The sequence below is a fragment of the Giraffa tippelskirchi genome, chromosome 7, assembly GCF_054371585.1.
Source record: "Giraffa tippelskirchi isolate mGirTip1 chromosome 7, T2T-mGirTip1v1.2.pri, whole genome shotgun sequence".
NCBI classification, from domain to species: Eukaryota; Metazoa; Chordata; class Mammalia; order Artiodactyla; family Giraffidae; genus Giraffa; species Giraffa tippelskirchi.
The window spans coordinates 81,878,641-82,121,734 of NC_137281.1; the positions used below are offsets into that span (position 1 = coordinate 81,878,641).

Here is a 243,094-nt window from a genome sequence, read left to right on the forward strand (position 1 = left end):
AGGGGGATGTGTTACTCTCTTTTCTTCACAGTCATTCATAGGTGAGCAGGGTCAGATTGTCCCCCTGTGAGCTAAACAAAGGCACTTTAGTTTAAGGGGTAGCCAGAGGGGGCAGGGTTCTCTGAGGCAGGCCATTATGTGTGTTATAATAACAAAACCAGCAAAAACAAGGGTTAAAGTCATAGCATGGACATCAGATTCCCAAAGGGGCTCTGTATGAGTCAGGATAAACTAGGCAGTGCAGTGGTAACAAATGATCCCCTGATCTCAGTGGCTGATGGCAGCAGTGAATTTTCAGAGAGCTCCTGGCTGGAGTCTACTCCCTGAGCCTGTTCTCTTTCCCTAACATCCAGTTGTCTATCTTTGTAAGAACAAACTAAACAACAGAAGACAAACACAACCAAGTTGTTTTGCTATGTGAGCCTTTGTGTGGCAGGCACATGAAGAACCAAGTGTTTTATGAAGTGCTGTCTTACTGGATCTTGTGAGGTGGAGGAGGCAACAGGCTCACAGAAGGCAAGTGACTGGTTCTAAGCCACCTAGCTTGTTGTTGAGCCAGAAGCTGGGCTGTTTGAACCCAAGCCCTCCCTGGAAACTTCAGTGACTGAACCCTTTCCAACCACATCACTTCTAGTCCTGGTATCTGTATTGTGCTTTCAGGTTTCTGGGGTATTTACATTTGTTTGGTGAATATTCATTGAGCCCCCTCTCATGTGCTGGGCACTGTTCTAGGTGCCAGATTCCAGGAGTGAGTAAAATTGACCTGGGGGAGAGAATTGACAAAGGGAGAGAATGGATTGGGGCAACAGAGAGAGGACAACTAGACCATTGACTGATAAGGAGACAGAGCTTGAACTGGAAGGCATGGTGCCTGTGGAGATTCAGTCTCCAAACTGGTTGGCCAGAGCTACTCTCAAGTCTTCCACAATACCAAGTCTCTCTGCCTCTAGCATGGGGGTACAACTGCCTGGAAGGATTCTGGGGATGTCCCTGCACCACTGTGCCTGGGTTGCTTTTTTTTAAAACTGTGGAATCACAGTCATCATTTTCTCTCCAACAGCATGCGATCTGGTTTGTAGAAGCTATTCCTCAGGTGTTTAATGACTGAGTGAATAAATAAACAAGTGAACAAATGAATGATGACTGATAGTGGGCAAGACCCGTCTGATCTCTGGGCCTCAGTTTCCCCATCTATCCACTGGGGTGTTGTCTAAGGGCTCCTCCATGGCTCGTATCTGATGACTAATGTGACAGCAGTGTGCCTTTGTGGTTGGAAACCCTGCCTGCTGTATCTGCTCAAATGGGGCCTGTGTGTCAGTCCCCAAAGCTGACTTGTAGATTAGCTGGGTGATTTTGCCCCAGAGACAATGTTAATATGGGAATCAAATCTAGTAGTGTAATGTGGAGCTGCTGCTGCTAAGTCGCTTCAGTTGTGTCCGACTCTGTGCAACCAGATAGACAGCAGCCCTCCAGGCTCCCCCGTCCCTGGGAGTCTCCAGGCAAGAACACTGGAGTGGGTTTCCATTTCCTTCTCCAATGTATGAGAGTGAAAAGTGAAAGTTAAGTCGCTCAGTCGTGTCCGACTCATCGCAACCCCACGGACTGCAGCCTACCAGGCTCCTCTGTCCATGGGATTCTCCAGGCAAGAGTACTGGAGTGGAGTGCCATTGCCTTCTCTGGTAATGTGGAGCAGGTGAGGAATTCTCTAGGGAGCTGGATTCAAGGACTCTGTGGCCAGTGTTAATAGTCAGACATGTGTGACCCTAGAAGCACAGACAAGAAATGTCTGTTCCCAAAAACCTCTCCTGCTGCTGCTGGAAATTCCATTTGTGATTTAGTCCACTGAGTTCAGCATTGTTTTGTATGTGTTTGGTGGGGAGGGGTGGCATGTGGCTTGTCCTCTTTGTTGCTGTTGTTATCACTAAGTCGTGCCCGACTCTTTGCCACCCTATGGGCTCTAGCCCACCAGGCTCTTCAGGCAAGAATACTGGAGTGGGTTAGCATTTCCTTCTCCAGGGGATCTTCCTGATCTAGGGACTGAACCCATGTCTCCTGCATTGGCAACCAAATTCTTTACCCATGAGCCATCTGGGAAGACCCATGGGTCCTCTTTACAAAGGCTAGAAACCTTGGCAGAGTGATAGGAGCTTTTAAATAAAATTCAATTCGTGTTTGCCTTTTATGTGCCAGCTTCTATATGGCAGTGAAAGCTATATGGAGCTCTTTCTGCTACCTTTGCAACTTTCCTATAAACCTTAAACTATTCTGAAATTTCATAAATTTATTTAAATAAATTAGAAACTCCCTCTTCAGGCAGCAGAGTTGAGTGGGGAGGACCACAGCATTTGTGATAGTGAAGACCTGTGCTCTGCTAGTGGCAGAGTGGCTGAAGGAAAGGGGACAGAAACGAGGGACAGACAGGCAGTAGGTGAGACAGGACCTGACGACTGCTTGAGTGTGAGGGTTGAGCTGGAGGCACAAGTCAAGGTGATGATCAAGCCCCGAGCCCAGTGCCAGGCATGGAGGACACCTCAGGAAAGGAAGGGAGAGGCTGCTACAATCCAACCTGGGCAACTGGGGCCAGGGGTAGTATACCATCCCAGTGCTGCTGGTGTCTTCCCCAGTTCATGTACTGGGAGACCATGCTCTTTACAACAGTGCTTACCAAACTATCGGTGGTGACAGGACCAGGTTTTTGTTTTTAGTCTTATAATATATTTCCTGTCCAATGAAGATCAATATCATGGTCCACACCCTGTTCAGTGAGGCAAGTCCCCTAATCATGAGCTTGGATGTCAGGCAATTTCAAAGCCTATAAACATTTCTGAAGGCTTAGTCTCCATTGCTCTTTTCACCTTGTTGCAGGCCAGTAAAAACACAGCTGATGGATGAGGACTGCTCACTTTCAACCTCACAGCTACCCAAGTTAAGGACCATGATTCTCAATGTACAGATGAGAAAACTGAGACTCAGAGAGGTTTGTAACCTACCCAAGATCACACAAAACTAGTAAGTTGCAGAAAGCAGAGATTTGATGTCTCTAAAGCTTCTATCATACATCCCCATCAGTTACTCAGGCAGACCTCTTTCCTCCTGCCCTTCAGGCTGTTTTCAATGTTACTCTTTACTCCTTTTCCCTGGAGGTCAAATCACGGGTTGCTTTGACTCAAGAAAAGGAGGATGTGGAGGAGAATGCCTGTGCCAGAAGTGACCTCACAGCCTGTCTCCCCGGGGCCTGGCTGGGCGGTGAACATGCAGAGTACTCAGAGTGGAGACCTCGCCAGTGAGGCTAGGAGCGCTGACCTTGACCCAACATCATTCCTCGGGCTCTGCAGCCCACCAGCTGGGAGAAGAGGGAGGGTCCCACAGCATCCTGCCCAGGGACAGCCCCTTGGGTGACCCCAGGTAGCACTTAGCAATGACTACTGATAACAACAGAATGGTCTGAGGACCTGCCATATGCCAGGCACACGGCAAAGTATGAAGATCCTCTTGTAAGATGCCGTCTCCCTGGGTTTCTACTTTTCACATCAAGTTTCTCCCAGTCTGAGACCAAAGCTGGGCTTTGGGGCTTCTCTTCTTCAGAGATGTTTGCAGGGATGAAAGAGGAGTGGATTTGAAACAAGCTCCTTTTCAGAGTCTGAGAAAGCCTAAACTTTCAGAGGAGATGGTGTCAGAAAAGAAGACAAGCTGTCCCTATTGGGTAGGTAAGGGAGCAACAGATAGCAGGGAGTCCCAGCCCTTGGGAATGGTCAGAAGTCAGTGGATCTGTGGGTAAGTGGGACCCAAGGAAGGGCCACTTCCCAGGGCAGTGACTGAACTATGGGCCTAGGGAGATTCGTACCTTTACTCATCAAATATTCACCAACATCCACTTCATGCACACACCCATCTAGGTTCTGAGGATACCGTGTTAAATGACAGACTTTTAGAAAATAATAACACATTTCTGGGGGCTTCCCTAGTGGTCCAGGGGTTAAGAATCCGCCTTCCAATGCAGGGGACGTGGGCTCTATCCCTGATCAGGGGAACTAAGATCCCACATGCCACAGAGCAACTGAACCTGTGTGCCACAACTACTGTGCCCAGGAGTTCTGGAGTCTGTGGGCCCCACTAGAGAGAAGCCCTCGGTGAAATGAAGATCCCTCGTGCCACAACTAAGACCTGAAACAGCCAAATAAATATTTAAAAAGAAAAGAATTCATTTCTTGTGCACACCTCTCCTCCAGCTCCTGTCCCTGAATTCTCCCCTCGGATCTCTGCTTACTGGTCCTGTCCCACAGCAGAGGGACACTCTTACTCAAAACCTTGATATTCAGTGGCTGCATTTTAGCAAAGGGTAAAGTGCGTGTTCCTTGCCAGAGCTACAAGGCTGTTAGAACGGAACAGCCGAGATCACGTGTGACCACCATGGGCACACACTCCTTGGCACCCGCGTGTGCACTGCTGCCCTGACCCTCTGCATCCTGGCCAGTTCTCACCCCTCCAGTTGCATTTCCAGTGCATCCTTTCACACGTTTCATGCTCTGGCAACACACGACCACTCCTTACAATTCACTTTCAGGTCTCTGCTCTCCTTTCTTTATACTCATCCCTCTGCCACAAACCACTTGGGGATTTCCCATTCTTCAGCATATTGAAATCTTATTAACTGCCCGAAGCCGGGCTCACAGGCCACCTCAGCTGGGAAGCCTTCTCTGATTTCCACTGTCAAAATGAATGCCTGCTCTTCTCTGTTCCCAGCGGCCTGACTCACACATACTCATCATGACCTCCCTACTTTCAGCCAACACCTTCCGTTTCTTCTGCAGAGCACGCTGCTTGGGCTACTCTCTGCTGGCCCTCACCCTCTGCCCCCACCACACAGCGTGTGCTCACCAAGGCATTGTTCTCAAACCTGCTTACCCGGCTTGTTCTGGTTATTGTCCAGATGGCAGATCCACCCAGGCTCAGCTGTAACCAGACTGCAGCAGGGGACAGGGGTGCGGACAGGGTTGGCTCCAGCAAGGGAGAACTAAGCTTGCGGGATGTACTAAACGTGATGGAGAAATGTTTACGGTTCTGATGGAAAGTTAGGGGCTGAATTAATCATAGATTCATGGAAAGAAAACAACTGAAAAAGGAAAAGCAATTAATAAGTTTATTTATTTATTTTTGGCTGCGATGGGTCTTTGTTGCTGTGTATTGGCCTTCTCTAGCTGTGGTGAGCAGGAGCTACTCTCGAGTTGTGGTGTGTGGGCTTCTCATTGCAGTGGCTTCTCTTGTTGCAGAGCTTGGGCTCTAGAATGCATGGGCTTCAGGAGTTGTGGCTCCCAGGCTCTAGAGCACAGGTTCAATAGTTGTGGCACATGGGCTTAGTCCCTTGGCATCATGTGGGATCTTCCCTGATCAGGGATCAAGCCTATGTCTCTTGCATTGGCAGGAGGATTCTTTACCACTGAGCCCACCAGGGAAGCCCAGGAAAAGCAATTATTGATTCCAAAAAAAAAGCTCTTCAAAAGAAAGATGTGTGTTTTGTATATTATTCATACACTTAAAATCGTGTCAATACTGAACAAAGATTAAGTAAAAATTGTGTATGCATGCTTGTGTGTGTGTGTGTATATGCATGTGTGCGTTAGTTTGAGACAGAGTGTTACAGAGCTAAGTTGTCATTTGGCAGTTAATGGCTAATGTCTATAGCTGAAAAATCAAGAATCAGAATTATAAGCTTATTATACCAAAGTATGAAGATACAAACACTCCAAAAAATGCTGAAAGTGGTTGTCTTGTTTTCAAAATCAGGACACTGCTGTTTTTGCTAGAAATTATACAGTATTACTTGCCTTTTTTTAACTAAGAATGTATATGGATTTCTCTGGTGGTCCAATGGTTGAGAATCCGCCTGCCAATGCAGGGGACAAGGGTTTGATCTCTGATCTGGGAAGATTCCACAGGCCACAGAGCAACTAAGCCCATGTGCTACACTGCTGAAACCCACACACCTACAGCCTGTGCTCTGCAACAAGAGAAGCCACAGCAAAGAGAAGCCCTGGCAACTAAAGAAAGCCTCCGCAGCAGTGAAGACCCAAAGCGCAACCAAAAATGAATAAATAAATAATTAAAAAACAAACAAAGCCAAGAATGTATACAGCTTTGTCTAACCATTTCAAAATGCTCAAGGTAGGTAAGAGACCGGCTGACTGCCGTTCCTGCTGCGCACCAGGCTCCTCTTGAGCAGACACTGGTGGAACAGGGTTGGAGAGAGCAGCCTCCATCCCCTGGGGCCATTCTGATCCCTAGGGAAGGGTTTTGGGGAGTCTGCTAGGACACAGCTGTTGTGCCTGGTCATGTTTTATTTTCATGGCTCAGGAGCACAGAGTGAAATAACTCCTCATTAAATGGAATGTCCCCTGTTAGGAGGGAGCACGGTGGAAGGCATTAGGTGGAAGGATATTTGGGGCCCGCCAGGAGTAGGGTGTTTGTTTTTTCTCTGCGACTCAGACACTTCTGGTAACCATTGTTCCCAAATGTGGTTTTTTGAAAACTTATTCTTTTCAAATTCCATGGGCAGCCCAGACTGATTCGTCCGTCTAGGAATTTGAGGGGCCAAGAACAGAAATAACATTTTATGGGAGAAGGGGGATCAAAGCCAGCAGGCTTTTTGCAGAATCCACTCAGGTCTTGCACTTTTGGGATCACACCTCATTAACGCCCCCGCCCCCCAGCCTCTCCAGGTTGGTTTTTAACAAGCTGCCCTTCAGCGTACTCTGGTTTCTTGTCAATGTTTTCCAGGCAAACTGTTTTTGCCTGGACCAGTCCCCAGGGCCCAGACTGAAGCATACAAGGAGTCTTGTGCTTTGCTGACATACCATTGCCCTTCAGCAGCCAAGGGCATTGGGGATTGGTTCCAGGATGCCCATGGGTACCAAAATCTGCAGCTATTCATATACCTCATGTAAAATTTGGCATAGGCTGATGGGGATACGGAGGGCTGATTATATATATATATATAGGACTTCTTTCTTAGTGTTCTTTTCCCCCTTAAAGCAATTGTTTTCACATCTCCAGTGCTTTACAGTTCATGAAGCACTTCAGTTTATCTATATAATATCAACACAAATGGGCTAGGATTACTGTTTTCATTTTACAGATGGGCTCACTGAGGCTCAGGGGCTTCCCTGGTGGCTCAGTGGTAAAGAATCTGCCTGCAATGCAGAAGACGCAGGAGATGTGGGTTCCATACCACGTCAGGAAAATCCCCTGGAGGAGGGCACCAGGCAACTCAATCTGGTATTCTTGTCTGGAGAATCCCATGGACAGAGGAGCCTGGCAGGCTGCAGTCCATAGGGTCACAAAGCATCAGACACGACTGAAGCGACTAAGGCTCAGAGAGGTTAAGGGACTTGCCCATGACCACACAGCTAGAGAGAACACAGTTAGGAGTTGAACCCAAGTCCCGAGGCCTTGGCCAGAGCCCTGCCCAGCACCAGTCACCTCTGAAGGTGCCAGCCCTCAGCCCGTGTACCCCGACCCTGCCATAGCACCTGGGCTAATTCGCCACCTGCCTTCTTTACACGCAGCCAGGTCTCCAGGCCTCTCAAGTTTCTGTCCCCTGCCTCCCCAACCATGGCCTGTTTCCTAGAGCCTCGGTTTCAACTATGACCACCAGTTGCACGGTCTGAAGCTAACTCACTCTAAAGGGTGAATGAATGCTTTTCAGTCCCTCCCAGGTGAGAGTGGACAGAGCCCAGGGTTTGATATGAGGCACAAGTCCCAGCTCTGTAACTATACTGTCTTGGGCAAAGCTTAAGACACTCTAGGCCTTAGTATTTTCTTCTCTGAAATGAAGTTAGTAATTCTTATATCAATAGGGTTTTAATGATCAGACAATAAAAATGACTTATCAGCTGTATAGAGGAAAGGCATTATTAATATCAGCAATAGTAATAACTGCCTGAGACCTCACACCTTTTCTCTGAAGGGTGTTTCATTCTCCCCATTTCACAAATGGGGATACAAACACTCAGAGACACTTTCTGACTTGTCCGAGGTCACACAGTGAGTTAATAGCAGATTCAGGTCTAGATCTTAGCTCTGTTCATTCCAAGTTCAGTGTTCTTTCAATTGACAGAAGCCCAGTAGTTGCCTCCCCATATGAATGTTCGTCTTGTGGCTGAGTCATCCACACCTCTCGGCATTCAGACAGTAGCTAGTGAATTCTTTCAGTAAGAACTGTTACATGTTTTAGGATTATTTTGATTGCAAGTAACAATTTATAACTAAAACATAAGGAAAATGTACGACATCACACAACCAATAGTCCAGCTATCCAAGTGCTGGCGGATTCAGGGCTCAGTGTCACTGCCAGCAAGTGACAAGGTGGATGTGTGGCAGTTCCAGGGGATTCACACAGGCAGGATGGAGCTCTAGGAAGGAAGGGTACTTCCTGCCAGTATCTCTGCTTATTAGTGAGGAAGACTTCTTAGAAGCCACTCCCTCTCTCCCGGCAGAATCTCCCTCATTGGCAAGGGGTGTATCGCAGGCCCAGACTAAACCCATCACTAGGCAGGGGATTACCAAGATTGGCCTAAGCTAATGAATACCCATTCCTGGGTGGGCCTGGAGCTCACATCACCTTTCAGAATAGGTGGGAAGGTGAGCACCTAAGCACAGTCAGGGCTCTGGCAAGAACCTAGAGCAGTGCAGTCCAGTAGAACTTTCTGCACAGATGGAAATATTCTTATCTGCTCTGTACAATACAGAGCAGTATGCCTACCATACTGGGCGCGGGAGATCTAATATGCATGCGTGCTCAGTCATGTCTGACTCTTTGTGACCCCGCCAGGCTCCTCTGTCCATGGGATTTCCCAGCCAAGAATACTGCAGTGAGTTGCCATTTCCTTCTCCACAGGATCTTCCTGACCCAGGGATCGAACCTGTGTCTCTTGTGTCTCCTGCACTGGCAGGTGGATTCTTTACCACTGTGCCACCAGGGCTATGTAAGTACATGTATGTACATGTGTGTATGTCTGTCTGTCTATCCACTGGATAGGTAATCAACTGTTTCCCACAGTTAATGAGCTCTACTTTTCTGGGAATACTTATATTTTCTTTCCCCTAAAATGGAAAGAGAGGGTTGTTTTTTTTTGCAGCTCATAAATTGGTGGATAGAGAGGGAGATAAAAAGCTTCTAGCAGGCTGACCTGGAGCTGGGGCACCACGGTCTCCCCTGTCCTGGAAGATAGCTGTTTCTGACTGAAACCACCTTTCTCTGTGGGCTTCCCATGTTATTGAAAGCTGGGAGTCCCAGGGCCTAAGCAGCTCTCTGAAAGGAGGAACGACTTCATCAGAATTCTTTCCAGCTTTGGGGATTCACTGTATTTTTAAGGGCCAGATGCCATCACCCAGCTCCTTTCCAAAAACCTAAATGGCTTTCAAACAAGACAGAAAGGGGCTTCTGCTCTCCAGGAAAATCCTCCACCTCAAGTCATAAACAGCCCGGGTAACCCTACCCTAGAGCACCCGAGCTATAAAGACTGGCTTTGTTCAGGGAAAGGGCCTGGGAGAGGCATCAAGTCTGAGCAGAGTGATTGTTTTCTCTCCTGGGGTCTATATGGGAGGGGGATGCCCGTGATCCTGTGCCAAGCAGTGAGGCCCACCCAGGTGGCAGCAGACGGGGCTGTGACCCCCATGGGCCTTGAACGCAGAGCCAAGGTGGCGGGGATCATGGCCTAGGCTGGAGGATTTTGTCATAAACACCCTGTTCTGCTCCCAGGCAGACCACCTCTCCAAGCAAACACTTCCAAGTTCCCGCAGGACCTTGCCAGGCACTCTGGGTTCCTCCCCCACTTCCATACCTCCCTCCCTCCTTTTGTTCCAGAACTGACTCTCCACTCATGTGCCAGGACTCCTTACCTCCTTACTTCTGTTTAAAATGTCTCCTCCTTATCCATCTACATGGTCCTGGGTTTCTAACAAGGTCCAAGACAAAATCTGCCTCCTCCTTGAAGCTCTTCCAGATTTCCTCCCAGTATTAAACACTTTCCTCTCTGTCTTTGAGAGGTATGTTAGAACAAATCATAATCTCCTGTACTTTAGAGTTCACACGTCTGTTATTCCATCTACTTATCTCTGGGTTACTCTTCCTTTCTGCACTCCCAACCAGCGCCAGGCACCATGTCCCATTTGAACTGGTCCTCAGCCCCTTTGGTGAATATTCACTCTCTTTCAAGATTTTGCATCAGTATAATCCTAAGAGCTAGCATTTACTGAGCACTTATTATGTGTCTGACCAAAGTCGAAATGTTTCATGGGCATTAATGCTTTCACCCTTATAACAATCCTATGAATGAAACATTAAAAGTCCCCCATTTTCCAGGTGAGAAAGTTAAGGCACTGAGATGCTGAGCAACCTGCTCAGAGCCACACATCCAGTAAGTGGCAAAGCCCAGATATAACTCTGGACAATCTGTGTCCAAAGTGTGTGCCCTCAGACTTCCCTGGTGTCCAATGGTTAAGAATCCTCCTGCCAGTGACGGGGACATGGCTTCAACCCCTGGTCCTGGAAGATTCCACATGTGGGGGCAGGGCGAGAGAACTAAGCTCAGGCACAACTACTGAAGCTCACATTCTCTAGAGCCCGTGCTCTGCAACAAGAGAAGCCACCACACTGAGAAGCCCTTGCACCTCAACTAGAGAAAGCCTGTGTGCAGCAACCAAGACCCAGCACAGCCAAAACCAAAACAAAATCTGTGCCCTTTAACCTCCCGCTCCCACTCTCAAAGTGGTATCTGACTGGTGGCTTTGAATCAGGGCTCCACCTTCCCCTCTTATGTGACCTTGACGAGGTCGCTTATGAAACCTCATATGTGAAATAGGGGCAAAAAGAGAACCTATATCCCAGTGCTGTTTCCAGGGTCCAGTGAAAGAATGTGCTCCAAAAACTACACTGTGCTTACTATTTTTGCTGGGACCACTGCACTTACAGAATGATCCTGGTCATCTGCCACAGGCCCAGGTGTTGAAAGTCGGTCCTAGGGAAGTGCCCAGTGAAGGATTCATGTGGACGAGTCCAAGTGTAAGGGCCACCCCTGCCCAGGACCCTGGTGAGGCCTCTCTGTGCAGCATGGGGGGAGGGCAGTGGTTCACGGCCAGCACTGCTACCTAGCACCTCCTACTCTTAACCATTCCAACATCCCAGAAACAACCCACCCTAAATCTCACAGAACCACAGGGGCAAAATTCCAACATCAGAAAACAAACAAATGAAAAAAATACCTTGGAAACAATAGACTTGTGGTTAGAGTCCCAGAGTGACAAGATTCCTTTCTGTCTCGTTTGAAAAGAACCAGTCACTCCGTGCCCAGGCTAACCCTGGTCTCTCAAGGTCTTCCTTGCAGACAGAACTGTGCTATGGGCGATCACCGCCTCAAATGATGTATGCATGCGGTCAAGACCTGGAGGTGATGCTGCTAAGTCGCTTCAGTCGTGTCCGACTCTGCGACCCCATAGACGGCAGCCCACCAGGCTCCCCTGTCCCTGGGATTCTCCAGGCAAGAACACTGGAGTGGGTTGCCATTTCCTTCTTCAGTGCATGAACGGGGAAAGTGAAAGAGAAGTCGCTCAGTCGTGTCCGACTCTTAGCGACCCCATGGACTGCAGCCTACCAGGCTCCTCCGTCCATGGGATTTTCCAGGCAAGAGTACTGGAGTGGGGTGCCATTGCCATAAGCAAGAGTAAAAACTGCCATGTTTGGTATGGCATAGAAGGGTGTGTGTGAGTGTGTGTGTGTGAGTTTCTGGAACAATTTTAAATAGGGTTATTATATCCCCTCAACTCCCATTAAAATATATTGGAAGAAAATAGTGTTGTTTCAGACCTATTTGCTGTGTTTGGCTGTGCAGTATGTGTTCCCATGTCATCTGTGTAAATAAAAGCCCTCTCCCTACTCTTAGGCCATGGGATTCCAGGGTTCAGATTCCAGGCCTGGCTCCCAGGTTGGGCTTGAGATCAACCCTGGACTTTTAGAGCATAAGATGCCCGGGGCCACAAAGGGTGGCTCAGAGATGAGCATATGACCCCAGGTGGCCCACTGAGACAAATTTCCAGGGCTGTTGTTTCAACAGTTGGGGTTGGTGGAAGCCTTAGGCTGCTGGTGGCCACATAGAGGGGACTGAGACCAAATCAGCACAAGAGTCAGCTGAGAGCTGGTGAGGACAGCAGGTGCAGGTGTTAAGGTCATGGGCTTTGGAGCCGTTCTGGCCAAATCTGGGCTCTATCACTTCCCAGCAGAGGAATCTGGTTCAGTCTGCCTCATATTCCTCACCTGCAAAAATGGGGATAGGAATACCCACCTTCGCGTTGTCGTGAGTATCTCAAATGCAAGCACTAAGTAAGTATTGGTTATTGTCAATATCCTACTGAGTTTTTGCCACTGACTCACTGCCCTGGCCGGAGAAGGCAATGGCAACCCACTCCAGTACTCTTGCTTGGAAACTCCCATGGACGGAGGATCCTGGTAGGCTGCAGTCCATGGGGTCGCTAAGAGTTGGACACGACTGAGTGACTTCCCTTTCACTTTTCACTCTCATGCATTGGAGAAGGAAATGGCAACCCACTCCAGTGTTCTTGCCTGGAGAATTCCAGGGACAGGGGAGCCTGGTGGGCTGCCGTCTATGGGGTCGCACAGAGTCGGACACAACTGAAGTGACTTAGCAGCAGCAGCAGCAGCAGCAGCAGCAGCACTGCCCTGGCTGGCCCTGCAGTACCCTATACAACCAACACCTTCCCTGTTTAGCCCATGGCAGCCTTGCCCCCAGCAATGGACTCTGTCCATGCACATGAGGCTGGCTCCAAGCAGCTGGACTTTCTGGAACTTGCCAGAAAAAAAACAACCCTGGCACTTCCCTACCAAAGGAAATCCCCAAAAGGGTCCAAACCAAGATCATGGCACAGTCAGTTACAGCAGCAGCCACTATTTATTGGCCATGGGTTCCTTGACCATAGAAAGATAGTGCAAAGCTGTGCCCTGGCAAGGGACATGCCCCACCCATTCAGCCAATACCCTCCTCTGCAGGAGCTGCTGCCATCACACAGAAAACCTGGGGCTCTTTTCTCTTGGCTGTGCCTCTGGTCCTGTGAGTAAATCTCCCTTCCCTGCAGCCCTGGCTAATTGCTGGCAGAGGCTGTGCCTGAGCTCCCCACCCCACCCAAGAGCCCTGGTATTAGCTAGCTATTGCCGCATAACAAATTACCCCAAAGCTTATCAGCCTAAAACAACAAACGCTGATTGTCTCCCACAGTTTCCAAGGGGGAGGAATCTGAGAGCAGCTCGGCTGGGTGACTCTGTTCATGAGGTTGCAGTCAAGCTGTCGGCCAGGGCCGCAGACGTTAGAAGTCTTGTCCGCTGGAGGACCAGCTTCCTATCTCACTTATGTGAACGTTGGCAGGAGGCCTCAGTCCAACAGAGCTGCTAATGACATGGCAGCTGGCAACACCTAGAGTGAGTGATGTGAGAGAGAGAGAGAGAGAGACAGAGACCCCCCTAAGACAGAAGCTGTAGTGTCTCTTATAACCAAACCTTGTATATGGCACACCTCACTTCTGCCATATGCCATTGTTCACAAAGACCAACCCTGGCACCAAATGGGAGGAGGCCCCACAGGGTCTGAACAGCAGGAGGTGGGTCCTCTAGGCCACCTGAAAGAGAGGCCACCACAGCCGCTCATGCCCCTCTCCCACCCTGCTCCAGCAGAGTTTGAAGTCAGAAAACGGCAGCAGGGGAAGGAGTGTGACTCAGAGTTAAACAGAAGTTGGATGGGGACAGTAATGTTTCAATCATCTAGACCATCACTCAAGAGACTTTGATTTTCATAACCTGATTGGATTACAAAGCCCCTTGAACTGGGCTAACATTGTGGCAGCAACAGGATGAAGTGTGATTCTGCTCGGAGCCAATGGATGGTGGAGGTATTTGGGGACCAGCACAGACTCTGCAGCTTTGAGAATAAAGCGGGTTTGTACCTGAGACAGCTTGGTGGGGCAGGGCCGGAGGTAAGTGCTGTGCATGGAGCTGGGGGCTATTTGCTCATATGGGGACCCACTCTTAGAAGCTAGAGGGCGGGTCTGAGGAAGACAGGTCTCCTCACGGAGGGAAAGCTTTTTTTAAATGTATTTATTTAAATTGGAGGATAATTACTTTACAATATTGTGATGGTTTTGCATACAGTAACATGAATTGTTCATAGGCATTCTTGTGTTCCCTCCCTCCTGAACCCCCTCCCACCCCCCTCCCCACTCCATCCCTCCAGGTTGTCACAGAGCACAGGCTTTGGGTGCTCTGGGTCATACATCCCACTGGCTGTGTATTTTATATATGGTAATCTGTATGTTTCAATGCTATACTCTCAAATCATCCCACCCTCTCCTTCTCCCACTGTGTCCAGAATCTGTTGTTTATGTCTGTGTCTCCTTTGCTGCCCTGTGCATAGGATCATCAGTAACATCTTTCTATATTCCATATATAACATATATATATTCCATATATATAATATAATATATTATATATAATATACATATGATATTCCATATATATTTCATATATGAAGATATTTATCTTTCTCTTTCTGACTTCACTCTGTATAATAGGCTCTAGGTTCATCCACCTCATTAGAACTGACTCAAATGTGTTTCTTTTTATAGCCGAGTAATATTCCATTGTGTATATGTACCACAAGTTCCTTATTCATTCATCTGCCAATAGACATCTACATTGCTTCCACATCCCAGCCATTGTTAAGTAGTGCTACAATTAATGTTGGGATACATGTGTCTTTTTCTTTTCTTATTTCCTCAGGATACGTGCCCAGTAGTGGGACTGCTGGGTCATATGGTAGTTTTATTCCCAGTGTTTTAAGGGCTCTCCATACTCTTCTCCATAGTAGTTGTATTAGTTTGCATCCCCACCAATGGAATAAGAGGGTTCCCTTTTCTCTACACCCTCTCCAGCATTTGTTGTTTGTAGACTTTTTGATGATGGCCATTCTGACCAGTATGAGATGATACCTCATTGTGGTTTCGATTTGCATTTCTCTAATAATGAGTGATGTTGACCATCTTTTCCTGTGTTTATTAGCCATCTTTTGAGCACTGCCTTGAGGGACGGGAAGGATTCTGTCAGAGACAGTGAGGACATCAGCATGGATGAAACAACAGAAGGAACAGTGAGAGAAAGGACTGAGGAACCAGAAACAGCATGGCAGCTTCCCAGAAGTCATCCACCATCCTCGCTGTTGCACAGGCCACATTTCCGTCTTCCTGGCTTCATGCACCTTTCCTCCTCATTTGCCCCACCAAATTTTAGGTTTCTGTGGATTGTCAGAAGGGGTTTTTACTTCTCTTTCCCAAGTATTTGTTAATGTCTGCTCTGAGTTCCTGGAGCCTGTCCAGACCTCAGCAGTCCCACACAAACCCCCATCTAGCTCACTGTCCCACTGAACCCCCCTCTCACCACCCGCTGCTGTCCATCTTCAGCAGCCACACATCTGGCCTGATACAGCTGCAGACACCATCCCCGAGGAAGCAGGAGGAGTGGTTGATCCATAGCCAGCTAGCAAATTCCTAAAGCGTTAACAGGTTGGTTTTCATCAACGACTTGAAAGTTCTGGACAGCCAGACACGTCTCTTCAGGGTAATGATATTTGCAGACCCCAAGGCCTGTCTTCCAGCTCCTGTGCACGGCAGCCCTCCGTCTCCTGACAGCCATCACTTTAGGGTCTCAGCATCCCAGAGCCAGGTTCCCTGAAGCCTTCTCAGTCCTCCTAGAAATCTCCAGGGCCTGGGGTCTTACTGGATGGGACAAAATCTAGTTATTATAAATTGTGCATTTTGTCAAAAGGTACCAGGGAGTCCCAGGCCCAGGCCTGAGTCTCTGAAATGATCAACATCCTCCACTGTCTTCTTCACTTGGGGCTCCCTGGGTGCAATTCCTGCCTTCCTACCTCATAAGACAGCTGAGCAAGCAAGTCCATGAGACTGTAAGTGTAATGGTCAGATGATGCTGTTCTAACCATTCACAGAAGTTTGTGCTTCTTTGGTTCAAAGTTCCCCCATTATCTGGTTTTTTCCTTTGTACAGCATTCATTTCAGACCACTTCTCACCAAGTAATTCAAAGGGCATGATTTAGAGGAATAATCAGTTCCTATCTGTGGTTGCTGTATTGACATTTGCAGTGCCCTGGAAGAGTACCAAATCCCCTGATGCAAACCCATGTAGTTATGCAAACCCATGTAGCAAATTAACGTGTGGCCAGGTCAGCTTCTCCCTTGTTCTGAATTCCCTTGTCACTCCCACAGGTGACATCAACAAGGGCAACTCATGGTTTCTAAATAACAGCTAGGCCAAAAGGTTTGCTTTTCACTACTTTTCCCTCCACCCTCCTCCCACCCACCCCACCTCTGACGCTGGTGAGGAAGCTTTCAGATAAGGAGTCAGATGATTTTCAGGGTGCTGAGGGTGCAACATTCCCCCTCCCCTCTGAATGGTGAGTCTGTGCAGCTGGGATTATTGGAACAGGGCCTGCAGCATGGACTGGAGCCTCCAAGTGAGTTTGCAGATGGGCCAATTTGAGGATAAGCATACAGCACTCACCTTCTCATCTTCTAGAAGCTCCTGCATTGTTGCCAAGCAGAACTGCTGTGAAGCCACAGGAGTGACTCTGACCACTGCTGTCCATTCCTTTCAAATTAAGACTCCCCATGGTGCTAAATGGGAGTATTAAGCAAATATGATCACATCCAGATGGGCCACTAAGGCAAGAGGGAGCAAGCAGGTGCAATGTGAGCAGGGATCTACTTACTCATTACGTTGGCATTCACTTATTCAAAAAATAATCTGTGCACTCAGTGTCGGGCCCTGGGGATGCAGTGGTAAGTGTGGCTGCTGTGGTCTTGCTCTCACAGTGCTTACAGCCTGGTAGGGAAGTAGAGGGGTGGCCCAGCAGTTGCAGTACAGTGGACAAGAGTGGCTTGTACTATGGGAGTCCATGACAGGGCTCTGCTATGAGCTGAATTGTATCCCCCCAGAAGATAATGGCACTCCACTCCAGTACTCTTGCCTGGAAAATCCCATGGATGGAGGAGCCTGGTGGGCTGCAGTCCATGGGATCACGAAGAGTCAGACACGACTGAGTGACTTAACTTTCACTTTTCACTTTCAAGCGTTGCAGAAGGAAATGGCAACCCACTCCAGAGTTCTTGCCTGGAGAATCCCAGTGATGGAGGGGCCTGGTGGGCTGCCATCTATGGGGTCGCACAGAGTCGGACACGACTGATGCAACTTCGCAGCAGCAGCAGCAGAAGAAGATATGCCGAAGTCCTAACTCTCAGTACCTGTGAATGTGACCTTACATAAGAATAGAAACTTTGCAGGTGTAACCAAACAAAGATGAGGTCTGTAGGGTGCGCCTTCATCCATTGTTGCTGGTGTCCTTATAAGAAGAGAAGAGACCCAGAGACACTCATGGAGGAGGCCATGTGAGGAGGAGGCAGAGGCTGGAGAAATGTGTCTACAAACCAAGAATTGGCAGAAACATCAGAAACCAAGAGAAAGATATGGAACAGATTCTTTTCTAGAGATTTAAGAAAGAGCATGGGCCTGCTGGCACCATGATCTTGAATTTCAAGCCTGCAGAGCTGTGAGAGAATAAATTTCTGTTCTTTAACGCCACTCAACTTGTGGTACTTTGTTACCACAGCCATAGGAAACATAAAGGCATCAAACCCAGAGTATTGCATCAGAGAAGGCTTCTTGGAGGAAGTGACATTTAAGCTGTGATCTAAAGAACACATTGTAATCAGAACTGTTTTGTTTTTGTTTTCACTGTTTCCCAGATGGCTTCTACTTTTTAGGTCTCAGTAAATAAGTCACCTCTTCAGAGGGCCTTCCATGCCATACTAGATAAGTGGCCCTTCATTATTCTGTCCTATTATCCTGTTCATTTTCTTTATAACATACATTACAAACCATAATTATGGTGTCAACTTATTTGTAAATTTGTTCTTCATCTATCCTTCTCATGAAATTAGAATTGTGACCTGCTAAGAATCTAGACTAGCTTGGTTGATAAAGAATCTGCCTGCAATGCAGGAGGCCCTGGTTCAATTCCTGGGTCAGGAAGATCCCCTGGAGAAGGGATAGGCTACCCATTTCAGTATTCTTGGGCTTCCCCTGTGGCTCAGCTGGTAAAGAATGCAATGCAGGAGACCTGGGTTTGATCCCCTGTGTTGGGAAAATCCCCTGGAGAAGGGAAAGGCTACCCACTCCAGTATTCTGGCTTGGAGAATTCCATGGACTGTATAGTCCCTAGGATTGCAAAGAGTGACTTTCATTTCACTTCAAGAATCTAGAGTTACAAAGAATAAGGAGGAATGTCGTGATCTGAATTGTGTTTTCTAAAGCTCCGGGGCTGCAGATGGAGGCTGGACTGGGCGAAAGCAAGACCCAGCATGAGGCCTGGCACCAAGCATCTGCTCTCAGGTGATAGCTCCTGCATGGAGGCATAGAGGCTCACAGGGAGACCATTTCCATGGTCTGGGCAAGACATGATGGTGGCCCAGGCTGGAGCAACAGCAGGGAAGATGGAGAAAAGCAAGTGATTCTGGAGACATTTAGGAAAAAGAATGGAGGAGACTGGTGCCTGATAATATGTGGGGAAGGGAGAACGGGGAGAAGTCAGGAAGAACACTCAGGGTTTAGGATACGGCAGTGGGGGTTTGAGAGGGCATGCATTCCTGGATGTGGTGAGTTTGAGATGCCCAAGGAGCATCAGATCGAGATGTTGGCGAACAACTGTAACATCTGTAGTTATAGCCTGAAGTTCTGGAGGCCACACTTGTCTGGATATACTGATTTGGAAGTCTTTGGCCTATAAAGAGTAATAGAGCCTTGGAGATGACTCCCAGGGAGCCTATGAATACAGGAAAATGAGAAAATGACCTTGGACAGAGCCCTGAGAAGCAGCAAACCATAAGGAATGATTAGAAGAAAGAAATCTGCAGAGAAACCTGGGAGGCAGTGGCTGGAGAGAGAGGAAGGAAACCGCAGGAGAGGTTTCATGGAAGCCAGGCAAAGAGCCCTTGACAGGGTGAAAATGGCCCGCAGCATCAAATTCTGTCTAGAAGCCAAGAAAAATGAGAAAAGGAATATATCCCACCTATTTATGAACAAGGAGGTCATTGGTAATCTTGCAAAAGCCACTGCATTACAAAAGGTTAGGGCAAAAGCAAGATTGCCGCTGGGAGGGAGTGGGTAAACATTGTATGTGTGGACAACTCTTTCTAGAAAAACTGGGCTAGAGGTGGAAGATGAGGGTAATTCTTAGACAGTTGTTGGTGTTCAGTGGCTGAGTCGTGTCCGACTCTTTGCAACCCCATGGACAGCCGCATGCCAGGCTTCTCTGTCCTTCACCATCTCCCAGAGTTTGCTCAAACTCATGTCCGTTGAGTCAGGTGGGGGTGAAGAATAAGGAAGTGATGGAGATGTGTTTGCTTGTTTCTCATTTCTGGGCACAAACAGAGGTACTAACCCTGAGAAGGCAAGTGGAGCTGGGATCCAGAGCCTGCAGAGAGGGAATCCTGGGGAGGAAAAAGCAGGGAAGAGAGTGGAAAGGGTCGCTCCTCTGGTAAGAAGCCACAGCTCCGCAGGTGGGACAGAGCAAAGGGCAAGGGAACACAGAGATCTTGAAAGAGGCTCAATGCAAACAGCCCCCCAATCTTCCCATTTCTCACCCTGTTGGCCCCACTGAATGCCTACGCATCCTTCAGAGATCTGCTTAATGTCACATCCTCAGGAAAGCTATCCCAAGGCTTCCAGGGACACAGTACCAGTGACATACACTCTCTTAGCACTCCACACTTCTCCTTCAGAGCACTTTTCTATAAAAACATAAGTTATAGAGACTTGAGAGAACTACTCTCTTTTCATGGAATTCCAACATCATCTCTCCATGCAAAGTTGCTGTGGTAGGCAAATTAGTAGTCCCCCAGAGATGCCTGAGTACTCTTCCCAGGAACTTTGAAAATTTTATTGTACATGGGAAAGTAGACTTTGCGGGTGTTATTAAGAAAAGGATCTTGAGATGGAGAGACTCTCCTGGATTATCTGGGTGGGCTCCGTGTTGCCACAAGAGTCCTCATAAAAGGAAGGCAGGAGCCTACGACCCAGCAATCCCACTGCTGAGCATACACACCGAGGAAACCAGAATTGAAAGAGACACATGTACCCCAATGTTCATTGCAGCACTGTTTACAATAGCCAGGGCATGGAAGCAACCTAGATGTCTATCAGCAGACGAATGGATAAGAAAGCTGTGGTACATATACACAATGGAATATTACTCAGCCATTAAAAAGAATGCATTTGAAAGATGGTAACGATGACCCTATGTGCGAGACAGCAAAAGAGACACAGATGTAAAGAGCAGTCTTTTGGACTCTGTGGGAGAAGGCAAGGGTGGGATGATTCGGGAGAGTAGCATTGAAACGTGTATATTATCATATATGAAGTGGATCGCCAGACCAGGTTCGATGCATGAGACAGGGTGCTCAGGGCCGGTGCACTGGGATGACCCTGGGGGATGGGATGGGGAGGGAGGTGGGAGAGGGGTTCTGGGTGGGGAACACATGTGCGTCCGTGGCTGATTCCTGTCAATCTATGGCAAAAACCACTACAATATTGTAAAGTAATTAGCCTCCAATTAAAATAAATACATGTTTTAAAAAATTAAAAAAAAGAAAAGGAAGGCAGGAGGATCAGAGTCAGAAAAAGCGATGTGATCATGGAAGCAGAGTGAGTAAAGGAGATGAAAAGATACTACACTGCTGGTTCCAAAGATAGAGGAAGGGGTCGTGAGCCAAGGAGTGCAGGCAACCTCTAGAAGGAAAGACAAAGGAAAGGACATGGTTCTCGCCTGGAGCCTCCAGAAGGAATCAGCCCTGCTGACACCTTGACTTTGGCCCAGTGAGACTGATGTTGGACTTCTGACTTCAGTACTGTAAGAGAGTGCATTTGTGTTGTTGTAAGCCACTAGGTTTGTAGAAATGTGTACCAGTAATAGGAAACTATGCAGCTCCTGTCCTGTTTTATTTTGCTTTTTGCTTTCATCCCGAGTGTATGTGATATATGTCTTTAGATATGTGTGTATCTTGGGGAAATATGTAATGTAGTGCTCTTTATGTGTTTTTGCTTTTTTTTTTTTTTTTAGCTATGCTGTGCTGCTTGTGGGATCCTAGTTCCCTGGCCAGGAATTGAACCCAGGCCCTTGGCAGTGAACGTGCAGAGTCCTAATCACTGAACTGCCAGGGAATTCCCTAGTGTGTTTGCTTTTAATTTACATGAATGTTAATGTGATTTAGCTGTCACACTTACTTGCATTTCTTTCTGTAAATGCTGTTTTTAAGACCTACCCCTAATTGTTGCATGTGCATGCAGTGTGTTGCCCTGCCTGTGACACAGACTCCACAGGGCACATCGAAAACACTTGACAGAGGATGCTAGGATTTCTGCTGAGGTCCTGCTACTGCCAGCATTTCTGAGATGAACGTCCTTCCTTGTCTTCTCCATGGGCCTGTGGGTGAGTCTCTCTGGATTGTACACCTGTGGTGGGCCCCAAATTCATTCGCTGAGTGTGACCAGGTCATTCTTCGAATAGATGCTCCCACCTAAGTAAGTGGCTCTTGCTCTCCTACCTCTCCAACAGTGTCGGATATTATCCAGCTTTCTCATTTTTGCCAGGATTATGAGTATCAGCAGGTATGTCATAGTTGTTTGAACTTATTCTTTAAGGGCCATGAGCTTGTGTTTCTCTTCACATACTTCTTAGCCATTTGGCATTTTCCTTATGCAAATTGCTTATTTATCTCCTTTGCTAATTTATCAATTGACATTGGGTTGTGTATCTTGTTGATTTGCAAGATTTCCTTATGTATCTTTTGCATCCATACTCCATTTAAGCTATTGAAAATATTTTCTCCAAGATTATCATTTGTTTAGCTTTGTACATTGTGTTTTTTATTGGAAAAAAAGTTGCTACTAATGATGTAGATAAATTGTCCCTTTGCCCTTTTAAGGTTTGTACTATCAGGGCCATGAAAGAAGTCATTTCCCATGCCTTGACAAGATTTTCTTCTGGTATATCTTCTACAAGTTGTTTAAATTTACCTTTCACATCCAGCTGGTATTTACCTTTGTTATAAAGTTTTATAATTTGATTCACGAATGTCTAATAAATTTTTCACTTGGTTAATCCCCCAATGACTTATAGATTTGTTGCTATTGTGAATAAAAATTTATTTTCTACTATATTTTCTAATTGTTGGTTGGTGTTTTAGAGGAATGTTAATGAGTTTAGTAGGTTGATCTTATATTCAGTTATCTTGAGAAACTATCTTAGTTCTATTGGTTTATCTGCTGGATGTTAGTTTTTATTTGTAGATAATCATATTCTCTATCATTGATAGCTTCATTTCTTCCATTTCAATAGTTATATTACAATCCTCATTTCTTTTTCTTATCTTAATCATTGACCAAGCCCTCCAGTACTATTAATATCTTGAGTAATATATGCTGTACTGTTTTGTGCCTTAACAGAAGAAGAATGTATCCAAACTATTAAGAAATTTATTGCTAAGATTATCTACCATAGGGTTTTAGTAGAGAAACTTTTTAGAGTTAAAAATATATCCTTCTATTTATAGTCTTTAAGACTTCTTATCATAAAGAAATGTGACCAACCAACACAACATTGTAAAGCAACTATTCTCCAATTAAAAACAATTAAAGAGATGTGACTTTTTCAAAAAATTTTTATCTGCCCATTGAGAGACATGTGGTTTTTATTTCTTAGTTTATTAATGTGATGAAATACATAGGTAGACTTACTGATACTGGACCATCCTCACATTCCTGGCTAAACCTTTCTTAGTTATGATGTGCTGCTTTAAAAATAATTTTGCTAATATTTTATGAAGAACTACATGTGGCTCAGATGGTAAAGAATTTGTCTGCAATGTGGGAGACCCAGGTTCGATCCCTGGGTCTGGAATATCCCCTGGAGAAGGGAACGGCAACCCACTTCTGTATTCTTGCCTGGAGAATTCCACGGACAGAGGAGCATGGGGTCACAAATAGTCGGACATGACTGAGTGACTAATGATTTTCAAGAACTACAACTATGGCAGTGAATGAAATAGTCTGTAATTTTCTGTAATGTCCTTATAAAGTTTTGAAAGACGGTTATAGTGGCCTCATACAAGAGTCAGGCAAGTGTCTCTCTTCCTGATAGGATTTCTACTAGGGTGGACTCAAACGCTGCCCAGGCTGGAGGAGGTGGCTAAGACAATCTCACCGTGTGTTTCCCTCCTGTCAAAGTTCTTCCTCAGAGAATACTGGCTACATATGTGTCTGTAGAGATGACCATGTATGTCCTCCATTCCCCAGCCTAATGAGAGTCTAAGTGCTATACAGTGAAGTCACTATACAAAAAAGATCTGCATGACCCAGATAATCGCGATGGTGTGATCACTCATCTAGAGCCAGACATCCTGGAATGCGAAGTCAAGTGGGCCTTAGGAAGCATCACCACGAACAAAGCTAGTGGGGGTGATGGAATTCCAGTTGAGCTATTTCAAATCCTAAAAGATGATGCTGTGAAAGTGCTGCACTCAATATGCCAGCAAATTAGGAAAATTCAGCAGTGCCCACAGGACTGGAAAATGTCAGTTTTCATTCCAATCCCTAAGAAAGGCAATGCCAAATAATGCTCAAACTACCACACAATTGCACTCATCTCACACACTAGTAAAGTAATGCTCAAAATTCTCCAAACCAGGCTTCAACAGTACATGAACCCTGAACTTCCAGATGTTCAAGCTGGATTTAGAAAAGGCAGAGGAACCAGAGATCAAATTGCCAACATCCGTTGGTTCATCGAAAAAGCAAGAGAGTTCTAGAAAAAACATCTACTTCTGCTTTGTTGATTATGCCAAAGCCTTTGACTGTGTGGATCACAACAAACTGTGGAAAATTCTTAAAGAGATGGGAATAGCAGACCACCTTACCTGCCTCTTGAGAAATCTGTATGTAGATCAGGAAGTAACAGTTAGGACTGGACATGGAACAACAGACTGTTTCCAAATAGGAAAAGGAGTACATCAAGGCTGTATATTGTCACCCTGCCTATTTAACTTATATGCCAAGTACATCATGAGAAACACTGGGCCGTAGGAAGCACAAGCTGGAATCAAGATTTCTGGGAGAAATATCAATAACCTCAGATAGCAGATGACAACACCCTTTGGCAGAAAGCGAAGAAGAGCTAAAGAGCCTCTTGATGAAAATGAAAGAAGAGAGTGAAAAAGTTGGCTGAAAACTCAACATTCAGAAAACTAAGATCATCGCATCTGGTCCCATCACTTCATGGGAAATAGATGGGGAAATAGTGAGAGACTATTTTTTGGGCTCCAAAATCATTGCAGATGGTGACTGCAGCCATGAAATTAAAAGACGCTTACTGCTTGGAAGGAAAGTTATGACCAACCTAGACAGCTTATTAAAAAGCAGAGACACTACTTTGCCAACAAAGGTCCGTCTTAGTCAAAGCTATGCTTTTTCCAGTAGTCATGTATGAATGTGAGAGTTAGACTATAAAGAAAGCTGAGTGCTGAAGAATAGATGCTTTTGAACTGTGGTTTTGGAGAAGACTCTTGAGACTCCCTTGGACTGCAAGGAGATCCAACCAGTCTATCCTAAAGGAAATTAGTCCTGAATATTCATTGGAAGGACTGATGTTGAAGCCGAAATTCCAATACTCTGGCCACCTGATGTGAAGAACTGACTCATTTGAAAAGACCCTGATGCTGGGAAAGATTGAAGGCAGGAGGAGAAGGGGACAACAGAGGATGAAATGGTTGGATGGCATCACCGACTCAATGGAAATGAGTTTGAGTAAACTCCGGGAGTTGGTGATGGACAGGGAGGCCTGGCATGCTGCAGTCTATGGGCTCACAAAGAGTTGAACATGACTGAGCAACTGAACTGAACTGAACCTAGGTAGAAAGGAGTAAGCCATAGAGGAAAGTGAGGCTGCTTAAGGCAAGACTGAAGGTGCCCCATTGTGCTACTCAGTGGCACTGCCATGAGGGGGAAAGGTCTTGGGTTCAAGTCCTACTCTCCCACCAGAAGTGAGCAGTCCTGGATAAGCCAGCACACTCTCCCAATTGCAGTTTTCTTGTTTGTATTAATACAATGGGAACCAAAATTTCTGCGAGGATGAAATGAGGTAGAATGCTAAAACACTGTGAAAACTGTAAAGTGCTACTACAAAGTAGGGGGCGCTGGTGGTGGTGATGACAGTGAGAATGATGGGGAGGGATAGCTATGATTCTCTTGGGGTCTCCTGAGATCTCCTGCAAATACAGATAGATGAGCAACAGCTCTGGAATAACACTATCTTCAGTTCCAGGCTCAACTTCTTACTAGACACACGTCTAGTAACATGTCCATGAGCAAGACATGTTACCTCTCTGAGCCTCATCATCTCTAAAAGGAAACACTTGGACCAGCTAACATTGTGAGAGTATTTATTCCGTGCTAAGTACTTTACACAGAATAACTCATTTAAACCTTCGTAACATTGTGCAGGGGGCTTCCTTGGTGGCTCAGTGGTAAAGAATCCACCTCCCAATTTAGGAGACACAGGTTCAAGCCCTGGGTCGGGAAGATCCCCTGGAGGAGGGAATGGCTACCCACTCCAGTATTCTTGCCTGGAGAATCCCATGGACAGAGGAGCCTGGTGGGCTACAGTCCATGGGGTCGCAAACAATAGGACATGACTGAGTGACTAAACAGCAACACTGTGCGGATGCGGTTGCAGCGGCACAAATAGGTCATGTGAACTGTCCATAGTCACACTGTAAGTCCAGAGTCACGCCTGGCCAGAGGGCCCCTCCCTCATAGCTACTGCGTTCTGTTGACCTTCTAGGTGCAACTGTACCCTCCCTCACAGGGCCATCCTGGGCATGAGTGCTGATGCTGAGAAAGCTCCCCACCCAGTATCTGGCACATAGCACAAGCTCACTAGATGGCAGCTTTTTTGTAGTAGTATGTAAAGCCTAAAGATCCCAGGAGAAATGTCTGTGGGACCCAAGGGTTTCTAGTACTGAATCTGTGCCCAACCCCTCTGTCCTGAAACTGGCAGAGCAGCCATTCACGTTTGGCAGGGCCCTGCCCACAAGATTTCTTTTGATCCTCTTGCCCCCTGCCCTCCCTGCCTCCCACACCTCCCCCAGGAGGTGTGTTAACCAGAAGGAGCTGGATGTGCTGAGGCACAAATAACCCCCTTATCTCAGCAACTCTTCACAGCCAAAGCTTTCTTCTCCCTCACTGCAGAATCCAGTGCAAGCTGGGTGGCTTTGTTCTGTGTCATAACACCTTCATCCTGGAGCTAGACATTCTGTATCCTCCAAGGGAGAAAATAGGGCTGCTGGAACACGTGGATGTTTTTAAGGCTCAAGGCTGGGATAGCTTCTTCGTTTCCACTTATATTCCACTGAGAAGAACTCGGTTCTAGGCCCTTGACCTAACAGCAAGGGAGCTGGGAGTAGTTCTCTGTGAACTCAGGAAGAAGACATGGTAGAGTGAATATAGCCCATTGTCTCAGCCACAGAAGGCACTACTATCCCCATTGTACAGATGAGGAGACTGAGGCTTGAAGATGCTGTAATTTACCCCAGGTCACCTGACTCAAGGATCTTTGACTCCTATATTAGGATTTGTGCCTCTGTGTGGAAGGCGTGCCTCCCTACTCCCTTCTCCAGTATCACTTTCCTTTGCCCGCACACCAACTGATGGCAAAGTTGATGTCAACTCTTGACGCAGTGCTTGCTATCTACCAGGTACATACTAAGTTTTTAGATATCTCATTTCCTTTCATCCTCATGACAGCCTTTAAAAGTTGGGGTAGGGGAGAGGTTGCATGCAGGCCAAATGCTCCCAGGAGGAAATGTTCCCAGGAGAGAAGAGGAAACTGAGGCTCTGAGTGTGGGAGTGACTTGCCTGGGTGTGGCTGGACCAAGCCTCACTCCCGGACTTGCCTGGCTCCAAGCCTGTGCTCCTCACCTCTGTGCTGCACTGAAAGTTGGCCAATGTAGCCTGGTAGTCAGATGTCTGACTCCCCATGCTACATGGCCTGCCAGAAACACCTTTGCGTTACTTGGACTGGCCCGACATTCTCACTGGGAGAAAATGAAAACTCTCACCACGTCTGCTTTTTTGGGGGGGGCGGTTGAGCATCAAACGAGTGGAAGAATATATTTAAAAGGTCAAATAGTTCCATAAGTGGAAGAGATTTTTAATATCCTCCAAACTCTGCTTTTCTCCACTTCTTCCTGGATCAGGACAAAAGTGGTGATTATCTGAGGGGCACAGCGGGGTCTGTCTCTTGGCAAGGCATCTCCTCCCAGCCTCCTGGGGCTTTTCCAGTTTTCAGGCTGTTCCCAGCGACCCCGAGAAGACTGCCACCGTTTCCCTCTGCAATGATGGAAATAATTAGCTCCTTTCTTCCTATTTGGACAGTCATGCCTCGTTGGGCTCTTAAATATGATCTTTGTTTGCAGTACATTTTCAGCCTCTCACAGGTTCTATTTTTACTCCTCTCGCTAGAGGAGCTCTGGGGGAGGGGACCCAGCACAAAGGGCCCTAATTAATTTCCCCCCGCCTTTGAATAGTTTTTCAAAGTATGTGTTTGAAAGGGATATCAAAAAAAGAAAATTCCATGACTCTGGAGGCAGATTCCAACATATTTCTCACTGCTTTCCACTTGGAAAGCGCCAGCCCCTGCCAGCAGTGGCCTGGCTGGAAAGTTCTGTTTTGCAACTGGTAGCGCTGCTCCTCCTCCCACAAAGGACGATCGCCTTCTCCAGCCAGCCCCTCAGGCCACAAGCCGCCTTCGATTTCAGAGTCTGAAGGCCCAAGGAGGAGATGGTCCTGGCGAAGGGCCGGGCAGAGGTAAAGAGGCCTCCAAGAGCCAGAATCACAAAAGCATAGGACTGGGCCTTTGGAAAAACCATTAAGGCAGATTCCTTTGCCCTGAATCCCCATTCCCAGAAGAGCCGTGCAGCCAAACCATATATGTTGGATGGTGATTTATTATCAATCTGGCCATCTCAGCTTTGAAATCACATTCCTCGTACCGCCTGGGCCTTCCCGTAGCCACGGGAATCCTGAGCACACCAGCCCAGGGTGACCAGAAGCTTCTGTGACCTAGAACACTGGCCTGGAGGGAGGCAGTTTCATTCTTGGAGAGTGATTCCGGTTTTCACATTTCTCATTGAAAGTTATTTCGAAAGAGCAGATGCTTTTTGAAAACACAAGGAAATGTTTTCCCATTTCCAGCTTTCAGTTGCCAGCATTAGGCTGCAATTTCCTGGGATGAATCTAAAACCTAGAAGGGAGGTTAGGGGCCCCCTGAGATGAAGGGCCGTCTCTGGCACATGCCTGAATCCCACCATTAGTACTTCGTGCTTTAGGATTTTAGACTCTATCCCCGACAAGATGCAGTTCCTTTTGGTGAAACGCATGGATGACAGTGACCTAGGGACACATTCCCCTCTGCCCTCCTCTGTTTCCCCTCTGCTGCTTCTCTCCTGATCTGGCCTTGTTCCCTTCTTTCTGTCCTGCCCACTCCCATCCACCCTCCATTTGCTCTCAATTTTCTTGTTCTTCTTTTTAATTAAAAAATTTTTTTCTTTTTTTGGTCACAAGGCATGTGAGATCTTCGTCCCCTGACCAGGGATTGAACCTGCGCCCTCTGCATTGGAAGCTCAAAGTCTTAACCACTGGACCGCCAGGGACGTCCCCCAATTTCCTTGTTGCTCTTTTTTTTTTTTCCCTCTTCTCCCTTGTCTCTTGTCTCTTCTCCTCTTGCCTTTGGCCTCTGCTCCCCTTGCTCCTAGGAAGCAGTACCCAGTCCTTTTTTTCTGCACTGAGTTCAGTCAGCAGCTCTGCAGTCTTGCTCTAGAATTGGGACCATCTGGGCATGAGCTTCAGCTGCAGCTGGAGAAACACACTTCGGGCTGCTCTCCACCCTAAGGCTTCCTAGGGGCTCCCTAGTAACCCTGTGATGACCTTTCCTGCTTCTTTCCGATGAAGCGGGGCAGGTGGGTAAGGGTGCACTGGCTGAAGAAAAGGAAGGTCTTCTCTTTATGGCTGTAAACACTGAGAGGTCAAGGGGCCGGTACAGACACAGAGCAAGCTAGATGCACTGGGTCCCTCAGTCAGTGCCCTGAAATGACCTTCAGTCTAGCAGGGGCCTCGTCAGGGCCTCTGCTCTCTGGTCGCTGATTTCAGACCGCACACCCTGGCTGTCTAGCTCCAGCCCAGTCCTGCACAAACAAGGGCAAAGGCACAGAGAGTGCACAGAGCCCCAGGGAGCCCCGCTCACCCGGGGAGCCCCTGACCAGGCTGCTTATCACGCGGGAGCACAGGGCCACTGCTGCGGGGTCACTTCTGCTGTGCCTGTCCCCACCCCCACTTCACCCCGGGACAAAAGTATCCTGCAGAGGGCGCCCCAGGAGAACCCAGTTCCAGGAGCCTGCAGATGTGGCCAGGACAGACAAGGGCTCGGGAGATCTGACTTCCTAAAATGCACCGAAGCACACATCCATAAATGTGTGTGGTTGGAGTCCCAGAAGGAGAAAAACGAAAAAATGGAGCAAAAGTCATCTTTGAAAAGACAATGGCCATGGATTTTCCAAAACTGCCTGATGTGTTACTTCTATTCTGTTATTTTAATTTGATTTGATTTAATTTTCTAGCTATATTGAGATACATTTAACAAATAACAGCATATCAGTTTAAGATATACAATTTGATGATTTGATACATTTATATATTGTAAAATGATTACCAACATAGCTTAGCTGACATCTGCATCACATCACATAATTACCATTTCTTTTTAGTGGTGAGAACATTTGAGATCCACTCTTTTAGCAGCTTTCAAGTATACAACACACTGTTACTAACTGTAGTTACTCTGTTGTGCATTAGATCTCCAGACTTTATTCATCTTATAACTGCAAGTTTGTACACCTGACCACCGTCTCCTCTTTTCCCCCACCACATACCCCTAGTAACCACCATTCTAGTCTGCTTCCATGAGTATGGCTTTTTCAGATTTCACATATTATACAGTATATATCATTCTCTGTCTCACTTATTTCACGTAGCATAATGCTTTCAAGGTCCATCCATGTTGTTGCAAACAATAGGTAGGGTTCCAGCATTAAGCAGGTTCTTTTTCCTCTTGACTGAATAACACTCCATTTTGTGTATTTATGCCCCATATCTTTCTTCATTCATGTGTTTGATGGGCATGTAGTCAGTCTCCATATCTTGGCTATCGTGCATAATATCAATTCTATTTAAACCCCAAAGACCTAGGCAATCTGGTCTTATAGGCTGTTCTCTTAATTACTCTGTAATGCAGTCTGTATTAATATGAATATTTGAATATTATGACTATTTGCCTTTCCATTACTGATATGGGTAATTTGTACCCTCTCTTGATTCATCTTTCTGGAGGTTTATCAATTTCATTAGTATTTACAACAACTGACTTTGACTGTTGATTTCCTTTCATTGTTCATATCCTGTTTCATTAATATCTGCTCTTATATCTATTATTTCCTTCTACTATTTTCTTTGGGTATAATTTATTATTCATTTTCTAATTTCTTGAGATGGATACTTGTACAAATGATTTTCAGCTTTTCTTCTCTTTTAATATAAACATTTTAAGGTAATAAATTTTCCTCTATGTATAGCTATAACGTCATAAGTTTTGTTATGTCATATTTATATCATTCATTTCAAACTGCTTTCTAATTTCTATTGTGATTTTTTGATCCATGTATTATTATATGAAACATAATGATTAATTTTCAAGCATCTGGGAATTTTCCAGTTATCTTTCCTTAATTGATTTTTTAATTTAATCCCCTAAGGTCAAAGATGATACTTCAAATCATTTCTACCACTTGAAATTTGTTGAGCTTTGCTTTATGGTCTAGCCTGTGGTCAATATTGGTACATGTTTCATGTGCGCTGGAATGCGTTTTCTATTGATGTTAGGTGCAGGTTCTATGTATGCCAATTAGACGAATTTTGTCAGCTGTGTTGTTTAGGTCTATATCCTTATAGATCTGTGTTGTTACTTGTTTCATCAGTTACAAAGAGATGTATTGGAACTTCTTATAACTGTGATTTTGTCTGTTTTTCCTATGAGTTATGTTAATTTTTGCTTTGTGTATTGTGAAGCTATGCCATTAGGTTCATAAGAATTTAGGACAGCTGAGTCATCCTGATGGGATTGGCACTTTAATCATTACAAAATGTCTCTCTGATGCTAGAAATGCTTCTTGCCTTAGTCTCGACTTTCTCTTCACTACTGTTTGCATGGTTTATTTTTTCTGTCCCTTCAGCTTCACCGTGCCCTCATTTTAGGTTGAACCATTTGAAACTGCCATTTTTGTAAGTCAAAATATGGCTGCATGTTGGTCTTTACATATGTTTCAACTTAATATTTAAGGCGAGTTTCTTGTAAGACACTTATGTTTTAGAAGAATATCTAGTCTGAAAATTTATATCCTTTAAACGGAGTATTTATTCTACGGCCCATATGTTTCTTTGTTGTTTAGTCTCTAACTTGTATCCGACTCTTTTGCAACTCCATGGGCTGTAGCCCACCAGGCTCCTCTCCCCAGGGAATTTCCCAGGCAAGAATACTGGCGTGGGTTGCCATTTCCTTCTCCAGGGCATCTTCCCCACCCAAGGATCAAACCCACCTCTTCTGAGTCTCCTGCATTGGCAGAAGGATTCTTTTACCACTGAGCCACCTACCTCTCATCATTATTTTCCTTTTTGACATTTAGCCGGAGTATTTAGTACTTTGACTGACACATTTGGTTGTATACTTACCATCTGGGTTTTTTTGCATTTTTCCTGCCTATTTTATGTTCCTTTTCCTTTTGCAATAATAAAACACACTTCATTATTCCATTTACCCATTAGCTTGTCAGTTTGACATTCTTTTACTATTATTTTAGAGACTGCCTTAGATTATTTAATTTATTATAGTCTAGTAGAAACTAATCCTTTTGTAAATTTTAAACAGTGCTAGAAGCTTAGAAGACAAAGTCCATTTACTCCCTCCTTTCTGTGTTATTGTTATACACTTCAATTCTGTGTGTATGTGAAACTCATAATATATTATCTTGTAAGTCAATATTCATTTAGACTTACTCACTCTTTTACCCTTTCTATTGTTCTTCATTCCTTCCTACATGTTCTTTTTCTCCCATCTGGGATCATTTTACGTTTTCCTGAAGAAATCACTGTAGTGTTTATTTTAGTGCAAGTCTACTGGTGCTGAATTCTCTTGGTTCTTGTCTGTCTGGAAATAACTTTATTTTGCCTATACTTTTGCAAGATTTTTTTCCACCAGTACAGAATTCTAGATTGTGTTATTATCATCATCATCATTATTATTTTAACAATTTGAAGAAATAATTGCATTTTTTCTGGCTTTCATCCTATTATTCTGCTTTTAAAGGTATGCATCTTTTTACCCCAAGCACTTTCAAGAATATTTTCTTTTTCTTTGGTGTTTAGAGATTCACTGTGATGTTCCTAGGTGTGATTTTTCTTTGTACTTATCCTGCTTGGACTTTGTAGCGCTTCTTGAATCTCCAGCTAGAAGTCTTGTCATTGTTGGAATATCCTTGGTCATTATTTCTTTAAATATCACTTCTCTAGTCTATCTTCCCCTTCTGGAATTTCAATTATATGCATATTTGGATGTATATTTAAACATTCCACCATATCCCTTATGTGTCTTATCTTCTTTTCAGTATTTTTGTTTGTTTGTTTTGGACTTCAGACTGGATATTTGCTAGTGACTTCAGTACAGTTTAACTAATTCTCTTCAGCTGTTTCAATCTGCTATCGCATCATCTGTTGTATTCTTAACGCCATGAATTGCATTATTTTTCATTTTTAGAATTTCTGTTTTATTTTTTAATACAATTATAGTTCTCAAATAAAATTCTCATTTTGTTATCAATAGAACATTAATCAGAGTTATTTGAAAGTTACTGTATCTGATAATCTAGCATCTAGGCTCTCCGTGGGTTTGTCTTTCCCGTTCGTTTTTCTTGTCTGTTTCTTTTTTTGGCCCTGTGACCTGGTGCACCTAGTACTTTTGATTGGATCCTGGTGAGGTTCTATTTAAATTTATGGAGGCTTTGGATGATGTCACCCTCTTCTATAGAGGACTCACCCCATCCCCTAGTGGCAGCCAGAGTAGGGGTCACCAGTCCACTTCAGTTCAGCTGAGGCTGAATGACTTGAGGCCTGGTTTTAGTCTTTGTAAGAGTCAGTCTTCCTCTGGTTAATCTTTTAGATAGTAGCCCTCCAGGGGTCCCAGCTGAGAACCTGGGTAATTCCTGGGTCCTTTATCCCTAGCAAATCCTAAAATCAGATTTTTATCTAGCAGGGACTTTGGATGCTTTCAGCATCCTTTTTAAACTTGGCTTCTTAGCTTCTTACTCTACATAGGGTATTGACAAATAACTCAAGGAGAAAATTGCCAATGGCCAGGCTCACTTCTCTGTGTCTCCACTGTACTCTGTACCTTCTATCTTCCTTGGAAGCCCAAAACTGTGCTTTTTGTTTCTCTGCCCTGTGAGATGGCGTGAACTCTGCTGGCTTCTCTGCGTGTTTGTGGGAAACCTTGGCAAGGTCCCTCAGCTTCTCACCCTACACCAAATGTCCCAAAGGGAAAAGTGATGATCAAATGTTCGTGTCTTCAAAGGTCTTTCTTTTTTCCTGCAAAATCCTGGCCCGTTAAATAATGGCTTCCTTGGTAATCCTACAACTCTTCAAAGAGATTTCTAATTTTTTTTTTTAATTCAGCATTTTCAGTTGGTCTCAGTGAAAACTATAATCTGATACAAGCTATTCTATCATAGCTCAGTCAATCCCCACCTTTACATCTTTTAAAATCTTGTTTTAATACTTTCCAAGTTAACTGAAACTATTGTTTTTCCTAATTCTTTCTTGCTGTTCTGTGAGAGCATAAACAAATATATCATGAATTTTTTTTATACTTTTTGCTGAGTTGTCTTAGGCTTATCTCCCCAATCATATTCTAGTAAGTGAACTTTGTAATTTTATTGTATTTATATTTTATAAACGGACAACCTAAACATTATCTTCTTTGAATCTCACTCTGCTCCTGTAAATAGAAGTAACTTTTTCCTATTTTGAAAATCAGGATGTGTAAGCTCCTTAAAATTCATTTAACAAGGAAGTTGCATGAATTCTTCAATGCATGCTGCTAAATAAGCAGAGGAACCTTAACTAAAATTTAGTTACTCTGGCTTGAAGCCTAGCAACCATTTGTGCTTCTCTTTTGTGGTGGAATCCTTGAAGCTGGAACCTTCTTCTGAATATTCCGTCAGGCTCATCAAGGGTCGGGTGCACAGCTGACACTCTGGGAACCCTTGCTGAACTGATTTACTTTGTGTTGCAGCCGCTGATCAGAAGTGGAGGCTCTCAGGATGACACTGGCCCTTAACTATTGCATCAGATTGCATTTTAAAAGAAACAGAGAATAATAAATTAAATGTTGGTGCCAATAGAAACCCACAGGAATTTATGAGAAATACAGCATAAATTCACTGAATCTCTGACTCAGTATTTGTTCTCTCTGTCTTTTATTTAGGCACATCTGGGTATAACTAAATCAGACAAATCTGTCCCTCTCAGGCAGCAAATCCAGCAAAAAAAAAAAAACAACAAAAACCACAAAAACCCAAAAATAAAGCAAACTGACATCATTTAACAGTTAATGGAGACTATTATGGTCTAAAATGACAGGCATGTAGATTGAAGCCATTTCTGAAATCAGTCATTCAAAATTTGAGGAGTGGGGAAAATACAACCTTTTTTTAAGTCAATTTGGAAGCATTTGAAAAGAAAAGAGCAGTCTATGAACCATTGCTGAAAAAGTCAGGAAGGACTACAGATGTTTTGAAGCAGATTACTGGTGAGCTTGTCAAAATCTGGAAAAGGATAGCATCCCCTCATTCTGGGTCATAGCAGGATTCAAGGCTTTATGAGTTACCAAGCTGGGAGTAACTCAACTCTTGACAGAGTTTGGAGAAAATGTTTTTCATTTGTTAAAAAATAGAAATGTGATTTCTGTAATTTGTTCACTCAGTGAAAATCTCCAAACTCCTATCTCAGATTTAGCCTAATTCACATCTGTCCACAGCACAGAAACTGCAATCCATGAAGACTGAAATTGTCAACATTGGTTATATTGGGCTCCTGGGTAGATGATAAAACTTTGTGGATTTTAAAAATGATTTTAATCAAGTTTATTGGGGTATTATTTATATACACATGCATATATAAATTTATATATGCATGTGTGTATGTATGTATATATAGTAAAATGAACCCATTTAAAGTGTACATGGGAAGTACATGGGACTTCCTCGGTGGTCCAGTGGTTAAGAATCCACTCCAACGCAGGGGACACAGGTTCAATCCCTGGTCAAGGAGCTAAATTCCCTCATGCCACAAGAAACTAAGCCCACATGCCACAACTACTGAGATTTCATGCTCTGGAGCCTTCACACAGAAACTAAAGATCCCGGGTGCCATAACTAAGACCCGATGCTGCCAAATAAATAAATATTTAAAAAAAAATTAGTGTAAAGTGCAAAGAGCTTTAACAAATATATATATATATATTCAGGTAAACAACATCAAAATCAAAGAACACTTTCTTCACCCCCAGAAGTGTGCTTGTGCTATCTATTAATATCAGTCAATCAGAGTGATTGAGAGCCAGCCCTAGGTAACCACTAATCAGCTTTTTGTCACTATAGTGTAGATTTGTTGTTTCTATAATTTCTAGAGTTTCAGATGAATGAAATCCTAAATATGTTTTCTTTTGTCCCTGGCTTCTTTCACACAACATAATTATTTTGAGATTTATCCATGTGGTTACATTTATCAATAGTTATTCCTTTTAATTGGTGAGTAATATTCCCTTACATGTTATGTCCCACAATTTATGCACTTACTAGTTTATGAACATTGTGGTTATTTTTAGCTCTGGGTTTTTATTAACCTGCTATCTTAAGCTGTTCCTTGGACTGCAAAGAGATCAAACCAGTCAATCCTAAAGGAAATCAACCCTAAATATTCATCGGAGGGACTGATGCTGAAGCTGAAGCTTCAATACTTTGGCCACCTGATGCAAAGAACTGACTCACTGGAAAAGACCATGATGCTGGGAAAGATTGAGGGCAGGAGGAGAAGGGGGTGACAGAGGATGAAATGGTTGGATGGCATCATCAACTCAATGGACATGAGTTTGAGCAAACTCCGAGAGGTGGTGAAGGACAGGGAAGCCTGTCATGCTGCAGTCATGGGGTCACTAATGACTTAGTGACTGAACAACAAGCTGCTAACAATCATTTCTGTATGAATTGTTCATAGATGTATGTTTTCATATCTCTTGGGTAAATGAATAGGAGTAGAATTGCTGGGTCATATAATAAACATCTGCTTAATAAAACTGCCAAATTTTTTTGAAATGTTGATATCATTTTACATGGTCACTAACGGTGTTCCGCATCCTTCCAATTCTTAGAATTGTCAGTTTTTAAGCATTAACTACTAGTGGGTGTGTAATTATATTAATATTTCATTGTGTTTTTTTAATTTTCATTTTCCTGATGACTAATGATGTTGGGCATCTTTTCACGTGCGTATTGGCCAGTCATACATCTTCTTCGGTGAAGTGTCTTTTCTAACCTACTGAATATTTTTAGTTGCTTTTTCTGTTATTGTTGAATTCTAGACATTCTTCATAGATTCATGATATAAGTCCTTTGTCAGATGTATGTAAAGTGAATATTTTATCCCAGCCTGTGTCCTATGTTTTCATTTATTAAAAAAGTTTTCAAAGAGAAGTTTTTAATTTTGATAAAGGTTGTTTTGAACTGAATTGTATTCCCCCTAAAATTCATATCCTGAAGCCCTACGCCCCAAGCGGCTATATTTGAAGACAGGACCTTTACAGTTGTAATTAAGGTTAAATTATGTAATAAGGGTGGGGCCCTAATCCAGTAGAACTGGTGTCCTTATAGGAAGAGGAAGAGACATGGAGATGCTCAGACATAGAGAGAGGGCCATGTGAGGACACGGTGAAAACGTAGCCATCTGCAAGCCAAGGAGAGAGGCCTCAGCAGAAACCAACCTGCTGGCACCTTGATCTTAGACTCCTAGTCTCCAGAGCTGCGAGAAAACCAACTTCTGATGTTTTAGCCACCCAGACTGTGGTATTGTGTTGTGAAAGGTCTAGCAGACTAACGCAAAGTTCAAGTTATCAATTTTTTGTGTGGGTTTTTGCTTTTTCTTTTCTAGCTAAGAAATCTTTGCTTAACCCCAAATCAGAAAGATTTTCTCTATGTGTTTTCTGTACGTCTTATAGTTTTATGTTTTACCATTTGGTATTTTACTTATTTTGAGTTAATTTTGGTATGTAATGTTCAGTAGAGATTGAGGAGTTGTCTTCCCAAATGAACATCTAGGTTTCCCTGGTAGCTCAGATGGTAAAGAATTCGTCTGCAGTAAGGGAGACCTGGGTTCAATCCCCGGGTTGGGAAGATCTCTTGGAGAAGAGAACGGCTACTCACTCCAGTATTCTGGCCTGGAGAATTGCATGGGCAGAGGAGCCTGGCAGGCTACAGTCCATAGGGTTGCAAAGAGTCAGACACGACTGAGTGACTTTCACTGTGCATATGGACATCTAGATACTCCAGCACCATTTTTTAAAAGACTCTTCTTTTCTTTTTTGAACTATGTCAAAAGTAATTGACCATCTGCGTTATTTTTGACTCTTTATTCTGTTCCACTGATCTATATGACTGCTTTGATGCCAGTACCACACTCTATTGATAACCATAGGTTTACAGTGGACATTAAAATCAGGTGATACAGGTCCTTCAACTTTTTCCCCAAAGTTGCTTCATCCATCCTAAGTATTTTGCATTTCCATATAAATTTTAGAAGAAGCTTGTCAATCTCAAAATAAAAAGAAGAAAAAAAGATCTTCTCGGATTTCATTAGGATTGCCTTGAATCCATTGGCCAACGTGAAGTGGATTAACATCTTAACAGCATTCCAATCTATGAACATAATACAGCTCTCCATTTATTTTGGCCTTATTAAATTTCTCACAGCAATGCTTCATAGGTTTTAAAATACAGGTTTTGCATGTATTTTTTTGTCAGATTTATCCCTAAGTTTTTCCTAAATTTATCCCTATGTACTATTAAAGTGATAATACTTTCCAAAAAAGTATTATTTGATACTACTGTAAATGGTGTTTTGTTCAGTTTTGATTCTGAGTTGTCATTGTTAGTAGAGAAAAGCAGTTGATTTTTGCGTATTGGCCTTTTCACCACGTGAAATTCACTTTTAAAAGATCCCCTATATGTAGAGAATCATGTCATATATGAATGAAGAGAATTTTGCTTCTTTCTTTCCAATCCAGATGCCTTTTATTTCTTTTTCTTTCCTGCACTGAGTTGGATCTCTAGGACAATTTTGAGTAGAAGTGATACAAGCAGACATTCATCCTGTTTCTCACATCAGAAGGAAAGCATAATCTTCCATAAAATTAACTGATCCTCTCTATCAGATCAAGTAAGTTCCTTTCTGTTCCTAGCTCATTGAGAATTTTTATCATAAATTGTTGAATTTTCTCAGATACTTTCTCTGTGTCTGTTAAGGTGGTTATATGGTTTTCACCCTTCATTTTATTAACATTGTGAATCTCACTGATTAATTTTTGAGTATTAAAGCAACCTTGCATTCCTGGGATAAGCCTTACTTTTACATGGTGTATTATCCCTTAAAATATCACCAATTCTATTTGCTTATATTTTGAAAAGCGTTTTTTAGTGTATGTTCATGAGTGATACTGGCCTGTAGTTTTTCTTTTTCCATGGTGTCTTTGTGTGGTTTTAGTGTCAGTGTACAATGGTCTCATAAATATTTGGGACATAAAGAGTTCTCTCCTCCTTTTTTATGAAAGAGTGTGTTTAGAATTGGTATGATCACTTTCTTAAATGTTTGTCAGAATTCAATAGTGAAGCCATCTGGATCTAAAGTGCTCTGTTTTAGGGACAAGCTTTTAAATTACTAATTCAATTTCTTTGATGAAATATGTGTTGTGCTTGAGTTTCCAATTTCAATTTCAATATTACTACTCCGTGTTAGCAAAAACTATATGCAGAAAAAAGAAACCACACAAATGACTTAATTAAACATTAATATATTCAAAAGCAAAGGAGAAAAGGAAAGATATATCCATTTGAATGCAGAGTTCCAACAAATAGCAAGGAGAGATAAGAAAGCCTTCCTCAGCAATCAATGCAAAGAAATAGAGGAAAACAATAGAATGGGAAAGACTAGAGATCTCTACAAGAAAATTAGAGATACCAAGGGAACATTTCATGCAAAAATGAGCACAATAAAGGACAGAAATGGTATGGACCTAACAGATGCAGAAGATATTAAGAAGAGGTGGCAAGAATACACAGAACAACTGTACAAAAAAGATCTTCATGACCCAGATAACCACAATGGTGTGATTGTTCACCTAGAGCCAGACATCCTGGAATGCGAAGTCAAGTGGGCCTTAGGAAGCATCACTATGAGCAAAGTTAGTGGAGGTGATGGAATTCCAGTTGAGCTATTTCAAATCCTGAAATATGATGCTGTGAAAGTGCTGCACTTGATATGCCAGCAAATTTGGAAAACTCAGCAGTGGCCACAGGACTGGAAAAGGTCAGATTTCATTCCAATCCCAATGGGCAATGCCAAAGAATGTTCAAACTACTGCCCAATTGCAATCATCTCACACACTAACAAAATAATGCTCAAAATTCTCCAAACCAGGCTTCAACAGTACACGAACCCTGAACTTTCAGATGTTCAAGCTGGTTTAAGAAAAGGCAGAGGAACCAAAGATCTAATTGCCAACACCCACCAGATCATGAAAAAAGCAAGAGAGTTCCAGAAAAACATCTGCTTCTGCTTTATCGACTACACCAAAGCCTTTGACTGTGTGGATCACAACTAGCTGTGGAAAATTCTTAAAGAGAAGGGAATACCAGACCACCTGACCTGGCTCCTGAGAAATCTATATGCAGGTCAAGAAGCAACAGTTAGAACTGGACATGGAACAACAGACTGGTTCCAAATTGGGAAAGGAGTGTCTCAAGGCTGTATACTGTTACCCTGCTTATTTAAAATGCAGAGTACATCATGCAAAATGCCGGGCTGGATGAAGCACAAGCTGGCATCAAGATTGCTGGGAGAAATATCAATAACTTCAGATATGCAGATGACACCACACTTATGGCAGAAAGCAAAGAACTAAAGAGCCTCTTAATGAAAGCGAAAGAGGAGAGTGAAAAAGTTGGCTTAAAACTCAACATTCAGAAAACTAAGATCATGGCATCTGGTCCCATAATTTCATGGCAAATAGATGGGGAAACAATGGAAACTGTGAGAGACTTTATTTTTTGGGCTCCAAAATGACTGCAGATGGTGACTGCAGCCCTGAAATGAAAAGATGCTTGCTCCTTGGAAGAAAAGCTATGACCAACCTAGACAGCATATTAAAAAGCAGAGACATTACTTTACCATTATTTACCATCTAGTCAAAGCTATGTTCTTCCTAGTAGTCATGTATGGATGTGAGAGTTGGACTATAAAGAAAGCTGTACACTGAAGAATTGATGTTTTTGAACTATGGTGCTGGAGAAGACTCTTGAGAGTCCCTTGGACTGCAAAGAGATCCAACCAGTCAATCCTAAAGGAAATCTGACCTGAATATTCATTGGAAGGACTGGTGCTGAAGCTGAAACTCGAATACTCTGGCCACCTGATGTGAAGAACCTACTCATTGGTAAAGACCCTGATGCTGGGAAAGATTGAATTCGGGAGGAGACAGAGGATGAGATGGTTGGATGGCATCACCAACTCAATGGACATGAGTTTGGGTAGGCTCCGGGAATTGGTGATGGACAGGGAAGCCTGGCATGCTGCAGCCCCTGGGGCAAAGAGTTGGACATGACTGAGCAACTGAATTGACCTGAAGTGAATACATTCAAGGTTTTAAAGGAAATATTTACTTTAAAAGCTAAATGGCCAAAGTCAATTTAAAAGGTGTTGAATCCCCGAAGTAGTCAGCCTTCCTCTCTACCTCAGTCACTATCAGGTCCTCTGATCTGGCATTCCAGTGTTTTCTGGAGAGACACAGGGAGCCCAGCACATGGGTTGCTCAATGGGAAGTGGTAGATGATGATGATGGGGTAGACGGGTTTTATTCTCTGACTCTCTGTATGTGTCCTTATGGTGACTGGTCAGTAGATGCAATGTCTTCCCATATGCTTCCGTATTTAATGACTAGGTAAACATAACTCTATTCATTGCTCCTTGTGTTTGTCAATTTAGGAGTGAATAGCCAAAGTATTTTATTTTCTTATGTTCTTTCACATGCACAAGTCAAATCAGTCAAAGCAGGTCACAGTAGGTAACACAATGTTAAGGATGCGGTATAATTCACAAAATTCAGGAAGCATTCATCACACATATAAGGCTACTTGAATATTTTTATTTCTTCTTAAGTAAGCTGTGTCTTTAAGCAATTGGCCATTTCATCCAAGTTGTTGATTTTATTGGCATAAAGCTTTCTATTACATTCCCTTAGTATGCTGTTATCATCTCTAGAATCTGTAGTTACGCTTTCCCTTTCATTCATTGTGTGAGTAATTTGTATTCTCCTCTTGCTCATCCCACTGATGAATTGTCACAGGTTTTCTCAATTTATTGATCTTTTCAAAGTCAGTTCTTGATTTTGTTGGATTTCTCAATTGTTTTTTCATTTCCTATTTCTGTTCCTTAATATCTTTTCACTTATTTTGGGTGTAATTTGCTTTTTCCCCCTTAGTTTTTTAAGAGTGAAGCTTACAATGTTGACAAAACACCTTTCTAAAGCAAACATTTAAAGCCAGAATTTTTTCAGTAAGCAGTGTCCAAGAAATTTTATGTTGACTTTTCATTTTCACTTAGTTAAAATATTTTTTAAATGTCCCTTGTGATTTACTCTATGAATCAAAAGTTATTTTAAAGTTATTTTAAATCTCACACATTTGGGATTTTAGCACCTTTCTATTATTGATTGGTGGTTTAATTCCATCTTGGTCAGAAAGCATATTTTGTTTTTAATCCTTCAGAATACATTGAGACTTTCTTATAGTATAGAAAATGGTCTGTCTTGATACATATTCTATGTGCACTTGAAAAAAAAAGGTGTATTTTGTTGTCAAGTGACATTCAATAAATGTCAATTAGGTCAAATTGGCTGGAAGTGCTGTTCAGGTCTTTTCTAGCCTTACTGATTTTCTAACTACTTGTTCTATTGAGAGAGGAGTATTGAAATATCCAAGAATAATTATGGATCTGTCTATTCATCTTTGCAATTCTGTAAGTTTTACTTCACTCATTTTAAAGCTGTATTAGTAGAAGTATACATATTTATGATTTTGTGTCCTCTTGATGAACTGTGCTTTATTGCAATTGCATATTCATTTTTATGTCTAGTAATACTATGTTTTTTAAATACTACTTTCTCCAATACTAGTACAGTCACATAAGTTTTCTTATATTTCTTTTTTTCATGGAATGTCTGATTCCATCCTTTTGCTACAAATTATCTGGACCTTTATATTTAAATTGGGTTTTTTGCAGACAGAATATAGTTACATCTGCCTGTTTATTCTGACAGTGATTTTTAAACTGGAGTGTTTAGATCATTTACATTTAATGTAGCTTTTGGTATGGCTCTACCATCTTGTTACTTGTTTCCTATTTGGCCCATCGGCCCTTGGCATCTTTTTTTTCTCCTTTCCTTGCCTTCCTTTGGATTAATTGAGTTTTGTTTTAATTTCATTCAGTTTCCACTATTGACTAATTAGGTGTATATCTTTGATTTTATTTCTCGCTGTTTTTTCTACTACTTACAATATATATCTTTTCCTATCAGACCCCACTCATGCTTGGGCATAAGCCCCATCTTAGAGCCTCACGTTCAGTAGCTTTATACACCCATTGATAGATCCAAACAAGACTCAGTTTGCCCCTAATCTCCCTGCTCTCTAGGCTCCCCAGCATGAGCTCTTTGTCTAAATCATGTAGAGTTCCTCGTGGTTTTCATGTACCCATGTGCCTTTCCCCCACCAAGAACCTGTGTGTTTGGTTGGTCCTCTGGCTGGTAACCAAATGTGAAGTCAAGTGGGCCTTAGAAAGCATCACTACGAACAAAGCTAGTGGAGGTGATGGAATTCCAGTTGAGCTATTTCAAATCCTCAAAGGTGATGCTGTGAAAGTGCTGCACTCGATATGCCAGCAAATTTGGAAAACTCAGCAGTGGCCACAGGACTGGAAGAGGTCAGTCTTCGTTCCAATCCCAAAGAAAGGCAATGCCAAAGAATGCTCAAACTACCGCACAATTGCACTCATCTCACATGCTAGTAAAGTAATGCTCAAAATTCTCCAAGCCAGGCTTCAGCAATACGTGAACCGTGAACTTCCAGATGTTCAAGCTGGTTTTAGAAAAGGCAGAGGAACCAGAGATCAAATTGCCAATATCCGCTGGATCATCGAAAAAGCAAGAGAGTTCCAGAAAAACATCTATTTCTGCTTTATAGACTATGCCAAAGCCTGTGACTGTGTGGATCACAATAAACTGTGGAAAATTCTGAAAGAGATGGGAATACCAGACCATCTGACCTGTCTCTTGAGAAACCTGTATGCAGGTCAGGAAGCAACAGTCAGAACTGGACATGGAACAACAGACTGGTTCCAAATAGGAAAAGGAGTACGTCAAGGCTGTATATTGTCACCCTGCTTATTTAACTTATATGCAGAGTACATCATGAGAAACGCTGTGCTGGAAGAAACACAAGCTGGAATCAAGATTGCCGGGAGAAATATCAATAACCTCAGATATGCGGATGACACCACCCTTATGGCAGAAAGTGAAGAAGAACTAAAGAGCCTCTTGATGAAGGTGAAGGAGGAGAGGGAAAAAGTTGGCTTAAAGCTCAACGTTCAGAAAACTAAGATCATGGCATCTGGTCCCATCACTCCATGGGAAATAGATGGGGAAACAGTGGAAACAGTGTCAGACTTTACTTTTTTGGGCTCCAGAATCACTGCTGATGGTGACTGCAGCCATGAAATTAAAAGACGCTTACTCCTTGGAAGGAAGGTTATGGCCAACCTAGATAGCATGTTTAAAAGCAGAGACATTACTTTGCCAACAAAAGTCCGTCTAGTCAAGACTATGGTTTTTCCAGTGGTCATGTATGGATGTGAGAGTTGGACGGTGAAGAAAGCTGAGCACCGCAGAATTGATGCTTTTGAACTGTGGTGTTGGAGAAGACTCTTGAGAGTTTCTTGGACTGCAAGGAGATCCAATCAATCCATCCTAAAAGAGATCAATCCTGGGTGTTCATTGGAAGGTCTGATGTTGAAGCTGAAGCTCCAATACTTTGGCCACCTCATGCGAAGGGTTGACTCATTGGAAAAGACCCTAATGCTGGGTAGGATTGGGGGCGGGAGGAGAAGGGGACGACAGAGGATGAGATGGTTGGATGGCATCACCAACTCCATGAACATGGGTTTGTGTAGACTCCGGGAGTTGGTAATGGACAGAGAGGCCTGGCGTGCTGCAATTCATGGGGTCGCAGAGAGTCGGACACGACTGAGCGACTGAACTGAACTGAACTGGCTGGTAAGGCCTCCCACCACCTCTGCCAGTTTCACCCCCAATAGACTTTTTGCTTCTTGTGTTTATAGAGCCAGCCCATCATCTCCGTCTCCATCAACTCTTCTCCACTCACCTCTCTGTGCGTGTATGCATTCACACACACAGACATGCATACAGCACCCCCAACCTCAGAAGTGAATTTAGGTTTGACCTTCTTCCTTTTATTTAAGTGGGGCTTCTTAAAGACAAAGATTTTGCCTTATACATTTTTATAGTATTTTATCTCCAGACCCAGGAACATGATAGCAACTCAGCAGATGACTGCTGAATGGTATACTCACTTCCACCTTAGGAACTGATCTGCTGAATGGACCAGAATATTCACACCAGCCAATGCGTGCATCCTCTTTTCCCACTCACTGCTGACTAAAGACTGCTAAATTAATCTTTGAAAATATACTGATTGTTATGGCCCCTTTGCCAATACATTTGCTGTTTCTACATGTCCCAGAACAATGGCTCCTGGAACACAGTTCTTAGTTACATGGGTTACACACATGGCTTCACCCTGGTCACCTTATTTAGACCATTGCCTTCCAAAGTCTCCTTGGCTCCTCTCTATTTACTCTTAAGAAGGATTTTTTCAGTAGATGGCTCCTTTTTTTTTTTTTTTTTATCATTTTTTAGTGAAATACGGTAGTTTTGATCTCAAAGGTAAACCTATCTTTTACTACGCTCTGCCCTCAAAGCTGGAGGAATCTCCCTGTACCCCTGGAACCAACAACCAGGCTGACAATTTTTTAAAAACTACTACTTCAGAGATGTATGACATTAGACAAGTTACTTAACTTTTCTGAGACTGAGTTTGATCATCTAGAAAGCGAAGGTGTAGATGATAATTATTAATGATGTTAATTATAGTGATAATTCAATCACAGGATTGCTGGGACAATTAGATGAAGTACATCAATGATGTAGTAGGTATTCAATACATGTTTTCTAATTATTATTTTTATTAACCCTCAGTACACTGATGATACCACCACTCTGTTCCTCCAGCCTCTCACAAATGTGTAAACACTTCCAGAATCTGTTAGGGGCTATGCCACAGTTGTGGTTGCCCAGAGAGAGGAAGAGTACCTGCCATTGGCATTGGAGGAGTAATGTTCTATGAACCTTGAGAGCAGACAGTCAGCTTCATTTGGTGGCTCAGTGGGTGATTTAGAAATGAGAGACCAGGAATATAATCTGTATAGAATTATGTGGGATTCCAGAATTCAGTTCTTTTAAGAACACTGAACGATTCTGGAACTTTGGTCCATGAGAAGTATATAGGTTTACGGAACAGTAGACTCTTAGAACATTAGGCTGTGTATTTCTAGATCCAAAGGTTTGAAAGAACTTTCTGTGATTCTGGAACATTAACCTGTGAAAATGTTATATGATTTGCAATTTTGGCTAGTAATAATGTTATGCCATTTCATAACTTTCTGTGCTTCTGGAAACTTGACCTGTAATAAACTTACATGATTTTGGAAACTTGATTTATTAAACCATTATGTGGTTCTGAAAACTTGGCATGAAAAAAATACACTTGATTCCAGGATCCTTGCTATCACAGTATTACTGCTTTATTTCAGAAACTTGCTTACAAGAATATTATCTGATTCTGGAAGCCTAGTCCATAAGTGTATGCATGCTAAGTCACTTCAGTTGTGTCTGACTCTTTGTGACCCCATGGATGGTAGCCTGCCAGTCTTCTCTGTCCATGAGATTCTCCAGCTAAGAATACTGGAATGGGTTTCCATTTCCTACTCCAGGGTATTTTCCCTACCCAGGGATCAAACCCCCATCTCTTGGTCTTCTACATCGGCAGGCGGGTTCTTTACCACTAGGGCCACCCGGGAAGCCCTGATATCACTTACGTGCAGAATCATGCAAATGAACTTATTTATGAAACAGAGACATACTCACAAACTTAGAGAATGAACTTATGGCTACCAGCAGGGGAAGGGTGGTTAGGGTGTATGAGATCGACATGTATACACGGCTATATTTAAAATGAATAACCAACACAGCCCTACTTATAGCACAGGGAATTCTGATCAATGTTATATGGCAGTCTGGATGGAACGGGAGGAGAGTTTGGGGGAGAATGGTTACGTGTACGTGTATGGGTGAATCTCTTTGCTGTCCACCTGAAACTACCACAACATTGTTAATTGGCGATACTCCAATACAACATAAAAAGCTTAAAAAAAAAACAACCCTCATTAGAAGCTAAGCATGGCCCACCACTGAAGCAAGACCCTTCTGAGCACTTTGCCCACTGCTCTGTGATGTATGAGGTTTTTCAGTCTGACTGGATAACAAGCACTGTTCTTGGCCCTGTGTGAACTTCTGCTCCGTAATCCCACTAATCGTTTCAGGTGCTCTTCCTCTGGCTCAGGTAGTGTCCTCCCAGGGACTGTGCTTCTCAGAACTCTGCTCAAGACTTGAGTGGGACCCTCTGTCGATACTTGCAGTCGTGTGCTCTCTCCTCTCCAGCACTGTGCCCTGTGAATTCTAGCTGCCTTGGTCTCCTTAGATTCAGTTCTATCTCCTGAACTCCAAGAGTCTTCCAGGATTTGCCCGTGTTCCTTCTCCCTGCACTGTGGCCAGACAACTCTCTCCTGGCTAGCACAATGAGGCGGTCATTGGACTCATTTCACTTGTTTGTTGTCTTTGGAGATCGCTGTCCTTCGTTGCCCAAGATCCAGTGTCTTGAAAACCATTGTCTCATATTTTTAATTGTTTCAGGTAGGCCAGTAAATCCAGTCCTTTACCTCTTCCTGGCAGAAAAGACTCCAAATGTTCCAGATCTCATCCTGCCATGTGCACCCATGTATTAGGTCGACCCATCCTTAACCATATCATTTCTGTGCTCATCACTTTTTTAAAGATTTATTCATTTCATTTTTTGGCTGTGCTGGGTCTTCACTGCTACATGTGGGGTTTCTCTAGTTGCAGAGAGCAGGGGCTTCTCATCGCAGTCAGTGGGCCTCTCATTGCTGTGACGTCTCTCGTTGCGGAGTACTGGGTCTAGGTGCACAGCCTTCAGTAGTTGCAGCTCGCAGGCTCTAGAGCACTGGCTCTGTAGTTGTGGCACATAGGCTTAGTTGCATGTGGGATCTTCCTGGACCAGGGACCGAACCAGTGTCCCTTCCATTGCCATTACAAGGCAGATTCTTAGGCACTGGACCACCAGGGAAGCCCAACTCATCACTTTTTGCAGTGCCTTTCCAAATGTAGCCAACATTAAGCAAATCACACTATTAGCTTTCTGTCTTCAAACTTCTTTCCTTAGACTACTTTCCACGTAACCACAGGTAATTGTTTTACCTAATCCTTCTCCACTGCAAAGATCATCATTTCCAGCCTCCAGCATTAATTTTATCACCGCTTGCCATGGAATCTCTAAGCGTATGCCACATCTTTTTGTTTTTGGTTTGTTTCAATAGCCCCCCCACCACTTCCAAATACAAATTTCTGTCAGTCAGAATAGGATAGGCTAAGCAATGCTAACAACATCCCCCAGATGAATAAGACTTTATTTCTGGTTCACATTTCATGTCCATTGTGGACCAGAAAGAAGGGGACCTCACTCATGGTAGTCACCCAGAAACCAGGCCACTCAAGGCTCCATCTGAACTCCTGCTTTCACAGCTGCTGAGCAAGAAGGGGACATGGCCAAAAGTGTACCTTGGCTCTTCAAGCTTCCCAAGAGGGTCATACATTACTTCTGTCCACACTGTATAGGTCAGGGCAAGACCTATGACTTCACTTAATTCCCAAAGAGAGCAGAGATATTCAGTCCTACCATGTGCCAAGAAGGAGGAAAATGGGAATATTTTCCACCCACCCCAGTGCCTACTCACATACTGTGTAGCTCCCTCTTTGATAATCAGCAGTCAGTATCAATACATGATTTTCTGAATGATGCTCCACTACCTGGAATATTTAATAAGAAATACCTTGTTCCAGACTTCCCCTGATTGATCAGAGTTTACTGCAGAACAAAGGAAACTCTTAACTACCAAGGCAGTGCAGATCTGCAAAGCATCAGTCTGGCCAGGTGGAGACAGGAAGGCTTGCAGCAAAAACATTCACACTCATAGTAAGCTTGGGCTTAGTTTCTAAGGAGGCATTTTCCAGCAGTCTCTGCTGCTGCCATGTGACCTTGAACAAGTCATGTCTCCACTGTAGCCCTCAGCTTTCCCTCTTCAAAAAAGGGGGAAATGTGTGGAAATTTCCAGGAGAGTGGCTGGCTTGCTCCCTCCCCACTGGCTGGGAAATGTCTCTCGCCCCTGGACCTGAGCCTGGGGCTGATTCACAGTAACACTCAGCATCATGGGCCAGGTCAACCAGTTGTTTATCTTGGTGTCTTAGCCCATTCCTGACATTGCAGAGATACAGACACTAAAAGCATTCGGGGGGCTGGTGGATCCCCATCCCCACTTTTCTACCCTCTCCCCTCCCTTGTGTCTCACCCCAGGAGCTCAAGGGAATGGCTAAAAATGCTACTGAAAGGCCAGCAAGGGCAATTTCCCAGGGGCAGAGTCTGATGGTTCCCATAGAGACTTTCCTGTTTGCTTCCAAGGAACCTTCCCTGGTAATGACTCTTGAATTGATGCCTCCTTTCCAGCACCCTCTCCCACCCCCAACTTATCTCTGAGCTCAGAGCTTCCATTCCTCCCTGCAGACAATTCTAGAAATTTCCCCTCTGTCCTCCTGCCCTGTTCCCTGCCCCTCATCCACCACTGCTTGTGATGGCCAGTCCTGTCTCCCCAGCTTCCCCTTTGCAGCCCCCTGCCCAGCAGCCTTCAATGGCTGCCTTTTAGGGAATGAAGGAATGAAGCCCCCCTGTAACTCTAGACACCCCCAGCCCTCAATTCAGGACAGTCTGCTGGATACATGGTGTGTGTTCTTCCTGGATTATCTCCCCTCAACCCCACCCCCTTTTCTGGTTGTCTAGGGAGTATCTCAGATCTCATCCTGCTGACCACAGCAGCCCGCTCTAGCTCTTGTGCCCCCTGATGTAGATAGCTAACTGCATAGCGTGGTGGCTGAGAGCAGAGACACCATCACCAGGCTGCACACCCTGGCTCTCCTTCCCCTGAACGAGTGGCTGTATCACTGTGTGGCTCAGTTTGCCCATCTGTAAAAAAAGGAGATAAAGATGGTACCTCCCTCAGAAGGTTACTGGGAGGAGCAATTGGGAGATAGCGCGCAACAACACGCAGTGTGTCTGTGTGTGGCCAGTGACCTGCACACCAGGCAACATTTATTTCATCCACTGACCCACCCACTCGGCACCTGTGTACTGAGCCCCTCATTTTTGTCGGGCTCTGAGTTAGTTGCTGGGGACACACAGCAGCGGAGGGCTCAGTCCTGGCCCTACAGCAGGAACAGAGAACAAAGAGGGACCTCTGCCTGGAGGACAGCACCTGAGCGGGGCTCTCAGGGTGGCCTGGGTGAGAGCATCACACCCCACTTGACCCTGAACTCCTGGAGGATGACGTGGTAGCATGTCCGTGCTCCCTCTGGTGCCTGGCACTCAGCCCTCACTGCAGTTGCTGAGCAGGGGAGTCAGTCAGCGACAAGTATTCACCTTTGTGTTGTCAACTTAAAAAAAATGCACAGCGTGACGTTGTGAGTTAAGTTTTATTTGGGGTGATATGAGGACTGCAGCCCAGGAGACAGCACCTCAGATAGTTCTGAGAAACTGTTTCAAAGAGATAAGGGGAGAAGATAGTATGTATGTGATTTTGGTGCATGCAGTCAAGCACATATTTTTTATAGAAAGTTTCTGCTGGTCTCATGAAGCTTCTGCTAGTCACGAGAAACAATCGTCACCATGAAGGATTTTAGTGCCTTTCTAGACATGAGGAGATACAAGAATTGGTCTCATAAAATCAGCTCCTGAGAATATCTAGCTATCTGAAGACCTGTCCTGCCAGTTTCCTGGAGCACAGAGTGCCTCATCTCTACTCTCCACCCTGAGCTCCTTCAGGGTTGTTGGAGGTCAGCAGCTGCAGCAGCACACGGTTTAATCCTTGTAGAGGTAAGTAGCAGACACTCATGGCAAGTGCCAGTTTGTGATTGACACTGTGTCTCATTTTCTGCATCTGTGAAATGGTAGAAGTATCTCCTCTTTTGTGGGGCTGAGAGGATTGAAGGAATTATGATAAATAAAATCATGATGCCCGGCACATGTGGAGTGCTCAATTGACAAGGAAGGTACCAAAAAATGAAGACCCTACCTCTGAACCTTTGTGAATTTTCTCCCAACTCTTTGAGCTGGGGGCTTAGTTCACTTATTTTCACTGCATTGATATATAAAGGCATTTGCTGCTATAAATGTTAGGTCTGGGGTTTATGTGACTCCAGAGTGTGTGGCCTCCCTACTGCCCCCACCCTAGTCCCTGCCAGATATGAGGTAGTAAACTCAATCCTGTGACTTGAATCATGAATTAAATTGCATTGCCTGTGTGGGTGTGGCCACTCCTCACATTTTAAAGTTGGTGAGATAAAGGATTTCCCCACTGGCCTCTCCTACTGGCCCCAAATGCCCTGAGGCTGAGGTCCTGGGCTCCCCAGCCAGACTGGCATCCTCCGTCCCTTGGAGCCCAGCCTGGAACAGGGCGGGAGGGGGGAATCCTGGGGTGGAGGGGCAGAGCGGCAGCCAGGGCGGCGCTTGAAGGAGCCAGAGGGGTTTCCTCTTCCTTCAGTTCTGGTAGAAACATTCCTGTTTTGAGGGAGAGAAACCCTATCGTCCAGGTCAGGAGGGTAAAGAGCCAGGCTAAATGAGGCCCTCTGGGAGGCTGTGGGCACTGCGGAAGGCGGCAGGAGCTGGGGCCGCCTCCTGGGCTCAGTCCCACTTGTCCCTAGCCCCCTGGAGACCGCTGTGCCGACACGCAGAAAGCCTGTCAGGGTCAGCGGCCGCCCGGACTTGGTGCTTCCTCCAGAAAGGTCCCATCTCCTCAGCACAGCGTCTCCTAAGAGCCCAGACCTCACCTCACTCTGCCGTCCTCTGGCCAGGCCGTGTCACTCATTCTCCAGAGCAAACTCCCAACACGAGCAGTGCTGGTCACCCTCAGGTCTCCAGGCGAGAAATGGGCTCGAGGCCCTTTTCTGAAGATAGAATCACTCTCTACTGATGGTCCCTTATATTCCGCTGCCCCCCCTCCACATTTCCTGCCTGGAGGGTGACCAGACAAGGAATTGTAGTGTTTGTCTTGCCAATGAAGAAACCCATCTGGAGACAACGAGTGACTTTCTCTTAGATTTCCCTAAACTTCAGGAACATTCTGTCATCTAATTGCAATGTGTGTGTGTGTGTGTGTGTGTGTGTAGAGCAAGTTTCTGTAAATCAAGTTGTGACTCAGTTACCCCAAGTGACAGTGATAGTCATTAATATTTTGTCAGAACTACTTTAGCGAATAAAAGAAAAAAAAACACCTCAGGTAAAGTCCCTTATCTCTTTCTTCTCCCCTTCCTTTCCCCAAAGGCAACTACTACAATAAATTTGGTGTTTATCCTTCTAATCAACTTAAAATGCAGACATATGTTCCATCAATTTGATTATCATTTTTAATCTACATCAGTTCAGTTCAATTCAGTCACTCAGTCATGTCCAACTCCTTGTGACCCCACGGACTGCAGCACACCAGGCCTCCCTGTGCATCACCAATTCTCGGAGTTTACCCAAACCCATGTCCATCGAGTTAGTGATGCCATCCAACCATCTCATCCTCTGTCGTCCCCTTCTCCTCCCGCGTTCAATCTTTCCCTGTATAAGGGTCATTTCAAATGAGTCAGTTCTTCGCATCATGTGGCCAAAGTATTGGAGTTTCAGCTTCAACATCAGTTCTTCCAATGAATATTCGGGACTGATTTCCTTTAGGATGGACTGGTTGGATCTCCTTGCAGCCCAAGGGACTCTCAAGAGTCGTCTCCAACATCACAGTTCAAAAGCATCTATTCTTCAGTGCTCAGCTTTCTTTATAGTCCAACCCTCACATCCATACATGATTTTTGGAAAGACCATAGCTTTGACTAGATGGACTTTGTTGGCAAAGTAATGTCTCTGCTTTTTAATATGCTGTCTAGGTTGGTCATAACTTTTCTTCCAAGGAGGAAGCATCTTTTAATTTCATGGCTGCAGTCACCATCTGCAGTCATTTTGCAGCCCCCCCAAAATAAAGTCTCTCACTATTTCCATTGTTTCCCCATCTATTTGCCATGAAGTGATGGGACTGGATGCCATGATCTTTGTTTTCTGAATGTTGAGTTTTAAGCCAGCTTCTTCACTCTCCTCTTTCACTTTCATCAAGAGGCTCTTTAGTTCTTCTTCACTTTCTGCCATAATGGTGGTGTCATCTGCATATCTGAGGTTATTGATATTTCTCCCAGCAATCTTGATTCCAACTTGTGCTTCATCCAGTCCAGCATTTCTCATGATGTACTCTGCATATAAGTTAAATAAGCAGGGTGACAATAACAACCTTGACATACTCCTTTCCCAATTTGGAGCCAGTCTGTTGTTCAATGTCCAGTTCTAACTGTTGCTTCCTGACCTGCATTCAGATTTTTCAGGAGACAGGTCAAGTGCTCTGGTATTCCCATCTCTTTAAGAATTTTCCAGTTTGTTGTGATCCATACAGTCAAAGGATTTGGCATAGTCAATAAAACAGAAGTAGATGTTTTTCTGGAATTCTCTTGCTTTTTTGATGATCCAACGGATGTTGGCAATTTGATCTGTGGTTCCCCTGCCTTTTCTAAATTCAGCTTGAACATCTGGAAGTTCACGGTTCATGTACTGTTGAAGCCCGGCTTGGAGAATTTTGAGAATTTGGAGAATTTTTAATCTACATAGCATCTCTCTAAATATTTCATTCTGTCACTTTTTTTGACAGTGTGATTTTTAGATCAGTCTTTGTGGATATATAAATCTAGTTCTTTTAATGTCGGTACACTATTTTATAGAATAAACACACCACATATTATTCATCAATTAATGAACATGTAGATTAGCCAATGTCTTTCTATTAAAATCAAAACTACAAAGAGCATATTTGCAGTGGTGTACCAGTAAATGTTTAACCATCAACTTTTTGTAAAAAAAAAAAAAAAAGCCCTTGTTTGTAATGTTTGCTAATTCCTGAGGTGTAAATAATCTCACCATGACTGATTTAAAGCTACTGACATGACATCACTGAATGCAGAGTTGGGAAGAGCTGAGACAACTCACGAGCTGGTACAGGTCAGCTGCAGCACCACCGCGGCAGGTAAGCCCCCTGCACATGTGTGTGAGCGTTTCTCTAGGGATACATGTCAAAATGAAGCTGCCATGGGCATTCTCAAGTTTATCACATTGCCAAACTCTTCTCCAGATTGGCCTAATTTACACTCCTTCTAGGAACACATGAGTGTGTTTGTGTGTCCATCTCCTTTACCAGTATTCAATATACTTTTCCGACTTGGCCATTTTCACCAACACGATGAATGAGCAATGTACAACTAGGGGGATGAACACTTTTCACGTGGTTATTGACGCCTTGGGTGTTCTCTTTTGCAAACTGATTTTCATATTCTTAGCCCATTTTAATCTTGATTTATTTCTTTTCTTTAATGATCAATAGAGGTTCTTCCTACATCATATCCTAATCCTTTGTCTGTTGTATGAATGGCAAATATCTTTAGTTAGACTAATCTTTTCTTTATTGCTGCTGCTGCTCCTGCTAAGTCACGTCAGTCGTGTCCGCCTCTGTACGACCCCATAGACGGCAGCCTACCAGGCTCCCCATCCCTGGGATTCTCCAGGCAAGAACACTGGATTGGGCTGCCATTTCCTTCTCCAATGTGTGAAAGGAAAAGTGAAAGTGAAGTCGCTCAGTCGTATCTGACTCTTAGCGACCCCAAGGACTGTAGCCCACCAGGCTCCCCTGTCCATGGGATTTTCCAGGCGAGAGTACTGGAGTGGGTTGCCATTGCCTTAGCCATTAAGAAGAATGAAATAATGCCATTTGCAGCAACATGGGTGGACCTAGAGATTGTCATACTGAGTGAAATAAGTCAGACAGAGAGGGAGAAATATTATATGGCACCTCTTATCTGTGGAATCTAAAAAGAAATGATACAAATCAACTGATAAAACAGAAAGAGACTCAGACTTACAGAACAAACGTTGCTAGAGGGAAAGATCAGGGGGAAGGGATAGTTAGGGAGTTTGGGATAGACATGTACACATTGCTATAATTAAAATGCATAGCCAATAAGGACAGGAATTCTGCTTGATGTTATGTGGCAACCTGGACGGGAGGGGAGTTTGGAGTAGAATGGATACATGTATATGGATGGCTGAGTCCCTTTGCTGTCCACTTGAAACTGTCACAACATGGTTAATCAGCTATACCCCAATACAAAATAAAAAGTTTAAAAACAAAAAACTGAGCAGGGCTCAGAACTGAGGACTGAGGCCTGCTGACTCCGTGCTTTTTGTAGTTTAAGGAATTCTTCCTCCTCTTCCCCAATCATAGATACCCCTCTTTCTTTCTTTCTTTTTTGCAGACAATTTTTTTCTATCACAAAAGCAATATAGATTCTTTGCAGGAAAATTAGAAAATACATATAATCAATGAAAAATGAAGTCAAATCAAATGAATCAAAATGAAACGTCACGACAGCCCTACAACCCAGAAACAACAGTCGGTATGCTGGTATATTACCATCTGGTGTGTATATGTATCTACACTATATATGTGTAGTGTATATATGTCTATACTATATATGTCTACCAGGTGGGCCAGTGACATCACAGCACTGAGGGCATTTTGCTGTACAGCTGTAGAGCTGCTGTATGCAGCTCTCTGAGAGTTTGGTTCAGCAGTTTTTAATTTGTCAGTCTTCCTTCCTGGGGTTCCCAGGTGGCTCAGTGGTAAAGAATCCACCTGCCAGTTCAGGAGACATGGGTTTGATCCCTGGTCCAGAAGACCTCACACGCTGCAGAACAACTAAGCCCATGTGTCACCAGCATTGAGCTTGTGCTCTAGAGCAGGGAAACCGCAACTACTGAAGCCCGATCACCCTAGAGCCCATGCTCTGCAACAAGAGAAGCCACGGCATTGAGAAATCCATGCGCTACAATTAGAAAGTAGCCCCTGCTTGCCGCAACGAGAGAAAAGCCCACACAGCAACAAAGACCCAGCACAGCCATAAATAAAAATTATTTTTAAAAAATCTTCTTTCCTGACATTTTAGAGCTGGACCTTGCATGCTTGGTTTTTTTCCTTTTTATTGACAGGTTGTTTAACGTATCTGCTCTTGTGGCACCAAAACCTCCTGCTGTCTTGAGCAAAGTCTTCCGGCTCCTTCTCTCCTGCTCCCTTGACTAGTCTCTGGCAGAATAAGCTGGAGCCTTCTGTGGGGCAGAGGAGGGGCCACGGGGAGGACGGAAGGGGAAAGGTCCTGAGCTGGAAGTTGGGTCACTCCACTGCAGCCTCCACTCCTCCATCCACGAAACTGCTGATGACCACCAGCGAGTCACTTAGCTTCTCTCAGTCCTGCTAAGCTCCTTGCTTCCTGCTCCCTGGAGGGTGCAAACTACCCTTGGTAGGTTTCCAGACCTGGAGAAGGTGGAGGTGGCTAAGAGGTGGAGAGGAGAGATGTCAGGCCCAGATGTGCTTGAAGCTGGGAATTCTCTATGGAGAAACCTGCTTGCCTGAGACAGGTGTGAAGCTACTTCTATTCTGCCACATGAATATGTAGCATTGCTCAGATGAACCCCAGAAGCAAGCATGGAGGAGCATGCTTCGTGTAACGCTCCCTCTAGTTGAATTAGGTTTTCTCCCTACTTTGTCACTGACTTGCCATGTGGCCTTGGCAAGTCACTCTGCCTGGGCCTCAGGACCCCTCTGTCACCTGTCCATTATAGGGGGTTATGTAGTGATGTGAGGGACTACAGAGTCAGAATAGCAACATTGAATTTCAGCATCTCAGACCACCATAGGCAACTTATTTAACCTCTCTAAAATGTTCAGTTTCATAATCTATAAAATTGAAACACGGTAGCACCTATATAGTACAATGTGCTGTAAACTTTTAATGAAATGTTCCAGGTGCAAAGTAAGGCTCAACCGCTGCCATTTGGACCACCGGTGAGTTCTGAGATTCTAGGGTCACCTGAGAAAGGATGGGCGTCATTCCCAGACCTGCCAGCAGGTGGTGCTGTCTCAGAACAAATCTCCCAGTCGCTCCACGGGAAGGTTTCCACCAGACAGCAGAGGTCCCTCTGGAACCAGAGGACATTTCAGATGGGAAGGGGTTCTGGAGAGTCCAGCTTCCTCATTTTCAGAGGAGGACCCTGAAACTAAAGAGGGCGTGCTGCTTTCCTGAAATCATGACAGAGCCAGGGCTTGAACCAGACCCCGTACCTCCCAGAGGAAGACAATTTCCGCTCCTGATACCTCTATCTACCTCCCACCTACAGACTGCCCCCTCCAGACCACAATGTGGGCTGTTTGGTGGGCAGAGCCTGCTCGAAGGGGTCAGGATGGCTGGCTTCCCTCAGCTGTACTGGGTGTGTGTCTGTGTGGAGAGGTGGCTCCTAACCCTACTGGGGAAGGGGGCCCAGGGTGCCCCCTTCAGCGACCCTGAGTGGGATTCCCCACTCAGCTTTTCCCAACCATCATCTGCCCAGGTGGGTGGGGAGGATGCAGTTGGGAAAAGTGAAGGTATGACCCCAAAGACAGGCAACTCAGGACGCAGAGCCAGGATGTTCTCGGGCCTCATTTTTGTGCATGCCCAACCCCTAGTCCAGTCCACCCTGGTCCTCATTCTCAGGGTGTCGGGGATTGGGAGACCCAGTGAATGATCACTGCAGGCTCGAGGTGCACCAGGGGTGGCTCATCTCGTCTTGGAGCTCCTTGGTCCCCAGATCCCCATATGGGCTGTGCGTAAGGCAGGGTCGCTCCCAGCTCTGGGAGCAGAGGGAGCAGTGATGTATGGGCAGTCCTTCACCCAGCTCTGCCTTCTCAGCCTCTGTGTGTGCGTGCTAGGTGGCTTTAGTCAAGTCCAGCTCTTTGCGACCCTATGAACCATAGCCTGCCAGGCTCCTCTGTTCATGGAATTCTCCAGGCAAGAATACTGGGGTGGGTTGCTGTGCCCTCCTCCAGGGGATCTTCTCAACCCAGGGATCGAACCCGCACCTGTTATGTCTACCTGCACTGGCAGGAGGGTTTTTTACCACTAGAGCCGCCTCTAGTTCTCCTCAACTCTCAGCTCCCCAGCTGCCCCCCACAGACCTGGCCCTTGACCAGCCACCTCACTCTCTCTGAAGGTCCCACATCATCCGCAGGGTGCCCAGACCCCCAGATCTCCTGGAAGGGACACTGAGCAGCTAGCCCCCTGGAACTGGTGAGCCAGGGCCCTTGCAGGTGGAAGGCTACCTGGACTGTTTTCATTTCTTTGTTGTTGTTTAGTCACTAAGTTGTGTCTGACTCTTTCTGAGACCCTATGGACTGTAGCCTGCCAGGCTCCTCCATTCATGGGATTCTCCAAGCAAGAATACTGGACTGGGTTGCCATTTCCTCCTCCAGGGAATCTTCTTGACCCAGGGATGGAACCTATGTCTCCTGCCTTGCAGGCAGATTCCTAACCACTGAGCCACTAGGGAAGCCCTTTCATTTCTTTAGACTGAAACATATTTGAAAAATGAAAAATGGCAACTAGGAGTTACAAAGACTGAAGCTTATCTTAAATGATTATGATTATTGATTTTTTTTTTCAGTTATGAAACATGACAGTGACTATAACTTTCTTTGGTCTGACATCTGAAGTCTGGATTTATCCTTCACCAACGTGATGTGTGTGTGTTAAGTCGCTTCAGTCGTGTCCGACTCTGTGTGACTCTAGGGACAGTAGCCCCCCAGGCTCCTCTGTCCATGGGGATTCTCCAGGCAAGAATACTGCAGTGGGTTGCCATGCCCTCCTCCAAGGGATCTTCCTGACCCAAGGATCAAACCTGGTTCTCCTGCATTGCAGGTGGATTCTTTACCACTGAGCCGTTGGGGAAGCCCCCGTCAATGTGATGCTCAGAGCCAAACAGCCCTCCTTCCCCCTCTCCCCATAGACCAGGACCAGAGGCTGCAGAGCTGAGGGGTGGGTGGGGCAGATACCTGGATGGAATCTGGTCCATCTCTGCCCCTGAGGTCCTGGAACCACAAAGTGTCAGGCCTAGAAGGGGCCTTGGTGATCACCTTGTCCAAGCTCTCCTGTCAAAGATGTGGAAACTGAGAAACAGGGAGGAAAGGTCTTTTGCCTGAAACACTCAGCAAGTGAGAGGCAGATCCAGGGCACAACACCAGGTCTCCTGACTCCCAGGCTGGTGCTCTTCCTGCTTCACTTTAGTAAAGCGGAAAAGGAAAGACTGAGGCTGAAACACCTCCTTGTCCTGCTCCTCATCTAGGCCATCTCGGCCCTCTTCTCCCCTGACACTGAGTCCATGACCCTGACCACAGCCACCACAAAAGAGCCCTTTCATCTATTACCATTGGTATTTGGACACAGAGGGAATCTGGTCCCGTCTAAACACTGGAGCAATCTAGAAAGGGCTCAAAGCTCCCAAGGGGCAGAATTGGCCATTGGAGGGATGGGGGAGGAAGGGCCTTGTTGCTGGGCAACCAACTTCATCTGTTGCCTCGGTGACAGCCCCATCAGAGAGAGGCTGTGTGCAGAGTGTGTGCTCATGAGCACCAGCTGGCTGGAACCACCTCCTTCCTGTGCAGACTGCCTCCTGTACACGTTTGAGGCCCCCCGGGCATGATGAGGACCCTTTCTGGCCTCGTTTCCAGCCTCCTCCTCCACTCCCTATGCAGAATCTCAAACACCCCAATTGCCAACCTCTCTGATTACACTATGCTTCATCTTACCTCCAGATTTTGCTTAAGCAACTCTCCCAAACTGATGGCTGCCTGGGGTCTCTCCTCTGGGGGGCAGAGAGCAGGGAAGAGCGAGGCTTGCGGCCCAATCTTGATGCTTGGCAGTTGCAGAGGCTGCCCAAGAGTGGGCTTCCTATTGCCAGCCTTCAGGTGACTGAAGAAGCAGAGAGGTCGCCATTCATTCACTTGACATGCAGTGAATGCCAATTACCTGCCGGGTGTGGTGCCAGGCCCTGGAACACGGGGGCACAGAGGACAACCCAGTTGCTGCAGCTCAGTCTAGCAGGGGAGTCAGACTAGAAAAGGGAGAATTACCCAGAGGGGGCTGTGCTCCAGTGAAGAGGAGATCTTCAGGGGCTGTACAAGCACAGAGGAAATGCATCTCATCCAAACCTGAGTGGGGGGGGGGTGGTTGGCTGAATAGTGCCTCCTCCCAAAGATGTCTGTGTCCTCATCCCCAGAACCCGTGAACGTTACCTTATGTTGCAAAGGAGACTTTACAGATGTGATTAAAGATCTCAAGATGGGAAGGTTGCCCTGGATTATCTGGATGGGACTGATGTAATCACAAGGGTCCTTGTAAGAGGAAGGTAGGAGGGTCAGACAGAGAGAGGAGACAGATGATGGAAACAAGAGAGGTTGGAGTGATGGGAAGAAGTGGCCACACAGCAAGGGAGACAGGCAGCTTTAGAAGTTGAAAGAGGCAAAGATCAGGTTCTCCCCCGAACCTTCCAGTGTTTAGACGGGACCACCTTGATTTGGCCCTGTGAGACTCATTTTGGATTTCTGGTCTCCAGAACTGTAAATCTGCATCATTTTAAAACACTAAGTTTGTGATAATTTGTTGCAACAGCCACACAAAAACTGATAGGAAGGCAAAGGCTTCTTGGAGGCGATGATGTCTAGCAGAGTTTTGAATGCTAGTAGGAGTGTGTGCAGCAAAGGGGCAGAGAAAGCGGCCTGGGCAAAGGCCAAAAAAGTGAAGGAGCAAGAGCTCCACACTTCTGTGCCCTATATGTGGTGCAGTGAGGATGGCGGGTGAGGGGGGCTGTGAGAGATGAGGAGAGAGACCAGGGCACAGGCTGGACCATTCAGGATCTTACAAACCATGGAAAGAGGTTTGGATGTTTCTGAAGAACTGTGGAGAGCATTGAGGGTTATAAGCAGGGGTTAGAGAACATTGAAATCCTAGAAAGCTCACTCTGATTTCCTAAGGGAGAAAGGATTACAGGGACAAGAAGGATGCAAAGAGACCGAGCTGGAGGCTGGGCAGTAGTCCAGTGGGAAGGTGACCATGAGAGCAACAGGCTGGAGAGCGGTGATGGTCGTAAGAAGCTCAGCAAATGGACTGGTCAGGCCCTGGTGCTACTGGAATATGGAGGAAGAGAGAGAAGCAAACAGAGGTTTTGACTTTGCCAGTAGGTGGCAACATTGGTCCCATTTGGGAAGCTGGGGTGAGAGGCTAGAGGAGGTCAAGGGGACTGGACTCAGAGGTAGCTGTTGGAAGGACCATCCAACGGTTCATGCCTCAGGACTGGGAGCAGGTGGGGGCAATCCTGAGCAGGAATCCTCTCTATATTCTGCTGAGGACCCCAAGCAAAGCCCTGAGGAGATGCCCACCCAGAAACCAGAGAGTTCTCCCCAGAGAACCTGCACTTTCCAGGACTAAACAGATCTTCACCTCCTCCCCCGCCGCTGCCTCTGCCCAGACCTGGCAGGAGAAGCATTCTAGTTCTAAAACCCTGTGACTGCTGTTGCTGAGGCCAGGGCATCTGTCCGGGTGATGCAGAGGAGGAATGGCCCTGCCCTTTACTTCCAAATCCCCGGTTACACCACATGCAGTCAGGCCTGGTCTTGGGGGAGGCGGGGGCTGCAGAACTGTGGACTCTCTTTCTCTGGCTGTTCCCCATGATGGAGGAGAGTTGGAGGCCAGAGCCTCTCTTTCCCACCACCCTGTGTGACCCTGGCCTTGGGTTAGAGGCTGTGAAGTCTCCATTAGCAAATGACAGGAGACAGATGGAGAAAGACGCTCACCTTCATGAGAAATCAAAGAAATAACTGTTAAGCTGCAAAGTATCCTCATATCCAGCAATGGCCCATGTGGGGTGGGACACCGACCGGGCACGAATTGGTAAATGCTTCTGGAGACCAACTTGAGAATCTGTAGCTTAGAAATGCTCATTCCCTTCCACCCGGTAATTTCTGTTCTAGGGATGTCTCCTAGGGAAATAGGCACAGATGTGAAAATAAAGATTTATGTTCAAAAATGTTCCTCACGACAGTTCTTATAACTGGGAAAATGGAAACTATTCCACAACAGGGCAATGGTTATGACTCTAGGGCTCCTTGGAAGGAGGACTGTTATGGGGCCTTAAAATAAGATGTTTGCAAAAAAAAAAAAATTTATGATGTAAGAAAACACTCATAACATAAAGTACTTATATCATGCAAAATTGTCTTAATGATATAAACTCAAGTCTGCCAAGAAGGGACGTCCCAGTACAGGGAGCCCAGATTCCATCCCTTGCTAGGGAACTAGATTCCACATGCCACAGCCAAAAGTTCCCACATGCCAAAAATAAGACCTGGTGCAGCCAAACAAATAAATAAATATTTTTTCTTTAAAAAAAAGTCTGCCAAGAAAATTGCAAAGAAAGAAATTTGCAAAGAGAGCAGTATGCCGAAGCAGAAACTTGACCGGCCATATATTTGATACTTTGAATTTATTTTATTTTTGTTTCTTTTTTCTTCCTTATAATTTTCTGAATTTTTCCACATTTTCTACCAATATACAGTATGACTTTAACAAAAAGAAAAAAGTGTTTTTTAAAAAGTCTCTTTGGAAATCAGGAGCCAGTGTGTTTTACAAGTTCGGGGTTTTCCTTGAACAGACGAGGGTCTGGTCCTCCCCTCCCTACTCCCGAAAGTGGGCAAGTGAGTGACAACAAGCTTCTGGGAAAAGGTGGCTCATAGACAGGCCGGTCACCTGGGTGTTCCCGGCTCTGACTCAGTCACTAGAGCCCCAGGGGAGCAAGTATCTCTAAGCCCCATCCTCCTTGTCGGCCAGATATTAAGTGAGAAAGGTGTTGCTGTCATTTTGTAGATGAGGAGGTAGAGGCTCAGAGAGGCTGAGTATCTGACAGGTAAGTTGCTCTGAGTCCTAACAGCCAGGAAGGGATCCCAGCGTTTGGGGCCAAGGTCAGACAAGGCCACCTTCCACAGACAGTAAATGGCAGAGTTGGGATTTGAGCCCAGGCCTGTCTGACTTTGAAGTGCGTGATACCACACCCGGGAGTTTTGACACGGAAAATTCTAGATTGAAGGACATGCTACTTCCCAGTCCAGGTGCACAGGAAAGCAACTTAGGAAGCTTTTTAAAACTACACATGCTGAGGCCTTGCTCCACAGGTGAATTAAACCAAACTGTCTGGGGGCAGGGCCCTGGTATCTGCATTTTAAAGTTTCCATGAGGTTTCAATGTGCACCCAGGAATGAGAACCACTGGACTAGTTTCTCTCAGCAGTCCTTTCCCACCTAAACATTCCAGGGTGCTGTCTTGCCCAAGGTCACACAGTTAATCAGAGGTGGGATTAGAAAGGGGGCCCAGACCGCAGGCCTCCCCAGCAGGGCTCTGTCTGTCCCCTGCCCACTCTGGAGCTCGGATTTAAGGAGCCAGAATCCCTGTGTTGTTTCCTGTTTGAGCATCTTCCAGCTTGTCCCCGCTGGACCTCTGCTAGTCCCAGGCCTGCAGGCCTCTGTTTTCCTTCTGCTTCTCCATGACTCCCTCCAGGGCCTGGCTCCCACCCCACCCCACCCGCTACCCGGCTCCACAGCAGGAGCTGGGGCGGGAGGCCCCTTCCCACACTGTCCAGCTTCGGGCAGGCCCAGGCATCCCATCACAGGCACCAGCCTCCTCCTGTGTTTACAGTCACTTAAGACTTTGTCTCAGGAAGGGCCCTGGCCCATGGCTTCGCTGATGAGTGGGCAGGACAGACTGGCATTGCAGGCACTGAGGGCCGCAGTAGGTGCTGAACCTGCCCCATGAAGCACCAGAGTCTCGAACGGACAGCCTCGGGGAGGCCTGGGGGACAAACTATGAGCTGAGAGCCCTCGCATCCTGGGAGGATCCCTGCAGTGGGACCATGCCTGGGGGGTGGGGGTCTCTGCCCTCTGCACGCTCTTTCAGGGAGTGGCTGTGCCCAGTAGGGAGGCAGTGGCCTCATGCAGCTGAAGTCGTTTGTGAAATGAAAAAACTGATTTCCCCTCTCTGTGTCAAGCCATAGACCAAACCAAAATGTCCTTAGTTACTTGTTCCAGAAAGGTTAGGACTGAACTAATTAAATTGTCTGCTAACAACCAGATCATCAAGACTCACTTCAAGACCCTCACATCCCTGTGCCCTGAGAGTCAAAACTCAGTAAATGGCCCGCAATCCCAACCAGTTCCCTGCCTGCAAGTACAGTCCTAACATTCTGTCTGTGCTCTTCCCTGACTTTCTTAATTCGGACCCTGGGGAGCGTCTGTCCGGATGGATTTTCCTTTATTGCTGGAAGTCTAGGTAACCCCTCTATTTGATCAACAGTTCTTTGTATCTTTTGGACAGTTCTTGGTCAACTTCTGGCTGACAACCTTGGTTGGTGCCTATGGTGTAAAAAGTAATAATGATATAATATATATAGACAGATAGATAGATATACAGTCTTTGTTCCCTGTTTCTGGCACAGAGCCCCTAAAACCCTTGGAATTTTCTAGGATTAGGAGCCTCTTTGGAGCACACCTGAGTGTAAGCTAATAAGATAACTTAGGGTGGGGCCCTCGACAGCCTCAGGATGGGGCTGGTCACCAGAAAAACAAAGTGATTAGAGGGTTGGAACTTCAGGCTCACCTAGTGACCTCTGGGAATGGAGAGAGGGCCTGCAGATTAAGCACCATAAAAACTCTTGAACAACCAGAGTGGATGAGCTCCTGGGCTGGAGATTGAGGAGGAGTGGCACATACCTTGCTCTGTTCACCTCTTCTATCTGGCTGCTCCTAAATGGCAGCCTTTTATAATAAACTGGTAGATGTAAATAAATGTTTCTCTAATTCTGTGAGTTGCTCTAGCAAATTGATCAAACCCACAGAGGGGTCGTAGGAACCTCTGATCTAGAGCCAGCTGGTCAGAAGCACAGGTGATGACCTGGGACTTGTAATTGGCATCTGAAGGGATTAGGAGGTAGTGAAGGACAAGAATGAGCCCTTAACCTGTGGGATTTAATACCACCTCCAGGTAGATAGTTTCAGAATTGAGTTAAATTTGTGAGGGCACCGCATTAGTGTTTGCTGAGAATTGGAGAATTGTTTGGTGGTGTGGAAAAATAAAACATGTTGGGGTACCTCAAAGCTATGGTTTTTCCACTAGTCATGTACAGATATGAGAGTTGGTTCATAAAGAAGGCTGAGCACCAAAGAATTGATGCTTTTGAACTGTGGTGTTGGAGAAGACTCTTGAGAGTCCCTTGGACTGCAAGGAGATCAAACAAGTCAATCCCAAAGGCAATCAACCCTGAATATTCACTGGAAGGACTGATGTTGAAGCTGAAGCTCTAATACTTTGGCCACCTGATCAAAGAGCTCACTTATTGGAAAAGACTCTGGGAAAGACTGAAGGCAAAAGGAGAAGGGGACAACAAACGATGAGATGGTTGGATGGCATCACCGACTCAATGGACGTGAGCTTGAGCAAACAACAGGCTCAGGAAAGAAAAAGACCTTGTTTCCCTTCTTATGTTCTGAGAGCCTGGGCTGAACCTTCCCTACTGAAGAATGGCCTGAATCGGTGGTCTGAATATGAGCCTCTCGAAGGAAGCAATCCTGTGGACTCAGAGCAGCACAAAGAAGCGATTGCTCCTACCGTGTGGGATGAAGTCAGTACACGGGCTCGGGGAGCTGGGGAGGAGGACCTGAGCCAGGCTCTGAGATGGGTCATCGGGTGCAGAGTTCTCAGTGCACGTGGAAGAAACAGCCTCCTTGGGCTGGAGACATGGGGCTTCTGCACTTTTGGGGTCTCAGTGACAACTGGGCTAGGGTGGGGAGTGAGGGAGGGGGACCCACTGAAGTGGCCTTACAGGTGAGATGCCACGGTGGAAAGAAAAGGGGCCTGACTTAAGATCTAGGAAGGTCACCCTGGCTGTAGAGAGGTGGGGGGACCAAAGGCACCTGTGGGGAGGCAATCACAGAGGTCCTGGGAGCAAGGATGAAGACCAGTGTGAGCAAGGATGCCCATGAGAGAAGAAGAAGACAACGCTGATGGTACCCACACAGGCACCCAGAAGAAGAGCTGAAGGGACAAGATGGGGGACAGAGGAAATGACCTTGGTGGTGGCACGATGTCCCCCAAGACCTTCTCTGAGTTTAATCCTTTACTCCTCTGGGGCTCATTTTCCCTGTTGGTACAGAGACCCCTGAAGTTCTCACAGCCAACAGTCTCTGAGCGGAAGACCTCAATGAGACGGTACCACGGTCCCCATCGGCCGCTCTCTGGAGGTGTAGTTCCATCGGGTGTCCAGCAGAGGGCAGGGCTGCCCACATCCTTCTTAAGAAAGCGAGGGCTCGAGAGGAACTCTTTCCTCCCAAAGTGTGGCGCTCCTGCACGCATACACAGTGTGGCTCTTGGCATCTGTGTCAGTTTGGGCCCTTTGGTAAGCAGTCACTGAGTTGGAGTTAGGAGTGCAAGAGGCTGGTTGATGCTTAAACTTGTGAAAGATGGGGAGGGAGGAAGCAGGATTGGCGGGGATGGTCTCAGACCTAGATGCAGATCTGACAACATCTCTAATAGCACCCATCAGGGAGCTCTGGAGCCCAGACTGCCATCCGTCCAAGCAGTCCTGCTGCGGGCTGAACCCGGCAGACCTTGAAACTTGCGGTGCTCAGTCGCTGGCTGGGGGCTGCTTGGCAAGATAAGGCTTCAAACGCTGTGGACAGAAGGTGCTTGGAGACTGTCAGCTAACTTCACTCCCTGCAGCCCATCTGCAAGTTCTTTCTTGAGGAGGGATCAAGCAGAACATACAACCTCCTCTCTCTCCAAGCACAGTCCTCCACGACCAACCCATATTCCACCTCTCTGCTCCTTGCTGGTGAGTCTCTTCCGCCCTTTCTAAACCCTTCACTTTCAGGTCAGCTTTCAGGACCTTGAGGGCAGGGAGCCAGGCCTAAGCTAGTCTTATTAATGGGTCTGATACGAGGGAAGAGCCAGGACAACCCGAGGTGCCAGAGGAACCAGAGCCCAGCCCTCCTCACCCTCTGGGGTTTGCCCAAATGAACACCCATTCTTTGGGATTCCCTAGAGCACAGTGAGTGTAATCTTCCCCACCAGCCACCAGGGATAGAATCCAACATGGGACTGCAGGAGGGGGCCACGCTTCCCCCAAGGGAAGAGCACAGGAAGAGCATGAGAGCCCTTGGTGGCTCAAAGGGCTCTGTGCCTCCCGCACACCCTTAGCGTGACTCCACCTCTTGGTGCTGGTGGGGGCCCAGGAAAGGAAGCTTCAAAAGGGACTTTTCCAGAATCAGATCTGAGGGTACTCAAGGAGATAAGCAGTGGGCTTGGGGACTAGTTGGGAGTGGAGTGGGGATTCTCCTGCATGTGTCACCCTGGGCTGCCCGCTCCTCCCAATTCTTCTCAGGCACCGTGATGCCCATCTGCCATTTTGGAGGACTTGGGCAGTGCCTGCAGCTCCACTCTCCCAGGTCCAGATGGCCATCCCATCCGTTCCTCCCCCTACTCCCCCCATTGGCCTCACCCCCTGGCCCACTCAGATCAAGGGCCTGGGCAAAAGCCAACAGTGCCTCCCAGCACCTTCTCCTTCAAGAGAAGAGGGTCTTGGTTGTCATGGAGACCAGACCTGCCCATCATCCCTCAGCCTTCTTGCAGGGAGGGAGGCAAATAGCTGGGGTGGGCGACTGGATGATGGATGGATATCCAGATAAAGATAGTAGGAAAAAATGCCTACCTCCCCCCAAACACACATACACACACACACACAAAGACATCTAGAGCTTGAGAAGGCACAGGCAGAGACCATGAGGTTTGTTGTTACTGTGATCCATTATTTTGTACAGGATTGAGCGAGTGTCAGCAGGGATGTATTCATGTGCAGGACCATGTGTCTGTGTGAGTGGGACACATTTCAGTGAGTCTGCATGTACAAGGCCATGTTTATCCTGCTTGTGTGTTTGGCAGGCCTGTGTGTATAGTAGTATGTGAGAATGTGTGTCTAGTAAAGAATGTGCCTGTGAGTGTGAGCATGAGTGTGCTGTGGTGTGTGCACATACAAGTGAATGTGGATGAGTTGGGGGTTATCAGTGCCCTGTTATCTCTATTATCCACTGATCTTGTCCCCACTGTGAGCTACTTGGGACTCCCCAGTTCTACAATGAGGTGAGGGGGAGAGAACCTTGGGAGACCCAAGAAGGAGCAGGGACCCTGATGCGAAGGCCTGGACAACTCCCTTTGCCTCATGGTCAGCTTGTACAGCCTCTCCCCACCTCCATTTTCCTCAGACTGCAAGCTCCCTGTACAAGGACTGTATTTCCCCCTTGAATTGGGAGCCTTTCCAAGGTAGGTCCTAATTTTCTCCTAAAATCAGAAATTCTCAGAGGGTAGGGCCTGTGTCTTTAAATGCTTGTTGGAAAAGGGTTCCCAAACAAAATACAGGATGCCCTGTTAAATTTGAATTTCAGATAAAACATGAATTTTTTAATATAAATGCATTCCAAATATTACACTGAATATACTTATACGAAAAAATTACTCATGTTATCTTAAAATTCAAACTTTACTGGGAATTCTGTTTTTTTATTTGCTAAATCTGGCAACCCCACACTGGAAGCTCCCCAAAGACACAAATAGACTGAAAATCAAAAGACAGAAAAAGATATTCCATGCAAATAAAAACCAAAATAGAGCTAGGTGGCTATATATATTAATAGGAGACAAAACAGATTTCAGATAAAAAATTGTTACAAGAGATTGGGGTATTATATATTCATAAGAGGGTGGATTCATTAAGAAGACATAATGGTATAAACAAAAATACTCCTAACAACAGAGTTCCAAGATACGTGATGCAAACACTGACAGAACTGAAGGGAGAGATATACAGTTCTACAATAATAAGTGGAGATTTCTGTACCCCACTTTCAATAATGCAAAGAACAACTAGAAAGAAGATTAATAAGGGAATAAAGGACTTGAACAGAGCTGTAAACCAAATATATCTGACAGACACACACAGCACCCTCCACACAACAACAGCAGAATATATATTCTTCTCAAAGCTTATGGAACATTCTTCAGGATAGACCACATGTTTAGGTCACAAAACAAGTTTCAATAGTTTTTTGGTTTTTTTAAATTTAAATCATCCAAATCACCAAATCATCCAGTATTAAATCATTTAATTTAAATCATCCAAATCACCACAATGGAATGAAACTAGAAACCAACAACAGAAAAGAAAGCTGGAAAATTCACAAATATTTGGAAATTAAGCAACAAACTCTTAAACAATCAGTGGGTCAAAGAAGAAATCACAAGGGAGATCAAGTTAGACAATACTTTGACACAATGAGAACAAAAATACAGCATACCCAAACTTCTAGGACTCAGCAATAGCAGTGCTCAGAGGGAAATTTGTGCTGTAAATGCCTACATTAGAATAGAAGAAAAGATCTTTAAAAAAAAATAATAACTTTGCATCTTAAGAAACTAGAAAAAAAGGGCAAACAACCCAAAGCAAGCAGAAGAAGGAAAATAATAAAGATTAAAGCAGAGATTCCCTGGTGGCTCAGAAGGTAAAGAATCTCCTGTGATGAGAGAGACATGAGTTTGACCCCTGGGTCAGCAAGATACCCTGCAGAAGGGACTAGCAACCCACTCCAGTATTCTTGCATGAAGAATTCCATAGACAGAGGAGCCTGGTGGGCTACAACCTATGGGATTGCAAACAGTCAGACACAACTGAGCAACTAACACTTACTTACTTAAAGAAAATAGAGAATAGGAAAAATAGAAAACATCAATGAAACAAAAAGTTGGTTCTTTGAAAAGATCACAAATTTGATGCACCATTAACTAAGCAAAAAGAGAGAAGACTCAAGTTACTAAAATCAAGAAATGAAATTGGGGATATTACTACCAACTACACAGAAATGAAAAAAGATTGTAAGAGAATGTGAACATCTGTATGACAAAAAAAAAACCACAAAACACATGAATAGCATAGATGAACAAGTTCCTGGAAAGATACAAACTACCAATATTAACTCAAGAAGAAATAGATAATCTGAATAGACCTATATGTAGCAAAGAGATTGAATCAATAAAGAAAAATCTCCCAGTGAAGAGAAGCCCAGAGCCAGATGGCTTCATGGAAGTCCTCTACTCATTAAAAGAAGAAGCAGCACTGATCTTTTCTCCAACTACTCCAAAACAGGAGAAGAAAAGGAATACTTTTGCATTCGTTCTATGAAGTCACCATTATTTCCATACCAAATCCAAAGATGTTACATGGAAACAAAACCGCAATAGCCCTTGTGAACGTCAGATGGTCTATGTTTAAATAACTGCTATCTTTATTATTGAATGTGTGGTTTTCAAATGTGTCTTGTAATCAAAGAATTCCAGTAAAATATCTTCACCGAAATTTTTTTTACTCTATTTATTAAAGGGTAAATAATAAAAGTGCCAATGTACAATACATTTTTTATTATTTACACTTTAATAAATATTGTTTTCAAGATGTAAACTCCCAATTATACAATGGACCTTGACACACCTAAACTAAGCTACTCTATGGAAATGTTTGGAGATCAGTTTAATTATAATGAAGTCCTTCAAACCATCCTCTGACATAGTTTCTATCTCAGTAGATTCAAAATTACCAATAATTACAGACATTATAAAGATGAAGAAATAGAAGTTGAGTTACTCAATTTTGTTATCTTTCTAAGCCATGGGACAAATTACATCAATGTTCTCTGTCCTGCATGTGTGGATGTGAGAGTTGGACCACAAAGAAAGCTGAGTGCCAAAGAATTGATGCCCTTGAACTGGGGTGTTGGAGAAGACTGTTGAGAGTCCCTTGGACTTTGGGAAGGTCAAACCAGTCAATCCTAAAGAAAGCCCGTCCTGAATATCCACTGGAAGGACTGATGCTGAAGCTGAAGCTCCAATACTTTGGCCAAACTGACTCGTTGGAAAATACCCTGATGCTGGGAAAGTTTGAAGGCAGAAGGTGAAGGGGACAACAGAGGATGAGATGGTTTGATGGCATCACTGACTCAGTGGACATGAGTTTGAGCAAGCTCTGGGAGTTGGTGATGAACAGGGAAGCCTGGCATGCTCTAGTCTATGGTGTCACAAAGAGTTGGACACGACTGAGCGACTGAACTGAACTCTCTGTCCTTCAGCCATTTCCTCTGAGTTTTGAAGAAGGAAAACTTCAGAAGTTTTTCCCAAATAGAGAGAAAAAAATTTCTGGTGAAGACATTTTACTGGAATTTTTGACTACAAGAAACATTTGAAAACCAGTATAATCAATACCAATGCTGAAGCTTCAATACTTTGGCCACCTGATGCGAAGAGCCCACTCATTGAAAAAGACCCTAATGCTGGGAAAGATTGAGGGCAAGAGGAGAAGGGGGCGGCAGGGGATGAGATGGTTGGATGGCATCACTGACTCAATGGGTATGAGTTTGAGCAAGCTCAGTGAAGGACAGGGAAGCCTGGCATGCTGCAGTTCATGGGATCAAAAAGAGTCAGACACGACTTAGCAACTGAGCAACAACAATAATCTATACCAAAGAAACAAAGATATGAACAGTATTGCAATTTCTGGAATTTGTTGTAAAATGGAATTTTTAGAATTTCTACCAAATATATTCATATACTTTTTCTAATTATTTACTCATCTATTGCTTCATGTAAAAGTAATTTTTTAAGTTAAAATTAAATTCTTTAGTGAATTATGAGCAAAGATAGATGGACAAATATGGCTTTACTTTGCCCTGAACATAAATTTGAGAACATCAAATTGGATGTTGTCATCCACAGATTTGCAGAAACTGTAATGCTATTACTTGCTACTGTGACTAATAAAGAAATGTAGGTTTTTCTCCATTTTAAAAAGCACATTAATGTCATGAGAAAGTATTGATCATTACTATTTTCCTTTTTTGTACTTCTATTAAAATTTTTATTGGCTGAATATATATGAAGTTCAAAAAAACATTTTCACTGCATTTTTCCCATTCATTTTTGTGATTTCTTTGCAAGATTATAACAGAGTGTTTGTCGTAAGGGATAAGGGATGATTCCCCCATTCTGGGTGTCAGACACACTAGGAGGGCGACTGACTGGGAGAGATCATTTGTCTAAAGCCTGAGGAACAGACCTGCCCCAGGCTCCCTGCCCACCTCACTTCCTTCTGGATCCTTCTTGCACAGCTAGAAATAAAAGAGGGCTTCCTCAGTGGTTCAGTGGTAAAGAATCGCCCTGCAAAGCAGGAGACTCGGAAGACACAGGTTCGATCCCTGGGTAGGGAAGATCCCCTGGAGAAAGGAATGGCAACCCTCTCCAGTATTCTTGCCTGGAGAATCCCATTGACAGAGGAGCCTGGAGGGCTACAGTCCATAGGGTCACAAAGAGTCTGACACAACTAAGCACACAGGCAGGCACGTGCACAGGAATAAATAATCCTTGCCAGGGCTCCGCTGGCACACTCCAGCCCTAATGGCTGGTTCCACAATATCCCCCTCGCCCCCAGCCTGGCTGTTTCCTCTGCCACGTGGTTCCAGGCCCCCCGCCAGCAGGGAGGCAGACCAGGGTGAGAGCAGAAGGGAGCCGCAAGGTGTTAATTGGTGCTAAAGAATTCCTGCAACCCCATCTTTCCTCCACTGCTGAGGCGAGGCAGCTGAGAACAGTGCCAGCTTTGCACTTTGTAGCCTAAAGTCGAGCAGCCCCTCCCCCATGCCCTCGCAGCCCTGCTAGGAGGAGGATGTTAATAATAAAAAGTCAGCCCTTTCTCTGTGCCAGGATCCTTCCTAAGCACTTTTCATGTGTGTTACTTGTTTAACCTTGATGACAAGGTAGGTACTATTAGAAATCTCATTTTACAGCTGAGAAGTGGCTCAAATGTTCTCAGTCCCTGACCCAGGCCAAATACAGACTAAGCCCTGTGAGGTGGCTACTGCCCTCATCCCCATCTGACAAAGGAAACTGGGGCCCAGAGAGGCTAACTAATTCAACCAAGGTCACAGAGCCAGGGAGCAGCAAAGGTAGGATTTGGACTCAGATCTGGGTAACAGTAAAGCCTTTTGTCCCTGATAACCACATAGAACATAGGTGGTTCTATGTGTGCCCTGAGGTGAGTGCATGTTAAGCCTCTCAGTCGTGTCCGACTCTTTACGACCCCATGGACTATAGTCTGCCAGCTCTTCTGTCCTTGGGATTCTCCAGGCAAGAATACTAGAGTGGGTTGCCATGCCCTCCTCCAGGTCATCTTCCCAACCCAGAGGTCAAACCCACATCTCTTATGTCTCCTGCATTGGCAGGCAGGTTTTTTACCCTTAGTGCCACCTAGAAAGCCCATCCCACTTGAAATCTAGTCTTTGATACAGTGGTAGATACTAAGAGGAGGGGTCCATGGAGAGACTGGCTTCTCCCCTCTCTAACCTTGGGACCAGAAGGGCCACACCTTCTAGGAGTCAGGGCACTAACCCGGCTTGCTTCCTGGCGCTGGATGCTTTGCTTTCCGGCCCTGGATGCTTTGCTTCCCTGGGCTACTTACTGGCTGCCCTGTCATTCCACTGTGGCCCATTCCTGCTCCACAGCCCTGCTCTGTGGTTAAGGGGCAAGTGAGGCTCCAGGCTTCTGACTTTCCTACCTTGTTCTGGATGGCGAAAGAGGCCTGTACTGCCCTGTGCTCCCAGGGTGAACGCAGCAGAGGGCAGGGCCCAGCTGTGGCCCAGCTGTGGCCTCTCTCAGCTACTGATTTGGTAAGTCTCAAATGGAAGTGTTGCAGCAACAATACAGCAAAGTGGACATTATAGATACACACACACACATGCCCACACACATACACACTCACACCTGACTCGACTGACCTTGTAGCAACTGGAGGACCCAAGGTCTCCTGGGGGAGGCAGGATATCCAGTAGAGGATTTGGACCAGCTGAGCCCCGTTTTCCCTCTTGGGTCTGATATTTATTGTTCTTCAAGTTCTAGGCTTCAGTTTGCTCATCTGTAAAATGGACATAATAAAGGTATCTTCCTCGTGGAGTTGCTATAAGAAGAGGGACAGGGCATGTCGGATGCTTAAGACTAGTCCTGGTTCATAGTAAGTCCTACAGAAGTGTTGGATATGGGACATCATTTGTCATGAAGCTGGTCCCCCGTCATCAAGCAATGGGGCCACCTCCTCGGGTGCCTGCCAGGGCCAGCCTGGGTCACCTGGGGGCAAACCTGGAGGTTAAGTACAAGCAATGAGTCTTGTGGAAACTACTTTGCTGCTGATCAGCTGTGTGACACAGGGCAAGTTGCCTATCCTCCACCCACTACCCCTCCCCACTTCTGCCACCCCCATGCTTCAGATTCTCATCAGTTGTAAAGATTAAATGAGATAATGTGTACAGAGGGCTTAACACAGAGCCTGGGTATAAATGGTGGCTACCACCACCCCCACCACCATCACCATTACCACCAGTTGCCACTTACTCTCTGAGAGGTTGTCATGGGGATGGGAGTGAAGAAGAACCAGCATTACTGTTTGTAAACCATTACTTGGTCTGTAGCAAAGGATATTGGTCCCCCAAAGTCAAAATGATAGACTTGAACTCCCACTGCAGAGTTCTGGCACAAGTGGGATGTAAACACATGATAGAATCAATCCCTTATATCAACAAACCAACTTGCCGTCTGAAAACTATTTCCACTGTCATTAGCTTCTTTATTCCAGCCTGAGACCTGGATGGTTTTGCCCCACTTTTAAAAATTGATTTTTTTTTAGAGCAGTTTTAGGTCCAGAGCAAAATTGAGCAGAAATTACAGAGATTTCCCATATGCTCCTTGCCCCAACACAGACCCAGCCTCCCCCACTATCAACATTCCCCACCAGAGGGCACATTTGTTACAATCCATGAGCCTACCTGGCTGCATCCTGATCACCCAAAGTCCATACTTTGCAGTTCACTCTTGGTGTTGTATGTTATGAATTTCAACAAATGTGTAATGACATGTATCTATCATTACAGTATCATACAGAGTATTTCCAACTGCCTTAAAAATCTCCTGTGCTCCAACCATTCATTCCTCTCTGCCCTTAACTCCTGATAACTGCTGATCCATAGTTGTGTCTTTTCTAGAACGTCACAGAGTTGGAATCATATAGTATGTAACATTATCATATTGGCTTCTTTTACTTTGTAACATGCATCTAAATTTCCTCCACGTCTTTTCATAACTTGATAGCTTATTTCCTTAGTGTTGAACAATATTTCATTGTCTGGAGGTACCACAGTTTATTTACCCGTTACCTGCTAAAGGATATCTTGGTTGCTTCCAAGTTTGGGCAATTATGAATAAAGTTGCCTACTACCATAGACATCCAAGTATAGGTTTTCGTGTGGATGTGGTTTCAACCCCTCTGGGCAACTCCAAAAAGTGTAATTGTTGATTTGGAGGGCGAGGGTATGTTTAGTTTGGCAAGAAACTGGGCTTACCATTCTGCACTCCCACCAGCAATGAATGAGAGTCCCTGTTACTCTAGACTGTCACCAGCATTTGGTACTGTCAGTGTTTTGGAGTTTAGTTCCCATTTTGCAAATAGGAGACTGAGGTGCATAGAGGTTTAAGGCTTTGCTCAGGCAATGACAGATTGCCTCCTGCTTCACTGCCTTCCTACAACATACCTCTCACAGTGTGCAGCTGATGTGTGTGCTTGGGCTAAGGAGTCATCTTCCAGTGGGGTCTGTGCCTTTCCCAGAAGGCTTGGGGAAAGGTCTCCCCTGTAGGGAGAAGCTACTCTTGTAGTCACCTGGACAATCAGTTTGGCAGAGGTAATACTGGAAGGAAGGGACAAGTTTGCAGGGTTGGTTGTTTCTCTTAACCTCTGTGCTGGCTGGGTGGTGTGGACTTGGAAACAAATCTGAATCTTAGCTCTACCACTCATGAGCTATGTGAATGCATGTAAGTCATTTAGCCTCACCCCTTAGTTTCTCCCTGCAATCTTGATTCCAGCTTGTGATTCATTCAGCCACAAAATTAAAAGATGCTTGCTCCTTGAAAGAAAAGTTATGACAAACCTAGACAGTGTAATAAAAAACAGAGACGTACTTTGCCAGCAAAGGTCCATCTGCTCAAAGCAATAGGTTTTCCAGTAGCCATGTATGGATGTGAGAGCTGGACCATGAAGAAGACTGAGGGTCAAAGAACTGACGCTTTCAAACTATGGTGCTGGAGAAGACTCTTGGAGAGTCCCTTGGACTGCAAGGAGATCAAACCAGTCAATCTTAAAGGAAATCAACACTGAATATTCATTGGGAGGACTGATGCTGGAGCTGAAGCTCCAATACTTTGGCCACTTGATGTGAAGAGCCCACTCACTGGAAAAGACCCTGATGCTGGGAAAGATTGAGGGCAGGAGGAGAAGGGGTGACAGAGAATGAAATGGCTAAATGGCATCACTGACTCAATGAGCATGAGTTTGAGCAAACTCCAGGAGACAATGAAGGACAGGGAAGCCTGACGTGCTGCAGTTCATAGAGTCGCAAAGAGCTGAACATGACTCAGCAACTGAACAAAAACAACAACCAAAGGTTCTCCACCTGAAAAATGGATGCAATTTCATGGGGTTGTTGGGAGGATCAAAGTGCCCGCATGCAGCACAACAATTATCTAGAACTTAGATCACTTATATTCATAAGAGATAATGGTCTGTATTTTCCTTTTCTCATGATGTCTTTGTCTGGGACTTGGTATCAGGGTAATTCTGGCCTCATAGAATGTGTTAGGGGCTACTGTAGGTCTTGATCATGACCTTGTAAAACCTCGGGGGAAACTTCTGGGTGGCGATTCATAAACTGGTATCCTCACTTAGAGACATGACCGGGGGATAAAATGTTAGGAATTAGCAAAGTGCTCACAAAATGGGCTGGTCAGAGGGCCTGGGGAACCACAAGTAAGACAGTAGCTGTGCTTTCAAACTCTCCTGTTGTTCTCCCCTGAGGTTCAGTGAAGTCCTGAAAGCATCACCTGTCGCATCTTTGCTGAAGAGAATACAAGTACCTGAACCAGCTGGGGCTGGCAGTGCCACCCAAACAAGGCGCCTGGGAGCCTGGACTGGACCCTGCCTGGGGTCCCTGTCTCTCTCCTTCAAGTACTCTCTAACCTTTCCCCCAGGCATGGAGTTGGCACGGTATCCACCTACCAGGAGCTTCAGGACTCACACACAGCGGGGAGCTATCCTAGAGCCCTTGAGGCCAAGCTCCAGGTCTAAGAGGGTGGTCTAGTGAGCAGATTGTTCCCACAGCCTGGCTGGTGCCACATTGCTTTTGCAGGATTGAGATCCTGAGAGATTGGGCCACTAGAATCGTGCCGACACATTGATTCTGAGTGATCCTCATATCAGACTCAGGACAAGTTCAGGCTTCTGGACTACCATCAGTCCACTGCTGACCCTTGGGTTTGAACCCCATGTGTGGGTCTGTGCAGCAATTCTTGCCCATCTGCTCTTTGATCATGGTGTCACCTCTGGCCTATAGCACCAAGAGGGGCAGGAATGATAGCAAACATCCTTTACCCTGGTGCCAACTTCCAGGAGCACCCAGGGCACCCCCCTCCACCCCACTGCAGTCTTTTATGGCCTTTGTCATTTACACTTGAACAGTGTGAATGGTCAGCTTATGATCCGAAAACAAATGACCCTTCTCATTCTCCTGCACACTGGGTAGGACTTGCATTTATGGTCATCATCAACAAAGTAGACCCTTTGAGACAGTAGTTAGAAGCCAGAATTCATGGCAACACAGTGGATGTTGCAGTGTCAGGAGTAAGTCAGCAGCCAGCATTAAGGGTAGCAGGAAACTGCAGAGGCAAGAAGATCCACACGGTTTCGATAACAACAGGTCCCTGTGAGCCATGGCATTGTGGATAACAACAGCATTCTCACTTTTTTTCATGATGGAAGAAAGGAAATTAACCAGGAACGTCGGATTTGGTGATAAAGAACATGAAGAGATGGTTCCTGGGCCTGAGCAGGAAAAGATGGTTCTTGGACCGTACGAAGAATCTTCACATGCACTGATTGGACAATCAGCAAAATATGTTAAGACTTTTTCTCTGCTCATTCATTGATAAGTCACAACACCTCATAAGGGCCAAGAATTTTGTATTGCATTTAAAAATCAAGTTGTTGATCTAGACAAGGGTTCCAAAGAGAAAAACCGCAGGCCCCAGATGGTGTCGTTTTGTGCTAAAGCCCATGATACCAACCCTAGATTTAGTATCTAACGGAATTGCAGTTTCAACCTTCACTAGAAATGTAATCATAATCAACCAGTCTGGAATTTTATGGTTACCACCAATGAGGTAATCTGTCACGTAGGCCCTTTCCATGCCCCAGAGGATAAGAAGGCAAGCTGCAAGATAAAAGCCCTTGTTAGTTCCTTCCCCACCAAAAGAGGACATCCAGACCTAAAAATAATCCTCTCTTTTCTTGTGTGAATAACTCTTTTGCCTCCCCTGTCTTTCTATAAAAGACATTTTATTTTGTCCAGCCCCTCAGAGCTCCCTTCTCTCTGCAGGATGGGATGCTGCTCAGTTGATAAATTGTCAAATAAAGCCAATTAGATCCTCAAATTTACTCACTTGAATTTTGTTTTTTTAACAAGGGTCCCCTCCACACACAAATTTGCTGGAGGCCCTGCACATGCTAAGAGTAGATATGACTGAGAGAGATAAACCCTGTTCTTGCGAACTGAAGTTCTGATCATCTTGGAGTAGCCAGAGAAGACCCCGGAAACCGTCTGGTCCAAAGCCTGCTTTTTACAAAAGATGAAGGACTTGAGATGCAGCACTGGCAAATGCCTCAGGGTATTCAACATGGAAAAGCTGCTAAGTGCTGGGAGCATAGTGGAGGGAGAGGATAGAATATCCCTGTGGCTTTCTGCTGAGTGCTGAAGTGTAGCCAGATCTGACCAGGCTGGAGAAGAATGGAAGAGAGCAATCCCAGGGGCAGGCACAGAGGGGTGGGGATGAACAAGACCTGGGGGTCCTGCCAGGGGCTGGTCTGGCTGTGGCGCTTCTGGGGAGGGGCTGCTGGGCTGTAACTGAATCTTCAAGACCTTGTTCCCAAGCTCTGAGGTCCCATCCTTGTTCTCCAAACCGAGAACCATGACTCCCATGAGCCTGTCAGGACTCTTGCCATCTCCACTCCTGGGCCTATCTTCAGGTTTAGCCTCAGACAAGCAAGCGGGGCTTAACCAGGACAGTACCTGCAACCATGAAGTTTGCACAGAATTTCAAGCCAAAGTAGGAAACGTCAAAGCTACAGTTCCTTGCTGGACCTGTTTCAGGCACCTTCTGTCACCCTTCTGCTCCCTGCCAGACTTGTAATCTTGTCCTTAGAGGAAAGATTTTGAAAGCCACTGACTGGTTAAGATATTGAAGCCCATGTTAAAATGTAACTATGTTACCTGGGACATAGAATTTCTCTGACAGGGTGTTCACCATACTTTATGATGAAAATCAATGATTCTCCATATCCCCTGGAGGACTTATTTCAACAGTCTGCTGAACCCTGAATTGGTAAACTTGGTGTAGGGCCCACAGATCTGCATTTATAACAAGCCCCCATGTGAAGCTGATGCTGGTTTGGGACCCACACTTTGAGAACCATTGCAGCGAGTGTTATTTCAAAGTTTAGATCCAAAAAGCTCTAAAGGCTGGAAATCTGGTTTCTAGGGCCTAAGTGGCTCTGTATAAGGGACTGCTTTCACCTTCTGTTGGTGGTAGTGGCATAGCAGGTTTTTTCCTCTTTTTTCTTTTTTTTTTCCCCAAAGATTTTTCTTGTGAAATAAAATGTTTGTCAATGGACAGTTCTTAAGTAGATGGAGTTTTGTAATCCCATTACAAAAATGAGTGAAACCAAGTCAATTTCTTGACTTGGAGATGGGGCTCTGGTAAGACTCGGGGGGTGGCGGATGGTGAAATGGTGAGGTAGCATCAGTGACTCAATGGATGTAAATTTGAGCAAGCTCTGGAAGATTGTGGAGGACTGGAAAGCCAGGTGTGCTGCAGTCCGTGGGTTGCAAAGGGTCATTCACATCGTAGCAACTGGAGAAGGGAAAGGCTACCTACCCCAGTATGCTGGCCCGGAGAATTCCATGGACTGTACAGTCCATGGGGTCGCAAAGAGTCGGGCATGACTGAGCAACTTTCACTTCACTTCACTTATCAACTGAAAAACAATAAGAACTCAGACTTCTGACTCCCTTCCCAATACTCTGTGTGTATGGGTGCTTAGTCATGTCTGTGAGATGCTGTGGCAGATGCTCAGGGTTGTGGAAAGTGCAGAAAGATTTGGTCTTGCCTGGGCCTTGAGCCCGCTCAGCTACATGTTAGCTGTGAGCCTAGGCTAGCCATGTCATCTCTCCCAGCCTCAATTTCCTTTCCTGATAAATGAGGAAGATATTAGTTGTTTAGTCCAACACATATATATACTATATTTATATTAGTATTAATAGTTTTTGGCACATAGTAAGTACTATATAGATGAACAGAATGATGATGTCAATGATGGTGATGATGTTGATAATTATCAGCAAGATGTTCCTCCCTATAATGCATGTTGTTGTTGTTCAGTTGCTCAGTTGTGTCCGACTCTTTGTGACCCCATGGACTGCAGCACATTAGGCTTCCCTGTCCTTCACCATCTTCCAGAGTTTGCTCAAACTCATTGCCCATTGAGTTGGTGATACCATCCAACCATCTCATCCTCTTCTCGCATTAAACATCAATTACAAATTTTTAAAAAAATAGTTGTTTAGTCCACTCTGACTTGAAAATCATGAGGACTGAAAGATTGAATGATGGAGATACTGTTGATTTCTTATAGTAGTCACAGGACTTACGGAGTGGATACACTGCACCAAGTACTTTCTCTCATTCACACTGCATAATAGCTCTGTAAGGCCACTGTTATTATTATCTTCATGATGAAGAAAAGAAGACGGGGTACCAGGAGATCAAACAGCTGTCCTGATGACACAGTGTGGGGGAGGGGAGCGCGGGTTTGAACCTGTATATTACAGCTGCAGAGCTGGGCCCTTAACCACCACAGTACGTGAGAGTGGACTGTGTTTCTGGAGCACACCTGTCCCGCGGATGCACGTGTAGAATCTGCTGGGAAGCCCTACCAGGGTGAGCCATCTGCCCTTTCTGCAGCCATCATGGCCCCAGGAAGAGATGGGAGGGCAGAGCTCTTGGGGAAGGCTGACCCTGAGCCTAGTTCCAAGGCTCCTCCCTCCATCATCTGTTTCCATACCCCACCCACCCGAGTGCAATAAACGGAAAAAGCCATCCAGTCCCACACACATGGGTACAAGCTCCCAGAGAGGCTCGAGGACGAAGAACCTGCTGCCCAGGTGAGGGTGTCCGCAGTGAAGGGTGCAGCCCTCAGAGGGCCCAGGCATGCCTGCTTCCAGCTAGCTCACCAATCATCACCCCTCAGATATGGGGTGAGAGAGGACACCCCAGGAGCGGCCCAGCAATTCGCCCACACCAGAGTCAGCATGTGTATGTTGTACAGAGGCCACGAGAAAGGGTGTGAGGGATGAGAAAACAGAGTGAGGGGGACAGAGAAGAGAGACACAGCCACAGAGACAGGGGAGGGAACCACACAGAGATGAGAAAGGCTGTAGAACAAGAACAAGCAGATGCGGTCAGAGGACAGAGTTGGAGGAGAGACGGGAGGAAGAGAGAAAGCATGGTAGTCAAGGGGAGGTGGGCGGGGAGAGCCCCACACCCGACATGAAGAGCAGCAGTGGTGCTGCTCGGAGGGCAGGGGGCAGAGCAGGACTTGGGTGTAGTGAAGTAGGAGGAGGACACAGACACGGAGCATGGAAAAGTGGATGCACCAGTGCAGACAGGTAATGGGGGAGAGAGGATGGACAGACAATAAAAAAGAAAGGGGGAAATGAGGGGCCGAAAGAATTAAATGCAGGGAAGGGTATTGAACAAGATACTTGCTGTGTGCTGGACTTACCAAGAGCTGTTAAACACACAAACAGGAAATAGTAAAACAATGAAGAAGTGCAGAAAAGAAGGAGGCTCAGAGGGTTATGGAAAGTGGCACAGAAACTGGGCACCCAAACCATCCCCATCAGAGTCCAGGAAGGCTTCCTAGAAGAGGTGACATCTGAGGAAAGAATGAGGAAGAGTCTGGCAGGTGCTCAAGGGGAGAGAAAAAAAGAGTGTGATGAGACAGACAACATGCAGATGCAGGGATTGGGACAGGTCTTGGAGGACCCTGTTTGGACCTCATCCGGAAGGCAGCTGGGAACCCTGGTGGGTTTCAAGGAGACAGGTGTGTGTGTGTGTGTGTGTGTGTGTGTGTGTGTTTGATCAGGGACGCCTGAGCTGCTGGGTGGAGAGTGGAATGATCAGCACAAGGCAGGAGGCAGAAGAGGAAGGGAAGGAATTGAGAGACAGTGTGAGCCGCAGGGCTTGACGACTGAGTACCCAAGGGCAGGTGGTGTGTGGATGTGTGTCTGGGCACGAACAAGGCAGCCGGGGAGTACTGGAAGAACTCCTCCCTCCTATAGGGCTTCACAGCTGTGATGATCTCCCGCCCCCGGACCCGTGCTATAGTGCAGCTCCCACCCGTGGTCTGGGATGTCTGCTCACATCTGCGGGTCTTTCCTGGGAGACTGCAAGCTTCTTGCAGGCAAGGACCAAGCCCTCCTACTTCTGCACAGTGGCATCCAACACAGGGTCTGGGGAAAAGCTAGGCAAACAAACACACAAGGCAGATCAGAGCCTGACGTTGACATGCTGCCCAAGGGCATGCTGGGACTTGAGCCAAGAGGTTATTAAGGCTGAAGCTACAGGTGCCCATGGCAGCCCAATTGGATTGGCAAGCAGTTATCCAGCATCTACTATGTGTCAACTATGTTTGTGATTAAGAAAAGAGAGAGACAGAGCACAGCCCCGTCAAAAGAGACAGGACAAATATGTTTAATTATGATAGTTATACTACAGTGTGAATCAGGCAGGTGTGGAGATAGTGTCAGAAGAGCTACATAGAGGTGGTGCCATTTGAGCTGGGATTTGAAAGATGAATAGGAGTTTGGCATGCAGAGAAAGAGGTGTAAAGGCATTCAAGGCTGAGGAGAGAGCATGGTTTACAGCACTGAGGCATGAAAGAGTCTCAAGGAAACCAGAGCTTCTACTGCAAATGCTTATTCATTCCACAATTTTTAACGTGTCCACTTGGACTTCCTCTGATTTCACCTACAGCTCAGTGGATGGTCCAAGAGAGCTCACACTTAAATGAGCAGCATCCCACCTCCAGTAAGAGCTGGGGGGTGGTGGTGGTGTCTTTCTACTTTCTGCCCCAGGGCATTCTCCAAGCTGAAGGAATGCCATAGGAGGCAGCCCTCAGACACTGGGGAGGAGGAGCCCATGGCTGAATGCCCACTGAATGACTCCTGGCAGGCAATCCTGGCCACATGCCAGACGTCTCTGGGGAAGTAGGCCCCCTTGGCCCCAGCAGTGACCTTGAGAACAAACAATATAAAGCCATATTTTTTTCTTTTTCCAATCTTAATTTTTTTAACATATATATTTTATTGAAGTATAGTTGACTTGCAATCTTTCAGGTGCACAGCAAAGTGATTCAGTTATACATATATAAAAGTGAAAGTTGCTCAGTCGTGTCCGACTCTTTGCGACCCCATGGACTATACAGTCCCTGGAATTCTCCAGGCTAGAATACTGGAGTGGGTAGCCTTTCCCTTCTCCAGAGGATCTTCCCAACCCAGGGATTGAACCCAGGTCTCTGGCATTGCAGGCGAATTCTTTAACAACTGAGTTATCAGGGAAGTCCATATACACATATATTATTTTTCAGAGTATTTTCCATTATAGGTTATTACAAGATATTGACCACAGTTCCCTGTGCTATACAGTAAACCTTTGTTGCATACCTATTTTTTTAATTAGAAATCTAGCATTCTATTCATACTAAGTCAAACAAATAGAATCAAAGGTCATACACTTTTTAGGCAAAAATTTTCTGAAATATATATATTATACATATTTATAGACATGTATACAAAAGCTTTTCTACTATATAAAGCCAGTTTTTATGTTGACTTTTCCTCCTTCCCAATCTCACTAATTACCCCCATTCACTCTTCCACTCCTGCTTCCTGGGATCAACTTCCAACTAAACCACCTGCATCCAATTCCTTTCTCAGGCTCTGCTTTGGGGAGAATCCAAACTAAGATGGGCCATGTTGCAGGGGACCAGGAGGTGGGAGGTATTGTGATATAGACAGTCAGACCACAGAAAAAGCACACATTTCTGCGTATCTCTTAGGGGCCAAGCCCTTGACTTGCAGGGGGGCTGCCAAGTTCTTTGAGGGGGCCATTGCGCTTCCAGACCTCTGTTCTGCTTGGGGAGAGTGACAGACAGAAGGGGCAAGCCAGCAGCATGTGAGGAATCAGAAACATTTTCCTTCTGCCTTGGGAGCCTGTCACGTGGGCTGTGGGCAGCAGATTGATGTTCCTAATTACATTTGGCTTAGGCTGATATTAAGTATCTGCCTCATTCCCAGAGCCCTCAACGCTGGCGGATGGTGGGGAAGGTGCCAAGAGGCATGCTGGGTAGCTGAGGATGACAATCTGGGATTTTAAATATCCATGAGAGAGAAACATGGACAAGTCACAGTTGTGGGGGGCAGGGTGGCTCGTGTTCTTGAGTTGTCCTTTAATGGTTTCCAAGGGCTACAGGGCTTCAGAAAGGTTTTGAGGTCCATCCTCCTGTCTTGAGGCTGACCTGCCCAAGACAGCCCAAACAGGGCATGTGGCCACTTCTGATGCTGAACAGCTTGCTAAGGGGAAATGCTTTCATGGATTCAATTTAAATTTCTTCTGTTGCAGGTCAAACGTTTGCTTTGCTTTTGTTCTTGGTGGCATTAAATATTCACTGAGCACCTACTGTGTGCCTGGGGTACACAGTAAGAGAAGGCATGCCCTGGTTCTCTGACCGCTTGCGGGCTCACAGTCTGTGTTGGCCAGAAACTCATGAAAACGAGACCAGACGCTGGGACTCAAATGCAACATGGGGACCCGTGGGGGCTGCAGTTGTCAGGGGTTTGGCAAGGAGATGGGACCGCGAGAGGCAGAAAGAGTCTAGATCAGTGCAGAAGAATGAGGAGGGCATTCTTGGCAGGGGAGCAATGTGGTCCAAAGCATGAGGTCCAACATGGGAACACATCGAGGAAGAGTCTGCACAAATAAGATGCCTGAGGCTTGTGACATCATGTGCTACCCAAGAGACTGAGTCAGGCATTTAAACTCCTCGTGGGTGAAAACAGGACTACTAACTGTCCAGCTACCTCCCAAGTGTGAAGCTCAAATAAGGCAGCAGGTATGAGTAGCCCTGGAATTCACAGCTCCAAAGCACAATGCTGTGCTCAGTTGAAAATGACTTCTGTTCAAGTGTTGGCTTTGTCACTGTGTGATCTTGGGGAGGTCCCCGCCCCTCTCTGAGACTGTTCACTCATCAGCAAACTGAGAATGGTAATTCCTTCCTAATACTATTGCATTAGGGATCACGGGCGAAAATGTAAATAAAAGTAGCAGGATGATCCACAAAGACCTCTACTGCTGCTGATCATTACTGCTGCTCTCAACAGTGGGCTCGTTGAAGGCAGGCATCCGATCTCCTCTCTGTTTCTCCAGCGCCTTCTATAGAGCAGGTGCGCATACCATCGTGGACAAAGTCTTTTATTGGATTGAATTGTATAATCGCCGGGAGCAGAAAACCAACACTTCCGGGCGTAGGGGGAGGCTGTGATGCGTGGCAGATCCCTCCGCCTCCATCTCCGCTAAACCCTCCCCTCCTCAGTTTCAATAGTTCGGGATCTGCCGAAACCAGTTCTGCTCAGGTGCTTAGGCGGAGGACTCCCTTCTGAAGACTTGCGGGGACACCTTCAAGTCCCTGAAGCAGCTCCCGAGTGTGGTGGGAGGGACTCAGGTCAGGATTAGTTCACCACAGAGGACGCGCTTGTGTTCCCCCAGAGTAGCGCTAAGCCCGAGGGTCGTACGGGCACACCTGGGGCAGGGCTCGTCCAGTCTCTAGAACGCAGCTTTTATAACCCGGGCTTCGGTACAGAGCTCAGAGCTCGCGGCGACGTGGAAAGAGCGGTCTCCCAGAGAAACGCCAGCCCGGCTGCACGCCCGTTGTCTCAGTCACTTCCGATCCTGACCCCCCGCCCCCTCCCCGGGCCACCTTCTCGCTGCGGGAACGAGACTGAGACGGGTGCTGGCGCCGCCTCGGTGCCGGGGTCTGCACCAGGCAGGGGTGCAGGCTGAGTCCCGGCGGGCGGCTACCACGCCCCTCTCGGCCCGCCGCTCGGCCCTCCCCGCCCGCCAGCCCGCCGGCTCTGCGAACCTCCAGGGGCGAGCCTGGCGGTCGTTTCGGCCCGCGCGGCGCCTCGGCCATCTAGCTTGTGACTTCGCCAGCGGCCCGGAGCCAAAGGGGCACGGAGAGCCCTGGTCGCCGCCCACCCCCCACCATAGCTGGCAGGTGCCAGGACCCAGCCTCGCCCGGCCGCCAGGCGGCCGCGGGCCTGAAGGGGTTAAGGCCGCGGGCCTGGGCGCCGGCCCCGGGCTTCACGAGCCGCTGTGCCCGGCGGCCGCGACCGATCCGGGAGGCGCGGGGCACGGCGGCTGGCGGGCGGGCGTGCGTTTCCTCCTCCTTCCGCCTCCTCCTTTGTAGCGAGTTCCCGGCCCCTCTTCCTCCCCCCGCCCCCCAGCCCGGGCCCTCTCCCTCGCTCGCTTTCTTCCTGCCTCGCCTTCCTGCGGCGAAGGAGGCTCATCTATTATAAATGCACATTCGGGGCTGACATCAGCGACGAGCGGCGGGCGAGCGCTGACGAGCGGTCCCTGCGCGCTGCCCGCCCGGAGCGCGGCCCCCAGGCTCGGCTGAGCCTCGTGCGGAGCCGCTCCGGACCCCCTTCCTGCCGCCGCCCGGAGCCCCCGGGCGGACCCCGGCCGCCGCCCCCGCACGCCGCGCCCGCGGCCCCGCACTGCCCCGGAGTTTCTGCATGACTGTCACAAAGGTAGGCGCCCTTGGCCCGCCGCGCCCGGGACCCGCCGGCGCTGGAAGCCCCCAGCCTGGGCTGCGGGGGGCGCGGGGATGTGGGAGTGAGTAGGGGGGGGCACTGTGTCGGGAAGGTGTGCCTCTCTTGCTCCCGCAGTCACTCGAGTCCCTCGGCCCCCAGGACTGCGGAGGGAAGTGGGAGGATGTCGCTTTGGCAGTAGCTGTCGTTTGGGCAGGATCCCTCTCGCCGGCTCAACCCCAGGACTGCATTTTTAACCCTTGTTTAGGATGCTGCAGTTTTAACCCCGGGAGAACAGTGTCGGGCAGCTCAGTGATGTCCCCCCTCCTCCCCGCTGGAGCGCATCGCGGGGAGTGTCGCTGGCACGGGCCGGCGCTGGGCAGTGGGTGTGGGAATGGACTTGCCGCCCTGAGGAGACCCGCAGAGGTGAAAGCCCACTCCACTTGCCGGCCTCTGCTGCCCATCCCAGGAACTCAGGCCTGACTCCAAAAGCAGTCTGTGGGCGCTCCTCAGTCCGGGAGTTGCTACCAGGGATGGGAAAGATTCTGGAGTGGCCAACTTGAAGATATGGGGAAGAGCTGTGGCGGGGTAAGGAGGGGCGGCGCTCATTCTGGCAGCTCCCATGTTGGGGGAGAGTTCTTGGACCTCATCTTAGGGGCCGAGGTTTACAGGAGACATTTTGGGAGCTTCCTTGCTGTGGGAAAGAAGGAGTTAAGTGGAAAGGAGACCTGGATAGTGGAAAGTGCCCAGGGTTTAGGAGACCTGCCATTCACTCCCCAGCTCTGTTCCGACCCCCTGGGTCACCTTGGCTGGGCCCTCCTGCTTTGGCCCTCAGTTTCCTCCTGGAGTGTGAGCATAGGAAAGATAATATGAACGCTGGGGTTGGTGACCAGAACCAGTAAGATCAAGGGTGTGAACCCACACTTTTCAGAGAGCTCAGTCAGGGTAAGGAGATCACAGCCTGGCCTTGGTCTTGGGTTTGGTGAGCCATGTACCCAAGGCCAGACTCCACCAGCTGCCCACCTGGCTCTCATAATTAGAGAGTTGGAGGTCAAAGTGGGAAGGGCAGTTTGTTTGTGGTCAGAGCAGCTGACCAGATGGTGGGTCAGCCTGGAAGCAATGGGAGAAGTGGTTCTAGCTCCATCTGATGCCCCCCAAGATCTGCTATATGACAGCATGTTCATTCAGGGTCTTTGGGATCAATTCCAGAATTGGAACTTGGAAACATTGTGGGAAGAGGAACTTGGGGGCTGATGGGGTACCTTAGCTCTGGCTGCGACTGGCAGGGCTGCTGCAACCCGCAGAGGGCAGGATGCTTAGTGTTTTGAAATGATACAAATGCTATTTAGCTGGGAAGGATTACTGTCATTAACAATGTTAATGTCAAAGAGGTAAGCAGGTTAGAATAAAAGAGTAATGGATGGGCCTGGATGAGAGATAAAGGATGAGAGATTTGTAATAATAGCACTGAGATTTGATTCAGTGTCTCCCCCGTGTCTCTTTATGTATGTGAGCTCAGGCAGCCTTCCCAGGAGACCTGCAAGGAAGTGTGTTCAGGCCCCCTTTAATGGAGGAAGAAACTGAGGCTCAGAGAGGTAGAGTAACTTGCCTGAGGTCACACAGTGAGTAAGTAGCTGAGCTGGGGTTTGCCCTCAGGCCTGTTTCAGTCTCTAGCCTGTGATCTTTCCATTACCCTGCACCTTGGAGACTGGATGATTCCAGTGGTAGAGGGCCACTACTTGGAGACCTGGGAGCTGGGGTGGGGAGTCCATGAAGGTGAGTACCTGTCTGTTCAACCCACTGGCAGGCCTGGCCTCTTGGTATACAGTGATTATTCACTAATGTGCCCCCTTCCCCCCACCATCCCCCATCAAATCCCTGTGTCTGGCTCTTCTAACAAATGTGGCATCAGTTTAAGCTGGTTCAGAGGATTAAATAAAATCCCCACCTTAACCCTATCTTCCCTTCCCTTGCTAGCCCTTCACAGACTGCTGGTTTTCCAGTAGGGAGGGCTGGAGGAGCAAGAGGCCTGCAGAGGAGGGGGTGAGGTGGGGGGCACAGGCCTGAAAGCCTGTTGGTAAAGGCCCCTCTCGGAGTTTGAGAAGGAAGCAGAGTGCTCTGGAAGTCTGAAGGCCTGCCCTCTAGTCCTAAATAAGCCACTAACAGGCTGTGTGACCTTGGACCAGTCACTTCCGTCTCTAGGCCTCTGTTTTCCCATCTGTGAAATGCAGAATTGGTTCCACCTTCTGCGGGGATTTGGGACAGCTTCAGCTCTGGCAAGAAGTCAGCTCTGATGGAGACCAGGAGGCTCTTTGTTCTCTGAAGTTGGTCTGGTTACAAGACAGATATGAAGAAGAACCCTAAAGGGAGTCTGGGAGGTGGGATCACACTTACAAGCTGGGGGTGGTAGGCAGGGGAGGGAATGGATTAGAGGGTGAGACCCCAGCTCCTGCTGACTTTACGCAAAGAATCACCACTTTGGGCAAGCCCCAGCTTCCTTGGACCCTTGCTTGGAGCTCTTGTGTCAGATTCCTGGAGGGCATATCCTCAAGGCCAGGGTTCAGTGTGGACTGCAGGAGAAGATAGGAAAGTAGAGGCAAGGAAACATGATGGCCAGTTGTCAGATCTTCAGTAGCACTTCCTTAGGGGAAGGGGCCTCGGTTTTCCATTTGCCACCCTCCCTCTGATACCTACCCCATTCCTCCTTCTTTGTGGGGCACAGCAGGTGAGGTTGCATATAAAGCCTGAGGGTTTTCTGAAAGGGCTCCTGCTCTAACACACTAGAGACACGGAGCCATGCAGATTTTGGATTGTGACTGTCTAGCCAGATGACATTTTTTTCCTGGGTATGATGTTTTAAACTGTATTTTATGGTGTGTATTTTAGTAAGCTGTCTTAGTTTCTTTATGTACTAAGGAGAAGAAAGGAAGAAAAAAGAAGAGAAAGCAGAGGGAAGGACCAGATGCAGTTTCCCTGCCTGCAGAGGTCCACAGGAGGTCAAGGGCCAGCCTCCTCCTGGTTGTGGTCCAGTATCCTTCCATAGGGCAGGTCAGGGGTGACAGTGAAGGCGGCCCTCCTAGGAACAAGACAGTTTCATTCCAGATAATTTTATTCTTTGAGCCCTTGTGCCTGATTTTTAGCATTTTTCTGTCCCTATTCCGTTTCATATACCTGACTTAGCATACGGCAGTCCTTCTCTGCTTCTAAATATCTGTTTCTAGACTGCCCTCAGCTGGAAAAACAGAATAAAATATATTAGAATTGTGTGTCGAGTTTGAGTCAGTGGGCTATAAGAAAAGTCTTTGAGCTCTATGTAGGCCTCTACAACCTCCTTCTCACTGCTCAGAGGTCCTTAGGAATGCTTTCCTGGCTTTTATCTGTGATGTGACCAGAGTTGGGGCTTTTGGGTGAGGAAGGTGGTGGCTTCTAGTGTCTAGTTGGCCTTGTTCCCTTGTTCCTTGTCTAGTTGTGCCTTGTTAAGTTAGGTGCCACTGAGGTTAGTGCTTTCCAAGTTCCCTGGGCTGGCTCAGGGAGCCAGTGGTCCAAGAACAAAGTGCCCTGAGCAGCAGGAATGCCTACCACCCCTCAGAAGGACTTAGGAGAAGGAATGTGGGCAAAGAGAAGACCCTGGATGCCAGTGCTGAGCAGCAGATTCCAAGTCCACGAGCAGGATAGTCAGCTGCACCCTGGCCCCCAGACCTCTGCAGGTTCACCTTCCCTCTCCTGTCCCACCCTCGAAGAGCTCAGCTCACTGGTTGGAACCCCTGGCTTCTGCTGGGAAAGATTGAAGGCCAAAGGAGAAAGGGGTGACAGAGGATGAGATGGTTGGATGGCATCACCAACTCAGTGGAAATGAGTTGGAGCAAACTCCAGGAGATAGTGAAGGACAGGGAAGCCTGGTGCGCTGCAGTCCACAGGGTCACAAAGAGTCAAAAACGACTTAGCAACTGAACGACATCAACAACATGTCTCTAGGCCCCTGTAGAGAGCCTTACAGGAGAACAGAATATACGAGCAGTTAAATCATCGCATTCTCTCCCTTGACAAATGAGGGAACTGAGGTCCACGGAGCAGAACCATGATTTCCTTAAAGTCACTCAGCAAGTATAACACTAGAGGGCTGAAACTTGGGTTCTCCTGACTCCTGGTCAGTGCTCTTTCTGCTCAGCTGCCCAGTGAGGGGGACTTCAGGCCGCCCTAGTTGGGAGTGGGTGTTTTACCCCCACTGCACTGCCCCAGCCTGGGCTGCTAGTGTCTGGGTTTCCTTTTGCTGGACAGCCTCTCCCTTTTTTGGGTCCAGATGAAGGGAGCCCAGGGTCAGGATGGGGAAGAGGGGATTACAAGCCCTTCTGCTTCAACTCACTGACCTACATCTAGTTCATGTAGGATGCTGGACTCCCAATATCCCACTTCCCAATACCTTTTTCCTATCTGACTCTTACTGCAAGAAGAAATGAGAGAACCTCAGTTATAGGCCGAGAGGTACCAGTGTAACTGAAAGTGGGATCTGGCTGCTCACTGCTCAATAGCCGTTAAAGAGGCCAGGTTGGTGGAAAGGAAAGTTTGCTTTATTTTGGATGCTGGCAACTGGTAGGGTGGGGGTGGGAGGATAGGGTGGATGCCTGTCCAAAGGCCGACTTCCCTCATCCCCAACACCCAGTGGAGTAGAGCTTATAGGGTGAAGGAGGGGGCTGCGTATAGAAACAGCACAGTCAGCTCTGATAGTCATCTTGAAGTTAGTCATTGGTGGTCTGACCAGCGTCATCTTGATTGTTTTAAGTACAGTTAGTCTTCAGTTCCAGGGTCAGTTTGTTCCCATTTCCTTGAGGCCAGTTTTTGGAATTGTGGCAGCTTATGTCCTGGCTGCAGTGTGGTCATCATGTAGTTAACTTCTCTGCCTGCTGGGAGTTTCAGTATCCATAAGACGATTCACAGGCTATGGCTCAGAATATTATCGATAGCTCCTGAGAAGGAACTACAGGTCTTTGACAATATGCTTAATATCTAAACTATTATTATTTGGTCTCCTTTGGCTGTTTTCCTTTGTTTCTGCATATTCTCACTTCTCTGGTTAAACTTATTCTTTGAAGTTTTTCCACGGACAAAAGGCAGGCAGAGGACGTGAGGGGCAAGGACCCAGAGGGTCTTGCCCCATTTCACCAGCATAGACCCAGCTCCCAGACTCTTGGGGTGGGATGGAGTGGGGATTCTGCCTTCTGTACACCTCACACTCTCACTATACTGCCTCCTTCCTTGCAATTCTTTTTACAGATCACTGGCATCCTCATGCAAAAGGAATCTAGGTAACATTTACTCATTCGTCCAGCCCTCTGAGCTCCTGCTCTGGGCCAAGCCCTGTTAGGCACTGGGCTCAGAGAATATATAGCTGCAGCCCCTGCTGTCCAGGACCTTTGAAGAGATGGGTGTGTAAGGAGGTATCGTAGAGACCTGGGTTAGGAGCATCAAGGTCCAGTGGACACAAGCTGGGTCTTGACTGCACTCCCTTAGTGCTCACTTAGTAAATGCAGGCTCTTCCCTTCCTTGCCGTCTCTCTCTCTCTCTCTCTCTCTCTCTCTCTCTCTCTCTCTCTCTCTCTCTCTCTCTCTAGAAGAGCTCTACTGAGTTACTCTCTTCCTGAGTGTGCCCAGAGGCCCTGTTTTCTCATGGCTGAGGGCGTTGCCACCTTGGCGCCCATGGCAGCACCCAGAGGCATCAGGGCAGGGTTGTGAGGCTCCCCAGGGCCGCCAGAATCACTCCACAGCCGGCCAGGCCTGTGGAGTCAGCACTGACACGGGCTCGATTGGTTTGCGTGTGTGGACGCTGGCCGGACCAGCGGCCTGGCAGCATCAGGCCCTGGCAGCCCAGCCATGGAGTGAGTTTTTCCACTTCTCTCTCAGGTTGGCCAGCCTGGAGCAGACATGGCCTCAGCCGCCGCTGGCTCCTGGCACTGGGGCGGCCCAGATTCTGATTTGGATGTGACGGCCACAGGATTTGTCTGGTGTCCAGGAGATGAGGGAATGTGCAAATTCCCTCTGTGCCCAACCCCCTCTCCTCCCCTCTCCTCCTGCTCAGCTCGTTGAGTTCCCTTCCTTTCCCCGCCCGTGGACCCCACAGCCTGGGAAGCTCAGAGCAGCTGGCACGGAGCAGGCCTGGCCAGGGAAGGACAGATGCAAATCCGGTGGTTTCCACATGAAAAGACGCTGTTTAGAATGAGCCTCTCCTTTGTGGGCCTGGAGTGTGGGACCAGCTGCGAAGGAGACACAAGTAGGGTGGAGGGTGAGGGGGGGGATGGGAGGAAGCTGTCACCACTCTTCCCTCTCCTTCCTCCCTGCCCCCTGCAGAGGCCCCTGGAGGGACTTGGTAATTGGTTTCTGGCTGGCACCCTCCTTCGAATTAATTAACACAGTGATGGGAGGTGCCCAGGTTTACTCAGAGCTGTCCTGTTTACAGAATACAAGCATGGGTTACTGCTGTGCACTGCTTTGCCCGTCCCATGGTGGGAGGCTTCCCCCTATTTACAGATGAATAAACAGAGTCTATGAGAAAAGAGACCACACCCTAAGTCACAGAGCTTATGTGGGTCAGAGCCGGGATGCTCACCCGGATCTTCTGACTTTGAGCTAGAACCTTCTCGATCCAATCACATAATGGTCCGCAACGTGTGAAGACACAGTCACCATCATGACAAGAATAACAGTTATTAAGCAGGCTTTGGGCAGGCATGATCGCATTTACTCTGTGCACCATGAGATTGAGTCTATTATTGGATGATCCCATTTTTCAGATGAGGAAATTGAGGCTCACTGAGAATAAGTGAATTGTTCAAGATTGCAGGTTTAGTTGGGGGAGGGGGGAGCGGGGATCTGTACCTGGGCTGTCTCACTCCAGAGCATACATTCCTGTAACTTCCAGGCCTCTCCTACTGGGGCTCCATCATATTCTGTACCTCCTACCCCCAAAGCATAGGGCTCCTGTCTGTGTGTCTGTGGCCCTGCCGTGGAGGTGTGCTTGCCTTGAGGGTGACACTCATGGATGTGTCATGCTTAAACTTCCCTGTGGCCTTTGCTGCAGCTGGGAACCATGTACTTGATTGGGGGAAGGCTGCTGGGTAAGGACATCTTGGACGTGATGACTGGGATTAGATAGGGCTGCTTATTGGTAGGGCAGCCAGCCTAGTGGTAAAACAGAGACAGAGCCTTCTCCATTTCTTTGAAGCTAGCTTTGCATAGGGAACACAGGTCTGTGATTCAGGCCTACAGCCCTTACCAGAAGCAGCCTTCTCTTGAGATGGCTTTTGATGCCCAGGGGGTGCCTAAGAGTGCCAGCTTTAGAGTCAGACAGATGGCACTGTTTTATTTACTTGCTGTGTGTTCCTGGGCAAGTTGCCTAACCTCTCTGAACATCTGCTTCCCCATCCATTAATTGGGATTGATAATAGTAGTACTTAAAAGGATTATTATAAAGATTAAAAGAGCTGATCTGTGTGAAGCATTTGCCACATGCCTGGAAGTTGTTGTCAGCTATTAATGTCAGGCAGACAGAAAATTAAACAAGTGCTGACAATGAGTGTCCTGGGATGTTATGAAATGAGCAGGGAACTCTGGGAATAGTAACAGTGGGCCTGACCTAGTCAGGGGGCTCAGGAGGGGCTGTTAGCTGAATCATGTAGGCTGAGTAGGAGGTAGCAGGTGACATACATGGGGAGCAGGGGAGCGATAAGCAGCAGAGGGAACAGCACGGGCAGATGCCTGGAGTCAAAAACAGCTCTCAAGGGTCGCTTCCTGCATGCCAGGCACGGATGAGGGCTCGGTCCCGCTCATTGAATCATCAGAGAGACTTCATGGTATAGATCACTGTCATTATTTCCACTTGACAGATGAGGAAACGGGCACAGAGAGGCTAAATAAGCTGCAAAAGGTCACCCATTGAGGCAGAATAGAGACTCGGGCTTCCTGACCTTGATACTCTCCTTCTTCCTCCCTGCAGCTTGAAGATGCCTTATCCCACTTCTTTTTCTTTTTCTCCTGTACCACATGGCTTGCAGGGGGCTAGGGAGTGAACTCGTGCCCCCTGCATGGGAAGCATAAAGCCCTAGTCACTGGACTGCCAGGGAAGTCCCTCCCTGGGCAACTTCTTAAACTGACCTGAGGGGTATGGAAGTGCCACATGCAATTGCCCAGCCCTCTGCTGCCCTCCCAGGGCCTCTCCAGGCCGCCTAAGGGAGGGCAGTGCCCCTCCTGGCTGTCAGGCAGCTCTGGGGAGGAGTCATTTATTTTTTCAAAAGAAAACTTTGCTCTGGCAGAAAAATGTCCACCTCACATTTTTACTGGGCCTGATTGTAACTACTTTTGTTCTTTAAATCTAATTATCTGGGTTGGGCAATGGTCTTTCAAGTAAATCCGTAGGGACAGATCCAGAATTTTTAATGTTCAAAGTCTATGAGTGTCTGCATTTTGGTTTCTGCCCTGCCTGAGCTCAGAGAAGGTGACATTCACCACAGGCTTAAACTTGCCCCCGAGAGAGACAGATGGTGACAGAGTGGGAGACTCTGGCTGCCCAGAGATGGGAATATGGGGAGGTTGCCTCTGGGTGGTGCTCGTGCTAATCCCTGGGAAGAAGCCCCCGTGCTCAGGGTTTAACTCCCAAGCAATCTGAGGTCATCTGGTCCAGGCCTCTGCCTCCATGAACTTCACTTTCTAGGAATATGAGAATGACTCCTAATCTTAATAAATATGAATTTACTATTAGGCTGTTTCTAGCCTTTCACCAGTTGGTAAGTCCCTGCTTTCAAGGAACTGACAGTAAAATAAACAACAGAAGTAGCTAACCCTTCTAGGGTGCTTAGTTTATACCAGGCACATAAAAAGTGTTTCATATGTATCTACTCATTTAATCTTCATGATTACCTCTGAGCTCTGTGCTATTATCATTTCCATTTCTGTAGTAGCAGAAGCAGGCAGAGAGGTAATTTACTGGGTCCCAAAGCTGGGAAGGGTTGAGCCTGCCTCCTAGGCTTCTGTTTTGCCCCTCAGTCAGGCTGGAATGACCCCAAAACATGGGGCCAGAGAAAGGGGCCTGAAGGCAGAAGACCCAGGCCTTGCTCTGGCCTCTTTTCCTTACTGTGTGACCTTGGACCAGTCCCTCAACATCTCTGAGCCTCTATTTTCTCATCTTTGAAAATGGAATTAGGACTCAACCTTACTAGGATTCTGTAATGTGTAAGTGAGGCTGTCATAGATGTCATGTATGGGGTTGCTCATTGTCATGTCTGACCCGATCTCTCTCTTGTCCCCCCCATTACCAGCATTTCACGGCCTTCAGAGTTTGGCTGTTCCTTCCAATAGATAACCTGCTTCTCCCCTGCTGTAGTCCTGGCTTCAGAATTGATTCAAGGACTTCCCTGCTGGTCCAGTGGCTAAGACTCTGTGCTCCCAGTTCAGGGGGCTTGGGTTCAATCCCTGGTCAGGAAAAGGATCCCACATGCTGCAGCCAAAGGTCCCACATGCCGCAATGAAGATCGAAGATCACACATGCCGCAACTAAGACCTATCTCAGACAAATAAATAAAAATAAATAAATATATTTTTAAAAGAATTGATTCATACTCTGCTGGTATGAAAGAGCCAAGTTCATTTCTTCCAAACGGCTTCTGTTTTCACTTTATCCGGCTAGTTGGGTACAGATAAAAAGTTGTTTTTCTCTCTTCCTGTTCTGTCATTTTGGCTGTTTTAATATGCTCAGGACAAATAATCTGGCTGTAAAAATTGGGTGTCCTGCTTTCATTTGAAAAGTAAGCCAAATAAATCATCCGTACCTTGATCTGTATCATCCTGGCTCCCCGCAGGTCTGAGCTAGCTGTGGAAGGCAGGGGAGGGTGGGTCCCAGAACACAGTCCTGCCTGTGTCTCTGTGCAGAGAGACCCCGTCCCATCCCTAGTGGCATGTGACCTTGACCTTGGCTCTAGGCACATCCTTATTTCCTTGTGGCTCAGGTTGCTTGTCTTTTGGGTTTAGAGAAAGGAGTATGTTCTAGTAGCATGAAGCATTTATACCAGACAGTTTAAACACCTTAAGTGTGATTTCAGAACTAACAGCTTTATGATCTGGCAGAGTTTCTAAGACATGAAACAGCTAAAAAGAAAAGTGTTGGTGGATGGGGACAAAAGGATTTAATTCCTGGTGTTTTTGTTTTTTTTTTTTCTTTAACTTAAGGAAGATAATACTGTTGCTGCCTGCCCTGCCGACTTCCAGGTGAAAGATCAGTTTGCAGGAATGCTTGGGGAAATTTGGGATTCTGAGAAATTTGGAATTCTGGGAAAGGGGATTTCTGTATATCTATGTATCTGAAGGACCATCTGATAACTTTTTGTTATCACAGATCTGTCCTCTAAAGCCCAGGGGTCTACCTTCCTGCCTGAGTCATTATTATATCAGAGGACAGACTAAAACTATTGTGCGTTGAGTCTCTTTCAGGACCTGAGTTGTCCTGTTAAACTGGCCTTTTCAGGGTCTACAAATGCAAGTGTTAGTCGCTCAGTCGTGTCCGACTCTTAGCAACCCCATGAGATGTAGTCTGCCAGGCATCTCTGTCCATGGGATTTCCCAGGCAAGAATACTAGAGTGGGTTGCCATTTCCTTCTCCAGGGGATCTTCCTGGCCCAGGGATCGAACCCGGGCTTCCTACTTTGCAGGCAGATTCTTCACTGTCTGAGCTACCAGGGTCTACAACTATGTTCATTTCTCTGTCCCAGGAGCTCCTATAGCACCCAGTCTCCACTACACCAGACACAAATAAAAGCTTAACATGCTATGTTGTTTGCTGATTGTTTTAGGAAGATGAACCTTGACTGGTCAATTGTGAGCTTGCTGAAACCAGGGATTACACTTGATTCTTTTTAGTACCTTTCACAGTGCTCATCCAAGGGCTATCTATGCACATTAGAAAAGGTGTGATATAGACTTTGGGATACCTGGTGTAAAGGTGCAAGATTGGACAGAATTTGAAACAATCCTAGATAGTTCCCTGGTTGTTGCTGCTGGACTAATCTTTACTCCTATAGATCCACGCACTGCTAGAGCTGGAAGGAAATCTAAAGAGGTGTAAGGGACTCCTCCATTACAGAGGAGAAAATTGAGGCCCCAGAAGGTTTACCCAAAGGGGCACAAGTGACTGAGCCAGAACTAGGGCTCCCTCCAATTAGTTGCAGGCTTAGGTTAAATGAGCTTCAGTACAGTGGGTTTTTCTAGGCTTCTACTAGAAATCAGGCCAAGGACTGATTGAAAAGTGGGCATGGGGGAAAATTCCAGAAAGGAGACTTTGCGAACTTAGCCTAGCTGGCAAGGGGCACCTGAATGGAAAAGCTTGGCTTCCCAAGCAACCAACCAGGAATGGCTGGCCCCAGGGCCTCCTCATGGCCGTGGCAGAAGGAGCGACTTCTGAGGCTCTTGCTGCTGGGCTGTGGGGCCGTAATTACCCAGATCTGGTGGCCCGTGTGTCCTTCATGCCAGACCGCCACCTTCGCCTTCCCAGCGGCCCGAGAACCCCACTCTCCCTCCTGGAAGCTGGCCCTCTTGGCACGCAGGGCTGCAGGCAATCTTTCTCTCCTTTGTTTCTCTGAAACCATTAGAAGGGCCTCTGGGTTGGGAGTCTGGGTTGCTAAGAGCTTTCCTCTGGCCAGACCTTATCACTGGCTTGAGAAGTCTCCAGACAAAGTTTTCCCTGGAACTCTCACTTGGAGGGAGGGAGAGTGGGTGGAGGGAAGGAGAGGGGGGCTCAGGAGCCACAAACAAAGCCGCCCCTCTGCAGGCCCCAGAGGGCCAGGGTGCTGGGGCTGGCCGAGGGAGCTGCAAACTCTGTGGGCCTTTGCTGTAGAAAAGCAGCAGGAGTGACGCTGCTCTGCTGAGCCCACCACTCATGCCGCCCAGTGCACATCCTTTACCTCCCGCTCCTGCCCTTTCCTCCTATCCCCACCTTACAGGAGGGGAAACAGCCTCAGGGAGGGTGGCACTCACGCTGGTGCACACAGCGGGGAAGCTGCGATCTGAACCTGGTACGTCTGACTACAGAGCCCCGTGGACACACAGAAACTGATCGTGCTGTGTGGTTGCTTTTTAAAGAAGACCCTCCCAATCACCATGCCCAGAAACCTCTATAGAACTCAGTGCCTCTGGGCCTTTGAGATGTTATTAAAATAGAACTTCCCCTGGGAAGGGTAATGCCTTAGCTTGCTGATAGCAAGACCCTAAAGTAATAAGACTCAGGAGAGGACTTCCCTGGTGGTCCAGTAGTTAAAAGAGTTCACCTGCCAATGCAGGGGACACGGGTTTGATCCCTGGTCTAGGAAGATTCCACATGCCATCAGGAAACTAGGTCCGTGTGCCACAGCTACTGAGCCTGTGCTCTAGAGCCCGGGCTCTGCAACAAGAGAAGCCACTGCGATGAGAAGCCTGAGCACCGCAATGAAGAGCATCCCCACTCTCTGCAAAAGAGAAAGCCTGTGTGCAGCAACAAAGACCCAGCATGGCCAAAGGTAAATAAATATATTTTAAAAAAAGACTCAGGAGTGGTTCCTGAGGGGGAAGAGGTGGGGGAGAGCTGACTACCACAAACCAGGTTTGCCCAGGGAACAGGAGTGGAGAGGATAACCAACCCTATTCTGTGCACCTCTCCACCCTGGCTTCCCTGCTCCCTTGACCACTGACTACACTCCCCACCCCTCACCCTTAATGCAGGTAAAATGAGGCCTGAGATTCATTCAGAAAACATTTGCTGAGCACCTGTATACCAGGGCCAAAGTGCCAGGAACTGAGCATGCAGGGATAAACTCAGGTTACCCGCTCCTCGAGGGAGGTCAGTCTCATGGAGAAGATGGTGGCTCAGAAGGACACATGGCTGCAGAGATAAGGGGAAAGAGGCTGGTGTGCGGGGAGTGGAGATGTGTGCACACACCTCTGAAGCCTTGGGGATGGGGAGGGGGTCAAGGATGGTTGCTGGAGGAAGAGATCTCGTCTCAGTCATCAAGGATGAGTTAAGCAGAGACAGGTGAAGAGGAGGGGAAGGCATTCCAGACATGAACAAAGGCTTAGAGAGAGCTGCACGTTTGGCTCATTCCAAGAGAGACAAGAGTTGGATGCTGCTGGGTGGGAAGGGGTAGGACAGCAAGTGATGAACAGACTGGGAGGCAGGGAGGAGCCGGGGGAGCAGAGCTGCCCAGCCGAGGAGGGTGAGCTTCACCCTGATGGTGCTAGGAGCCCCCAGAGGGTTTTAAACAGGGGAGTGACATGGTTCGACTTGCACTTTAGATGGTCCCCCCCAACCCATGTTGCCCCGGAGGCATTTCAGTGATTGGAGATTCACAAAGTTCACGTGTCATGAGGTAGGAGTGAAAGTTCCAGGCCCCCAGCCCTGAGTTCCTACTGGCATCTCCCTGCACCTGGGTAAGTACTACATGAGCCCGTCTCTTCCCCAGGGAGATGCCCCTGGCTGGGACCACTGTAGGGTACTGGCCTTTCCCATCTGCCTAGGGCTGCCAGAGGGGTTGGATCTGAGCTTGAGAAGATGGGGTGAGGGTGGTGGAGCAGAGGGGCCCAAAGCCTCCTTCTAGGAAGATGTGCTTTTGGCCTGGTGAACAGACCTCTGAAATGCGATTTTGGAGCCCCCTGCTTAATTAAGCCCCAGCTCTGACACTATATGACCTTGGGTCGATCCCCTCTGGTTGGGACTCAGTTTTCCCAAACTAGCTTAGGGGATTGTCACCTGGTCCAAGTTCAGGTGCAAGAGTGAGCCTACAGGTGTGCTTATGCCCAGGACTATGCCCTGTGGCTGCTCAGCCTGCCTCCCCCAGCTTTCCCAGACCCTGCAGCCAGAGTCTCCTCCGGAGCTGTGTTCTCCAGCACACTCATACATGCACACACACCTCACTCCAGACTGCCAGGGGTTGTGGCAAGTTTATGAAATTCAGAGGTTGGGGACCAGAGTTGGAGTCTCAGTTCTGCCACCAGCTTGCCCTGTGCCTCTGAGCAAGTTGCTTGGCCTATCTGAGCCTTTGTGCCTGCCCCCTCCCATTTGGTATAAATATCAGTCCTAGGCACACAATGAAGGGAATTTTATGAGTCAGCCTCTTCCTTGTCTCTGTAATACACCCTCCCCTGTGCTGCTTCTGCCAGATAGTCCTTCTTTTTTTTTTTTTGGCCACACTACATTGCATATGGGATTTTAGTTCCCTGACCACAGATTGAACCTGTGCTGCTTGCATTGGAAGCGCAGAGTCTTAACCACTGTACCACCAGGAAAGTCCAAGGGAGTCCTTCTTTGATGAAAATTCTATCCAGTTTTGCGTGCTGAGCTGGTTGGGGATGAGGAGTAGAATTAACTGGGATAGGGCACAAGAGGAGAAGGCAATGGCAACCCACTCTAGTACTCTTGCCTGGACAGTCCCATGGACGGAGGAGCCTGGTAGGCTCGGTCCATGGGGTTGCACAGAGTCAGACACGACTGAAGCAGTTTAGGAGCAGCAGCAGCAGCAAGGCACAAGAGAACCTTCTGAAATGATGGTGGTTAAGTGAATGTGTAAAAAATTTTCAAGCTGAACACTTCAGATTTTTTGTAATATAGGCATGTTGGATATATTTAAATATGTGAATATTAAAATATTAATGCTTGGTTTTATGTAAAATATTTTATTTATTAATAATAACATTAATATTTAATACATTGATTTTTTAATGGAAAAAAGATCCTTTCTCAGCTTTCTGATTCAAGCTCCATCTCTCTCCATCCATTCACATATTCATTCACTCTACAAATATTTGCTTGGGCCCCAGGCAGCCCAGGCTTGCAGAGGTGAAGGACACACAAATGCATGCACTGTTTTGGGAGCCCAGAGGTGCAGAACCTTCAGTGGCTCCTCGTTGTCATTAGCAATGATTCTCCATGCTGGCTGCAGATCACCTGGGGAGGTTTATATGCTTTTCCTCAGGATCACTATCAACAGGTGTGTGACCTGTGCAATGCCTGATTTAATGTTCTGCTGATCCTGTCTTGAAATTCTTTATAATTTTTCATCAAGAGGACCAAATTATGTAGTTGGTCCTCCCTACTCCCCCACCCCTAGAACAACAGAATCAGATTCTCTGGGAGCTAGAGTCTGGGCCTCAAGATTTCTTCAGAGCCGAGTGTCCTGCTGGAGGAGACCTATCCAGATTCAGCTCTCATCCTCAGACCCCTGGGTGAAACAGAAGCTAGAACCTGGCTCTGTAGACACTTGTAACTGAATTGAAACGATAAGCCCTCACACGTGAGCATGTCACAGGAGCAGTCCCCAGGGAGGCAGTGTGGACAGCGAACCACGAAGGAGCTCGGGGAGGGGCGGGATCACGGTGGGGTGGGATGGTCCAGAAGGGCTTCACGGAGGAGGTGGCACGTGCACCACCCTGAGAAGGGCAAGAGAAGAGAATGAGAGAGGAGAAAAGGCACAGGCAGAACAACATTTAGGAAAGGGAAGGAGTCATGGGGGGAAAGGAGGAGCCAGGTTACCTGGAGTGCGGAGTGTGACTTGGTTAGGGAGAGGTGGTTGGGAGGCTGGGGTGGGGCGAGATTGGGAAGCACAGGAAATGACAGTCTGAGAAGTCAGAATCCTGTCAGCAATGGGGAGCCGCTGAATGTTCCGGTCCGAGAATAATGTACTCCATGAACATTTGAATCAATAAACAAAAGCACCGTTTGGGAAAGTCTTAAGGGGAAACTGCTGTAAGTTGCCGAGGTCTCCAGCCAGACTGTGGCTCACCTGCTCTGAGAGGCTCTGCATCCCCTTCCCCATAGGTGGTGCCTGTCTGTGTGAAACCCCATGTCCCCTGTGGTGTGGTCTTGGGCAGCAGTGATTGACGTGTCCCCCAAAACAACAGATTCTGAGCAAAGGAATGGCAAATAGTGAGGGGAGGAATTTCTAGGAATGGCAGACAGTGAGGGGAGGGGCGTTTCTGGTAAAAGCTGGGCTCTGCTCTCCAGCTCCCATCAGGTTCCCTGACCCGGGTGAAGAGCCCCTGTAGGAAGGTGGCTGTCCCACCATCTTGTCTTTCCCATGGCCTGGTGGACACTGTAATCCCTGAGGACGGCATGACGGTCCTGCCTGGGATAGAGGAGCCCCCATTTCTGAGTGGCCAGCAGATCAAACACAAATCTGTTTGTTTCTTAAGTCTCCTGAAATATTTATGGAGAAAAATGAGAAAGGGTCTCTGTTTATTTAACGCATCCTCCAGGGAAGAAGTCACAGGGAATAGGCTGCTTCCCGAGTCTGAGAGCCAGTGAACAGAGATGGAATTTCTTTGGGTTTGAAGCCAGACTGTGTACTTGCAGGAGAAAGTGGGATAGGATTTCTGGAGGTGATGAAGCCCTCTCAACCTCCTGCCTCCAGCCCAAGAAAGCCCTTCAGCACTTGCTTTCCTGGTGACACCAAATAACAGCTGAAATCTCAGCCTAGTTTTTATTCTGGGCTTTGCCTCAACATGCTGTATGAACTTATGCAAGTTGCTTAACCTCTCTGGGGTATCAGTCCTATTTGGCCCTTGATAGTGTTTGGAGAGTTAGATGAGCTGTGGAGTGGGCTTGCTCTGAAGCAGTGAAGAGGTAGAAAGGGGTGTAGGGAGCATTGTACTGTGCAAAAATCCCAGCTATTCAGTGTTCCAGGCCAGAGAACTGGCCAGGAGCAGGACTGAGTGCCGTTGGTGGCCTCAGCTGTGGCCCATGGGGTCAGGCTAGCGGGAGGGCTCTAGGACCCAGGCCCATCCTATGGCCCCCTTCCCCCTTCCTCCTTCAGCTCAGCCCTGCTGTCCCAGTCCCTGAGAATGCTGGCAGGATTTCCTCCCAGGAACAGGGGTGTCCGGTTTACATCCCTCGGGAGTTGCAGGCAGCAATTCCCCCTGACAGTGGGACCAGCCTTGTCTTCAGATGTGGAAGTCTGTGGCTCTGTGCCCGAGCCTCGTGGCTGGCCTCAGATTATCTGCTGTCCACACTCAGGGAACCTGGATCCCTGCCCTTAGTTTGGTCCCTGAGGCTGAGCTTCTGTTCTCAGCTCTGGGGCTGGCTTGTTGTTCTGTCTCCCATGGTGGACCTTGTAAAGAGATAGTGGTTAATAACTGTTCTTGTCATTAGAACAGTCTGAATCTTAATACAAATGACCATCCACTAAGCACCCGATCATGCCAGGCACTGTGTGGGCTCGGGATGCACAGAAGGGACCCATCTCCCCAGCCTTTAAGGAAGTTGACTTCTGTCTGGGAGGCAGACACAGACACTGAAGGAATGTTTGGGGCAGTGCTGAAAGCAGGTCCTGAAAGCCACAGAGCCCTGGGAGACTGGACGAGGCTTCCGAGGGGAGGTGGTGTTTGAGTCTGACTTTGAAGGTTGAGTAAGATTTGGGAAAGGGTGGAGGAGGAGGGGCATAGCATGAATAAAAACAAGGCAGGGTCACACCCGAGATGTTCTGGAGCTTCCAGGTTGTTCAGGGAGGTTGGAGCATGGAGGGTCAGGAGCTGGGAAGGTGGGGAGGGGAGGCAAAGCTGGAGGCCATGGTGAGTTTTGCATGAGTTGTACATGGGAAAGAGACGTGATCGAGTCCTTAGATTCCACAACAGTAAACATCCATTAAGCACGTACTGTGCCAGCCTCCGTTCTAGATGGTGGAACACATCCACATAGGTGAACAAAACAGAAAAAAGCCCCTGCCCTCAGGGGACTGGCCCTAGAGGGTGGGGAGACAGGACAGAACACAAATACATAAATGTTAGCATGTCAGGTGGTAGTAAATGCTATGAAGAAAAATGCGGTGGGGTCAGGGGGCAGAGCGATGGGAGGGACTGCTTTAGACAGAGCAGCTCTGAAAAGGGGACATGGGGGCCCAGGGTGGAGGGGAGGAGGAGCCACGTGGAATCTGGGAAGATCTTTCTGGCTGAGAGAACAGTGAGTTCCTAGGCTCTGAGGGGGCTTCCCTGGTGGCTCAGATGGTAAAGAATCCGCCTGCAATGAGGAAGACCTGGGTTTGATCCCTGGGTTGGGAAGATTCCCTGGAGGAGGGCATGCAACCCACTCCAGTATTCTTGCCTGGAGAATCCCATGGACAGAGGAGCCTGGGGGGCTACAGTCCATGGGGCCACAAAGAGTCGGACAGGACTGAGCGACTGAGCACAGCACAGGCTCTGAGAAGGGGCTGCCCTCCACTCGGGGCATATCTCTCTCTGAGGCTTTCCTCTGGGAGAGTGTTGGGGGGAGGTCAGGAAGGAGGGCGAGGCTGGGCCCGGGTCCCCCCGAGTCCCCCTGCCTCCCTCAGGCTGGCACGGGCTCCTGCTCACTATTGTTTGTTGACTGACTGAATGAGAGCGACCACTCAGCGCAGGACAGGCAGGAGAGGGAAAGGACGAAGTCTGGGCAACATGAGGGTCTGAACCGGGGCAGAGACAGTGGGAACAGGAAGAGGACTCTCCAGGCCTTGGGGGCTGGTTATGAGGAGAGGAAGACGACAGCCAGGGTGTTCCTAAAGCGCCCCCAGAGAAGTGCTGGATCACAAATCCATGGGCATCACCGCGGTGGGCTTCCCACACCCCTCCCGTGGGTCACCTGAGCCAGCTTAGCCTTGATCTGGGGCTTGTGAAGCGAAACCAGAGCTTCCCATTGCTCCTGACCTCTCGAGGGTGCTCCAAACTGGGCCGCATCCTCCCGAGGGGCCGGCAGGACTTGGCGGAAGTCTTCAGGGGCCACCCTCCCCTGCCAGCCTCACCTCGCTTCCAACCTCATTAGTATTTTGAGCAGAAGCATATTTATTTTTTCCTACGGGGAATTGGTGTCCAGCTCACTTCAAATTGAGTAAAACCAAAGAGCAATTAAGAGTCCCTGCCTTCCTAGGTCAAGGAAAAACAACTGAGGGAAGTGGTACTAATGCTTTGCTGGCTGCAGAGCACATCTCTTCTGGGCTGGCCCAGGTTTGAGTGGCAAGGGAGATGCTGTAGGACTGGAGTTCACCAGTAACAAAATACTAAGGAGAGATGTTTGCTTAGTGCCAACCATGATCCAGGGACTATGCTGTTTTATGTGCATATTATATCATCTTTTCAACAGTCTGTGAGGCACAGGGATGGGTGGGGGGCAGGTGCTACTGGTATGTCCACTTTGTGGATGAGGATACTTACTGAAGCTCAGAGGGGTTAAGTAATATGCCCAAGATCACAACACTTGTAAACTGAGACAGAGCCAAGATTCTGTCCCATCCTTCATGCAGCCTGGAGCCCAAGCCTCTAACTGCCTGGCTCTTTAGTCCCTCAAAAGCATTGCATTTTACCAATAGCTTCTCCCTGAATTGTTTCCGTCCCATTTAAAGAAAAAGACCAAACAAAAAGCCCTTTCGTTGCCATGGAACACAGAGGCCTCTCCAGAGTCACTGAGGTGACCCAGGACAGAAGGGGGCACGGGCCAACATTCCGTGCAGGCTCTGACTCTGCCCCTGCTCCTCCCCTGGGGGCCCAGTGCTTTCTGTGGGCTCAAGGGCAGCAGACCCTTGGGGGCTATTGTGATGGTCCAAGCAAGAGGCCTGAGCCGGCCAAGTGGAACAATGAGGGCTGGAGGGGAGACAGGACTCGAGGTGAGGTTCTGGAGATTGTTGAGTCCCTGGAGGCGCCCGAGAGGTGGAAGCCAGTGGGGGAGCAGGGGTGCCTGAGAAACCCAGGAGGGGGCCGCTCCAGTCAGCAGTTCTGTGTCCCAGGTCCAGCCCCCCTCAACCAGACCATCTCCCTTGTTCCCCAGATTTGGCTTGGACAGCATTTTCGGATTTAGAAAATCAAATCTCTCAGAAGCTCAGTGCCTTGGCTCTGTGGGCAGTCCTGGGAGAAGAGGGGTGGCAGCCAGCCGGAATTGGGGAACTGAGCTGGGTTCCTGGCCAGAGAGATTGGAAGCGGGGTTGGGAGGAGAGAGACAGAGAACCAACAAGAAGCTTTGCCATCTCTGCTTCTCTATCATGCAGGGTCAATGATTTTTGCTAATAGCAACCTCCTGGGGAAAAAAATTGATCCAAAGGTGGTAATCCAGGAGAATTGTATTAGAGAAAGCTCCTACTTTCTCAGGAGATTAGCCCTGCCTTCTAAAAAGTCTGAACCTTCAAGAATCCCGGGGAGCTTGGTACCCTAGAGAGAAAGTCCCTGGTAAGCATTCCTCCCTGGAGCCTGCCACTCCCGGGTTGCCCTTCTCTGCAGCTGTCTTCTCTCCCCAAATTCTTCCTCCCTATTTCTGATCCTACAGCAAACCATAACTCTCCCCTCTCCTTTCCCCTCTCTCTGCTGGGCACCAGGGGGGTGATCTGTGTTTAGAACACTGAGGGGTTTGTGCAGGAGACTTGTCAGAAAAGAGTTTTGATTCTGACCAAAACTTCTGATGGCCTGGAAGGGTGATGCTGCTAGAGGAAAGCTGATAGGGATGAAACCTGGGCTGCCTTGCTGGGAGCCTGTCCTGGATTCAGGCCCAAAGAGGGCCTGGGGCTGCCCTGGATTAGGGGACTATGGAGTGGGGTCCTATCAACCTGGGTAACAGTATTCTTTAGCTTCCCCCTGAGCTGACCCTGCCCTCCAGCCACACTGGTCTGCTGGCTGCCCCAAACTCAACTTGTGCTTTTCTGCTCTGTCTCTACTCAAAAGATCTCTTGATCCCTGCTTTCAAGGCCCAGCCAAAATGTCACCTACTCCAGGAAGCCTTCTCTGATCTCGCCTCACTCCAGACTCCATCCTTCTCATGTCACTGCTGTGTTGAAATGGTTCTGGCTGAACACACCCTGTCTCCCCTGCCAGAGGATAAGCCCTGTGCCCTGAGTGAGGAGTAGCATGCAGTGCCCCAAGCCCCATGATGTGTTTCTTGTGCCTGGCCCCATGTATGTTCCAGTAGAGAATTTTGAATGACACATCTATGTTTTTGTGTGGATACGAGGATCTATTCCCTGTGTACAGCACAGCTACAGCCATGTGAGATGTGTTTGTTGGCAAATTTATCAGTGGATGCAGAATAAAGCCTCCCAAACCTGTCCCCTGAGGGGCTGGGGACAGATCTGGAAAGCTTATTTTTCCTTTCTCCCATCCCCCAGTGCTGCTCAGACAGAGGCTGTGCTGTCCTTGAAGAATTCTAAAGGAAGGGAAGTGCTCACCAAGGCCTCCCAGACCTCCTGCCCAAGAGAGGCAATGGCCTGGTGACCTTGTGACAGGAGTGTGCTCTCCCGGGGCGCCGCTGTCCCCTGGGAGGCTGCCATATGCTTTCCGGACGTCCGGGTCTCATTATGTTCCAACTCGAAAATTCATCTTGTCTAATTGTGCTCGAGGCCTGAGTGAATTCAGGAACTATTAGCCTAGCTCTGTGGGCTGGGGATCACCATGGCAACAGAGGATGCGTCCTAATGAACTGCATCCTTGGAGACTGGCTCAGGGGTCCCCCTCCCACCTCTCTGTGTGGATTGCTGCTGTCCCTGCTGCTTGGCAGGGGCCCCTCCAGAAAGAACCTGGGTTGAGGAGAGGTGATGGAAGCGGCCTCTGTAGGAGCCGCCCAGCCCCCTGTGGTGTGGTGCATAATTCCTCCCAGTGCTGCAGGGATAAAATATACTCACACATGATCCTACAGCCTCATTAAGGACCAGGGGTTTCCCTTCCCCCACAAATACCCTTCATCTAAAGACACACACACACACACACAATTCCAGTGGTTTAGGTGCTGTTTGCTTTGCAAATCTTTCTAAAATGTGGAAGTTACACTTCCCCTTGGAGGCCTGACTCAAATGCCACCTCCTCCAGGAGGCCTTCCTGGAATGTCTGCCTCTCTCCTGGCCCTGTTTTGCCACTGTGCTTGGTTTGTGCCTCCGGGATGCTTTTCAGCACAGTCTGCCCAGAAGTGGACTTAGCCAAGTACATACCAGCTTTGCTTCATGCCAGGTGACAAGCTCCTCTAACACAGTAAGCCCCCACCTTCCTCTTTGGAGGAAGCTCAGCTTGAAGGAGAAAGGAGTCTTTGCTAGCAGCCTCTCTCTACCTTCAATCCCACCCCAGGGCTCAGATTGGGAAGCTTTTCTGTTGATGTGGCTCCCAGGACCTTCAGAGACCCTCCTGCCTCTGTAACTGTGGGTAGTGGCCCTGGGCCAGGCACTTTGCCTTCCCCACCTGAGGAGGAAGGAAGGGGATCCCCTAAAACTGGGCCCGTGGGGAAGGAGTGGAAAAGGAAAGAAGACTTGAGGAAATGGAAACAGTGACAAGGGACGTCCCTGGCCTGGCCCTCAGCCTCCTGGTGGCGAGGCCCCCAGGCCTCTGGCACTGCCATCTCTGGGCCTGGTCACCCACAGGAAAGTTGTTTTATGTGGGAGGAGGGTTGGAAGGCAGAGAAGCAAACCCAGAAATTTCTCCACATCTACCCCACCTCCTTCTCAGCTGTCCTGCTGATTCTCAATCTTCAGAAATGACCTGGAGAGAGAGGAATGAGTAGGGAGGAGGCTGCCGGTCTGACTTTTAATTAAAAGGGACAGGACACCTCCCAGCCAGCCTGTAAGGCAGTGGCACTTGTGATGTGTGTGGGTCTCCATTGAGGAGGCCGGGGTGGTGTGCAGGTATGTGGGTGTGTGGACAGCTGGCAGACAGAAGTAGAGATCTGAGCATCTATCCAGAAAGCTGAGTTTTCTCTTCACTCCTCCATATCCACTCCCCTTAGTGCAGCAAACATTCTTGAGCATCCGCTATGTGCCCACCACTGTGGCAGGCCCTGGACGTGCAGAAATGGACGAGGTACAGGCCCTGGCCTCCGTGACTGGGTGAGGAGGGTGGGCTTCGAGGGGTTGAGGGGCCCACCTCTCACTGGAGCATTTCATTCAGGCAGCACCCCGTGGGCTCTGCCTGGGTGCTGCCTTTGAGAAGGTCCCGAGGATGAAGTGGTGAATGTGGTAGAGGCCCAGGTCTGCGTGATGCTTACAGCCAAGGGTGATGTGGGGGTGGGGCAGCTATTACAGGATGAGGGTAGCACATGGGTTGGGGGGTTAGGCACCCCGGGGAGGAGCAACTAATGCAGCCCAGGGGACTTCGAAGGCGCTGAAGCAGAGGCCAGGAGGAGGAGGAGGATTTGGCCAAGCAGACAGTTAGAAAGAATGACCAAAGTAAACAGCAGCATGGCATGTGCAAAGGCCCGGAAGAAAGAAGCAAAGGCTTTGAGGAACAGAAGGAAACTAAGCATGGTGAGGCCATAAGTGTGTCATGGTGGGGCCAAAGCCAAGGAGGCCGTCAGAAGCCAATTTGCAAGGACCATGGCCCTAATTTGAGGGCAGGGAGGGGGCTGCACACTGTGCAGGGGAATGGCAGGTTTAGATTTTACAAAGGCCACTCTGGCAAGCATTTTTGTGTCTGTGATTGAAAAAACAGTTTCAGTTTTTTTCATTTAAGGCCACTTGGTGCTGTGGAACGGAATAAGGGAAGGGAAGAAGAGTGTTGGAGTAATTGGGGTATTTGGCCCCGATTAGGGTCTGACCCCAGGCACACACATGCATTGTACTTGGATGGTTTCTGTTTTTAATTGGTATATTGGTGTATAGTTGATTTACAGTGTTTCCAGTGTTCAGCAAAGTGATTCCATTGTACATAAATATCTATTCTTTTTCAGATTCTTTTCCATTACGGTGGTGATTTAGTTGCTAAGTCGTGTCCAATTCTTGCAACCCCATGGACTGTAACCCTCCAGGCTCCTCTGTCCTTGGGATTTCCCAGACTAGAATACTGTAGTGGATTGCCAATTCCTTCTCCAGGGGATCTTCCCAACCCAGGGATCAAACCCAGATCTCCTGCATTGCAGGCAGTCTCCTGCATAGCAGGAAGACTCTTTATAGATTGAGCCACCAAGGAAGCCCATTTTCCATTATAGATTACTACAGATACAGAATATAGTTCCCTGTGCTCTATACTACATCTTTGTTGTTTGTCCATTGTACCTAGATGTTTTATTCATCTTGATATAGGAATTTCAAGCCACTAAGAAAAAGAGCGAAAAGGGCTCCCACTGCCCTTTGTAATACGTCTTTAATCCTTGCCTATCCCTCTCATGAGGCTTCTCAGGTGGCTCAGTATTAAAGAATTCACCTGCCAGTGCAGGAGATGCAGGTTCTATCCTTGGGTCGGCAAGATCCTCTGGAGAAGGAAATGGCAACCCACTCTAGTATTCTTGCCTGGGAAATCCCATGGACAGAGGAGCCTGGCGGGCTACAGTCCATGGGGTCACAAAAAGTTGGACGTGACTTAGAGATTTAGAAACAATAACATCCCGCTTATGTACCAAGTTAAATAGGATCCAGCTGTTGCCTCCGCGGTTCCCAGGGCTCTGATAGCCCTGGTTGGTGGGGGTCCCATGGTTGTGTCTGCTGAGGTTTCCCCTCCTTTGCCCCTCCTGGGAGAACGATGGTGGCTATGAATTTCATGGTTCTCTACTTCAGTGAAGGGAGATTTGGTGAGGTAAGCAAAGCCCACCTTCTCCCTCTCTGAGAACATCAAGAAGCAGTTCCTTTCTGTTTTCTAATAGAAATGCTTCATGGAAGCAAACCTGTTTTGTGGGCAAAAGGGACTGCTTGTACAAGTCTTACAAGCACACATTTATTTTCCTTGTTGGGATATGCATAATTTTATTTTCTGGGCTGTAACACACAGCTTTGCAATCCTTTACCTAGCAACAGCTGGCTGTCCCATTGGATTAACACCATCTGTTTCCTCTGAGCAGAAAGGTGTTAAGGAACCCCTGCCCAGGCTGGGTTTGGGACAGGAGGTGAGAGCTGTCAGACGGCCTGGGGTTAGGGAGTACAATGGGAGAGAGAAGTGGGCAGGTTGGCCTTGTTGGGATGCAGAGTTGTCACTGTATTCTTTGCACCATTGGAATCCCAGGGCTAACACAGGGCCTGGCTCCTAGTACGTGATTCCTAAACTAGCTGGTGGACGACAGAGTGAATGCATGAGTCAGATGAATGAATGGGGTGGTGGGCACAGATGAGTAAACGTTGCCTGCAACCTCCAAATAATCATAATCTAGTCGGAAAAAGCTTGCTCATTGAGTGCTAACATGAGGTGTGATGACAGCTGAGCCTGCATGGAGGATGAGCTGCGGGGCAGTGCAGAGTCATCTGGAAGATGTGAGGAGTCTGTGTTTCTCAGGACAGTGAGGTATTATGAACTGATTGTGCTGCTCCCCCCTACCCCAATGCATATGTTAAAGCCATAACCGAATTTGGAGATAGTGCCTTGAAGGAGGTTATTAGGGTTAAACCGGGTAATAAGTCTGGCGTGCTCCAGTTCGTAGGGTCGCAGAGTCGGACACAACTTAGTGACTGAACGACAACAATAACAACAGATAGTAAGGGTGGGATCTTAATCCTTAGGACTGACGCCCTTATAAGAAGAGGAGGAGACACCGAGTGTGTGGCAAGTAGTGGGAAGGCGGCCCTCTGCAAGCCAGGAAGAGAGCTCTCGCCAGAAACCAACCCCACTGGCACCTTGACCCTGGACTTCCAGCCTCCAGAACTAGGAGGTTGTTGAACCATCCGGTCTTCTATTGTGGTAGCCTTAGCACACTAATACAGTGTGGATGCTGTGTCTGAGTTGGGCAGTCAAGCTGAACAGGGCAGGGGGAGGAGTTCTCCCCTCACAGAATTCTAGGGGCAGCTGGTCTCCTTGGGAGACTTATCCTGGAACACGTGCACCAGGAGATGCAGAGTAAGAGCCCAGACTGTGGAATCAGACTGCTGGGGTTCTGAACACGTTCTAACCCCTCAGTGTCTTATCTGTAAATAGGATGATAATAATAGTACTTACTGTTGGGACTTCCCTAGGTGTTCAGTGGTTAAGACTTTGCCCTGCAATCAGGGGGTTCGGGTTTGATCCCTGGTCGAGGAGCTAAGATCCCACATGGCTTTGAGGCCTTAGAAACCAAGACATAAAACAGAAACAATATTGTAACAAGTTCAATAAAGACTTAAAAATGATCCACACCAAAAAAAAAAAAAAAGTAGTTAACTGTTGTAACTCCTTATTGTACAAGTAACTGTGTGCATTACATTTATTTAACATGTGTAAAGTGCTTAACCCCAAGCCTGGCGTACAGTAACAAACACGAGCTGTCCCTCTTCCTCTTTGCAGTTTTGTCATTGTTGTCACTCTGGGGGCTCCCTACTCTCTACTCGTGTTCCAGGGGCTCTAGCCATTGTTCAGAATGTTCTAGGATCTCCTAGAGAGCAACTTTCAGTACCAGCTCTTAAGGTCAGGAAATCAGTTTGACACTTCATAGCCGGCCTCCCCCCGACCCCTGAGCCATCTTCCCCACCTGGAAAGGACCAAGCTTATGTCTGAATGACTCTGGATGTAACTCAGGAGATGGACTCTGTCACTGGAGGGCAAAAACATGCTCTCACTGTGGGTATCCTTAACCTGCCCTAAGCAGGATTTCACACCGGGAATTTAAAAAGGCTAATTTTTTGTTGTTGTTGTTTAAAAAAGAGGTGATTAAACTTAACAGTGTGGCAAGAACACGTTAATGTCCTTCCCAGGGGACTACTCAAGAAAGGCCAGGGTCCTCTCTTTTTAAGGCCATGATTTAAAACAACCACCTCGGACATCCCTGGTGGTTCATTGGTTAAGAACTCACCTGTCAATGCAGGGGACACGGGTTCAATCCCTGGTCCCAGAAGATCCCACATGCTGCAGAGCAACTAAGCCCACGTGCTGCAACTTCTGAGCCCTCGTGCCCTAGAACCTGTGCTCTGCAACAAGAGAAGCCACCACAATGAGAAGCCCACACACCGCAACTAGAGAGTATCCCCCACTCACTGCAACTAGAGAAAACCTGCATAGCAACAAAGACCCTGTGTAGCCAAGTTTATAGATTAATTCATTAATTAAAAAAGAGCAACCACCTCACTTATGTGTAAATTCAGCCCAAATTCATCATCCTAGCAATCCTACAATCAAGTCATATCTTCTGAGACCCTTTGGAAAGGTGGAATTATAGGTACTTTTATTTGATTATACATTTCTGTGTTTGCCTTTCTGTACTAGGTATTATGGGCTTCCCAGCTGGGGCTAGTGGTAAAGAACCTGCCTGCTAATGCAGGAGACATAAGAGATGTGGGTTCAATCCCTGGGTTGGGAGGATCCTCTGGAGGAGGGCATAGCAACCCACTCCAGTATTATTGCCTAGAGAATCCCATGGACAGGGGAGCCTGGCGGGCTACAGTCTGAAGAGCTGCAGAGTCAGATGCAACTGAATTGACTTAGCACCCATGCACTGTGTATTTATTACTTTGATAATTAGAAGAAAATTAAGCAACCTTTTAAGAAGTCTTTAAAAAAGAAGAAGAACTCCAGACTCCCCACTGCCAGGACTGTCCTGGGTCTTTAGTGGCATATTCCGACCTGTATATACCATCATCAAAGATGCATAAAAGTAGTGTCACCCTTTTGGAGAGCAATTTGGCAGTGTGCTTCACAAGCCATAAAAATGTCCATATCCTGTGACCTAGTAATCCCACTTCTGGGAATCTGTCCAAAGGAAATAATCCAGAGTCGGGGACAGGCTCTCTGCATCAAGATGCTCATCGCAGCATTATTTATAACCAAAAATTGGAAGCAAAATAAAGGCTTTACAGTATGAGACTGGCTAAGTAAATTAAGCAGCATTTATATGATGGAGCTTTCTGCAGCCATTAAAAACTATAATACCCGATGCTTTGCATGTGGGAAGTTGTTTCTACTAAGTGAATAGGGTTGGATACAAATTTTTATGCACTCCAGGGCTATAACTGTGTAAAGGTTCTTTGGAAAATGCAGGTACTCTGAGATTGAAAAGGGAAGAGAGAATTGATAGGACCTCCATGTGGGCTGAGGGAGAGAGGAAGGATTCACTGATGGCTGTTAGGCTTGTGGAATGAAAGTTCCATTGACTGGGAGTCATGGTGGCTGAGCAGCCTGGGGCAGGGAGAAATCAGTAGTTGGTTCTCAATGTACTAGGTCAGAGGTGTCTTTGAGAAGCTAAAGGGAAGGCTCTGAAGCTTAGGAAAGATGTCAGGTGGAAATTTCAGAGCCATCAACTTGTCGATGATATTTATTTATTTCCAGCTGTGTTGGGTCTTTGTTGCTGCACGCGAGCTTTCTCTGGTGGCAGGGAGCCTGGGCTACGCTATCGGAGCGCTGCTCAGGCTTCTCGTTGCAGTGGCTTCGCTTGTTGCGGAGCACAGGCTCTCGGGCACGTGGGCTTTAGTAGTTGCAGCAGGTGGGCTCAGTAGTTGTGGTGCACAGGCTTAGTTGCCCCGTGGCATGTGGGGTCTTCCCGGACCAGGGATTCAACCCATGTCTCCTGCATTGGCAAACGAATTGTTAACCACTGGACCACCAGCGAAGTCCTACAGATGATATTTAAATCCCTGAGTTTGGATGACCTCAGGCGGGGAAGAGTAGAGGCAGTGGGTCACACCCATGAGTACCTTTAGAGTCCCTTGCAGGTCCCTCCAGGTCAGTGAGTCAGAATCTCTGAGGTGGTGGCCCATCAGCATTTATTCCAAGCTCCCTGAGTCATTCCCATGCAGGGTGGGGGCTGGGTAAAAATAAGAGAGAAGTGACAGGTTTGAGCCCCAGGCTCTCCTGGCTGAGACTGAGGAGGGGAAATGCTTCAGGAGTGACTGAAGAGGTGGGGCCAAGGGAAGATCAAGGGGGAGGGAGTGGTCACCTGTCCCAACTGCCCTCCAGAGAGCAAGAGTGCGGAGGCTTTGGGCTCTGCATTGGGCAGTGTGGACGAGGCCCTTCCAGCTCTGGGATTCCTATATCTAGAACTGTATAGATGGGCCCCACAGTGCCCAGCACAGGGCCTTGCAGACTGTCAGCACGTTCTGTTGAACTGAACAAAGCAGTTGTTGGTCAGCGGCTTTGCTCAAAGTAAATGTTTTCCATACCCCAAATTCTAACACATGGTCTCCAAGATTTTTGAGCTGCTTCTGAGTGGAAGAGGCCATGTAGAAACTGCAGCTTTGAATATAGACACACTGAAAGGATGGAAATGTTTTGATAGCTCATGGATATAGTGGGTCAGAGTATTTGAAACTGAAACAAAGAAAAATCCAGAGCATAACTGAACATGGGGTTCCATTTTCTCCAATGTGTCTGGTCAGTCTCTGATGGCTCCAGGTAGAGAAAAATTTTCTTGAGCATAGCGCGTAGGCACAGAAGATGCTTCCAGGAGCTATGGGCATGAGGAGGGTGCTTTATAGGTGCTCAGTACATCCTCCACTCACTGTGGATTGATTTGGAGCTGCGGAAAGGGAGTCCCATGATGGAGGGTGCTACAAAAAGGAGCCTGTCTCAAGCATCCTGGAGGTCCCAAGTTCCTCCCTGGCTCTCCAGGGTAGAGACAGACATTGGGCTTTTAGAGTAGGTGGAGGGTTTAGCAAGGGGCTGCGTGGATTCTGTTGATCAGCATCTAGACAGGACACGGAGGGGACAGTGCATCTCTGTTCTACAGTGTCTAGGGTCTCAACTAAGAAACCACAAATAACTCGGGGTGACTTGAACACCTGGAGCTGGGGCTGGAATCATCTGGAGGTTTCTTCATTCTCAGATCGGGTGCCTGGACTGGGGTGACTTACAGGCTGGGCCCAGCAGGAACTGTGGATGAGAGCATTTACATAGGACATCGCCATGTGGCTTGGCCTTCCTCGCATGGCAGCCTGAGTAGCCACATTTCTTCTATGATGACTCAGGGCTCCAGGAGCAAGTGTTCCAGCAAGTAAGGCAGAAGGTCATGACCTCTTAGGATCTAGCCTCAGAAGTCACGTAGTGTCACTTCCATACCAGATTCAAGGGGAGGCGGCATGGGACCACCACAAAGTCCTTTTCACAAAACGCCTCTCTGGATTAGTCACTTCCAGCCCCTGTCTAAGGTGGGTGAGACTAGGTCTAGAGGAAACGTTGGCATCCCATGTCCATGTCCCCATCTTCCCGAGACCTCAGGTCATGTATCCTATTTCAGTCAAAATCCAAAGCTCTCAGACATAGGACCCCCTAAAGCAGGGGCTTTGGAGGGAGGACTCCTAGGTGCCTGACTGCCACCCTTCGGCTCAGCTGCAGCTACTGGAGTGCAACCTCAAAAGAGGGTTTGTAGCCTGTGAGCTGCCACCCTTGGGAGGGGATTTACCACACTTATGCTGGGGAAGTGTTGCCTTTCCCTTGGACTGAGACAGCTGAAACTAGACCTGGTGGCCTCAGCAGGCCCACGGCAGGCCTAGAGTTGGAAGTCAGAGGCTGAGCAGGGTTTGGCCTCCTGTGGCTGGCTGCCCGCGGCCAGACCAGAGGGTGGTGGTCCCAGTGTCCAGGCCTCTGGGAAAAGGGCCAGCAAGGCAGTGCTCCCTCCCCTCCCCTCAGGTTCCCTGGAAGAATGCGGCCCGCAGGACAACTCCCCTGGTCAGGCTCACCTGCTGACTGGCAGGGGGCCCAGCTCTCTCCCCCTTTGTGTGTGTGTGTGTGCATTTCTGGAGGTGCCTTTCTGTTTTTCAAGAATTTGGCTCCCTGTGCACTGCAGGGATTTGCTGCAAGATGATGTGAGAATCATGGCTCAGGGAATGCCCTCGCCTCTTCTTCCCAGCCCCTCCTCTCCAAAGGAGGGACCACCCCCAGGAACCAGGATTCTTGAATCCTGAATGGTTGGAGCCTCAAGGCTTTGTTCCCTGCCCCTCCCCAGCCAGACTCCTAAATGCCCTTTCTCAGGCTTCCCACCAGCAGAGTGATGGAGCTTCATGAGGGGACTTGGAATTCTTTATCATTGTCATCATCTTCGTCATCTGCCTCCCGCTGTATCCACTGTTCCAGCCCTCCAGCCGTCCATTCAGCAAGTATTCCAACAAGTATCCACTGAAACCCAACACATATTTACTAAACCTGCTACTCGATGTCAGACACACAGAGAGAGAACTCAGACTCAGACCCTGCGTTCCAGGGGCAGCGAGAGGAAGCTGACCTTCGATGGCAGCCAATGCACTGGGAAGTCCCTAGGACTCCCAGGTCAAAGCACAGGGCACTGGGGAAGCAGGGCGGGGCTCACGGAGAAGCACATGTGGACTACACCTTGGGGATGGCTGGGATTTGGCCCGGCAGACAGGACATGGGAACTCTTGATAACAAAAGCGACCTGAGTGTGGGGCCTTGTTGGGACCAGGAGCGCAGCTGCCCTGCAGGGGCATATTTGCTATGTCAAGAGAACCTGGTGGTCCAGTGGTTAAGAATCTGTTTTGCATCATGGGGAACTCAAGTTCAGTCCCTGGTTGGGAACTAAGACCCCACATGCCAGGGGGCAGCTAAGCCTGTGCACTCCCCCACTGCAAGTACTGAACCAAGCGGGCCACAACTAGAGAGTCTGTGCACTGCAACAAAAGATCCCTCATGATGCAACAACGATCCAGCATGCCACAGCTAAGACCCAAGACAGCCAAATAAGTAAATATATATATATGTATATATTTAAAAAGAGAGAGAGAACCTGCCCTTGTCCTTGGGTGCTCCCTGTCTAGAGCCCTTGGGGCAGAGGGGAAAGAGGATCTGGTGGACTGGGTCACACCCAGCCATTAGGAGTGATCTTTCTTCTTTTTACCAGCAAGGTCCATATTATTTTTTTTGTTTTTCTTTTTTGGGGGGCCATGCTGTTCGACTTACGGGATCTTAGTTCTCCAACCAGGGTTTGAACCCATACCCTTGGCAGTCAAAGTAAGGAATCTTAACCACTGGACCACCAGGGAATTCCCACCAGGGTCCATATTTAAGAAGAGGTGAGGCTATGTGAATGCCAGTTCAGGGAGTCAGTTCGTCGTCCACACCAAGCATCTAGGCAGGAGGTAATGAGAGGCTGAACCAGAGGAGAGTCAATGGAGGGGAGAAGAAGTCAATGGAGGGTGGTTTCTGAACCCTGGGGCTAGGCCTTGCCTCCCGCGGTGTCTGCTGAGTTGTCTTTGATGGACGGTTTCCTGAGTGGAGGAGGTCACTGGGGTCTCCCTCTTCTCTTTGCTGCTGGCCTCCCAGCTCCTTCCAGTGCCAGGTCTGTTCTCCTGGTCCTTTGCCCCCTCACTGTGTTTTCCCCCCAGAGCCTCCCTGTGACTTAATCAAAGGCATAAAAGCTACTGATGGCAGACTGCTGCACTGGCTGCCCGGGGTGAGCTGGGGTCAGCCAGTGAGGACATGGGACAGGAGACCTGATTTTCCCCACACGCCTGTGGATGGGCCTTTGGGGCCTCTTAACTGGCAATGATGGCAGACAGGCTGGAATGGGGTAGGGGAGGGTGAAGAGGTCCCTTTCAGCCTGGAATCCGCATGAGTCATCCAGACTGGCCAGCTAGTCCATCCCCGGGGGGAGCCTGGAATTGTGTAACCAGCTTCTCCCCTCCACCCTTAGTTTTCTTGTTGGAAACCTGGCCAGAGACTCAGACACTGAGAGAAAAGGATGTGGTGATAATTCATTCCACTTGTTATTCAAAATGAGCTAGGTGAGAATTTATGGAACACCTCTCACAGGGTAGGCATTGAAGACCTGCCAGAAATGGGCCCTGTCCTTAAGGGAGCTTGCAGTCTCGAAGCCCTGCGGAAGAGCCTAGGCTCTGCAGGGTGGATGGGGTCTCCAGTGCCTCCAGCGGTTTAAGAAGCAAGTGATGAGCCAGCCGCTCCCTGCCCAGAAGTTCTGGATTTTCCTCCTGACGATAGGAGCTGGCTTAGGTCCAGGCACACCCCTTCAACTGCTGATCCTTAACTTGACATCCAAGACCCCCTGCCGCCTGGCCCCGCCCATCTTCCCAGGCTAGTCTCCAGGCTCCCTTGTTCCAGCAGCAACAGACTCCTTGCCCTTTCCTGATGGCCCATGAACTTGTCCCCTCCATCCTCCCCTTGTGCTGTTTCCTCTTCCCGAAATGCCAATGCCACTCCCTCCCTTGCCCCTGGTTCTGCACTGCAAATCTGGAATCTGAGTCAAGCCTCAGGCAGACTCTATGCCAGTTTTTCCTTGACTCCCCTTCATCTCTCCGTTGTGTCAATCAGGCATTGTTCTGTCTCCCACTCAGTATTGCTGTGGTTGCCTAACTCAGACACTCACTGGACTGTGAGTACTTTGAAGGCAAAAGTGGAGCTCTATTTCTTAGCAGGAAGATGAGGCAGAATGGGTTAACTTGGATTAGGCTCTCAATTCAACTATTTATCATTTTGTGACCTTGGGCAGATGACCTAACAAGTCTAAGCCTCAGTTTTACCGTCTGTAGAATGGGTGCCTGACAAGTATGAAATGTTCCATGAATGTGGCCTCTCATTCTGCTTTGCAGCATCTGTAGTCCTTATGCTGTGCCTTGCATAGATAATATGTTCAGAAAATTTTGGATGATCAAAATGAGTGACTGGTGCTCAGAAATAAACTTGAGCATACACCGTTAACTAATTTTCTACAAAGGTGCCAAGAAAACACAATGGGGAAAGAATTGTCTCTTCAGTAAATTGTGTTGGAAAAACCAGATATCCACATACAAAAGAATGAAATGAGATCCTTATCTTACAGCATACACAAAAATCACCTCAAAGTGAAGTAAAGACTTAAATGTAAGACATGAAACGTAAATTTCCTTGAAGAAACCATAGGGAGAAATCTCCTTGACATTGGCCTTGGCAATGAGTTTTTGGATATGACACCAAAAGCACAGGCACCAAAAACAAAAATAAACAAGTGGGACTATATCAAACTGAAATGTTCTACAAAGCAAAGGAAACTATCAGCAAAAAGAAAAGGCATCCTAGGGATTGAGAGAACATATTTTCAAACCATGTATCCAATAAGGAGCTAATAGCCAAAGTCTAAAAGGAACTCATACAACTCAATAGCAGAAAACAGAAACCAAATGAATAACAACATAACACGGTTGTTTTCTGAAACAAAGGGTAAACAAAGGGCAGAAACAGAAAACAAAGGGGAAAGGATCTGACCAGACATTTTTCCAAAGACAGACAAATGGCCAACAGGTATATGAAAACGTGCTCAGTGTCACTAATCATTGGGGAAATGCAAATCAAAACCACAATGAGATAGCTCTTCAGACCTGTTAGGATGGCTATTATTAAAAAAAAATAACAAAAGGTTGGCGAAGATGTGGAGAAAAGGAAACCCTGGTACACCATTGTGGGAATGTAAATTGGCACAGCCATTACGGGAAACAGTATGGAGGTTCCTCAAATATTTAAAAGTAGAACTACCATATGATCCAGCTATTCCTCTTCTGGGTATGTAGTCGGAATCCTCTTCAGATTCTCAAAGATCTATCTGTACCCCTACGTTCATTGAAGCATTATTTACAATAGGCAAGATATAGAAACAATCTAAGTGTGAGTTTGATCCCTGGTTGGGGAACTAAGATCCTGCATGGCCAAAAAATAAATAAAAAATTTTAATTAAAATTAAAAAAAAATCTCTTGCCATTTTCAACAATATGGATTAAACTGGAGGATATTATGCTCAGTGAAGTAAGTCAGACACAGAAAGAAAAAAAACTATAATCTCACTTATGTGTGGAATCTTAAAAAGCTAAATAAATATGTATAAGCAAAGTTCAAAATGGTGGTTACTAGGGGCAGGAAGGTAGGGAAAATGGGGAGAGGTTTGTCAAAGGACGCAGAGTTGCGGTTAATAGAATGAATGAGTCTAGAGATCTAATGCATAGCCTGGTGACCATAGTTAATAATACTGTACTGAATACTGGATGTTTGTGAAGAGTAAGTAGATGTCAGGTGCTGTTAACACACACACACACACACACACACACACACACACACACACAACTATATGAGGAGATGAATGAATTAACTAGCTTGAACATAGTATTCATTTCACTGTGTATATGTATACCAAATCATCATGTTAAGTATACCAAATCATCACACCTTAAGTATATACTATTATTATTAGAGAAAAAAGAAAATAAAAAACATTTTTTTAATCAATGACTTGCCTGAGTCACATCTATTTTGGAACCTTAAGCTGTCCAAATAAGAATGGACCTTAAGGATCACTTGATTCATGCGACTGGTTTTACTTTTCCTGAAACGAGTACTGAAGGGCACATGATGTGCTGAGGGCCACTTGAAAGAATCACAATTCAGACCTTAGTCTCCAGGTCCCAGTTCAACATTCTGATTGTTCCTGACATGTTGGCTGGCCCCTTGGGGCTGCTGGGCATGGACACAACCAAGGGATATCCTGATGGGGATGTGGACCCTTTGTGAGAATTCGGCATCTTCACACCATTCTGCTCACCTGCACTTCCTCCCTTTTTCCTACAATCAAAATTCCTAGATTTTGATTTCCTACAGTCAAACTAGGGAGTTTGGCATGGCATCCAGAGATGGCAGTGAAAGTCACTCAGTCGTGTCCGACTCTTTGAGACCCCATGGACTGTAGCCTGCCAGGTTCCTTTGTCCATGGAATTCTCTAGGCGACAATACTATGGGTAGCCGTTCTCTTCTCCAGGGGATCTTCCCAACCCAGGGATCGAACCCGGTTATCCCATATTGCAGACAGATTCTTTGCCATCTGAGCCACCAAGGAAGCCCAAGAATACTTGAGTGGATAGCCTATCCCTTCTTCAGGGGATTTTCTCAACCCAGGAATCGAACGAGGATCTCCTGCATTGCAGGGGGATTCTTTACCAGCTGAGCTACCAGGGAATCCCCCAGAGATGGTAGAGATCCAGCATTTTCCCTAGCTCTGCAGGGAGGCAGGCATAAACTCTTGCTTGCTGTTTTCCTTGGAGAAGATTGTCTGCCAGGCCCCAGGACTCCTTTTTCGTGCCCTTTCCTTTGGTGTCATGGATCCTTCTGCATTTTCCCTCATTCATCCCCTCCTACTCTTCCATCTCTCCTTCTCATCCTCCCCAAGCACCCTGTGCCTTTAAGTTCTGTTTGTAGACACCTGGCCTCAGACTAGATCCTATATCCATCTTCAGTACCTGAGGCTTTGTCTCTCCCAGGCTCCCATCTCTCCAGGAACTGATGTTTTCATTTCAGTTATTGAAATGACTCATCACCTTGCAGAGTGTGATACTCTGCTCCCCAGTCGAAAAATTTCAGCCTTTGTGAGGTGGGTTTGGAAGGCCAGCATGGCCTCAGGCCAGTCAAGAATGTTCGCATTAGAGAAATAGGATGAGAGTGAAAGTGGACCTCAGTCAGACACCAGCCTGTCCCTTGGCTTCAACTCACGGGGCTGCCAAGTAACATGTTCCATGCCACACCCTGCAAGTGGCCAAGGAAATAACCCAAGAGGGAAAATGAAAGAGGCTCTTTAAAGCTTCTGTTAGCAAAAAATTATACTGAGCAACTACTAAGCTAAGCCAACTGTGGTTCTTCAGTGAGAGGGACCGTGCCCAGCACTGAGACTGGCTGTGGGAACTGGCTCTGTGACTGTGCACGTGCTCACCATGATATTGCCCATTCCAGTGCCAATTCATTTTTATAATAAATTTTTTAAATGACACCTTTTTCAGACTGTAAAGATGATATGTGTTTATCCTGGACCATTCTTTATATTCTTCTGCTTTCCCTTTCTCTTTTTTTTCCTATGAGTGTATTTAAATATGTCCTACCTTTTGACATTTACTGTTATAATATTATATTAAGAGCATTTCCCCATGGTGTTATCTATACTATATTTCATTGATTATAATATTGCACATTTTGTGATCTCTGAAATAGGGATATATTTTCAATAGATAGCATGTCATAGTTTATCACTACATGTTTTTCTTTCTCAGAAGAACAGAAATTAATGGTCAGCCCCACAATCAATTGAATTAGAGTGATGAAATATGGTATATGCTTCAAAAACATACTTTTTATGCTGGAAAATGATGGTCTGTCATTTGAACACAGACATACTCATGTTATCAGCCTCTTACTGTTGAATAATTAGGTGGATCCAACTTTCTACTTTTCAGAAACTTCCGGGTATGTGAAGTGTGTCCACATTGCGCATTGTTTATTCAAGTAGACTCCAGAAGTAGGTAAAATTAATGAAAGTCTTAGAGGCTCTTGATGCAAATACATGTGTATGTTGACAAGGACCAAAAGTGAACATAAAGCAACTAATCTCTCTCTGAAGGGTTGAGAACAGATTTGGAATTACAAGCCAGTGAAGCACAATTCCATTGATTTTTATTTTAATACACAACCAAAAGTTGCTTATGAGTATCCTCCTGTATCAACAAGGATTATTAAGCCGTATTTGGTATTTGTAAATCCAAATTAGTACATCCGTAGAGTTTACTGAAACCGTAAAATTTACAAGGATGGCTGGTGCCATTGCAGTTTTTAGCAAAGTTCCTACTGTGTGCTAGAAAGCCAGAAATTCTCAGTAAGCATACTTTACCCTTGGTGTCTTCTTGAGTTGGTGCCACTGTCCAGTTGCTGATGTTTCTACTTTTTAATTGGAAATTGCTGTGAGTTTAGCTCTTTCATCATTGATTTAGTTTGTTGTGGGTTGTTTAGTGGAACACCCCTGTGTGGTACTTATTTGCATATCTGAAACCTATAATTTTTAATTAACCAATTCATCTTAAAGTGTCATCTGGGACTTCCCTGATGGCACAGTGGATGAGAATCCACCTGACAGTATAGGGGACACAGATTCAATCCTTGGTTTGGGAAGATTCCACTTGCCTCAGAGCAACTAGGTCCATGTGCCACAACTACTGGGCCCATGCTCTAGAGCCTGTGAGCTGCAATTACTGAAGCTGGCGTGCCTAGAACCTGTGCCCTGCAACAAGAGAAGCCGCTGCAGTGAGAAGCCCATGCAACACAATGAAGAGTAGCCCCCACTTGCTGCAACGAGAGAAAGCCCAGGCCCAGTGATGAAGACCCTACGCAACCAAAAATAAAACAAATATATATTTTTTTAAATGCGTCATCTGTGGCCCACCTACACGGGAGTCTCTTAGGTGCCTATTCAAATGCAGATTCCTGGGCTCTCATCTAGACCTCCTGGATCAGAATTTCTAGGAGTGGGCCTTAGAATAAGCATATCTGTGCTAGTGAGACCCTCTGAACACACCTTTAATGTGTTTGCATGGTGATTCAAAAGGGAATCTTCCAGATCCTTATTGCTAAGGCAGCTATACATGTACTTCCCCAGTTCTGCTTATATAGAGATAACTGCATGTGGATTTATCCTACTTAAATATCCTGCAAGAGGAAGGGTGCTGTTCTGTCACACAAAATTGCGCAAGGCCTTTTTTAGGAAGTAGCGGGTGATGATTCATGATGCCTCCCTCTTATCCTCTGTTATCCCCAGGTTGTTTCCCACTGATGCTTGGGCGTGGGTACGTGCGGGGCCTCTGGAGCAGCCAAAATCAAGGAGCCCAAGACCTCAAGGACCACACTATACTTTGACAGTGGCAATGCCTGCTAGAGAAACTCACTTAAAAAAGGAACATGGCGACCAGGACAAGGAGGGGTCCTAGATGGCTCTCCTTGGGCCACGGGGAGAAGCAACCAAGTCTTAGAGCCAAGGATGCGGCTGCACTGGAGAGTGGCTGGGAGGATTTCAGGACAACCACCCCCACCCCCGGGGCCCTCTGAGGGCAGCCTTCTTCTCCATCCCTGCCCTGAGCGCTGGGGGAGGGGCTGGTTCCAGGGCCCCAGTGGGCCTTTATCTGCTGCCCTCAGCTCTGACTGGAGCACATTGTGTCCTGGCTGCGCTCCTCACAACCTCTTAGTGACGGGCCTGTTGTCCAAGATGGGCCCGCGGCTGGTCCAGGCCTGTGCCCATGTATTATGCATCAGCCGCTCAGACAAAGCTTCTGTGTGTGGGAGCCGGGTGGGGTGGGGGCTTGGCCCCCACAGAGTCCTGTTTACCAGGCACTGGATGGCAAGAGGAGGGGATGGTGGGAGTGCTGGTTGCAGGAGGTGAGCGCTGCAGCGGGGCCTCTGAGAGCAGAGGGGTGAGCGTCGTGGGTGCCAGGCAGGCCTTCCTGACCGAGGTGGGAGGGGGACGATAGCCCACTGCAAGTTCAGGGCAGTCAGGGGAATGGTCCCCCTCCCTCCAACTCCCAGGGCTCCCAGGCCTGTTCAGAACTCACTGTTTGGTCATTAAGAGAGGCTCTCTGTCTAACCCTGGCTCCAGCCAGCCAGTAATTCCCTGAGGCACCTGTGATGTGGCCGGGCACCCAAGGGACAGGACTGACATGGACCTTTCTAATCTGAGTGGACAGAAAATCAGTCACTCCCCCTGGATGGAGAGCCTCTTGGGGGTTCAGGTGGGTCTTGCTCTTCTGAAGTCCCTAACCTGAGGACCTGGCAGCCACACAGTAAATGTCTGTGGAATGAGAAAGTGGTTTTTGAGCCATAATGGGTCCATTCCTGAGTCAGAGGCCATGGTCAGGCTCGTAGCAGCAGTAGAGGGAAGATGCATAGCCTTCCTTCCTAGGTGCTCCTGCCTGATGGAACCTGCCTGATGAAAGACAGGCTTCCCGCAGAGGAGGAGGGTGGAGGAGGCTGCCACTTATAGAGCCTGTTCTGTAAACTAGACACGTGGCTGGTTGACACACGGGCTCACTCCCTTTCCCCACCCAGCAGCCCAGGCAAACAAACCCTTTCCTCCCCTCTGTGCTGGAAGAACCCGTCTGCCATTGCCCTGCACCCTGCCTGGAGTGCATCGTGTCCTGCCTTGGGTTGGTCAAGCATCGTGCTCTGGTGTAGAACCTACAGCCCAGGGACTGACCCTGGAGCTTGCGCTTCAGTACCTAACAATATGATCATGGGCCCCACATGATTGCTGATGGGGATATGACTAATCAGAATTCTTTCAGAAGAATATTCGTGCCTCTTCTCTACCAGATTCTGATATACATTTTTTAGGGAGAGGAAGGTTAAGAATCTTGAGCAGGATGTATGTAGCCTGAAAAAGCTCTCAGTTGTCCTAGTTCCTTCTCAGACAGGCATGTAGCCTTTTTTCCGTGTTATTTATAGGTTTCAAAATTGTATTGTGAGTCCCACAGAAGGGAAGTCTTTGCTCAAGGTCACCGGCCCCCACCAGGGTCTCTTGCTGCCTGGCCTGCTGACCTTTCTGCCATGCCACACTCCCTTAAAAGCTGGTGGCCACCCTGGATCTTGACTCAAATGCCTGCTGGAAGCTGTGAGCAGTTATGAGAATTTTCCAGGCCGCAGCCCGAGTGATTCTGACAGGCCTTGCGTGCAGGCGTCGGCACGTGGATGCTGACACGCACCAGGAGTCCCACAGCACCGTCATGCGTGAGAGCCCTGAGGCGTCTGGGCCCAGTGGCCCAAGATCAGGGTCTTCCCTCCTGGGTGCTCGTGGTCTCAGGGGAAAGACACGCGAGGAGTGGCTGCACGGTCTGCTGAAGTGCACTAGGTTCTGGAGTGCAGCTCACACAGGCAGACTAATTCCAACAGCGTGAATCTGAGAAGGCTTTTGGAATTGGGTTTTTGAAAGGATGATGTGGAGAAGGCAAGTGTGAGGAAAGAATGCTCTGTGTGTGTGTGTGTGTGTGTGTGTGTGTGCACACATGCACACTTAGGTGTGTGCATGTGTTCCTTCTCAGCAAACCCTGTGATCGCAGGTGACGGGCTGGATAAAAAGGATGGCTCTGTTGATGGACAAAGAGCTAATGAGGTAAAGAAACAGGATCCAACCCATGAAGGATTTTAAGTGTCTTGCAGGGAGCTTGGACTTTCTTCTCTTAGTGTGGGACACTGAAGGTGTTAGCGTAGAAGAAGATGTGACCAGAGGTGTTTTGCTCTTATTTGGAAGAAATATCTGAGAATGGAATAACAGGTTCCGAGGAGGAGGGAGGAACTCAAGTTTACACACACATACCAGGTCCTTAACTTATCTTGTCTCATTTAATTCTCCCAAAAACTGTGAAAGTGGGGCAGTAGCTGTGGTTCTCAGATGAGGAGCTGTAGCTCTGAGGGGTTAAGAAAATGGCCCAGGAATTGTTTGACCTGAGTTATAGCTTTCCAAAGACATTGGCTCCCTCTGGCTTTACTGAGAGGACAGGTTGCTGTCCTGGCAAGGTGGCCCTAGGGGACGGGCGGCTGGGGTGGGCTGGGACCCAGAGGCAGTGCGAAGGGAGAGAAGCATGTCAGCCCCTGCAGACCATGGGGCTGGGCCTGACACCACCTCTCAGTCTTGAAAGGGACCTTCTGTGTTCTTCTGAACCTCGTTCTATTTAATACATCATTTGTCCTCTCTTCATCCTTGGTCTAGGAACCAAGGGACTTGTCTGATCCCAGCTCTGATCCTAGTCTGCTGTGTGACCTTGAGCAAGTTCCTTGCCCTCACTAGGCCTCCATGTTCCCACCTGTGAAGTGGAGAGCGGTGTACGTACATGTCTGTTACTCTGTATGTGTGCCTGTGAGTATGTGCATGCATGTATGAGTATAAGTCTGTGCTCATGTGTTCTTTCTCAGCAGACTCAATGTGAAGAGCAGGAGCAGGTCAAATCTAGGGCTTTCCTCGCTGTGTTCTTTCCCTGTGGGGTGGGCACTGCTGCCATCATCACTTCTTGTTACAGAACATAGAGTCCTGTGAGCGGGTCCTAAATAAGCATGAACTAAGCCATATCGTTCTTTCCCCAACATCCTCGATTTTATTTCATTTGATTTATTTATTTGATTGTGTCGGATCTTAGTTAAAAGCATGTGGGATCTTTCATTGTGGTGCGGAGACTCTAGTTGCGGCTCACAGGCTCTGCAATGGCACCACAGCACATGGAATCTTAGTTCCTTGACCAGGGATCGAACCCACATCCCCTGCATTGCAAGGCGGATTCTCAACCCCAGGAACACCAGGAAAGCCCCCCAACATCCTCATTTTAAATCCCTACTGGGTAACTGGAATCCTGCTGGGTGGACCCTGTGTCTGAATGGGGCCCTCAGAAGTTGTGGCTGAACTTGGGGTTTATGGTTGAACCTCAGGCACCTGGAATGCCTAATGAACACATTGTTCTGGATCACTAGATTTTCAGTTCACTTCAATCTGTGTTTACTGAGTACCTACTATGTGCCAGGTTCTGTGCAAACTGCTGGTGACCCAGAGGTGCACCTGACTTGGTCCCTGCCCTCCAGGAACCCACAGATGGTGCCATGGCTTTCAGATGTTTTTTTGGCTGTGACTCCTAGTAAGAAAATCATTTTGTTTTGTGATCAAATGCGCACACACACACACACACACATTATATATACAAAATCAAATCCAAAGTCATGCCATGCACACTGATATTTTCTAGTATTTTCTTTCTTTTTTTTTGCCAGTAGCAACCTACCACTTGGGTTTCATAACCTACTAGTAGGAGGTGACCCTCCAGGGTGAGACATGCACGTAATGCATAGACTGTATTGCATTTAAATGATGTGCTGTGGGGAATCAGAACAAGGAATGAGTTCTTCTGATTGGGAGAGTCAGGGGAAGCCCCTGGGTCAAGTGGCACTTGAACTGCATCTGGATGAAGGATAGGATTTCAGTCAACAGAGAAAGGATGGTCATCCAGGCTGAAGCCACAGCCCAAGCTGTGGAGATACGAGAGGGCCCCATGGAACAGCAAAGAAGAACTAATGGAATGTGAGCAGCGCCTTTCCAGGGTCATCACGTTCACTTCTCAGAATGTCCCCATGAGACAGAGCTCTTTATGCCTTCATGGTACAGATGAGGAAATTGAAGTTTTGGGAAGTTATGTATCTTGCCCAGGGTCACATAGCTCGTAGGTGTTAGAGCCAAGATTTGAACTCAGGCAGTTTCACTGAGATCCAAATATGAGGCTCCTAGAGATTTGACCCTAAAGATACTTTGGGGCTAGTTCATGGTGATGCATGAATGCAACCCTGAAATTTTCAAATTTCATTCTGGAGGTAAGAAGAAAAGATTATACATTTTTGAGAAAGGGAAGTGATCTGGTCAAAGCTTTATTTGGGGAGGGGGGATGTCACAGTGGCATCAGCACAGAAGATGGGCTCAGGGAGAGGCAAGGGCACCTGTCAGGAGAGGGAGCAGAATCTTTCTGCCCTGGGCAGCAGCCTCAGAGAGCAACACATCATATTTATCTCAGGGATGCAGTTGAGGGTGTTGCTCATGTATACCATGCTGGTGAAAATGAAAGGAGAATGAGTCATGTTTCCCTTTTTATTTGGCTGCGAGGAAGCTCAGTGCTCTAATCAGTGGCCTTTTATGTATTCCTTTGCCTTGCCTTAGTTCTCCTACCCTGACTTTCCTATAATCTGATTTTTGTCACCTGCTTAATTTTTCATCCCACTACAATATACATATTTAGGTATAATGCCTTAGAGCAGGAAATGGCAATGGAGTAGGAACTGACAATGACTGAGTGACAATGGAGTAGGAATTGGCAACAACTAATTGACACGACTGAGTGACTAACACTTTGATGGTAATGCCTTAGAAAGTGCGTGTGTCAGTGCGTGCTCAGTCATGTGCAACTCTTTGCGACTCCATGGACGTAGCCCACCAGGCTCCTCTGTCCATGGGATTTTCCAGGCAAGAATACTGGAGTGGGTTGCCATTTCCTCCTCCAGAGGATCTTCCTGGGCCAGACCCAGAGATCGAACCCACATCTCCTGCATCTCCTGCATTGGCAGTGGATTCTCTACTACTGTGCCACCTGGTAAGCCCCCAAATGCCTTAGAGCAAGCTTTAAATAAAATATAAATAGAGCTCACTGAAGCAAATGAAAAACAGTTTTTCACAAACACGATTGGAATCTCCTAGAAAGTGGGAATTACCGCCTCCTATGGCTTCTGTCCCAGGACTGGGTGCCAGGTGGGTGCATCACATAGATGTAAACCTTGGACTATTGGAGCTGGAAGAAGCCTGAAGGATCCTTTTTCTGTGTTTTTTAAATTTTATTTTATGTAGACCATTTTAAAATTCTTATTGAATTTGTTACAATATTGCTTCTGTTTTCTATGTTTTGGTTTTTTGACCACAAGGTATGTGGGATCTTAGTTCCCCAATCAGGGATCAAACCCACACCCCCTGCATTGGAAGGTGAAGTCTTAACCGCTGGACCACCAGGGAAGTCCCTCTGTTTCTTAAAGAATGGAGGTGGACCACCAGTGGTGTACAAGAGGGTTTCAGTGGGGCCTGAATGAACATTGTTTGGTTTAATTGTCACATATTTATTTCATATGTATTATAAACAAATGCAGCTAACACTTCAACCCAGTTTGGTCATGGATAAAATTGCTTGGGATGAGGCTGAAGTAGATATTTAAATTTTATAAAGTCAATCTATAAAAAATTTAAAAATAAATATGGTTCAAGTGACTCATAGAGATAGTGAGGACGTGTTGACAGTGGTACGCAAATTATGACGTTTGGAAAACAGTGCTTCATTTGAACCCCCCTTGACAAGTGACGAAGTTGTGGCCCAGAAGGGACCTTGCCTGTGGGTCTTGTGGGATGTATGAAACCACAGGAGTGAAGTGAGTCTTCCTCCTCCAACTTCATCTGGCCCTGCCTCTGGCTTTTGAATCTTTCCTATATTTCCAAAGTGCCTTCTGTCTTTTACTCACCATCCCCTTTTTCCCTGGCATTGTAAGGCAGACATAGCAGGGGTCATTGTTTCTCCTGCTTTGCGGATGAGCAGACTGAGGCCCAGAACAGGATGGGCCTGACCAGGGTTAGAGCACTGCCGGACTGGCCCCTGTGTGTGTCAGGCAGCGTCGGGCTGGGAGCCAGTTTCTGTGATGAATTCCCCCAACAAATGGTAGAAAGTCAGCCGGGTGAAAGCAAGGCTGTCTGCGGGCTGGGCTGCACTTGGGAGCAGTGTGAACAATACATCCCAATTCTACACCGTCCACTTCCCAGAATTTATCGCTTTCCAAAGGAGCCCCAGATGTTCTCCCTGCCTGCTTGCTAACAGGGCTTATTACTCAGCTCTGTGTGGACAGATGACATCAGCTGTGAGCGTTCTCTACTCTATAATGATTGCAAACCCTGCCAGTGCCCTGTGTGGGGACCTTCCCGGCCATGAGTACCGAGACCACAGCGTTGATTGGGCATCTTGGCCATGTCAGGCCCTGAGCTCACAGAGGGACTTGCACATTGAACCAGACACTGCCCCGACCCCAGGGGACTCACAGTCTGGCCAGGGAGGCAGACACGTGTACAACAAGGCAGAGAACACCGCAGTGAGTGCTGGATGGAAGACTGGACCAAGTGACATAGAGGGAGCATGAAGGAGGGAGGGATCAGAGAGGGATCAGAGAGGGATCAGAGAGGCTTAGCCGAGCAGGAGAATAGGGATTGTCAGGAGGAGAGGAGAAGGCATTCCTGATAAGAGGCCAGGCCTGAGCAGAGGCCCAGAGGTGCCGAGGGTCATATGGTTGAGGGAGGCAGGAGTAGAGACGAATTACAGAGGTGGGTTGGAACCATTCACAAGCTGGGGTCCTTGTATTGCTCATACCCCGGCGGGAGTCCACTGCTGACGGGGGTTCCACACATGAGTCCACCATTGACTGGGGTTCCTCACATGAGCCTGGGGACCAGCGCAAGTGCACTTGAGGTGAGACTGTGCCTTTGGCCTCACGATCTGCCTTTCCCAGTGGGCAGCTTGCTGCTCAGTTGACTATGCCATCAAGGTTGGGATGTCAGCGGGGCTGGAAGCAGCCTGGTGAGAACCAGTTGAGGTCACTTTAGTTTGGTTGCTGATTTGTGTTAGGAAGGCAGGGTGACTCAAGAGGACAGGCTTTTGAGCAAGACAGCTCCCACCAACCCATGTGACCTCTAGAATGGGGATGTGGAGCCCTTCCTCTTAGGAGTGAGAATTGAATGAGACCTAGTTGGAGGAGGACCTAGCCAAAGGCTGATTTTGAGTGAGCATTCAGTACGTCAGCTGCTGCCATCATCAGTGATGATGGTGACAACTGCTCAGTGAGTGGCTGGGTGTGTAAAGTGGGGTGTGTGTGGATGTGAGCATAGTTTGAGGCCGTCTGTCTGAGTGGAGTGTGTGACCACAGTGGACTCCAGGACTGGTTTTACATTCATTGAAGGGCTAATTGACAAGAGAAGGCAGTTGGTGGCTGAAGGATATGGATGGGATGTGTAAGTTAGAAAGGACTTGTGAGTTGTCACCCACGTGATGTGTGAGTTCCATATCTGACATCTGAGTCAAGTGACCTTCCAGTTTCTTTAATTGCCTCCAGAGATGGGGAACTCAGCACTTCCAAACAGGACCTGTTCTGTCACTGGACATCACTGACGACTCATTAGAAACAAAAGCAGCTCACCCATGTGGATTGCCTTCAGAGTCACAAGAAACATCCCTGCACTTCATTCACTCACTCATTCATTCATTCATATTTGCTAAGCACCTAATATGACCAGTGGTTCAGTCATTAAGCTGTATCTGACTCTTGCAAATATTATTAACACCAGGCACTGTTCTAAATCCTAGCGATGCATTGGAGGAGAAAGCAAACTCAGGCTCTGTCTTCATGGAATTGACAGTTTTACCTTATCTCACAATACCCCTCTGAGGTTGGCGGGGCAGGGATTAGAATTAATCCCATTTTGCAGACTGGAAAACAGGATGGTGGTGGTGGTGGTGACAGCTAAAATTATAGAGGCCTAGAATGTGTGAGGTGCTTTGTATATTTTATTGTTCCCATCAACTCTGTAAGGTAAGCACCATTAATATCATCCCCACTTTACAGATGAGAAAGCTGAGGTTCAGAGAATTGAGGTTGCTTGCTTAGGGTCATACAGCAAGGATATGGCTTAGTCCTTTTCACCTTCACTCTGTGCCTCTAGAATTGAGGTCCTGAGACTTGCCAGAGTGGCAGGGTTGGGGCAAGAACTAAGCAGCTGGACTGAGACCTTGGGCCCCTGGCAGCACTGTTGGAAGGCCACATGGGAATCCTGGCAGTATCTGCCATGTGCAGGCTGCCAGCAGTAACCTCCAGCCTTTCCTACCCATAGCCTTGTTTATCCCGCCTCCTCAGTGCCACCCTGTTGCCTCCTACAGCCACAGAAGTGGGTGAGTCCATCTTGGACAATATCCAGGAGTGATCGTGGGCATCCTGGTGGGAGAGGCCAAGGGCAGCCCTCAGCTTCCTTTGCTCTGGAGATCCTGATGGCTTCTCCATCCAGGCACCCGGGCACCTAACGGTCCCAGGAGCAGCAGACACAGGCAGGCAGCAGTGGGTGTGATCACTGTGTGCTGAGTCACAACTCCTGGGTAATCCCGGTTTGCACCACTTGCTTGGAATGAGATCGGAGGCAGATGCCTTGGGCAGCCCACCCTCTCATTGCCATCGCCATGATCTCAGCTGCTGCTCTGAGCCTGGGCACCGGGAATGCAAACAGGGATATTGACAGCTGGATTGAGAGAAACCCTTTCTGATTCCTCCCTCTTTGCCCAATCCTCTGGGTTCATCCTCCAGTGGGAAGGAGGATTCTGAGCCTTAGGGATAGGATGAAGTGGACTCAAAGCACTAGGGTCACAGGTTCTTCTCCTGCCCCATCTGGGCAAGCAACTTAACCTCTCTCTCTGTTTTCTCCTCCAAAGAATGGGGATAAATCAAGCTAGCCAGCTGCCTGACTTAGACAAGGTCATCCATGTCAGGGTGCTCTGTAAGCTGCAAGCACCCTGCTGAGGCTAGCTTTTAGACCCAACAGTGACCACAGTTAGTAACAAACATATTAATGATGATGCTCAAAGCATCCGTGTCTTTGAAAGACACCATTCACTATTTTCTCCAATCTGGAACTCATATTGGGAACTACTTTCTATGGGACCTGAAACAAATATATGATGTATCTCAAGTATTATACATTGGACTCACCTGAGGGGCTTTCTAAACATCAGACCAGCAGGTTCCTGGGCTCTGAGTTCAGAGATTCTAATTCAGTGGCTCTTAGGTGGGGCTGAGAGTCTCTTTTTAGCTCCATTGCTAGTGGCTGAAGGTCACGCCCATCCAGAGCAGGGACGTTACAGGACAAGTGGCAGCATTCCCAGGGCCCCTTTCTCCTGGCTACACTAAGGCTCCGGACAGTGGGTGTACAGAGCACATCACTGCATGGGCAAAGGGACCCAGGTCTGCTCGGTCCACCAAACAGGGTTTAGGGATCTCTCAACTGGAAGTTTTCTTTTATGCAACTTTCTGCACGGAGGCCAGGACAAAAATTTCTTTCAGTAATTTGTTTTTAAGGCCAGGCTTCTTATTCTAAGACCCAGGAATTCTATTCCTAGATACTGACTCCAAATGTTTGTCCACACAAAGAATGGTGTATGCACGTTCCCAGCAGCTTTATTTGTAACGGCCTCAAACAGGAAACAACCTAATGTCTGCAGCACCAGGTGGGTGGATACTGCCCCCCCGACATTGGGGCACTGCCCAGCAGTAGAAAAGAGCAACCTAATCCATGCAACAACAGGGATGAATCTCAAAAGAGCTTGATATTGCATGGGAAAAAGCCAAATATAAAAGTCTATAGTCTGTCTATGTGAAATTCTAAAAAAGGCAAAGCTAGTCCATTAGTAGCCAAAGTCAGAACAATGGTTGCTGCGGGCCAGAACAGCAGGTGGAGCGAGGCCTGACTGCAAAGGTACCTAGCAGGGGACTCTTCGGGATGGTGGAATTGTTCAGTTTCTTATTTGCGGGAAGTACTCATCAAACTGTATGCTTAAAATGGATGCATTTTATTGTCTATGCATGATATCGAAATAAGGTTGATTCAAAAGGGGAAAAAAGGCCAGGTTTGTTGAGGTATAATTTACATGCAGTAAGAGTCATCCTGTCTAGTGTACAGTTCTGTGTATTTCCACAGCTGCATATAGTATGTAACCCCTATCATGATCCTGATAAGGCACGTTGCTGTCACCCCCCCCCCCGCCAAAGTTCCCTTCTGCCCCTTTGTAATCAACTTCTCCCAATGCCAGGCCTTGGCACTCATCTATTTTCTGTCTTTATAGTTTTGTCTTTTCCAGAATATCATATACCTGCATACCTTGGAGATACTGCTGTTCTAGGCCACTGTAATAAAACAAATATCACAATCAAGCAAGTCACAAAAATTGGAGGTGCATATAAAAATTATGTCTATACTATAATGTAGCCTATATGCACTTAATACTGTGTAACAGAGTTATGTCTAAAAACAAATGTACATGCATGCTAAGTCACTTTAGTCATGTCCGACTCTTTGTGTACATACCTTGATTGAAAAATACAGAGACTTCTCTGATGGTCCAGTGATTAAGAATCTATCTTCCATGCAGGGGACACAGGTTCATCTCTGGTCCAAGAAGATCCCACATGCCTCAGGGCAACTAAGTCCCTGCACTGCAGCTACTGAGGCCCTTGCTCTTGCCTTAGAGCCTGTGTTCCACATCAGGGGAAGCCACCACAGTGAGAAGCCCTCACCCTGAAACTGGAGAGTAGCCCCTGCTCACTGCAACTAGAGGAAGCCCATGCACAGCAACAAAGACGCAGCACAGCCAAAAATAAAAAGTAATGTTTCTAAAAAAGAAAACTATAAAACAAAAAATTTGCAATAGTAACATCAAAGATTACTGATCGCAGATCACCAAATATAATAATAATGAAAAATTTGAAATGCTGTGAGAATTACCAAAACAGGACACAGAAACACGAAGTAAGTAAATGCTGTTGGAAAACTGGTCCCAGTAGACTTGCTGGCTGCAAGGTTGCCACAAACCTTCAATTTGTAAAAACTGCAGCATCTGCGAAATGCAGTAAAACAAGGTCTGCCTGTAAATGAAGTCACTCAGGAAGCCTTGTGTCTGGCTTGTTCACACCTTCATCCATGGCTTTGGGTGTGTCAGGAGCTTGCTCCTTTTTATTGCTGAGTAGTAGTCCATAGTATGGAGGTGCCACAGTATATTCTCCTTTTTGTTGTTCAGTCACTAAATTGTGTCTGATTCTTTGCAGCCCCATGGACTGCAGCACGCTAGGCTTCCCTGTCCTTCACTATCTCCTGGAGTTTGCTCCAATTCATGTCCATCGAGTCGGTGATGCCATCTAACCATCTCCTCTTCTGTCATCCGCTTCTCCCCCTGCCTTCAATAGTTCCAAACAACTGACTCTTTTCCAATGAGTCAGTTCTTCGCATCAGGTGGCCAAAGTATTAGAATTTCAACTTCAGCATCAGTCCTTCCAGTGAATATTCAGGGTTAATTTCCTTTAGAATTGACTGGTTTGATCTCCTTGCAGTCCAAGGTCCCAAGGATACCCCTGGGGTAATTTAATTATCCCCAGCTGTTGTCCAGAAACCCTGTCTAGCAAGAAATGCTGTTTCTTTGATTCACATATACATCTTTCTGAAATAGCTGCTTCAAAAGTCAAAGTAGATTCATTCTTCTGCAATATTTTTGTAATTACCTCCAGCATACCTCTTCCAGGGCTCAGAGTTCAAGTGTCTACAAGAACACTGATTAGGCAGACAAGAACCATGATTAGGGAGGTGACTTGGGCCGGACTGGGACAACCCAGTTACTTCCTGAAGGGGCAGCAATGTAAATATGGGCCTAGAAGGGACACATCTTCTGATTTCTGGTGTTTCAAAAAAATCAAGACATCTGAATCTTTATGAGAAATATCCTGATTTTTTTTTTTATGTTGGCAACCAATTCAGAACATTTTGAATTATGGCGCTGGCCCTCGAGCCCCACATCTGCAGATTGAATCTGTGGATCTTGTCTTGTGGCCCGTAGCTAGTGCTGTGCTAAGTGCTAGGGATGCAGAGAGGAAGGACTCTTGCCCCGAGGTCCTATACTCATGGGAGAAACCAGAGTTGTTGACTCACGTGTAGACACTACACACTGGGATAAGGGCTCCACGAGCCATGTGAAAAGGTGTTTCGAGAAGACAATACTGTACCTAGCCCATAAGACTATGTGAAAGGCTCCCCAGATGAGGTGACCTTGAATGAGTAAGAGTTTGCCACCAGGAGGGACAGGCCATTGGAAGGATCAGCATGGATAGGGAGGTGTGGCATGGAAGAGGCTGGACCCTGCAAAGCATGGCAGGTCAGCGGGTCTGGGCAGGTGCTTCGGGCACAGGGGTTGATTCACAACCCATTCTTTTCATGGACTTGACCCTTAGATGCTATATTTTCAAACCAGGAAGTTGGCACTGCCCCTGGATTGTTTTGTTCTTAGAGCACACTCTACCAAAGGCTTCAGTGGCCATTGTCCTGGAAGTCTGGCTGCACCCTTTGGAGAATAAGCTGTGGCCTCATTTCTGGCAGCTCAGCCCTTCCCCTGGGAGGTCCAGGTTCTGGAGCCCTCTGCCCGATATGCTGGGCAGGCATATCAAAGGAACACAAGGGCCCTACAAGTGATACCATCAAAGCCAGTTCCTAGGAAGGAAGAAGACCAAATGGCACAAACAGGTAAATAATGGAAAAATAGCACCAATCCCTAGGGGGTTTGAATTATGTCATTATGCCTTAAGGATGGCGAGAAAGTGAAAAAAGCTCTTGAGACTACTCCAGATTCTTTCCATCCCAAGGCCTTCTGTGGCTGCATGCAGGGGAGCCTGTTGCCATAACGAGGTTGAGTTTTGCTCTTTCGCCTCCCCTGGGCCCTCTGGGGAGGAGTGATGTGGACAGAAAGAAAACAGCAGCCTGGATGATAACAGATGCAGGACTCCTGGCTTTTGAGTGAGGGGACGACGAGATAGCAAGATCGAGCCGGGGCCCCCATGGCAATCACCACTTCTAGAGCAGCAGCCCTTAGATGTCACTGAGCGGGGCTCTTAAAAATACAGATGCTCAGACCCCCTCATCAACCTTCTGTCTCCTTGGCTGGGATGACCCAGGCATCAGTACTTATGAAAAGAGATCTTCCCAGGTGAATATAAGGTGCTGCAAGAGCTGAGAACTACTGCTTTAGAAATAGTGGCCTAGAGGTATGACCAGAGGCTGGGGCCATAGCCCTAGCCCCTCAGCTGCCAGTATTGCTGGGGAAGTTACAGATCAACTAAGAGGACTGAATCACTGAGCCCCTCAGCAATTACTGATGAGAGCCATGAGGGCTCTGAGCATCGGCCCTGGAGCCAGACTCCTGGGTCCAACCTCTGGTCCCATCACTGCTGACTGTGGGACCTTCAGTTCAGTTCAGTTCAGTCGCTTAGTTGTGTCCAGCTCTTTGTGACCCCATGGACTGCAGCACACCAGGCTTCCCTGTCCATCACCAACTCCCAGAGCTTACTCAAACTCATGTCCATTGAGTCAATGATGTTATCTAACCATCTCATCCTCTGTCATCCCCTTCTCCTCCTGCCTTCAATCTTTCTCAGCATCAGGGTCTTTTCAAATGAGTCAGTTCTTTGCATCAGGTGGCCAAAGTATTGGAGTTTCAGCTTCAGCATCAGTCCTTTCAATGAATATTTAGGACTGATTTCCTTTAGGATTCACTGGTTGGAATCTCCTTGCAGTCCAAGGGACTCTCAAGAGTCTTCTCCAACACCACAGTTCAAAACATCAATTCTTCGGTGCTCAGCTTTCTTTATAGTCCAATAAAGACTCTCACATCCATACATGACTACTGAAAAAACCATAGTTTTGACTAGACGGACCTTTGTTGGCAAAGTAATGTCTCTACTTTTTAATATGCTGTCTAGGTTGGTCATAACTTTTCTTCCAAGGAACAAGCATCTTTTAATTTCATGGCTGCTTAGCAAGCTACTTAACTTTTCTTTGCCTCCATTCCTGCATCTGCACAATGGGTACAATAATGTCAGCCTAAGAAAGATAATCAAGACTTAGTTAATTCATGTAAATTGCTTCTAACAGTGCCTGGCACGTAATAAGCACTGAATAAATGTTATTTATTCCATTACTTATTATTAATTTTTATTTTTTCTTATTTGTTTTGCTTTTATTTTGTGAATTCATTATTATTTTTGTTCTGTGTGGGTTTCATAGGGAGATTTGGAGATGACTAAGGCACCATTCTAATCCTCAGGGAATTTAGAGGCAAGATCTGAACATAGGAAAAGCAATGCATCAGGGTGGGGCACCTTACTCTATGTGCCTGGAAGCCCTGTGAAGGGACCCAAAGTGTGGAAGGATCCTAGCAAGGAAGAACATGCTGGTGAGGAGGGCACTGGAGCTGTGTGCCAGAGGTGGGACTGGTGGGACTCCAGGGCACAGAGAGAAGAGGACAGCAGTCCCCTTGGGTCATTTCGGGGTTGGGAGGAGAAAGTAACCTTGCGTCCGGGACGAGATGAGTCTGGCTGCAGCACAGTTTGTGGGAGGGGAGACCCAGAGTGATGGTTTGGTGAGAGGGGCTGGTCTGGTCTGGTCTTTGTCTTTGGGTGGGATGGGATGATGTGAGCAGGAAGTGTGCAGGAGGGAGGGGGGCCTGGACAAACCCCCAGCCTGAAGGGGTGACTCAGGGGTGTCTGGGCACTGGCCAGAGCCAAGGCAGGGAAGGAAGGGTGGCCCGGGGGACACTGCCCTCTTCCTGGTGAGGCCCAACCTTTATTGTTGGTGGAAAACGAGGCCATCATCACCCATGTCCCCCCACATTCCCTGGGCCTTCATGTTGTTCACCTCTCAGGCCAACTCAGAGTCTCCCCAACCACATAGTTGCTCTGCAGTGATGAGTCCACAGAAGAAAGAAGCCCCAAGCGGGTGGAGGTGTGTCTTATGCATTCACCATTCAATTAAAAAGCCTTCATTAAACCTCTGCTGTACGAAAGGCCCTGCAGGATATTACAGATACAGATATTACAGACCTGGTCACTGCTCTCCAGAAGCCTATAGTCAGAGACATTTGGCCTCTTTGTGCTGGGAACCTAAAACGAAGTAGGCATTATATGGGCTAGAAATATAAAGTATTATAGGAGTAGGGACTTCCCTGGTAGTCCAGTGATTAAAACTACACACTCCCAATGCAGGGGGCACGAGTTCGCTCCCTGGTCAGGGAACTAAGATCCCAAGTGCCACATGGTACAGTTAAAAAAAAAAAGTATTATTGGAGCAGAGGGAAGGAAGAAGTTGATTCAACTGGGAGATCTAGAAAGGCTTCCTGGAGGGAGGGGCATTTGCACTGGACCTCAGAGATGGTCTTAGGTGTCTCAGTTATCATTTGCTGAGTTGGATCTTGCAGGGGCAGCTTGGTCTCCCTCCATCTGCTTCCACATCCCACAGACCCCCAGGCTCCCCCTACTTACCCCCACCTCCCAGCCTCCCCCTGTTGGAGCAACTTGATTTGCTGTGTGTCTGAGGTATCACCAGCTCCATGAGGCTCTATGCTGAGGGAGTTTATTCATTCACCCTCTCCTTTGTACCACAAATCTCTCCCTGCCCCCAAACTGGAAACCCAGCAGGAAACCCTCTTCAAAGAGTGCCAGGAATCCCACCCACCACCAAAACACAGCAGCCTCAGCACTGGAGGGAGGGAGAAAGATGAAAAGGCAGCTTGATTTTGGTGGGCACTTTGCATATATTAGTAATAATGATGATGAACATTCAACAGTAATGCCTCATTAGCATAATGACCGTATATTGAGTGGCTTCTCTGTGCCAAGCACTTCGCATGCATTATCTCATTTAGTTCTCACATTAGCCACTGAGGCCCCACAGCTTACTTGTTAAGCACACACCCAGTGGAGCTGGAAGGCCTGGGTTTGAATCCCCATTCTACCTCTTCCCAAGGTGACCTTGGGCAAGTGACTTTGCCTCCGTTTCCTCTCCTGCAAGAAGATATAGCACCTGCCTCATTGGAGTGCTGTGAGATTGACATAAATTAATATTGTGAAATTATAACTACAGTACCTAACACACAGTGAATCCTACACATTGTCAAAAACATTAAAACTTGTAACTTATCGCTTTACCCATGTTACAGACAAAGAAATAGGAACTGCTGAGTCAAAGGATTTTACAGTAGCTGCATCTATGGAATCACATAGTATGTGTCAGATAATGTCGTCAGCAATTTACCTGCATTTTCTCACTTAATCCTCATATCTAACTCATGAGGAAGCACCACTGTTATCTCCACTTGCCCTGCAAACAGAGCCCTGAGAAGTAAAGCAACTGGTCCATGACAGTAGCTGGTTAATGGTAGAGGAAGACTTCTAACCAGAGTGAGATGCTATAACACAGGAGGAAGGGACCTCTGTGTCTCCAGGGACAGCTGTGTGATTCTCCTGCAGGTGGGACAGGGAGGAATGAATTGGAACTAGGTGGCAGAGGTGCTTTTACTTCAACCTGTGTTAGCAGAGAGGAGCTCAGTAGGTGAGCCCTACAGGGAACTCAGTGGGTGAGCCTTAGGATTATGCTGGAGAGTACTAGGCAGGCCTTAGTGTTCTGTCAAGTTATTTTCCCCTGAACTGGGATGCTCCATGTCAAAAGTTCTAGAGTTATCAGTTTCAAGAACAGCATTTCGGTCAGAAACCCAGGAGGGTAATTGGAAAAACTCCATGCATGGCTGCCATGGACAGTTGTGTGAGCTGTGTCCTGCACAAGGGCACCTGGCAGAGAAGCAGTTGGGGCTGCGATCCAGCCTGAGTTCTACCCATGGAGTAATGGGCTCTGGCCTGAAGCTGCACCTGCCGAGAGGAAGGGGCCCCTTTGTCTATTCTCATCAAAGCACCATACAGACTCGGGTGGCCTGACCCCAAGAATGAGTCAATAAAGAGACTATATCTGCAGAGGTGAGGCTGCAGAGGCCAGATGCTGCCAGTAGGTTGGCACACAGGGAACCTCAGCTTTGATTTTCATAGTGACCAGGGAGGCCGGAAGCAAAGAACCCAACCTTGGGCCAGGACTGAGGTGCCCTGATGTATGAGAAAATGCTGAGCACCCAGCAACTTCACGGGCTCTGTGTTGTGCTCATGAAGTGGGTAGGGGCCCATAGAAGGGTCAGCACCAGGAGCAGCCTCAGTGGGGACCAGATCCAGCGCTTTGGCATGGGGCTGAAGAAAAGGCTAATTGAGAACGCTGACCCTGTGACTATGACCCCAACTCACTGAGGAATCAAGGAGCTTGGGTGAGTCTACATCTGAATACCATGAGAGAAAGGAGAAAGTACTTCAAAAACCAAGAACCCAGACTTTCCTGGTGGCACAGTAGATTGGGATCCACCTGCCAATGTAGGAGACACGGGTTCAATCCCTGATCTGGGAAGATCTCACATGCCATGGAACAGCTGGGCCCCTGAGCCACAACTGTTGAGCCTATGCTTTAGAGCCCGGGAGCTGCAACTTCTGAGCCCCTGTGCCCTAGAGCCCATGCTGCCCAAAAAGGGTAGCCACCGCAGTGAGAGTGTGGAGTGTACTAGACTGTAGCCCCATACTCGCCACAACTAGAGAAAAGCCCGCGCAGCAACAAAGACCCCTGCTGCTGCTACTGCTAAGTCGCTTCAGTCGTGTCCGACTCTGTGCGACCCCATAGCCGGCAGCCCACCAGGCTCCGCCGTCCCTGGGATTCTCCAGGCAAGAATACTGGAGTGGGTTGCCATTTCCTTCTCCAGTGCATGAAAGGGAAAAGTGAAAGTGAAGTCGCTCAGTCATGTCCGACTCTCAGCGACCCCATGGACTGCAGCCCACCAGGCTCCTCCATCCATGGGATTTTCCAGGCAAGGGTACTGGAGTGGGGTGCCATTGCCTTCTCCGACGAAGACCCCACATAACCAAAAATTAAATAAATAAATTCTTTTAAAAAACCAAGTAGGACAGTGGGAGGGCCTTCTGCCAGAGGCACCCCCAACAGCCATGTTTTGTCACCTCATTGCCATTATGTTGAAAGGGAAAGACAGGGTGCTCCCGGTTGCTCATTACCCCTCTGGGCACTGTGCCAGATGTTTTACATACATAGCCTCATTTTCATCTCCACCCTCCTTCCTCATGGTTTCTGTAGTAATGACAGCATTCAGTGGAATAAAGAAAATGGGAGTGGGGGGGTGGTAGGGGAAACTTCCTTGCAAGCTTTAACAGTATTGCTGGATGGGAAGGTGCCGTGTGGGGTGGTTGTGTAGCAACAGGCAGCATGAGTCTGATGATCGCTTTTTCCCCCAATGGTCGTCATTATTACCCCCTGAGTCATGCAACTTTTCCTGCAAGTGCACAAGAGGCAGAGGTATCAGCCCACCCCAAGAAACTCTGCTGAGAGAGGAGAGAAAACCTAGAAAGGGAATGGAGGGGCCGTGGTTTCCTTCACCCTCTGGCAGAGATGGGTCTGCCAGGCATGGATGAGGCTTCTTCATGATCTCGAGGTTCTTGGTCGTCGGGGGCAGAGCATCTGAGATGTGGAGACCTCATAGAGGCAGGTCACAGGTAATGACCAAATACTGAGACATCTGCTACCCTCACCCTTTCTGCTACATCTCTATCAGTTGGGATGCTTTTGGGTGTAAGTAACAAAAGCAGCCAATAAAGAATGACTCAAGCTCTAGACATATTCACAGTTTATTGAACAAGAGGCCTGGAGAGAGGAGGTCTAGGGTTGGTTTTGTGGTTCAGTAGTGTCATTAAGTGGAGAAGGAAATGGCAACCCAATCCAGTACTCTTGCCTGGAGAATTCCATGGACAAAGGAGCCTGGCAGGCTGTAGTCCCTGGGATCACAAAGAGTCAGCACAGCTGAGCGACTCACTCAGCGTCATTAAGTACCCAGGTTTTTTCTATCCTTCTGGTCTGCCTCTTCATCACGTTAGCTTTTGATCATAGGCTCACCACCTCATGGACCCACAATGGCTGCCACAGCTCCAGGCATTACATTCTCAAATGCTAACAAAGCCTGGAAGCAGTATATCAGCCAGTTGGTAAGAAGGAGCTTGTATGTCTCTTATTTTATTAATGAGTAAAAAAAAAACTTTCCCAAGAGTCCCCCACTGAATTGGGTGATAGGATCTCTCCTAAGTGTGAGGGATGCTGGAACAGTGAGTATCCCTCCTGTAGTGGAGGTGGGTGGAAAGGGGTGGGGATGGCTGGCATGTAGCCAGTCACGAGCATCTGCCACACACCCCTTTTCCAGGCACTTGTCCCACTGCTTCCAGGGAACACCCAGATGGCAGAGTCATGGAACAGCTCTAAAGTTGTGCTTGACTCCCTCACTCCAACCCCCAAAAGCCAGTCACTTACCCAACAATTGGCTATTGACTATATGTGCAGGACACTCTGAGGGAGACCAAGAGGATGGAAGCTGCCCAGAGAAGTAGGCATTGTTTTCTTCCAGTTTTACAGATGAGAATGCAAGTTCCAAAAAGCTAAGGAACTTGTCCAAAGTATGGTACATACCTAGGAAGTGATGGTGGTGGTTGTTAAGTTGTTAAGTCGTGTCCTACTCTTTGTAACCCCATGAACTGCAGCACACTAGGCTTCCCTGTCCTTCACTGTCTACCAGAGTTTGCTCAAAAACTCATGTTCATTGAGTCAATGATGTTATCTAACCATCTCATCCTCTGCCACCCCCTTCTCCTCTTGCCCTCAATCTTTCCCAGGATCAGGGTCTTTTCCAATTAGTCAGCTCTTTGCATCAGGTGGACAAAGTACTGGAGCTTCAGCTTCAGCATCAGTGCTTCCAATGAATATTTAGGACTATTTCCTTTAGGATTGACTGGTTTGATCTCCTTGCAGTCCAAGGGAGTCTCAAGAGTCTTCACCAGTACCACAGTTCGAAAGCATCAATTCTTTGGTAGTCAGCCTTCTTGAGTGACTTTCTTGACTACTTCCCAGTAGCGACATGACTACTGGAAAAACAATAGCTTTGACTATATAGGCCTTTGTTGGCAAAGTGATGTCTCTGCTTTTTAATACACTGTCTAGGTTTGTCATAGCTTTTCTTCCAAGGATCAAGCATCTCTTAAATTCATGGCTGCAGTCACTGTCCATAGTGATTTTGGAGCCCAAGAAAATAAAGTCTGTCACTGTTTCCACTTTTTCCCTGTCTGTTTGCCATGAAGTCATGGTACTGGATGCTGTGATTTTAGCTTTTTGAATGCTGAGTTTTAAACCAGCCTTTTCACTCTCCTTTTTCACCTTCATCAAGAGGCTCTTTATTTCCTCTTCACTTTCTGCCATTAGAGTGGTATCGTCTGGATATCTGAGATTGCTGATATTTCTCCTGGCAATCTTGATTCCAACTTGTGAGTCATCCAGCCTGGCATTCCGCATGGTGTACTCTGCATATAAGTTAAATAAGCAGGGTGACAATATACAGCCTTGATGTACTCCTTTCCCAATTTGTACAAGATGTACAAGCTGGATTTAGAAAAGGCAGAGGAACCAAAGATCAAATTGCCAATATCCATTAGATCATAGAAAAAGCAAGGTAATTAAAAAAATATATATCCATCTACTTCTGCTTCATTGACTGTCCTAAAGCCTTTGACTGTGTGGATCACAGCAAACTGTGGAAAATTCTTAAAAAGGTGGTAATACCAGGCCACCTTACCTGTCTCCTGAGAAACGTATATGCAGGACAAGAAGCAACAGTTAGAACCGGACATGGAACAACCAACTGGTTCCAAATTGGGAAAGGAGCATGTCAAGTCTGGGTATTGTCACCCTGCTTATTTAAGTAAGTGGTGGTACTTGGATTTAAACCCAGGTCTGTCTGATTTTAGAGGCCTGCTCTTTCCAACCTGCAAAGCTGGCATGTGGACCCAGCTTACATCCTTCTCGCACCTTCTTTTTACATGTAAAGAGAAGAGATCAGACCATGAAGTGTACACCGAGTGCCCACTGGGACCTGCAGCCAGGAAATACTGCAAGTGCCCAGGAAGGGCGAGTTCCCAGGGACAGTGTGGTCAGAGACCCACTGGAGCCAATTCATTGGCCTCTTTGTGTGTGTGTGTGTGTGTGTGTTATTTTATTTTTTTAATTTAATTTTATATTTAATTGGAGTATAATTACTTTGCAATATCGTGATGGTTTCTGCCATACATCAACATGAATCAGCCATATCAGTAGCCTCTTGACACCAGCAACCACAGCAGAGAAAGTCCTGACATGCCTGTTCAAGGAGAGTCCCTTGTCTTGAGCTGCTAGGGACGAGACACTTCCACTTGCCAGTGTAGACACTTGTCAGTGTAGACTGGAGGCTGAAGTGGCTGAGGGCAGCTGTCCAAGAAGGGCCACACGTTGTCCCTCTGCATTGCTTGAGTGGGATCTCTGTTGGTAGAAACAGACTCTCTCTGTTGACCGTTACTAATGGAAAACAAGAGAGTGACCAGCAGGCAGAGTCCCCGGATCCCAGAGCAGCCACAAGACCAGGCATCAGAAGCCTGGGACGATGTTGCAGGGCTACATGTACACGGGATCCCCCTGGTTGTCTTGTCTGCTCAAGCCTGGCCTCTGTGGTGGTGATGGGATCTCTGCTTCTGCGGCCACTTCTTCATTGTGAAGGGACTCACAGGCACCCCTGCCCCGCATGCATAACTCCAGGGGACACCATTCACATGGCGCACAGAATATATATTCTGTTTCGAATTCTTTTCCATTATATGTTATTACAAGATATTGAATATAGTTTCCTGTGCTATACAGTAGGTCCTTGTTTACTTTGTGTATAATAGAGTGTAAGGAGATACAGATTCTTTATTTTCTCTAAGGCTGATCTGATCTCATTCAGGAGCCCCACCTTGAAGGGTCCCAGTGATGAAACACATGGAGCTCTGTGCAGTGGAGCTAGTGTGATTCAGTAATTTAGACAGTCTTATGATGTTAAGACTCGGCCTCTTTGAGCTAATTTGGCTTCTGCTTGAGTGACTCCCAAGGGTCATTGTTCAGAGCCCCTCCTCTTCCGACTCTTTTGTAAAGTGGCACCTGGGGATGTGGACAGCAGGGCTTGCGTGACCTGGGGTGTCAGGGGAGGGAAACCTCTGGCCGGTCCTCAGACATGTCCTGGCTGCTTGTCCACTGAGGTGTGGCTGGTGTCCCCTCCAGAGCATTCCTTGGGCATCTGCACTGGAGTCTGCAGTGGACAGACTTGTAGTCCATTTTCCCTTGGCCCTGAGGGCAGCATCCATGCCCCCCTGGGCCTTTGTCCCACTGTCCATCTGACCCCAAGCCTGTCTTCCTCATAGCCCCTGCTTCAGTGAGCTTGCCCCTCGCCATGGCAGCCTCCTGCTGGCCTGTGGCTCTTAGATCTTCCACGTCCTCCCTGTGGGCTGCGCAGGGCCAGACTGCTGGGTTCCCTCCACCAGCCAAAAGCGGAAAGAGGCTCCAGAGTGCATGCCTGGCCCTCTCTGTCTGACTATTCTCCTTGGCTGTCTTAATGCTGAGAGGCCACCTCTTATTTAGCCCAGAGCCATCCTGAGTAGAGGTCTCTCTCCTTCTAGAATACCAGTCAAGAAGTTGGAGAGAAACGCCTCTACCCTCTGCCATCAGCACCACTCTCAACCTACAAAACACACCCACCTCCTCACTGAGATTCAGGCCCAGAGTGTGGAAGATCAGGGCGTGCATCTGAATCTGCATGTCGTCTCTGTTTCCTTCTCATTCTCAGTCTTTCCTTCTGCAAAAGTGGGCTTCCCCTCCCTCTGGTGTCTGACCAGGACACTCTGCCGTCCAGTCATCCAGGAGACACTCCTCATTGGCTATCAGGGGGAAATGGGAGTCAAGAACAGCCTCTCAAGTCTGGCTCTTAAGACTGTTGTGTAGCTGCAGATCCTATAGTGGATGTCAGAAGCTGAGTTGTTTGGATTCCTGTTTGAACAATCCTAACCCTCTCTGGGTGAACGGATGCCATGAGGAGGAAGAGAGGGAAGGTTGTGGTTAGAAAGTACTAAGGAGTAAAGCACAGCGACATATTTAGAAAGAAAAAATGATGCTCTTCACACTTCTCTCTGTCCTCCTCCCCGTGCCCTTCTCTCTGTCACCAGCCACTGCCTCATGGAGCTCACATTTAAACCCGCAGCCTGTCTCTGCTGAGTGTGCCCTCCTAAATGGGCAGAGCTCTAGAGCTGAGCTGGAGGTCCCCTGGGACACAACACAGCCACCTAGAAGGAGGCTGTGTCCCTTGTGGGTTTGGGGAACGAGTGCGGTGCTGGGGGAACTGGCCAAAGATCCAGGTGGAGTCTTCCTTCCTTGCCGGGTCCTAAATTAACTCCGAGATTCTTTTCGTAAGGCAGTTGGTGACAAGTAGAACATCATACTTGGTAGCGCAAGTGGTAAAGAATCCGCCTGCCAGTGCAGGAGACATAAGAGACACGGGTTCGATCCCTGGGTCAGGAAGATCCCCTGGAGGAGGAAATGGCAACCCACTCCAGTATTCTTGCCTGGAGAATCCCCATGAACAGAGGAGCCTGGCAGGCTACAGTTCATAGAGTCGCAGAGTTGGACACGACTGAAGCGACTTAGCACTCTAGCACAGAACATCATAAGACAGTCATTTGTCAGACAGTTTTTTCAAACAGAAGCCATTTTATTTACTCAGTAATGTTAAATTTGGACTTCCCTGGTGACTCAGCAGTAAAGAATCCACCTGCCAATGCAGGAGACTTGGGTTCTATCCCTGGGTCAGGAAGATCCTCTGGAGAAGGAAATGGCAACCCACTCCAGTGTCTTTGCCTGGAAAATCCCATAAAGAAAGGAGCTTGGCAGGATATAGTCCATGGGGTCGCAAAGAATGGGACATAACTTAGTGATTACACAGCAACAACAATGTGAAATTTAATCAAAAAGTTTCTGCTCTAGTCTCCAGACCCTCAGCTGGTGAGTCGTTTTGAATTGTTCCCAGCATCTTAGAGGAAATGGTGACTTTTACACACATACACACTCACACTCACACACACTCACACACACACACATCCCTTGGAGGACAGTGCAGAGTCTCCTCAAGTAACCTCTGTGCGTATGGCCTGCTGTGTGAAAGCAGGCCCTCTCTTATGCCCAAGATGACTGAGAGGAATGTAAAGGGTCCACCCCTTTCCTTTCTCATTTGAGGCACTGAGAGATGGGCCGGCTTCCTCTGTTCACCGACAGAGATCCTGCAGCCCTCCCCTGGATGCAATTTAGATAAATGATCTCTTGGGAAGGAGAAGGTCCAGGCCACATTACATGTTCCCCCAGGGACTGTTTATCAGCCCATCTTTTTCTGCGTTTCCAGGCAACAGGAAGCTACAGTCCTGTTCGATGAGGTGGACTGTCTGAGAGTCCCCTGCTTACAGGGACCAAGCAGAAGGGCCCCTCTTCGGGGCCCTGAGGAAGCCCCTGGGATTCCGCCCGTAGACAGCTCCAACTGGCCCTTTCCCAAAGAGCACACCGACACATCATTTTAGGAGGTTTTGTTGACAGAGAGCAGCATCAGCCCATGCTAGGTCTGCCCATAAACATACAAGCCCTGCAGTGCCCCGGCTTGGGGATAGCCGGGTGGTCAGATCTTACTGGGGGAAGAACCTCTGCCTGGAGGGCATGCCCACCAGGTGCCAGGGGATGGGCCAGGTGCTCTCAACATGGAATCCCAACTCATCCTGAGAGTCAGACAGGACATTTCACAGAGGAGGAGCCTGGGGGTGGCAACTGAGCCTGGAGTCTCCTTAAAGCTCACCCTTTAGCCTCAACTATCAAATAACCTTTTTTTTAAAAAAAAAAAAAGTTATTTAGTCTCACCTAACAAGGGACCAGAGGGCCTCTAAGGAGAGGATGTGAGAAATAGAGATTGCAATGGAAAGAGAGTGAACCAGCCGTCTTGGGTTGAATTCCACGAGTCCTTATTGAGCAGTTATTGCCTGTCTAGTCTTGTGCTGGATAATTCCTGGGATGCAGAATAAAGCCCTCGAGGAATGCATGGTTCTTTGACTGACTTGCTATAAGTCAAGGTGACTGTCAAAGCCAGTGAGATCATCTGCAACACTTTGTGAAGTACAAATTGATATAATTTACATAGTTTTTACTATTTAAAGATAATAATTCACAAAGTAGTCACAAAACACCTTCACACATGTTATTATTTTATTGGTGCCTCACAACTGCGTTGGGAAAAAAAAGGTATGAATTATGTCCATTTTACAGATGCCCGAAGAGCACAGTGCCCCTTGTACTGCAGCTCAGGGACTTAGGTAGCTTCATCATCACCAGGCAACTTGTTAGAAGTGCATATTCCCAGACCCGCAGACTTCCTGAATCAGGTGAGGCCCCGTGATCTGTGTTTTAACAAGCCAACAGGGGTGATTCTGATGCACGCAGATTCTGCAGATTCTGCTTCAATTCTGGGTGGGGCCTGGGATTCTGCATATTTAACCAGCTCCCACATGATGCCAGTGCCGTTGGCCCACAGACAGTACACTACAATAACAGGAATCACCTGGAAGCTTCATTCAAATGTAGAGTCCCTGACCCACTCCCCGAGAGCGTGATCCTGCAGGCCTGCCGTGGGGCCTAGGAACCTGAATTTCCACAGACACCCCAGGTGACGCCAAGACAGGGCTCACACTTTGAGGATCCGTGCTTTGGAGTTCAAGCTTGCAGGCCTCCACCCCAGCCTCATTTTCAAAGGTTTTCCTCCTCCACTTCTCATCTCTACTGGCCCTGAACCACCCATCTGATCTCTTGACAAATCATGGGTTAAGGGGTGCGAGTGGGAGGCCATCCCTGAGCCAACAGGGCCCTCAGTTCCTCAAAATAGGTCAGGAGTCTGGCACAGACCAGGCGCAGTGGCTGCAAATAGAAACCATCTGTTGGGTCTGTGCTTTGAGCTCCACCGCCCCCTCCCTCCCTGGGCAGAGGAATATGGAACTCAGAACCCCAGGAGAGGGTGGGTGCTTCCTTGGATGGGGCCTGCCCGCCCCAGACACTCCCTCCAGGTCTGCCTGCAGGGGAGAGATGGCAGCGCCATATCCAATCCCTTTAACTGCGCCCTGCACATCCGTTTACCACCCCCCCCGCCACCGTCTTCCCACAAGGAGGCTTACAGTGTGTAGATTTGTCATCAAGTGACCTTGCTGTGTGACCTTGGACAAGTCACTTCCTCTTTCTGGGCCTCAGTCTGTGAAATGAGAAGCTAGATTTTAGTGGACCCAAGGGTCCTCTTCTGCACTGGCAGGCTATGGTTCTATGAAAGCCTTTTTGTGTCAGGACCACATGTAAGAAAAGTTGGATTCATAGGGAGGAAGATACTTCTTTCTCCTTGCTTTCTGCCCAGGTTGGATCTTACAAATTTGAATCTGGGCCTGCAGATCCCCATAAGGAGATGGTCAAGTTTTCTGATCTGGGGGCTTTTAGAGGCTTTAAGGGGAAGTGACAGGGTCACTCTTCCTTCTTCCTGTCCTCTTGTTCCTGTACTCATTCACATGTTTAGTAAACAGTCATCAATACTATATTAAGCCTAAAGGTAAGCCCAGGAAAGGGAACGAAGGATAAGACATAGTTGCTGCTCTCAGTAACATCCAGTGTGGTTGGGGAGCAAACAGGTAAAGAGGCCAGTGGCAGATTTTATTTTCTTGGGCTCCAAAATCACTATGGACAGTGACTGCAGCCATGAAATTAAAAGATGCTTGCTCCTTGGAAGAAAAGCTATGACAAACCTAGACAGTGTATTAAAAAGCAGAGACATCACTTTGCCGACAAAGGCCTATATAGTCAAAGCTATTGCTTTTCCAGTAGTCATGTCGCTACTGGGAAGTAGTCAAGAAAGTCACTCAAGAAGGCTGACTACCAAAGAACTGATGCTTTCGAACTGTGGTGCTGGTGAAGACTCTTGAGAGTCCCTTGGACAGCAAGGAGATCAAACCAGTCAATCCTAAAGGAAATCAATTCTGAATATTCATTGGGAGAACTGATGCTGAAGCTGAAGGTCCAGTACTTTGGCCACCTGATGCGAAGAGCTGACTCACTGGAAAAGACCCTGATGCTTGGAAAGATTGAGGGCAAGAGGAGAAGGGAGTGACAGAGGGTGAGATGATTGGATGGCATCACTGACTCAATGGACATGAGTTTGAGCAAACTCTGGGAAATAGTGAAGGACAGGGAAGCTTGGTGTGCTGTAGTCCATGGGGTTGCAAAGAGTCAGACATGACTTAAGGACTGAACAACGAACAAGAGACCCTTGTGTCAGGTCTGAGTTCAGATCTCAGTTCCTCCACTTAAGTGAGCTTGGATAAACTTAGTTGCATCTGTAAATAGAGATAATAATTGCATCTTTACCTTGGGGTTATTATAAGGATTACGAGATGTAATGAATGTAAAATGTTTGGGTCACAGTCCGCACTTAATAAACGTAAGCTATTGTTATTAGTCTGATGAGCTAGAAAAAGGGGAGCCCAGGACAGAATCTGGGGACTTCAGAATCTGGCAACTGTGCCCAGCTCAGGAATCATCTCAGAGGAGATGGGAAGCTCTCCTGAAGAGCTTGGAGCGGAGGAGGCTGGCAGCCTTCTGTTCATGTCCACCAGTCCTGCTCAGCAGATCAGGCAAGTCTGCAGGGATTCAGGGCAGAAGCCCACTCCCGGAATAGACTCCATATCTGGCTGGACTGGTGTTGGGTGATGGCAGCGTCTGTGGATGTTTGATCTGAATCTCCCATCTGCAGTCTGTGGAGAAGGCACCATCCCCACTGTGTCCATTCCCGCTTGACTTTGATCTGCTCCCTGATGGTGTGAGGCAGGCAGGGTGGAGCATGACAGGGGAGGAAGCCCCTTTTCATGGTTGAGAAGATTGAGAGGTTTGCCCAAGAGGCTCTGAGAGCTGGCCTGGAACCTAAGAATTCCAAATTTTCTAGGGATGGAGAGAAAGTCAGTGCGGTGGCTCCAGATCCTGGCTTTCTGTGGTCCCTGGACACCCCAGCCGGAACTCTCCAGTGTGGAGGTTCTGTTGGATTCTCTTCTTCTAGGATGTGACTGTTGCGGGCTAATTGATATTCTCCTAGCGCCATACAATAGAACTGTTTGCAGTGATGGGAATGATCTATAATCTGTGCTGTTCAGTATGGCAGTGGGTCAGCCTCCACTGTCCTGCACCCCTGCTGAGATCACTTGTGCTGTGGGGCACAGAGAATCCAGAGGCAGACCCTTGAGGGACTCCTGGATCCCTGGAGGCTCAAACCCAGCAGATTCAGAAAGAGAGCATTTAAGCGTAAACACTCATGGTCCAGCTTCTTCATGCTAGAAATATCTTGAGTGGCTTCAAGATCTTTTCAGAAGTCCTGGAAGCCAGTGAGAACCCAGTAAGACTATTAAATGCCAGAGCTGAGAGGGTGGGCCATCTCCTGTAGGGGAAGAAGCAGGGATCTACCAGAGGGTCCCTAGTGGGTTGGTGGCTGAGCCAGCTGGAAGGTGAGTTTCTGGCCACCTCCCTCAGGCCAGAGATTCTCAAATTGGGTTCCACAGTGCAGTCCCAGGACCATTGCTGGAAGGTGCTCCCACTTTCCTGCTAGATTTGAATGCAAACAGCTCCAGCCTTGCCCATTTTACATTTCGGAGTTCTGAGTCATATTTTATTTAGAGGAAGTGTTCTTCTGCTTAAAAAAGATCCTAGCCTTTCATTTCACCGAGGAGGACACTGAAGAGAAGAGCCCACCAGTAATTACTACCTGACCTGACAAGCTTCTTAAGACCCTGGGCTGATCGACTTCTGCTCCCTCCAGTCTGAGAACATGTGCTGTGTTCCTCCCATGTGTCCAGTCCTGGGCTCTGGAAAGCAGAGCCGGCTCAGAGATGGAGGAAGACCAGCTAACCAGGGATTCCTTGTGAACCCAGAATGTTGTGGGTGAATTCAGCAGAGATATTGATGATAGTATCTGTCATTGATTAGAGTGGCACCCCTTTTGCAAAGCCTCTGTCCCTGGTGTTTTCATGTCCCATCCTGATAGGGATTCCAAGATGTAGGTGTAGCTGATATCCACATTTCATCGAAATGGACACCGAGCCTGGAGAAGGAAGGTGCCTTATCCCGGGTCACATGGGTGATGACCCAGAGAACACTGAAACTGTCAGCCTTTCTCTGACGTCACAGGAACAGGGAGTGGCTCTCCCACAGATCCTGATGGGCTGCCCTGTGGGAACAAGGATCCAGTGGCCACCAGGGCAGATCCTGAGGCCTCCTGCACTCCCCGGCTGACAACTCTCCCCAAGGATGTAGCCTTGAGCTCCCCACCCCACCTTAGTTAGAGATGAGAACAAAAACTATCCCCGTGTATTTTTTTGTGTGTTCCAGTTAAAGGACTGAATTTTAGCCATCATCATCTAGAAAGTGCACCCGCTGGCCAAAATGCATCATTTTGGGGATTGGAGGACAGGATATGGTTTACCTCCATGTGGAGTGTTCATAACAATTATCTCAGAGGAGAAAAAAGCCTGCCTCTATTTCTTAAGAGGCTATAAGGGCCATTCAGCTGCAAAATGAATACTTCCTCCTTCCGGGCCCTCCCCTATCAGAGGGAGACCAGGATGGCCCTGGGCCCAGGGAGAGGCCACCAGGGAGCAGGCCCAGCAACCACGCACATCTGGAGGCCAGAGCTTTTCCCTCCCTCCTCCTGACCCTGGGCCCAGCCCAGCCCCCTCCTTCTCCTGCCAGAGCCCAGCCTCCCCAAGTGAACACTTAATTGAGGTCAGAGTCTCTCCCTTACAGGAGAAGGGGAGAGGGTGGAACTAGCATGTGATAAGTGTCACCCCACTCCATGCCGGATACCTTGCCAAGCACTTAGCATTTGGTCATGTCATTGCATTCAGTGATTTGGATGACATTATTTGCACTTTGCAGATAAAGAAACTGATGCTCAGAGAGGTTGAGTAACTAGTCTGAAGTCACACAGCTAGCAAATAATAGCCAAGATAGAAACCTTTGGGGCAGTGCCCCAAACCCTGCCCCCATACAGCTTCTTTACACTTTTGTATAGTGCCCTGTATTGTATGAAAAAAGCAGGGAGGAGTAATTAAGAGCTTGGGTGGAGAGGCCAAAAAAGGAGGAGATGGGTATTATGTGGGAAAGAACAGTAAACTGTCAGAAATTCCTTTGTTTCCTTAAGCACTCTATCCAGTTATCTCATTTAATTCTTATTATAGCTTATTGGGCAAATAACATAGTTGTTTCTGTCTTACAGCCACAGAAGCAGAGATTTAGGTCAGTTTAGAAACTTGACCAGAAGGATTTTGCCATTAAGTGATGGAACCAGGACCCGAGGTCACTCACGTCTTTATAAGAGTCAGAAGTTCTTGACAGAGGGGCCAACTCGGTGGCTTTCACAGCTTATGACTTTGGGACAGCCTCTTAGCCTCCCCAAGCCTCAAATTAGTCACATATGTACCAGATATTTTCAATGGGACTGTATTACCCATCCAGCTCTGCCCACTGCACAGCTGCACTTGGGGGCAAACGAGGTGATATGGAGGTGGTGTCTGGGGAGGGTCATGGAACTGGTCGCCTTGCTGATACTGTGCTGTCCATGGCAAGGGGCTCATTAAACCCCATCTTGAGCGCTGTACTGAGCTCAAGAGGCCTTGGTATCCTGGTGGCAAGAAGCCCAGAGGAGGTAGGGCTGTGTGACCAGAAGGACAAACACTGCAAAGAAGGGCTTGGGCCCAGAACCCTCATGGGCTGAGCATAAGGACCAGGCCCTCATCCTGTGGCCAGGAGTTGGGGTATGAGCTGAAAATTCAAAATTTCAATAAATTGAAGTCACAGCCCTGGGGTGAGGTTCATCCCATTGCATCCAAGGAACCGGGCAAGTGCTCCTGCACTTGGCCCTTGCCCTCCCACCATACCAAGAGATTATTCAACCAGGGTCACCAGAAGACTCCTGCTAAGCAGGAGTCCAGGGCCAGGCCTGGGGTGGAGGGGCTCTGCAGGGCCCACAAGGAATAGGATGATCACATAACCTACAGTCTAGTACTGGGAGAGAGAAAATATTCATACCTTAAAATAAGTGACTGTGCACTAATCAGCAATGTAAGGAAGCCTAGGGGGAGATGCCAAATGCCACTAGAACCGTTGTCATTCTGTGTCACAGCAACCCAGCTGGGGAGACATTGGAATCTCTGTGTTAGAGAGAAGGAATGTCACTGGCCAGGGTGTCCTCTGACCTGGAACTCTCTGACCCCAGCCCTCCTCTCTGGTGCAACACAAGGTCTGTTTAGGGGGTGCTGGAAGGCCATCTAGTCCCATCTCTTGTTCCACGTTGCCCTTAACCAGAGGTCATCTACCTGAACCTTGGATCCTCCGAGGGATGGCAGGCTCATTACCTGTCATGATACCTTCTTTTTCTGTTTCAGGCAGCTCTCACCATTAAGAAAGTCCTTCCTCTTAGGGAGCTCCAATGTAGCTCAGTCTTGTGCCGATTGCTCCTGGAAGATTCAGAGAGAGTGTGTGTATCATACCCTCACTGGAACTAGCTTTGGGGAATCCACCAGGATCTGGGCTGAGCTTGAGAGCTAGGGGCAAAGGGCAAAGGGCTAGATTTTCAGGTGACCTCTTGGCTGTCACACTGATTTCCCTTTGAGGTCTGGGTATCTCCTTCAGTCCCAGCCTCAGCATGGCCTCCTTGCTCTGCAGAAGAGGGAGGAGGCTTTTCTGTTGCCTACCTGCACACCCCTGCATCTGACCTCCGAATGAAGTCAGCCCCTTGGTAAGCGCGGGTGGAGCGCTCAGACCTCTGGGGCCTCTGGATGCTCCGCTTTGGCCCACAGTGTCTGCCAGTGCCTGATCTGGCCTCCCAGGTCCTCCAGCTGTCTGTTCACTACCCTACAGAACATATGCTTGGCACTGGCCAGCTGCCCTCACTGCCACCAGCTCAACCAGGTGCGTGCCCACAAGTTCCCTCTGTCCCTTCCTCCATATGCTCACCCCCACCCAACCCAGAGATTAATAACAGGGGCATCTTTAATGTGAATTGTATCAAACTTTACGTCTGACTCCTCAGCTTTATAGGGAATCCAAGAATGGCTTTGAAGAGACCACAAAGCAACATGAGACAAATCGCCAGGACATTTTCTTCTTCTTCTGTGTTTTAAAGTCTTTATTGAATTTGTTACGACATTGCTTCTGTTTTATGGTTTGGTTTTTTAGCCCCAAGGCATCTGGGATCTTCTCACCCAGAGATCAAACCCACACTCCCTGTGCCAGAAGGTGAAGTCCAAACCACTGGACCACTGGGGAAGTCCCTCACTAGGACGTTTTCTAAGACAACTGACTTGGTGTGTTTAAAAAGTCAGTGTCACTTTAAATTAAAAAAAAAAAAAAGTAATGGGAGTGTTCTAGATTTAAAGGAGGCAAAAGAGAGATCACAACCAAATGAAATACATGGGAACAACACAGTTCGCAGTCCTGGTTCAAAATATGGAATAGCTGCAAAAGGCATTTCTTTGGTTTTTAAGGCCATACAGCATGGCATGTGGGTCTTAGTTCTCTGACCAGGGATCAAACTCTTGCCTCCTGCAGTGCGAGCATGGAGTCTTAACCACTGGACCGCTGGGGAAGCCCCTGTAAAAGGTATTTTGAAGAATTTTGAATATTGGCTGGGTGTTAGCTGGTATTGAGGAATTGTTAATTTTCTTAGATGTGGTAATGTTGATATGCTCACGTAGGAAACTGTCCTCCTTTGTAGGAAATGCAGGCTGATGTAATAAGCGGGCAGGAGTCATGATGCTGGCAGCTTCGTTTCAACTAATTCCACAAAACTGAAAAAAAAGGAAGAAAGACAGGCACACAAAGAGGAAAAGGATTGTGACAAAATGTTAATGCGAATGAACCTAGGTGGTGGGTGATTACTGTACCAGGCTCTCAACCATTTTTGTTTTTTGAAGTATTTTATAATAAGAAGTTGGAAAAAACATAATCAGGTCTGCAGAGTCAGAGGAGGTCCCATTGAATCCTGTGCGTGTTCACTGCCCGACTTGGGCTGGGTCTGTTTCCCATTCTGTACCACAAGGACATCGTAACTGCCACCTCTCGGGGGACTGTGGACAGTGCCTTGGGCTCTCTCACTGTCCCATGCTGGCAGATGCCCCCTCCTCCGTGAAGCCTACCCCAGTGCCCTCTGCTTCCCTGGCCTCTCACTACTTTTCAAGCATTGATTTCATCTCCTCCAAAGGCTCCTAAGATATCTGAACTCGGGGCCTGTGTCTGACGCTTTCCAGACACCTCTCGATCGACTGGGCCTACAGGAGCAGTGGTGTGATCTTACCTTGGATGGGATCTTGTATCTACATATCTCATTTTGATTCTTAAAGTAACCACATAAAGTCAGAAACTATGGTTCTTGTTTTAGAACATCTCAAGGAGGCAAATTGTTTTTCCGAGGCTAGTAGGAGTTGGAATGGGGAGGGAAAATCCAGAAATGCAGACTCCCAGTCCAGCACTCTGCCAGGCATGCTCGCTGTGGCTTCATGCGGGGTGAAGGTACAGGTCCAATGATAAGGGCCCCCTGGCCTCCTTCCCCTAATCCTTCCAAAGGTCCTGCAGAGAGATCAGCCCCAGTCTAGCAACTGATGGGGGAGAGGCCAGTGCCAGGCTTGCTGCAGGATGCTCTCTGCTTTTCCCTGGATGCAGGCTGGGGCTGATCCCAACAGAGATTCTCTCTGCTGGACTTTTGGAAGGGCAGTGAGATTCAAGTCAGGCCTTGAAGGTTGGGCAGGGCACAGAAAAGGGCAAAGGCCTTCCAGACCAGATCTGCGCCTACAAGGAACAGGAGATTGGAATGAGCAGGCTCCTTTCTCTTTGGGAGGACTGTGGAATCTAGAATGTTCTACCTGAAAGAGACAGAGTGATTGCCAGTACTCACATATGAGACAAAATTTCTGCCAGGACCATGTACCACCCATACTATATTTTTCATAATGTATTTTTTTTGAATTAATTCATTATTTTTAAACTTAGCTTTCTTAGCACTAGTATCTGTGAAATCGCGGATTTGGCATACATGTTTTTTCTAATTCAAATTAACATAAACACATGAAGGACTTCCCTGCAGTCCAGTGGTTAAGCCTTTGCCTTCCAATGCAGAGGGTACGGGTTCGACCCCTGGTTGGGGAGATAAGATGCCACAAGCCTTGCAGCCAAAAAAACAAAACATAAAACAAAAGCAATATTATAACAAATTCAATTTAAAAAAAAACTTTAAAAAAAAAGTGGCCCACAATAAAAACATCTGTAAAAAATAAATTAAAAATAAGCACCTGACTAGTAAAATTAAAAACTTCATCTCATGTAGAGGAACATGATAGTGACTACCTGGGGCTGCAATCAGGGCATCACTGATGTAATCCTGTTGAGGATCAGGTCAGAAGGGGCTTGCCTAAGGTCACAGAGCCAAAGTGTGCTTGCCTCTCCAGCAGGACTTTGTCATGAATGGTCATGGGCAGAACTCAGCAGAGAGAGGAGAAGGCAGGTGGGAAGAGGTACAGTGTGGGCAGAGGCTGGGAGGTGGGGAGGCGTGGAGGTGGGGGCAGTGGCCTGAGGGAGTAGAGGACAGAGAGCTGGCAGGAAGAGGGTTTGCCTGAAGAATCCCTGGGATTCTCCTCATTGGATCTGAACTTCTTCCTTCAATAAAGAGGCCTTTGTGTCTGAGATCCTGGCTTTATTTAAATCAAATGCAAAGTTCAGTTTTCAGGCAAATTCCCAGGGTTGGTTTCCTGATTCCGTGGCAGTTATTTCCTTTTGCCATCCATCCCCTTGGGAATTTCATCTGAAGAAATTTCTGTCCTGAGATGGGTTGGGAGACTCAAGGCATATCGAGAGACTGGACAGGAAGAGCAGTGGGTGGATGATGGCAGATAATGGCAGAGTCGGGTCAGAAATATGTTCACATTTTTTTTTTACAATTTTAAACGTTTATTTTTGGCTGTGCTGGATCTTCGTTGCTGTGCAGACTTTTCTCTAGCTGTGGCACGTAGGGCCTATTCTTCATTGTGGTGCACGGGCTTCTTATTGCAGTGGCTTCTCCTGTTGCCGGGCACAGGCTCCAGAGTGTGCAGACTTCAGTAGTTGTGGCTCCCTGGGTTAGTTGCTCTGCAGCATGTGGGATCTTCCTGGACTAGGGATCGAACCCATGACTCCTGCATTGGCAGGCAAATTCTTTACCACTGAGCCACCAGAGAAGCCCACGTGTTCACATTTATAAAACGCTTATTGAGCTCCTACTGAATGCTAGACCCCAGCTGGGTACTTTGAGCTTGGATTGCCTGTCTGCCAGGAGAGCACCCATTTGGGCTCTACCTGCCATGGTGCCCATTCGTAGGGTTTCCCATAGGAGGCGCCATCCTACAGCAAAGCTGAACTCCACGGTGGGCTGCCCATCCTGTCCTTCACCTGCACATCCGTTTGTGCACATCTGTGTTCTCTGCAGTGCCTGGCACGGGACACACATGCAGTAGGGGCTGGCTGGTCGGTTGGACTCTGTCTCGTGGATGGTGGGCAGTGAGGGGTGAGGAGGGGTACCATTCCATTCTCTAGAACAAGGGCTCTCAAACTTCAGTGCATTTCTGTCTCACTGGAGCAGGAAAGCTGGATTAAAATACCTATGTCTGGGCCCCATTCCCAATATATTGGGTTCAGTAGGTCTGGATTGGCACCCAGGAATCAGCATTTCTAACAAATGATATGGGAGGCTTAGAAACCTCCCCCATCCCGGAAGATTTTTAATACAAGTGACCTGTGGGTCACACATGGAGAAACCTTGCTCCAAAGAGTAATCTGGCATAGCAGAGTCTCAGATTTCCAGTCAGGAGACTTGTGTCCCTGGCCCTACTCATTAGCTGTGTGGCTTTGGACAAGTCACTTAACCTCTCTGGGCCTGATGATGATGTATAGGACTGAGATTTCTGGGGTGTACTTGTGTGTTAGAAGCCCTAGAGACAATCAGAGGAGGGTCATTTGCCTTGTTGCACATAGAGGGGCCGTCTTCCTCCCCATCTCCTCATCATCAGAAGTGTTCTCTGTCTCTGTGAACACCCAGCCTCCTCTGTCTGCACGTCCCATACTAAATTAAGCACAGTTTCTGACACGCAAGAGGCAGCCCAGACATGTTTTGGATGGATGGTCGGCTCTATCACATGGCACATCCCTTGGAAGTGAAAGGCTCCCCCATCCTTTCTGAAAGGTGGTGTGGGCGGGTATACTGAACGAAGAAATGGGTGAGTGCCCTCGTGCAAGTCTTTGCTCTTGGGGGACTTTATTGAAAGAGTAAGTCCTCCTGCACAGGGCCAGGCATCCGATTCTTGGAGGTCCCTCCCCTTCTGCCTCCCGAGGGCAGGCACCAGGCTTTCTTCACCTCCTAAATTCTGGAGAGCAGCTTCCCTCCCGCCCGTGCCCAGCTCAGCTCCTCAGGGACAGTCTGGCCTGACGCTTGTCTCTCCTGGCCTCTCACAGATGTCCTGGCGTCCGCAGTACCGCAGCTCCAAGTTCCGGAACGTCTACGGGAAGGTGGCCAACCGGGAGCACTGCTTTGACGGCATCCCCATCACCAAGAATGTGCACGATAACCATTTCTGTGCTGTCAACGCCCGCTTCTTGGCCATCGTCACTGAGAGTGCGGGGGGCGGCTCCTTCCTCGTCATCCCCCTGGAACAGGTAGGCCCTCCACACCTCCTTAGGCCTGGCTGCTGCCCCAGGGCGGAGAGAAACCCCGCTTGGTCACTCTTGGGCCTGTTGCCCTATGTCTCCCTGCCCCCTACCTTTTACTTTTTCATTATGTGTCCAGTGGCTGTACTTTCCCCAAAGTTCTCCCCAAGAGTCACCAAGACAGGTGCAGCTGGGGGACCTGAAGAATGTCCAGGAGAGAACATGTTTCTCCAGGTGGACTGAGATCTGTTCCTAGAACCCCCCAACTTGGACAAGTTACTTGCTTTGGGGTTCCCTGGCTTCCCACTAACCCTGAGAGATTGGATCATCTGATCTCCAGGCTAGATCCGGCTCTACGATTGTCCTTCCTGAGTGTCCTTTAGTTCTGGAGCTGGAGGAGCTAAAGATCCAGTGTAACCACACTGGGCGGGCATCTGCAAAAATGACACACCCATTAAAAATAACATTTCAAGCTCTTCACTGAGGGACTAGGAATAATTTACCTTCTTTCTCATCCCCCACCTCCTCTCTAAAAGCTTCTTCCCTTCTGTGGCCGCCTTCGTGAATCTAGCAAATTCAGTCTGCAGACCCTCAATCATGAAATTTTGAAGCTCTGCCATCAGGCGGAGTCCCCGGAGGCCCGTGGGAGGTCACGTGCCTCTGCCTGGGAGAAAGCGCTCGCTGTCAGTCCCGCTTGTTTATGGCTGAGCTCTCCCTCCCCGGCCTGACTCATCTCCTCTCCCATCCTCCGCCAAATGCTTGGGGAGAGGAGGAGGTACGTGCCCAAGAAGGCCTTGGGACTGGAAAGCCTCTGTCAGCTGGTGGGGGAGAATGGGTTTTTCCAGTCTCACCTGCCCACAGTGGTGGGGGCTCAGATTTGGGAAAGCCTTAGGCCAGACCCTCCCTTCCATGGAAGAGGGAAGCCCCAGTGACAGTGACACGGAGCCTGATGCACGGAGATGGCTGAGGAGCTGTGGACTTGGAAGCAGGACATCTAGGTTCTGGTTGGTCTCTGCCACTCACCAGGAGTGTGACCTTGGGTGTGTCACTTAACCTCTCTGCATCTTATTTTCCTGTAATGGTAAAGTGGACCTCTTAAATCCCCTTCCACTTCCATAATGATGTTGGCATTGAGAGGGTGATGGGCAGAAAGCTCTTTGAGAACCAAACAACCTGGTAAACATGTTCTAGTACTTTCTTGGAAGTGTTATCAGCTCTCCCTGTTGACTTTGCAGATGCCCACAGCACCTCTATCCCATTAGGAAGGATTCTGAAATGTAGCTTGTCTCCCCTCCTGAACCAGATGGACTCAGATATTTGACCACGCAGGGACCAGCTCACCTCCAGCTGCAGCAGGCAGGCTTGCAGTTCCCTAGAAACACATGGGCTGGTTCTTACTGGGGCTCAAGTCCATTGCTGGCACCTTGCCATACTCCACTACATGGTTTGCAAAGGTCAACAGTCAATGCCTCACACCATAACAAAACAAAAATTAATTCCAGATGGAATGTTTCAATATTTCAATCTAAACATTAAAAAAGAAAGATAAAATCTGCAAGGGTATTAGAGGGAAATGGAGAGTATTTTTAAAATCACAAAACAGGGAAAGGCTTCCTAAGCTAGTTAAGAATCCATAAAACCATAAAGGAAATGATTAGTAGATTAGAATAAATTTATAATAAAAATTTTAAAGATAATTTTTGTACTCTAGTGAGACATGTAAGCAAAATTAAAAGGCAGGTGACGTAATTGAGTACAATATTTGTAATATACAATAGACAAAAGTTGCACGTCCAGGATATATATAAATATATATATATGTAAAGAGTTAAGAAAAATCAGTAAGAGGACCCAATAGAAAATGGGAAAAGGATATGAATAAGCAATTTATAGAAGACAGAATATATCTTTTAGCCTACTAAGTAAAAAAAGATTTAAAAGAGTCATAATCTTTGGTGTTGCCAAAAATGTGAGGGCGGGCACTCAAATATGCTCTCAGAGCATTTGATGTACTTACATCTTACTCTTGGTGAGGTGTAAACAGAGGTAACTTGGCAATATCTGGTAACATTTAAAGATGTGTCCATTGGCCCAGTGATTTCACTTCTAGGAATGTATTCTACAGAAATACTCTCAAGCATATATTTTTTTTAAAGTTTGCAGCATTTTTGTACTCATTTTTTTGCAAGCATCATTGTTTTAAATTATTTTCTAGAGAAATAAAATTTCTCTCTCAAATTGCTTGGAAGTTTCTAAACTCCTCTCCATTTATGTAATGGTACCAAAAACTTTCATGTTGTCTGTAACTCTGCTCTAGAATATAGTCAGCTTCTGTAAACACTTCATGGACAGCAAGGGAAAAAAGGGCTCTTTAAAGAGCATAAGTTTCTCTTTGGGGAGCATATATATCTGTACACATACATATATATTCAGTGTACACATAGTCTTTCAACTTTGTTTGTTCATATCCTGTGATATATTTTGTTTAATTTAATAACAGACAAATAGTAATGGCTCAGTCTCCCAATTGGTTTCTCTTGTTTTCTTTCATTTCAGGAAGTTTTCACTCTATATAGGTACTCGATCTGTTTTTTGAAGGGGGGTGGTGTTGGGGTTTTTTTGTTTGTTTGGTAGTGGTGGTATTTTGTTTGTTTGTTTAGTCACTCAGTCATGTCCAAGTCTTGTGAGCCCATGGACTGTAGCCCGCCAGGCTACATCTGTCTATGGGAGCAAGAGTACTTGAGTGGGTTGCCATTTGCTTTCTGTTGGTGGTGGTGGGGTTTTGGGCCACACTGCACATGGCATGTGGTATGTGAGATCTTAGTTCTCGCATCAGGAATCGAAACCCTGCCCCCTACTGTAGAAGCACAGAGTCTTAACCACTGGACTGCCAGAGAAGTCCCAGGTACTCAAGGATTTGTGTGGCACTTTCGCAACAGATGTTCAAGCTGGTTTTAGAAAAGGCAGAGGAACCAGAGATCAAATTGCCAATATCCACTGGATCATCGAAAAAGCAAGAGAGTTCCAGAAAAACATCTATTTCTGCTTTATTGACTATGCCAAAGCCTTTGACTGTGTGGATCACAATAAACTGTGGAAAATTCTGAAAGAGATGGGAATACCAGACCATCTGACCTGTCTCTTGAGAAACCTGTATGCAGGTCAGGAAGTGACAGTTAGGACTGGACATGGAACAACAGACTGGTTCCAAATAGGAAAAGGAGTACGTCAAGGCTGTATATTGTCACCCTGCTTATTTAACTTCTATGCAGAGTACATCATGAGAAACGCTGGGCTGGAAGAAACACAAGCTGGAATCAAGATTGCCAGGAGAAATATCAATAACCTCAGATATGTGGATGACACCACCCTTATGGCAGAAAGTGAAGAAGAACTAAAGAGCCTCTTGATGAAGGTGAAGGAGGAGAGTGAAAAAGTTGGCTTAAAGCTCAACGTTCAGAAAACTAAGATCATGGCATCTGGTCCCATCACTCCATGGGAAATAGATGGGGAAACAGTGGAAACAGTGTCAGACTTTATTTTTTTGGGCTGCAGAATCACTGCTGATGGTGACTGCAGCCATGAAATTAAAAGACGCTTACTCCTTGGAAGGAAGGTTATGGCCAACCTAGATAGCATGTTTAAAAGCAGAGACATTACTTTGCCAACAAAAGTCTGTCTAGTCAAGGCTATGGTTTTTCCAGTGGTCATGTATGGATGTGAGAGTTGGACGGTGAAGAAAGCTGAGCACCGCAGAATTGATGCTTTTGAACTGTGGTGTTGGAGAAGACTCTTGAGAGTCCCTTGGACTGCAAGGAGATCCAATCAATCCATCCTAAAAGAGATCAATCCTGGTTGTTTATTGGAAGGTCTGATGTTGAAGCTGAAACTCCAATACTTTGGCCACCTCATGCGAAGGGTTGACTCCTTGGAAAAGACCCTGTTGCTGGGTAGGATTGGGGGCGGGAGGAGAAGGGGACGACAGAGGATGAGATGGTTGGATGGCATCACTGACTCGATGGACATGGGTTTGGGTAGACTCCAGGAGTTGGTGATGGACAGAGAGGCCTGGCGTGCTGCAATTCATGGGGTCGCAAAGGGTCGGGCACGACTGAGCGACTGAACTGAACTGAACTTCGTAACAGTGAAAATTGGAAGCAACCTGCAGATCCATCAGTAAAGAAATGGGTGAACAAATTCGGGGCCATCCACACAAAGTGGTGCTATACAGTCACCAGAGGTGCTGATGTAGAGTAGTTGTTCTCAAGTGTTTAACCTCAGAAACACCTTATGCTCTTAAAGATTATTGAGGACCCCAAAGAGCTTTTGCTTATATAGCTATATACCTATTAATATTTAGCATATTCAGGGGGCTTCCCTGATGATAAAGAATCCACCTGCCAATGCAGGAGACATGGGTTCGATCCCTGGTCTAGGAGGATCCCATATGCTTCAGAGTGACTAAGCCCCTGTGCCACAACTATTGAGCCTGTGCCCTAGAGCCCGTGAGCTGCAGCTACTGATCCCATGTGCTGCAGTGACTGAAACCCGAATACCTAGAGCCCGTGCTCCATCACAAGAGAAGCCACTGCAATGAGAAGCCTGCACACCACAACTAGAGAGTAGCCCCTGCTCACTGTAACTAGAGAAAGCCCGCAGCAATGAAGACCCAGTTCAGCCAAAAATAAATGATTAGTATATAAATAAAATTTTTAAAAATATATTTAGCATATCCAAAATAAAAATGAAGGAATTTCAAAAATATGCATTTGTTATTTGCCTAATAATAAACCCATTTCACATCCTCACAAAAAACTGTATTTTATGAAAAGTTATTATATTTTCAAAAAAGTTGAGAATTACATTGTTCTACACTTTTACAAATCTCTTTAAATTAATCTGACTTAATAAAAGATGGTTGAATTTGCATATCTGCTTCTACATTCAGCCTGCTGAGATATCAAACGTCATATACCTCTGGAAAACTTCACTGTATACTCCTGAGAGAACAAGAGTGAAAAGGCAAATAATGTCTCCTATTATTATGAAAATAGTTTTAACCCAACAGACTCCCTGAAAAAGTCTTGGGGATCCCCAGGGGTCCCCAGACCACACTTCAAGAACCACCAATGCAGTGGAATATTTAATAAGAAAATTTTATCACCTACTGTTAGCTTGAAAAAAAAGGTAAAATCTAATTAATCCTATTAAATTATATCTATGTGGCCATCCACCTTTTTGGAAAAGACTGGGAAAATATATGGGCTTCCCTGGTGGCTCAGATGGTAAAGAATCCGCCTGAAATGCAGAAACCTGGGTCCGATCTCCAGGTTGAGAAGATCCCCTAGAGAAGAGAATGGCTACCCACTCCAGTATTATGGGCTGAAGAATTCCATGGCCAGAGGAGCCTGGTGGGCTACAGTCCATGGGGTTGCAAAGAGTCGGACATAACTGAGCGACTTCACTTTCTATATACACCTACTGGTTTAAAAGTGGTTGTTTCTGAGTATTGGCATCATGAGTGCTCTTGCATTTTTTTTCTTTTTCCTTAACTATATCTTCTAAATGTATCTTAGATGAGCACAATGTTTCATACTTTAGGGGGAAAAAAAGAAATAAAAACAACTGGTTGATGTAAAGAGGGAGCCCTGAGGTTTCAGAAGACAAACAGCCCAGAGTAGGGACTCAGGTCAGCCCTCCTTTTATGTATTTTTGTCAAACGTTTTCTCCCAGAGTAACACGTGCTTCTGAAGTGGCTGGAGCAAATGCTAGCAGGAAGTACCCTGAGTGAGGGTGAAGGGCTGAAGGGTGGGGGCAAGGCAGATCCTGGGTCTGAGCAGAGGTGTCTGAGACTCTGTGGAACAGAGTCCTGAGCCCAGAGAGGGGCCTGCCTTCCCCAGCTGCCTGGGTCAAAGCTGTCAGTCTCCTGCCCCTGTGTTTCAGGGCGGAGCCCACCGTTGTGAGCTGGCTGGACTTGGGGGAGTCGGGGGAGACAGGGCTAACAAACAGCAATAACAATAATGCCCAGTTCAGAACCTCCTCCTGATCTGCCAGTAGGAGATATGAACTGTTCCTCATTGGTCAGTTTTCTAGGGAGAAGATTCTATTATTTTAGCTCCAGTTTTTTATTTTCTTGGTTTAGATAGAAATCTCTCTGAAAACAGTTTCCTGTATTATTCAACAGAAACACAGGAAAGATTCCGGCCGTTTCCTGGCGAGTTCTAGTCGTTGCTTGGACATTACTCATGCACTGTGAACTCACAGTGGCACACTCTTGTCCCTGCCCTGCGTGGCTCCAGACTATTTTCCTGAGCACGAAGAAGGCAGCTGTCTGCTTTTGTAGTTCTTTTCTGAGTTTTTGGCCATCTACTGTCAAATGCCCTTCCCATTCCTTTCTTGCTTCTCTGAGAGGTTTGGGGCAGATGAGAATAACAAGATTGGCACCTACCCTGAGGCCAAGCCTGAGGCCAACTCTTCCAGAAGCTTCTCTTCCTTCCTCAGTTTCCCCCCAAGCCAGCTTGCTGAGACTTCAATATTTGTGATGACAAGCTTTCCCCCAGGGGAGGAAGTATGCCTACAACAATAACAAACAATGATGATGGCTTGCCTTTGTCTAGCACTCCAGTCCAACAAACTCTGTCTTAATCAACCCTCTTGGGGGTTAGGTGGTGGTTGTTTTTCAGTGGCTCTGTCCAACTCTTTTCAACCCCATGGACTGTAGCATGCCAGGCTTCCCTGTCCTTCACTATCTCCTGGAGTTTGCTCAAACTCATATCAAGTAGAATCAGTGATGCTATCTAACCATCTCACCCTCTGTCTTCCCCATCTCCTCCTGCCCTCAATCTTTCCCAGCATCAGGGTCTTTTCCAATGAGTCAGCTTTTCACATCAAGTGGCCAAAGTATTGAAGGTTCAGTTTCAGCATCAGCTCTTGCAATGAATATTCAGGACTGATTTCCTTTAGGATTAACTGGTTTGATCTCCTTGCTATCCAAGGGACTCTCAAGAGTCTTCTCCAACACCACTTTTCAAAAACATCAATTCTTCGGCCCTCAGCTTTCTTTATGGTCCAGCCCTCATATCCATACATGACTATTGGAAAAACCATAGCTTTGACTAGACGGACCTTTGTCGGCAAAGTAATATCTCTGCTTTTTAATACACTAGGTTTGTATTAGGTATATCTAGGTTTGTCATAGCTTTTCTTCCAAGGAGAAAGCATCTTTTAATTTCATGGCTGCAGTCACCATCCACAGTGATTTTGGAGCCCAAGAAAATAGTCTGTCACTGTTTCCATTTTTTCCCTATCTATGTGCCATAAAGTGATGGGACTGGATGCCCTGATCTTAGTTCTTTGAATGTTGAGTTTAGGGGGTTTGGTAGAACCATCCCCATCTTACAGTTGGGGAAACTGAGGCTGCAGAACCAGACCGGAAATCAACCCACTTATTTCTGAACCTGAAACACTTTCCACTACCCTTGACACTGGTGGACGGGTAAGTTCTGGCCAAGCTGGCAGATCTGAAAGGGGTGGATTTGTCTTTCCCGGGCTCGTGTTCAGGCGGCTGTTGTGAAGGCCGGTTTTTCCCCTGGTTAACATTCAGCCGCCAGCTCTGTCCTCTCTGGAGTGGAATGTTAAGCTGCAGATGGGGGAGCAATCAGCACCCTGATTGCCTGGCACAGCTGGAGGGCCTTATGAATATTCCAGAGAGCAGGCACGGTGCCCAGAGGCCTGATTAACCGCTTGGGCCTCCTCAGGTAAGCCACCACTTTCCTGCCGTACTCCACGAGGGCTGCCCACCTGCCGCCTCCACATCCAGGCTGAAACTGGAAGCCGGGCCTGGCACACCTAAGCATTAGCCAGCTACCTGCTACCCACTTGGGCTTCCCTGGTAGCTCAGACAGTTAAGCGTCTACCTGCAATGCAGAAGACCTGGGTTTGATCCCTGGGTTGGGAAGATGCCCTGGAGAAGGAAATGTCAACCCAAATCCAGTACTCTTGCCTGGAAAATCCTATGGATGGAGGAACCTCATAGGCTACAGTATATGGGGTTGCAAAGAGTTGGACACGACTGAGCAACTTCACTCACTTTGCTACCCACTTGGTACATGGCAGAAAGGAAGGAAACCTGGCCTGGACATCAAGGGTCTGGGTTCTCCTTACAACCCAGCAGTCCTCAGCTCTGGGGAGCTATTGGGGGTCTCACATACCAGCCCTTTTTGAATCTCATCTCCAGCCCTATGATGAAAGTACAGTTGTTTGTCCCATTTTACAGATGATGAATCAGAGCCTTGGAAAAGTCAGGAGACTCCTTGAAGACTTGTACAGCACATAAGTGGCAGAATTTAAAACCAGGGTTCCCCTGGCCACATGCCGGCCCACCTCTGTAAGAGGACTTGGAAGAGGCATGTGTCTAGAGGTGCCTTGTATTATTATTACCATCATTTGAACATCTCCACACATCCAAGTGGAGTTGGACATTAATTGAACATTATGAATTAATGAATTATGAGTTAATGAATGAACATTATGAATTAATTCAACATTGAACATTAATTCAGCCAGTACTTTGTAAACTCCTGTGATATACTGACACCTCATGTGCCCATCTTTTCTGGAAGCCATGAGAACAGGTATTTGCTCACAGGTAGGAAAGCTTTGTCTCTGAAGGACAGAAGCAACAATCTCGGTCAGCAAGGAGAGGTGGGGGGAGGCATCCTGGAGCAGAGGACCGCACAGGAGAGCACCACTCCTTCAGTCATGGGGCGTGCACTGGGCACCCAGCCCCATGCCTGGCACTGGAGACCCAAGTAGCATCAGGCCTGTCTCTGATATGTCCAAGGGGCATCTCATTGCTGGACCAGTGGGTTGGAGGTCTCTGAGAGAGTCCTACCCATGCCTTGCTCGAGGAACCAACTCCATGGTTCATGGAGGGAGCTATTTTTATTTATGTATTTATTTATATTTGGCTGTGCTGAATTTTCATTGCTACGCCCAGGCTTTCTCTAGTTGTGGCAAGTGGGAGCAACTCTCTAGTTGCAACGTGCAGACTTCTCATTACAGTGGCTTCTTTTGTTGTGGAGCATGGGCTCTAGGGTATGTGGGCTTCAGTAGTTGTGGCACATAGGTTCAGTGGTTGCAGCTTATGGGCCTTTGAGCTTGGGCTCAGTAACTGTGGTGCACAAGCTTAGTTGCCCCATGGCATGTGGGATCTTGCTTCCCAGACCAAGGATCGAACCCGTGTCTCCTGCATTGGCAGGCAGATTCTTAACCACTGGACCACCAGGGAAGCCCCTGTTGAACAGGTTCATCCTAACTATTCATCCTACTGGCAGATCAAAATGATGGACATTAATTGCATTCTCCAGAAACTGGAATCCCTGGTTCAGATTTAGCTGTATATAATGCAAATAACTGAATTCTGGGATTAGGATGCTACATTTGGTCTCCAGATAGGAGTCACTCCTATCGCCTGTGGCCTCTACTTTCCCCCTTCAGGTCTGCACAATCTCAACAATCTAGTGGTGGAACATTTCCCCCTGGATCTTGGGGTGGGGTGCTGCATTTTCCCTCCCCAACCCAGTCAATGTTGCCTCCTTTTGCTTCTTCTCCTGTCTCTGCTATTCAAGGGTGGAGATCTAACCAAGGTTGGACAGTTGCTCCGGGTCTCCCCAGCCTGGCAGGACTGGGTGGTGGAGGTGGACTGGGGCAGAAAAAGCAGCACAAATCCACAAGGCATCTTAGTGAGCAGAGCAGAGCCCTGGAGTAAGAGAGCAGCATAGGACAGGGCTAAGAGATCAGACTCTAGAAGCAAACAGACCTTACTTGAATCTCTGCCATGCCACTTAGTTGCCGAGTGACCTTAGGTGAGTCACTTCACCTTTCTGTGCCCTAGTTTTCCTTTCTGCAGAGTGATGGGGTTGGACCACATGATCTCTAGAGTTCAATTTAGCTCTCACATTCCGTTCCCTTCTTTTATGCAAATATGTCCTCATTTGTGTGCTGGTAGGCACTGTGCGGAACATAAAAACTGTTCCTTCTCATCTCTCAAGGACCAATTCCAATGAGGCCAGCTCCATGAAGCTTTCCCCATCCCAGTACCCATCTGAGGCATTTTGTGTCTATTGCTTAGAGTACTGTCTATATGCTTGCTTCTTTTCTACGTGGTTAGTCCATCCATCTGTCCATCCATGCATCCACTCATCCATCCATCTAGCCACCCATCTCTTCATTCATTCAACCACTCACCTATACACTCACTCACCCACCCGCCAACCTGCTTACTCACCTGTCCATCCTATAAATGTTTATTGAGTACCTGTTGTTTCGGTCACAGTTCTAGAATTGGGGATGCCACTGGAAACAAGACCAATCTCCATCTGCATGGAGTTTGCAGTCCAGCTCACCACCTTGATTAAGCTGAGAGCCTCTGAGGCAGGGAGATGTCTGATGTGTACAGGGCCTGCACACAATAGGTGCTCAGCAAGTGGGCATGGGTCTGACCTGAGGCTCAGTCCCAGAGGCACCATGCCACGTCTCCTGGCTGGGGTTTTCTCTTTGCTGGTCCCGGGAGCCCCTCACCTCCAGGCCCCAAGGACCATGTGGTGCCCTGCAGGGGCTTCCCAGGCTGAAGAGGGCTGCATCCTCCCCTTCAAGCCCTTAGAGCAGTATTGCCGAACCCAACTGCTCTGGAATCAAACCTGAATGTTGGCAGACAGGTTAGCTCCATGAGTCAACGTATGTAATATGTGTGATGCCTGATATTAAAAGAAGGAGGGGAAAGTGCCAAGCTCAGTGCTGAGGACTGTAATCAAAGCAGACTTTTTTTGCTCACCCAGAGCCGGAGCTTGCATGATTTCTATAACACTCCCTCCCCATCACTCCCCATTGTCAGCCCTGGGCTTCTCAATCCTTCTCTCTCCCATAAAAAAGCCCCAAATCTTCATCCTCACTCCCCTCTGTGGAGAGGTCTCCCATCTCCCTAAGAATTAAGAGAACCTTTTCCAAATCCATTTTTCAGATCTTTCTCCAATTGTTCTTTGTTCTTCAGGCTGCCTTCTGCTTGGTGCAATTTGCATCTCAAAGCCTGTGACAGCCTGCGTGTACAGTAAGTGACTTGGGGGAAAGGGGGAGAAAGAGAGAGAAGCCTCAACTTCACTGCATTTGTCTGAGGCCTGAGATTGACAGCCTTGCTTGGTGTTTTTCCCTTTTTTGGAAGAACGACTGCTTATTTTTGAGAGAAGTGAAGGCAGGCTCTTCAGCAGAAGTGGAAGTGTCACTCCCTGATTTTATTTCTCCGTAATGGACTGGGTGCTCTCTCTGGAAGGGATATGGACTAGAGATGCAGGCTGGCTGGTGGGTATCCTGGAGGGGTCAAAGAGTCCATCCCTCTGCTTTGGGGCCAGGGCCTCCATTTGATTCATTCGTCTCTTTCCTAGCAGAGTCAGTGAAGCTGGAAGTAATAGGACCTGGTCCACTAGGACTCTGTGAACTTGGGCCATGGGGCCTCCCTCTGACCACAGGCACCACCCTGGATTCCAAACTGTTGCAGGAAGGGGAACCCCTTCCAGGGCCCAAGAGTGGCTCTTATCTAACACTCCGAAGTGAATTGTCTGAGGAGATTCATGTGCTGACAAGCAAGAGACTTTATTGGGAAGGGATGTAGGGTAGGGGAACCCAGGAGAGCAAGAGGGAAGGGGACCCAGGAGGACTTCTCTGACCCATGACTCCCAGTCTAGGGTTTTATGGTGATGGGATTAGTTTCTGGGTTGTCTCTGGCCAATCATTCTGACTCAGGGCTCTTCCTGGTGGCACTTGCATTGCTCAGCCAAGATGGATTCCAGCAAGGAGGACCCTGGGAGGTTGGTAGAACATGTGATATTTCTTTTTGACCTTTCCTGAATTCTTCCAGTTGGTGGTGGCTTGTTAGTTCCATGTTCTTACCAGCACCTCCTGTGGTAAAATAACTCATACAAATGGTTACTGTGGTACCCGGCCAGGGTGGCAGTTTCAGTCAGTGTTTCCCCTAACAAAACCAGTTTGCCAGTTACCTTGATCTGCTTCCCATTTTCCCTCTAATGGAGACTTGCATACCTTTAGAAATCATAGCTCCATCCCTTTAGCTAGGAACCCCAGGTATGTAACCTCTCTGTGCCTCACTTTTCCTGTCTGTGAAATAATAATGGTATTTATTTCTCAGGTGCCACCACGATTAAATAAGGTTCTATATCAGGACTTAGTACATCACCTGGCATGGAGTGTGTGCTCTGGAGCTAAAATCTGTGGTGATGTCAAGGGCTTTGCCCATCTCCTGCCCTTCCTCAGTCCACTCAGGCCCAGAAGTAGCCTGTGGGCTCCTGCATCCACAGTCAGCAAGTGGGGAGGCTTGTCTTTGGCCTCCAGACAATCCCCTGAGCACTCCTAGAATTCCACACACTGCCTAAAGGGGAGCCCTCCAGAGTGGGGCAGGGGCACGCTCCTGTACCAGGTGAGTGCCTGGAGGAAGGGCTTGAGGGGGCGGGCCTCACCTGCTTTGGGGCCCAAGATCCCCTGGGGTAGGAAATGGCAACCCACTCCAATATTCTTGCCTGGAAAACCCCATGGACAGAGGAGCCTGGCGGGCTATGGTCCATGGGGTCACGAAGAATTGGACACACCTGAGCTGTGAGCATGTACTTCTTGTACCTCGAAGTCAGCCTGCCTGCTTGTCTGGGGTCCTCCCCTCCACCAAGGTTAAAGGAGATGTAAGGCATGCAGAGGTTCACCCTAGCGCCCAGTATATAGCCACTGCTCAGAAAAACCCGTGCTGTTCTGCTTCTATTATTGCAGCTACTAGAATAAGCTTCAGGTTGGTGAGGGTGGGCAAGGGCAAGGGCACTGGGAATCTGGGACAGAGGCTCTCTAAAATCCAGTTGGCTTGGATTCGAGGTACAGGCCCATTGGGTAGGCATGAGTGTGAGATTCTGTGCCCTGAGCCGGAGGCCACACAATCCTCATAGCCCATGCCCACCTCCCCAGGGCCCTGATTCCGGTCTCCATGGACACTACCCAGAACCTCGTTCTCCCGAGGAGAAATCTTGGCCCCTAGGAGAAGTATCTTATCCAACTCTGCCCAGCATGTCTGCTTGCCCTCTGTGCCCTTTCCCAGAAATCCTTGCACGTGGCCGCTCCTGAGTCCAAAGTCACACCTACTAAGGTGTTGGTGATGATGATGGCTTCCTTTACCAGGGAGTTTGTACTTGGTTAAGGTGACAGTGAATTTCAAGGAGACCAAACACTTGAGACCCAGAGGAATGTGTTGCTAACCGTGGAATTTCACAGCAGGCAGGGGGATCTGTCCATATAGGGCAGTCTTCCCCATGCCCTATTCTGTCAGGACAGGCTGTAGTTTCAGAAGCTCCCTCTTCTTGGGCCCATGGGTTCCCACACTTCAGGAGCAGAAGTGGTATAGGGCTCAGGAGGAGAGTCGGGAGTGGAACTAAGGTGGATTGACTGGGAGCAGAGCGTCTCCCTGGGGGCCAGTGGGGCCCTGAGGCCTTGGCCAAGACCCTTACTAGTCCGCCATCTTTTGGTAGCTTCCAGAACAATGAGGGTTAGCCTCAGAAACTCCAGGTCTGACTTTGTCGTTAGGCAGGTTTCTCTTCAGGAAGGCCTTCCTCAAGTCCCTCCCCCACCTCCATCCCCATCCCAAGACTCTTAAAGTGTCAAGTCCCCTCGACTGAGGGATAAGATGGGGTGGGATAGGTCACAGCACTCAGCCTCTTAAGACAAGAGACTGCTCTGTGGCACCAACTAGCATCATGCTAGCCTGTCCTCCCCACTTTCCATTCTATTCAGCGAAGACCTTGATTTTAGTTGCTAAGCAACCTATGCTAGGTTTCCAAGTGGGTCATCCCTCAGGTGAACACAGGAGGGGGAAGGTAGGGGTGACAATGCTTAGAACTCCGCATTTTATAGATTGATATACTGAGACCCAGAGAGGTCAATGACTTGGTCAAGGTTGCACAGCCAGTTACTCTGCCCCCTGTGTCAGATGATCGGCTGGGGCAGCAGACCCTCAGGATCCCATGCCCATCACCCCACCCCCACCAAGTAAAGCACCCAGTTGGCAGCAGCCACACCAAAGGGACTTTTCTTGGAGGCTCACGTCTACCCAAACAGGGATGCCAGATGCCCAGTGATGAAGCACAAAGGCTCTGGCATTGGTTGGTCTGGATTCAAGTCCCAGCTCCACCATTACTAGCCATGTGCTTTGAGCAAGTGACCTAACTGTTCTATGCCTCTGTTTTCTCATCTGCAAAATGGGAGAAATGCTAGTGTCCACCCTAAAGCTATTCTGAGGATTCAGTGATGTGTTACATAAAGACTGGGAGGGTGCTTGGCACAGACCAAGTCTCTCTCTGTGTGTGGGCTTCCCACGTAGGACACCAGCCATCCATGTCCACACCCCCAGGCATACTCCTTTATCTCAAAGGGAATTCAGTCCCAATTTTATCAGTCTTAATGAGGTTACAGATCTAGTACAAAAAGTTTCAAATTTTAATTTTCAACCCTGGAATATTTTGTTCAAATAAAACATTCTTAGCTTCTGAGGACAGCAGGCCTAGACACCTTTGGCTCTTTGGAGAAGCCTATGGACCCCCTTCAGGGGCTTCCTCGGTGGCTCAGATGGTAAAGCATCTGCCTGCAATGCAAGAGACCCAGGTTCAATCCCTGGGTCGGGAAGATTCCCTGAAGAAGGGAATGGCTACCCACTCCAGTATTCTTGCCTAGAGAGTCTCATGGACAGAGGAGCCTGGCGGGCTATAGCCCATGGGGTCTCAAAGAGTCGGACATAACAGAGCAACTAAGTGCACACACACACACGGACCCCTTCACAGAACAGAGTTCTTAAGTACATAACATAAAATATACAAGGTTATAAAGAAAACCAGTTATATTGAAATTTAGTTATCAAAATAAATACCAGAATTGTGATCTAGTAGTCAATGTGCTTTTATATTAGTACATTAAATAACATGCTCAAGTGGACAGCCTAATCAGTCCTGTAGTTTCAGAGCAGTGATGAGCGTAAACAATATTTGAGATAACTCTAATAGAGTAAGGTGATCTGAAAATTTCTGTGAAGTCTGTTGATGAAAAAGTTACAGGTTCAGCTAATGCTTCTGGGTTTGTTGCTTCATTTATAAACAAAGAACATACTAAATTTCAGTTAGAAGCTAGTGAAAATGTAGACATGATTTTCCTCCTAGCCAAGCTCACTGACTTCCTAAAGGGTCTGTGGACCCAAGATAAAGACCCCTGACATAAAATCGCAGGCAGATGATAACTGTATTAAAATTGAGACAATCAGAACTGCTCTGGTGGAAGCTTGGTGGGGAGGGGGCAGTTACAACCTGCCCAAGCACCCCTGTGAGGCACCCCCAAATCCTAAGCTTTGCTGGCAGTGGGGAACCTTTACTTCTCTGCCTGTTCTTTGTGACCTTGGGCAAGTCCCATTGCCTTTCTGGACCTCAGTTTCCCCATCTATAAAATGAGATGTCAAACCCATTGTCCTCTGAGGTCTTTCTTATCTGGCTCTCCTCCCCTGGAGACAAAGGCCTCAGAAGCGTGGTTCTGCAGGAGCCCTGGACCAGGAAGAGGGAACAGCTGGGGCCAGGCTGGCCAGCTCCCAATTGTTCAGGAGAGGAGGAGGAGGAGATGCATGGTGCTCTCCAAAGTGACAGCTGGGTGAGCCTGGCTGGGGGCCTCATCCTCGCCTGCCATCTGTGCCTCCTTCCTGCAGTCAGCAGGGGGGTGGGGGGGTTGGAGGGGGGGTGCAGATGGGGCCCAAGGCCAAACAGCAACCTGGTGGGCGGGGGAGGGGCTGCCTGAGAAAGAGCCAGGGAAGAGCCCGGTTGCTTCCTCTTGGGTGCTTAACTCTTTCCACCCTCCCTTTCCCCATCTCCTCTTCCAAAGTTCTAGAGAAGGGAGGATATATAGGCCAGGGTCCAGTTAGGGTATGTCATGGCTGTGTGACCTTGGACAAGTTACTCAACCTCTCTGAGCTTCACTTTCCTCCTCTGTCCAACAAGAGACATAATTCCTAAGACTGCTTGTTAGATAGGAGCAAGGTTTAAATAACACAGGGCAGATCAAGTACCCCAACACAGTACTGACAGTGGTAGATACTTCCCCGTGGGCTCAGTGCTACCAGCCATCCCAGAGGGCTTGTATCTGAGGGTTTACACCTGAGACAGTGAAAACTGCTGCTGATTGGAAGGTAACACTGAGGCCGTGCTGAGGCTGGGCAAAACAGTCTGTGAGTGCTCTCACCTCCCCAGGCGTGGGAGACTTGACTTTCCTCTGCACCTTTGCTCCAGCTCTTCCCCTCTCTGGGCTGCCCCTTCTCACCAATATCCACACATAGAAAATCTTACCTACTTAGAATAACATGTGTCTATAAAGTATTTCTTTCCAGATAGGTAAAATCTTCATAAACTTCAGAAACAAAGGACCTACAGTGAAAAGTGTGCCTCTCATGCTTAGCTTCCAGTTACTCAGTTCTTCTACCAGGAGGCAACCAGTGCTATTTCTCAAATGTCTTTCCTGAAATATGTATATATATTCACACACACACTTATCCCTTTTTACACAAAGATAGCACAGTACTTACGTTGTTCTCTGTGTATCTTGCTTTTTTTCATGTAATTATGTATCTTGGAGATCTTTCCATGTCAAATACAGAAAGTTTCCTCATTTGTTTCTGCAGCTACACAATATTCCCTTGTTTGGACGTACCACCATTTGTTGAGCCACATATTTCCTGCTGAGGAGTGTCTAAATTGTTTCCAAACTTCACTTTCACAAACAATGCTACAGAGAACTACGGACATGCCTTGTTTCACATGTATGTGTAGAATAAACTCCTAGAAGTTGAATTGGTGGTTCAAGAGGTATGTACTTTCTCCTAGGAAGCACTCACACACGAGAATTTCTTCCTGACATGGTAGTAGGCATAGATTGTTAAATGGGACGCAAAAAACAACCATAATAGGGACTTCCCTGGTGGTCCAGTGGCTAGGACTCTGCACTCCCAAGGCAGGGGGCTCCAGGTCTGATCCCTGGTGGGGGAACTAGACCCCACATGCTGAAACTAAAGATCCCAAGTGCTGCCTCTAAGCCCTGATTAAGCCAAATAAAAAATAGATACTAAAAAAATAATAATTATAAAACATTTGATAAATTAGACCTTATTAAAATTAAAAACTTTCACTCATCAAAAGGTCCCATGAAGAAAGTGAAAAGGCAAACCACAGGCATGGGGACAATGTTTGTAATGCATATATCTGAGGAAGGACTGGTACCTCTAATACATGACTGTATTTAAAAATGGTCAAAAAATGGGGTGTGTAAGACTTGAATGGGCATTGCATGAAAGTGCAATGACCAATAAACCTCTGATGACCACTAAACCTATGAAAGGTGCTACTTTCTCAGAGTAGTTTTAATTAGCATTGTTTATCAAGACTGAGGCCAAAAATCTCTGTTTGTTTAACATTTATTTGCCCTTCATTTTTGTGTAGATTGTTTATCCTCAGTGATGTGCCCATTGTTACTCAGGAAGATGCAAATGAAAACCATAAGTTATTACTATACACCCACCAGAACGGCCAAAATTTAAAGGATTGACAATGTCAAGTGTTGGTGAGGAGCAACTAGAATTCTCCTACTTTGCTGGTGAGGGTGTAAAATGTAACAGCCACTTTGGAAAACTGTTCCACCTTGTCTAATAAAGTTAAGCAAATCTCCATGCTATGACTAAGCAATCCCATTCATAGGTTTATACCCAAGGGAAAAAGAATACATGTATCCACAAAAAGACTCATAGAAGCATGTCCATAGCACCTTTATTCATAATAGCCCTAAACTAGAAACAACCCAAATACCCTTCAGCAGGATAAACAAATTGTGATAGATTCATAAAATAGAACAGTACACGGCAGTAAAAAGGAATGACTCCTGTTACCCACAGCAGCAATGATGGATCTTTAAAATATTCCGAGAAGCAGCCAGACACAAAACTATACACAGTGTATGACTTCATTTATGCACAGTTCAGAAATAGGCAAAATCGACCTGTGGCGTTGGAAGTCAGAATAGGGACTGCATTTTGGGTTGGCATGAGGAAACTTTTTGGGTGATAGAAATCTTAATTGCAGAGGTAATTACGTGAGTGTGTACCTATGTACCAATTTAAGAAGTTATACAGCTGAGATCTCTGTTTTTTATCAGATATAAATATGCCATAGTTAAAATTTTAAAATTAAGAGAAAAAAGGTATGTGCTTTTGAAATTTTGATAGACATTTACAAAATTGTCTTTTATTGAGGTTGTAACAATTTATATTCTCACCAGCAAAGTATACATGTGTGTATTTTCCTACACCCCTTGAAAATGGAATGTTAACATACTTTTAAAATTTTTGCCAAGATGGTGAGTGGGAAACTTTATTGGAGTAACTTCATTTAACATTTGATCAAAAATGAGATTGAAACATCTTTATATGTTTAAAATCTATTTACATTTCCTCTTTGTGTGAATTGTCTATTGGTATCCTTTACACTTTTTTTCTATAGGACAATTGATTCCTTTCTTATTGATTTTAAAAGTTCTTTATATATTAGGGAAATTAGTCCCTAATGTATAATACAATTAGTCCCTAATATATAATATAATGCAAATAATACCTTCCAAGTGGTGCTTTTTGCACCACTTTTAAATTTCAAGAAGTCCAATATACCAGTCTTTTGTGTCTTCTGTATCTTGGACTGTGGTTAGAGTCTTTTCCTTCTCTGAGGTTATAAAGTAGTCTTCTTACCAGGCATTCCAATACTTTGATAATTTCATTTTTATATTTAAATTTTTGCTTGATTTGAAATTTATCTTGGTGTAAAGGAGATATAGATTCAACTTAATTTTTTTCCAGATGGTTATCTAGTTGTCTTAATACTGCTTAATGAAAAATCCATCTTTCCTCTGCTGACTTGAGATGGAGTTTTAACTCCATCCTACATTTCTGAATGTATTGGGTTTTTTTTTTATGGGTTGTCCATTCTTTTCTACAGATATGTCTTTCTGTTCATGTGCCAGTATCATAGTGCTGTGTTACTAAGGCTTTATAATATGTTTTAATATCAGTAAAGCTAGTCATCATTCTTCATGGTCTTTTCTCAAATGTTAGCTGACCCTCATTGCTTGTTTATTTTAGTATTTAATTTTAGAATCTGCTTATATAGATACAAAAACCCTCTGCTATTTTATCAGGATTATATTCAATTCATAGAATAAATTAAAAAGTGTAGACAGCCTTATAATGTTGAGTTTAACTATCTCTGAACATAGTTCCCTTGTTCTAGTCTTTTCTGGGCTTTTGTAATGTGTTAAAATTTTTCCTACATCTTATACTTGTTACACGTATTTAGCTTTTTTCCCTGCTGTGGTATGTAGGGCCCTGTTTCCATCATATCTGCTAATTGGTGATTGAACATTTGAAAGCCCCTGGTTTCTCTATGTTAATTTTTTTATCCTGCCATGTTCCTAAATTCACTGTTTACAGTAGTTTTTCAGTGGTTCTCTTGGGTTTTCTGGGAGTACTATCTTATCGTTTGTGAGGAGTGATAATTTTACCTCTTTATAATTTTTATACCTCTAGTATCTTTTTCTTTTCTAATTTCATTGGCTAGTACCTCCAGGAAAGTGTTAAATAATGGCGGTGTCTTATCCTGAGATAATGGTTGTGATATGTCAGATGTTTATCCATTAAATACTTTGGGTTGGGAAAGATAGCTTTTTTCTGCCAACATTTTATTATGAAACTTTTCAAACATACGTCAGAGTTTAAATAGTTTTGCAGTGAACACCACCTAGATTCTACTATTAACAACTTACTCTACTTGCCAAAACTAGGTGCCCCACTTTGAGGTAGAGAAGAGACTTCAGACAGAGAATCCCTTGGTGACATTCTGTGCAGCTGGCACGAGACCTGGCATATGCTAAGTCATCAGATGATCTCAGACATTCTGAAAGTGAAGTAGAGGGGAGCTGAGATTTTAGGACATGAATTGGGTGTGGTGATGCTCATGTGAAAGCAAAAGGTGACAGCCTCCCCCACCGCTAGCGTTGACCTTCTCTAGCACCCAGGGAGGGGCTGGTAGCATTTCTAAGAGACAGTCTCTTTCCTGACAGCTGGTGGGAATTTCCTTTCTTCCTTTCTTTCTCCCTCTCCTGCTCCTGCCCAGCTGAGCCCTCCAGGCTGAGCCCCAGACAAAGAAAGGGAAATGGCCTGAGAAGGTGCTTCCCTTCTCCCTGAATGAGCTCTTCCTGGACAGCTGGAGTGGGCATCAAGGTGAGGCGTGTGGGGCTGGGGGTTGGGGGATAGGGAGTAGGTAAGGAAGGGGCCAAAGGAGCTTGTGTCTCTCTCAACTCCATGGTGGGCGAGAGGCTTCTGCATCGTCTTTTTAAATTTATACTATTGGGATCACCTCATATATATATATATATATATATATATATATATATAATACACAGCTTTATGGTTGAAAGTCTTGCATCCAATCTTGGCCGCAGAAACTAGCTGTGTGACTTTGAGCAGGTTAGGACTCTCAGCTCCTCCTGGAGTTCATGAGAGGATCCACAGCCACAATGGAAGTGCCAGTCTGCATGACAAGCAGGCACTGAGGTCCTCCTTTCCAGCCTCAGCCCTTCTGAATCTCCTCTCACTCTCTTGGGGCCCTGAATGCTCCCAAGGCTTCCCCTCCCTGTCCGGATTAAGTCCGCACCTACCTGGCTCCACTGAGTCTCCCACTCCTCCTTTGAGATTCACCACATCTCCCATCCCAGCCCTGAGCCATCCTGGTCTTCCCCACCTCTGTGCCCTTCCCCCACTCTTCACGTGGCTGACGCCTGCCTGTCCTGCCCACTCAGCTCCAGGCCACCACCCTGGAGAAACCTCCTCCTGGAGTTGTGTTGCTTCTCCCTTTGATCTACCAGCTGGTTATGCTCACACCCATCCCTGCCACTCCCAGGGTCTCCGTCTGTTTCACACCTGTTCCTGCTACTACCTGCTGGGCTCCTTGAGGCTGGGGACCGTTCCCACTCATCCTTCTATTCCCAGCAGCCAGGGTTCCACCAGGATACTAGACTGAGATCTTTTCGGATGAGGAAATCTTTTGAGGCTCAGGGTGGTGCCGTGTCTTGGCCAAAGCTCCAAGCCTGCCTGACTACAGAACTTTGAAATTAAACTTCTGGACCAGAGATGTAATGGGTGAGCCCCCAGGGACAAGGCAAGAGTTTCCAGTAGATCCCAGTCAGGCCCCCCACATGGAGACTCTGCCTGCTTGAGTGTCTGGGAGCAGAATTCGGTGAACCAACTTTGCACCAGGCTTCTCGGCTCACCCACATGCTCCTTCTCAGCCTCGGTTGCCTCATCTGTGAGATGGGAGAGTGCACAGAAGCCTGGGGTAATGTGGCATTGCCTCACACTGCCAAAATGCTGAAAGAGCCTGTTCTGTTCTTGTGCGGAGGCAGTCGCTGGAAAGGGAAAGAGGCTTCAGACCAGTTAGGTCTGTCTCTTTAAGAAGAACATGTGCCCATGAAATCATAGGCCTTGGGGCTTAGAATCCTGACTGAGCTACTTCCCAACTGAGCTATGGACCCTAAAACCTTGGTTTTCTTATTTACAAACTGGAACTAACAAATCCTACTTGGTAGGGTTGTTATGAGAACAGTAATCACTCACACGCTTATTGAGCACGTGTAGTGGGCCAGGGACTGCTCCTTGTCTTACTGAATGCTCACAGCAACCCTGTGAAACAGGGCCTGCTGAATTTTACAGATGAGGAAACTGAGGCACAAGAGAGTTATGTAACTTATTTAAAGTCACTCAGCTGGATAGATAGAACCAGAAGAAAGATGATGATGTAGGTCAAGAGATTAGCAGTATCTGGTACATAGCAAGCCTCAGTCAGCAAGTTGGCCTGGGTTGTGTCTGCCTGCCCCCTAAATGCCCAGATTTGGCAATCTGCAGGCATGGCTTGGGATGGGAGGGGAGTGCAGCAAGGGAAACTACAGGAGATCAGAGAACCGTCTGGATCGTGAATACAATGCAGATAGAGTGTACTGACAGGGTCCCTGTTCTCAGGAGCTATGTGGGCCAGTCACAAACAATATAAGGACACAAACTAGGAACAATCCAGTCTTAGGATAGTTTCAGATAAGGCTACGTGCTGTGAAAATAACAACAACATCTTAGCAATGCAACAGAGACTTGGGAGGTATGTATAGGATAAGATGGTCAAGAAAGATCTCTTTGAAAACTTGAATGGGAAGGAGCCAGTCATATAAAGACCACAGCAAAAGGGACTCCCAGTGGTTAAGACTCCATGCTTCCACTTCAGGGGTCATGGGATCCATCCCTGATCGGGGAACTAAGATCCCATGTGCTGCATGATGCAACCAAAAAGTAAAACTAAATAAATAAATAATTTTTAAAAGATCACAGGAAAAAATGTCTCAGCTGAGGGAACAGTACATGCTAAGGCCCAGCACAGAAAAGAAGGCTGACACGGGGAGCGTCGTGGATGAGCAGGAGAGCAGTGGAGAGACAGGCAGGACTAGATCACCTAGAACTCTGGAGACCTCCCGACAGTTAGGATTTTCACCTAAGTGCTATGGGAAGCCACTGGAGGATTTCAAGCTCAAGGTTGCCTCTTACTCAAGCTGGCGAAGAAATACATATAATAATAGATTCCTTAGGAAGCCTGGAGACAGGACTTGACCTTGAGAAGGGAGGCATCTTGTTTAATCTTGGACAATAGCTAATTTGCATCTGAGTGTCTGAAATCTATACAGGTACCTTTGCCAACCTACAGATGGGTGAACTCCATAATGGGAACCATGACAGGGCATCTCTCTGGCAAAGTGGGTATTAGTGTGAGGCCTGTGGTAGATTTTTCTGGCCCAGTGGGTGGAGCGTGTACTCTAAAAGCAGTTGCAGTGCTTTGCATAAGCACAGGATTGGGCCCAGGCCAGGAGAGCTAACAAGAGGAACCCGTTCCCGTGACTGGCCCTGACTTTTGGTGTATCACTGAGAACAATGAGCAAAACTCTCCCTGAGCTAGCTATGATTCTGTGCCCCTGGGGCCAGGAATAAATCTGAACTTACTGGAAAGATCATCTCAAGGGTGGTTCTTTGGGTTCTACAAAGAAATCCTGCTAATAAAAAGATTATTTATGAGCTTCCCTGGTGGTACAGTGGTTGAGAACCCCCCTGCCAATGCAGGGGACACAGGTTCAATCCCTGCTCCGGGAAGATTCCACAGGCCTCGGGACAGCTGGGCCTGTGCACCGCAACTACTGCGCCTGCGAGACACAGTGAAAGAAAGCCCATGCGCAACAGTGAAGACCAAGCACAGCCAAGTAAATAACCAACTAGATATGGGACCACGTAGGGACCAAGAGGCAAAGTAGAGGTATTTAGTATCATGCATTTTACCACATGGATCAAAAGTGAGAAGGGACACTTAACGTAAAGAAGAACTAATACAAAGAGCTCTTATTAAGAAAAAGGGAAGCATCCCATGAGAGAAAATTTCTGTACCTCATATAATGAGGTAATTCACAAGGAAAGAAATGCAAATGTCCAACAAGCAAATGGAGACATAATCAATCCTACTAGACATCAAAGACTTGAGAATGAAAACAATGAGATCTTATTTTTTAATCTAAAAATAAGCAAGTTAAAGATATTACAACATCCTGTGCTATTAGAGATATGAGGAAAACAGTCATCCTCTTGAGTTGCTGATGGGAATATAAATTAGGACAGCTTTTTTGAAGGACATTTAAAAATCCATAACAAAAGCATTTTTAGTGCAGTCTTGTTAACCCAGCAATTTCACTTACTGGAATTTTCCTTCTAAAAAAATATTACAAATGTGTACAAAGATTCTGCTATGTTGACCATGGCCTTTTTAAAGTACTGGAAATTATAAACCTCTCATGGATCCAAACGCAGGGGATTGTTTTATATTCAGTGGTATAGCCTTACTATGAAATACCATACAGCCATTAAAAATGGTCATGTCAAAGAATATTTAATTTTACAGGAAAAACCAAAACTCTCCAGCTGGGTATGAAATGAAGCTAATATTCACCAGGGTAGAATAGTAATTATCTCTCATCTGTATTTCCCAACTTTCCTTTTTTTATTACTGCCTTTTTTTTTTTAAGTGAGGAGGGGGCCTCTGTAATATCAGGGGTTGGAGCTCAAATTGGAGACCCAAGAAAGTTCATGCATCAGATTCTCTCCTCCCTGGCTGTGGGCAAACATGTAGGTGAAAGTCTCACCTGTATGGCTTATTTGTTCTGTGCTTCATTTTCTCATGTCAAAATCTGATGCTAATGCCTGTTATGCTTCCCTCACAACAAATGGAAACTGTAAGAGTTTCTACTGCTTCATAACAAACGACCCCCAAACTTAGCTGGGTAGTTCTGGCTCGGAATCTCTCATGAGGTTAAGCAGTTGGCTGGGACTGCAGTCATCTGAAGGCTCAGTTGGGGAAACTCACTTCCAAGCTCACTGTCACATGGCTGTTGGTAGGAGGTCTTCCTTCCTCACCACCCAGGCCTCTCCACAAGCTAAATGTCCCCACTCATGGCAGCTGGCTTCCTCTGAGTGGTGATCCAAGAGAAGAAGAGAGCCCAAGGCGGAAGCCACAGCTTCTATAGCCCTCACTGCATTTTTTAGCTTCACACACTGACCCCAGTACAATGTGGGAGGGTACAGTGTGTACACCAGGACGTAGAGATTGCCGGGGGCCACCTGGAGGCTGCCTCCCACCACATCCCAGGATTAAAGTACTTTATAGGAACACAGAGTGTCCCGAGGGGCTGTGTGCGGCTGTGCATCAACTCACAAAATTCTGATTATGCCTGACTTTTGGGGGAGCCCTGGAGAGCCCGATGGGAGGCCCACAGGGATAGTGAACAGGAAAAAAAGGCCCTTATTTCACTTGTTCATTGAGTGCAGATTAGAGAATACTTACACCAAAAATAATAGTGATTATTCCTGAGGATAGTAGAACAACTTGGGGATCTGGAGTTGGGGTATGTGTGCATGTGTGTGTGTGTTTGTGTGTGTGTACTTCTGGGGTATTTCCAAGTTGTCTCCTTTGAGTATGGATAACTTTTGAAAGTAAAGCAAAAATGTCTAAGGACATTGAGTTCATCTGACTCTCAAAGGAAACCACAAATAAGGCAGTGACTGAGCTTTGGAAATGAGAAAAGGCACTATGAGAACCAAGAAGAATCCTGATCCGGGATGAGAGGCCCAAGGAGAGACAGAAAGGAAAAGAAAACACCCAGGCGCTTCCAGGCTATGAGGTAGGGACCTGCCACCCGTGAACCTGTCCTTCTCCCTCCCCACCAAGCGGCCAGGGGGTGCTGGATAGAATGAGGAGACCCAGGGTATGAGCTCCATGACTCACAGCAGCCCCCTGCATGGCAGCTGGATCAGCTGCCCTTAGTTAAGGTGTCAGGTGTGGCCGGGGCCGAAGATGAGCTCAGGTGGAAATGGGTGAGTGTGCAGTGGCCAGGACCACCCAAATCCTAAGGAAAGGGTCTAAGAACAGGCTGTAGCTTGGAAGGTGGTCACACAGTGCCTGGAAGGCACCATGAATACCAGAAATTTCCCCCAAGAGGGTGTGCAGAGCATCCCCTCTTCTGTCCTTCAGTGGTCACTGTGAAAGGAATGTCACTTGAAATGTCAGAGTTGGAAGGAGCCTTAGATTGATCAGGATCCTTCCCTTTGTCTCATAGATAAGAAATAAAGACCCAGAGAAGAAAAGTGTCTTGCTAAAAGTTACACAGCACTGCAGGTGGCCAACTCCAACTCTCAAGACCTGGCAGATAAAAAAGTGGTTGAGTTTTTCTGTGTGGCCCAGAAGCATAGCTGGGTGTTCATGGTGAGAGTTACAAGAAGGCAGATTTTCATCTCAATGTAAAGAGGAAGTTTCTAGTGAATATAGCACAGTAGTAAGCTAGAGTTGCCTGGAAGCATTTAAGCGAAGGCAAGAGTGTGTCTCAGGAACCAGAGCCTTAGGAAGAGCTGGTGGGATAAATTTCCTCTTATACGGTTAAAACTTTGGATACAGCTGAGAGCAGCTCAGCCACCGCCCTCTGCTGGTGGAGTGGTGGTAGCACAGCTTCCCCTGCTCGGCCACTATGCTCTTCCTCTGGCTCAGGTAGGCTTTCCAGATAAGAAGCAACCCTTTGGGGTCTGAGAGCTCCCTGATGAGAGGACTTCAGGAAGGCAGTGGAGGGATAGCCCCTGTACATATGTGCCAGAAAGGCAAGAAGGGTCAGCAGAATGCCTCGCCAGTGTCTGATGTAGAGTGAAGCCAGTAAACTGCACTCAGGTAACTGATGTGTACCCTGTGTCTTCTTGGGGTGACCTTACTGCCCCCTTTTTGTGAGTGGCGCCTCCAAAACTGACAGGGCTGGGACTGGAGACTGAGTGTCTGGAAACCTGGGTGTGGCCCTGGGCATAGCATCATCTACTATTTCCTACATGGCCTTGAACAAATGCCTCTCCTCTCTGGGTCTCATACTGGTGGTAGGTGGAGGGGTAGGGCCTCTGACTGCAGAGACAGGCTCATGGATAGGGTCTCCCCTGTAGGACACAGAAAGGTCTGAGGTTAAGTGTTCACACTGACCCCAGTCACCTTATCCTCTTTTTTTTCTCCCCCTCTCCAACCTACCACCAGTGCCCTCATGCTCTTTGCCCTTAGTTCTGCCCCTAGGAAAGTTCCCAGAGCTCATTCAGAATGAGTTGACAATGACCAACAATATCTCCTACCACTGTGCTCTAATCAGTAGTATCTGTATGTTAAGAGCTACAAAGTGTAAGGAATGAATCCCTAATGGTGAAATTTCAGAGCTGAGAGAATCAGAGTTCTTTTTATAAAAAGGTAGCAAAATCTTGTGGTCAAGAAAGAAGGAGGAAGTCTTTCCCCCTCCCTTTGGTACTGGTCAGACCACAGGCTGGAAGTACAGTATTGTTCTCAGCTCCATGAGCCATACTTTAATTGGGAACTAGAGCAGAAGGTAATCTGAAGGCAGCCATGATGCTGAGAATACCTCTGATCCAGCATGAACTGGAGTATTTGTATCCCCCTTCAGTCTTCTCTGGAGTTCCCCTTCCAGCATCTGCCTTTTGCTTTGCTCTCAGTCCTCTACGAGGATTTCACAGTAACTGAAGGGAAACAAGCTTGTGCCAGTTCCCCTTCCTCGATGAGTTCCACCTCTGCCTGCGCCTACAGATCTGTCCCTTCCTCTAGCTCATCTTCCCAGGGAAAGCATAAGCTTCCGAGGCTGGAACAGCAGCTTCTAGATGCGGGCAGGGCATCCTGATGTCTGGAAAGACCTGGGGACTTGGGGGGAGGGTATATAATCCTAGGTTGTAGTTTCAGCTCTGGCACTTTTTTGGTGAAAAAAAAAGTTTCACTTTTTTGAGCAAGTCAGTTAACCTTTCTGAGCCTTTGTTCTCTCATTTCTAAAATTAAGAAAATAATGCCTCCTGCAGGGGAGTGGTGAGACTCAAGTAAGATGTTAATAAACATGTTTGTAAACCATAAAACCAAGGTCATTAATAGAGTGATACACACACGCAGATACACAGCACTTGTGAGACAGCTTTCCCCGTGCGACCTTAGGCAAGTCGTCTGTGAAATGGAGATTATAACAAGTTAATACATATTTAAAGTGCTTAGAAAGCGCGAATACATAGTAGGTGTTCTATAAATGTAAGCCATTAATATATTGCCTGGGTAGAATTCACTTACTCATCCAGTTTTCGCTGAGGCCCTACTATGTGTCAGGCACTGTTGGAAGCAGTGGGGACCCAGCAGAGAACAAAATAGACAGAATTCTAGCCTTTGTAGAACCTACGTTCTAGTAGGGGAGACAGGCGATTAAGTAAATCATAGAGTATAATAGAAGGTAACTAATGCTAGGAAGAGGAATAAATTAGGGAAGGTGACAGAGGTGTGGGAGGAAGAAGGGGGTTATAACTTTAAATAGGGTGATCAGGGAATCTGATTGGCTCAACACTTGAATTAGATGTTCATCTTGGTCCAATCAGCTGAATGTACATGTGTATTGGAAAGAGGGGAGAGCGGGAGGGACAGATCAGAGAATCTGATTGGCTAAACTTGAATTATCAATAGATGTTCATTCTGGTCCAGTCAGCTTTGTTTGTGTGTGTGTGAGTGTGAGTGTGTGTTAGGAATTAACATAGCTTTGAGCCTCAACATCTATGGGTAGAAGTGTTGGTAAGGGAGTCATTGTGAGCTAGGTAGACACTCCAAGGGAGGACTCTGAATTCAAGTGGAACCTCTTTCTCCTCCTCCTGGCCCACCTTGGCCTTTAACTAGCTGAAGGTCATTGTCTTCAGCTGTTGGGACTGAGGGGTCAGAGGGTGACGTTTCCCCTCCCGTCCTCTTGGGCCTGCCTTCTGCCTCCATGACTGGAGGGCCAGGTCTCCTCGACCATCATGTCAAGAACAGACCCTGGTCCTCTGACTCCACTGGCCACAGGGTCTTTGCAACTAGACATGAGGCTAGACCGGACCAGGGACTTCCTTCCCCTCCCAAGCAGAGATCAGGCTCCATGAAAACCCTTGCCTCCTGCGGCCCAGAGAGGCCCAAAGGCTTGCCCAGGGAGACTGAGCTCGGGCTTCGGTAACTGACAAGAGCCTCCACTTGGCACTCCAAGTGCCACTGTCCCTTCCTGAGGCCGATCAGCCACTTGACATCCCCCCGGGAGAGTTGCTGCTGGTCCATCCTGCGATGCAGGTGGGTTAACCCCTCGCCACCCAGCCTGGGGAGGTCACCAAGCCAGGCATGGCCAAGGGCGCCACAGGGCAGAGTGTGGGTTCTGAAGGACCAGGAAACCCAAATTTCTACGCTGGTGGAAGCCCTCTCTGCCCTCCTCCACACAGAGCCTCGAGAACGTGGCCATGGGGCCACTGAACAACCTGAGTGTGCCAGGGATTGGCAGGTAGGGCAGCCAGGGCTGGGCTCAGAGGAGCGGCACACACCGTCTCCCATGCAGAGCCTCCAGACACACAAGCACCACTCAGCTAGCCCAGGCTTTCATGGCTGCATCCCCCAGTGCTCAACCTAGGCCAGGCCTCATGTCTCATTTATCTTTTGAGAATTAGAGTAGCCCCAAGTCACTGGAAAGATAATGGATCTGGCTAGAGGCCAGGTGGCAGGTGTAAACAGGGGGTGTGTTCCCCTCTCTGACCCTCTGACAGCCCAGCTCAGGTTGACAAGAGGAGCAGAAGAGCAAAACCCTGCCCTGGCCCTCTAGGTGGGTGAGGGAGGGTGTGCACCTTCCTGGAAACATCACCTGCTTCTCACTCTTGCTTTCATTCAATAAATATTTATCAGTAGAGTCTCCTATGTGCCTGGCACTGTACTAGGTGTTGTGGTTACGGCAGTGAGAAAAACACACATTGTCATGGAGCTGGTATTCAGAGAAGGGATTCCATCTCTAGGAGGGCAGTGCCAAACCCAGGGAGGGTCCTTGTCTGTTTTGATGAGCATGTGGGTGGAGGTTCAACTTATAACCATAGACAGGGCTGGGAGGACCCTGAGGTTTCAGTTCTGGTCACCAGTCACTTCTGGGCATGCGTGCTGGGTGGGGCTGCACTAGGTCTGGGGTATGAGGGTGGGTTAGACACACACCCAGCCCTGGAGCGCTCACCCTTGGGTAGGGGGATGGAGCCATGAGAAACAGAGCACAGGGCAGGGGAGGGAGTGGTCCAGGGCGGGGTTGCTGTGCAGAGCACAGGGGTAGAAGGGGAATGCACACCCTCATTTTGGAGATGATAATGATAACTGATATTGATTGAGTGCTTACTTAGTGCCAGGCGCTGTGCTGCGTGAGCATGCATTTATTGTCATAAGGAAACTGAAGCCCAGGAGGAAGGAACTTGCTCAGTCACCATCAGTGAGAGCAGAGTCGAAACTGGACCCCAGAACCGCAGAGCTTAAAGTGCTGCAGTAGGTTCCTTCTCCCACCAGCCCAGCCCCAACCCCTGAGGATCACCAGCCTCTACAGATTCAGCCAGGAGAAGGCTCGGAGAGGAAGGGGCATCTAAGGATTGGGCTGCTCACTCACTATTTAAAGGGAGTTTTTAAGGCCATTGAGGTCCCAGGGCCATTGCCTTCGAGGTGGTACATCCCTTTCTCTGGTCTCTTAGATGTCCTTGATGGAGCAAGGCTGAGGGTATGAGCCAGAGGTTCCTTGCTCTGCCCATGCATTTCACAGCTTCCAGGGGCCAGTGGCAGCCCAGGGCTGAGCCTTGGTGGTGTCTAAGCAAGGGAGATGGTGGGCATTGGGCCTCCCTCTGCACAGTCGGCATGCTCTTGGTGGATGGTGGGTTCACTCCGCGGATAAGGCAGAGGAGTGGTCCAGCCCCGGGGAGTGTGGATGATGCCCTGTGATCCACTCCCACTGCTGACAAAAGCACCGTTGGTGCAACTGGCAGCATGAGGTTGGGGTGTTATTCCATCTTGAATACAGACCTGATCTTGTATTTGTAGCCAGAGGGCATAAGAAGCATGTCTCTGGTTTCACTTTTGTCCCACACTCTGCTGAGAAACCTTCATGATTATCTCATTTAAGATGACAGTACTGATAATCTCTTGGGAGAGGCAACGAACAACCATGAAACAAAGCAAACACAAGGCAGTACTAAGTGAAGAAGCAGGGCAGCATCATGGTTAAGCCCAGAGCACCACAGAAAGCTCTATACCATGTGAACTGGATCCCCTTGAGTTGTGCAGTGCACAACCCATGCAACTGTACAGGGGACCTGATAAGGCCCAAAGTTTATGGCATCATTAATCCATTCAACAAAAATTTACTGAATTTACTGAGAGCCTACCGTCAGTCAGGCACAATTCCAGACACTGGATTTATAGCAGAGAACTAGACCAAGCACTACCGCTCAGGTAGATTACATTCTAATTCAGAAGTCACACAGACTGAGGCTTGAGTCCTGGCCTTACACTGTGTTAATTAATTTCACTGAGCTTCAGTTTCCTCCTCTGTAAAATTGACACAGTGATACGTACTTTATACAGTTATCTTGGTAAATAATTGAAATAACATTTGGAGGGGTTTCAGGCCTGGCATGTAGAAGGCCCTCAGTGATCACCAGTATTATCACAAGTGGTAAGTTATGGGGAGAATTGTGAAAGCTAAGGAGAAGGATGGCTAAGGCTTGCATAGGCCCAGAGGCCCATCCTGGGAAGGACGTGTGTTATGAGGAAGGTGGGGAGGGGGAGTGAGGCTGTAATGGACCAGTGAGGAACACCCTGTTTGGGGACCATATTTTCCCAATTCAAGGGTTAGGACACACATGACCTGGAAAAGAAGTTCTGTGTTTCTTCTAGATGTGAGAAGCAGTCTGAGAAAAAAAATGTGGTCATCAAAATATCGGGATGTAGTAGAAGAGATTGCAGTATTTTATAAAGACCTGAGATATAATATTTAAAATTGAGAAGTATGACCCCCAGTAGTGTTGAAGAAACTGATTGGTAAGTTGGTGGAGGGTGTGGAACAGGGTGTATGAGTCCCTCAAAGGCCAAGCAGATGAGCTGGATCTAATTAAGGTAGGGACAAGGGCACTGACTCAGTCAGGATCCCTGGCTGGCCATAAAAGTCACCCTTGATCTTCATGAGAAACACTGGGCTGGAGGAAGCACAAGCTGAAATCAAGATTACCGGGAGAAATAGCAATAACCTCAGACTTTATTTTTCTGGGCTCCAAAATCACTGCAGATGGTGATCGCAGCCGTGAAATTAGAAGACGCTTACTCCTTGGAAGGAAAGTTATGACCAACCTAGACAGCATATTAAAAAGCAGAGACATTACTTTGTCAACAAAGGTCCGTCTAGACAAGGCTATGGTTTTTCCAGTGGTCATGTATGGATGTGAGAGTTGGACTATAAAGAAAGCTGAGTGCTGAAAATAGATGCTTTTGAACTGTGGTGTTGGAGAAGACTCTTGAGAGTCCCTTGGACTGCAAGGAGATCTAACCAGTCCATCCTAAAGGAGATCAGTCCTGGGTGTTCATTGGAAGGACTGATGTTGAAGCTGAAACTCCAATACTTTGGCCACCTGATGTGAAGAGCTGACTCATTTGAAAAGATCCTGATGCTGGGAAAGATTGAGGGCAGGAGGAGAAGGAGACGACAGAGGATGAGATGGTTGGATGGCATCACCGACTCAATGGACATGGGTTTGGGTGGACTCTGGGAGTTGGTGATGGACAGGGAAGCCTGGCGTGCTGCGGTTCATGGGGTCGCAAAGAGTCAGACATGACTGAGCGATTGAACTGAACTGAACTGATCTTCCTGAGCAAAAGGGGGTTGGGGGCCTTCACAGATCCAGGGGGCTGGGTGCTGGCAAATCAAACTGGAACACAAGTGAGCACCAAGTTAAATCAGAGCTTGGCCATCCTGGGCAGAAGGTCTGATTGGCCAAGCCCAGCTACATGTCCCTCCTTGGCCAGCAGGGGACCCCAGCTTGGAGGAGCCCCGTTTCAGCTCTCACAATGGAAGATGAGGCACTGCATCTCATCAGTGCAGCCCACAGCAGGAGAGTCCCCCACATCAGGAGGGAAGCTTGGATGCCAAACTGCCAAATTCATACAAATCGTTACAACTGTGGAAAGTTCTGGAGGAGCCACACAGTGCAAATCATTATCTTAATAGAATGCCGATGTCACAGTGGGGTTTGGGAAAAGGCAGGCGTGAAGGAGAGCGGCTGGGAGAGTATGGAGTGCCTGGAGGTGGGAGGCATGGTGAGAGGAAGGGGCAGATGTGAAGGCATTTGTGAGGATTAACTTACCCGAGGCCTCTGGGAATCTCCTGTGAATGCAGAGAGGTACCCGGGGGTCTCAGAGGCTTAGCAGACAGCTGTCAGAGTTCTAGGGGGTCACGTGGCCCCAGGCAGACATTCAGACTTCATCTCATCCATGTCCGGCTCAGATCTCCAAGGATGGTGGGACTCAGGAGGGACACAGGAAGCAATTAACAATATCTGCTGGAGCCCTGACTCCGGGCTGCTGCCCTGTCCACTGGAACAGAGCTTTAGAGATGCTCGCCAAACCCCGGGTGGGCTGGCCCAAAATAATGGCCCCTAATGAGTTTCCTTTCACTCTGCAGGAGAAATAGGTGTATGGGGAGGTTGCAGGAAGAGCTTCAGGCAGGAGGGTCCACCTTTCTGTCCTTTTTCCCTGGGCCAGACGGCAAGTGGAAAGAGGGATTTTTGTCCTCTTGGCTCTGTGACAGGGAGGAAGGGCAGGGCTGATGTGGACAGCCTCGAGATGGTGCAAGCACTCTCCTTTTCTCTTGCTTTTCTGACACCACCAGAAATTTGCTTTTCTGCCCATTGTAAAACAAAACTAAGGTTTCCCCCACAATTTGCATAGATGCTGTTTTGTATTTTTTGCCAATTCTTTAACATTTCCGGTAGACACAGATTTTGGCTCCCTCCCCTTCTTCCCCACAGGGGGACACTGAGGCATGAAGGGAGGACTGGGGTGTGAAGGCCTCTCCTCTCTGTGGCCCCCAGCCCCATTATATTTAAGGCCCATGGGGTGAAGCCCACACCCCTTCATGAGGCCAGTGAGTTCCTGAACTGTCTGAACTGGCCCTTCTTCTCTGGTCTTTCTCTCCACTTACTTGGCAGGGACTGGTCCTTCTGTGTCGTAAGCATCCCCCCACGCCGTCCTTGGCTGTGTGCTATCAATCTTTTGGGCCTGCCACACTTCCTCTGGGAAGGCTTTCTGGATTTCAGAACCTCAACTGCTTGCCCCTCTCCTGCACTCCCACAGCCCCGGCATTTCCCCCACTGAAGCACAGCCCACCCTGTACCGTGTCCAGCTCTTTGTCTGTCTCCCCAGGAGATTGTGAGCACCCAGGGCCAGAAACCCACATCCCCAGGACTCCCCCCTCAAAGACACCACTCTGGGTAGACTCATCAGGCACAGTAAGTTTGGAGTTTTCTTTATGTTTTAGTATGAGGTTTTATCTTAATAAAAAAGGGCCAGTAATCAGGAAACTGCAGGGGCTAGTGTGAACACTGAGGTCCCAGGTATCCCTCTCCCCAACACACACACACTCACACTCACTTTCACACCCATTGTTACTCATTTTTTCTCCATTTCAGCCTCAAGGAGTCTCTTATCTCTTCCCCTGGGGTCTGCCACATGACATAGCCCAGACCGAGGACAGAGGTGGCCTAATTACCTCTTCCTCTTGGAGCCTGGGAAAACCGGGTTCATCTCCAAGTGCTCAAATACATACCAAGAGAAAGAGAATTCCTTACAGCTCTTCCCCAAACAAACCCTCTACCCGCACCGCCCCCCCCAGGGGACCTGCTCCCACCATTTTCCCCCAGAACATAAGCACACGTGCACACTAGGGATTTTAACTGGAAAAACCAGCAAACCCTTTCCAGCTTGAAAAACACAAAGATAAAAGACCAAGCGGAAAAATCAAAACAGGAAGTCATGAAGTTGCGAGGCTTCCTGAGGTCTCTCCATGAACTTTTGTCTGATAGGGTGATGGCCTTCAGAGCATCACAGCCTTTGTTACACATTCTGCCCTTTGACTGTGAATCTACCCCAAAGCTCAGCCCCAGACCTAGAATTTCTCAAGGTCAGAAGAACAGGATCTGGAATTATCTCCCAGCATGGGAAAGGTCGAGAGATATGTCTCTTCCCTGGACGGTGTTTTCTGGGTGCTGAGGATGGACATGCATAAGAAGGGAAGGGCGTCTGGGCTGAGGGAACAGCATGAGCAAAGACTCAGAGGTAGGAAACAGGGCGATAGTCATTCACTTAGCTCAAGTTCTTATTATGAGCAGGGCACTAAATGATGCTCTGAAGGTGGTGGGCCAAGGTCACTGGCCTCGGGGTGCTCACCGCCTGGTGGCAGAGGTGAGCCAGGAACCAAAGGTTATCAAGTGGTGGGAGCATTGGAGGTGGGGGGTGTGGATAGTCACATGTGTGCCATGAACACACGGTGGGTGATTGTGTCAAGGCAGGGTCAGGCTGAGACCACAGCAGTTCTGATGTCTCATAAGGAATTTGGCTTTGAAAGTCAAGATAGTAGGGAGAGTAGGGAGCCATCAAAAATTTCAGAGTGGGAGAGTTACTGCAGCAGAGCTGTACTCTGGGAAAATTAGACAACAGTATGTAAGCTGGATCGGAGAGAATTGCAGAGAGCAGACACTAGAGACAAGGGGCAATCAGTGGACCCGCTTCAGAAATCCCAGAGGACAGTCCTGTGAGCACGAACAAAGCCCTCCACCCAAAATAAAGCTCCCAGAGGACTGCCCAGGCGTCTGGACACCCAGGAGAGACCACCTCTGGGCTAAATGGCCTTCTCTAAAAAGTTGCTGTGAACATGCACGTAGATGACCCACAGGGAAAAATGGACTGACCCATTACCCTCTAGTGTCCTCCTTAGCAGGCTCTTGTTTATTATACATATTATTTCAGATTAACAAGCTGAAGACCGCAGGGCCCTGAAGTGCGGGACATGAGCCCAGGAGGTTCTGATTGGGAGGAAGGAAGGAGTGCAGTTGGAGGCCTGGGAAGAAGTGGTGTGGAGAGTAGTTTATACGGGGAGAGGGGGCATGTATAAATGTGTGAGCGTGCATGCCTGTGTGTGCTAGTGTGTTGGGGACAGTTGCTGGCAGATTGGGCACACCCTGGGGTGGCAGTACCCACACTTTGGACCAGCAGTCCCCAACCTTTTGGACCAGGGACCAGTTTCGTGAAAGACAATTTTTCCACAGACCATGGCGGAGGGGAATGGTTGGGGGTGGTTCAAGCACATTACATTTATTGTGCACTTTATTTCTATTATTATTACATGAGCCCCACCTCAGATCATCAGGCCTTAGATACTGGACATTGGGGACCCCTGCTTTGGATGAAGGACACACAATGCTTAGGCCCTGCTGAGAAGGCCATGGCGGTACCCGGAGCTCTGAGGCTGCACAAACTTGTTCTGGTGTCACTGCCACGTGGGGATGACCAGGAGCAAGTTCCCTTGGGCCACCCCTTCCCTGGGCATTAATAATTAGATCATGCGGGTGCAAGTGCTTTGTGAAAGTGTCAGGGCTGAGAGCTGGAGCCCGAGGCCTCCTTCACACCCAGGAGGCTTGCACACGGGGTCTGACTCTGCCCAGAGCTTTAGAGAGAAGGACTATATTGCCTAGTTTATAATCACTCTCTCACTTAATATCCACGTCCATCCAGAGAAGAGAAGACAATGGCAAGCAGCCTACTTGGATAGTCTGGGACCCCTGGGGCAGCACGTGGAGGAGGGAGTGTGATGACAGAGGCAGAAGGGTGGAGAGCCCAAAACATCTCTCATGCAGAAGCTTGGGGTTCCACTGTGAGCTCACCCATCTCCTGGGGCAGGGTTATCTATTGCCCTGGGGCTTCTTTAAAATCGCGTATCACCTGATGTGACCACTTTTCTTCCTATTTGCTTTATCTGGACCTGCACTAAACATGCAATACTGTGTTTTGACTTCTCACCTCTGGCATCCACATCTAGCAACACCGACAAGTCTCTGCTCCTGTGCCAGAAGGAATGAGCATTGTAGGTACTTCCCTGAGGGTCCAGCAGAATATGGAGCTTTTAGGGTAGTAGCTCCCAAACTTCACTGCCGAAGGGAATCAGTTGGAAATCTTTAAAAAACACTGATGCCTGGCTCCCCCTTCCCAGACACTGGGATTAAATTGATACGGGATGCCCACCTGGGCACTGGAATTTTTAAAACTTCCCATGTGATTCTAAAACAAAAGTTTGAGAACCACTAGGGCGAGAGAGAAGAAAGACGGAGCTGGGGAAGGGAGGGTCTTCAGGAGCAAGCATAAGGGTTTTCACAACTGAGTTGCCAGTCAGTCCCTTCTGATAAACTTACGAGAAATTCTGAAGGCCTACTTCTGATTTAAGACTTTCCCCCCTAGTTTACGGATGTGAGAGTTGAACCATGAAGAAGACTGAGTGCCAAAGAACTGATGCTTTTGAATTGTGATCCCAGAGAAGACTCTTGAGAGTCTCTCGGGCCACAAGGATATCAAACCAGTCCATCCTAAAGGAAATCAACCCTGAACATTCATTGGAAGGACTGATACTGAAGCTCCAATACTTGGTCACCTGATGCGGCGAGCCGACTCGTTAGAAAAGACCCTGATGCTGGGAAAGATTGAAGGCAAGAGGGAAAGGGGGTGACAGAAGATGAGATGGTTAGATGGCTTCACCGACTCAGCGGACATGACTTTGAGCAAGCTCTGGGAGATGGTGAAGGACAGGGAAGCCTGGCGTGCTGCCGTCCATGGGGTCGCAAAGAGTTGGACATGACTGAGCGACTGAACAACAACCACCACTTATTTATCAAGTGTCTCACCTACATTCTTTTTTAAAATTATTTGTTTATCTTTGGCTGCGCTGGGTCTTCGTGGCTGTGTGCCAGCTTTCTCTAGTTGCAGCAAGCAGGAACTTCTCTTCATTGCGATATACGGGTTTCTCATTGTGGTGGCTTCTCTGTCGCAAGGCACAGGCTCTAGAGCACAGCTTGAGAGCATGGGCTCAGTATTTGTGGCACATGGGCTTAGTTGACCCTGGCATGCGGGGTCTTCCCGGACCAGAGATCGAACCCATATCCCCTGCATTGGCAGGCAGATTCTTAACCCCTGGACCACCAAGGAGGCACTCACCTACATTCTGAAATAGGAGGGCAGCATAGCCGAGGTGCCTCAGAGCCAGACAGCACCCAGTGCAAACTGCAGCTTCTCATTGCCCAGCTGTATCACCTTCTGCAAATCACTGACCAGAGTTTGGTTTTCTCATTCATAAAATGGATTGTTATAGGGGAGTTGTAGGATTTAATAAATTTAATTTTTTTTAATTTATATTGGAGCATAGTTGGTTAACAATGTTGTGCTAGTTTCCGGTATACAGCAAAGTGATTCAGTGATATGTATACATATATCTATTCTTTTTCAAATTCTTTTCCCATTTAGTTATTACAGAATATTGAGCAGAGTCCCCTGTGCTATACAGTAGGTCCTTGTTGGAGTTACTAAAACTTTGTAACAAGACTTAAATAAAATAATGTATGCAAATTGCTGAGCACAAGACACTTTGTAAGCACTTGTCAAACGGTCTTTATCACCATCCTTGTCTTTTTCATTGTTGTCTCTAGTAATGCCATCCCCATGACTTGATGTTCATCCATGCCTTCTATCCTGGTGTGCCAGAAGCTAGGCCCTCTGGTTGCAGGTGTGCCTGGCTTCATACAGTAAAATGGCTAGCCAGGAAGAAGCAGAAAGGAATTTGCCCAGGGTCCAGGAATCTGGGAAGCTCAGAGAAGCCAAGGGGCACATTCAAGGTCATTCAGTTGATGAGGTGAACTGAGACTGGGCCTAGAAACCCTGCCTCCTGCTCAGCCTTTTCTTTCTGCCTCACTGAGCTGATTCCCCAGGTAAGAAAACATTTTGCTTCTGTGTACAAAATTCAGCTTTGCAACCATGGGAAATTCTAGGAAGCTGAAGCTGCAATGTAGGTTGTTTTGAAAATATCTCAGTCAGTTCACTGGGTTCAAATAAAGCCTGGACTGGGGCCCAGGGCACCCGCCGTTCCCCTGGCAATCTGCTGGGTGAGCCACACCCTCCAGCCTCTCCAAGGGAGAGCCTGGCCTGCCTGCACACATGCACCACACACACACACACACACACACACACATACACACACACACACACACACGCTGAAACATACTTTCAATTAGCTATATAATTTTATTCAATTTTAAGGATCTTATTTTCCACTAAACTATCTGTGTGGCAACAAGTGAGTAAACAAACCTGTATGAACAAGCCATATCTATGTTCCACCAAAGCTTCTGAAACATGTAAATCTGGTCAGGATGAGTCTGCATCTCATTTTCTTAAGACCTGCTTAACCAAAACCGGAGAGGGATAGATTTCAATCAAATCTATGGTGATCACCTCCCGCCTAGGGTACCAGAAACAAAACACTATGGTGAGTGTGTGTGTGTTTTAAATGACATTTATATTTTTATTAGAAATTATAAATGTTCATTGCAGAAAAATTGGAAACACTAATATCCAACTAATGGGAGACTGTCGCTATTAACCTTTTGATGCATTTTCTTACAGACTGTGTGTTTTTTTTTTAATAGCTAGGGATCATTTTAGGTATAAACTTGATTCTGACTGTTTCACTTACCATTAGCCCTTGAGCAATTCCCATGTCATTAAATATTTTTTGAAAATATGATTTCAAGTGACTTCATAATATTCCATTATATTGGCGTCCTAAAATTCATTTCCGCAATGTGCCATTGTTGAGCTTTTATTTTTGTTCCTTCTTATAAATAACAGGGCAGTGAATGTCTTAGTATGCTTCCCTGTTCATTTCTCTGGGATGCATTCCCAAAGTGGAGTTATTGATCAAAGGCTAAGAAACTTTTAAAAGTCTTTGAGGGAGTTTCCTGGTGACCTAGTAATTAGGATGCAGTGTTGTCGCTGCCATGATTCGATCCCTGGTCTGGAAACTGAGGTCCTACAAGCTGAGTGGCATGGCCAAAATATAAAAAATAAATAATACAAATAAAAACAAAAATCGTTGTGCTGTGCTGTGCTTAGTCACTCAGTCATGTCCGACTCTTTGTGACCCCGTGGAATGTAGCCCACCAGGCTCCTTTGTTCATGGGATTCTCCAGGCAAGAATACTGGAGTGGTTTGCCATGCCCTCCTCCAGGGGATCTTCCCAAGCCAAGGATCGAACCCAAGTAGCCTGCATTGCAGGCTGATTCTTTACTGTCTGAGCCACCAGGGAAGCCTGAGACCCTGTCAAATGGATCTGTGGGAAAGTTGCTCTGCTTGTCACTCCCCTGCACCCTGTAGAGAGGCTGTGTCCCAGCCCCTCCCAGCTCTGTCTTTTGACAGCTCAGGTATATTTGAGCTGCAGCCTTATCTCCAGCTCTAGCCTCCTCCTTGAGAAGACTCAGGGTGCACAACAGCTGCCATCTGACATCGAAAGTCTGTTCCAGCGAAAGGGGCTGGATTTGTCCTTCGAGATGGCCGGGACAAGGCCTGCCCTAACAGCCTGAAGATCTCCCCAAAGATTATAGACATCGTGTAACAGGCACTCCCTCCCCACCCCAAGCAGCAAGATTTCTGTCCCAGCTCTGTTGAGGCTCAAGCTCCCTTTGAGGTTCAAATGGCAGGTTAGACCCCAGGACCCCAGGGAACCCTCCTGCTGGAACAATTCTGTGAGCTGACCATCTCAACAGTGATTCCAAAGTTATGAAACAGTGAGAAACTTTGACTTCACTCCTTAGAAGCTCTTTGTGCTGTGCTAAGTCGCTTTAGTTGCGTCCAACTCTGCAACCCTGTGGACTGTAGCCCACCAGGCTCCTCTGCCCATGGGACATGCAGGCAAGAATACTGGAGTAGGTTGCCATGTCCTCCTCCAGGGAATCTTCCTGACCCAGGGATCAAACCTGCGTCTCATATCTCCTGCATTGGCAAGCAGGTTCTTGACCACTAGCGCCACCTGGGAGAAGCTCTTTATACAACTCCTTTCTCAGATATAAGCTGGGGTTGCTATGAGGATTAAATGTGATGATATCTGTAAATTAATATGTTTGATTATATTGCTATATTAATAATAGCTATTACTGTTGCCATGAGCACAAGTATGAGAAGGCAGTGTTGGGTTGCCGTGAAGAACCAGATCTGCATTTGGTCTCTAGCCACACCCCTATCCAGAAAGTAGAACAGAAAACAGACGCATTTGAAGGGTCTGGGGAGAGGATTGTTCACATTTATTACAAATTCAGGAAAAAAATTTCAGAACAAACTTCCTTTAGAACACCTGATACATGCATTTTACTTTTTTGTTCTTTGTCAGGTCCCTAAGAGTAATAATTTTGCAGGGGTCATGAAGTCTATTAGTACTGAGGCATATAACACTGCAAGAGATGTGCTAGGGTTGGCTTACACCAGCTCATGTTTAAATTTTTGTTTAATTTTTGCTTACTGTAAAATTTTTAGGAGTTTTCCTTGCCAGTTTTTAAGCATCATTATTAAAAATTAAGTTATGCAACTTTGCAACTTTCAATTAAATGCATTATGTTAAAAACAGAAGTACTAAATAATAAAAATTTATTTCTTCCTAATTATTTTACTACTGTCTGGTGTGCTACTGTCTCTCTCTTTTTTTCTAATAAATGCATCTAATTTATTTATTTATTTCCTGGCTGTGCTGGGTCTTCATTGCTACACATGGATTTTCTCTAGCTGTGGTGAGTGGGGGCTCCTTTCTAGCTGTGGTGCGTGGGCTTCTCACTGCAATGGCTTCCCTTGTTGCAGAGCACGGGCTCTGGATACACAGGCTTCAGTAGTGGCCATACACCAGCTTCGGTAATTGCAGCACACAGGCTCAATAGTTGTGGCTCATGGGCTTAGTTGCTCCTTGGCCTGTGGAATCTTCCTGGACCAGGGATCAAACCTGTGTCCTCCTCACTGGCAGGTAGGTTCTTATCCTCTGTCCCCACCAGGGAAGCCTCCTAAGTCTCTTTTAACTCTACTTCTGGTGATAGCACCATGGTAGTTTGAAATGATGGGCATTTGCCATTGAAATTGGCAAATGTTCCAAACCAGGGCCTTTCTTTCCTGGAAAATCAGTTGTTAAACGCTTTAGCACACCAGGCCCTGTACCCTTGATCTTTACCCTACTTAGCTACACCCCTCGTTTCCTACTCCTTAGCTGCTTCCAATGTTTTGAGCTGTTTCTTTCTGTACTTCTCTTTGTATTTCTTAATTACATGCTTTCTCTTCAATGTCTTGATTTTTTTTAAATCTTAGACATTATCTATTGACTTCCTATTATGGAAGATGAGGATCTGGCTCTCTAGCAGCTCGGTCTCCCCTCTTAACTCTACACACACACATTTTTCCTACCTCTGCCTGCCCAGTATATTATAGCACAACTCATGTTTAAATAAATATTCAGAATTTACATTATTACCACGATGTAAATATTGTCCATAAGTCATTATCACTATGATTGTATAAGCTTTCTTATGCAGTTCTTCTCCTGGTGTTAATAATTGTATTTTAAATTTTGCTTGATTTCTCTATAAAACTGTGGTTTTCAAACTTTTCTTCTTAGCAATGAATTTTGTCGTTCAAACAAAATTTGAGGAACTCCCTGGCAGTCCAGTGGTTTAGGATTTGGTGGTTTCACTGCCGTGGGCCAGAGTTTGATCCCTGGTTGCAGAACTAAGATTCCCACAAGGCACATGGCATAGCCAAAAATATATGTGTGTGTGTGTGTGTGTGTGTGTGTGAACCCTACTATATAAAATGGGAAAATCAGAGCTGCCAGTTTGAAAAGAAGTCCCTCCCATTGAGGGCGCTGTGTACAGCCAAGCAGGTTGTACACTGCAGAACTCTGTGGGTCACCATTTACAAGAACAGCAATGTGATTCAGTCATGAAAATCAACTTTAACCATCCCTTTGGGGAAGGCTTCCATTTTGTAAAGGAAAATCCACCTGGAAGGTACACTGTTAGGATGGCACGTGGGTGCATGCTCAGTCGTGTCTGACTCTTTGCAACCCCATGGACTATAACCCACCAGTCTCCTCTGTCCATGAGATTTCCCAGGCAAGAATACTGGAGTCGGTTGCCATTTCCTTCTCCAGGGGATCTTCCTGCCCAGGGGTCAAACCCGCATCTCCAGCGTCTTTTGCATTGGCAGGCAGGTTCTTTACCACTGCACCACCTGGGAAGCCCCCCCCCCTCCCCCCGCCAGTGTAGAAACTTGACGTCTCCCCATTCTGAATACATTCCAGTGATGTGGCTTCACCTGTCCCTCCAGGACATCATCTGCAGGCTGCTGATCAGAAGCTGCTGCTAGCTGCTGGCTACCTACTGACTTACTGATTCAGTGCCCCTGAGATCTGCCTGGGTACTGAAAGCTGAATGCAGACAGCTTTACTCAGGGACCACTCAGGGCAGCCTTCAGGATCAGATGTAAGGAGAGAAGGCTCTGGCAGAGAGCATGTGAGCTGTGGAAACAGGTGATACAGGGCCTGACAGCCCATGGACATCAGAGTTGGAGGAGGGGAGTTGGCCAGCAGTGGGGTTCAGCTTAGCTTGAGGGTCACCCCTGGGTGGGAATCCTAGCTTTGCTTTCAGCTGGGTGACCTTGAACAAGTTGCTTAACATTTCTGGGGATTCATTTCCTCATGCCTAATTCCCAGGGTTTTGTGAGAGTTAAAGAAGCTACTTTGTAATGCTAGTAAATCCTAGGGCCATGTGTGGATCAGTCTCTGCTCAGAGTCTCAATTAAAGAAACCTGGTCCAACAGCCTAAAAGTAATTGAAAAGGGTATTCCAATTCATATTGTGTCCCTCATAGGATGCAAAAGGGGATCCCATTCTTAACTGAGACCCATATTCCCCAAATCCTTTTCCTTAATTCTCTAATTTCCCCCAGGATACAGTGTCAGTGAAGTTCTCCCAAGTACAATCTCCGAGGCCCTTTTCCTCTCTCTCTTTCTCTATCTCATCCCTCGCCCTCCATCCCACTACCCTTGCTATGTCATAAAAAAAAATCAGATAACCTGGAGATAGACATGCAGACAAGAAGTGGGTGGGGAAGAGGTTATGGCAGGACACACACACTCTGAAATAACTCTTGCCCCATCACACTGGTGGTCTATAAGGCACGTGTAGCAGGGGCTTGCCTGAAACTGGTTGATTTCCTCCTTATTCAGTTGAAGAACTTACAGGAGGGTGAGATTTGACCTGCCTCAGGTGCCTCTGATCACCTAACCACTATTAGCAGATGGGCAGTGACTGGGAAAACCCTTCCTGTTTCCTCCACACACCAAAAAGCTAATATTAAAAAACCTGGGGACAGAGACACAGCCTCTCTCTCCAATTTCTCCTCTCTTCCCTGCCACCTTTGCAGCCAGTAGGCATGGAACTACCCCTCACCCCGACTCCCCTTGCTCCATCTTTTGTGGACTACATCCCCACTGCAGGATGTCTTTCAAGTCATGTACTGAGCACCTCCTGTTTGCCAGACTTGTAAGTTGCTGGAGATTCAGAGACAAGCCAGTCCTCAGTTGCTCATAAACAGACAGAAGCAGACTGCAATCCTTTGTGATGATGCCTGTAATAGAGGGAAGCACAGAATACAATGAGCTCACAGAGGAGGAGTGCTTAATCCGTTGAAGGAAGACTTCCTGGAGGCGGTGTCATCTAACCTGTATGATAATAACTAGTATTGGGTATGGAGCATTCGCTGTGATGATAATCTCCACAGTAAGTACTTCTTTAAACACATTCGCTCATTTAATCTTCACAGCAATACTAATGAGGAACCTCTCTTATGACAGCTGCACTCTCAAGCTTTCCAGCTGATTTTATATCCACGTGTCTGAAAATAAAGTTGCTGAAGCAGTGAAAAAAAGAAAGAAAGAAAGAAAATGAGGAAACCAAGACCCAGAGAAGTTCATTGACTTTCCGAAGGCCTCCAAGCTCAAAAGCAGCAGAGCTGTGATTCAAACACAGGCCTGTGTGGTTCCAGAGACAGTGATTTCAGCCACAGGGCACTGGGTACAGGTGTTTAAGATGCATACTGAACAAGCATGTGCCTCATCTGGGAATAGCACCATTCACATCCCAGGCAGAATAACATGAGCGTGTATGGATGGACCCCAAGATTCAGACCGTCCACCAATTCCTAGAGCAGTAGGAAAGAGCCGCCTCTTGATCCAAAACTGTTCGGGTCAGCTCCCTCTAGAGATGGGGCGGGAGTACAGATATATGGCCCAAGAACTGCCAGGGCTGCTGCCCACCAGGCATTGGTGGTTCAGGTGGATAGTTACATCTTAACTTTAGATGTTTTTACTTGAGGAAGTTGCACTTAGATGTCGTGTGGCCCCACCCACCCTGCTCTGGGACCCTCCCACCACCATTCAGTGTTGGGAGGATGCAGCCACAGAGCAGTATGGCCCAGCCGGATGCAGGGATCCAAAAACATTAGTGGACCCTCTAGGACCTTCTGGCTCTTCTTTCAGGTCATCCCAGGGCCAGCAAACTAATCCCCTTCTCTCTTCTCTTTCTCTCTCTCTCTCTCCTTGGCAGACGGGCAGGATCGAACCCAACTACCCCAAGGTCTGCGGTCACCAGGGCAATGTGCTAGACATCAAGTGGAACCCCTTCATCGACAACATCATTGCCTCGTGCTCAGAGGACACATCGGTGAGCAGGAGGGGTGTTCCCTGGGGAGGGTGGGCGCACGGGGACTCATCCCTGCTTCCTCCTGGAGGCCTTCCTCCCTAAATTCCCTCCTTCTCCCTTCTTTGCTCCTCTTCCATTCTCTTGGTCATCCCTTCAGCTAGCCCCGGGACAGGGAATTAGGAATAGGACAGGGAGTGAATCCATGAACCGTATGGCAGGTCTGGTGCCTTTACCGTGATTTCATTCAGAAGTGTTGACTTTGTAGGTGAGAATAGAACAAAAAGATTAAATCTGTGATTTGGCACTCATCTGTGATCACAAAAGGAGAAGGATCGGAAGAGGAATATGGGCAAGGAAGAAGGGGAAAGGGGAAGAAATGGATGAGCCATGAGGAAAGAAATGGATGAGCCTGTTCTTGCAGGCTGGGTAAAGTTTTGTCCTCTGTGAGCCATGGTTTTAGGGATGGACACCAGGCTGAGGTTTGCAATGACTTGTCCAAGGACCCACAATGGTGGCCCAGAATTTGAACACCATATATTCAAACACCATGTACCACTTAATGAGGAGAAAGAAGAAATAGGGGAAAGAAAGTGAGGAGGAGGGAACAGGGAGATAGATGGAAGGAGAAGCGAGAACAGGTAGAAGGGATGAGATGAGGGAAGAAAGGAGGCAGATAATTTGGAAAGAGGAGATAAAGAATCCAGGGAGAGCAAAATGTGAAGCTGCTTTCTGGTCGCCCTTTCCCCAGGCTCTGCTGACTTGCACACGTGGAGGCAGGGTCAGGTGTTGGCAGCAGTGTCTGTGTTTCTGGAGAAGGGCCCCATGCCTTTCCTCAGTTGCCCTTGAGCAATGCCAACACACCAGCCTGGGAGCAAGAGGGGATTTCAGAGCCTCAGCTGAGCTGGCGAGGAGGGGCTGCTCCAGCCCCTGGTGTTCCCAGATGAGGGAAGCTCAGACCACAAGCATCTCTCTAGTGCTCACTGGCATAGTCTGGGGGCAGGTCATAGACTCCCAGAATATTGGAACTAGAAGAAACTTTGGTGCTCATGTCTCCTGTCTTTCCAGACTGGCCTGAGAGCTCCTGAGAACAGAGCTCATGGCCTCTTTGGTTCTGAATCTCAAGCATCCAGCACAGAGCCTAGTACCTAGTAGATGCTTAGTAGGTATTTGATGGGATGGTTGGATGGATGGCTGAATGGATGGACAAACAGATGGCTAGATGAATGGATCTTTGGATGGATGACTACACTGATGGATAGATCCAGTGAATGGATGGACAGATAGAGGAATGGAAGGAAGGAAAGATGACAGGATGAAGGTGAGTAGGTAGATGAATTGAATAGAAAGATAAATGAATATATGAGAATGAATATAGTCCATCTAATGAGTTATCCAAAGAAAAAGATTCACAGTAAATAGTCTCCATTGGTTAATAAATTAGAGGGTAGGGAGGAGGTCAGCTGGCACAGTGTCTAGTAAAAGGGAGTGTTACAGAGGGAGCTAATAGGGTAGAATGGGCTTGACCAGCTCCTAAAAGTCAAAGCCCTGAGTCAACTCAAGAGGATTCCTGAGAGCAGCAACATCAAGGGCAGGGCGCAACATAATAAAGGAGGGCAAGAATTTGTGATGGGCACAGTCCATCAGGTTTGGCTACTTTCTGCAGCAAAATGGAGACGGTGACTGGGCAGGAAGGGAGGCTGAGGTGAGACTTGTGCTTCTCAAGCCATCTGAACAGGAGCCCCTACACCTCTGCAGGGTGGAGACACTGCATGCTCTGGGGTCAGGGAAGGGGCTGGATGGGTGATGGGTCACAGCGGTTTTGTGGAAGAAGTGGAACCCCAGCCAGCTGGGCTGGTGCTGGAGTGTCAGCAGAGAGAAAGGGAGTGCCCAGGAGCGGGGTGTGACTCGTGTACATGTTGAGGGTATAAAGAGAAAGGACATGGGGCTTGGGGGCATAGGGAGAGAGGGGTTGGCCCGGGGCTGCTCACCAGAGAGAAGGGGATTAAGTCTCCAGAACGGAGAGGAACTAAGCTCTCTCTCTAGCGGCCAGTCCAGCCAGCTCGCAGCCCACACAGTGACCCTCATGTCTCTGCCCCTCCCCAGCCTCAGGGCCAGCGGTCTTGGCATTGGGGCCAATATCCCCCCCTGCCCCTGCCATGGCTGGAAACAAGCCCCTCCTGGAGAAGGGCACACCAAGGGCCCAGGGGAAGCCCCTGCCCAGGATCACACAGGGGCTTACGTCCCAGACAGACCTGGAACCCAGGTCTCCTGACTCCCAGCCGGCACCCTGAGCAACTACCCACAGCCCTGGTTTTAGGTGAGGAAACTGAGGCTCAGAGCCTGGAGGGGCTGACAGTTCAGATCCATCTGACACTCAGTCTCTCCGACTCAGCGAGCTCTCTATGCAAAGCCCATGCAGTGCGCTGAGGGCACACGGAGCAGGGCATCCTTGCCCGGGTCCTAGGAGGGGAGCTGGAAAGGCACAGGACCAGCCGTCCCCAGGGTGGGGTGAGGAGGCTGGTCAATGCTCCCAGGACTGCTCTGATTGACCTTCCCATCTCTGCCATCACCCCCTCCAGGGTCAGGCACCCTTCAACCCACTCCAGATCACATAATCAACTTACTGCACCTCAGACACCACACCCAGAACCAAGGTTAAGAGGTCAGTCAGCACACGTACTGTATGCCACGCACTGTGTTACATGCCAGAGGTGGGGAGGGAACCAGCTCCCGAAGGGACCCAGAGAGACACTGGCAGGCCCTGCACACCCACTTCCCACCCTCTGCTTGTCTCACAACGTTCAGAGGACATTGAGGGAATCCAGCTGGCCTCCACCCCACTCCCAGCTCTTTTCCTATATCCCCATCCCTTGAAAAATCTCCAGTGAAGTCCATCCCCCAGGTCCCCCCGCCCCCCATTCTCCTCTCCCTTAGGGCATGAAGAGGTCTTCAGGAGTCTAAGCCCCTCCTTTCAGGGATCCAAGAACATACCAAGCCCTTTCCCAAGGGTCTCCCGTCCTGAGGGAAGGCTGGGGGCTGTAACTCTCCCTGGCATCTGGCAGAATCCAGTTCTTTCCGCCGCTGGGTGATGTCACCTATTGTTGAAGGGCTGTGCTTTTTATAGCTTCTGCCGCAGCTAGGGAGGGCGGCTGGCAGGCGGCAGGAAAGGGCGCTATGGGTTTCCAAGCCTCATGCTCCCAGCCCTTCTCCAGCAGCCAGAGAGAGAGGTTTCTGACATCTCAAGGAGAGGAGAGAGCTATCCCAGGAGAGCGGGAGGAGGGGGAGGGAGACAGGCCCCTCTCCTGGGCTCGCCATCTTTCCTTTCCCTTCTATTCCTCTGCTCCTCCATCCAGCAGCTGTCCTCACCGCCCCCCCACTACTGGGAGGGAGAGGTGATGCTCCCCACCCCCCAGGAGCTGGGGGTGGGCTGGGGCAGGATGTCAGCCCTGCTGAAAGCAGCCGGAAGCCACCCACCACCCTGCCCTCCTACACACACATATAAACTTGAGAACCAATACCTCTTGGAGCTGGAAGGGAGCATCGCACTCCTTTTAGAGATGGAAGCACATCACCCTGAGAGGCCTCACCAACGTGCCTGGCAGCTGCAGAAACTCCACCAGTGTGGAGGGGTGGCTCAATCATTAGGCAGCCAGGCTTGGGAGACCATGGACCTAGGTTCAGATCCTGGCTCTGCCGCTTCCCAGATCTGTGATCTTACCAGCTACTTTAACCTCTCTGGGCCCCGGTTGCCCTGCTATAAAATGGTTTATCATGAGAGCAAAATGAATCTAGTGTTTCTTGGCTGCTAAGAACTTCATAACTATTAATGTGGGGACCAAGGCGTTTAGATATCCTGTCCCAGGGAGGGCAGGCTGGAGGGCTGGGAGAGAGAGACCCAGACTCTTTTTTTTTTTTTTTTTCAAAATTCTTTCCATTATGTATATCACTCTGTGCTTCTTGAGGCCTCAATAGGCCTTTCATCATTTGTTTCCCAAAAGGACTAAGCTGAATGCTAAGCCTTAAAATCTAGGAAAGAAATCCCCACCAGGTCCCCCTTCCAAATCAGGACTAAAAGGGTGTTTTGCCATCTATCCAGCTCACTACTGGCCAAAGCGAGAACTAGCATGCTTCCCCATGGGTGACTCATTGCTGAATCTGCTGATGATTAGACGGCTTCTGGGTTTCTCAGGTTCTTCTGTTGGTTCATTCATTTAACAAGTATGTCTTCGGTGTCTATGATGTGCCAGGCACTGTTCCTTGTCCTAGAAATAGAGCAGTGGATTTAAAGACCACACCCTTGAATGGAGGAGTTGACCATCAGTGGGAAGCCTGGAAGGTTGTCTGTGCCCCAGATGGGGTAATTTTTAGATTCTTGGGGCCAGGGAGTAGCACCTCTTTCTTGGAATAGATGAGCAGAAGGACAGACCACAGCCTTTCTAGCTTGTCAGATTCCATCCAGGGAAGAAGGAAGGGATGAGCAGTGATAGGGGTTCAGAGGAGAGAAACAGGGCAGTTGACCCTGTTTGAATCCAGAGTTTGAATCCCAGCTTCTCCCTTCCTAGCTGTGCAACCTGGGCAAGTTTCCTAACCTCTCTGTGGCTCATTTCCTTACCTGTGTAAAGAGAGTCATTAATAATAACAATAATAATGATGATAAGTAACACATATCCTTTCCTGTGTCCAACCTCATGTTTACCATTTCATTTAATCTGCTGGCAACTCCTTTATAAGATTCTCAACAGTAGATCCTCAGTCGTGCTCTCTTCTGGACCCCCAGGTGGCCTTTCTCTCCTCCTCTTTGGAGTGATCTGTTTCCCACGTTAGGAAACAGTTATGGGGTCAGAAGACATCAACGTTAAGGTGGACTTGGAGGCTCTACCTCTTGTTTAGACTAGTGACGATGTTACTCCATTTCTAGTAGTAAACCGAATAGTTGGGGAGAAATAAGGAGGTGGGTGTTCCAAGACCTTCTGGGCAAGACCCTCATGATTTTTTTCTTCTCACTGCACAAAAGACAAGAGAAAAGAGTTGCTCTGACCTCAGCTCTAGGCAGTGTATCTGTGGATTTGCTGGATGGAAATCCTGGGCTCATGGCTATATATGTAATGTAGTACAGCTTAATTGGATACTATTGGAAGGCAGAGACTATACCTTATACTTGTCCATTCTTCCCCTCACTCCTCCAGAAAGAGTTGTTTTTTTAAGTAAATACTAAGGAGTTGGAATCCATATCTTTTCCCAGCTACTTAGGACCACTATGAACTTTGGCTTCTCCTCTGAGCTCCTATACCACAGATGTAGACAGTAAGTACTGTTTGCTGTAGCTATGTAACAAGCAGGTCCCCTAAGCAGAGCATTCTTTCACTTAGTAACTGTGTTCTCAGAGGGGCTGAGTAGGCCCTGGGCCTAAGTCACTAGCAGCCACAGTCCTCAATGTATCAGAAAACAGAGAGATCCAGCCAGACACCTTCATAAGCACGTAATAATTTTAAAGAGGAAATGTATTTGCATTGTGTAAAATGGAGACAGACTTCATAGCACATTCATTGACTGCGCAAGGGGCCACAAAGCACATATGAAAAATAGACATCACATCTAAAATGTGACCTATCTAAAATTTGTATATAATCCTTAATTAATATTAAGCAATCTTTGTTATGGAGAAGGAAATGGCAACCCACTCCAGTATTCTTGTCTGGGAAATCCGATGGACAGAGGAGCCTGGCAGGCTACAGTTCAGGGGGTCACAAAGAGTTGGACACAACTTAGCCACTAAACAACAAAGCACTGTTAAGTATTACTAATGTATTAGTCATCTGCTTGGTAGGGTATATAGTTTATTTCGTCTTCATAACAACAATAAGGGTAGGTGTAATTATTCTTACAGTTGAGAAGACTGACATTCAGAGGTTGAACATTGGCTGAAGTCGCACAGCCGATAAGGTCAGAGCCTGGGTTGGAATGGAGCTTGTTGGGCCACAAAGCTCTCACATTCTCAGCCAGCAGCTCCCTCCCCTGTGCACCAGGACACTTGGTTTTGCAGCTTTATAAACTGTGCCTTTCACCCACCTTGCCTTAGCTGTGTCTGCCGTCAACCCCACAAGACTGAGCAACTGGCTGAGGACTGGCCCCCAGTGTCCAACATTGTGACCCAGGGAGAGGCTGGGTATATTTCGTTGGCTTGAGTTTAACTAAACAGGGCTCTGACTCAGGGACTTATGAAAGCGACAGTCCCAGACACAGCTGGCTTAGCTGGAGAAAGCGCTTTTGCCACTTCTCCCCTCCCCTTCCTTCCAGAAATCCGATTTGGCAGACTCTACTGGGTTTCCTGTTGAAGTAACCTCTTCCAGAGCAACCTATGAGCAGATCTACCTCCAGGCCCATCCACTCTTTGTTCCCAGCAAATCCCTTGAATATTTAGGGATTGGAATTCCTTTCCAGCTACTTGGGCCCTTTGTGAACTCCAGCCCCTCCTCTGAGCTCCCGTTGCCTGTGCTGCCAGCTGTTAGCTGTTGTGGTGGATCAAACAGAGGTAGTCTCTTTTCCCCAGTGATAACATTCAGTGGTGTCAAAAGCAGAGAAGTCTGGAAGATTAACTAATACTGTCTCAATATGCAGCAAGGTTTCCCTTGTGGCTCAGCTGGTAAAGAATCCACCTGTAATGCCTGGGTTGGGAAGATCCCCTGGAGAAGGGAAAGACTACCCACTCCAGTATTCTGGCCTGGAGAATTCCATGGACTGTATAGTCAGTCCATGGGGTCGCAAAGAGTCAGACACAACTGAGCGACTTTCATTTTACTTTATGTAGCAGAAGAAACTGGACCCCAGGAAGCGAAGTGGCTGGAATCAAATGGGGTTATAAGGCAGAACTCCCCTTTCCTTCCCTGTGGGGCGTTTTCCATCTGAGACCCAATTCTAGCAGTTATTGGTGAAGACAACTCTTGGCTTTCCCCCCTGCAGCTCTTTGTTCCTCTGGACTTGGAGCCAGTCCAGCGGCTGTGCCTGGGCAGACACCACCTGCCCTCCCCCTCCCCTTGGCTTAACCCTTCATTACCTGGCAGAGCTGTCGTGCCAACAAATCAACCTATGTGGGCAGCTGTAAAGCCTCAGACTCAAAAGGACCCTAAAGTCCAGATTCATTCAACCCTAACCTCTGAAAGGTGTGTATCTCTCGATTTGTCATCCGGATGAGGAGCCTGAGCCTCAAAGAGGTTAACTGGCTTGTCTAAGGTCATCTAGTTGGGCACTGGAGTTACAGCCTGAGTGGACCCACCCTTCACAGCTTCCCTGGTGTCTTTACTTTACCCTGCCCGTGATGCGACCCAGGGATGCCACAGTTAGCTGGATCCTCAGGAATCAGGCTGTTCTGGAAAAAGCGTTTCTTCTGAGACTCAGCCCAAGCAGGGCTCCCTAGGTCCAGCCTCTGGCTTCCTCTGTCACCTGCTGGCCTGCTTCACACCAGCCAGGCTGACCCCCCCTAATTTTCCACCCACTGTGCCTGCACCCACACACGGGAGTCATTTTTCTGTCTCCTCATCTTTCCCCACATTCCCAACCTGCCTTTTCAAATGTGGGTCAACATCTCCTCTTCTAACCCTGCACCTTCTGGATCTTCCCACCCCATCACCCTCCAGACTGGATTCAGGCTACCCCATCCCTGTGCTCCCATGGGCTCTCTGCCCTGTGACCCCACTGTGTGCCAAGCAAGAGCAGGCATGGAGTGACCTCAACATCCATCCCTTTGGTACCCAGAGCCTGGCTCGTAAGAGGTGTATATGGAATGAGTGAGGCTCAACTTTCTGTTTCAAAGACTTTCTTAAAGGCCAGATTTTCTCTTCTGTCTCAGTCAGTGTGTATGCACTGAATGCCATGGGTTCAAGTGTGTATGTGCCTGTCTGCTGTCCTCAAGATACAGTATGAGGTGCCCGTAGACAAGATCTTTTGCCCCCATACACCTCCACATTGGCCTATCTTCCTGCCCCTTAAAGTTTCATCCCCTTGACTCTGAAAGCATCTCAAGCTTCCTGCTCAAGTGCAAACAAGGGTAGCCTATCAACATGAAAAAGATCCCCAGTGTTGCTAAGAATCAAAGACCTGCATATCCAACAGCAGGGAGATGGCATTCTTGAAAGTGAAAGTCGCTCAGTCGTGTCTGAGTCTTTGTGATGCCATGGACTATATAGTCCATGGAATTCTCCAGGAGTGGGTAGCCATTCCTTTCTCCAGGGGATCTTCCCAATCCAGGTCTCCCACATTGCAGGCAGATTCTTCACCAGCTGAGCTACCAGGGAAGCCTTTCTTGATCCAAGGACAAAAACCTGTGGGCTTTTTAATTTTTTTTTTCTCGATACTGTGTGGGGGCTACTCTCTAGTTATACTGCACCATGGGCTTCTCATTGCAATGGCTTCTCTTGTGGTGGCACAGGGACTCTAGGGTGCACAGGCTCTGTAGTTGTGGTGGGCAGATTTAGTTGCTCTGTGGCATGTGGAATCTTCCCAGACTAGGGATTGAACCCGTATCCCTTCCATTGGCAGGCAGATTCTTTACCACCGGACCACCAGGGAAGTCCCCCAAACCTGTTTTTGAAGGTACAGTTTTAGAGATATAGGTAAAGAAACACAGACTCTGCTGGTGAAACCTGGGACAGCTTTGAAGGACAATTTTATAGTGACTAAAAAAGTGAAACACTTCTAGGCATGTGTCTTACAGGAATACTGGCCGTACCCAAACTTGTATGACAGGCCTCATCATCACAGAATGAATTGTAACAGTGAGAAAAGTGGGCAGAGCCCAGGTGTCCATTCACAGAAGTTGATTAAATACATCATGGCATGGCCACAAAACAGCTGTCCTTCTTGCCACTTAAAAAGCTAAGGTAGGGCCACATGTAGTGGTGTGGAAAGATGCCCACCAGCTCTCGTTACATGAGAAAAGCAGGTCGCTGAAGTATATGGATCATAGCATCCCTTTGGATAAAAAAGAAAGAAAGGGGAAGGTATTGAATGCATGATGTGTGTGTGTGTGTGTGTGTGTGTGTGTGTTTGTAACACAAGCATTTTTTAGTCTCCACTCTTCAACAGTCACCTTCCTCTGGGACATTGGAGGACAAGAAGGATGTGTGTCTTTTTTTTTTTTTTGGCTATGCCAGGTCTTAGCTGCAGCACCCGAACTCTTGGTTGCTGCATGTGGTATCTAGTTCCTTGACCAGGGATTGAACCCTGGCCACCTGCATTGAGAGCACAGAGTCTTAGGAGTCTTAGCCACTGGACCACCAGGGAAGTCCCAAGAATGCGTGTCTTACTGATGACTACTGAATCATCTACCTCGGTCCCCACTCTACCCTCTCTGCCATTTCTGTGTGAGACCTCATCTTGTAAGGCCTTTGCACAGGGCTGTCAGGGAAAGACCATGGAGCACAGTGGGTCCCCTTTCTGTCACCTCCCTCCCCCCAGCTGCCACCAGCATACTGGGCTGTGTGGAGTGTTGAGCTTTCCTAGAGAGCTGGGACAACCACAGGAGATTATAACACTGAGGATGGAAAAACATCACACTGTCCCCTAATTACAAACTTTTTCTCAAATATGTTTTTTGAAGCCGAGAATGGTGCTCTCAAGAGTGACCGTAAATCCCTGGCTAGACCTGGAGCCTCCCATGGTCTATATGTTCAGAGCTGGGTCTTCAGGGGAACACATGTGTGGGAAATACTCATTTCTATACTCAGGATAAAGTGCCAAGAAAGGAAACCATATCAAGGGAATTCCCTTAGGGACACCCCCAGTTGCCAGACTTGCTCCCCTGTCTTTGGGATTGCCTTTGGCTTTCTTTAACATACTTCCCTTATTGGTTCTGAGCCATCATGATTATCTTTGAATAGCTAATATTGCATATTGCTATGACATATTAAATTATATCCCTAATGGCGGTCACTTAGAGTGTTTCTGAATTTTCTACATTGCCGGGAACATACTCATGCATGGAGATTTTTGCTTATATTGAAATTTAAGAGCAAAATTACTAGGTCAAAGAATATAATACAAATGTCTTTATAGTTCCTACTAAAGGGGGAACAGTCTACTAAAGATGGCCAAATTGTTTCCAAAACAGAGTTACTCTGATTTGTAATACTACCAACACCAATTGAATCCATAAGCTCCAGTATAATCTTGTCAACACTGTTTCTTTCAGTTGGCTGTTTTATTAATAGAAGATTATAAATGGTATCTCAAAGCTGTTTTCCTTGTTTTTCTCCTTTCTAGGAAGGGTGGAGTTCAGATTTTTAAAACATTTGTTTTAAAGGTGTCCTAAGATGTAATCACATGTGCTTTTTCCTCTCCACTCAGTTAGATCATAATAAATAGTATTAATGATGATGATGATAATTATAACAAGAACTATAATCCCATAGGTCTTTAGAGCATTTTATACTTTACATGTTTTTACAATCAGTAACTTATTTTATTCTGCCAGTAGCAAGGCAAGGTAAAAACTTTCCCTCCCCCATTTATAGATGAAACAGTTGAAACTGTGCAAAGTATGTTTGACTTGAGAAACAGAAGCCTGCCAACATTAACATAAATAATCAAGGGGTAATTCAAAGATCGAACTTCTCTGGTAGCTCAGTGGTAAAGAATCTACCTGCCAATGCAGGAGACACAGGTTCAATCCCTGGGTCAGGAAGATCCCCTGGAGAACGAGATGGTGACCCACTGTAGTATTCTTGCCTAGGAAATCTCATGGACAGAGGAGCCTGGCAGGCTACAGTCCATGGGGTCCCAAAAGAGTCAAACATGATTTAGCAACTGAGCATGCATACATGCAATTCAAAGATGACAGAGAAATTGCTCAGTTCCTCTCTCCGGGGTCACATGGTCACTCCTCTCTCTGAATTCCACCTTCCTCTTTCTTCCCACTTGTTTATCAGCATCTGCAAGACTACATCCAGGCTCTACATGCCTTCAGCTCAGGGTCCAGCACCTCACCGTTCTCTGCCCCTTAGTTCATCATCTTCAGGAGAGGCCCTGGGCCTCCCAGCCTCCCAGATGGGTTTCCCTCTGCTCAAGTGTCCATTCTGGGTGGGGGACTGAGTGAAGGACAGGCCATGTGGTACAGACAAAGGCGCTAAGGCTGAAGGCATTCATAGAAGGGCGTGGGAAGGGAAGCAGAGAGAGGCTTTGAACACAGCACTTGTTAAAAGTTGCTCAATGTGTGGTCCTCTGGGCCTGGCTAGACTGAAACAATAACAAACATGCCAGGGATAATAGTTGCCAAGGTCTGCAGAGACTTCTTAGAGAAGATCCTCCCAAAGGCACAGAGAAGATGGTCTCTTTTCTCTCTAACTACCCCTTGCAACCTCCCCCCACCACCCCCAGCCTCAGTCGGGCTCTGCCCACTGCCCTCGCCAGGAGGTGTCTTACTAGGCAGATCTAGTGGCCAAGGAAGTGGGCAGCAGGGGCTTCTCCTGGCCCTGTCCCCACCAGCCTTGGCCCTCCGTCTGCTCTGCAGGTGCGGATCTGGGAGATCCCCGAGGGTGGGCTGAAGCGGAACATGACGGAGGCTCTCCTGGAGTTGCACGGGCACAGCCGGCGTGTGGGACTGGTCGAGTGGCACCCCACCACCAACAACATCCTCTTCAGTGCTGGCTACGATTACAAGGTGGGCAGCCAGTGGGCACGGTGGCCAGAGCCAGCTCAGCAGGGAGGCAGAGGGAGAGAAAAGGGCATCTTTAGGGGGCTGTAGGGAGCACTGTTACTTTCCCAAGCCTGTTAGCCAGTGTCACATCCATTCAGTCACTCATTCATTCGCTCATTTGACACGCACACAGCTGAGCATTTTCTGTGTGCCCATCATTCCTGCGGTCCACAGAAGCTGGAGGCATCTTTACTGCCTTCTCCAGCCCTGATATACCAGAGAGGCATGCCCTCTCCATACCTGAAACTAACACAACACTGAAACTCAACTATTCTCTAATAAAAATTTTTAAAAGAGAAAAAAAAAATGCCCACTCTATGCCCACACTCTCTACCTGACAACTTCTTAACCAAGTAGTCTCTGCCTTCCTAGTAGGAAAAAGAAGAACCCAAAGCTGCTGGCAGGGAGAGTGGAGCCCCAAACCCCTACCCCCAGGTATGCCCTCAAAATAGATGTGCCAACCACTGGAACCCGCCAGGAACACTCATCCTTCTTGCTAGAAGTAGGAACTGAGCCCCGGCTGGGGCTGGGATCTGCCCAAGGACAGTGGTGGATTTGTGTGACAGGGACACATCCACCTTTGATGTAGAACCCACCTATATGGTCCCCCATCCCAGCACACGCGACCCTGCACAGGGCATCTGTTCCAGCAGGGCTGAGCCTGCCTCCTGCGTGTCTGCCCTCCCAGGTCCTCATCTGGAACCTGGACGTGGGTGAGCCGGTGAAGATGATAGACTGCCACTCGGACGTGATCCTCTGCATGTCCTTCAACACTGACGGCAGCCTGCTCACCACCACGTGCAAGGACAAGAAACTGCGCGTGATCGAGCCGCGCTCTGGCCGTGTACTGCAGGTGAAGCCCCGCATCTTTCTTGAGGGGTAGGAAAGGTACTGGGACCTGGGGCTCTGCTGTCAGCCAGCCCTGGAAGGAAAGACTGTGCCGGCTCCCCTCTTCCATGTACCCGCCCTGCACTTCTGGGGACCAGCCCATTTGTTCTGGGCCCTTCTCTGCTCGTAGGAGCTCTGCCTTGTTCTGGGTGCAGAGGGACCTCAGTAGCCTCTCTCATCCCCACGGACTCTACCCCTCTCCCCAGATGGGATTCTTCTGCCTGCTCTGGAGGCCAAAGTGGTAACCCCCTTCTGCATATGAATCCCTGGGTGCTCATCGTGGGCACAGGAGGAGGGGACTTTGGACTCACTGCCCAGCCACCTGCATGGGATGAGATGGTAGAAGTGGCTCAGGGTGCCAGCCTCAGGGGCAGTTCCAAGTGGAGAGGTGGATGGTGAACTAAGGTCCAGTTTTGGTCTTTGATCTTGGGTCTTGATTCCAAGGAAGGGATTAGGTGCCATTTGGGAGTAAGAAATGTACATTTCTTGAGTACCAACTACATGCTAGTAGTAGCACTAGATGGGTTGGAAAATTTGGATGGGATCTGAGGTTTACCTCCTAACACAAGCAAGACTGATGTGTTTATCTTGGAAAAACCCAATATTGTGTTTATGTTTATCTTGGAAAAACTCAATATTGCAGGACCAGAAAGTCATCTACAACAACTGCTATTACAAACAATGATCACCATAGTTATTAGTGTCATTAGTATTTACTCAGAGCTCATTGTGTGGCATGCACTATACTGTGGGCTCCACGTAGCCCTCCTAACCACCCCCCCATTTAATCCTTGTGACAGTCCTCTGAGGTGGGCATGGTTACTCTTCCTATCCATTTCCCTCGTGGGAATACTGCTTCTTGGAGAGTGACAGATCTGAATCTCAGAGTTACAGGAGGAGCTAGAATTCAAACCCAGCCAGTTGGACCCCAGAGCCCACGCTGAGCAGAAAAGATATAAAACAGCAGAGACCTCCAACCTCCATCTCACACCCAGAGAGGGGGAGGGACTCCTCCATGGTTCCACTTTTTGGCAGAACTTGGAACTAAAATCCAGAGTGAGTGATGCCAGCCCGGCTCTCTGCACTGCCCCACCAGCCTCTGGTTCCTACCTGACGCTGACTCATCCTGGCAAAGGGCCGCCGTGTGTTAGGAGGAAAAGGAGGGGCCCAGAGGCAGGAGCAGAGGCAGAGGTCGGCCCAGTTAGAAGGAGGTCCTGGTGAAGTGAGTCACCCAGCAGTGAACCAGCATGAGTCCCGGTCGTCCTGAGCCTCAAGCTCCGCATCCTCAGAGAGCCCTTGCAGTAGGCATTATGGTGTCGGCTGAGAGATAACCTCAGTGAGGGCACTTGGCACCCGGCCTAGCACCAGTTCTGCCTGGGACTTGGTCCATGTCCCCATCCACTCTGGGATATGGCTAGTGGTCTGGTTTCCTGGTCCCAGGGCTCCATGCTCCAAAGCACCTGTATTCATTTCCTGTGGCTGCTATAACAAACTACTGTAAGCGGGGAGCCTTACAACAGAAATCGATCCTCTCGCACAGTTCTGGAGGCCAGAAGTCCACATGAAGGTGTTACCCACTTCCGGTGGCTTCCTTGACTGGTGGCCCCACCATTCCAGTCTCTGCCTCCACAGTCACGCCACCTTCTCCTTTCTGCATCTGTGGAATCTCCCTTTGCCTCTCTCTTCTAAATAAGGACACTAGTGATGGCATTTAGGACCCCTGAGGATGATCCAGGCGGAATCTCCCCATATCGAGGTCTTTCACTTAAAATCACATGTGAAGACCCTTTTCCAAACAAGGATACATTCACAGGTTCGGGGAGTGGGGACACAGATATGTGTCTGGGGCCCTCCAGGCAGCCCAGCCCCGTACCCTAGTGTCTGGGGCCTGGCTCACCAGATCTCTGATTCCATCAGGAGGCGAACTGCAAAAACCACAGAGTGAACCGGGTGGTCTTCCTGGGGAACATGAAGCGGCTTCTCACCACGGGGGTCTCCAGGTGGAACACGAGACAGATCGCCCTCTGGGACCAGGTCAGCTGCAGGAGGCAGGGAGGAGGGCGATGTCAAAGGGTTGGAGCCCCGGGGCCTTGCTGGGGTTGGGGAAGGTGAGCTGCTGTCCTGCCTGGATACTGAAACGGGGCCCCCGCCTGCAGGAGGACCTGTCCATGCCCCTGATCGAGGAGGAAATTGATGGACTCTCTGGCCTTCTGTTCCCCTTCTACGACGCTGACACCCACATGCTCTACCTGGCTGGAAAGGTAGTGGAAGGTGGGGGAAGGATGAGGGCAGCCTGTGGGAGACCTCTGCCCCCACTGGGCCCTCAATCCCTCCCTACCTCCCAAGAAGAGCCCAACCTCTGCCCTTCTCCCAACCCAAAACGGTCCCACCATCTTCTATCAGAACCTACCCTTGCATTGGATGCTCATTTTACTCAGGTGTCAGTGGCTGAGAATCCCTTGGGGGTGGATTGGAGCCAGATTTTACAGGGGAATAAGGATCAGAGCCTGGAGTGCATAATCCCTAATGATGGGATTTGAGGCACCTACCAGGAGATCTTATTTGTCGAGAAGACTGTCTATATGCCCACCAGCATACACACACACACACACACACACACATACACACACACACACCCCCCACCACCCCCAGCGAGTCCCCCATGGCATCCCCACCGGGGCCTAGAAGCCAGGCTTCCATGGTCTTCTGGGCATCTTGGGGGCTGGTGGAGGCTCTCTTCAGTGGCCTCCTGGACCAGGGTCTGCTGAACCCACCCCTGCCCCTCCTTTTTCCCTCCTCTCCCTCTCCCCTGGCCCCCAGGGTGATGGAAACATCCGGTACTACGAGATCAGCACGGAGAAACCCTACCTGAGTTACCTCATGGAGTTCCGCTCCCCGGCCCCGCAGAAAGGTCTTGGTAAGGGGGCCCCGGGGCTGCCATGGCTGTTACACTATGAGAGGAGAGACTGGAATTTAGCTCTTGGGTCACCTCTCCCCCACAATGAAAATTCAGCCTCGGAAGGTCAACTCATGGACCAGTCAGAATAGAACCTCCAAGTGCTGCCCTGTGAAGGTCAGCCTACTCTTCTTCAGGCAGCCTGTCACTGCCCATTTGACCGGTTCCATCCATCCACGGTGCTTGGCGTCCTCCACCATCTCTGGCCATCAGCAGCCTGCAGAGGTGTGCACAGTCCCTGCATTCCTGTCTGCAGATGGGGAGGCTGAAGCCCATTGTGGTTCTGACATGGTAGGAGGAGGTTCAGTAACTACAGCTCAGAACCAGGTCCAAGTGCAGGCCCCTTCCTGAAGCTTCTGGGAAGCCAGGACCCCCAGTCCCCCAAAGCAGCTCTGTCCTTGCCTGAGAAGACAAGAGGGATTCCAGGGTCCCCTCACCACCTCCCCAGGCTCCCCAGGTTCTCAGGCAAATCCCAGAGAGGACTCCAGGATTGACGAGTGTAGTGAGTCTGTTTTTCACGCCCACTCCCTCCCACCACTAAAACCTTACCGTGAAGTCTTTGTGCCCAGGGGCTCACACTGACAGGGCATCCAACTCAGCAGTCCGCCATGTGGGGTCCAGATCACCCAGTGGAAGAAATCTCTGGAGTGGCTCTATTCCCTTCTCTCCTTAGAACTTGAGTCTGGCTTCATCCTTCTGAGGATCTGGTGTTATAGACGGGGCCTGAGGGCCAGCTTCAGAGTCATCAGGGCTGCAGGGGCCTAAGGGCCCCCCCCCCGCCCCAGTGACCAACAGCAAAGTGAGCTAGAGATATGCCTGAGGTCCTGATGACCGTTCCACTGACTTCACCCTTCCCCAGGGCTCTGTCACCCCCACCTCCCTCACGGTCACCCCATCAATCATCAATTAGTGTAACAAGCAGCCTGGACTTTGGAGTCCAAACTAGATTTATACCCTGATTCAGCTGTGTCGTTAACCTCTCTGAGTCTTAGTTTCCTCATCTGTAAAATGGGATTAAACCTACTTTGAAGGGCCGTTGTAAAGCTTAGAGATCATGTATACAAAACACTTAGCAGAGTACCTGGCCCGTTCTGTTCCTTCACGTAGTCATTCAACAAGCATTTATTGGCTACAACTGTGTGCCCAGACCCTAGCTTAGTCCAGGGGTACAGTGATAAATAGAACACGGCCTCTCTCACTGCCCACTGAAGGGAAGACAGACAATAAACAAGTACATAAGGAAAATATTGTATGGTAGTAAGTTCTAAGAAGAGAATCAAATGGGATCATAGAACAGAGAGTGACAAGGACTGTTTTAGACCAGGTAATTGGGGGGAACCTTGCTGTGGAAGTGACATTTTAAACTGCGATCTGAAAGGCAGGAAGGGGGAAGAGTAGTGCCAGCAGAAAAAACAGTTAGTGCAAAGGCCCTGAGGTCAGAAAGAGCCTGGCATGTTCTAGGAGCAGAAGGGAGGTCAGTGTGGCTCAGCATAGAGTAGACTGTGGAACAGGTGGCAGATGGGGAAAGTGTTAGGAGATTAAGTTGGAGAGGTGAGCGGGGGCCAGATCCCATGGGATGCATTAGACAGGGTGTATTAGAGTTCTCCAGAGAAACAACCAGGTATATTTATAAAAGAGGAATTGCAAGAATTTGGCTCATAATTACAGAGGATGAGAAGTCTCACCATCTACCCTCTACAAGCTGGAGCCCCAGGAAAGCCAGGGATATAATTCAGTTCAAGTGTGAAGGCCTGAGACCCAGGGGAACCAATGGTACAAAACTCAGTTCAAGGGCAGGAGATGAGATGAGATGAGATGTCCCAGCTCAAGCAGCGAGGCAGGAAAAAAGGGCAAATTCCTCTTTCCTCTGCCTTTTGCTCCATGCAGGCCCAGAATGGATTGGGAGATGCCCACCACCCACTCTCACTGGGGAGGGCCATCCACTTGACTGAGCCCAGTGACATATAACGTTAACCATCACACAGGGGGAGGAGTTGGGATTTCATTGGGAACTCTTTGTAGAATTTTATTCTTCTTGGACTGGTGGGTAGGTGAGAGTGGGACAGTGTGACATGATCTGAAAGGTTAGTTTGAGAGTGCTGCGGCTCCTGTAGGAAGAATGGATTTGGGAGACTGGATCTTCAGAGGGAAGGAGGCAGGCAGAGAGACCAGTTACGGGGCTGTTGTGGACTTCTAGGCAAAAGAGGATGGTAACTAGGGGGATGGCATGGAGATGAGGATGGATCCAGGGGATGTTTAGAAAGTTGGGTCATCAGGACTTGGGGAGGGGGGAGAGAGGGGGTACTGAGGATAACTATTTCTGCTTGTCCTCCTCACCTGTGGTCACTGTTGAGCACTGACCATGAGCCAGGCACTTTCTGTAGGCTCTAGGTGGCTACTTAACCCACCCTGGGCAGGTAACGTAGTTCTAAGTGGCAGAGCCAGGACTCAAACCCAAGACTCCTGGCTTCTCACGGTACCATGAAGCCACTTCCCTCCAGGTTCTGGAATTCTCTGCTCTGGTAAAGCATCCTTGCGTTCCAGATGAGGAAAGGTAGAACCTTAAGTCATATTCACATCCTGGAGAAAGAAATGCATGTTGTCTGTGCTTATCGCTGCTAGGCAGTTAACAAGCATCTTCACGCATCATCTTCAAGCATCTTCAGTCTCATGAGGGGCCACCACTGGACTCCTCTAGGCAACCAGGGAAGCTAAGGCTTAGAGAGGCAGTGATTTGCCCAAGGACTCCCAGCCAGAAAGGGGGGAGAATCGAGATAAAAACTCAGGATCCTGTCCCACCCCAAAGCTGGTGTGTCTAACCCCACACCGAACTGCTCCCCCAGCAGTGTTCACCTGATGCAGCTGTTAGGGATGTTGTGTCTGGTGCCCACACAGACACACATGAACACACGCAGACACACGTGTGGATGGATGCCTGTCAGTCCTAGAAAACGCATGATGGAACAGCAATCTTGGGCTGCATTTAAACCTCTGAGGTGCACAGGAAAGCATGCTTCTTCCTTCCTTCCTTTATTTTATTTCTTTATTTTTGGCTGTGCTGAGTCTTTGTTGCTGCTGGTGGGCTTTCTCCAGTTGCAGCAAGCCAGGGCTCTGGTTGTGGTGTGCACACTTCTCATCACAGTGACTTCTCTTGTTGCCGAGCACTGGCTCTAGGCATGTGGGCTCATTAGTTGCAACTCATGGGCTCTAGAGTGCAGGCTCAGTAGTTGGGACACACGGGCTGAGTTGCCCTGAGACATGTGGGATCTTTCCAGACCAAGGAGGGATCGAACCCATGTCCCCTGCATTGGTAGGTAGACTGTTAACCATTGGACTACCAGGGAAGTCCTCTCCCTCTTTCTTTCTCAATGAAGACTGGGAGCACAGAGGCTTCGGGAAACAGTTCATTTCAGAAGGTGATGGGCTCTGGGGTATATAGAGTGACGGCACTGTGTAACTGTGGGCAAAAGCCCCTTTCCCTCTGCCCCTCAAGAGTCTCACCTACAAAGAGAATGGATTCGATTCAAGTAGTTGTGAAGCCCCTTGCAGTTCTCAAAGGCCCCCAGTTCTACAGTATTCACCTTGATGAAACAGGTCTGGCCCATGGGGCTTATTTGAGAAGTTACCCCCAGAGACAAAGCCTGGCTCGGGAAGCGCCCAGCCCCTTCTTGTCCACTGTATGGGTCCTTGCCTCCAAACCTAGCACCCTCCAACTGCACCTTTCCCCTGGCCAAGGTCATCAGGAAGGAGGGTTGCTGGGGGGGATTCCTGGGACCCCATGCAGCCGTGTGTGTGCCTGTCCACAGGGGTCATGCCCAAGCATGGGCTGGACGTGTCTGCCTGTGAGGTGTTCCGATTCTACAAGCTGGTGACTCTCAAGGGCCTCATAGAGCCCATCTCCATGATCGTGCCCCGGAGGGTGAGTGGGGCCGGGCTGGCTGCAAAGAGCCCCTGGCATTGAAGGCTAACCCCCTCACTACTGGGGCTATAAGCCTGGAGGAGCTCAGAAGGAGGAGGTGGTTTCCTGTGGATTGGGGTCTTCAGGCCTAATTTGGGGTGCAGAGGGTGAGGGCCACTCCAAGGTGAGGACAGTCTGGGCAAGGTGGGAATTCCAAGTGGGAGACACTGAGTGCAAAGACTTGGAGGAGAGAGAGCAGGTATGTGGTTGGAGGTCAGCGAAGGGGAGAATCTGACTGGGGAGAAGGGGCCTTCTCAGCAGTCCCCCACCTGTCCACTCTTCTGCTCCACCCCACTGCAGTCGGATTCCTACCAGGAAGACATTTACCCCATGACGCCGGGCACGGAGCCAGCTCTGACCCCTGATGAGTGGCTGGGAGGCATCAACCGAGGTACCACCAGGGGTGGGCTTCCCAAAAGAGAATGGGAGACTGCAATCTTGGCCTTCAGTCTAGCCCACTCCCTTCCCCTTGCATATCCCGTTGAACTTGCCCTCACACTCAGCCAATTGTCAGGATGGTGTAATTAGAGCCACCATCACTGGACAGTCCATAGAATAGTCGGTGAGGATACACGCCTTGCCTTTCTTAGATCCTGTGCTGATGTCTTTGAAAGAAGGCTATAAGAAGTCCCCAAAAATGGTATTCAAGGCTCCCATCAAAGAAAAGAAGAGCGTGGTGGTCAACGGAATAGACTTACTAGAAAATGTCCCACCCAGGACAGAGAATGAGGTAAGAAAAATAAGTTATTGCCTCCACACACACTGGCAGAGCGAGACCTTTGCATTTCAATTATGAGCTTCAGGCCTTGAGGCCAGCTCGGTTCTGAGGCATTTTTCTTTCTGTGACAAACATCATAAGTAGCCTGCTGTGGGCGTCTGTTGCCTCTGACCCCAATAAATAGAGGCTGGGCTATGGTAGAGATATTGATGCCCCTCCCCATCCCCACAAATCCCAGAACCTGGAGTTACATGTCCCCTTGTGAATCCATATCAGAATGTCACTGTCATCTGGAGTTGTAAATTCCTGGCTCACAAGGGAAAGCCAGCCTCATGTGTTACAGCACTGCCTTCCTCCCTGGCATGGCAGCTGCCGCGAGGTCTGATGATTTCCTGTTTTTGTGGAAGAGGCTGAGTGTTTATGAAAGTACTCTTTGTACCATTTGGAAACGGAGCAGCTCTCTCAGGGCAACCAGAGCTGGGCCTTGTCCACGCCCCCCAGAGGCCTTGCCTTCCACCACACCCTTGGTCCCTGGCACAAATACAGTTCAACTCAGCCAGGATTCATGGAATGCCCACTGTGTGCCAGGCCCTGGGCTGGATGCAGCTGAAGTGGAGATGCTGCAGAGAGCCACCTGCATCTGGCTTTCTCATTTCCTGGCTGTGCCTGAACATGTTTCCTGACCTTCCTAAGTCCATTTCCTCACAGCAAAATGGGGATACAAAATGCTGTGAGAGTTAAAGAGATCATCCCTAAGTGTCTAGCACTTTTCCTGCTCATATGAAATGCACAGAGAGGCTAACTGCATTAGCTCTCGAGAAGGGGGCGACAGAGGATGAGATGATTGGGTGGCACCACCGACTCAACAGACATGAGTTTGAGCAAACTCCAGGAGATGGTGAAGGACAGGGAAGCCTGGTGTGCTGCAGTCCATGGGGTTGCAAAGAGCTGGACATGACTGAGCTACTGAACAACAAGAACCATGTAACAAATTACCCCAAGACTTAGGGACTTAAATCCCACAAATGTTTTATTATCTCACAATGTCTGTGGGTGCCTGTGACTCAAGGTCTCTCATGAAAGTGTGAACTGTCAGCCAGGGCTGCAGTCACATCTGAAGACTCACCTGTGGAAGGATCTGCTTCTGGCTTTCCTCACTTGGTTTCTGGCAAGACCCATTATCTCATAGGCTGTTAGACTAAGGGTCTCATTCCCTCAAGAGCTGTCAGCCAGAGACCTCCCTCAGGTCCTTGCCACATGGACCTCAAAACAGGACAGCTCACGGCATGGCCTTGAGGAAGAGAGGGTCTCAAAGGTGGAAACCACAGTCTTTTTGTAAACTCACCTTGCAAATGGCATCCCATCACATCTGCCATATTCTATTCATTAGAAGCAAGTTACTGGGTTCAGTCCATCCTTGAAAGGAGGGGATAACATGGGGGCCATCTTACAGGTTCCTTGTCACACCAACTTAGAATTATCACTGTTATTCATAAAAGTATGATCACTCCTGACCTCTGAGGCTTAGTCTTAAAGGTAAAATTGACAGGTAAATTTTTAATTGCTATAAAATATGTTTATGTGTCATTATAGAGGGATGCTCAGATTTCTAAGGCTGGGTGAAACTATGATCAATGGGATTTGCTTCAAAATAATCACCCAGGAGAGTGGTACAGGGGAAGTAGGTAAAAATAAAGATGAAGCAAGAGTGGTTACATGTTATTTGCTGAAGTTGGATGTTGGGTACTTGGAGGTTCATGGTGCTTTTCTTTCCACTTTTGTATATATTTGGTGTTTTCTTTAAAAAAAATTTTTTTATATACCCTGACAAGGTAGGCATAGTTGAATTGCTGTGAGCCTAGGGCCTTAATAAGAGCCTGAAGTTTGTTCTAGTACTGGGTGTGGAGAAGGCAGGGTTGAGTAGCAGTTACATGGAGTGGACTTGTCTGTATGAATCAAAACAGAGGACCTGGAGAAATATTTTAAAGGGTCTCTAAGCAAACAACACAAATGCCACAATCTATACACTACAGCTTGTATTCTTTCCTCCCTGGGGAAAAAAAAAATTTTGCTCCGAGGCTGGTAACTCTTGTTTTACCTTTTACCCACAATTTTAATAGAGAAAACTAGAAACAGCAAATGAGAAATTGGTTCAAGAGTAAAGAGACCATGGGTAGTTTGACACACAGGAGGAGACATGGTTGTACAGCTCTGTAATTTTACTAAAACTCACTGAATTGACACTTAAAATGAGTGAAATTTATGGCATATGAAGTATACCTCAATAAATATGTTTTTTAAACAAAAGGTGATCCAAAAAAATTATACAAAGAAACTTTGAGAACTTGGAAGGCATAGGTGTTTTGTAGAATTATTTAGTGTGGGGCATATAGCCTAATATCTCTCTGAACAGAGGTAACCAGGACTGGTTTGTTGGTTAATATAAATTTTTTCCAAGTCAGTTAAATAAAGGAATCATATAAATGATATATACATTCTTTAAACAATTTATTTTTGTTTAAAATATAAAACATATACATTCATTCCACATGTTTTGATGTAGAATCAAGACCTTCCTTTTCTCTCAGGACAACCCAGTTGGGATCTTCTGTGTATTTGTCAAATAAATCACACTTTAACTCCAATTTCCATTTTCAGTGTTTTCTTAGGTGGAATGAGAACTTAAAATCAATCTGAAAACAAAGCTCTTGTTTTTTCAAAGTTTTCCCCAGTGTTTTTTTTTAAGACAGGTTTATTGAGGTATAATTGACCTACTGTACAATTCATCCTTTGTAGTGTACAGTTCCACGAGTTTTGACATATGCCCGTAGCCGTATAACCACTACCATACAATCAAGATACAGAACATTCCTCAACCTTTTATGTGCATATCATCCATACCTATCAGTAGCAACTTTTTAGCACGCCCTCTCCCTCAAGATTCTCAAATGCATTCAACTTAGTTTTTATAGAAAGAGCCACTCTCTTTTTGTATTTCTATTTCATCAGTTTATGTAGTATTTAAATTATGCAATTACAAAGACAGCTGCAACTCACACTGGGCAGTTGGAGGACCAACACAACTGTCTGTTGGTAACATTCAGCTCAAGTGTGTGGGGTCCTTCAGGAGCCTGCAGAGGCTATGTTGTGTGGGCCAGTCTGTTTTATGGAGGCAGTGGAGAGGCTGTTTAATCCAGGGAGGCATCTCAGCAAGGGTGCTGTCAGATTCCTATGCTTTGCTCACGGCCACTCCAGCAATGCCCAGTGCAAACTTTGGGGTGCTGTGCTAGTCCCCCATCAGCAGGAAGAATACCATTCTATATCCTGACCTTAAGGAAAAGAGAAGAATAGGGGGAGGACTATAGGAATAGAAAGAGAACTATGTGAATCTCAGGAATTAGGTATTCTTAACTTCCTTGGTGGATCAGTGGTAAAGAATCCGCCTGCCAAAGCAGGAGACACAGGTTCGATCCCTGGCCCAGAAAGATCCCACATGCCTTGGATCAACTAAGCCAGTGCTCCACAACTACTGAGCCAGCACTCTAGAGCCCTGGCGCTGCAATTATTGAACCCATGGGCCACAGCTACTGAAGCTCACGAGCCTAGAGCCTGTGCTCCGCAACAAGAGAAGCCACCACAATAAGAAGCCTGCGCACCGCAGCTAGGGAGTAGCCCCCACTCTTCGAAACTAGAGAAAAAAAGCCCAGGGAGCAATGAAGACCTGGACAAAAATAAATAATTTTTTTAAGAAAGAGAAGGATGTTATATATAAAATAGATAACTAATGAGAACCTGCTGTAAAGCACAGGGAACTCTACTCAGTGCTCTATGGCGACCTAAAAAATGCAAAGGAGATCCAAAACAGAGGGGATATATGCATGCTGCTGCTGCTGCTGCTAAGTCGCTTCAGTCGTGTCCGACTCTGTGCGACCCCACAGATGGCAGCCCATCAGGCTCTGCCGTCCCTGGGAATCTCCAGGCAAGAATACTGGAGTGGGTTGCCATGCCCTCCTCCAGGGGATCTTCCTGACCCAGGGATTGAACCAGCATCTCTTACATCTCCTGCATGGGCAGGTGGGTTCTTTACCACTAATGTCGCCTTGGAAACCCCCAAAGCAACTATACTCCAATTTAAAAACAAAAAAAGGGAGAGAGCCGGATACAAAACATTTCAGAAAGCTTTCTATTCTGAATGGTAAGTAAATAAAGTATTAAAGCTTGAAGCCCTAAACGGGTAAGCTTAGGATATCGGGCCTGTGTGGACTAGGCCCTTCCTTGGTGATCCTGGATCAGGGTCCTTTCTTTTCTGCCTCACAGGGTGGGGTGGGGGTGGGCATGGGTGAGCTGAGTCTAGAGAAGGGAGAGCGGCCACCTGAGTCACCTCGGACCCAGGAGTGGGGAAGGGGTGGGAGGCCTGAGTCAGAAGGACAGCGGCTGCATGGGGGGAGGGGCGGGGGTACAGATACCCCCCCTCCCGCCCCCCGCGAAGGTCACCTTCTCACCTGTTCTCTCCCACCCTTCTGGCCCCTTCTCTCGTCCATACCAGCTCCTCCGAATGTTCTTCCGGCAGCAGGATGAGATTCGGAGATTGAAAGAGGAGCTGGCCCAGAAAGACATCCGCATTCGGCAGCTTCAGCTGGAACTGAAAAACTTGCGCAATAGCCCCAAGAACTGTTAGCTCCCCGGCTGGGCTGCTTTATAAGCCGATCTCTCCGTTGTTTCTACTCGTCCCTTAACTTCCCCTTCTCCGGTGACCCCAGAGAAAGCGCCAGGACGAGCTGAGGGAGAGCCTGAGGACCCCCCACCTCCCACCTCAAGAACTGGAAGCTGACCTTTGACCTTTCGACCTCATGCTAATACAAGTTCCCAGCCTCTTCCGGAGTCCGGGCTGGCAGCCCCTTTCCCTGACACCCCCGGAGCCTCGGCTTCCCCTCGGTTGGGCAAAGGCCGTGGACTCCCCCCGACGAGTGCCCTCTGTGGACCAAGGAGCGCAGGGGGAAGCCAGAACCCCAGTAGACTTAGAGGTTGAACTTATCCCCGGCAGAGTGGGCTGCCGGGACATCTCCGCGCTCCCTGCTGGGTCTCACGGTTGCCCTGATGGACGCGCAGTAAGGGCTGGATTGCAGGCATCAGCGGTCTCCCTCCCCTCCCCCACCTCCCTGCCCTGGGCAGCCCCGGAAGCCCATTCATCTGACCAGGGTTGCAAGCAGCCCAGCTCCTTCCTGTCTTTGCCCCCTCTCTCTTATTTTCAGGGAATTAAGAGGATCGTTCACCAAGGCCATAATGACCCCTTGCCCTCCCCTGATGCTCTTCAAAGCTCTGGCAACGCCCTTTTCCCATTCACTTTGTGAGGCAGTCAGGGTAGGGAATAGTGTTCCCATTTTACAGATGACAGAACTGAGGGTTGCTTTGGGGAAGTGACATCACTGAGTCACCCAGCAGGTGAACAGTGGACCCAGGACCAGTGGTGTGCAGACCGCAGGTCTGGACGCTTCCCACTGCATCAAGATGCTAATCCCACGGGGGCATCCCCAGGGCCCAAGTCTCCGTGGAGCAGGAGGACCAGAAGCCTCCTAACACCGCTAGTGCCAATGTGTCACACCCCTCCCCTGCACTCAGTATCCCTACAACCTTCTGGCCCCCACCCTTTGCTCTCACCCCCCAAGGTGACTCACTCCGAGATGAGGCCTCTTCCTCCTGGAGGTTGAGGCCGAGAAGGGTAGAGCTGGCCCTGGGAAGGCCGAGCAGTGGCCTGCTGGCCCCAAGGGCTGCTCTGCGTACGTGTCCCTCTTCCCTGCTCTCAGCCACGGTCAGCCTTAACGCTTGTAGAACGACCACAGCCCCTTACATTGGTGTAGCACTTTAAGGTTTACACAGCCCTTTGACATATGGGATCCCCTTTGAGCCTCATCTCAGCTCCCAGAGGCAGGGAGCATTCTGCCCACTTTGCAGATGAGAAAACTGAGAAGCAGCTCAAGGTCACAGGACCCTGGGAGATGCCACATTTCACTTGGTCTTCTACCCTTTTCTTTTTTTCCTCCTTTTCTCCCTTCATTTCTCATTACTCACAGAGTGTATGAACACTATTCTCAGAAAAGTCACAGTTTGAGGAGGGAGATCTGATCTGGGGATCAAGGAATGGGTGTCTACACCTCTCTCTCGTTAGCTTGAACCTACTAGACGCATTGTGCTCTGCACCTGCTTGTCCCACAGCCACCCTGCAGAACATCCATCTTCAGAGGCGGGGCTCCCTAAGCCCCTCTGAGTGACCTAGGCAGGGAAAGCCCCCCAAACCTTCAGGCTTTTCCTCCAAGAGCTTTCCACCCTCACGGCCAGCTAAAGCAGGGTCTCCTCACCCCGCATACCCCGCAGCTAGACTGCGTCAGCTCACATCTCCTCCCCACACTTCTGAAGCTTTCTTTCTTCCCCACTGACCTTCGTGGTCTTCTGTGATTATTTATGCTGCCTCCCAAGGATAGAATTGAAATAAAATGTTTTCAAGTTATCAGACCCGGGCACGGCCGGCTCATTTAACCTGGGTGGTCCCTCCTCTTGGTCACCATGGTATGTTGATAGCCAACTCCCCAGCCACAGCTCTGTTGCTTTCCTGCAACAACAAACCATGTCTATATCTACAGGCGTGACTTCACACCTCAGCACTGTTGACATCTGGGGCCAGATGATTCTTTGCTGTGAAGGCTATCCTGAGCACTATCAGCTATTTAGCAGCATCTCTGGCCTCCTCCAGCCAGATGCCACAGCAACCCCAACCCCATCATGATAAACAAAAATGTCTCCAGATATCACCCAGTGTCCCCCCTGGGATGTCAAAATTGTCCCCAGTTGAGAACCACTATTCCACATCCACATCCAGCCCTGTGGGGGGGACTAGAGGGCACCTACATTTTACATCGGAATGCTGCTTCACAGTTTACAAAGAACTATTCCATGTACTTGACTCCTTTGATCTTCACAGCCACTCTAAGTGATGTGTTCTAATTTTCCCCATTTTCAAAAAGAGTATTCAGGTCCAGAATATGCGATGCTCAATCAAGGTCATTTAGCTGGTGTAATGGGGAAGACACACAGGGACGTGGACCTCCTGAGTTCAGAGCCAGAGGAGGTACATGCTGCCAGTCCTCAGCCAGTCTCAGCGCTGGAAAGTCTCTTCTGGAAGGAGGGCTAGGGCCCATCATGAGACAAGGGGCTGCCAGGCAGCTGGGACGCCCTCACTCTCTCACTGAGCCAGGGTGGTCGTGGAGCAGAGCTGTCAGTCTACAAAGTGGATAGTCATGTGACAGTGTGGCTACCGCAGGAAACTCCAAAGAGAGAAAAGTAATGAAAATCTCATAAAAGAGGGCTGGAGAGGAAATGATACAGGGCAGTGGAAGAGCAGGGGGCATGACCTGGGACAGGTAGGGCATGGTCCAGGCCCAGCTCCACCTCTGACGGTCTGTGTGACCTGAAGTGATTCACTGCTTCTCTCTGGGCTTCACTTTCTTTATAAAGTGAGGGTGTAGGACAATTGGAGGGTCCCTTAATGGTCTGGCACTTGAGTTTCCATGAGTTTCTCCTAGCAATTAGGAGAATGGGACAAAGCCCCAAGATCACCAATTGTCTAGCACGAGTGATGCAAACAAGAAATAGTTTCCATAAGATGTAATGGAAAACTCCAAATAAACTTCTTGGCCAACCCAGTATTATCAGGAGAAGGGAAGTAGTAGGGTGGCTTCCGACAGGGCTTGGGTGGAGAAATATACTCTAGCTAAACATGAATTTGAAAAAGACACCCCTAGAGTTTCTAATATAGATCAATTCACAGTTCTGGGTTTGAAAGAAATGCTAAGGTCATTGAGAGTTTGGCCTCCAAAGCTCCTTCTCTAGGGATGCAGAAGAAGGTGGATAGAGCTGGGTTTTCCACCAAGGCTTCTCCCAGCCTGGGCAGGTAAACACAACGGTGATCTGTCTCACGTATGCCTCTGTCCCATGGGATCCCCAATTCCCAGTCCAATTGGGCAGCTCTTTAATTATCACTTATTATGGTAGGTTGTTCGAGGTCAGAGGTGAATGTGATTTCTCTCCAAGCAGCCCATTTCCCAGGTGCATTTGTTGATGAACCCATTGCTTGCCCACGTATGTCCTTTAGTTCTTCACATACTAGATTATGCTCCATGCCTCCTCATTCATTACGCGGATCCTGCAGCCAGTTACAGCCTCGCTGATCCTGCAGCCAGTTATGGCCTCACCTACCACGTTGCTCTGATTAGTGTAACCATGTAGGAGAACAAGCCCATTTGGCTTTTCATACTTTTTCCCACTGCCATGTTCCCCACCCAGCAGGTGCTTGCTCCCTTCTTTTCTCCAGGTGAGAACGTCTGAGGCTAAACTCCAGACCCTTTTCTTGTATGGAGAGGTCCCTCTGAGCACGCCTAGAACTCTGGTCACACATTCCCGACATACCAACACCTACTTGGATTTTCAGCTCAGCCTAACTCACCTTGAGTGGCTGAATCTACTCAGTACTAGGCACTGGGAACCCAGAGATGGGGAAGAACCAGGCCTGCCCTCGAGGGGCTCTAACCAGTGGTCCATCAATAGGCATGGTGTCACCCAGCGGCATGTGGAACCCCTGGAGGCTGGGGTGAGTTCCACCCTCTGCCCAGTTCCAGGTGAAATAGGCAGTTGTTTGGGGATTTACTGACTCCTGGATTCCCTTCAGTCAGCCTCCTGAGATCCCAAGATGGGCTTGGGCATTTTTAGACTCTCTCTTGGGGCTGGGCACACATCCCAGACTGCCAGTGGACCGTGCAGAACGTGGCTGTGTCTTCACTGTGGGAAATGATTTCATATTGCAAACACCTCCACCACAAGGGCCCTGCCCCTCAGCTTGGAAAGCTGTGCCGACCAGGCTGCCTAGGGCAGGAGCAGACGCTCACCTCCACCACAGGAAGCCTTACCAGACTCCTCTCCTCTATCCCCACCAACCCAGGTCCGCCAGCCTGAGGAGGAGGGGAATGCAGGCCCTTGGATCAGGGCGGGGAAGAGGGAGATGCTGGCAGAAGCTTCTTGTTCTCTGTGCCTCTGTGTTTCTATTTGGGAGCAACCTGCAAACTGTCTTCCCTTAGAATTTTAATTCAGTGACAAACTCAATTGGATCAGCCTTACTTAGAGAAGGTGAGCAGCTACAGGGTCAGGTCCGCAGAGTTCTACGAAGTTCCTGTCCCAGTCCTTATACCTGGCTGTCCCACTGCCTGGAATCCCCCCATTAGCACAGTCCCTTTGGGCAAAGATTTGCCCTTGCCAAAGCCCTCTACCTATCTATAACAGATTCCCTTGGGTATTCAGATGCCCTTGTGAAGAGGGTTGACAGATTGAAGGGAGGAAACAGGGGCAATGAAAAAGGAGCAGGCTCAAGTGGGAGGAGGGCGATGGGAACCCTGGAGACTAAGATTTTGGATTTCAAGGTCACAGTGATTAAGGCAAGATTCAAAGACCAGGAAGAGTTTGCTGGGAGCTTGAATCCAGCCAGCAGGTGGCAGATTATGGCCTTCTTATCGAGCCCATTTTTCCTGAGCGGAGTCCCTTCTGCCACCTCCCATCTCACCCCAGAATGAATGACCTAGATATAGGCACAAGGGCCTCATGGCAAAGGAGGCACACAGAGTAGCCAGGATCTGAAACGCCCCAAGTACAGAAGAAGGAAGGCTCAGTGGGGGACAGCAGGACCCCCGCTGCCCCAAGGGACTCTCAAAAGACAGCTGGAGGAGTTATCTGGAGATCACCAGAGGGGGGCTCTCACCTCACCACCCTCTGAGGCTGCCGGTCCTGAGTAGCTGGAAGGAGGCTGAATCAGGGTTGCCTTCCCAGCTGAGCCCCTGACTCTGTGACCTTTAGCAGCTCCCGGCTTCCTGTCCTGCCCAAGGGACAATGGCAGGGAGGGGCCTGGAGAGTGGCAATTCAAAGAGGCCTGGAGCTGATGAGATGACAGAAGGAAGAGCCAGGAACATGAAAGGGAGGGAAGAAAAGCCAGAGAAGGAGGAGCAGGGGTCCAGGCCAGACCTCTGCAGCCCTGGTCACAGCCCAGCCCAGGCCTGGGGCTCACCAGCTTCAGCCCCACACGGTCTCCAGGAAGTTGCTGATGAGAGAAACCCAAGCTGCATCCCAGACAGAGATACAGCCCAGGGGCAGAGAAAGAGGGGGCTCAGCCAGTCCATGGAAGCCCTGAATCAGTGCCCTGGGAGGCTGGACTCCACTCTGTTGAAGCAGGAGTCAACACTTCCCTCTGGCTACTGCAAACAGAAGGGATTAGGGGACGGCTCTGAAGCAGGGAGTCAGGTGGGGGCTGGTAGGCTAGTGGTAGGTAAGGGAGGAGATGGGGAAGGGATGGTTGGGGCATGGGTTAGGGCAGACTTCAGGATGGTCATCTTAGGTGGTGATGTAGGGGGAGGGGAGGAGGGGGATGTGTGCAGAAACGTCCCAGGAATGGAACCAGCAGTGCGATGAGAAATGAGTCACCCCCTGCCAACAGATGGAGCACTTTACAGAGCTTGGTACCTTGCTTTATACCTCTCTGAAACTTCCAACAGCGGGCAGTGTTGGCTGCACCTGCTTAGCAATTGTCCTTCAGACCAGCTCACAGAGGAATGGCTGTTCTTAGAGAGCTCTGTTGGGTTCTTTTTATCACTATAAAAACGGTCTTCCCCTTGGGGCTGCTTGACACTGTCCCGAGAAATGACAGGGCCCCACGCACCCTAGAGTTTCCCATCCTACCTGTCCCACAGGCCCCTCAGGATACCTGACATTCACCTATTTGCCCCACCGGTGAAGTCATTTGTAATGATAATGAAAATAGCTTTTTTGTCTCTTCACTTACTAGGAAGCAAGTAGACCATTTTCATTCAAAAGCTATTTTACAAAATATTTGTTTTATAAAATACTTATCAAGCATCTTTTCTGCATCAAGTATTATCCTAGGTGCGAGGATGAAAGAGATGAACAGGATATAGTTCTTGTTTGCAAAGGATTCCACTCTAATTTACAATTAAAATTCACATACAGTGCAGAAAAGAATGCTTGGGAGGACGGAGATGACTAACAGTGGTTTTCTCAGGGTGATGAGATAACAGGTTAACACTCTCCTTTTTGAATAGCTACATTTTTCTACAATAAACAATTTTTGTCAGTGAGAGAGAAAGGTTATTTTTTAGTTTGGAAGATATTTTGAATACATGTAAAAGCGTAGGATTTGCCACTGTTTCCCTTTGAATGAAACCTCAGGCTTATTCTGCTCAGTTCACCAGGTAAAGGAACTGGGACTTCTCCTCCCACATCGTCATGGCCCCTCTAGATCAGAGGAGGAGATTGTCCATGTGGGTAGTTGGATGATGTAAGCAACTCAGATACGGCCAGGTGTCACTTCTCTTGGACACTTGATGGGAGGAAGGCCTGATAGGAGAATCCCTGCCACTGAGATGCACGCTGCTCACATGGATTCCTGCACAAAGGTGACAACAGATTTTCACCAGGCTTTGGCTCAGCCTTCTCTAGATCCTCTTGATGCTGACTTGGCCTTCCCTGATCCCTTTAGGCCTGGTGCCACACACTGATCTCCTTCTACCCTACCCCAGGTGTCCCCAATCTCTAATCTTGCCTCTTCCCAATCCAATACTTGTGCCATAAACCCTGTGACCTGCTTCTTCTGGCATTGAGCCCTTTCTCCTCTTCAAATCAAAACCCTAGGCTGTCAAAACTATTGTTGCAACCACGAATTTTTGAAATTACGTTTGGAGAGTCAAAATCTGATTATTGATTGTTTATTTGTTACGAATTCCTGCTATCAGAATCTTAGTTTTCCCTGAGGCAGTGAATATCTCTGGCTGGGATGGAGAGAAGATACATCAGACACTATAAGATCAACAGCTGTTTACAAAATCCATCCTCTCACCTGACCCCCACCTCACCAACACGCATGTGTGCACATGTATGTGTACACATGTGCATGCACACACACACAACAGGATCATTAAAATGGCCACAGATTAAGATAATATAGAACTGGAGAAATTTAATTAATGACATGGAACTGGAGAACAGTGTTCTTTTTCTTATACAAAGAATTTCTTTTTTTCTAATATTGATTTTTATTTATTTGGCTGTTCTGAGTCTTAGTTACAGCATGCAGGATCTAGTTCCCCAACCAGGGATCAAACCCAGGCCCCTGCATTGGGTACAAGGAGACTTAGCCACTGGACCACCAGGGAAGTCCCTGGAGAACAGTGTTCTTTTGCTAATTTCAGTTAGCATTTGCTGGATAACAGCATTACATTAGGTGCCAGTGATATAAAACCAACTGAGATACACAAATTCCTGGCCCTCATCTCTCAACATGCAGACATGTGAATGAGTAATTACAATTCAGTATAATACATAATAGATCAGAGCACTATATAGGAACAATCAAAACACCAACCTCATGCAGCAGCAGCTAAGTCGCTTCAGTCGTGTCCAACTCTGTGTGACCCCATAGACGGCAGTCCACCAGGCTCTCCTGTCCCTGGGATTCTCCAGGCAAGAACACTGGAGTGGGTTGCCATTTCCTTCTCCAATGCATGAAAGTGAAAAGTGAAAGTGAAGTCGCTCAGTCATGTCTGACTCTTAGCGACCCCATGGACTGCAGCCTGCCAGGCTCCTCCGTCCATGGGATTTTCCAGGCAAGAGCACTGGAGTGGGGTGCCATTGCCTTCTCTGACCAACCTCATGGTGATAGGTAATCTGAGTTTTATTTTGTATTTATTGAGATATAATTTACATATAACATTGTATAAGTTTAAGGTGCCCAAGGATTTGATATGTTTCTGTATTGCGGTATGACTACCACCATAGTGTTATCTAACACCTTTATTAAGTCACTGTTCATGTGTGCTTAAGTCACTCAGTCGTGTCCGACTCTTGGCGACCCCATGGACTGTATCCCTCAGACTAATCTGTCCATGGGATTCTCCAGGCAGCAATACTAGAGTGGGTTGCCATGCCCTCCTCCAGGGGATCTTCCCAACCCAGGGATCGAACCCATATCTCCTATGTCTCCTGCATTGTAAGCAGATTCTTTACCCACTGAACCATTGGGGAAGCCCAATCAAGTCATTACCATTGCTATTCTTTTTTTTGCAACTATGCCCTGGAGAAGGGATAGGCTACCCACTCCAATATTCTTGGACTTCCCTGGTGGCTCAGCTGGTAAAGAATCCGCCTGCAATGTGGAAGACCTGGGTTTGATCCCTGGATTGGGAAGAGCCCCTGGAGAAGGAAAAGGCTACCCAGTCCAGTATTCTGGCCTGGAGAATTCCATGGACTGTACAGTCCATGGGGTCGCAAAGAGTCGGACACGACTGAGCGACTTTCACATGCAGCATGCAGGGTCTTAGTTCCTTGTGCGTGCTTAGTCCCTTCAGTCTTGTCCGACTCTCTGCAACCCTATGGACCATGGCCTGCCAGGCTCCTCTGTTCATGGGATTCTCCAGGCAAGAATACTGGAGTGGGTTGCCATTTCCTTCTCCATTAGCTCCTTGACCAGGGATCAAACCTGCCATTTCTTTTTCGTAGTGAGCACATTTAAGATATATCAGCAGGACTTCCCTGGTGGTCCAGTGGCTAACACTCTGTACTCCCAATGCAGGGGGCCCAAGGTTCAATCCCATCCCACATGCCACAACTAAAGATCCTGCATGCTGCAACTAAGACCCAGTGCAGCCAAATAAATGTTTTTTTTTAATCTTAAAAAAAAATTTGTAGCAATTTTGAAGTACCTGATACAGTATTATTAACTATAATCACTAGATGTACATTAGATCCCCATCTTCTAGTTACAAGTTTGTACCCTTTGACCAGCATCTCCCAAAACCCCTGTCCCGCCCCACCTCCACCCCCCAGCCCCCACATTCTGGTAACCACCATTCTAGTCTCTGTTTCTACAAATTTGGCTTTTTTTGATTCCACAAACAATATTTATCTTTGTCTGGCTTATCTCACCTAGCATAGTGAGCTCAGGGTCCATTCAAGTTGTCACAGATGACAGGATTTCCTTCTTTCTAGTAATCTGAGTTCTTAAAGTGAAAGTAGTTTTCCACTAAAGAGAGAGAGGTGCCTTCCAGTCAAGGAACGGTGTGTGCAAAGTCACGGAGGAAGGAAACAGCAGACTTGAGGGGGCCTTGAGTTGCCGAAGCTAAGGAAAAGGCTGGCAAGGGGACCATCTGCAAAGGGCCTTCTCCTTGGGCTATTTATTTGGGAGGCAGTTTTAAGCAATGGAAAGCCTTAGAAGCATCAGAATGATCAGATGAAATTTGCATTTTCGAAAAATCTATGAGGAGGATGGAAAAGAGACACACGTTGTGCAAGAGGCTGTGAGGAGCTTCTGGGAGTACTCAGGTGAGCTGACCTAGAGAATCAGATCAAGAATCAGGAGGTGGAGGGAGGCTGCAGAATACGATAGAATATCACACTGAATTGTGGAGAGATCAAAGGAATGATTGGGCTTCCCACATGGTGCTAGTGGTAAACAACCTGCCTGCCAATGCAGGAGGTGGAGGAGATGTGGGTTCGATCCCTGGGTCAGG

General features: G+C 47.6%; 1 protein-coding gene and 2 long non-coding RNA genes across 4 annotated transcripts; 1 reads left to right on the top strand and 2 right to left on the bottom strand.

Annotated features, from left to right (window-relative positions):
* The first annotated feature begins 87,036 nt into the window (after window positions 1-87,036).
* CORO2B (coronin 2B) lies at window positions 87,037-234,992 on the top strand. Of its 2 annotated transcripts, none has more exons than XM_081505859.1 (12): window positions 87,037-87,328; window positions 162,656-162,856; window positions 208,178-208,294; window positions 219,777-219,926; window positions 220,651-220,815; window positions 222,768-222,884; window positions 223,007-223,111; window positions 223,671-223,767; window positions 227,613-227,725; window positions 228,065-228,155; window positions 228,355-228,494; window positions 233,029-234,992. In XM_081505859.1, the coding sequence occupies exons 1-12, from the start codon at window positions 87,314-87,316 to the stop codon at window positions 233,158-233,160; spliced, it is 1,443 nt and encodes a 480-aa protein (XP_081361985.1). In that variant the 5' UTR covers window positions 87,037-87,313; the 3' UTR covers window positions 233,161-234,992. The 2 variants fall into 2 exon arrangements, with proteins under 2 accessions (XP_081361985.1, XP_081361986.1); XM_081505860.1 differs by lacking the exon at window positions 87,037-87,328 and adding an exon at window positions 162,278-162,420.
* LOC145512240 (uncharacterized) lies at window positions 203,820-211,366 on the bottom strand. The gene is made up of 2 exons (XR_014058425.1): window positions 211,265-211,366; window positions 203,820-207,200 (listed from the first exon to the last, which is right to left on the bottom strand). It is a non-coding gene; the product is annotated as an uncharacterized LOC145512240 (long non-coding RNA).
* LOC145512239 (uncharacterized) lies at window positions 221,548-233,126 on the bottom strand. The gene is made up of 5 exons (XR_014058424.1): window positions 232,985-233,126; window positions 226,144-226,386; window positions 224,356-224,510; window positions 223,719-223,801; window positions 221,548-222,889 (listed from the first exon to the last, which is right to left on the bottom strand). It is a non-coding gene; the product is annotated as an uncharacterized LOC145512239 (long non-coding RNA).
* Window positions 234,993-243,094: the final 8,102 nt, after the last annotated feature.

What these genes read in the sequence shown, in the direction of transcription:
- CORO2B (XM_081505859.1), top strand. An exon ending in GTGCTGGCTACGATTACAAG is followed by an intron (nt 219,927 to 220,650) that starts GTGGGCAGCCAG and finishes CTGCCCTCCCAG; the next exon opens with GTCCTCATCTGGAACCTGGA. An exon ending in CACCCAGGACAGAGAATGAG is followed by an intron (nt 228,495 to 233,028) that starts GTAAGAAAAATA and finishes CGTCCATACCAG; the next exon opens with CTCCTCCGAATGTTCTTCCG.